General features: G+C 40.1%; 5 protein-coding genes and 1 pseudogene across 28 annotated transcripts; 3 read left to right on the top strand and 3 right to left on the bottom strand.

Annotated features, from left to right (window-relative positions):
* Positions 1-24252: 24252 nt before the first annotated feature.
* On the top strand, positions 24253-154438 carry SYTL2 (synaptotagmin like 2). 10 transcript variants are annotated; one of them, XM_036258286.1, is made up of 20 exons: positions 24253-24304; positions 77235-77725; positions 96103-96254; positions 98073-98208; positions 109924-110005; positions 110959-111073; positions 112439-113236; positions 117081-120917; positions 123682-123783; positions 125727-125780; positions 127237-127284; positions 132624-132718; positions 135574-135693; positions 136944-137113; positions 138186-138288; positions 140757-140927; positions 141686-141764; positions 150355-150454; positions 152460-152665; positions 153435-154438. In XM_036258286.1, exons 2-20 carry the CDS (start codon positions 77625-77627, stop codon positions 153578-153580), a joined length of 6615 nt encoding a protein of 2204 aa, XP_036114179.1. In that variant the 5' UTR covers positions 24253-24304; positions 77235-77624; the 3' UTR covers positions 153581-154438. The 10 variants fall into 10 exon arrangements, with proteins under 10 accessions (XP_036114179.1, XP_036114184.1, XP_036114183.1 ...); XM_036258291.1 differs by having other exon boundaries at positions 117081-117149; XM_036258290.1 differs by having other exon boundaries at positions 98154-98208.
* Positions 154439-161116: 6678 nt separating this feature from the next.
* Positions 161117-162223, top strand: CCDC89 (coiled-coil domain containing 89). The gene has a single exon (XM_036260142.1). The coding sequence runs from the start codon at positions 161117-161119 to the stop codon at positions 162221-162223; it is 1107 nt and encodes a 368-aa protein (XP_036116035.1).
* Positions 162224-168503: 6280 nt separating this feature from the next.
* Positions 168504-168997, bottom strand: LOC118628772 (annotated as a pseudogene).
* Positions 168998-175813: 6816 nt separating this feature from the next.
* On the top strand, positions 175814-181961 carry CREBZF (CREB/ATF bZIP transcription factor). 13 transcript variants are annotated; one of them, XR_004959292.1, is made up of 5 exons: positions 175814-177084; positions 177293-177370; positions 177611-177725; positions 178425-178493; positions 180245-181961. XR_004959292.1 is itself a non-coding variant. In XM_036259391.1 (2 exons), the coding sequence occupies exons 1-2, from the start codon at positions 176033-176035 to the stop codon at positions 177306-177308; spliced, it is 1068 nt and encodes a 355-aa protein (XP_036115284.1). In that variant the 5' UTR covers positions 175814-176032; the 3' UTR covers positions 177309-179692. The 13 variants fall into 13 exon arrangements, 1 of the variants encoding a protein (XP_036115284.1); XR_004959289.1 differs by having other exon boundaries at positions 177293-177725; XR_004959296.1 differs by lacking the exon at positions 177611-177725.
* Positions 181962-184994: 3033 nt separating this feature from the next.
* TMEM126A (transmembrane protein 126A) lies at positions 184995-192918 on the bottom strand. 3 transcript variants are annotated; one of them, XM_036258789.1, is made up of 5 exons: positions 192816-192918; positions 190704-190836; positions 187555-187748; positions 185934-186048; positions 184995-185232 (listed from the first exon to the last, which is right to left on the bottom strand). In XM_036258789.1, exons 2-5 carry the CDS (start codon positions 190787-190789, stop codon positions 185040-185042), a joined length of 588 nt encoding a protein of 195 aa, XP_036114682.1. In that variant the 5' UTR covers positions 190790-190836; positions 192816-192918; the 3' UTR covers positions 184995-185039. The 3 variants fall into 3 exon arrangements, with proteins under 3 accessions (XP_036114682.1, XP_036114681.1, XP_036114683.1); XM_036258788.1 differs by having other exon boundaries at positions 184996-185232; positions 190704-190796; XM_036258790.1 differs by lacking the exon at positions 190704-190836 and having other exon boundaries at positions 184997-185232; positions 192816-192912.
* A 6719-nt stretch (positions 192919-199637) lies between these two features.
* Positions 199638-205235, bottom strand: TMEM126B (transmembrane protein 126B). Its single transcript, XM_036259161.1, has 5 exons — positions 205155-205235; positions 202599-202720; positions 201170-201363; positions 200171-200282; positions 199638-199925 (listed from the first exon to the last, which is right to left on the bottom strand). The coding sequence occupies exons 1-5, from the start codon at positions 205233-205235 to the stop codon at positions 199742-199744; spliced, it is 693 nt and encodes a 230-aa protein (XP_036115054.1). The 3' UTR covers positions 199638-199741.
* Positions 205236-288358: the final 83123 nt, after the last annotated feature.

The following is a 288358-nucleotide window of genomic DNA, read 5'->3' on the forward strand; positions in this document are numbered from 1 at the left end:
GACATGGACAACTAAGCCGGGGACAGGGTGGAGGGGGGTGGGGTGGGGGTGCCAATGGGGTAAAAAGGTAAAATATCTGTAACAAAAAAATAAATAAATAAATAAAATTAAAAAAAAAAATTAGCAAATCCAAAATAGTGTGCTGTATTTTTAAATAAAAAATAATGAGGTTTGGGGTTATTCCCTATACTTCATATGGTGTTGAGGAAATATTGAGTATTTTACCATTTATACAGAACACTAGCTAAGACAACTATTGCAAAAGACCACATTACGTGATTCCATGGAAATGATAAGCAACTCTACAGAGACAGAAATGAAAAGCAACTCTACAGAGACAGAAATTGAGAGACTTCAGATAGGGCTTTTACCCAACAGGGTCACCAGCAGGGGGACTCGGAGAGAGCTGTCCAAATGAGGGATGAGTAGCTGAACTGGGCACTTCAGAGAGATTAGTCTTTGGATCCTGAAATCGAAAGATCTTTTTAGAGAATGCACCCACCTTTAGGAATTGCTCACTGTGGAGTCTGGTGAGACCAGAGGCATAGGGGATATAGGACCACCCTTTGTTGATGCTTATTTTCTTTAAGAATGTGAAATTTGGAGAAAGATAGTACAGAGTTTTTCTGAAGCCGCTTGCCAGCTGTGTGACCTTGCACAGTGACTTCACCTTTCTGCACTGAGCTCAGTTTCCTCATCTGTAAATGGAGGTAATTTTGCATACTTCTCAGGGATGTTCTGAAGATGAAATAAACACCTGGCACAATTCCTGGCACATTGTAGGTTCTCAATAAATATTAATTCTCTCTGTACTCCTTCTAAAATATTAGAGAGAATGATAGAAAGTAGGGAAGTGAGGAGCTCTTCTGGGTCATATTACCCATGTGGCTAGAGAGGGCTTGCTCTGTTCAGTTAGCATCTTTATCTTTTAGACCCCAATGTGCATCTCTGACCCAGCTCCGGACCTGCACACCAAGCTGCCTACTCGGCATCACTTACATGTCTCACAGGCACATCCTGCCTCAAACTCATGGTCTCCTACCCCCTCCAGCTTGCCTCTCCTCCTCCAGGCTGTGTTCCATGTTCAGTAAATAGCACCAGCATCTACTTAGCTGTTCAAGACTGAAGACTGGGAGTTATTCTTGACTCTTTCTTTTTCTTCAAATCCTGGATCTAACCAATCTTCAAATTCTATCAATCTACCTAGAGATTGGGTGGATTGAACCCATTCATTCATTTTCATCCAAAAATATTTGTTGAGCCCTGGCCAGTGTGGCTCAGTTGGTTGAGTGTCATCCTGTGCACCAAACTGTTGCTGGTTCGATTCCTGGACAGGGCACGTGCCCAGGTTGCAGGTTTGATCCCTGGTTGGGGTGAATATGGGAGGTAACTGATTGATGTTTCTCTCTCACATTGATGTTTCTCTCTCCCCCTCTCCCTTCTTCTCTCTCTAAATCAATAAAAACATATTAAAAAATATTTGTTGAGCACTTTCTGTAGGCTAGACGACATGTCAGGCTCCACTTCCACGGACTTCTTCCTAGAACTGGTCACAATTTTCCTCAGTTTTACTGAAGAAATAGCTTCCTAACTTGCTGCCCTGCATCTGCTTTTTAGTTCCTCTAATTCTTTCTCCACACTCTGCCAGAGATGTGTTCCTTTGCTGAAGACCTTAAATGGCTTCCCACAGAGCCCTCAGGAAGGATTCATGGCCCAGCTGGGTAGACTGTCTAAACCCAGGCCCATCTGGTCTAGGTCAGGCCCCCTGATCTGTGCTGCAGTCATTGCTTGGGTTCCCCCAGAAGCACACCCTGAGACTGGGATTTGAGAGCAAGTAGCTTGTTTGGGAAGTAGTCTCAGGAAGCTTTGGTAGGAAGATGGGGTAGGAAGGCGGGAAGATAAACAAGCTGGTTCAGTGTGCACAGTGAACAGGTTTCTGGGGGGTGGGTTTCTGGAGCTCAGCCTCACTGGGAAACTCTGGGAGACAGTATGTGCTATGGACTGAATTGTATCTCCCCCAAATTTATATGTAGAAGCCCTAATCCCCAATGTGACTATATTTGGAGATAGGGCCTATAGGAGGTAATTCAAAACGAAGGAGAGCCTATAATGAGATCTTAGGGTGGGGCTTAGTGTCTTCGTGAGAAGAGACTCCAGCGAGCTCACAGGAGCTCTCTCCCCTTCTGAGAGAGCACACAAAGGGGAGTCATGTGAGCACACACTGCCCGCAAAGCAGGAAGAGAGACTCCCCCCGAAACCAGCCGTCCAGCCTTCAGAACGGTACGAAAATACATTTCGGTTGTTGAAGCCTCTGGGTCTATGGCATCTTGTCATGGCAGCCCAGGCTGAGACAGCATACAGCACCCTCAGTGTTGTCCCATCCAGAGGGTGAGGAAGCTGGGTAGTTGGTTCTCCATTCTCATTTGCCCCTGGTTGAGGATGACTCCTTAGGGCATTGATTTCCTGGCCAGTGGCCTGCACCACGCAGGGGCCGAGCGTCTCCTGCCTCTGTGGGCTGGAGAAGCCCTCACTCAGCCTGAGAGTCCCCTGGGTGACAGCCTTGGCTTCCCTGCTGAGGGGAGATTGGCAGGGCAGTAGTGCCCACCACCGCTGCCAGAATGCACTTTGCCTCCCATTTGTAGCTCTCCTCGTCCTTCTGATGACTCATTCAGCTAATCTGTTAGCTCTGTAAGGGTGTAGACAGTAATTCACTGCTTCACCAATGCACTACCAGTGCCTAGCACAGAGCCTGACAAGTAATAGATGCTCAACAGATATTTCGTGAATGTTTGGATAGATGAATAAAAGGTGATCCTTTTCAGAAAGGAACCCAGACCCGTTCTGCTGTGCATTTGACAAATAAATTTCACATGCAGCATAAAACCTCTAAGTTATTGTGACATCTGGATCCCCACACTTGCATAAATCACTTCTATTTCTTAACTTACCAATTAAGGGCCTTAGTAGACTTTCTACATAAAACTTAGGATGTAAATTGGTATCCCTTTGCAGCCCTAACACCTTATTTTTAGAGCCAGGCCTCTCCACATGCTGTGCTGGGGTCTGGGAAGATAAGACACTCAGCCCATGCTGCACAACCACTTCCAGGCTCAGGCCCATGACTCTCAAGGTGGCTCCCAGCTGCCCGTCAGCGTGAACACAAACGGGTGGACACCTGACGGTGGAGGTGGGATATGGAGCTCAAACTTGACCCTGGGAGCACTGGAAGTGGTGCGAGGCTTCTCAGCATCAAAAGCAAGACTTCAGAAAAAGGAATGGAACAGTGATTTTTGACAGCAATGGATGGGGAGAGACTGGAGGCCGGGAGATAAGAGGGGAGGGAAGAAGCCTGAGCCAATGTGGCTGACAGAAACCTTTGGATATGAGATGCTTTCTATAGTGAGTCACTTAGGTCTACTCCCAGAAGGACCGTGCCTCCAGATAGCTGTCAGGTGCGTGCCTCCCAAGCAGGAGACAGGAGGCTACTTCTCTAAAGAGAAAACTCTCCACATACTGACATTTGGATCCAGTGCAAGGAGGCAGCAAAGAAGAGTCCAGTCTGACTGCTATGCAGTAGGCCCAGCAAGCAATCAGCCCTGCTTGGAGCAGGAGAACTAGAGCATTGTGAGAGGGAGATTGTCAGGAAAAAAAGGAGCAGAAAGATTACTTGATATATTTTAGCATTTGGAAAATAATTATAATAGGTGTTTGAGAAGGTCAGTCAAGCGTTTGAATAGATCCATAGGAAACTGTGCAACTTAAAATAACAAGGTGGTTATTAACTCCTGGAAAAATAAAAAGTTGTTCAAGAAAGGAAACAATCATAGTAACTATTTGCCTAAACAGTACATAATATTTGGATGCTTTTTCTTTACATAAATAGAAACTAATGATTTAACTAAAAATTGGAAAGAGAGGAGGGAGTGAGTGAGGTCTAAGTTGTAATAGAACTAAATTCTCATCTACGATAACAAGAAATTAGTTTAGCCCTGGCCAGTTTGGCTCAGCGGTTAGAGCGTCGGCCTGCGGTCCTGAGAGACCCGGGTTCGGTTCCCGCTAAGGGCATGTACCTCGGTTGCGGTTTGTCCCCGGCCCTGGTCGGTTGTGCGGGTGGCAACCACTCGATGTGTCCCTTCACATCGATGTTTCTCTCTCTCTGTTCCTCTCTCTCCCTCCCACTCTACCTGAACAAAAAATGGAAAAATGTCCTCGGGTGAGGATTAAAAAAAAAAAAAAAAAAAGAAATTAGTTTATATTAAAAGTGATATTTTGAATTATTAAGAAAGAAGGGTCTATTTAGTAAACAGTGTTGGAATTTTCAAAAACAATCTATTGAAAATAACATTAGACTCCTGACTTAATATAAAATCCAGATTTAAATGAATTAATATGCATTAAAAATGAGGATTCTTAAAATAACTTTGGAATGGGAAAAGCCTTCCTAAATAAGACACAAACTGCAAAAGCCATAAAGGCAAATGATGAACATGTTTAAAGAAAATTAAATTTACTGGGGTGACACTGGTTAATAAAATCATATAGGTTTCAAGTGTACACTTCTATAATACATGGTTTATATATTTCATTGTGTGTTTGCCACCCAAAGTTGATGGTCAGATTTGACATTGAAAGAGCAAAAAATTTAGGAGTAACAAGAACCACCACAAGTCAGGTTAAACAGAAGCAACAAACCTGAAAGAAAATATGTATAACACATTTAAGATGAGATCAATACAATCTATCTGCATATATAATTTTCAGTTGTTCTACCTGGTTCTTTTTCAAACCTATCCAATCAATTAAAAAATATCTTGTCCCTTAATCATACATTTGATATTCTTATTTCTTTAAACATATCAGACTTATTTTATATTCTGATAATCTGATAATTCTAATATCTGTAGTCTTTGTAGTTCTGATTCTATATTTTACTGTTTTGGCTAATGCTTGCTCATGTTAGCTTGTGTCCTGGGTTTTATATTGTGAGTTCATGTTTATTGAAACTTTATATGTGAGAACTTTTTGAAATTTGGCTTAAAGAATTTTTGCCAGGAAGTTTGCTTTTACTAACTAAATGTCTGAGACCATTAACCAACTCAGCACCACTTTGAATGATATTTAGGTGTGAGATGTTCTTGTGCTACATAAGCATGTGGATTCTGGTTCCAAACCTGCTTGAGGGTTGAACTCATAGTTCATAATTCTCAGGGAACACCACCCCTCCCTTCACTGTCCCCTACTATATAAGTGACTTTCCCATAATTAGTCTTGCAAATCTGATCATGTCTCTTCCTCCTCTTGAAAACTATTGGCCCACTTATTTGTCAGTTCTCAGCTCACTATTGCTTCCTCATGGATGCCTCCTGTAGCTGACTGTCCTGGAACCAGATCAGGTCCCCAAATGCATGCTCTTCCAGTGCCTTGTACTTCTCCTGATGCATTCACAACAGTTGACATCAGTTACTTGTGTCACCGTGCACTTCATGATGGCTATAAACTTAATGATGTTGGAACCATGTCACCTTTGTTGCTTTATGTCTAACATCTAACCTGGGCCTGGTGTATATTGGTTGAATAAATTAACAAATGAATAAATTAACACTTTGGGAAATATTACCATTATGGAATGAATCTAGTCACCAGCTCTGTCATGTTCGAGTCATGTACGTGTCACTGTGTCATTTAATGTCTCGAAGTTGCAGTTGCTCACCCATGAAATAGGATTAACAATGCGTACCTCATAGGGTTGTTGTGAGAGTTACAGATGATACAACGAAAGAACTACAAATTGGACCTTGGCTATGATAGATACTCAGTAAGTGGTGGCTTTTACTATTATTTGCCAGACATGCCTCATAAGTTCCAAGGAACTGGGCCAACCAATTATCTTGAGCACACTCATATAGCCATTTCAAATAGGGAGTAATGTAAAGAGCTTTTAGCCCATAGTGAATCACAGCATAAATATTATTAATGGATCATTCCTGAAACTGGATATTAAAATGATACAGACCGAAAACTCAATCATTTTGCTTTTAAAAATAAACCAGCACTATGGTTTCATGGGTGTATTCATATGTCAAAATTTATTAAGTTGTGCACTTGAAATATGTGCAGTTTATTATATGTCAATTATCCCTCAATAAAACTGTTTTTTTAAAAAAATAAAGAAAAAAATTAATCCACGAACAATGAGTGGAATGAAATACATGAAATAGCTCTACTATTAAGGATGAAGTTTGATTGATTTAATTTTTAATGAAATTAATGAAAAGCATCCGTCTATTATTTGACTTCCATTTGAGAACTATTTGTTTCTCACACAGTTTTTTCTCTTTTCATTGCGATGTGCGCTGCAGTTTGACAAATGTGCCCTCACTGCTGAAATGCCACTCCTCAAATGTCAATATTTGCTGAAGGTTAATGTCGCTTTAACAGGACAAAAGGAAACTTATCTCTATTCCAGAATTGACAGATGCTTTTTATAGTGATGCCCTAAAAAATATGCATAAGGCCAGTTTTTTGTTTGTTTTTTTTTCAAGCTGGCATCCTTCACAGATCTGACTCATGAACTTGGGCCTCTTTCTGAAGAGTGACTACTTGAGTATACAGTTAATAAATCGTGTGGATCTGCATGATTCAACAGCCTGTATTTCTGTTAACACAGCAACAATCTATTGTACTATTTATATATTAACACCCACTGAGTACTCCCTGCCTTGGGTTAGCCAGTCCAAACACCGGTGAATCAAACTCCAGGGCATAGAACTGAAAGGTGAACAAGAGCTGGAAGGTGATGCTTCTGTGAACTTGGTGAAGAACTTTGAGATAGTGTCTTAGTTTGTGTTCCCCCAAAAGCAGACCCTGAGACAAGATGTAGGGATGCAGGTAGTTTATTTAGGAAATGATCCTAGGAAGCACAAATGAGGAAGATGAGGAAGTGGACAGGAAAGAGAGACATGCCCATAAAGGGTGCATTAATGAGTGAGTTACTGCTACGGGAAACTGGAGCACAGTCTCAGTAGGGGCCCTCTGAGGAGTCATTTGAAAAGCTTCAAAATTATCCCACTGAAGGATAGGGATGCTGGTATATTTATCTGCAGATTTATGTCCTCATTGTTAAAGTAGGGGCTTTATTTACACACACACACACACACACACACACACACACACACATACACAAAGTGGGGCATTAATTATTCACACACACACAAAACCACACACACACATACACACACACACAGACACACACACACACCACTTGAGGGCTGAGCCAGCTTTGTTGGTTAAAGAATGTCCTCAGAGACACCAAAGGACTAGGAACTGGCAGTGTGCATGGAAACTGCCCGTTGCAGGTGCAGATAAACTCAGAGGTTGGCTGAGGGGGCATGGGCTGGGACACCACTGTCACCTGCTACCTGAGCGTTTAGGATCTTGGATTGATAGGACATCAGTGCTAGGTGTTGAGGCATGTGTGCTGGCATGGTTCCAGCGATGGGGCTATAAATTCTGAAAGAGGAATTTCCCTTTACCATTTTCCCAGAAGGAAATAAAATCGATGAAATGCACAATTAGCTGTTCAATTCAGTTGACTCTTCAGTTGTTTGTATCCTGTAGACAAGTGGTTCAGCAGCCTCAGCATCACCTGGAAATTTCTCAGCCCCACTCAGCCCTACTGAATCAGACCTCGGGAAGTGGGACCCAGAAGTCTGTGACAAGCCCTCCAGGTGATCCTGCTACACACTAAAGTTGAGAACTATGGATACAGAAACAACACTGTACTGAGAAACTTAACTTTTATCCCAATCACAAGTTAATGGAGGGGGGATAGAGAGACCTGTCTGGTTTCTAGTCTTAGTTGGATATGGAACAAATTATGGGATCCTTATGGGTCTTTTCCTATCTGTAACATGGAAGTTTGAACTAGTGTACTGGTTTCAAACTTATTTTTCAAAGCATTGGAATACTTTCTGCCAAAGAAATTTTACTAGAAACACCAACATATGAGACATGAAAACAGAGCTCTCTGACTGGGATAGCAGCCCAGTAAGTACCCCCCCCAAACCCCCCCCCCCGCCCGGTCTTCTCACCTACCCTGCGGTGCTTCCTAAGCGCCACTATGGACCCTTAGGGTTCTAAGCAGTGTAGCTTGAGAACCACTGCAAACCTTTGAAAACATTCAAGGTACCTCAGGGTACCTTGACATCAGGCCAACCTAACCATAGTTTACCTGATGGTGCTAACTCTGAGATAGACCTGGGATCACGGACCTTGGATTCAAGGTCTGGCTGAGCCTCCCCTAGCAGGGGAACCATGAGCAAGTCATGTAGCTTCCACGGCCTCCACATCTTGTTTATAAAATGAAATTAACTCTGATTCTTGTTATACCTGCCTCACAGGGCTCTGGAGAGGGTCAAATGAAATCATGTATGTGAACATACTTTATAAGAGGTTACGTGCTAGGTAATTGGAAGAGATTATTATGGGAGGAATTATCCTTTCAGGTAGTTTTGCTTTTTAACTGGTGCCAAAGATAAGTAGAAATAGACAGAGAATGTAGATAGTTAAAATAGTTTGTGGTTTCTCCTTTATCTTCGAGAGATGCAAATATAATTTTCTTTTTTAATTAAAAACCTGTTTACCTGGAAGTGTCACTTTAAATAAAATGATGCTTAAGCAGAGACTTGAGTTAACCTGTTGAATCATTCTACAAAGCTTGTAAAAGTAATGTTTGGGGTAATGCTATCTAAAGAGATAATTAGTTTTCTCTAACAATTTGCTGCCCACATACTAATAGGGAGAAATAATTTCGGAATATGTTGATTTAGCATTCGTAGCTACAGCATGCTGAGAAAAATTTTAGTGCAACATTAATTCATATTTATTTAGCTTTTTTTCTCTGTCAGATGGGTGCTCTTGGAGAGATTCATTCATCCACTATAGAGATGCCTGAAAAACACCAGACACTATTTATGGCTGTATTTTGTCACTAGGGAAGTTGTGAATAACTCCTTGTGGCACTTTGGGAAGATTATCTAGGAATGTCAAATACGGTTACTGGTGTTATAAGATAGATTTAAGGGTGGCGGAAGGTCAGGATGATGTCTGAAAACTGTCCTCATCAGAAACAGATACTGCCAATAGTTCTCTGTGGCCACTTTGAAGGCAGCCGTCACATGGACCTACCGATGTTTTCTAAGCCTGTCTCACTTTGCATTTCCTAAACGCATTGTACCCATTACCTGGATCTTCAGCCTAACACTGTCATCCACCAATCAGGACTCTCTGGGAAGGAATCAACACAGACTAGACAAGGTTTTGCCCATGACCACCCTGAGTTTGGGTGGAAAGGCTGTCCGCATTCCCGAGCCTCGGAGCTGGCTAGGCAGCCCTGGAACAGCCCCCTTTAAGGTGCTCATTCACTCACCACTGACCAGGCCCTGCTGGGACAGTGAGCAGAACAGACGGCCTCCTCTGAGATGCACAGCTTCCAAAGGAGTCAGGCAGGCAGGAGTGGGGTGGGAGGACAAGGAGGTGTGGAGGGAAGCAGGGACCATTTCAAATAGAAGGACTAGCACATAGAAAGGCCCAGCAGAGAGACATGGCATGTTCTGAGGACTGAAAAAAGTCCACAGGGCCAGCATATAGGGAGTCACATGGGTAGCGAGGTGAGCTGGTGCCAGGTCATGGGAGACCTTGTCGGCATGGGCCTCCTGTTCATCATTTGTCTGAGAAGACTGGTGCTGAGCAGCACTTCTCACACTGGCCCATGGAGCCCAGGGGCTTCCACCAAGGGGCTCACAGGGCGTCGGTGGGGGAGGGGTGGAAGAGAACACCTCAGGGCTCCAGCTTCTGTTTCAGTAAGAGCAGCTTTGCTCACATCCATGTCAAACATGGGGGCTACGGGTAGGATAGTGTTGGAAGACAGGGACTCATGGATTAAAAAAACGATTGAAGACTACCAGCTCTGACATCCTCAGATAACAGGATTCTGCGCTGCTCCCCCTGAAATGATGCTGTCCGAGTTACTGGGGGATCAGCTTACTGTCTCCTAGGGAGCAGCTCATTGGTCTCTGAACATACACAGGATTCTGTGACTTTCTGTCCAATTGTTCACAGAACTTTCAAAAATAGTCCCTGAAATTTTCACATTTTGACCTTGAGAGTTGTCTTTTTATGTCAGCAGGACAGAGGAACCTTCCAGCAAGCCTCGTACCTGCTTTCAGAAGGAGTAAGTGCATCATAAGCCTGAGTTCCCCTCTGAGCACAGACACGACTCTAAAGACAGACCCACCGACATGCTGCAGGGGTGAAACCAGCTCAAGGAGCAAGCAACCTCTCCAAATTAGAGAACTCGCTCTCTGTCTTACCCATAACACCTCCGTAAGTATTGGTAGAATCCTCTGCATTCTGTTTCTCCCAGCCTCCTGTTCTCTAGGCTCTGGCCCTCTAGACCAGCATAACCTACTTTAGCTTCTCTCTCACCTGGGTTTCCTGGGCTTGACTTCTGGCCTCCTTTACCTCTGGACATTGCCTTCGAGCCCAGGCTGAGGCTCCGAAGCTCGTCTTGTTCACACACCCATGCATTCTGCAGAGTGCCCCTGCCAGCCCAATGAAGTTCTGCTTCCTGTGATGCAGAGCAGCCTGGTCGTCTGCCCCAGCACACAGGGGTTGAAATCAAAGGGTCAGTTTGGACCCTACCTGACAGCTCCTGTCTTCCCCAGCCCCTCCCAGCTGGAGCCATGAGATGCCATCCTCATTCCTCCAGTCAATCTTGAGTAAGCAGTGCTTCTCACAGTTTAATGTGCAAACAAACTCTCTGGGGATCAGGCCAAAATGGATATTCTGATTCATTATGTCTGGGGTAGGATCAGACGTCTGTGTTTCTAAGAAGTTCCCGAGTGATATCTGTGGTTCATGAACTTCAGTTTGAGGAGTAAGAATGAGAATGTATAGAGAAGCAACCTCAGCTTCACTTGGGGATACATCTGGAATAGGTTGGGTTTTTTTTTTCTTTCTTAATTCATTGAACATTTTTCTATGTGGCCATTGCTATGTTGCTAAGATCCATTCTTTGCTTTGAAGGAACTTATAGTCTAGTAGAATTAAAGTGTTTATTTTGAGCCTATATACTTTATATAGCTTAATTCTCACAATTCCCTTATGAGATTATTTTTATCCCTGTTTTATTTTTATTTTTTTATTAATTTGTTTTTGTTACAGATGTTTCTCATTTCTCCCCCCATTGACGCCCTTCTCCCCTTCTCCCCTGCCCCATCCTCAGCTTTGTTGTCTATGTTCATTGGTCATGCATACATGCATGTAAATTCTGTGGTTTTTCTGTCCTCCCAACCCCCCCTCTTCTGAGGCTTGTCAGTCTGTACCCCACCTCTATGTCTCTGGGTTAATTTTGTTCATCAGTTTGTTTAATTCATTATATTCCACAAATAAGTGGAATCATGTGATATTTGTCTTACTCTGCTTGGCTTGTTTCGCTTAGCATAATACTCTCCAGGTCCTCTGATGTCATCTCATATTATCCTTGTTTTATATATGAGAACACAGAGCCTTAGAGAAGTTAAGACACTTGTCAGAGGTTACACTGTTGGGGAATGACAACCTGAATTCCAGTTCCCATCTCTCTGGCTCTGAGCCTTCATGCTTTCTAGGATATCTCAGGCACCTATCCTTAATCTTCTTGTGTTGCCCAGTTTCCTTGCCTAACATTTAAGTGTCAGACTTTGAGCTCTGCTCCAAATGCCAGAAACTTGGCTGGAGATCATGCACCCAGGTCTTTCCCCCTCACTTCCACCCCCACCAACACCCAGACTAGCTATAGAAAGTCTAATTGCCTGGAAACGCAAAGCATTGCTCTCTGTTGCAGAATAGTACCTAGGAACCAGCCAGAGGAATATTCCTTTTCCTGGACAATTCACTTGCATGGTTCTTTGGCATTTCACACTCAGCATCAAGCACTTCAAAAACGAAATAACTACACAATAGGCATGCTGAACAAGGAAGGAAGTGGCTCTAATTTATACAAACTTCATCCTCTGACCTCTGAACTCAGGACAGTATAGCTAATGGTCCAGGCATCCTTTCCCTGGGGATGGATATAGCCAAGGCTCTGGGAGAGCTGGAGTGGGATAGAGTCTGGGGGTGTCATCTGCACATGGACCACAGGAACCCTGGCCTGTGGGCCTGGCTTTGACTTATCTAGTCCTCCCCACCTTGGCCCTCTTAGTAGGGCACACTTCTCTAGTAAGCAAGGGGCTGACTTCCTATTGGTTCATTTATTCCCATTTAATTACCCAGCGATGGGCAAGGGGAATATTTGCTACTGCCTCAACTACTCTCAATCAAAAAAAAAAAAAAAAGGAAAGAAATTATTTCATTAGAATGGCAGAATTTAGCAAGAGTTAGGAACTGAAATATATCATTGCCAGTTCTCAATGACAGTTGTAGTGTTTTCTCTGTTACTCAAGGCAACTCATTCTACCCCAAGACATTTAGTATGACTTTTAGTGAGAAATCTTCAGCAAAATTCTATAAATCATTCCCTACACTCAGACTGCCACTCTTAATGATCATAAAGCAGACTTGAGGCAATCTGCTATAGACCCTAGTCACTTTGAGTGACACCTGTTACTTGTTTAAGGGACCCTTCCCTCCCCTCACATGCCCAACAGATGGTAATACCTGTACAATCCAAGCCCAAGTTTGCCTTGGACCTTCTGAGCCTCTGGCTGCTTGTAGTTGGGTCCTCTGATCGCATTTGCCCCTGTCCTCTTCCCCTGGACACTCTAGCTATGTTAACCACACCATGGGCAACAGCTCTGTAGGTCATTCAAACTCCTTCTGCACCCCCAATCAGACAAAATGTAAACATGTTTATAGTCAATAGTTGGCTGGCTTGTGGTTTCCTTTAATTCAAAGTTAAAGCCCCCTCAGGGTTTGCAATGGTTTATTTGCAAGTCCCAGTATAGTTATTTGTTTATTCTGAACATGAAGGTGGCTGATGGAGCTTCAGCCAGACTAACCACAGCATCCTGTAGTCAACACATAGATGATTTGGAGTGTATGTGGACTTTACGTGCATCTTGAAAACTTTTGAGTGTTATTTGCTCTAGTGCCCTAAGAAGTAATCCAAAGTGAAATATCAAAGCTTTGCATGAATATCTTCCTTTTGGGAATCTACTCAAGTCTAGGAAATTTTGTGGTCAAACTCTAAATTTTTTTAATCTACAATGTTGACTGTATAATTTTGGCAATTTTCAGTCATTCTTTGTTGCAAATTCTTTGAAATCAGTGGCAAATGCGTGGTGTTATACATAGTATTGACCACAAAATAAGTTTTGAAATTTTTAGAAAAAGGAAAAATAAATTATTTCATTTTAGACATTCTAAAGCCTAACTAATTCAAGTGTATTTTCACCTTTTCTTGAATCCACATGCTATTTTTTGTTTTAGAAAATTTTAAATGATCTTAATATAGGAAGTATCTGATAGCTAATATCCTATTCAAATTTCTAATTTTATTGTTGGTGAATATCAGCAGGCAACATGTGCTTGGGATCCCTTCTTACATTCTACAGCTATTGACCAACTCTGCCTTGATCTGAGCCCAGATCTAGCTTCTAACTTGGAGCCTTCACACCCCTGACCCAACAGGGAAAATAGATGTCATGGATTGGGACTTAGCATAGCAGTTTCCAGACAGTGGGTGCTCAGATTTAGCCAAGCAAGGGTTTATTTGGGAAGACCATGATAGGGAGGAGGAGATTGGCAGGAAAAGGTCAAGGGGTCAGGGACTCAGGGTTAGCTCTCTGTCTGGTAGAGTAACTAAAGTGCAAAGCAAAAAGTTAAGGTAAGATCCAATCTTGTGAAAGGCAAGTATGATGGGCTAGGGGCAAGGCTGACATTTGATGGGCACATGAGTGCAAACGAAACCCAGGCTGTGTTAATATTAATTCTAGATTCCATAACTAGGAGTCGGAAACCATTGCTCTGACAGCCTGGTTAGGGCTGAGATTCCCAGAGTACTGGTTAAAAACACTGACTAGGATATGAGATGGAAGAGATGTGAATCCCAGTTCTGCTACTTACTAGCTTTGTGACCTTGGGTAAATTGCTTCCCTTGTCTGATCCTTAGTCTCCTTACCTGTAAAATGGGGATGGTAACACCTCCCCTACATGGGTGTGGTGAGGACTGAATGAATGAATTTGGGATGACTATGAGACCTCTTCAGAAAGAAAGGCTGTAAATGAAAGAAGCCAAGCAGAAAAAGACAAATACCACATGATCTCACTTATATACGGAATATAATGAACATAACAGTCTGAGGAATACAGTAGACCCAGACACATGGAAGTAGGGCACAGACTGACATCCCTCAGAAGAGGGGATGGGGGGTGGGGGGGTGGGAAGAGATAAACCAGAAAGAAAGGCTGGTCAACAAGTATTTGAGCATCTAGGGATCCCTATGAGGCCTAAGCGGGGCAGGGATGGTGGTCAGCAGCCCAGGGTTGGCAGGGCTGATTCCATTTTCAACAGTAGTCTAGTGCAGTCATTCAGTCCTGGCTGCTGGGGAGCAGTAACATCCAGTGGGTGTGTTCTCCCACTGGGTCTGCAGGAGGGGTTGGGCGTTGGCCCCTTCATCTCTACCACATCTCATGTGTATACAGTACTCTTGTATTTGCTGTGAGCTCATAACTTTCTTGACTACTGATGCAGTGTGTCTCCTTCCTTTAAACTCAAACAGAGGTGACCAAAAATTGAAAACAGACATACATATCTGGCCCCTATTGCTGAGTTTATTCCACACACCAAAGTTGGACCTAACCTTTTATTCTTCTGCTCAGAAATCTTCAGTATCTCCTTATTTTTAACTGCACCATTTGCTCCACTTTCTAGGTCTTTATAACCTGATTTTAAGTTATTAGCTATTCAGCTTTCTTTGCTTCCTGACACTCCTCTAGACCTATGCCTCTCAATCATCGTTTTGCCTTCCCCCTTCAGTGCTTCATCTCCAATTGACCCTGTCCTTCCCCTCTTTAATATCCTGCTCTTTCTTTAACCTGGCTCTAGTCTCCCCTTGTTCTTGAAGCCCTTTCTGACTCCTGGAATGCGTGTAGACCTACATATCCCTGAACTCCTGTAATACTTAATAGTTTAGAATTTATCACACTTCACAAAATCTAAGATGCCATCAACTGAAGATGCACCATTATTTTATGTACCACTAGAAGAACCCTTCTAATTGAACTGGGAAGCATAGAATGTAGGACACATCCTTAGACTGTAAAAGAGGACATCTTAGAATCAATGAAATACAATAATTCAGTGGTACATATGATTCATAATTATGATGGACTGTAATCACTATTTCCTGATTGTTGTTTGTTTTTTGACTGCCCTCCTGGAATGTATTCTTCATGAGCATAGATTTCCTGCCTGGCTTATTCACTAATGATCCAGTACACTGTCTGGCACTCAACAACTGCTTGAAAAAATAGACTTCTAAATTGAATGGAAAGTCCCTGAAAGGCAGTGATTCTGTATTACACATATGTATACTTACTTTTTGAATTGACATATAGCATACACACAGTAAAGTGCACTAATGATAAGGGTAGAGCCAAACCGGCCAGGGCCTGAAGTCTTTTTATATGTGCATATATCTGCATTATAATCACTCAAATTAAGATAGTGAACATTTTCCTACAGTACTTTTCTCAGTGTTGAGGAAAGGAAGATATTATCCACATTACTGATCGTAGCGGCTTTCAACCTGTGGGTCGTGACCCCTTTGGGGGTCGAATGACCCTTTCACAGGGGTTGCCTAAGATATAACACTAGCAAAATTACAGTTATGAAGTAGCAATGAAAATAATTTTATGGTTGGGGGTCACCACAACATGAGGAACTGTATTAAAGGGTCACGGCATTAGGAAGGTTGAGAACCACTGGATTAAAGGGTCCTCAGCTCCCCTTAATAATTCTGTAGTACACATACTTATTACACATATGTATACTTATTACACATATGTATACAAAGGGGCCTCAGTTTTAACTCACTACTGTTTTCCCTAGTTCAGTGGTTCTCAGACTCTACTATGCATCAGTATCACCTGGAAAGCTTGTAGAAACACACATTGCAAGGCCCTACCCACAGAGTTGCTGATTTAGAAGGTTTGTGGTAGAGCCCGAGAATTTGCTTTTCTAACCTTGCTGCTCTTCTGGGGTGGGGGCAGGTCTTCCCGATGGTGTGAAATGTCTCCCGAGTCAGGAGCTCATTCTAGTTGGGAGTTCTTCAAGTCTTCTGTGCCATGGGCAGCCTGGGCAGTGTGGTGAAGCCCATGTACTCCTCAGAATAATATTTCTAAATGAAATAAAAGAAGACACCTAGGACTACAAAGAAAAGCAACTGTATTAAAATGGATGGTTCAAGTTGTTTTAAAATTATTTTCTAAATCATAATATTTACAATATTTGCAACAAGCCAACTGTAATGTGATATGGAAAATCTGGTTTCTGTTGGTGATAAACTCACACACCTCCTGATTTTACTACTGTGGTTACATTTAAAATGGAAGGAAGTGATAAATTTGAGAGAGAGATTAGTGAAAATAAAGAACCTAGGTTGGGAATCTTTGCCCTGGTACACTCTGAAATGGGATGTTCTACCCTCTGTGACATTTTATTTGGTGACGTTTTAAAGATTTCAGCTCTATGTGGTTCAATGTTATTAATGGTCTCCTCTGTGGAGTCACTGTAATAAATGCTCAACATTCAGAGAGGAATGAGAGACTACCTCTTCTCTTATTCAAAAACCTCTCATTTTGGTGAGGGAAGATCAAAATATTAACTGATGATTCAAGTGGAGTGTGACATATGCAGAAACAGAAGCACGCCGAGGCACAGAGTGGAGAGTGGAATGGTTTACGCAGAAGCATGAGAGAAGGGGACACGGTCTCAGCTACAACTCAGTTGAATGGAAGTTGTGGTGGTTGACTATGACATTGGTGGTCCTCGATGAAACATGCCTCCAGAGATTTGGGCTTCCCCACGTTGACTCTGAATTTGACCACAAAACTGGCTTTGGCCGGAGAACATTAGCAGGCATGACAGAAGTACTGGCACATTGGGTTTCGTCTCTTGCAGTGCTTGCACTTCAACTACCAGGTAGGAAGCTGGGGCTTAGATTACTCAACTAAGAGGAGCTGTATGGAGAGCAGACCTGGAGGATGAAAGGCTTTCTTGGATGTTCCAGCCTCAGCTGAGTTCTCAGCCGAATGCAGCAGCATGAGAAACCCAAGCAGGGAGTGAGCGGTATAAGAACAGCTCAACCCACAGAATCGTGAGAAATACTAAGTCGTTGTAACCATTATGTTTTGGAGAGATTTTCTACACAGCAATGGAGAGCTGAAACAGTTGCAGAGGACAAAACACTGTAAAAAAAGTGGAGGCAGAGATTTTTCTGCAAACGAATAAGCACAATTTTCAGGGACACTCTCATATTTCATACATTTAAATCTTATAAGATCCGTGGCTGACGAATTGCCCTGATAATTATGACTCTGGTAAACTTAAATGCTGATATTCAAAAACTGATTACTTTAAAACCATCAACTCTTAAAATCTGGGATTTTGAGCTGGAAAATATTTTGGAATCCATGCAGCCTAACCTTAATTTTAGAGGCAAGGGCACTGAGGCCTGAGAGGTGAAAGCCACACAGAAGGGAAGCCAGATCGTCTGGCTTCTAATGCAGTGCCTTTTAATATGTCATAAATAGTATTGTGTAGATGACCATTTCCATTATCTTATTTTATTTTCACAATAGACGAAGTGAATATTTTTATCCTTTCCAATTTTATAGGTGAAAAACCTGAGATTTGGATTTGAAGAGACCTGCTTCTTTTATATAACTCATAAAACCAGGACTAGATTTTATGACCCTGGTCTAGGGCTTTTTCATGATATGCTAACTGTGATGTTCAGTGTAGAAAGCAAGGAAATAAACGAATATAGGATGTCCCCAAAAATGTATACTCAACTTTGAACAATTATAAAGCCAGGATTTATTAAAATACATTCCATTTTAAAAGTGTAATAGAATCTACAGACACCCTGTAGATTTTTTGGGACACCCTATATATTTTTGAAAGAGAGTCAGTAGTAGGCACTAACCTGGTTCATCTTTGAATTCCTCATAGTCATATGTACATAATGGTCACTCAATAAATATTTGTAACATGAAACGAATACACGAATGAATGAATGAGTAACTGAATAAACAAGGGATGGAACAAGATATGTTTCATTTTCACCATGCATTACATTCTTGAAATGTATGGTTAATCAAGATCCCTCTGTACTGGAAAAAGAATAGGGGATAAAAACAAGTTGGTAGTAATGACAACATTTTGTAATTATTGTGTTTTGAATTCTAAAGCAGAGTAATAAATACAACGGTAAGTTACATACATCAATATGTTTCTCTTGCCCTGTATGTAATAACTCAAAAGGCCCTCTCTGGACATGGCACAATGGTAGGAAGGAGGTGAAGGGAGACCTTCCAACTGAGTCATCAGGAAACAGGGTTCTCCCCTCCTCCCAAGGGGGAAAACTGAGGTAGAGAAAGTGGCTCAGACAGCCTTGAGCAGTGTTGTCCAATAGAGATATGAGCCACGTATTTAATTTAAAATTTTCTAGTAGTCACTCACAAAAAAATAAAAAGAAACAGATAAAAATTAATTTTGATGTTATATTTTATTTAATTCAGTATGTCCAAACTATTATTTTTTCAACATGTAGTCAATATAAAATTATTGATGAGCTATTCTACTTTTTTTTTTTGTGGTGAGTGTTTCACACTTAGTGGACATCTCAATCCAGACTTGTCACATTTCTAGTGCTCAATAGCCACCTGTGGCTAGTGGCTATCATTTTGGTCAGCACAGGCCTATTCACACGGGACAGAGTGATTCTGTGGAAGAGAAGACGACAGTACTCACAGCAGACAGGAAATGTCCTAAGGAATACTGGAGGAAGTTACCCTACCCAGAGAAATGCAAGGCATAAGCCGGACCATTGAAACTTCAAGGGAGAATCTACTACCTCCCAGAAAAGTTAGTCCAGAGTTTCGATAACCATCTGGGAAGATGTTTGGCTGTGTAGCTCTGGGCAAATAACTCAACCTTCATATAACTCAGTTTATCATCTGTTACCACTTAGAGCTGCTCAGACGATTGCGTGAAATAATTGGTAAAAAGCATTTAATCAATACCTGGCAGGTAGGAAGCACTCGATTAATAGTAGCTATAATAATCTACTCGTATCTTATCACACAAACCTCAACTCCATTTTGGGTTTTTAGTAGAAGATTAGTAGGGCTCCCTATAGATCACTATTTCTTTTCCACAGCAAGTATAAAGGTACTTAGGTAAGTTGAATTAAAACAAAACAAAACAAATGAAAAACATTATGAGATACATTATAACTAGCCTTCTTCTACTAGAGGGAATCTCATATTAATAAAACAAGATGGTATTCTACTTTTCTATTGTAGTGAAATATACAAAGCATTTTAATCCTTTTTAAATGTACAGTGTTGTGGCATTTAGTACATTCATATTGTTCTGCAACCATCACCACCGTCCATCTCTGAACTTTTTCCAAATCCCACAAGGAAACTCTACCCAACAGCTCCCCAGTGTCCACTCCCCCAGCCCCTGGTAGACACTGTTGTACTTTCTGTCTCTTTGCATTTGACTGTTCTAGGTATCGTCTATAAATGGAGGTCTTCTATTTTTTTGAAGTAGCATTTGTTCTTTCTTTAAACATTAAAATAAGAAAAATTTGTTCTAAAACACTGATAGAATAAACCTGGAAAATTTTTAACTGGACAATTAATGTTGGCATGCATGTTGATAATGCCTAGATGAAAGGCACTGAAATAATAGATTATGATTATTATACCCACGTATCTGAGGAAGATGATCACCACCAAGGTTTTTCCTTACTTTTTGAAAGGAACTCTGTATGAAAATATATACATGTAAATATAAATTAAGCTATACCTTAATTTATATTTTTGTTCATAAAGGTTATAAATAATGATGCTGTGATCTTCATATCAGAAATATTTCTCATATAGTAGATACTTGGGTTCCAACTTCAACTTTGCCGCTAGTTTGCCATTTGGACTGGGTTTAGGGCCGGATCCTTTCAAGTTCCTCCTGTCTTCATCTGTAAAATGCAGATACTAATAGCTGCCCTTCCTACCTCATATGGTTGCTGTGAAGATCAAACAAGATAATCAAAGTAAAGAGCTTTGAAAAATACAAAGCCCCAGAGAAATGCAAGGCATTATTAAAGACTATGGAGCGATTGCTAACACAGTTTGATTCAAGGCCAAGGTTTTGTACTTCCAAAAGTTAAAAAGATGTTCAGTATTTGCAAATTACTTAGAAAACCAAGCTCCTGCTTTGGTGACTCAGTACCATGACTGAATTGTGTTCTAAATACTGTACATTTGATACCCGCTGGTATAAGTCATCTAACCTCATTACCACACTACATGTAATTGTACAGCATTTCAGCAATGTCTTCAATTTTTGGTGGGTAAAGAGTTATAAATCCACGTAGCTTCAAGACAAAGTGATGTCTTCACAAGGAAGTTTATCTTTTTTTTCTATTTTACTTTTTCATGGCAGCAAGAGAGGTACCTTCTGTAACATGTCTACTATGTGAGGCCTGCCTGCCAATGCAATTTAATAAGCAGTTATTGAGTGCCTCTGAAGCATACATCATTTGGGGTAGAGATGGGGCTGGGGGAGGAATGGAGGTGGTGAGAAGAAATACAAAGAGAAAAGGAGTTCCTGAAATGGGTGAGTTTTAAAACTGGTGGAGAGTGGTATATCCTATATATCCAAACCATAAAGACAGAATGAAACCAATGCCAAGAAAGGGCTTGAGGAATACACGATGGGAGTTGGAGAGGTCTGAAGGATTGAGTTATTCAACATAGGAGGTCAGAATCTTGGGACGTTTATCCCAGGCCTTGATGCATGAGAAGGATTCCTTAGGTGGGACATCAGGAGGAGGATATTTTTAGCCAGAAGGAACCACACTTTGCCTATTGCACAAATAAATATTTACTACCAATTAGCTCATAAAAGTAAACAACGTGGACACATGCCTGTGATGCTACAAAGTCACAGCTGGGTGGTATTAGAGGTGAAATCCCAGATTCTCATTTGAAAGCACCAGGCTTATGGCATGTCCTCCTTCCAAGAGGACAGCTGAGAGAGCAGTCATACCCAGCCCTGCAAACAGCTCTCCATTTCATTTCAGGTCCATAGAGTTGCAAGAATTTTATCTATGTCCAGACAGGGGTTCCATATTTTAGTAACTAACTTCCAACTGGAAACGTCCTTCAGGCCCATGCTCCCCGTGCAGGTTTCTATGCTTGCTTCTCCTGTCTCACTTAGTTTTCGCAGATCCAGCACTAACCTTTTCATTTAGGTTTAGTTTTTTTCCCCAGGATTACACTTCCCCCTTCCAATGCACTACTGTTAGATCACTCTTCTCTTTCTGAAAAATATAAGACCTCTCATAACAGTGGTCATACTATTATTTATTGAGATCTTACCTTGGGCCAGGCAAGGTGCTATGTGTATTATGGCATCTCCCTTACATGGGGCAGGTAATGTCACTATTTCTGTTTTATAGAAGAGGTACAGAGGCTTAAAGAGGGTAAGTGACTTGTCCAGAGACACAATCTAGTTTTCTGGTGGAGTTGCGACATGCACCATAGTCTGTACATTTAATAACTGCACCCCACTATCCCCACCCCCTTGTGTTTCTCTTTGATATGAACCAAGAATTCTGTGAAATTTAAGTGTCACTTGTATGCAAACCATGTTGAAAAGTGGTAATCGTGTTGAAAAGTGGCAATCTGCTGTAGGTGAAGAGGAACAAGCCACTGCTGACTTGCTGCAATCATGTTAACTAAGATTTATTTGGTACTCTTATGTACAAGGCACTTTGCTAAACACATGCACACTGTCTTTTTAACTTTCACAGCAGGTTTAGAGGGGAGCATTATCATCTCTCTGTAACAAACAAGCAAACTGCAGCAGAGAAGTTAAGTAACTGGCCTAAAATCCTGTTAGAAAGTGGTGGGGCCCTGGCCAGTGTGGTTCAGTTGGTGGAATGTCATCCGGCACTGAAAGGTTGCCGGTTCCATTCCAGGTCAAGGCACATGCCCAGGATGTAGTTTAATCCTCAGTCAGGGTGCAGGAGGCAACCAATAGATGTCTCTCTCACAATGATGTTTCTCTCTCCCTCTCCTTTCCGGGGGTGGGGGGTGGGTTGGGGGGGATCAATAAAAACATATTTAAAAACAACATACAAAATTGGTAGGGCCAGTATTTGAACCTTGGCCATTTGACATTAGAACTTTAGCTTTTAACCTCTGAGCCATACAACCTCTTTGGATTAGTTGAGGGCGCCCCCAATAAGACACTGTCTCAAAATTTCTCCCCCACCTGCCTGCCCTACAACTCTAAGTGAGGATCCTTCGACACCCCCCCCACGAGGTAGGAGTTGCTGTTTGTTTCCTGGGGAGGAGTGACACTGTGTGTAGCAAGCATAAAGTTCCTTCAAAGCCCGGGACCAGGTGATGCAAGGCAAACACAGGTGAGCAAGACCCAGTACCTGCCCTCCAGGCTGGAGAGGAACCGGAGGAGATAACCAAGGAAGGTATAATCAACACTGAAAGTGAGATACCAAAGCAAATGAGGTCATGCCACTCCTCTGCTTAAAATCATTCACCAGCAGCCGCCATCCTCAGCCGCTTCTCTCAGTAAGGAAGGCACTCTACTCCACCTGTATCTATCTGTCTGCTTAACTTCATCTCTGTCACGCCTGTGCACCAGCCACTACAGATGATAGGCATCTCCATGTCTTCCCTGCCTCTCTGCACCCACTATGCTCTCCTGCTTCCATCCGAACCAAGTTATAGCCCTTCTTCAAGACTTTCCTTGGTCACACATTTAAGTTTTTATTGCCCTGCTGTCCCGGTGTGTGACTATTAAACACTTGTAGTTTTTAAACAGTTATTACCCCAAATTGACATTATTTACAAATTTGTCTCTTCAAAGGCAAGGCAAGCGACTTAATCCTCTTCTGCACGTTGAGTGCTCACCCGCTCAGGGACACAGCAGACTCCCAAAGTTTCGGTGAAAGCGACAAGATGCACTTTGACACAGTGCAAGGATTCCTAAGCCAGGTTAACAGCCCTGCACCCAGCACTGAATGAAACCCTTGGGGTTCGGCATTTGTAAGTCTGGGAGAAGATCTTTGGAAGAACCCAAGGCAGACCTGGGCCACCCTCAGTTGGATGGACAGCACTAATTGGGGAGATGATGAAGGGGAAAGCCTTAAAGTTCACCAATTCCAGAAGTTTGCCTGGTCTGGCCCCATCAGCAGTAACTTTTCAAAACTGACTATAATACAATATTGTGTATATAGACATGCCTGTCTCCCCATCAGCCAGCACTTTCCAGCATTGTGCCGGTCCTCACTGTACACCCACTGGGTGGCTCAGGCCCTACAGCTTGGCGCTCACCATACATCCAGGTGTTATTTTATTAGAAACTTAAAGCATCACAGTTAATCCTCTCAACACCTGTGAGGGATTTTACTCGTGAGGAAACTGCTGCCTGGAGAGGTCAAAGCATCTTGCTCGGGTCATGAGGCTCCACACCACTCGGCTCCCCTTTCCCCGCTGGGTGGCTGATGCCAAATGAGCGGAGCGGCTCCTCGCGCTCCACGCGGTCGGACTCCAAGGCTCCTGACGCCCAATGGTCAAAAATAACAGCGCTGCCCTTTTTGCACAGTAAAAAAAAGTTGTTTCTAGGTCCAGGTACGTTTGAGGAGGCCGGGACAGGAGGACCGTGAGGGCCCAGGAGGGGGAGGAAACCGAAGGGGGCGAGGGCAGGCAGGGGGCTGAGCCCGCGGGCGCCGAGGGTGTGGCGGGGCGGGGAGCAGGCGCAGCGCCATTGGCCCGCGCGCCCCGGAGCCCCAGCGCCGCGCCCGCCGCCCGCGGGAGGAGCCGGCACACGCAGCCCTGCGCTGACAGCTGCCGGGCGGCACCTGGGCGGCCGAGTTGGCGAGCGAGGTGGGCAGAGCCGCCAGCGCCCCGCCAGCGCCGACGAGGCTTGCGGCGCCGGGCTGGAGGAAGGTCGCGCGCCGCGCCGGGGTTGCGGGGTGCACCGCATGGCTCGGGTCCCCGGGTAAGAGCGTGCGGAAGGCGGCCAGACGCGCTCCCGGCCCGCCTGCGACTCCCGGGGCGGCCGGGCTCTAGTCTCGACTTTTTGCCCACTCGCCGTGTTACCTCGGGCAACTTTTTCTTCCTCTCTGTGTGTCTGTTGCCTTCTCTGTCCAACGAGGGAGCTGGTGTTGGACGATGCTTTTTTGTCTTCTGAATTCTAAAACGTGAGCTGGGTTTTGGCAGCCGGTAGGCTTCCTTCCTCACTTGCCCACCTACTTAAGAGCCAGCGGCGCCGCCCAGGGGGCCGAGTCTCCAGGAAGCCGCGGTGCCTGGGTCGGTGGGGGTTCTGCTGGGCGGTCGTGTGTCCCGGGCTTTTCGGGGCTGGCTGCTGGCGGCACCGGCTGCAGAGTAACTGCCCCCAGATTGCCCAGGTGAAGTAAGGTAGGGCGTTAGGACCTATCTACGTACAGGTGGGGTGTTGGGAAGGGGACTTGGAGGCTGATGATGTCTACTTGGAAAATAAGCAATGTTGTTTTGGAATTCTCTTCCTAAACCCAGACCTGTCCCACGGTGAGATACAAATGACAGGAATGGTATTTATCATCGTTTAAAGTTGAAAACCAACTGTTTCAGCGGCTAAGTCATGGGGCTCCACCAGCATGTAGGAAGTGGGCCCCCCCATCTGCACCCACCGTGCCTCCCCCCTCTTCTCTTTTCTTCCTTTATAAATCCTCTGTTTTAGTAAAAAAAAAAAAAAGTATTTTCATTGAATGTTGGTTTGTGACCAGCAGCCTCGCTCCAGGGCTTTGGGTTCTGGGTTGAGATGGAAGCCTAGATAAGAACAGACTGTGAATCACACTGTCAGCCTCCTGACCCTCACAGCCTGGCAGGGGTGTGCAGAGGAAGCCCAGTGGGGCTTCAGACAGACAGACAAACACTGAAAGATGGAATGGATTCAAACTGCTGTTGGCTTCCTGACCCCTTCTTGGCAGCCATTCCCAGCTAGGGAATAGTGGCCCCAGCTGTCAGTTGAATGGAGCAGACAGAGGAGGGTGGTTGAGAGGAACTGGGGACTTTGATTGGGTTTCTGTGGAAGTTCTTTAGCATTCCCTCCCTTTCCCTTTTCTTGGATCCCTCGCAACTGTAGTTCTTCTGCTTTAGTGTGGTTTCCAGGTGAAATCAGATCCCAGGACCCATCAGGAGGGGTGCGGAAAGGGTGATAGAAACCAGTGGCAACAATGACTATCTTATTGGGCACTTTGCATATAATGTGTCCTTAATTCTCACAAAGCCAAATGAAGCTTTTTGAAATAGAGGCTCAGAAAGATCTCATCCCTTAGTCACATGGCAAGTAAGTGGCATAGCCAGGATTCATATCCAGTCTCTCTGAATCTAAAACCTGTGTTCTTTCCACTTTTTTGATGCTCCTTGAGTAAGGGCAAGTTGGAATAGTAACAGCAAAAATGACTGTTGAGTTCTCACTAGGTGCCAGACACTGTTCAGAGGTGTTAAATCATTTATGGTGCAGGAGTTTTGGCCCTTCTGGTGGTGATGAGTCTGCCTTAGCCTCTCGCTGGCAGCAGTCCTGTTCCAGAACCCTGCCTGATCCCACCCAGCTGCTCTGAGTGGGTGGAGCAGGGGCCGTTTGCTGTATCCTAGAGGTGGTTTGAGGTGTAATGAAAGATTGATTGTCCACATCTGAGATCCGTTAGCCCTGACCGTTGGCTTGTGAATGATCCCACTGTCCCCTAAGAGGCCTTTCTCAAGCTTCACTCAATAAACATTTGGGGAATGACTGAATCAGCACCTTGTGCAGAGCAGTCTGCTGTCCTGTAGAAATGTGAAGCAGCCCAGAGGTAGTCCTCAGAACCCAGGGTACCAGGTCAGACAGTTATCACACTCTGGCAAGGGGGATAGGGTGAACGATGCCTCTGTGGCTTTGGATTTCCCTGGCAATACATTTGCTGTCACCTGTTTTATAAAGAGTTTTTAAAGATCTAGTAGCTGAAAAAAATTTTTTTTTTTTACTTTTAAAAAAGACTAACAGTAAAATGACTTTATTAATGAGGTTGCTGTTCTCTCTCTCTCAAAAAAAGAGGGGGATTAGATGGTGCTATTTGCCTTAGGGTTTCCCAAACTTTTCCATAGAAGAGTCTCTGAGAAAAATAAAGACTGACAAGTGCTTCTAGGGGTAGGGGTGGGGGTGGTGAGGGTGAGGGTGAAGGTATCAGATTGGTGCCAGCAAGCTTGAAAATTGATTTAAGGATTTATACAATTTTTTCATTTTGTTTCATAAGTTGAATTTGATGTATACTTTCCCCCAAATCTTTGTGTAAAATTGGTGCCCTGGAATATTGTTTTATATTCTTGGGGGCTGAGAGCCTCAGATGGAGAAGCAAGGCAAAGGTTCTGGTCTGGGGGCTTAGAGTACTGTTTGTATTTTGCATTGACTTGGCTCACAGTGATAGGGCTCCCAATCCCCTGTGCTGATAACCCCTTTCCCCATTTTTCAGAATGAAGAAGATATTTTAAAAATAAAAATAATTTTTATTATTTGTTTTCTTCTTCTCCCCCCCTCCCTCATCAGCTTTATTGGGACATAATTGACATGTAACATTGTATAAGTCTAAGGTGTACACATGATGCTTTGATACATGTTTATATTGCTACTATTTCTTGTAGTGGGAACATGTAAGATTTACTCTATTAGCAACTTTCGAGTACATAATTCAGTATTGTGAACTTATGGCCATGCTGTATATTAGATCCTCAGAATTTATTAATTTTACAACTGTAAATTTATTCCTTTCCACCAGCATTGCCCCATTTTCCCCACCGCCAATCTCTAGCAACTACCAGGCCTGTTTCTATGAATTCAGCTGTTTATAAATTCTACAGATAACTGAGATCATTGTTTGTTTTCTTATTTCCAAAGCTATACATATTCATTGTAAAAAAAGATAAAACACATTAGCATTCATAATATACTACTACTAATCAGTATATCTATACTTGAGATATAACCTTCCAAGTCTTTTCCTCTGCATCTATGAGTAAATATTTTAAAAAATGAAGCAATGAATACAGCCCTTACTTTTGATTGAATTATTGTCAAAGTTAAGAGCCATCGCAGATTGTTTTTGAAAGAATGTAGAGAATTATGAATAATTAAAACATCATAAAGGTTAATCTTGTGTCTGTATCCCCAATGTTTACCCCCCCAATAATTACCTGTGTCATTTAGTGTCCAGCAGAGAAAAGCACCTGCTGTGGGGCTGCTGCAGAACTTGCAGGGTCAAGCTGTGCTCCTTTTTCAAGTGACTCGAGTGTCTTAAATGTCGCAGAAGAGATTGCTGTTCAGTGTTGTTGATGTGCAAAATTTGAGCAGAATATTCTAAAGCTATATTCTTTGCACAGTAAGAAGGGAGAGAGCCTTAGACAAGGCCATTGTGACAGCATTGCATTTTATTACCTGTTTGACTTTGGGCAGACCGGTAGCTTCCCTGAACCAATTTCCTCTTCTGTAAATTGGGGATAATGACCCCAACTCTATCATCCCCTACCAGAGTCACTAAGAGGGACATGTGTCAAGCATTTTTGTTACTTGCGCTGCATGCAAGTATGTATGCTATGTTTTTAAAGAAAAGTTTAGGTGTATAACGATCAACAGCATTGTCACTCTCTATAAAATGCTAAATCTAGTTCTTGGGTTTAATATTAGTAGGAATTAATTGTGATGTAAATACTCTGTCGGATCTCTACTCTAAGTTTCCTTCAAAGAATATAGAATTCGTTGATGGTTAGCAGCTCATTGATCTTCAGAAGAAAAAGACAGAAAATAGTCCCATTTCAGAGAATAAAAGCAAGCTTGCCATTCAGGAGAGTTTTTCATTTGTTCAGGGGTCTCAGAGCGCTGAGGGCTGCGTCTTGTTGCTTTAAGCAAGGCAGAGGCACAAAAAGAGGAAGCAATGAGCGCAGCTGGAAAGGTGGTGTACTGTGTGGCATGGCAGGGCATGCTACGGGGGCTGCTGCAGGCATGCACCTGGCTCCTGGAGCCTCTGGGGAGAGGAATGGGCCCTACATGGGGAGGCAGGTGGCCCGGCTTCTATTCCTACCTCAGAGACAAGCTGTGCAATCTGGGTTTAGTCATATCCTCTCTCTGAGCCTTGGTTTCCTCATCTATAACGTGAGGGGGTTAGCCCAGATGAGGTTCCTTCCAGACTTAAAAATCTATGATTCTGGGTTGTTTTCCATTCACATCTTCCCAAAGTGAAGTGTGGTAGAGAATGACCACATCCAGATGAATCAGGTGTCAGAAAATGTTTCTACTTCCTGTTGCTTCAAGCTCTTGGTGCGCCCTCATGATTTTCCAAGGGTTTCCCCAGCTGGCTTCCCTCCTGCGGAACACATGGTTGAGACTTGTTTCCACTCCCCTGTTTGTTAATGGTGGGTCTGGAGCCTCCTCAGATTGTTGGGAGGGGAGAGCTGCTCACAGGCAACTTTGGGGAAGCTAGGTTGACAGAAGTATAATGAAAGCAGGTTATTTATTTATGGTAATAAAGCCACGTGTGTCTCTAAGTACTCACCTCTTAAATCACTAAATAAGCTATTTTTCCTTAGGGCCCAGTGGCAGTGTGCTAAGACCTTTGCAGAATGTGGGAGGAGCACACTCCTGAGTGTTTCAGAACTCTGGGAGAGGGAGGGAGACGGGAGAGGTGAGCGCACCTGGAGTGGCTGGAATACCTTGGAGATGAAAAGACCATTTTGGGAAAAGATCAATCCCCCAGGGGCTTGGACTCTTTGTTTAAGTCTGCATCCACATTGCCTGGCACTCAGTGGGAATTTAATAATGTATTTTTAATGAATTAAGTGAACGAATGAATGAATGACTCTTCTGAAACAGTCTTAGCTGAAATGTGTTGCAATAACCCTCAGGTGATCCCAGTGACTTCTTTACACATGCGAAGTATTTATAACCACAGAAACATAGGCGTTGTCCTCAGTGATCCCAGAGATTAAAAAAAATGTTTTAAAGGCCAAAATAAAAGCATTTCCTAACTGTCTTACTTTCTGTGCCACTACTGTTAGAAATAGCTTTGGATTGTTGTTCCTAGATGAGTCTTCTTTCTATAAATACACCAAGAAATATTTCAGAGGGGAGGGTGTAAGACCTAGTAAACAATTCCACAAATTTGCATTCCAAGTTGGAGGGAGAAAGAAAAGCTTTGCTTAACTTCTGGAGGAATGAACATTTCTTTTTTTCCTTTGCAGAAGCATTGTTTTACTGCTAGTCTTGACAGAACTGATATCATCAGTTTCTGATTAGACAGATGTGTTCTGTGCGTCAGTACTTGTGGCCACAGGCTCCTGAGCTCCTCTGCCACTAGCTGAATCAGTTGATTAAAGCACAGGGCTGTGAGCTGAGGGCCTGGGCTGGTCAGAGCCAAGCCAAGCTGCTCAGTCAGATCAGTGCCTCAACCACTCGCGGCCCCTGGAAGGAAGACTAAACTGTGGTGTGTTAGATTCTTTAGGGCAAGTCACTTGAATTTTAGAAGTAAGGGGTGTGGGTTTCCGGTTTAATTCTATGAGTTGTTTCAGTTCTACCATCTTGGGACATGTTCGGGGTGCATCCTGAGACCTCTATCCCCAGGTCTACAGCTATCACTACAGCATATCATTTTCCTCAGTGTGTCTGTAGGATGGGAATGATTGTACCCGCCTCACAGGTTGTTCAGAGGATTAAATGAAGTCATATATTTAATAAAAATGAGGGAAAAAATAAATAAATAAATAAAAGAATTGAGATGCTATTGCTGGGTGGTAGACCAAAAACTCATTAGCCAAGGACTCACCACCTTATACCTATCTGGTGCCATATTTGACGTGACTACAATTTCCATGTGACACAATCACGGTAACTCGTGAATAGTTGAAACCACAGGCTTTCAGTCTGCAGTGCTATGGACCTGCTGCAGAGACAGCACTGGGGTAGTCATTGGTTAGGTAAGATTCATCTTCCTCAGTTATTTTAAAAGTATTTTCATCTAATCTGGCATATCTTTTGTTGCTGAAGTAACATGTTATATTTGGTTGCTTCTGACTGCTTCCTTAACCCTGTGAGGCGAGTGAGTGGTGATGACATATGACATTTATTGAGCAGTTGCTGTGTACCAGGCACTGTTCTAAACACCGTACCTACATCCATTTATTTAATCCTCCCTAATCTATGATTGATATTATTTTTGGTAGTATTATTTTCCCCACTTTATGATGAGGAAATTAAGGCACAGACAAGTTCAGTATGTTGCTGAAAATGACAGTTCTGAGGCGCAGTCACAGGTGGAAAGTCAGAAGCCAGAACGTTGTGAAGCATCGTGAATGCAAGGCGATGGGGGAGGGGCTCTGGAGAAGAAGCTGCTTCTGGCTGTGTCCCTGGCAAGTGTGAGTCTGGAAGCCTGTGTTTCCTACAGAGGCCACTTTGTAGTGGAATGAACTTGGCTTTGGAGTCCATCTTGAGTTTATACCTTGGATCCACGGACTAGTTGTGTAATCGAATAAGTTACTTAACCTCTCTGAGTCTCAGTTTCCTTTTCTGAAAAAAAAAAAAAAGCCTCTCTCTCTCACAAAGTGGCTCTAAGGAAGAAATAAGGTAATGAATACATGAAAGTGCTCAACGATGTGTCTTACGCAGAATAGCTACTTAGTGTCAGCTTCCGTGCGTTCGTTCCCTCCCTCTTCTCTCCCCTTATCTTTCCTTCCTCTTCCCTCTTCCTCCAGACTTCCTCTTGGCTCTTGAGAGCTGCCCCAGTACAAGCTTCGCCATCACCCAACTGTACTTCATCGAGCCACTCCCTTGGCGGGTGCTTCCATTTCCACCAGGAGAAAATGGGAGTTGAGAGGATTTGCCCCACTATTTTATTGGGTTTTCATCGAGTCATTATGTTTACAACCAGATACTGGAGATTAAAAAAAGAATGAGACAATGCCCTAATAAGGGCAACAATGGTGAAGTAATACTCACAATACAGTGTGGTAAATGTTCTAATAGAAATAGGTACAGCTTCTGTGAGGCGGCAGAGAGAGCAACTGCCTGGGGAAGTTGGGAGGTGATAGATGAGGTAGAACCATGGCCCAGGAGGAGTTTGCTAGATTGAGAAGGGGTGGGGTGGAGAGCAGGGGTGGTGGGACTTCCAGCCTCAATGGCATGGAGTCTGCAAGGGCATGGGATACCAAGGGAAAGGGAGAGACCCCTGAGTTGGCACAGAAGACAGGTAAGTTATGGCTAGAGGTGTTGCTCATGTGATGGGCTGAAGCCCAAAGATGAGACCAGGCTAAGAACTTACACTTTACCTTGGAGGGTGTGAGGAAGGGTCTCAATAATGTGATAAAAGAACTAGGTAGCTAGATTTCTTTTTAGGACAGTAAAACTGCCCAAAGTATGGAAGAGGATTTGTAGTTGAATGAAGGCACACTTGTTTGGACTCATGGGTACAGATAAGATAACGTATTTTCATGCTTTTTGTAAAAGATCCTTGTAGAGATGGTGTTACTGTTTAAGACTTATATAGGAAGGTATATACTGTTGGAAAATGGTAACTTCAAATACTAATTTATAAACTAGACCACATTGGAGCCAAATTATTCCAAAAAGATACATATGGCCTGCTTTGGAGCTAGGAATGTTTACCAGTTTTTAATAAAAGACCCCAGTATGCTTTTGGCAAAATGAGTGAGGCTTGGGCTTAGACAGAATGATTAGGCCCTTTTTAATATCCAGAACCGAGTTTAAGGTTCTGAAGCAGTTGACTCCCCATGCATGCTGAATTTGGTTAGCACTTCGACTTTCTGGTGCTCAGCAGGCACTGCTGTGGTTAACAGCCTCTGAGTTTCCTGGGGGGAGGAGCAGGGAGGCCTGGACCACAGAACTATCATTTATGGGCAAATTGCAAGCAGCCGGGTGGCCCTTTTCCCCAAGCAGTCAGCGCCAGACACAAGTACACACAAGTGTGTATTTGTGTGTTTCTAGGTCTGTGTTTATGTTTTCTTAAGTGTTGCCTGCTTTATCCAGACCAGAGGGAAAACCTGACATATACCCAGAGTTGCTCAGGAAGAGCCACTGGGGATAATAGCCTTGGTTACTAGAGATGTGGGGATGGAGAAAGGATCACCTGCTTCCCCACATGAACTGGTAGTGGCTGGGAGCCAAGGGCGTGGAGGAGACGTGGCTCCACCTGTCAGTTTCTGCTGGGGACAGGTGTGCCCCACCATGGAACTGAGCACAGGTGTGTGAAGAAGCAAGGATGCAGTAGGTGTGCTTGCTTTTTCTCTTCTCTGGTAGCCCTCCCTATGATCACTCAGGTTGACGTTCACTACACAGGGATCAAGATGTATGCTTTAAGCTCCTAGAGGAGTCTCACCTTGGGCTTTGGGATTGTGAGAACTTTGAACCTGACCTCCTTTATGTGCCAAGCCTCAGATCTTGCTGACTGGGTTAATCATGTCTAGGATGAATCCTTTGATAATTCAGGGTTGCTCTCTCCTCTGAGACCAAAGGCACCAAAACAGATGAACTATGGGTAGAAATGATCAGCCTTTTGTGCGTGTGTGTATGTGTGCTTCACTTTCTATAGGTACAATGACCAGTGCTTGCGTTTAACTTAATATTTAAGTATGGTATGATTATTTGATCTTTGGTGAAATTTGTTGCTACTCTTTCAAAACTATTATTAAATAGTGAATGTTTGTTGATAAAAGAGGCAGCATGACACAGTGGGAAGAATATCCGATTTAGAGACAAGAATTAGAGCACTCAACAAATACTCTCTGAGTGTTTAGTATGTATATTACACCAGAAATTGTGTTAGGTGCAGAGTCCAGTGGGGAAGACAGATGTCTATAGTTACCATGCAGTGTGAAGTCCACAATTAGAGGTGAGCATAGAGAAGAGAGGTGTCTGGGGTGAGGTAAGGAGGATCAAAGGCCATGGACTTCCTAGAAGAGGTGACACTGATGGGAGACTTGAGAAATGAATAGGGACCGCAAAGTTGAAAGGGCAGGAAAGAGTGTGGTGGGTACAGTTCAAGGCAAGGTTGGCAGGGGCCGAGGCCAAAGAGGTAAGGAGCGGGCTGATCGCAAGATCTTTGTACATCTCGTTGAGGGTACTAGACTTTTTTTTAGATCCTGCCCTGTGTGAAAACTGAGCAAGTATTTCCTCTTTGAGCCTCAGTTTCCTTATGAGTAATATGCAGAAGACAGTGATTGCCTGGCTTTATCTCATGGCATTGTAGTAAGACTAAAATAAGATAATAAAAATAGCCAACAATTATTGGCTACTGTGTGCCAGAATTTGAGTTAAGGCGTTTACATGAAATAACTCATTTAATCCTCACCACAAATTTATGAGATAGCTTCTGTTATTAAGCCTATTTTACAGATGAGAAAACAGAGACACTGTGGTTAAGCAAATCGTTTCAGATCATAAAGCTAAGTGGTGGAGTCAGGGCTTGAACAGAGGCAGTCTGGCTGTAGAGAACTTCTCTGTTGTGTGTGTGTGTGTGTGTGTGTGTGTGTGTGTGTGTGAATTTATATTGTTACCTCTCTACCAAGCTTAAGAGCTGAGTTACATTTGCTTGAGGGAGAAGACATGCATAGCTGTGGGCTTGCCATGTGTATAGTGTTTGGCTTCTCCAAAATGCCTGTTACCAATGATCTGTGTATCTGGAGTAAAATCGCATGCCTCCTGCTGGACACTGGGCAGGTAAACTTCTCAAATTGTCATCACTGGGCTTATGGATTGTGAGGAGCACCCTTAATTGTCCCTGAGCTTCTCCCTGTCTCTGCCCATTGAGGCAGAAGGGGCAGGCGATGCCATCTCTCTACAACCATCTGTTCTTTGGAAGGCTAGGTCCCCTTTTATATTACTTTCTCTATCCTCAGTCACCAGAACTTCATCTCACTTTCTTCCTCAGTGACATGAGGCCTTGACTCACACAGTTTTCTGCCCCACCCTGTCTTTGATTGACAGAGGTCTCTGGTGACATGCCAGTTGTCAATCAAATCTATTGCCTGTTCTCTGCCCTGGTCTGCCTTGACTCTGCCCTAGGTGGCTGTGTTGATAGCTCCTTCTTTCCTGAAATTCTTTCCCCAGTTTTGTGACACACTGCTATTCTGTTTTTCCAACCTAACTGCTCTTTCTGTTTTTTAGTTGACAAGTACAATGTCATTTCCTTTCTTTTCTGTGTTTTTCTTTTTTCATTGCATTCTTTCTCTTGCTGAGTTCAACCACCCCCACTGCGATAGTTGAACCTCTAAGCCGGAGACTTCTGTGTTTACAGTTCCAGCCACAACCTGTCTCCTGAGCACTGGCTCTTCATCTCCATTGAAGTTCTAGATATGTCCACTGAGTTTTCTGCCATGTTATTAGTTTTACCTTTAACCCGGCTGCCCTCTGGGCATTCCTTGTTCAGTGCACTAATCCTCCCGTTAATTCAGCTTAAGAACTTTGGGTCTTGTTTGAGTCTTGGGAATCTCCAAGGAGCATTTTTACTGCTTCCTTCCCAATGTGGTTCCCAAATGACATTTGTATTTCACCTATTCTGCCACTCTGGCTTTCTTTGGCTTTTGTGAGCTGTACTATGAAAGCCCTAGACCTTTTGCTTGTAGTGACTCCTCTCCTTCATTCATTCTAAAGTACAATGATTAAAAAAGTAAAAACACACACATTCACAGAGACTCCCCTCACCAACAGCATAAAAAAACAACCTCCTTAGTTCAATATTTGAGACCTTTGACGATCTGATCCTAGTTTCTGTTTTAAATTCTTATCTCCCACCATCCCCTTCTATGAACCTGGTCTCCCAATTAAACTGATTCCAATCAAATGATACTTTCATTGCCCTTGTTCAGCTCTTCCCGGCTCTCTCACTTACTCTAAAATCCTGTCTTTAAAACTGCAGCTCTGTGGTCATTCTTACCAAAATTTTTCTGGTTGATGACAAAAGTTTCCGCATCCTTCTCTAACTGGTTTAGTGTTTGGTTTATACCTCTTTTATTGCATTTTACCTTGTGTTATAGCTCTTTATGTACTCATCTTATCTTTCCTATTCGTCTGAAAGTTGTAGAGGGCAGAGACCGAAGGGACTTGCTATTTCCTTAATACCAGAGCCCAGCAGGCTGACACAGTACAACTGTGCTGAATGAATATGTTTTGAAGCTCTGAGTTGTGTTCACTTTTTTTTTTTGAAGGATTTCAATACATAGATTGGCTCTAAGAAGTTGGTGGTCAGTTGGCAGTTAGTAATGAGATGTTTGGCACTTTGTTCCCATGTGTGCAGAAAAGAATGAACATAGCAAGCCTGAGACTGCTTATCCTTAGAAAGGCCTCCTTGCTCGGCATTTGGGAACTTGGGTTCGGAAGGGTTCCCACCGTTCTGAATGGTAAGAGTAGCTCACTGTACCTAAACTGTGCAAACAATGCAGTTTATGCGGAGCTACTGCTTTCTTTCCGGGAGTCTGGAATTTGAGGTCTTACCAAGAAGGGGCTGTCTACCTGACCAACCCCCAGTCGAAACCCTGGTCACTAAATCTCACATGAGCTTCCTTGGTTTGTAACATTTCCCATATGTTGTCACTACTTGTTGCATGTCCTGTGTGACTCCACTGGGAGAAGACTTGGAAGCTCACACCCTGTTTTTCCCGCATTTCACGCCGTCTACCTTTGTTCTTTGCTGATTGGCTATAATCAGTCATAGCTGTGACTTTGACCATGTGCTGTCCTAGTGAACCATCAAAACCTGAGGCTGGTCTCAGGGATCCCCTTAACCCACCATGAACCGTCACAAAAGCAGACCCAATTCTTCTGTTGTTGAGCCAAGATTTCAGAGATATTTAAAGGCGCAGAGAGCTTACTGGTCCTTACATAAGAGACGAGCCCAGTTCTTAAGGCTGTATGTGTATGGGCATGTCACTATATATGGTGCTCTGCAGAATAAAGCAGAGGACGCCTTTGTGATTGCCTATGATACAATTTGGTGAGAAAGCGCTATTGAGGAAGGGTTTGTTTAATTTTTCATAACATCTCGAGTACTGTCAGAGTCCTGAACATACCAGTTATCAGACCTAGGGTCTTAGAAAAATTAGAGGCAATATTTGTCTGGGATCCATTCTTGTTATTCCTCTAAATCAGGAGATGAGTTCCTTGAACATTTTTTCTGCCTGAAAATAAGGGGTGGACAGAGCATCCTCATGTTGAGTTTCTACTGTGTCAAACATCATCTGGGTCTTTAACATGAATCATTTCCTTGAATCCTCATAAAGATCCTCAAAGGTTGGAATTTTAAGCCATAAAATACAGATAAGGAAAGTAGAACTTAAAGAAGTTAAATATTTGCCCAGAGTCACACAGCAATGAAGTGGTGGCCCTGGAATCCAGGCCCAGGCAGGTCTCACCCCCACGTCAGTGCTCCCCCCTCCCCCACTGTGCTGCGGCAACGCAGTGGTGTGACTTCACAAAAATAATAATCATTCTGTCAGCTCTTTTACAGGTGGCTAAGTCTTAGCTGGGCCTCAGTAAGTGTTAAGTTTCGAGACGTTTTAGTCTTGGTGCCTCACCTGACGTTTTAGAGAAGGCGGTTTCCTTGACAGTGACAGCTTATGTGGATGCTCCGTGTTAGACTTGCCTCTTCTGGGTCCTGCGGCCTCCCCGGGTGGGTGGCAGCCTTCCCAGCGGTGCTCACATCACCAGCAGTGAGCTATGGGGTTCCGTGGGGGCAGGGGTGGTTTGCTCTGTCATTTTATCAATTTCAAAGCCAGCTTGCCTAAAGTCTTCCATCCTGACAGATTTTGGGCAAAAACATCTCTGGGGATAATTTGCTTTATTAATTTGAAAGTAAATGAGGAGTTGTTTTTTATTTTTTTAAAAGCAATTACAGGGAGAAAAATAGAAATGGACAACTTAAAGTGCCCTCTTCTATTCTCGTCAGTTTCATCCTGGGAAATGTTTTTATATAATGTTTCTTTTAGATGATCTTTTAGATGATCAGCACACTGCAGTAAGGAATCAAGGCCGTGGACTCCAGAGTGTACAGTGGAAAGTGCTGACTGTGAGCGAATAAATGAGGCACTTGGTACAGTGCCCAGCACAGACTAGGTCCACAGTTAATATTTGTGGAATGAATGTGACTGCGCATAGTATCTGACCTCTTTTGTTGCTCAAAGGACAGAGTAACTGGGGCCCTAGTTCCCATTAGTGTGCTCTGGCCAAGGAAGGGAAGATTCACTTTTATTTGGGGGTAGGGTGGGGGGGGTACCAGGCCATCAGCATTTCAGAGAAGGAAATGCAAATGGTTTCTCCTTGGTGGGATACTATTTTATTTGGGATGCTGACAATGGATTTAGTAGTAGTAGTAATAATAACTGCTGTTACTTATGTGGTGTTTAATATGCTAGACTAAGTGCCTTATACATATAGACTCATCTACTCCTCACACCACACTTTTTTTTTTAATCCTCACCTGAGGACTTTTTTTTTTTTTTTCATTTATCTTCAGATAGAGCGGGAGGGAGAGAGGGAGGAAGAGAGAGAAAGAGAAACATTGATGTGAGAGAGACACATTGAGTGGCTGCTACCCACATGACCCTGGTGGCCGGGGACAAACCGCAACCGAGGTTCGTGCCCTTAGTGGGAACCAAACCTGGGACTCTCTGGTCCATGGGCCGACGCTCTAACCGCTGAGCCAAACCGGCCAGGACCAAGTAGATATTTTATCCATGAGAAAGCTGAAGTGCAGAGAGGCTATCACTTGCCCAAGGCAATTGCCAAGTGGTAGTTCTGAAATATAAATGTGGAGACCAAAGAACAGCCACTTAACCCTTCCCTTAATGATATTATAAGGGAATAGGAATGTAGGCATTTTCTCCTATTTTTTCCATTGTGGTAAAATACAGATAAAATTTATCATCTTAACTTTTTCTAAGTACACAGTAACTTCAAACACATTCACAGTGTGGTGCAGCCATCACCACCATCCAGCCCCATAACTCTTCTCAGCTTGTAAAACTGAAACTCTATAACCATCCCACTAAACAAGAATTCCCCATTCCACCCTACCCCTAGCTCCTGGCAACTGCTCTTCTACCTTCTGTCTCTGTGATTTGATTACTCTAAATGTCTCATATAAATGGAATCACTGGCTTATTTCATTTAGCACAATGTCCACAAGATTCATCCATGTTATAGCATATGTCAAAATTTCCTTTTTAAGATTCAGTAATATTCCATTGTATGTATATATGCATATATGCATATATAAAATATATATATATATATATATATATATATACACACCACATTTTGTTTATTCATTCATCCATTATTGGAAACTTGGGCTGCTTCCATGTTTTAGCTTCTGCAAATAATACTGCCATAAATGTGGTATGTAAGTATTTCTTTGAGACCTTTCTTTCAATTCTTTTGGGCATATACCCAGAGGTTGAATAGCTGAGTCATATAGGAAATCTATTTTTATTTTTTTTAGGAATCGCCATACTGTTTTCCACAGAGGCAGTACCATTTTACACTCTCACCAACAGTGTGCAAAGATTTCAGCTTCTTTTCACAATCTTGCGAACACTTGTTATTATCTGCTTTTTTTGATGGTAGCTACCTCAGTGGATGTGAATGTGGATTCTCATTGTAGTTTTGATTTGCATTTCCCTAATGGTTAGTGATGTGGAGTATCTTTTCACATTCTTACTGGCCATTTGTATGCCTATGCAAGTTCTTTGCCCACTTTTTTTTTTTATCCTCACCGGAGGACATTTTTCCATTTTTGTTCAGACAGAGTGGGAGAGAGAGAGAGAGAAACATTGACGTAAAAGGGACACATCGAGTGGCTGCCTCCTGCACAACCCCAGCCAGGGCCAGGGACGAATTGTAACCGAGGAATGTGCCCTTGACTGGAATCGAACCCTCGACTCATTGGTCTGCAGGCCAATGCTCTAACTGCTGAACCAAATTGGCCAGGGCAGACTTTGCCCATTTGTAAATAGTTTTTTTGATTGTTGTTGTTATTGAGTTTTTGGAACTCACTATATATTCTGGATATATAATTCATATATATATATAAAATCATATAATCCCTTATCAGATATAGATTTTCAAATATTTTCTCCCATTCTGCTTTTTTATTCTGTTGATAGTATATTTTGATGCACAAAGTTTTTAAATTTTTATGAATTCCAAAGTTTTATGGTTTTAGGTCGCAGATTAATTTTGAATTTATTTTTGTATATGATGTTAGGTAAGGGTCCAGCTTCATTCTTTTGCATGTAGATATCCAGTTTTATTTATTAAAACAGCATTATATGTTGAAAAGACTGTCCTTTTCCCATTGAAAGGTCTCAGCACCCTTGTCAAAAATCATCTGAGGGAACCTAGGCATTTTGAAAGGGCATCTAGTTCTTGGCATTTCTTGGTTTTACTAAAAAGAAAGTACAGATGACAGACTCCACTTTCCACGAATTCCTTGGAGCAATTTTTGCAAATTCTGCTTTTCTTTTACTTCTGTGTAAACCCCATACAAGTATTTAACTTATCAGAAATAAATGAGAATTTATGCTTGAGTCTTCTTGCACTTTTCCCCCCGCACGTAGTGTTTTCTTCTTCTCTCAAATACCAGGCAAATAGTAGAAATCCAGCACAAACAAGCGGAAGAGACTGTAGACTCATCAAGTTCCCTCCTTGGAGGACCTGCGATGCCCAGTTGGGAGTATGGATCCTTTTGAGTTTTGTGATAGGAACGTCTATTCTGTGATCTTGGGGAAGCAGGAGGTTTTGTGGCTTGTCCTGTGGTCCTCCAGCCTTTGAGTCTGCACTTTGGAGTCCTCGCAGCGCGGGGGTCAAGGAGTTGTGAACTCTTGTCTCTCAGGAATTGCATAGCGTCCTTCATTAAAGGTGGCAGAGCATTAACTCCTTATTTTGACATGTTTCCAGTTGTGCTGGGCTTGTTTTTCAGATCACGTAGTTATTTTTAATGAGATGTTTTGCAGGGTTCATATTTGCATTGAGCACGCTGACTGAATGTGAAAATGCAACTGCTTGCCAGATTCTAGCCACAGATCCCCCAATCTTTTTTTTTTTTTTAACCAGGACTTTTTATTTGTGCAGAACTAAATAATGTGACAGCTGTGAGTCCTTAACCCATGAAAATGCCTATTTATTTGACTGTTGGAAAAAATTCCATGACAAAAAGTGTTGAGAGTATGTGCTTGATTTTTAGGGACAGGTTTATAAAACATTGGCCATGAGATATATCAGTTTACATTTCATGGATATTATCAAAATTTGAGGTGACTAAAACTTTTCTCCATGTCTGTCTCTTGGAGAAGGTTCATATTTCAAAGTCCCTGAAGAGGAAAATGAGAACTGCTCATCTGTAAAACATAGAATCTGGTTAATAACATTTTTCAAATTGCTCCCTTTCTTATAAGTATAAGTATTTGTATTTTGTAATGAAGAAGGAGATGTAATAACAGCTCTGAAACTAAGAATCTGGGCTCGGGAGTGAGGGTCAGTTTATTAACAATTTACTTTTATGATTACTTTTCTTATGAAATCATCTTGACTCTGGTTTATTGTTTCCTAAAGGTACTTGTTTAAAAGGGGGGAAAAATCCTTCTGGAGACTTGAAAGTATTTGAAGTGACACACTTCACTGGAGCCCCATTAAGAGACAGTTTACATTAAATGGACTAGAACGTTAAGCTATAGGTGGAAAGAGAAATGAGCAGCCCTGACTTGGAACAGAACACAGAGGGGCAAAGGGCATTGGTGGTCAGCTGCGTCCATTGCAGTCTCAGGCATCTGATTCTAAACTGTCCCCAGAGTGCGGTTTTGAGGGAGCTGTGTGGATAGACCCCAGGGAGGTCTGGGAAGACCATCTCCCAGAGAGGCTGGATTGGTGTCATGGTTTCTCTGGTGAGTTATGTCTTTTTCATTAATTCAAAGAGTCTAATCTCCTACAGCTTTCTCTGGGGCAGACTGTACCCCTCATCAGACCTTCACCTGGCTTCCTTTGGCTCTACTGGGTACATACCCTAGTTTAGTACATAATAATCTGCTCTATTGAGTTCACTGATTACATACTGTGTGTGGGTTTGATGTCGACTGTCAGCCTGTCAAGGTTACTAACCCCCTTCTCTTCCAGCTTTTGTATTCCTGTAGCAGCTGGTAGACTTCCCAGGGAATGAGGTTGGGAGTTATGAGTCTTTCTCAGTTTCAAGAAGTTGAAAGAGAAGAGCTATTAGCGACATGTATTCCCTTCCTTGTGGGCTCAAAATTTAGGCATATGACCCCACATAGTTACTGTCAACATCTTGCTAACCACACTTCATCGAGGCCTTTGATTTAGGCCAGAGGAGAGGGAGTGAAGTGGGCACTCATAAGAGTTCTCAAGTATGTATTTGAAGAGCTGTTGTAGGCATATTGGAAAACAGCTGTTTGCTGTGTCCACAGTGGACAGTGCAAAAGGCAACAGATGGCAGATTAGTTGGTTAAGATTTAGATGATAAAGGGCTGACCAACCTTTGGAATAGGAAAGATGTGGAGAGGTCATCTATCCCAGTCTTCATTCTACAAGGAAACTAAGGCAGAGTCATAAGTCTAGGCTCACAAAGGTAGCACGTAGCATGGCCAGGTGTTGAATCGGGGTCTTCAGGTTACAGTTTGGTGTTTTTCTGTACTTCCCTACTCCCAATCCTTAACCATTGCAGAAGTTGTGACTAGATGCTCAAGTGTTCTACCAGCAAAGCTGAGGGCTTTCCTTTCTGGATTTTTTTTTTTTTTTAAGACTAGGTTACTGTCTTCCTGGGGAGTGAATGTGAAGTCCAGAAAAGAGTACAATGTTTTCTGGAAGTTTCTGTGAGCCAGAATGTTTACTAAGGGTTTGTTTTTTTGTTTTGGAAGATACACATTTGTCTACCTATACCATTTCTTCTGCCGCACCATGTTTCATCTCTTCACCCTGAAGTGTAGTCTGGGTCCTTTGGTTTCTCTTCTGTGGAATTGTGATGAAGCAGGGGCTGCTGGCACCACGGGGCATACTCCAGTGTCCCGACATAGCAGATGAACAAGAACCCTCAAGCTTGTTCTTTACGTCTAACATGTGGGAGCCCAGGGATCAGAGGAAGCTGCTGGGAAGCCGTCCTTGAAATGCGGATGAATTTAGAATGAAGTAGAAAGCAGAGTGTTTGGCATGAAGTAGTCATTGGTGCTTCTCCCCTTCTTCCCTTGTAATTATAGAACTGGAAGGGAACCAAAGAACAAATTCAGCTCAATCTCTTTAGTTTATATGGTGAAGCAAGTGAAGACTAGGAATGTTAAGTAATTTGCCCAAAGTCATACGTCTAGTGAGGGGCTGGGGTTAAGCACATGTCATTCTGTGTTTTCCTATTATATTAGGTTGAACCAAGTGAAATTGCCATATCTATGGGTCAGCATGGTTACATATTGGCAATTTTGTGTGGTTCAACTTAATATGTTTGAAGGATCAATACTGAATACATTTTTATTTCAATAATAGTGGTAATAACCTTCTCTCTAAACCAAGCAAGCCTATGGTAGTGTAGCTAAGTGTGAAGTTTAAGAATATTGGTTCTGAATCAGATGCTTCTGGTTTTACATCCTTGGACTTTCTAAGTTGAAATTACCTCATCTGTAATAGGAAAAACATTCCTCATCTGTATAATGCATCACTCTTAAGACCGTTTCAAAGCTCAAGTGAGATGATTCTTTGAAGGCTTAGTATAGTGCCTGGCACAAAGTCATTACTTAATTATGACTATACTGTTATTCATTGTATTAAAAAGGACGAGAATAAAAATCACAGGCTTTGAAGAGTTAAAATCCTTCTGGACAGCACATTCCTCTTCTGAAATTGATGTGATGTGTCACACCGACACGGTCTAACGTGGGCATGTCTTTATATTCTGTTTCTTGTGCTCTGCTAGTCATAGGGATTATACTTAGAATGATAGTCTATTTTTAAAACCTGTGCTTTGACAAATGTGCTGTGTGCCGTCATAGGAGACCGTCACAGGAGAAGTAATGCTGGCATGTGTGAGTATGCTGAATTAGACCAGAGCTCCGCAAAGGGAGGGCACCTTTTCTGTCCCCTTACGATGAGTCCTCAGTTTCTAGCAGAGGCAGGTGTAGAGTGGGGGTTTGAAATGCTGTTGACTGACCAATTGACTAAGTTAGTGTGTTCTTTTAAAACCTGGACCCTGGAACCATATCCAGTGTTTGTCCATCCCTGCCTCATGGGTCAGCAAATATCTCTGCTATCTGTGCTTGGAGACACCCTGTGTAAAGTATTTCTCAGAGAACTCCTCGTGACCCAGTGACACATCCAGAGCAAACACATTTTCAGACAGCTGCCCACTTAGGGGAAAAGTTATTATCCTGTGGGTAAGAGCGGACTAAGGCACTCCCAGCCCTGAGAAGGAAGCGGTAGACTTACCCTGAAAACAAATACTTCGCTAGCAGAGAATATAAACATAGGTCCACCCTCCTTCCCAGTATCACCAGCCCACCATTCTGAGGGATCAGTAGGTTTTTTAGGGTGTCTTCCCCTCATGTGCGTGCTGCTTTTGGACAGGACCACTGCAGAAAGCCACGGAGGTGGAGAGCAAGCCCACTTCGGTAGTGATTTGTGGGGAGAGGGACCGGTGTACACTGTCCTGACTGCTTTGCAAATGCTCTGATTATCTTTCCCTTTAACTGGCCTCCTCCCATTACTCCATCTTGTATCTCCATTTACTTTGTCCATGTTACTTTTGCCGTAGTAGATGGAAGCAATTTGTCAAAGCACAGGTTTTGATCTTTAGGAAAAGGAGCTACATGAATAAAACACTGCTTATTTATTTTATTTTATTTATTTATTTTTTACTTCTTTTTTAAATTAATTTATTATTTGTTACAGATGTTTCTCCTTTTTTCCTCATTGACACCCTCCTCCCCATCCCCCCACCCCACCCCCACCTTTGTTGTCCATGTCCATCAGTTATGCGTACATGCATATAAGTTCTGTGGTTTATCTCTTCCCTCCCCTCCCTCTTCTGAGGGTTGTCAGTCTGTACCCTACTTCCATGTCTCTGGGACTACCCTGTTCCTCAGACTCTTATATTCATTGTATTCCACAAAAAAGTGAGATCATGTGGTATTTGTCTTTCTCTGATTGGCTTATTTTACTTAGCATGATACTCTCCAGGTCCCTCCATGTCATCTCAAAGGATAACAGGTCGTTCTTTCTTACAGCTGCATAGTATTCCATTGTATATATGTACCACTGCTTTTTTATTCATTCGTCTACTGATGGACACTTGGGCTGTTTCCAGATCTTAGCTATTCTAAATAGTGGTGCTATGAACATGGGAGTACATATATTCTTTCTGATTGATTTTTTAGGCTTCTTAGGGTATATTCCTAGAATTGGGATCACTGGGTCAAATTGCAATTCAATTTTTAAGTTTTTGAGGTAACACCGTAGTGTTTTCCATAGTGGCTTCACCAGTCTGCATTCCCACTAGCAGTGTACTAGAGTCCCCTTTTCTGCACACCCTCACCAACACTTGTTGTTTGATGATTTGTTGATGGCAGCCATTCTGACAGGTGTGAGGTGATACCTCATTGTTGTTTTAATTTGCATCTCTCTGATGATTAGTGATGTTGAGCATTTCTTCATATGTCTCTTGGCCATTTGTATGTCCTGTTTGGAGAGGTGTCTATTCAGCTCCTCTGCCCATTTTTTAATTGGGTTCTTTGTCTTTCTTTTGTTGAGTTGTATGAACACTCTATATATTTTGGAAATTAATCCCTTATCTGATGTATCATTGGTAATGATGCTCCCTCATACAGTGAGTTTTCTTTCCATTTTGCTGGTTGTTTCTTTTGCTGTGCAGAAGCTTTTGAGTTTGATGTAGTCCCATGTGTTCATTTTCTCCTTTGTTTCTGTTGCCTTAGGTGATGTATCAGTGAAAAATCTGTTGCATATGATGTCTGAAATTGCTTATTTATTTTAAAAGATTTTTTTTTATTGATTTTTTGAGAGAGAAGAAGGGAGAGGGAGAAAGAGAAACATTGATATGAGAGCAAAACATTGATTGGCCACCTCCTGCACCCCACACGCTGTACTCCCTTACTGGGGATATAGTCCTCAACTAGGGCATGTGCCTTGACTGGAAATCAAACTGGCAACCCTTTGGCACATGGGATGATGCTCAATCAACTGAGCCACACTGACCAGGGCAAACATTGCTTATTTATTGAAAAGATGTAAGATTACTAAGAACTGGCTGTAAATCTTAGCTATAAAATGAGAATTAGTGCCTGGAAGTATCTATGGAAGGATTAAAACCTTATTGAGCATCTATTTAACTTGCCATTGAGCTGGGCTGTTTATGTACATCATGTCTCCCTCACATAGCAGTCTTGCAAAACTAAGCATTGTTCCCCATTTTACAAATGGGAAAACTGAGGTTCAGAGAAATTAACTGGCACAAGCTCCCAAAGCAAATAATCAGTGCAGCTCTCCGACTACAGCTACTGGCTGTAGCTGTGTATGCTGGCTACTACCACAGGCTCAGCTTGGAGGCGATCATTTTTTTTTTTTAATCCTCACTTGAGGACATTTTTGCATTTATGTTCAGATAGAGTGGGAGGAAGAGAGGGAGGAAGAGAGAGAGAAACATCGATGTGAGAGAGAAACATCAACTGGTTGCCACCCACCCGACCCCAAGGGGGGCTGGGGACAAACTGCAACTGAGGTACGTGCCCTTAGCGGGAACTGAACCCGGGACTCTCTGGTCCGAGGGCTGATGCTCTAAATGCTGAGCCAAACTAGCCAGTGCTGGAGGTGATCTTTAATCTTGCTGTTGGCCAAGGCAGGGAGATACAGTTGAGAAAATTGGAGCAAAAGCATTGTGAATTTCCAGTTTATCCAGCTCTACTATGAGGAGTAGAAAAATGCATACATTCACTTATTCATTTATTTAAAACACTTTTATTCAGTTTCTACTCTAGACTCAGCATTGTGCTAGGCATTGAGATGGTACCAAAAAAACAAAACAAAACAAAACAAAAAAACCAAGGTATAGGACATGGGCCCTGTCTTAGGAGCTTTTATTATCTAGATAGGAAGATATAAAAGTCCTGAAATGTTTGTCCTTAATGTAAGAATAGCAGTTAGGTTGTGTGATGATAACTATGGATGTGTTGGGAGTTTAGAGATGGGACAATTTTATGTAGGTGGTTAGGAAAGATTTGTGTCACACGCACGCATACACATACATACACACATGAAATTGGTGGTGCTAATTGTGGCAGAGGAGAGGTTACCTCCAGGTATTTATTTTTAACAATGTGTGGGGCCAGGTGAGTACATAAGACAGCTGGGGGAACACTCTGTAGAGAATAAAATTAGCTAACCACTATACTGTACATCTGAAACTGATACAGAACACTATTGAATGTAAACTTTGTATGTCGACCCCTCCAACTTTGTTCTTCTCTTTCAAGAGTACTGTGACTATTCAGAGTCTCTTTTTTTGTTGTTGTTCCATATAAATTTTTGGAGTACTTGTTCTAGATATATGAAATATGCCATTGGTATTTCGATAAGGATTCCATTGAATCTATATATTGCTTTGAGTAGGATGAATGTTTTAATGGTGTTGATTATTCCAATCCATGAACATGATATATGCTTCCATTTTTTTTATATATCTTCTTCTATTCCTTTTTTCAATGTCCTATAGTTTCTGAGAACAGATCTTTTATATTTTTGGTTAAGTTTATTCCTAGGTATCTTATTTTTTTGGTTGTAATCATAAATGGGATTTTTTTTGTTTCTCTTCCTGAGTGTAAAAAATGCCACTGATTTCTGAATGTTAGTTTTGTATGTTGCTATTTTGCCAAATTGATTTATTAAGTCTAGTGTTTTTCTGTTTTTGTTTTTTTTAGCAATATACTCCTTCCTTCCTTCCTTTCTTCCTTCCTTCCTTCCTTCCTTCCTTCCTTCCTTCCTTCCTTCCTTCCTTCCTTCCTTCCTTCCTTCCTTCCTTCCTATTTTATTTTTGTTACAGACGTTTTTCCTTTTTTACCCCATTAACACTCTCCTCCCCATCATCCCCCGCCCCATCCCCGGCTTTGTTGTCCATGTCCATTGGTTATGCATACATGCCTATAAGTTCTGTGGTTTATCTCTTCCTACCCCCTACCACCCCCTCTTCTGAGGGTTGTCAGTCTGTACCCTACTTCCGTGTTTCTGGATCTACCCTATTCCTCAGACTGTTATATTCATTATATTCCATATATAAGTGAGATCATGTGGTATTTGTCCTTTTCTGCTTGGCTTGTTTCACTTAGGATACCTTCCAGGTCCCTTCATGTTGTCGCCAAGAATAAGAGATCTTTCTTTTTTACAGCTGCATAGTACTCCATTGTGTATATATACCACTGCTTTTTTATCCATTCGTCTACTGATGAACACTTGGGCTGTTTCCAGATCTTAGCTATTGTAAATAGTGCTGCCATGAACATGGGGGTACATATATTCTTTCTGATTGGTTTTTCAGGCTTCTTAGGGTATATTCCTAGAATTGGGATCACTGGGTCAAATTGCAATTAAATTTTTAATTTTTAGAGGTAACACCATATTGTTTTGTATAGTGGCTGCACCAGTCTGCATTCCCACCAGCAGTGTATTAGAGTCCCCTTTTCTCCACACCCTCACCAACACTTGTTTGATGATTTGTTGATGGCGGCCATTCTGACAGGTGTGAGGTGATACCTCACTGTTGTTTTAATTTGCATCTCTCTGATGATTAGTGATGTTGAACATTTCTTCATATGTCTCTTGGCCATTTGTATGTCCTGTTTGGAGAGGTGTCTATTCAGCTCCTCTGCCCATTTATTAATTGGGTTCTTTGTCTTTCTTTTGTTCAGTTGTATGAGTACTCTATATTTTGGAAATTAACACCTTATCTGATGTATCATTGGCAATGATGCTCTCTCATACACTGGGTTTCCTTTCTATTTTGCTGGTTGTTTCTTTTGCTGTGCAGAAGCTTCTTAGTTTGATGTAGTCCCATGCGTTTATTTTTTCCTTTGTTTCTGTTGCCTTAGGTGATGTATCAGTGAAAATTCTGCTGTGTATGATATCCAAAATTTTGTTGCCTACATTTTCTTCTAGAATTTTTATGGATTCACGGGTCACATTTAAGTCTTTTATCCATTTTGAGTTTATTTTTGTGAATGGTGTAAGTTGATGGTCTAGTTTCATTTTTTTTGCATGTAGCTGTCCAATTTACCCAACACCATTTATTATAGAGGCTGTCTTTACTCCACTGTATGCTCTTGCCACCTTTGTCAAATATTGAGCGTATTGCCTTGGGTTCATTTCTGGGTTCTCAGTTCTGTTCCACTGGTCTATATGCCTGTTCTTGTGCCAGTACCAGGCTGTTTTGATTACAGTCGCTTTGTAGTATAACCTGATATCTGGTATGGTGATCCCACCTACTTTGTCCTTCTTTTTCAAAATTGCTGTGGCTATTCGGGGTCTTTTTTGGTTCCATATAAACTTTTGCAGTATTTGTTCTAGTTCTGTGAAATATGTCATTGGTATTTTGATGGGGATTGCATTGAATCTATAGATTGCTTTTGGTAGTATGGACATTTTAATGATGTTAATTCTTCCAATCCATGAACAAGGTATGTGCTTCCACTTTTTTATATCTTCCTCTATTTCTTTTTTCAATGACCTGTAGTTTTCTGCGAATAGGTCCTTTATTTTCTTGGTTAATTTTATTCCTAAGCATCTTAATTTTTTTGCTGTGATGGTAAATGGGATTGTTTTTTCAGTTTCTCTTTCTGTGAGTTCATCATTGCTGTATAAGAATGTCCTCAATTTCTTGACATTAATTTTGTATCCTGCTACTTTGCCAAATGCATTTATTAAGTCTAGTAGATTTTTGATGGAGTCTTTAGGGTTTTCTATGTATACTATCATATCATCTGCAAATAATGACAGTTTCATTTCCTCCTTTCCAATTTGGATCCCTTTTATTTTTTCTTCATGGCTGATTGCTCTGTTTAAGACTTCCAGTACAATGTTAAATAAGAGTGGTGAAAGTGGGCATCCCTGTCTTGTTCCTGTTCTTAAGGGAAATGTTTTTAGTTTCTGCGCATTGAATATGATGTTGGCTGTAGGTCTTTCATATATGGCCTTTATGATATCAAGATATGATCCCTCTATTCCCACATTGCTGAGTGTTTTTATCAGAAATGGATGCTGGATTTTGTCGAATGCTTTTTCAGCATCTATTGATGTAATCATGTGGTTTTTATTCTTGTTTATGTGGTGTATCACATTTATTGGTTTATTAATATTGTACCAGCCTTGCACCCCTGGGATGAATCCCACTTGGTCATGGTGAATAATTTTTTTTGATGTATTGCTGGATCTGATTTGCTAGTATTTTGTTCAGGATTTTGGCGACTATGTTCATCAGGGATGTTGGCCTGTAGTTTTCTTTCTTTGTTGTGTCTTTTTCTGATTTTGGAATTAGAATTATGCTGGCCTCATAAAACGAGTTTGGAAGTCTTCCTTCTTCTTGAATTTTTTGAAATAGTTTGAGGAGAATGGGTGTTAGTTCTTCTTTGAATGTTCGGTAAAACTCCCCCATGAAGCCATCTGGGCCTGGTTTTTTGTTTGCTGGGAGAGTCTTGATTACTTCTTCAATTTCCTTAGTTTTTATTGGTCTGTTCAAGTTTTCTATCTCTTCCCAATCCAGTTTTGGGGGACTGTATGTTTCTAGAAATTTGTCCATTTCGCTTAGATTGTCGAATTTGTTGCCATATAATTCTTCATATTAGCTGTTAACGATCTTTTGTATTCCTGTGTGTCAGTTGTTACTTCTCCTCTTTCATTTCTGATTTTCTGTATTTGGGTTCTCTCTTGTTTCTTGGTGAGTCTAGCTAAGGGTCCATCAATCTTGTTTATCTTTTGGAAAAACCAGCTCTTTGTTTCATTGATCCTTTGAATTGTTTTTTTGGTCTCTATGTCATTTATTTCTGCTCTGATCTATACTATTTCCTTCCTTCTACTTGCTCTGGGGTTTTCTTTTTGCTTGCTTTCTAATTCTTTAAGTTGTGAGGTTAGATAGTCAATTAGAAATTTTTCTTGTTTCTTGAGGTAGGCCTGTAGTGCTATGAAGTTCCCTCTCAGAACTGCTTTTGCTGCATCCCATAGATTTTGTGTTGTTGTGTGTTCATATTTATTGGTTTCCAGGAAGTTTTTAATTTTTCCCTTGATCTCCTCGGTAACCCATTCATTGTTTAATAACATGCTATTTAGCCTCCATGTGTTCAAATGTCTTTGCATGTTTTTGTTGCAATTGATTTCTAGTTTCATGCCATTGTGATCTGAGAAGATGCTTGATATGATTTCAATCTTCTTCAACTTGTAGAGATTTAGGTTGTGTCCTATTGTGTAGTGTACCTTTGAGAATGTCCCATGTGCACTTGAGAAGAATGTGAATTCTGTAGTTTTGGGGTGTAATTCTCTGTAGATATCTATTAAATCCATTTGGTCTAGTGCTTCATTTAGAGTCTCTGTTTCCTTGCTAATTTTTTGTCTAGAGGATCTATCCAGTGGTGTCAACGGGGTGTTGAAGTCCCCTGCTATGATTGTATTGCTGTCGACTTCTCCTTTGAAGTCCTCCAGAAGATTTTTCATATATTTTGGTGCTCCTATATTGGATGGATATATGTTTATTAAGGTTATATCTTCCTGGTGGATAAATCCTTTCAATATTATGTAGTGGTCTTCTTTGTCTCTAGTTATAGTCTTCATTTTGAAATCTACTTTATCAGATAGGAGTATTGCTACCCCAGGGTTTTTTTTGCTTTTTGTTTGCTTGGAAATTTTTTTTTCATCCCTTCACTTTCAACCTATGTGAGTCTTTTGTTGTGAGGTGGGTCTCTTGTAAACAACATATAGATGAGTCATGCTTTCTTATCCAATCAGCTACTCTGTGTCTTTTTATCGAAGCATTCAGTCCATTTACATTTAAGGTGATTATTGATATGTACTTAATTATTTCCATTTTTGTTTAGTTTGGTTATATATTTTTTCCTATTTTTCCTACTAATTACAGCAGTTCTTTTAACATTTCTTGTAGTGCTGGTTTGGTGCTAATGTATTCCCTTAGCCTCTTTGTCTGGGAAGCTTTTTATTTGACCTTCTATTTTGAATGATAGCCTTGCTGGGTAGAGTAGTCCTGGATTCAGATCCTTGCTTTTCATGACCTGGATTACTTCATGCCATTCCCTTCTGGCCTGTAGTGTTTCTTGTGAGAAGTCAGCTGAGAGCCTTATGGGATTTCCTTTGTAGGTAACCTGTTGCTTATCTCTTGCTGCTTTTAGGATTCTCTCTTTGTCTTTAATTTTTGGCATTTTAATTACTATGTGTCTTGGTGTGGGCCTGTTTGGGTTCTTCTTACTTGGGCTCTCTGTGCTTCTTGAACTTGAATGCCTTCTTCCGTCACCAAATTAGGGAAGTTTTCTCTCACTATTTCTTTGAATATATTCTCTAACCCTTGCTCAGTTTTTTCTTCTTCAGGGACTCCTATGATGCGAATATTATTCCGTTTCCAGTTGTCCCACAGTTCTCTTAAGCTGTCTTCCTTTTTTTTTAATCGTTTTTTCCTTTTAGTTTTCTGATTGGTTGATTCTTTCTACCCTGTCTTCTAATTCACTGATCAGGTCCTCAGCTTCCTCTGCTCTGCTCTTTAGACCTTCCAATGTGTTCTTTATTTCTGATATGTCACTCTTGATCTCTTCTTGGTAGTTTTTAATTTCCAATTGGTCCATTTTCAGCATCTCTATGTCCTTACTCATGCTGTTGAGCTTCCTCAAGATCATGGCTCGGAATTCTAGCTCTGTTAACTTGCCTAACTGCTCCACATTGATATCATCTTCAGTGGGGGTATCTTGTTCTTTCATTTGGCTTTTGTTTCTGTGTTTCACCATTTTGGCTATCACAGTGGGCTTTGGAGCCTGCCAAGTTTTTCCTGTGGGTATTGGTGTTCTGCTGTTCATGGCTCCCTCTCCTGGGTTTAGATGAGCGAGGGAGGACCCACGTTAAACACCACTGTCAAGTTTTACTTTCCTGGTTAGAGTTGCTAGCCCAGGAATGGTACTGTTATCCCCCAGCTTTTTGCCTGGAGGCTAGCAGTCCAGGTTACTTGAAGAGTTTTGAGTTGTTAGTTGATTGAAAAACTCTCTCAGGTGCTCTGTGTAAGGGGATTTCCCGAGGGTGGGGCAGATGCTGGTTGTTAGTGAGCCTCAATTTGCATTTCAATGGCCCACAGGGTGGGGTTGAATCTCTGAGGGAGGGTCTGCTGCCCCTCCCCAGAGCCCTGGGAAGTAGCAAGATGCCCAGAGTCCTGGATGGCTGCAACTCAGCAAAAGCTCTGAGCGCCCTCTAAATCCTGAGTTTCCCACACAGTTCCAGCCCAGTCTGCCCTCCCTCTGCCGGAGCCCAAGGTGAGTGACTGTGGGTATTTTAGCCTTTGTCCCAGCTCTGTGCTGTGGAGCCACTTGGGAGTTTAACCTGAGGACGCTAACAGCTAAGGCCGCTGCTGAGCTGCCGACCGTGGGCTCCCAGCCCCCATCTCGCACCTTTGCAATCCTACCAGGATGGAGTCAGTGTCCCTGGTTATGTGGTCTTCACAAGCTGCTTTTCTGTTGCTTTTTCCCATCAATTTGTCTGTGTTATAGTTGTAATTCCAGTTTGGTTCTGGGAGAAGGTCTGTGTAGCTTCCATTCACTCTGCCACCATTTTATAATCCTCTAGTGGGTTTTTTTGTGGAGTCTTTAGGGTTTTCTGTGTACAATATCATGTCATCTGCAAATAATGACAGTTTCACTTCCTCTTTTATAATTTGGTTCCCTTTTATTTTTTCTTCTTGTCTGATTGCTGTGGCTAAGACTTCCAGTACTATGTTAAATAAGAGTGGCAAAAGCAGACATCCCTGTCTTGTTGCTGTTCTTAAGGGAAATGCTTTTAGTTTTTGCCCATGGAGTATGATATTGGCTATAGGTTTGTCAAGTTGTGTCCAATCTTAAGCAGAGTGTGAAGTACGGGTTACTGTCACTCTTTCCTTGGGGATATTTTATTCTTTCATTTATCACTATTTCAATAAGTACTTTTTGAGCTACGCATTGTACTGTTTGTGTTCTACTAAGAAATAGATGAATGAAAGTTACCTTTGTTGACTCTTGCACTTCTGTGACCTGCGGCTCTCAGTACATAGCTGCTTTGGAGAAATATAAAATAAAAATCCAGTTTGTGGGCCTCATTTAAGCTCCCATGAGCTCTACTAGACCTCAAGAACTAAAATTTGTGGGGTTTACTCTCTTTAACTCTTCTGGACCAATTCAGATTTTGTATAATGTTACATAATAATTTTAAAAATTCATTTAAAATCTTAAAATCAATTATTTTTTTTACTTATTTTGGAAATAGAGGAATGGAAGAAGTTTCTATGGAAATTGTTTTAAGATCTGCTTTTCTTTTTCTAAAACTGGTAGACAAGCCCTTTTCTTCCTAAAAAGATATTAGGCATTTGGTAGATACTGCCTGTTTAGGCAAGAGATAAAATCCCACTTCTCCTTGTTTTCCATCCCTGAAGGAGATTTATTTCAAGCTGCCCTCAAACTACATTGTTTCCTTGAGCTCATACTGAAACTATGTCCTATCCACTCCAGTATTTAGTAAATGTCTTTTAATTTTAGTTTTGTTTATAATTATAAAAATCTATCCCCTCAGGTGACACTGAATTACACAGAGTGGACCTCATTGGATTTGTGCCTTCTGGCTTTTAGGGGCCACTCAAGTGCTTTTCACTTTAGCATGGACCATACATAGTTGTGATTTCAATGTGGAGTGGGTGTGGACCTCTTGGCTTAAACCACCCTTTCTCACCTCCCACTCCTTGCCTTCCTACCTTGAAGCCTCTCCTGATTGCTTCAAATATGCAATAATACCCAAGTCAGAAGATACTGCATTAAAAACATGCAAAGGCTGCTGTGTTGTAGCAGACTGTGGTGTAACCAGGGCTGACAGGAACTAGGTTATAAACCCAGATGATGGAAACGTTTTCTCTTACCAGCTCTGTGGGAAGAAATTAAAACTAAGATTTCAGATGGTATGTGTGTTTTTGTGAATGTTGAAGGCTGGTAATTTTTTATGCTTCTGATGTGCACACTTTTAATAATATGAGCATGTGATAGACTTAAGCACCATGATGATATCATTTGTTTCCCTTTATTTTGGCCCAGAAAGGAGTGGATTTGAAAGCCATTACTTGGGGGCATCATGTAATTCTGGATCCAGAAGTTGAAATGAAAAAGCATCGCAGGCAGACTAGCTCTCCTCAATCTCCTTGCTGTTTCCTCCTCCCCACCCCTTTTTTTCTCCTGTATCTAAGGTGAGAAAAAAATGGGTAAGGCAGAGAATATTATATCTTTAGATAAGATTTTTTTCTTCACATCCGTGTTAATTTACTTATTTTTGAAGCGCATTCATGAGGTTCACCACACTCTTCTCTTCCTCTTGGTGGCTTTGGCCCTTATGATGGGAGAATGGGGCAGGAGGAATTTGAGGCAATTAGTGGTTAAGCAGACCTTCAAGTCCAAGCTCTGTTCTCAGGCCATCGTGTTGCTCCATCTCTGCCATTAAAATTCTACAAAGCTTAGTCTCAGTTTATTTGAGTTCATTGAATACTCTTCCAGGGGAAAGGTTTGTTTTGTCCTCTGACTGGGTCAGGGTTCTCCCTGCTTTTCAGAAAGATGACTTTTAAGTTACCTGGTGAAGACTGATTTTAGGACATTGTCTGAGGTCATACCAAGAAGTTTGCTCGGTGGCACATGGCCCTATAGGGTTGTAGCTGAACAGTGCTGTAGGGCCTCCTGTCCCGGGGCCACTTGGGGAAGTCCAGTCTAAGGAAGTCTGGGAGCTAAATCTGACAGATGTTACAGCCAGTCAAGGCAGAGAGTTCACCAAGCAGAGAGAAAGAGGACAGGAAGAGCCTAAGGTTCATAAGGCTGCAACTAGGCCATCTACACCAGGCCAAACCAGAGAATGATGCTGTGCTTGGTGACACCTTTGTCCAAGAAAGACAGGTGGCATGGTGGTCAAGAGTGTGGGTACTAGAGCTGAACTGCCTAAGTTGAGTCCTGCATGCTACTTACTTGTTATTCAGTCTCTCCAAGCCTGTTTCCTTACCTGTCAAATGCTTACTGACCTCAGCAAGTTGTTGTGAGAAATTGAGTTAATGATACAAAGTGCTTAGAAGAGTGCCTGGCAAATAGTAAGTGCTATGTAAGCCTTTGGCAGTCTTACTGTTATGATTAATAAGAAGTAATTTCACCCAGTTTGTTATTTATGATCAAGAATAAGGGATATTTAATTTGATTGTATCATGTCCCAGTCTTTGAGGAGCCTGAGCACTATGGAAAGGATGACTGTGAACTCCTCCTGCAAGATTAGGATGGTATTATTTTGGGCTTTGAGATAAAATGAGAAGTGTGTTCCTAAGTTATGGGGCTGTGGTCCATTGTAGTCAAATTCTGCTGTGGCCTGAATTTTGCTCTTTCACCAGTCTGAAACTGAGCAGGAATCCAGGAAAAGTTCATCATTTTTCAGCACCTGTATTTTGCAGATGAGGAGAATGAAGCCCCAGACGGTGAAGTGACTTGCCTAACATCACACAGCTAGGGAGTGGCTGAGCTGGGAGCACACTTGATTATGTTAATTCCCAGGACATTGTTCTTTCTCCAAAATGCAGGTTTGCCACAATCCTGGCTCTGCAGTGCATTCGTTGTACCCAATGAGTCTCTTTCACACAGCATGTCCTTAGGAGGTCTTTATTGATTGACCTTTGTTGAATAAAATTTTATAAAATAAATATTTATCTTCTCCTGAAATCCAAGTTATGGATAAGATTATTTTACCTAAATATTTTCAGCTCTCCATTATAGCTTTTTTTCCTCTGCTAGGAGAAAAAGAATGACATGGTTTTTATGAGTATTACCTGACCCATATGTTTTTAATTTTTGAAACGAAAACTTGAAATTCTATTGGCTCAGTTTGTAGAAAGTAACTGATATCTATAATATACATACTTATACCCATATCTGTATAAGACAATAGTGTTTAAGAAGACAGATCCAGGTGAAGTTACTTTACATTTCTGAGCCTAGTTCCTCTTCTGTAAAATAGGAATGACAGTGATCCCTTCTGTACAGTGTTGGACCAAGGCTTCATAAGTGGTCCAGCACGGTGGATCTTCATGGAAACGGCTGCTATAGCGATAACTTCACATACAATCCTGCCGACTCCCTTCCAGTAAACAGCTACATTTGAACCAAAATAAGCTTTGTTAGGACATCCTTTTAGGGGGGAGGGTACCTGAATGTACACACCTTAGGCACCAGAAATCTGCTCTTACAGTCACTTAGCAACCACCCTTTATATAATAATAGGGTGAGGAGTTTTCATAAATTGGTTGCAAGTGACTGAGAACTAATATGTACATATGTTACATATATCCATATACAAACTCTTCTACAGTTGGAATATACATATTCTGTACTGTAGATAGAGGAGTGTGTGCCCATCCTATTCCTCTTCATTAAGCTTAGTCTTTGTGAGGCACTTGCTGGAGGACAGGTCTTCAGGTCTCCACTGGGGGTGTCCGTGGAAGGCACTGCTTCCTGCCGATGAACTTCTCAGGACGCCAGAAGGCTGAAAAATGCTGAAACTGGTTCTTCTTTCTAGCTTAGGATCTCTGTTTCTCTTAGTTCATTACATTTGCTCTGCAAATAGGTTCTGATAGGATGGAAGAGAAGGTTTAAATTCACTTTAGTGGAAAGAGTCACTTTCAGCTTCATGTCCAAACTCTAAAACCACTTCCTGGGTACCGCCATCAAATAGTCCCTGCCTCCGTCCCATCGCCACTGCTCACCAATTGCTGGGGGTTAGGGATGAGGGGGGATTGTTTAATCTCATCATACCCTACACTGTGTGAACTACACCTGGGAATTTCATCTCATAACCCCTCATGAAATAGGTAGTTTTTTCAAATGTTACCTGAAGAAATAAAATCGGAATCAGAATGCTAGAGGGTTGACTCAGGTGTCAATAGTAAGAAATGAAACCTGTAATTCTGCTAAGAGTAAACCTTAGAATTCCTGTCACCTAAATTCCCTGCCCCAAACAGGTCTGCGGTTTAACTTGACTCTCACTCTTTCTTGTGTCCGAGGTCTCCCCGCTGAAGGAGCTCCAGCCTAATTCCACAGGCTCCCTGATTCCTGTCCTTTGGCTTGAATCCCATTCTGTTTAATATACAGATCCTGGACCTGTTTCATTAAGCTCCCCTGTAATTTTGAGGCTCTATCTTCACCTTGAAATCTTTCCCAGCCATTCTCTCCCTTCTTACCTCAGGAGTGGGTCCAGGTTGCTCACTAATTACATTCTTGAGCCTCGGTAGCAATGAATGCAGCCTGGGAAGGCGGGCTTGCTCTCAGGCATGTGATTAGTCACATCCACGGAGGAGGCCAGTTAGCTCAGGTAGTTACGGTTTTGGTTGAGAGTGGCAAGGTCAAGGGTTTTCGCCCTATCTCGGTGGTACAGATCACATGTTCCCAAGCGCATGTGAGCTCTCTTCCTGATACTCACTGTGCCCGCCAAGGGAAAGGGCACAGAGCCACCCGTTTCTGCTCCTGGGCAAAACACTCAGAGCACACACAGGCTGATTATTGATGGCGGCTAAAGAATGTCCACTTCTTAAACGAAAGACAATGTGCTCTGTGTGTGTATAAATACAGACATCCTTTTGTTTTTCTGCACTCCACCCTCTCTCAAGTAGTACTATGCTGTCTTCTGCATTGAATTCAGTGAATGCAGGCTGTGAATTGTCTAAACCTTACCCCATGTCCCACCTCTTCCCGGTTCTTGCCATGATCTCTTCACTTCTCCACTTACCACACAATTGATACATAACTTCACCCCTTCATTGATCCATAGTCCTTTGCCTCTTGTGCAGATGGATTCTCTTCCCAGCTGTGTGACCTTGGGCAAGCCCCTTGGTCCTGCTGAACCTCAGTTTTCACATCAATAAAAGGAGGATCATGATGATATTCTTTCCTACTTCCCAGGAAGAGGGCATGTGCTAGAATAGAGTGTAAATCCCCAACATTGTACTAATGGGAGCTGTCATTGTTGCCATGAGCCAAATCTTCTTCTCCCCGGAATCACAGCTGTGTGCAAAGAGAGGCCACTCTCGGTGAGAAAGGAAGGAAAGAGGGAGGGATGGAAGGAAGATTTTGGCAGTTTTTGTTTCCTGTCTTCCTAATTACCATTCTCGTCTTCAATAAAGCTATAGCATATGAAAATATGTTTAGTTCCTAAAAAGGCACTTTATACCGAGCAGCAAGGTGACCTTTCCCCCCCTCAATAGCTTTCCTTTCCATCTCCTTCAGCTAATTTGGTAGCTAGCCGGTGTTGGAATACTTTCTGGCCGGTGGCTTTTATGAGAGAGAGAGAGAGAGAGAGAGAGAGAGAGAGAGAGAGAGAGAGAGAAAATGAGAATATCACACAATTGGAAGATATCTGAGAGATCAGAGACCAAATGCCTCATTTGACAGGCTTGTTCACCCTGAAAGAAACCCAGGGATTCAGTCATTAGTGGCAGAGCAATGACCACAACCCCATCTTTGGCTACTCCACCAGGCAGGGCACCGGCTGACCCTGACTAATGAAGTGTCGATGATCATTTTTCCTGCCTTCAGAGGGTGTCTTAAGGATTAACTAATACTATACAGCTCTTTCCTAGATCGGTACATGGACTTTTGTTGTTCCTGAGGGTTTAGGAAAAATAGATGTGCTGGTGTTGCAACATCATACACCCTGCCTACTCTCCACACCGCGGGAGTTTGTAAATGTTCGTTAACTGGAATTACATAAAGGATAAAAATCCCTGTGTCACTGGTAGCATTGCATATCAAGTTTCACAACATTTTGTCCTGCAATGTCCGAGTTCTGGGTGTGTGAGGCTCTGAAGGAAACCCCAGCTTCTCTGCACCTTCGGGTTCCTTCTCAGGGCACCTGTATGCCTGGTCCTTCCTTCCACCCTTTTCATAGCTTTTCCTGGTGTGTCGGACAGAACTCTGGGGCTAGGCAGACCTGGGTTCAAATCCCAACTTGGTAGCTTAGAGGAGATATGGGTTTAGGCAGGTGCCTTATCCTCTATGAACTTCTGTTTCCTCACCCAGAAAACACAGGTGGCACTGCCTGCTTGGTTGGTTTGCCTTGTGTAGGGATATAATGTGTGTAAAGATGGAGGAAAACGTTGGAGGGAGAAAATGTCTGTTTCTTCTCCAACTCTTCCATCAGGTCCAAGTCCTACCTACCAAGTGACCTAGTTTTTTATCTCTATAATACACGCACAGACCTTTCAACCTTATTAGTAGTTTGTAAGGCATTTTGTTTTTCTGTACAAGATTGAATTCTTTCTTTTTGCTTTTCATGATTTTCCAGGGCTTGGCTGAGAATTTTCAGAAAGCTTGGTGTATAATTTACCCCTTTTGGAGATCTTCCTTCCTCTTGGTTAAAAAAAAAACAAAAAAACCAACAAAACAGCCCAAATCCCACCAAGTTGGACATTATTTCTAAATTTGAATCTGCTTTTTAAAAAAACTGTAGTTCAGCCCTGGCCGGTTTGGCTTAGCGGTTGGAGAGTTGGCCTGTGGACCAGAGAGTCCCGGGTTCGATTCCCACTATGGGCATGTACCAAAAAAACCAAAACCAAAACAAAACAATAAAAACTGTAGTTCAGTTGGTTTAAAGAGGAGTTTCTCAGGGACAAATGTATATTTTTCAACTCCACAAGATTAGGTCACAATTCTGAACAGATATATATATATATATTTCCCTAATAAGGTAAAGACTTGGAGATAGTTTTCTTTCTCATTTTTTTTTTGAATAGAGAAAACATTAATAAATTATATAAGAATAAATTAATTTCAGGCTTTTTGGAGGATCACTATGAAATGCACATGGTCCTCCCATGGAATTTGGGACAGTGTCAGTAAACACTGACTGGTGGGCCCAGGCCTGACGCTAGGAGGACAGGGGAGGTGGATGGTGTCTCTGCCTTCAGGGAGCACCTGGCTTGTGGAGGAGACAGTAAGTAAGCAGGCAGTTGCTATATAATGCGGAGTCCTATGAGACCACAGAGGAGAAGATTCTAACCCCACTTGTGAGGAAGGGGCTAGACTTGCCTTCCCGGAGGAGGTGACACCTGGTCTGCACCTTGGAAAATGAGTAGGAATTTAGAAGCTGGGAAAGGGCATAACAGGCAGAGGGAGCTGAATGTTCTAAAGGCACAGAGGAGTCAGAGGTAAATATAAGGAATCTTAGGTATGGTGTTGGGGGAAATAGAGAAGAAGGAGGGGGCAGATTGGGAGAGGCCTATATAACACTGAGTTTGGATTTTATCATGGAGGTGATGAGAAGCCATTGAATGTACCTCCCAGGGAGTCTTACACCAGGAGGAGACCTCAGAGGTCAGAGTGTAGCACTTCATTTTACAGATTTGGAAATTGAGGCCAAGGAAGGGGAAGTGACTTACTCACAGCCACATGAGGAGTTAGTGGCTGGTAGTGCACATGTCCGGGGAGTAGGGCAGGGGGAGCCTTCACAGTGAAATTTCAGTGATGACCTTGTGAAGGCAGATTCTCACAGGAACATTTGGACGGGAATTTATCATGGGGACTGCATGGTTTAGGCTAATGACCCTAGCGTGCCTTTTTGCATATTATTTCCTTTAAAGGAAAGGTCATTGCTAGTTAGCAATGCTCTTTAGCTATTTTTAGGCTCAGTGGTAGGGGGAATTAGTGGAATTCCTAAGGTCAGCTCCAGCTTTTTTCCTCCAAAAGACCAGCTGAGTTTTTTATGAGATTTGCTCATTAGGGCTTTTACCCTTCTGTGTGGTTCTATACTGAACCCTGAGTCAGCCTGTCCTGGGAAATCAGTAAGGGGACTAGAGTTTGGAGAAAACTAAACTGGGGTTGGGATGGTTGTTGCCCTTTTTCACGGTAAGTACTATCTTAGATGTGTTTGGTTATTTCTCACACCAACACCCTCTGGATTACAACAGCTACCTTGAACGATAGTTGGATTTTGAAGATTCAGGATGTCATGTTTGTAAAGAGTCTGGCATGATGCCTGGGCAGAGGCAGTGCTGACTAATACGTGGCAGTTACTCTGAATGGCACCTTTCATTCAGGAATAGCACCTCAGAACACTTCACAGATAGCAAGTCAGATGTTCCTGAAGATTCCTGTGAGAGGAGCTTGCCTGTGGCTATTGGACATCTGCAGTTACCACGCTACTCTATTGTGCTTGGGGAATCGTACGAAGGCAGATAAGTGAAATCACTCTTGATTTCTTTTAGAATGCTCAGGAGCCCTTCCTTTTATCCAGTCTATGGGTGTCTGCGTGGAGCTCATGCTGTGTTAGAAGGCGAATGGATAAGTGTAATTATATAAATATAGCATTTTGCAGTTTATAAAATGCCTTTCCATACATGGTCTCATTGACCCCTGTAGTAATTCAGCAAAGGAAGTGGGCAGTGGTTGGTCCCAGTTATCTAAACGAAGAAATTGGGGCTCAGGTAAGTGTTATGTTCATGGTCACCAAGCTAGTAAGTGAGTGACTAGATTTCAAACCAGATCTTGATTTTAAATCTCATCTTTTCTGCAGGGAAGAAAAGGGCCATGTTTCTGCTTTAGCATGAAAGTGGTTTAAGGATGCCTTTAAAGGAAGGTAATTCTGTTGCATGCCCAACCAAAGGATGTAGGAGAATCTCCAGCATGGGATTTCTTAACAGAATGGAGTAAAAGCTCAGAAACAACAGCTGTTTTCTGAGCTAGGACGCAATGACATTAAAATAACAATGTATAACTTATGCTAATGAAAACAATACTCATTTATTGTTGGTTAGGATGAATAGTAGTTTAGAGGCATTAAGCGAAGAGACTGGGTCTTGCAAAGTTTCCATCTTAAAAATTCTGTCTGAACAATGCTAGGGGGGTGGGAGGGCAGGAGGAGGAGGGTGTCTAGCGGGGAATAAGGAGAAACATCTGTAACAAAAACAAATTAATAAAAATTGGAAAAAGAAAGAATTCTGTCTGCCCAGCCAGTGTGGCTTAATGGTTGAGCGTCGACCCATGCACCAAGAGGTTACCAGTTCGATTCCTGGCCAGGGCACATGCCCAGGTTGTGGGCCAAATCCCCAGTGGGGGGCATGCAGGAGGTGGCCAATCAATGTTCTCTTTCATCAAGGTTTCTATCTCTATCTCTATCTCTCTCTCCCTTCTTCTTTCTCTAAAATCAATAAACAAAAAAAAAAAAGAAAGAAAAAGAAAAAATAATTCTGTCTAATACTGATGATTAGAAAGAACCAGTGTATTTCTCTCCCCTTCCTGAAACGAAGAAAAAATGAGGCCATCCTTACTGTACACAGAGCAGAAGCCTGAAGAGATAGATGCTCCTAACACTTCAGTGTCTTATTCAATTTCTGAAAGTTCTTTTCAGTACTATGTGCAAGGCACTGTGTGGTCACAGAAACGAAGTGGACATAAATCCTTCTCTTATAGAGTGTAAAAGTGGGAATTTGCTATGTATGTAAGTTACTATAATGTTTGTGTAATTATTGAGTACTCATGGTATTGAGTACCTATATATAAGCTTTAATCTTCTCAACAACCTGGCAAAATAGGTATAATGCCCGTTTTACAGATAAGAAGCCTGAGGCTCAGAAAAGCTAAGTAACTAGCATAAGACGGTCCCATTGTACCTGGGTCTCTGACTCTAGGGCCTGTGTTCTTTCCTACTTCAAATGAGGCTGTACAGATACGTGTTCTGAAGGCTCAGTGAAGTAGTTACTACCAGCTTCTGGAAGGAGTATTTGTGAGGGGGAAGTGGGGCTGCAGGAGCAGCTTCTTAGAGGAGGTGTCTTTTAAACTGGATTTGAGTGGTGGGTAAGGTTTGGATGTGTGCGATATAAGGGGCAGACATTCTAGGTGGAGAGATCAGCAGGAACCAAGGTCTGACCAGGATAGTATAGCGGTGATACTAAATGGCTTGGCTGGAGTTCACGAGGTGGGAATGTTGGATAGGAAGCTTGGAGCCAGTAGGATGTGAATACTAGGATAAGGAATTTGGACCTACTCTGCCATCAGGGAAGAGCTAGGGAAAAATTTTAAGTCAGAGTATGGCATAATTAAAGTGGAGCTTTAGAGGATAAATCTAGCTGGATTGTGTACAGCAGACAGAAGTGAGGGGGAACCAGGATGACAGAAGTCATGTCCAGAGACAGTTACCAAATGAGTGGTAGAAAAGGAGAGAAAGAGTTGAATTGGAGGGAGATTGCAGAGGTTCAGTCAGCTGCATCTGGCAACTGATTGGCTATAGGGCAAGGAGAAGAAAGCATCTACCTCACTGTTGCTTATGAGTATTTATTTAGTCAACAGACTTCCAGACAACAAGCTGGGGATTCAGAAATGAACAAGGCACATTATCTGTCCTCAGACTCTGTGTTGGTTTCCTTTTATTGCTGTAACAAATGACCACAAACAACACAAATTTATTATCTGACAGTTCAGGAGGTCAGAAGTCTGAAATGGGTCTTACAGGATAAAATCAAGGAGTTGGCAGAACTGAGTCCCTGCTGGAGGCTCTAAGGCAGAATCTGTTTCCTTGCCTTTTCTAGCTGTTAGAGTCTGCCTGCATTCCTCGGCTCATGGCCCCTTCCCCCATCTTCAAAGTGTATCACCACAACTACCTTCACGCTCACATCTCCCCCCTCTCCTTCTGACCATCCTTCTTAGAAGGACCGTGTGATTACATCGAGTCTACCTAGATAATCCAGGGTAATCTCCCCATCACAAGATTTTTTAATTGAATGTATTGGGGTGATATTAGTTAATAAAATTATATAGGTTTCAAGTATATAATTCTATAATATATCATCTGTATATTGTGTATTCACTACCCCAAGTCAAGTCTCCTTCCATCGCAACTTATCCCCCTTTACCCTGTTCTACCTCCCCCACACCCCCCCTTCCCCTCTGGTAATCACCAAACTGTTGTCTGTGTCTATGAAGTTGTTTTTTGTTGCTTAAGCCCTTCACCTTTTTCACCTAGCCCCCCCAACCCTTCTCCCCTCTGACAGCTGTCAGTCTGTTTTCTGTATCTATGAGTCTGTTTCTATGTTGTTTGTTCATTTTTATTCATTATATTCCACATATAAGTGAAATCATATAATACTTGTCTTTCTCTGACTGGCTTATTTCACTTAGCACAATACTCTCCAGGTCCATCTATGCTGTCACAAAGGATAGGAGTTCCTTATTTATTTATTTATTTATTTATTTATTTATTATTATTATTTTTAATGGCTAAGTTGTATTTCATTGTGTAAATGTACCACTGCTTTTTTATCCACTCATCTACTGATGGGCACTTGGGCTGCTTCCAAATCTTGGCTGTTGTAAATAACATTGCAATGAACATAGGGTTCATATATTTTTTCAAATTAGTGTTTTGGGTTTCTTCAGATAAATTCACGAAAGTGGAATCTCTGGGTCATAAGGCAGTTCCATTTTTAGTTTTCTGAGGTAACTCCATACTGCTTTCTAGAGCGGCTGCACCAATCTTCACTGCCATCAACAGTGCATGAAGGTTCTCTTTTCTCCACATCCTCACCAGCACTTGTTTGTTGATTTAGTGATGATAGCCATGACAGGTGTGAGGTGATATTTCACTGTGGTTTTAATTGGCATTTCTCTGGTGATTAGTGACATTCAACATCTTTTCATATGTCTGTTGGCCATCTGTATGTCCTCTTTGGAGAAGTTTCTGTTCAGATCCTTTAACCATTTTTAAATTGGATTTTTGTGGGGGGAGGGAGCTTTGAGTTATATAAGTTCTTTATACATTTTGGTTATTAACCCCTTATCAGATGTATCACTGGCAAATATGTTCTCCCACTCAGTGGATTGTCTTTTCATTTTGTTGATGGTTTCCTGTGCAAACCCATCACAAGATTCTTAATTACATTTGTAAAATCCCTTTTACTGTGTAGTATCATATTCACAAGGTCCAGGAAATTAGGGTGTGAGCATCTTTGGAGGACCATTATTAAGCCTACCACAAAGAGTTAACATATACTGTACGTCTATGGAAGATAACTTGGCCAACTTTTTGGGCCCTTTTGTAACCTTTCTTGGATTTTCCTCTATGCTGTTGAGCTGTCTTTCTTTTTCCCCTCTGTCTGTTTTTCTTTCCTTTATCTAATAAATGAGGCACTGACTTTATGCCAGGCACCATGCCAGGTGCTGCTGGGAGCACAGGGATGCCAAGGCACCTCTATGCCCACCACTAGGAGAAGCAGAATTAGATGATGGCTCTTAATCTTAAACTGGAGACCAAGATGTCAAACTCTTGAATTTTGATTTTCTAAGATGAGAAGAAGATTTAGAAGAATTCTTGATAATTTAAAAATGGGATCCTCCCACCCAACCTCTCTACTGCCAAACCACCATCCCCAAATTTAGAAGATTTTTTTTTTATCTTCTCAAAGGCCTTGTGGGAAGGATAGACGCGTGCTTGCAGAAACCAAGAATTTGACTCCTTAAAATGGGATGGAAGATTAGAAGATGGAAGACAGGTTAGAAGGTGAAGAAAACAGGAAAAGCAGCAGCAGTAACACTCCAGCCTGCAGGTAGCATGGGAGGTGACTGAGCTAGAGAAACGGAGAGGCACTGTCACCAGGTGTTTATGGAGCACTTGTATGTCCCAGACCATTTTACTTACAGCCTAAGGTCATCCTCACAGTAACCCTGTGAAGTGCTGCCCACCTGGTACAGACCAAGAAGCAAACCCAGAGTCCTAGGGGAACTGCCAAAGCATGAATAAAAGATGAATCCCCTTCCAATTGTTGACTCCAAAACCAGTGTGCTGCACTCCATCACAACAGTCTCTGTGTCACAGGTCTAGTGCATGGATGTTGTAGGCATTATTCACCTACACCAGTTTCATGCGTTACTTTAGAGGATGGAGAGGAGCAAGGAGGACCTTGCACATGGTAGCATCTTGGGGCATTTTGGGGATAATTAATGGCCTGGTCAGAGAGATTTGAGCATGTCGGGACTAGGGTGAGGTGAGTGAGGTGCCCAGGGCACAAACTCTATGTACACAAGGACATGCAAGGAGTGACGCTGTGCATGTAACACCCTGAGAGTGGGTGTCTCTTTAAGCTTTGTGCCCTCGTGCCTCACCCTTAGGTCCTGGATTCAAGCAGGGGCCAGAAAGAAGAGAGGACTATTGGTTCAGTGATCTCAATGCTGGCCGCACGTTGCGATTGCCCAAGCAGTTAAAGAAAATTCCTGGGTGGAGTCTGACCCTGGACCAGTTAAATCAGATAGCTGCAGGGAGGTGGAGGATGAAGAGACCTGGCATGGGTATGTTTTTAAACCTTTTTAGATGATGCCAATGTAGTGAGATTTGGGAATCCCAGAGTTAGTACATTTGGAGAGAGTCCCTCACTCCCAGGCCAGACAGGAATGCGAATGATTGCATCAAAAGTGAGGCTTTATGTCGTCCTTGTAAAGTCTGAGTTGGGGATTGCTACAGTTCAGTTAACTTTATGATCCTGGGTTTCATTCCAGCCTGGTTAATATATCAGTTGGTTCCTCCACTCCTTTCTTCTGAATTTGAAACCTAGAAAATCATTAAATGTAGAATTCATCTGCCTGCTATTATCAGAGTGCTGGTTTTAGGGGTACTGTGAAATGCAGCCCAACCCATGTATTAGCCTATTTGCACATCCTTATTGAGGTGAAAATTGTGTATGTCCTGGCAAATAAAGGTGGTCTCCGCTGACTTTCCCAGCTTTCACATTAGGTAGCTGTCTGACCTTAAGCAGTTGGTCTAACCCCCTGCGTCTCAGCTTCCTTATCTACACAAAGAGCTAGTTATGACTCTGATTCAGCTGTTACTTCAGTTTTGCGTCTGCTCCTGTTACAGCTGGAAAACAAATGACATGCAAAAGAACACGCTTAACCTCCCAAATTGCTCCGCTCTTTTAACATCATCAGCTATGTCTGACCTGTTGGGATCGTTTGTGGCTGTGATTCCCAAACCTGGCCGAAGAGCTGCATCCTGTGGGCACATTTTAGAAAATGCAAATGTGCTCGGAATGTGCTGCCCATCAGCCAGAGTTGGATGCAGGCAATAATGAGTACAGTTAAAGTGATAGACCTCCCGATTTAGATATCACTTTAGAGTTTGCAGTTGACAGAGATCCCGTTTCTTCTTGGAAGCCTTCCCTGGCCCCTGAGACTACATTAAGCACTACCCCCACCCACCCCCTCCAATTAAAAGTTTCATAGCACATTGCTCTTCTGCTTTGTAGGACTTCTTGGGCCTGTTCAACATCTGTCTTTTTTTCCAGAATATGAGCTCTGCGGGCAGACTGTGCACACCATTAGAACTTCACGGACATACAACTTACCCTCTTCCAGAGTGGGGATCTGGGACTGTGGTGGAAGTTGCCATTCCAAGGGGAGAGGAGGGGGCCCTCTCTGAGGCTGTGAACGCAGGGGAAGTTCCTGTGCTTCCCAAGCTGGGAAGCCAGTAGGAGCCCACAGATATGTTACAGCAGCTCCCCAATGTCAGATGGGCCTTGTTCTGCTGTCTCAATGGGCTGGCAGAGGTAAGCCTTCCCTTTCGTAGACTGTCATCTTTTTTTAGAAGTGACTTGAGTTTTCAGCCTGGGTGTGAAGTTTAAAATGAATTTTCAGCTGCCCAATTTCCCAGCTCCTTTCTTTCTTTACTGTTTTTATCTTTTGGATACAAACTAAGAAAATAGAGATTAATAGGGTGGTTTTAGGTACATTTAATTTACCAAGACTGGAAAATGTGAAACATTTAGGTTCAAATTTTCTCTCTTGGCATTTTCGACCCCTCAGGGTCTGACCCAGGTGCTGTTTCCCCATTTATACCTGTACTCTGGTTACAAGTCTCCTTTTTGAACATCTTTGTGGTTTCAGAGTCCAGTGCTCTCGCCCAGGGTGCCCACTCACCTCTCTAACTGAGCCTTCCTGGCTCACTGCACTTTCTCTCTTTCCACAATCCCTGTGGCCTCCAACCCTTGGCTTGTGCCTCCTTTATCAGGACTGAACACAGTACCTGTATGAGGGTTACCTGTATATGATGCTATCTTCATCAAATGACCCATTATCTTGTCCTTGGTGAAGGCTTGATTGAAATGTTTAATTCCTGCCTGGCTAGTGTGGCTCAGTGGTTGAGCGTCGACCATGCACCAAGAGGCCGCCAGTTTGATTCCTGGTCAGGGCACATGCCCAGGTTGTGGGTGCAATCCTCAATGGGGGGCATACGGGAGGCGGCCAATCAGTGTTCTCTCTCATCAATGTTTCTATCTCTCCCTCCCTGTCCTTTCTTCTCCTCTAAAAATCAATAAAGAATAAAAATAAACAAATTAAAAATAAAAATTATGGATACCATAATTCTAAAGTTGAGGCTTAAGAATAGCAAAAAATGAGCTTTTTGGAAATCTAAGGCAGCAGTTTTCAACTGATGTGCCACAAGAATTTTTAAAACATGCAACACCTGACTGTTTAGTCAGGGACACTGATCTCTTTTCCTTACGTTGTCAAATAAAATATGACAACAGCCAGCAAAATAGCCATCCTGTAAATGAACCAAAATTATATCTACTTTTTTTTTTTTTTTGTCATATTGGCAAAAAATATAATACTTATTTTGGCGTGCCACAGAATTTTAGTAGTGAGTTTATGTGTGCCATGAGATGAGAAAGGTTGAAAATTGCTGCTCTAAGGACATTATCATTAGGATTGAATATGAGCTTAAGGGGAAGGGGACAGTTCTCACGTATCAGTAGCGGTTTCTTCTCCCTGTTCTTCGTTTGAGATCGCAGGTCAGTCTGTGGAGACATGGGCTGTGAGCCCCATCGGCCTGGAGCTGGGGTTGAACGCAGTAGGAAAAGGGCTTCCTCTCCTGGAAGAACCCTCACAGGCCTGAAAGCTTTGTTTCCCAAGGCTGCCTGTCAGTTCTGATATTTCAGTTGGCTCCTCTATGAAAAAAGAAAACAGAAACAAGGGATATCAAACTAACTTCTTTTTCCGATCACACCCACGTTCTTTCATTTATTCACTTCTTCATAGATTCACTTCATTTGTTCATTTTATTTCTTAACTCATTATTTTTTGGGAGGCCACCTTACACTCGTCATTAGACAATGAATTATTCTTTTCCCCCTCAGAAGGCTAATTTAGGCACCATGTTCGGTTGAGTAATTTGCATGTTTTTAATAGAGTGGTAGAAGCCCTGACCATGCGGAAACAGGAAAATACTCATGTAGCATTGTTTCCTGACAGTCCCGTGGACAAAGTGCACTGTTTATGTGAACACATTTCTGTGTAAGCCTAAGACAAACATTCTGATTGGATTTAAACATATAAAGTAGTTGTTTTTTTTTTTTCCCTCACCCGAGGACATTTTTCCATTTTTTGTTCAGATAGAGTGGGAGGGAGAGAGAGGAAGAGAGAGAGAGAGAGAGAAACATTGACATGAAGGGACACATCGAATGGCTGCCACCCGCACGACCAACCAGGGCCGGGGACAAACTGCAACCGAAGTATGTGCCCTTAGCGGGAACCGAACCCGGGTCTCTCCGGACCACAGGCCAACGCTCTAACCGCTGAGCCAAACTGGCCAGGGCTAAAGTAGGATTTTAAGTAGTAGTTTCTGGTTCCAGGGATCTCTACCATTCTGAGAGGCTGACGGGCATGTATAAACACCTGCATGTTAACACAGGTGCCTTTTCCTTCTATCCCACGCATGTCCCTTTTCCCCATGTCTGTCCATAAAACAAACCAAAGAGCCCAGTCATTTTCCTATTCCTAACAAGCTGTGCACAGAAGAGCATGCGGGGGCCTTGGAGGGCCCAGGCATGATGCCCACAGGAGATGACAAAGAAGAAAGAAGACCCAGAAGGAGGACTAGCCGGGTGAACAAACTGGTCTGGGAATCAGGAAATCTGGGTTCTAGTCTCATCTTGGTCTCTAACTAGCCACGTGAGCTCTCTGGGAATAAGGGGGATGATGATGTAGTGAAGATTAAAACCGGTGGCTTTAGAATCTCACAGTCCTGCGTTGACATCACGTTCTGGTTGAGCAACTGTAGACAAGTTATGTAACTCCCCGAGCCCAGTGCCATCTGCACGGTGTGAAGAATACCTCCCTCACTGGGGGGTCAGAGGGATTCGCTGAAATAACATGTGTGAAGTACTTAGCACCACCTGCTCATATTTTGGTTCAGAGAAAAATGACCAAGATCATGAGAGGCTCAGAAAATGTCATGTGAGGGACAGCTGAAGGAAAGAGGAAGTTCATCTTGACCCTCCACAAAGGGGACTCTGGGAGAACACGAAAGCGTTCTTCCTTTTTTAATTGTTGTGTGAAAGGGAGAGGGAGCTAGGGTGGCAGGGCAAATCGGAGGCAAATTGTGGGAACGACAGGAAGTTCCACCGTGTGCCTGAGAAGTAGAGCAGCCCAGCCCAGCAGGGGAGCTTGCTGCTTTGGGCACGGGTGTCCTGGCAGTGTGGCCTGCTGGTCTGCTGACCACCAGCTCAGTCCGCTGTGGGGAGCTCTTTCTGCCGAGAGAGGTGAGCAAAGGTTCTCTGATGGTCTCCCTGCACTCGTTCCTTCCTAAGCTCTTCCTGAGCCATCTGTGGGTTATTCCACTTATCCTTTGATGCCACTGTGATCTAGGAAGTTTCCAGAGCATTTGGTTTTGTGTGTGATGGTTTGTCACGGCTAGGGGTAAGCCTCTTAATTGATCAGGCCTGTCTTTGTCCAGCACCATTCTCCCCAGCCCCAGCCTGACTCAAACATATTTGTTCCTGCTCTCCTTCTGCCTCCCAGATTTTCCTTTCAAGCCTTCATTCTTGATGTCATGGGACTGCCAGAACGATTTGCTTCTCTTCTGAAAACCTCATCATGTGAGAGTCACTGCTTACTCGCGTTTTCCTCCCCTCCGTGGGGTCTGCAGGCTTTGGCACAACAACAGTCATCTGGGAAAGGAGAAGGTGCTGCTGGGCGCCTCTTGCAGCAGAGTGAGTTGGGGAACAAATGCTTTTGTGAACCAGGCTCTCACCTGGGTTTGGCCAGGCAGAGGATAGAGATTAGGGCCGCAAGCTGAGCTCTTCTCTTTGCTGCCATCAGAAGCAAGTGCCAACTGTTCGGAGCCTCGGTTTCTTTCTCCGGGTTCACTCTGGACAGTTGACCAGGCTTTGACCGATGTGGCACAGCAGGGCCGATGCTTGGAGACTGAGTCAAGCACAGTCTGCGTTCGGGGCCCTCAAATTGCCCTTTTGTGGCGCTGCTGCAGCTGCTGCTTACTCCTTCCTTGTCCGTCATGATGTCCTGCATTGTCCCCAGAGCGTCGAGGTAATTTCCATACGAAGGGGGAAGTGGGAGTGAATTTACTCATTATACTGGTGGGAAAACTGAGACCGCGCGGTCACACAAAGGACCTGGAGCTGGAACTTGATGAATAACGTGGACCCGATTTTTCAGTTATGGGCCTGAGAGCCAGGTTTGTGTTAAGGGGACCTGTGTTCGTGTATTAAAGACTTGAGTGCCCAGTAGGAGCAAGGCGGAGTGGCAGCTGCTGGGGACGCTGAGCACTCAGAGGCCCAGGCCTCGCTCATAAATTAGTGAGGGGCAAGCAGGAGCAGACAGGGATCCGAGACCACGTGAAGTACCCTCACGAGGAAGCCAGCTGCCAACGGAGCACAATGGAGGGTCACCTAACCTGGCCTTGAGCGGTGAGGGAGGCTTCTGTGCAATACCTGACTAATTGGGGATTCAAGAGGTATTAGCTCCACAAAGGGGGTTTCAGGAGGAAGGAACAGCGGAGGCGGAGGCCTGAAGGCAAAAGGAGCTGACCGAGTCCAGGGTGGCTGGGGCCCAAGGAGAGGAGCTTGGAGAGGAGAACGTGCTGGTTCCGGTCAGCCCCACGGGCCACGGTGAGGACTGAGCGTTAGCCAGCGGGCAGTGGGGAGTTGGTGAAGTGTGTTAAGCATGGAATAGGGCTCAGTCAGATTTTTTTTTTTTAATTGCTCAGCAGCATGCAGAGGAGGAGCGGGAGGGAGGGCTGAATAAATGGATGAGATTTTGCTCTAGTGAGAGCTGCTCCTTCTGTGAACACATCAGGAATCCCTGTGGCCAAAATTTACCCCCCCCCCCCACACACACACATTTGCACTGAGGTTGCCCCCATGCTGACTGCCAGCTGTGGGCCAGTGGTTGTTTTTTGCTTAAACAGAGAACGAGGCTTCACAGCCAGACGGAAGAGTTTTGTTCTGCTTCCCAGCTTGAGAAATCAGTGTGGAGGGGCAATTAAATGAGATGTCAGTGTCGGGGTGGCTGAATCTGACAAGTCCACTAGCACGTGCCAGCCCCACTGAACACAAGCTTGGTGGTAAACATCTCCCAGAGCCTTACCCTCCTTGTTTGAAAACCACAGATGATAAAATCCCTCCCTAGGTCTGGTGAGGAGCCTATGGAATGACAATGGAAGGCGCCGGGTGCATCAAGGCGCCCAGTAAATGTTTGTTCTCTTCTGCTTTTATACTACCTCTTCTAATACTGCTTCATCTCAGAGAGAAAACCAGAGATCGTATAGCCCTTACAAAGCCAAATACAGTTTGATCTGTTTCCTTTCTGACCTGCTCTGTCCTGGCCCATCCGATAGTCAGCACTGGTCTATTTGAGGTTTCTGACCACACAAGACACACTCCCACCTCAGGACCCTCAGCGTGGCTTTCTTCCTCATCTCTGTCAATTTTTGTTCAAATGTCATTTTCTTAGTGAGACCTGCCCTAAACCCTCTCTTTAAAACTCCAACTCTGCTGGTGGGAATGCAGACTGGAGCAACCACTAAGGAAAACAGTATGATGTTTCCTCAAAACATTGAAAATGAAACTGCCATTTGACCCAGTGACCCCACTTCTAGAAATATATCCTGAAAACCCTGAAACACCACTCAGAAAGAATATATGTACCCCTATGTTCATAGCAGCACAATTTACAATCGCTATGATCTGGAAACATCCCAAGTGTCCATCAGTAGATGAGTGGATAAGAAAGTTTTGGTACAGCCCTGGCCGGTTTGGCTCAGGGGTTAGAGCATCGGCCTTCGGTCCAGAGAGACCCGGGTTCAGTTCCCGTTAGGGTGTGTACTTCGGTTGCAGTTTGTCTCCAGCCCTGGTTGTGTCGTGCGGATGACAACCACTCGATGTGTCCCTTTCATGTCGATGTTTCTCTCTCTCTCTCCCCCCTCCCATTCTCTCTCTCTCCCCCTCCCTCCCTCTTTTTCCCTCTCACTCTATCTGAACAAAAAATGGAAAAATGTCCTCAGGTGAGGATAAAGGAAAAAAAAAAGTTGTGGTATATTTACACAGTGGAATACTATGCAGCTGTAAGAAAGAAAGATCTCTTATCCTTTGAGATGACATGGAGGGACCTGAAAAGTATTATGCTAAGAGAAATAAGCCAATCATAGAAAGACAAATATCACATGATCACATGATCTCATTTATTTGTGGAATATAATGGACATAGCAGTCTGAGGAACAGGGTAGACCCAGAGAGTGGAAGTAAGGTTCAGAATGACAAACCTAGAGGAGGTGGGTGGGAGGGGTTGGAAGAGATAAACCCAAGAACTTATATGTATATATGCATAACCAATGGACATAGACAATGATGCTATAAGGTGGGGTGTGGTCAGGAGGAGGGTGTCAAAGGGGAAAAAGGAGAAACATCTGTAACAAAAATAAATTAATTAATATAAAATAATTTATAATTAGAAACAAAAAACATAAAACTCCAACTCCCCTCCCCCCATTATTCCCTTTTCTGTTTTGTTTTCCTCCATGGCTGTTTTTGCCTGCAAATAGGTTACATAATTAAATTATTATTATTTTTTATTTAATTTGAACATTGCCTCCTTTATTTAGCATGTAAGCTCCCCAAAGGACAGGAAGTTTATTTTTGTCTTATTATAGTCATATCTTTAGTGCTTAGGACAGTGCCAGGCACAAAGGCTCTCAATAAATGTTTGTTGAGTGGATGAAAAGTTTGATTAGCTCCCACGATAGATAACACCCGGAATATTGGAAGTTGGGGGAGCACCTGGTATTGAAGAATCTCCATGGCCATCTGAGGGCTCTCTCGCCATCCGACTGGGTAGTGACTCCTAGCTACAGTTAGGGGTCAGGGGTTCCAGCTCTGCACTCCTTTGTCTGTAAAATGGGGACAATGCCCTTTGTCTCAGTAACAGCTTATTTTTCAGAAAAATTTTTAACCCTTAGAAGCTTTTACATAGAAGCACTGCTTTGCTTGTAGTTCTACCTGAAGGTGTGGGAACCAGCATTTCCCCCTTTAGCAAGCAGCCCTGCCAGTTACCACGGCTGGACAACCTAGCTGGTTTTTCTCTTTTGTCCTCTTCCTGTCCCCCTCATTGAACTTAAAAACAATGTCCCAGTGAACCAAATGGCAGTGTAATGCCTCATCAGGGACATGGTTCCTGGAATGTGGCCTGGATCCATTTCCTGGCCAGCCTTTGAGCTCTAAGGAAGTTACCGTGCATGAAACAAAGCTGCTGTGCATGAAATAATTGAGATAGCTATGCCCTGGTGAATTATATTTGGACTAGGCCATTCATATTCAGAGGCTCACAGTCAGATGGGAGAGACTAAAGGCAGACAAATAATCATAGCAGTGGAGGTATGTAGATGGAGGAGAAAGCTTTTGTGAAGTCAAATCTCTGCTACAAAAATGTTATATAGCAACCCCAAACTTGAGTGGCTTTCAACAACAAATATTTATTTCTTGCTTTCATCTCTGCAGGTGAACTGGGGTGACCCTGTTTCAGGTGGGTGAGGTTTGGGTTTATCCCTGTATCTCTCTCTCTGGGACCCTGATAGAAGAGGCAGTGGCTACCTGGGGCGAGCCCTTCTTGTGCCACATGCAGGAGCGTGAGAGACCAAGCCACCCAAGCACATCTACAGTTTATGCTTATATCACATTCGTAACATTCCATTGGCCAAAGTGAGACACATAGGCCAAGCCCAACATCAGGAAGGTGGGGCTGAAAACCCATGCTTACTCTAGTGGCAACATGGGTGTATAGTTCTGTTTCAAGTAAGGACCAAAGAATTAGGAACAATAAGCAAATCTACTAAAGTCTTTAACTCTGGCTATGGAAGTTAGGGCAGGCTTCCTGGAGGTGGAGACTTTCATCTTGAATGATGAGTAATTTTCGAGATGAACAAGCAGGAAAGTGCATGCAAAGTGTTAAAAAAGAGAACGAAGTATTATTGTCTTACTATTTATTTGAGTAGTCTCTGTGGGCATTTTGTAAAAAGATATAGGAAGAGAAAACAGAGGTCTTCGGGGTACCTGCCCATGAAGGCCAGACTTCATGGGGGAGATAGCAAACATAATTCAAAAGAGAAAAGGGAAGCATACAACCAGTACACTATTATTCTGCTGGATGAAACAAAGTGTGAATTCAGAAGGAAACTAGAATATAGTTTTAGTAGCTAAATAGAGTTTTAGATGCAAGGTATGTGCTGTTTTATATTCATTATTTTATTTAGTCCTTCCAACCTGTCGAGTGAGTACAAATGAGAAAACCGAGCCAGAGTGGGAGGTGACTTGCCGAATGGTTCATAGCTAGCGAATGATGGAGGGAGTACTTCCCAGTAGTACTGTGTTGCCCAAACAAAGAATTTATTCATAAAAATTACTCACTAGTACACATACTCCATTTTATGCTTAAGTGAGACTACTTTAAAATTTACAAAACACTTGGTTTTTGGTGTCCACTGTTTATGCAGCACTGTGCTTGTTAATGGGGCCTGGGGCCTGGAGCTGGTAATCTCTGAAGTCCTGTCTGGTTACGACCTTCTTCAGATCTTCCTTCTCATTGCACATGGGTTTAGATGCCTCGGAGAAAATAGGAGTCTTGCCCGTTGTCCTACTTTAAAATGCTCACTTTGGGTGGCTGGGGTGTTTTGAAGTTCTGCCTCTCTTGTCCCCAGTTTATATACACATACCAGTCAGTGTTCTTCCTGTTCAGAAATGAAGGGAGACAAGCCTGGTGAGTTGCTCGAAGCCGAGCAAAGGTTAGAGGTGGAACTAGGTGAAGAATAACAACTCACACCATTTTGCAAACTACCTGTACCTGATACTAGCTCTTCTGTCGTTATGGAGCAGATATACTCCCACAGAACCTTCCTGCACATGAAGAAATGAGCGTTGGTGCATTTTCATTTCTGATTTCTCACCTATAGTCCCTGGACAGCTGGAACATGTCTCTCTGGTCTCAGTTGTTGTCTTGCTGACTTTTACTGTGACTTTTTAGCCTAGTGTCCATGAGTTTGAGGTGCTCCTTTGTGCCAACATCCCTTTCCTGGGTGGACCCCTAACACTGACAGGCATTTCTGTGTGCTCTCCTGGTGGTGTGGAATGGAGTGGAAGCATGTTTCATGACCCATCTGCTGTTTGCTCAGAAAGCCAGCAGAATTGGTTTCCCTGATCTCAGAGACCATCTCACATGGTCCTTCACCACGGCCCCCAGGCATGTTTTAAATCTTGTAGAAAAGAGCAATGCTTATTGAGCTCGCACTGATGTTTACTGTCTCCTGATTCCCCAGGTAGGTGGTGCTCAGATACTGCTGACTTTCTTGAGCTGCTGATGAGGACTGAAGGAGAATGAACTAAGACTGGTCCAGAGAAGGGGTGTGAGGAAAAATGCCACTGTAAGAACAAGGGACCTGCCTGGCCAGGAATGCAGCTTCCTTCTGAGAGCTGCTTCTCCATGTCGCCCCACAGACCACTCCCGCCTCCTGGGAAAGGGCACTCAGGACTTTGCAGTCAGCCACCGAAAACTTTTGCTGAGCCGAAGCAAGACTTTTGCTGCAGAACTGAACAAGATATTTCATTTCGCTTTTGACTTTTGATCATCCGGGTTGCAGCCAGAATTGTTTAGCTTTGAGACTCTCAAGCCGGATTTGTTACTGTTATTTTTGCATACGCCTTTCAAAATGATCGACTTAAGCTTTCTGACGGAGGAGGAGCAAGACACCATCATGAAGGTTCTGCAGCGCGACGCTGCCCTGAAGAGCGCTGAAGAAGAGAGAGTCAGGTAACGACCAGAGAGGTCCTCGGGCCTGGGGGAAGGAGGGCCCGTCTGTAAGAGGACGAGACACTTTTTTTTTTCTTCCCTCAACCATAAGTGGTAGTTCTGACTTGGAGCCTGAATTTATGGGTTCCAATTTTAGGTTTACTTCCTGGATGGAACTTTTTCCTCATTGGTGTCTCTTAATTTATCCTATAGGACTCCTTCCAGAAAGAGAGTCTTGATTAAAAACCTAACTAAAGTCCTTGAACCTATTAAACACTGAATTAAAAATGAAATATATACAAGCACCTACATCTACATCTGCATAATATATGAATGTGTGTCTATGTTTATATCCATTTTTTTTGGTGGAATCCACTTTTAAACTGGATTATGAACCAAATTAAAAATATTAAAAATTTATAAATTGAGAAGTAGCTCAGATTTCTGCGTACTTTCAGCAATGTCTGAGTTGGTTTCAGCAGCAATTAAAATTGGCTGTGCCGGAGCCGGTTTTTCATGTGTCCCATGAAGAGTGGCAGTGCTCACTGTCCTGGCTCGGAGGAACCCAAATGGTCCACGTCAACGTGTCTGCCACTTTCATGTACCCACATGCCGACGGAGCAGGCTCGAGTCCAGGCCTCACCACTATTGTCCATGTAACCTTGGGCTGTGGAGGCGTGAAGGGCTTCCTGAGTGTAAGTTAGTGTTATCTGCATGATCCCCACCCCAGGAGTTATCCAAAAGGAACATCAGCCACGTTCTCACGTTCTGCCACACAAGGATCATGAGTAACAGATGTATTTGCACCATTTCCTATATTCTGACCCTACCTGAACATTATACTTTATTTTCTTTTTTAATGAAAGGAGTTCAAAGAGGTTTTAATATGAGGAAAATTATTAATTTAAACCATCATATTAAGAAAAATTTTAGTGGATCCTCAATATGTGCAGAAAATACTTTTAATAAATGTTAGCTTTCTTTCATAAGAACTCTTAGCAAAATAGCAATAAAAAGGATCTACTTGAACCTTTAAAGGCTATCATATGCCTACAGAAATAATATTTTTTTAATTAATTTATTTATTTTTGTTACAGATGTTTCTCCTTCCCCCCCACTGATTCCCCCTCCCCCTACATCCCTACCCTGTCCCCAGCTTTGTTGTTCATGTCCATGAACATTATACTTTATAAGTGAATATACCGAAATTCACTTCAACAACTCCAGAGTGTCTGATTACGGCTACTACTATTACTACTACTACTAAATTCACATATAGACAGTGCTTAACAAATTGCAAAGGGCTTACACACCCATTATTTCATCTGAGCTCACAACACTCTTGTGCGGTTGGGGGGATGTGGGAGGATACAATTTCACCCACTCTGATGTGTGAGGAAATTGACTTTACGCCAGGTCAGGTGAATTTCCCATGCTCATAGACTCCACATGTGTCAGAAGTAAGAGTCAAATCCTGGTCTTCAGGTACTCATTCACTAATTCCACCTCATCTTCCAGAGGAAACAATAGCAGACAGGCCATCTGGGACCTGGCCATGGACAAGGGGGTGGCTGTCTTGGTGTGAGACAGCACACTGAGCTCCGATGGGTACAGGAAATGGTCAGAAGTAGTGGAGATCATGAGAATGGGGTTCTTTACTTGGCTATGCTCCTCCCAAGCCTCCTGGATGGGGCACTGCTCCCCATTCTCAGCAAGCCAGGTGCCTTGAGCAGTTTCCCCAGGATGGGCAGGGGAGGTACACAAATTGGCCATCAGAGCCTCTTAGTAACATCAATGCTTTACCCATTAACAGTTCATAAAGTCCTTTCATGAATGTTATCCTCTTATGTTCCTCACAGCAACCCCGAGGTGTGGCCAGGCAGGACTGTGACACCCATTTTTTATGTATGTATGTATGTATGTATGTATGTATGTATGTTATTCTTCACCCGAGGATATTTTCCCATTTTTAGATAGAGTGGAAGGGAGGGAGGAAAAAAGAGAGAGAGACATCGATATGAGAGAGACACATCAATTGGTTGCCTCCTGCACCACCCTGACAGGGGCTGAGGATTGAACCTGCAACCCATACCCTTGACCAGAATGGAACCAGCTACCCTTTGGTCTGCAGGCCATTGCTCTAACCGCTGAGCAAGATCAGCCAGGGCTTGATACCCGTTTTAGAATTAAGGGAAGGGGGCAGCACAGAGAAAATATTAGTTGATTCCTTTTTTAATCTTTACTCGAGGATATTTTTCCTTTTTTGTGTTGTTGTTATTCAGATAGAGTGGGAGGGAGAGGAAGAGAGAGAGAGAGAAACTTCGATGTGAGAGAGACACGTGGAGTGGCTGCCTCCCACATGACCCCAATCAAGGCCAGAGACGAATCACAACCAAGGTACATGCCCTTGACTGGAATTGAAACCGAGTCTCGTTGGTCCACGGGCCAATGCTCTAACCGCTGAGCCAAATCAGCCAGGGCTATTAGTTGATTCTTGAAGCAGACTGGGGCGTGGGAATTCCCTTAGCCTCACAGAACACAAGATGGAGAAAGCCACTTCAGGTCCTCTTCCTCCTCCAGGAGGTCGGGATTGTGAATATCGGATTGCTGCACGTTCTTCAGTTCCTTCCACTCCCGCGGTGTCATGTGGGGTCTGAAAGTCTGCCTCCTCTACCTAGCCACCTCTCTCGAGAGGTTTGCTCCCCGCCACCTTCTGTATTTTCTTGGCCTCTGGAATTCCAGGCTGCTGAGTCTTCCACGTAGTTATGTGATTCTGCGTGAGTAGAGTGGAGGTGTTTCTTGGGCACCTGCGGTAGTTGATGAAAATAGCCGCAAAAATGCAGAGTTCTGTTGGGCCTTATAAGGGGCGTGAGTGTGTAGCCTCTGGCACCAGCCAGTCTATGGTGGCAGCAGAAATACTGAGCCCCGCCCAGCCGGTGTGGCTCAGTGGATTGAGCGTCTACCCATGGATGGAGAGGTCCTGGTTGATTCCCAGTCAGGGCACATGCCTGGGTTGCAGGCTCAATCCTCAGTAGGGGGCATGCAAGAGGCAGCTGATTGATGTTTCTTTCTCCCTTCCTCTCTCTCTAAAAAAAAAATAAGTAAAAAAAAAAAAAATTTTAAAAAAAGAAAAAAGAAATGCTGAGTCCTTTTGTAGCAGTGGGTTTGAAGACTTTCCTTCCATCCACTGCTCCTGATGGTGCCCCAGCAGCTGCTACTAGTGCTGCCCTTAGTTTTAGCTTTTTTGAACTGATATGAAGGAGGCTTGGGGTAGCGAAAAATCTGGTATGAGTCGAGCCCTGTCTACCACCACCATTATGGGGGACATTTTAGGTAGGTGCAAGTACCTCGTGTCAACTTGCCTTGGGCAAGTCCAGGACTCTGGGCCTGGGGAGGAGAGATGGTGTGCAGGGGGAGCAGATGGGCACGAGGCCCATAGCCTGTGCGTCCTCAAAGAGGCTCAACTGCGGGCCTTCGCGACAGGAGAGGAATCACACTCTGATCCCCTCTTTGCTTTAGGACTGAAAGGACTTGGGATAGTTCTGAGGTTGTTCTGCACCTGGGCTGGTGGAACCAGAACTAGGTCTCTGTGTTTTTTTGTTTGTTTATTTATTTATTTATTTATTTATTTATTTATTTATTTATTTATTTAATAGAGAGAGGAAGGGAGAGAGAGAGAAACATCTATGTGCCTCCCATACGCACCCCGACCAGGGATTGAACCCATAGTGTAGGTATGTTGCCCTGACCAGAAATTGAACCTGCAACCTTTTGGTGTATAGGATGACGCTCCAACTGACTGAGCCACCAGCCAGGGCTAGTTCTCTGGTTTCTGAAAATGCTCGTCAGTGGGCTTTTGCTTTCCAGCCCCCTCACCATCCTTCAGCTGTTTGTTTTTAACTTTTCTGTCAAAGTTACAGCTTGACAGTTCTGGAAAGAAATTTTTTTTGGTTCTCATCATTCACTTTATAGATAAAGAAGGTAAAGCCCAGATAGGGGAAGTGACTTTCCCAGGGTCACACAGCTAGTCAGTGCCAAAGCCATAACAAGAAAAGTTTTGGTCCAGTGCTGTTCCCTCTGCCCCATACTGTTGATGGCTACTGACCTTTCAGAAGAACAGTAAAGGTTTCATCATGACACAAGGGGAGAACTTCCCCGCATGGACCTTGGACTCAAAACTGACATGAATACTATCCTCACCACTGATCATCTGTGGTTTGTTGGGCAAGTAACTTCTCTGAGCCTCAACTCAGAGATTGGGAATGACCATAGTACCAAACTTAAAGGGTTAAAGCCAGGATTAAGTAAAATAATTCTTTCTTAAAATTAATTAATTTTTAAATTTAATTAATTAATTTTTGTTACAGATATTTCTTCCTTTTCCCCCATTGACACCTTCCTTCTGTTCCCGCGACCCCCACCCCAGCATTGTTGTCTATGTCTATTGGTTATGCTTATATGCATAAATTCTTTGGTTTATCTCTTCCCTCCCTCCAGCCCCCTCCTCTGAAGTTTGTCAGTCTGAACCCTACTTCTATGTCTCTGGGTCTGTTTTGTTCATCACCTTATTTTGTTCATTATATTCCACAAATAAGTGAGATCATGTAATATTTGTCTTTCTCTGCTTGGCTTGTTTTGCTTAGCATAATAGTTTCCAGCCAGGTCCCTCCATGTCGTCTCAAAGGATAAGAGATCTTTTTTTTTATTACAGCTGCATAGTATTCCATTGTGTATATGTACCACAGCTTTTTTATCAACTGATCTATTGATGGACACTTGGGCTGTTTCCAGATCTTAGCAATTGTAAATAGCACTGCTATGAACATAGAGGTACATATATTCTTTCTGATTGGTGTTTCAGGGTTCTCAGGATATATTTCTAGAAGTGGGATCACTGGGTCAAATGGCAGATCTATTTTTAATTTTTTTGAGGAAACACCATAGTGTTTTCCATAGTGGCTACACCAGTCTGCATTCCCACCAGCAGTGTACTAGAGTCCCCTTTTCTCCACACCCTCTCCAGCATGTGTTGTTTGATGATTTGTTGATGGCAGCCATTCTGGCAGGTGTGAGGTGGTACCTCATAGTCAATTTAATTTGCCTCTCTCTGATGATTAGTAACGTTGAGCATTTTTTCATATGTCTCTTGGCCATTTGTATGACCTGTTTGGAGAGGTGTCCATTTAGGCCTCTGCCCATTTTTAATTGGATTCTTTGTCTTCCATTTGTTGAGTTGTATGAGTACTCTATATATTTTGAAAATTAACCCCTTATCTGATGTATTGTTAGCAATTATGCTCTCCCATATAGTGGGTTCCTTTTCCATTTTGATGCTTGTTTCTTTTTCTGTCCAGAAGATTTTTAGCTTGATATAGTCTCATGTTTTATTTTTTCCTTTGTTTCTCTTGCATTAGGCATTGTATCATTGAAAATTCTGATGCGTGTGATGTCTGAAATTTTGTTGCCTACATTTTCTTCTAGGATTTTTATGGATTTATGAGTCATATTTAAGTCTTTTATCCATTTTGAGTTTATTTTTGTGTATGGTATAAGTTGGTGGTCTAGTTTCATTTTTTTGCATGTAACTGTTCAATTTTCCAGCACCATTTATTAAAGAGGTTGTCTTTACTCCATTGTATGCTCTTGCCACCTTTGTCAAATATTAATTAAGTATAATGTCTTGGGTACATTTCTGAGTTTTTTGTTTTGTTCCTTTGATCTATATGCCTGTTCTTGTGCCAGTATAAGGCTGTTTTGATTACAATAGCTTTTTAGTATAACCTGATATCCGGTATCGTGATCCCCCCTCCTTTGTTCTTCTTTTTCAAGATTGCTGTAGTTAATCAGGGTCTTTTTTGGTTCCATATAAACTTTTAGAGTGTTTGTTCTAGTTCTGTGAAATATGTCATTGGTATTTTAATGGGGATTTTATTGAATCTATAGATTGCTTTGAGTAGTATGGACATTTTAATGATGTTCTTCAAATCTGTGAACAAGGTATATGCTTCCACTTTTTTGTATATTCCTCTATTTCTTTTTTCAATGTCCTGTAGTTTTCTGAAAACAGGTCCTTTACTCCTTTGGTTGAGTTTATTTGTAGATATCTTAATTCTTTTGTTGCAATGTAAAGAGGATTTTTTTTTTGTTTTTTTTTGTTTCTCTTCCTGAGTGTTTATTATTGGTGTATAAAAATGCCATTGATTTCTGGATGTTGATTTTGTATCCTGCTACTTTGTCAAATTCATTTATTAAATCTAGTAGTTTTTTTTTGATGGGAAAAAAAACTTTATAGGGTTTTTTATGTATAATATCATGTCATCTGCGAATAATGACAGTTTCACTTCTTCCTTTCCAATTTGGATCCTTTTTATTTTTTTCTTCTTTTCTGATTGCTGTGGCTAGCATAGTACTGGAAGTGGTGAAAATGGACATTCCTGTCTTGTTTCTGTGTTTTTTAAAATTTATTTTTAATTGATTTTTTTTTTTAGACAGAAAGGAAGGGAGAAAGAGATAGAAACATCAATAATATGAAACAGAAACATCAATCGGCTGCCTTCGGCACACCCTCCCACACTGGGGATCCAGCCTGAACCCGGGCATGTACCCTGACTGAGAATTGAGCTGGGAACTCTCAGTCCATGGGATTATGCTTAATCCACTGAGCCACACTGGCTGGGCTTGTTCCTGTTCTTAAGGGAAATGTTTTTAGTTTTTGCCCATTGAGTATGATGTTGGCTGTAGGTTTGTCATAAAAGGCTTTTATTATGTTGAGATATGATCCTTCTATTCTCACTTATCTGAGAGCTTTTATCAAAAATGGATGCTGTATTTTCTCAAATGCTTTTTCAGCATCTATTGATGTGATCACATGGTTTTTATCTTTCATTTTGTTTATGTGGTGTATCACATTTATTGATTTACAAATATTGTGCCAGCCTTGCATCCCTGGAATAAATCCCACTTGATCATGGTGTATAATATTTTTAATATATTGCTAGATTCCATTGGCTAAAATTTTGTTGAGGTTTTTGGCATCTGTGTTTATCAGGGATATTGGCTATAATTTTCTTTCTTTGTAGTGTCTTTATCTGGTTTTGGGATTAGGATTATGCTGGCCTCATAAAAAGAGCTTGGCAGTCTACCTTCCTCTTGAATTTTTTTGAATAATTGGAGGAGAAAATGTGATAGTTCTTCTTTGAATGTTCAGTAAAACTCCCCTGTGTAGTCATCTGGACTAGGGCTTTTTGCTGGGATTTTACTGATTACTTCTATGTCCTTAATCGTTATTGGTCTGTTTAGGTTTTTCACACTTCCCAGTTGAGTTTTGGAATAGTATTGATTCCAAAAATTTGACCATTTCACCTAGGTTGTTGAATTTGTTGGCATATAATTGTTCATAGTATTTTCTTACAATCCTTTGTATTTCTGTGGTGTCCATTGTTACTTCATCTCTTTCATTTCTGATTTTATTAATTTGGGTTCTCTCTCTGTGTTTCTTGGTGAGTCTGTCTCTCTTGCTTCCTTTAAGATTCTTTCTTTGTCTTTAATGTTTGCCATTTTAATTATGATGTGTCTAGCTGTGGGTCTTTTTGGGTTGATCTTGTTTGTGACTCTGTGTTTCACAGACTTGTGTGACTTTTCCCCTCACCATATTAGGGAAGTTTTCTGTCATTATGTCTTTCAACAGGCTCTCTATTCCTTTCTCTGATTCTGGTACCTTTATTATGCAAATGTTGTTACATTTTGTATTGTCCTAAAGCTCCCTTAGACTTTCCTCCTGCTTTTAAAATCTTTTTTCCCATTTGTTGCTCTATTTGGGTTTGTTTTTTCTACCTTGTCTTCTAATTTGCTGATTTGATCTTCAGCTTCTAATCTACTATTGAGACCTTCTGAGGTATTTTTTTTTTTTTTAATCCTTACCTGAGGACTTTTTTTTTTTTTTTTGCATTTATCTTCAGATAGAGCAGGAAGAAGAGAAGAAGGGAGAGAGAAAGAAACAACAATGTGAGAGAGACACATTGAGCAGTTGCCACCCACACAACCCCAACTGGGGCCGGGGACAAACTGCAACCGAGGTACGTGCCCTTACCGAAAACCAAACCTGGAACTCTCTAGTCCACAGGCTGACACTCTAACTGCTGAGCAAACTGACCAGGGCTAAGGTATTTTTCATATCAGCTATGTTTTTATTTCCACCTGACTTTTATTCATAGCTTCTACCTTTTTAAGCTGGTATAGTTCCCACTGAGCTCTTTATAATTCTTATTAGGTTGCTTATAGTTCTCACTAAATTGTTTGAACACCATTAAAACATTGCTTCGAATTCTTTATCTGACAAGTTGCTTGCTTCCAATTCATGTAGTTCCTTTTTTAGTGATTGCTCCTTTTCCTTCATTTGGGTGTTGTTTCTTTGTCTCACCATTTTAGCAGTCTGGTAGGTCTAGGCCCGCTGAGGGATATTGGGATGTATAGGCAGGTTGATGTGTATCAAATAAGTCTGCTGTGCCTCCCAGACTGTTTTGGTGCGTGGTGCCTCTTGCCTACTGTGGGTCCTGGAGGATTGACAACTGGCAGCTGGTATTGGTCTATCATGGTAGGTGCTGCTGGGGAGTGTGGGTCCAGCTGGTGTGCTGCTGGGGTGCTCTGCTGCCTGGTTGGGCTCAGCTCCTGATCAGTCACTGCTGATGCTGCTGGGGCAAGTGTCAGCTCCCAGTTTGTGCTGCTACTGCTGCTGCTGTTGCCAGGGGGTGCCCTCAGCTCCCAATCCTCTGCTGCTGTTGGGGACTGAGGATGCGCAGCTCCTGGAACTTTGCTGCTGCTGGGAGAGGGGCTCCACTCCAAATCCCCTGCTGCAATTGTCAGGGGCGAGTCTTGGCTGCCTGAGCCTTGCTGCTGCTTGGTCTAGGGCATTGCTGCTTGGGCTGGGGCACTGCTCCTGGGCTGGGTCACTGCTCCTGATCAGCCTCTGCTGATGCTGCTGGGGATGGGTCTCAGCTGATAATCTGCACTACTACTGCTGCCTGGGGGTTGATATCTGCTCCCCAGCCTCTGCTGCTGAGGGTGGGTTTAGGCTCCTGAGCCTCAGCTGCTGTTGGGGGTGGGGCTTCATTCCTGCCAGTCACTGCTGCCTCGGGAGGAAGGTTTTGGGCTCCCAAGCTTGCGCTACTGCTGCTGTGGTGCTCAGCTCTGATCAGGCTGCTTCTGTGGGGGATGGTGCTTGGTTTCCCAGCCGGTTGCTGCTTCCCCGAGCAGGTACCTTGACAGTGCCGCTACTATGCGCTGGTCCGTGTTGATACAGTGGGGTCCACTGGTCCAACCGTGCAAGGCGCATTGGTGGACTCAGGTCACTCAGTCCTATCTGCTCCCTGCTGCCTCCTCCCAGAGAAGACCAGGGATGGTGGGGGCCTTCCAGCTACGCAGAGAGAAGCACCCTGACAAGCCACTTCCACTGTAGCCAGCTGCTCCCCATCCACAGCACAGGAACCCTCTGCCCCACGTTTCTGCACAGCTTAAGGTTGCTCATCCACACTCACATCCACTCACACTTGCTCACACTCTCACACACTTTGCTCCAGTCCTGCCAGCCGCCATCTTCTGTCCTAAGTCTCATAAAATAATTCTTAATCTTCTTAGCTCATAATAGGTGATGAATGTGTTTTAATTCCCTTTTCACCACCCCCCTTACCTCTACCAAGGGACAGAAGTCTCTGGTTAGTAGTCTGATTCCTTAGGAGGAAATTATTCCTAAAAACCTCTCAATTATTTGATGCATTGAAATTTAAGTGAGAACCTATTAAGTGTAGGGAATTGTTCTGCACAATGATATGAAGATAATTCTAGGATGATTGAAGCATGATTTCAGTCCTCAAGGAATTTACCATGTAATGGCCTTTATATGTTTAATGGGATTATCAAATTTAGAAATCTCAACCTTGTTGCCCTAAACATGATTTTATAATGCCCCAGTCATCCTTCTAGTTGGTATGTGGTTTTAGAAATTAAATTATATCATTATAATATTAGCTTAAGTAAAACATTAGAGAGTCAAACCAACACAAATATTGAGACTGTTCTTCCAAATGCTAATTTGTATGGACTTTGGCGGGTACCCTCTATAGCCATGAGGACTTCACTGATGGATGTCCTCATTAAAGCCGGCTACTGCTTCAGAGTCCTCGTAGGTACGGTCATAGATGAGATTTGCCATTGAAACGGAAATGTTTGCCATGCTTGACATATCCGGGGCTTTGAATAGTTCACATCCAAGCTCATTGGAGACACTTTGGAGATGATTTAGCCTCTCTGTTACCTCCCACCCTGATTTCATGGATGAGAGAAATGAGCACCATACAGGGGAAGCATCTAGTTCCCAAATCACTCAAACTGTTAATAGTAGAACATGAACTTGAACTCAAGGGACTATCCACTCTGGTGTCTCTGGGGTACAGTTAGAAGACGACAGTTCAGGTCACTGTTGCTACCACAACTGTCTTTCCCTCTGCCCCTCTACCTGCAGCCCCAAGTGCTGAGCCCAGTTATTACCATGTACCTCGACCCAGCTTGCTTCCCTCACGACCAGCTAGCGACATTTCACCAGCCAGCAGTGAAGCAGACGTCAGGATGGATTCTTTTTCTCTCTTCCCCGCCCCTCCCCTCTCTTATTTTTTTAAGAGGCACCATCATATACACATATGTAATTTTAGTCTTTTATGGTTTGAAAATGACACACTGTAGAGGTGGCGTTTCCTGTGCTTTGCATCACACTGCCAACAGGAAACCATTGCCCGTGTGTGTCTGTGCACCACCGGCACCACGTCCCCCACCCCGTGCACGCACAACCACATCTATGGTAATGGGCGTTCTCGTAGCAGATACCATCTCAACCACATCTTGAGATTCTCAGCTGCATCCTTAAGACCTAGTGTCTTTTAAATGAAGGCAATTGTCATTGAAGAACTGCTTCCCAGGAACTCAGGGAAGCTTTCCTGGTGGTGTTTTCAGTCAAAGCAAAGGGGAAAGGAAGCCACATTTGTCAAGAAACTACCTGTACACAGAGCTTCACACACATTTTCCCCTTTCATCCACATAACAGTGTAGCTGCACCCACTCAGCAATGAGGAAGTCGGGTGGGAGAGGTTGAGTGCCCTGTAAGATTGAAGACTTGCTTATCAAATGACAAAGCCTGTGCTTCCCACACTGTGCTGTCTCGTGGCAGATTGTGGGGATCTAAGATGTGTCTGTGACACGGGGGACACCCATTGCCTCTCACTTGCCATTGTTAGGATCATTTGCAGTTGATTTCATTTTCACACGTGTTGGTTTTCAGATTCTCTCTCAAAGGTTGAATTCCTTTGTAGAAAAGCGTGAGGTGTGATAGCCATCTTAGAAACCAAAATCACGTTTGGCTCTCAGAAGCAGGGTGAGTAGTGGAAAGAGCCTTGGCCAGGAGTCAAGCTGGCTTCCTGTCCCAGTTCTGTGTGACTTTGGGCAAAGCCCTTAACTTTTCCGGGCCTCAACTGTTTTGTCTATAAAGTGAGGCCGTTTGTAACTATCTGAAGTCCATCCTAGCTCTCACATTCAAAATACACATCTAAGAGTACTTTCAAGTCAAATATCTAACCATCTATTTTGCGGGATCTACTGAGGGGTTAAAGAAGAAAAAGCTGGGGAATGGACCCATCAGCCTTGCTGGCCAGTCTGCTGATTCCTATTATCCACAGTTGACTAGATAATATCAGCCAGGTCCTGCCTCTGATGTTGGGCCTTTGCATAGTCATGGAATGACTGGAGGCTGGGGTGTGCTTTGTAGTTCCGAGGAGGAAAGGGGGTAAGCAGGAGGAAAGGGTTGAGGCCAGGCTGGAGGGCTGTACTACTCTCTGGCTTTCCTCTGAAAGTGCTCACACTCTGCACCACAGGGCTGACATCGGCAGTTGGGGCTGCAGATTGATTTTTTTGTTTTTTTAATGCACAGTTTTCTGACCAGAGGCCTGGTATATGATAGGGGATTAATGAATGAGCAAACGAACAAATGAACAGATGTGGCCTTTAGCATACAGAGGAGGCAAGATGACCATCTTTGGCAGTTGACTAAATTCTTTGTCCATCGTGGTGAAATTGTAAGGGTTCAGCGAGATAATGTATGTAAAGTGCCAAGCATGGGACCTGGCACAGAACAGATGCTTCATATGCATTAGCTGAAGGAATGTGGGGATGCCCAGCATGCTCTGCTGGGAGGGCAGCAGGACAGGCTCCCTCCACACTGAGTCCTCTTCTCCGGCCTTCACTTCTGCCCACCAGCCCAGGGTGTTTATTAAGCATCTTCTTTGTCCTCAGTTCTTTACTAAGCACAACAGGTATGTACAGAGAGGATGGTAAGGTATAAAAAGTGAATCCCAGGAAACTTACCCTCTTCCCACTTCAACTAAGTGATACAACGATTAGAGAATCAAATGCTAATTTGCTTGGTTAGATTTCAGGAAAAATGAGACATCAACATGGGCTGGTAGCAAAGATTGTAATAGCACCACATAGGGAGTGGGTTTTTTTTAAATGATCTACATCTTTGCAAAACTTGGACATTGACGTCATACGTATGAATTCATTTATAAAATATTTCAGGTGACCGAGATAGAAAAAATAAATTGATTAAAGCAGATTATTATGTTAAGATATACACAGATAGCACTTATTGAATTTGAGAGAATTACCTATTCTTTTAATTTTTTATTTTGTAGACAAGGAGAAAGGAAGGGAGAGAGAGAGAAACACTGATTTGTTGTTCCATTTATTTAGGTATTCATTGGTTGATTCTTGTATGTGCCCTAACCGGGAGTCAAACCCACAACCTTGGCCTATTGGGAAGACACTCTAACCAAATGAGCTACCCAGCCAGGGCTTCAAGCATTTCTTTTTTTTTTTTTTTTTCCACTTTAAAAGAAACAAGTCAGAAACCTAACCTTAATTCCTTACTCTAGTGGCTACCGGCTTTTCCGGGGCCACAGGTTTCAGTGAGCCTGACTCCCCCTGTGTCCTGGAAGCTTGGCATGAGCACAGGTGTGCAGACGGCCACTGAGGCAGGAGAAATCAAGAACCGCACAGAGACTCATACAAACTGCCTTTCAGTTGAACAACAAAAATAAGTAAATCAATCCCATGAGGAGAAATTGAGCTGTTACGTTGTGAGGGTTTAGGGTCTCTTTCCAAAAGATGACTGATGCATATTTCATCGTGTTTTTCCTCGTCTGCTGAGAAGGCACTGCCGTTGTAGGGTATGGCTCACTGCCCCCCAGCAGTGGCAGGATCTGTCCTATCTCGTGCCTGATTCAGACTGGGCGGCTGCTGAGCACTTATTTATTCATTGGTTCATTCACTGAACAAACAGTGTGGGGTGTCAGCTCTGTGCCAGGCTCTGTGCTAGGCACCGGCATTGCAAAGGTGATTAGGATGTGGGCCTCACCTTCAAGGAGTTTGCAGAGTTGACCAATGAGGGGATGAGTCAGATGTGCAAATAGATCACTGAAACACAGGGCGGTAAGTGCTGTCCTGGAAGTGCTGTGGGAGCCTGGAGAATGGCACACTGCGCTGTGCCCCTGGCAGTCAGGGAAGGCTTCCCAGCAAGGTGGTGCGGGAGCTGGATCTGAAGGACATGGAGCAGCATGCTAGACAGAGACATGAGGGAAAGACGTACACAGAGAATCCACACTTACCAAGATCCAGCATTGTTAGGTACTTTCTGATAAACACCTCATTTATTTTATTTTATTCTTATTTATTTATGTTTTTAATCTTCACCCAAGGACATTTTTCCATATTTTATTCAGATAGAGTAGGAGGGGGAGAGAGAGAGAAGCATCGACGTGAAAGAGACATATCAAGTGGTTGCCACCCGCACGACCCAACCAGGGCCGGGGACAAACTGGAACTGAGGTATGTGCCCTTAGCGGGAACCGAACCCGGGTCTCTCTGGACCTCAGGCCAATGCTCTAACCGCTGAGCCAAACCGGCCAGGGCTATTTTATTTTATTTTATTTTAAATATATTTTTATTTTTATTTATTTATTTTTTTTTGAGAGAGAGATAGAAACATCTATGTGAGAGAGAAACATTGATTAGCTGCCTCCTGCGCACCCCCTACCAGGGATCGAGCCTGCAACCCGGGCATGTGCTCTGACTGGGAATTGAACTGGTGACCTCTTGGTGCATGGGAGGATGCTCAATCCACTGAGCCATGCTGGCTGGGAGTAAACACCTCATTTAACCATCCCTGAAGTCCTGCAGAGAAGGTCTCATTTCCCATCTTTACAAACAAGGACACTGTGCTTAGAGGCGTTCAGTAACCTGCCCAAAATCTCATCCAGGAAGGGCCAGAACTAGGATATGGACCTAATTTTGGGAAGACTCTAAAGCCCATAGTCCTTCTGCCACACCTTCCTGCTTCTAAAATGTACAGGGGCCATGAAAGAGCAGTAGAGGGAACAGTAAGAAGTCCAGTGTGCTGGCAAGGGGGAGCCCAGCAGGTAAGTGCTGGAAAATGAATCCAAAATGGTAGCCTGAGCCAGGTGGTCAGGGCCTCCGGTGATATGCCTTCACTCCACAAGCCCTGAGTAAATAGCCAGTTTTCCAGACACCAAGCAGAGATGTACTGCATACAGGACTTGCCCTGGGGGCTCACTTTCCAATAGGGTAAGCTGGAAGGACTTCGCTCTTCTGGACTTGAACCCAGCCCTGGTCAGAGTTGGTGTTTTAGGGAGGAGAAGGTAAAAATTCTATCAGCAGCCCGGGGCGGGGGGAGGGAGGTGTAGTATGCTCTACTGAAAACCTAGGCAATGGGAAACCATTAGAAATGTTTACGAAAAACCATGACCCCTTTGGTGATGCAGAACCATGAAGTGGTGACACCGTCCCTGTCAGGAGTCGGTGGTGGGCTGTCGTGACAATGTGTGTCCAAGGGTTATGACGACGCGTGTTTGGGATGGGCTCACCTCTTCCTGGGTAATTGGGAGAGGGGAGGCAGCCCCAGCAGAGAGCTGGACCCTGGGTGGAAAGACACTCTCCAGGCACACTGGAGAGAGGAGACAGCCTTGCTAGACCCGCGTAACTGCCCCCCGTTTCTCCAGCCCCAGGTGTGCCGGTGTGCAGCCCTCGAACCCAGTCCTGCCAGCACCCTGCTGTGGGCCCTGTGCATGCTCTCTGGCTACAACTCAGATTTGCTGCTTTGGGAAGCGTGCATATTAGCTTGAATAACAATCATAAAACCTTCTTGGATTTATATAGCACATTATCTTCCGAGAGTTCAAAGTCTCCTTAAGGCTTTTGTTCTACTTCATTCCAAGTGCATCCCTCTGGATACAAGCAGATAGATTCTGTAATTCTCATTTTGTTGAGAGGGATAGAGAAATGCAGAAAGACTTATGAAGCAGAACAGAATTTTTCCAGCCAGTGTACATCAGGTGTGTTTTAGGAGGGCAGTACTTGGTCGGTTCTTTAGGTTTTAGCTTTTCTGTGAGCATGAATGATTGTGGAGACCTTAGAAGCAGTATCTGCATAAAAGGAATTTCCCTTGCCCTGGCTGGTTCGGCTCAGCGGTTAGAGCGTTAGCTCACAGATCAGAGTTGCGAGTTCAATTCCGGTTAAGGACACATACCTCAGTTGCTGTTCGATCCCTGGTCCTGGTTGGGGTTATGTGGGAAGCAACCAATTGGTGTGTCTCACTCACATCGATGTGTCTCTCTTCCTCTCTCTATCTAAAAATCAATGGAGAAATATCCTCAGGTGAAGATTTATTTAAAAAAAAAAAAAAAAAAGGAATTTCCCTCTGCCTCTGCTTCCACTCTCCACCCCACCCCCACACGTTTGATCTTTCTTGATTTTTGAGTCTGCCTTTTCAGCATTTGTTTCCCTAATAGGGGCATCGTGCGCTGTCCCCCACAGGCTTCCAGGAAAACCTCTGATAAACTCATTTCACTGAAATGAAAAGGACCGATAAGCTGATAACTGCCCCACGAGTTAGTCACTGAGTGTTTATTAGGTGCAGGCATGTGCAGAGGGTGGTGATATATATAAACTAATTTAATCTTCATAGCAATCCCATGCGCTGGGTCACTGTCATTCACGCCTTTTTACAGATAAGGAGACCAAGGCTTAGGGAAGCCTGGTGTATCATCTGTCCCTGGGTTATTTGCATCTGAGCAGTCAGCACAGAACACAGTGGCCAAAATGTGGATCTGCCCTTGAGAAGGTTCAGGCATCATCTAGGGATCATGGGTTAAATCTTGGAATTTTAAAAAAATGTTGGCTTTGGCTTCCCTGACTTCTGTCAATGGGGAACACACATTTGTGAGTCATCTGGGAGATTTGTGGAATCGTCTAAGACATCGAGCGCTCCCTTTAGACGGCATGTTTCCACATTCCTGCCTGCACTGCCACAGTGCACTCATTTACTGTGGGTTCTCAGCACATTTCTTAAAAAGGACACTAAGGTTTTAACAAGGAGAACAAAACTTGTTTTCACCAGTATAGATTCACATTACAGTACACCAGTATTGAAAGCGTTCTCTCGTCTATTGGTGGCACAGAAGATGGTCTCTCTCTGCATAACCTTGTAAGGCTTCAGTAATGAAAACATACAACAAACAACCCTCCCCCCGCCAAAGCCTATTAGTTTACAGTTTATTTTAAAAGTTCTGAGACACAGTAAGTTCTAAACTTTTAATAGTGCTACCCGTACACAACCATGTGGTCAAGATCCCAGTGAAAGAACTGATTCTTGCAACAGCAGAATTGTGCAATATGGATGTTTCTTACTACAAAAAAAAAAAACAATTATACATGGTGCCTTGGCTGGTCTGGCTCAGTGGTTAGAGTGTCAGCCTGTGGACCAATGAGTCAGGGTTCGAGGGCACATACCTGGGTTGTGGTTCATCCCCAGCCCTGGTCAGGTGGTTTGGGAGGCAACCAGTTGATGTGTCTCTCTCACATCAATGTTTCTCTCTCTCTCTCTCTCTCTCTCTCCGCCTACCTCTCTCTCTACCTCTCTCTCTCCCTCCCACTCTATCTGATGATAAATAGAAAAATATCCTCGGGTAAGAATTAAAAAATAAAAAATATATATACATGGCACATTCTCATTCATATTTTGTAATGTAAAAAGTTACAAACATACTTAATCAAATACATAATAATAAAAAAATGTGAATGTATTTGTTAAGTATCCTAAAACAACTACATAGAATAATAGCAACTTTCACTCACAGATTATTTACATGTGTGGGTACACTGCTACAAAACTCAAAACAGAAGGAGTAAACTTGAAATGTTTTCTGTAATAAAGATCTAGCAGAAAAAGACAAATACCACATGATCTCACTTATATGTGGAATATAATGAACATAACAGTCTGAGGAATAGGGTAGACACAGAGACGTGGAAGTAGGGTACAGACTGACAACCCTCAGAAGAGGGAGTAGTTGGGGGAGGGAAGAAATAAACCACAGAACTTATAGGCATGTATGCATAACCAATGGACATGAACAACAAAGCCGGGGATGGGGTGGGGGGCATGGGGAGGAGGGTGTCAATGGGGTAAAAAAGGAGAAACATCTGTAACAAAAAAATAATAATAATAAAAGAAAGATCTAGCGGCGTGACTATCTAATGCTGTTTTATCCTGAATGCTGCTGAAATGTTTCTTTTTAGTCTGTGTCTTTATCCAGTTCACAATAGTCTTTATCTAAGTTTACTAAAAGAACCCATACAAGCATATTTTCCAAAGTGTTTCGGTCCCGTGAAGTAGATGTGTCCAGACAGGGCTGACTGTAGAACTAGAGCATTCTGGTTGCAAATAAAAAACATGCATTCTCATCCTGGCTGGTTTGGCTCAGCGGTTAGAGCGTCAGCCCGTGGACCAAATAGTTGTAGGTTTGATTCCAGTCAAGGGCACATACCTTGGTTGTGGTTGGGTCCCTGGCTCTGGTTGGAGTCATGCGGAGGCAACCAGTTGATGTGTCCCTCTCACATCGATGTTTCTCTCTGCCCCCACCCTACTCTATCTCCCACTCTATCTGAGGATAAGTGTAAAAAAGTATCCTTGGGTGAGGATTTTAAAAAAAGAAAAAGAAAACAAACATGCATTCTCTGATTAAGATTCTGTGGACTTTTAGACAAGTAACATTCAAACTTTTTCACAGGACATCTATACGGTTTGGCTGTATTTTCAATTTGTTCAAATACCAGCTCATCATCTTCATGTTTTCTTTTCCCAGTAGTAGTTTCATCTTCATTATCTGTTCTGTGTAAGGAAGACACTTGGTATCAGAGACATGCTTTGTTTTCCATTGTTAAAGAATTTTTTTCCCCAATGTCTAAACATAGTGCCAAAGGAAAGTCTTCTCCTTTTGTAGACATTTGCCTGAAAAAGTTAAGGATGACCAGCAGCTGAAAAATATGAGTGGCCAGTGGTTTTACGAAGCCAAGGCAAAAAGGCACAGAGACAAAATCCACGGCACAGATATCATCAGGGCATCCATGAGGAAGAAGAGGCTTCAGGGAGCAGGTGAGTTGATGCGGCTAGTACATTTAGAGCCAGCGTTTGTTTGGGAAGGAGGTGTCGGGACAAGGGGAGTGTCAGAATCAACACTAACATCTACTGAGGGAAAGTCATGTAAATGTACACTTTTCATAACGTGGAGCCCTCAAGCTCAGAATGGATGGATGAGGGTGGCTGAGTGACTCAGTGTGCTGTAGAAGGGAAAAGGAAGTCCTTCTGATGCCATGGTGAGGAGTAATAGTATAGACAACAGAGATTTATAAGGATCTACCACCTCTTATTTCTTTTCTAATTATTATTATTATTATTATTAATTATTATTATTACTATTTTAACTCTGAAGATCAGAACCTTTTCTCTTGAACAGGACGAAGAGCTTAGACAGAAAGAGATTAGCATCCTTGTTCAATGACCTTGACATCTGATACTTCTTTAATCAGCCAAGTATATTATTTAAGGGACTCTAAAGACAGTATTTTGAGGGCTGCTTTAGAATTCTGTTGAGTCCATTAAATATTTCCCTGGTGCCTTCTCTCTAACTTTGGACTAGTCAGTGTAAATCTTTAATCCTGAGAACAGCCCCTGACTGTACTTAATAAGGAAAATAACTGTCACCTTTTGAGCATCTAATCTGTGATAGGTATTTACTCTGTCTTATTTCTAATTGTAGCAGCAATCTTGTAAGGTAGATATTATTATCCCCATTCTATATATGGGGTATGTAAAGTCCGTAGGCCCAAGGTCAGACAGCTTGCAAGTGGCAGAGCTCAGTTTTCAGTCTTTCTAAAAGAGCCACACTCCTTGCAGGTAAGGCCTACCTGCTCAGTATGTGCCATGCATTGCTCATAGGCCTCTTGATTTTCAAAACCATCCAGACCTTCAGAAATTATGAGGGGCACAGGTTAGAACTGTGGACTCCAATTTGCAATTGAAAAGTCTGGATTTTTAATGTAAAGAGATCTGTGGGGAATACTACCCTGGAATATGAGTATGTTTGGAAATTCGGAGCCCTAAATTGGTTCATTTTCTTAACACTGAAGAAAGTATTCCTGGCACTTGCTGGTTATATGGCCTTAGGTAAGTTTCCTGAACTCAGTGACCCTCAATGTCCAGATCTACAGATTTGGAAAGCCACTCCCTCCTCGTGGGATAATACACGCAAAGAATGAGGCTCTGTGCACGTCACTGTCATCTCTCTGTTGATGCTAATGATCTGAGAGGTGCAGGTCAAGAGCCCTGGGTGTTCAGAGGCAAAAGAGGTTATTTCCTGGAGAGGGAGCACAGAGGTTTTGTGGGGTCCTGGTATCCGAGCTGGGTATTAAGGGATATGTAGAGTTTGGAGGAGAGGGCAGCGGAGGGGGGACATATAGACTGAAAGTGTTTGTTCCCCTTTGTAGCCCAGAGCCCAGCCTCGAATCAGGCACATTGCGAATGTTCAATAAATGCTTGGTAATGGTGGTGCTTCTGTTCCCATGAGGACTCCCTGTCCTTGGTGTCCCCTGCACAGACACATTCGGTCCTGACCCCAATTCATGTCTGATTCATCTAGAGGCAGTCAGAATTTTGCTTCAGTTGTCTCTAGAGTTACCTGTACATGGCTCTTGGGAGACTGCTGGGCACAGGGAGCTAGCAGCAGAGGAGTCTACCAACTTCCCTTGCAGATAAAATTCTTATCCCTAATACTCAGCCACATTATTGATTGCCCTGGCACTCAGAGAAGGCCTGAAGTTCAGGTTCCAGCCTTCAGTGATAAGAGCTGATATGAGACTTGTAGGTCATGGAGGTGAGAGATAACCTTCCTGTGTTTATTGTTTCCTGTTTCAGTTGAGCAGAGTAAAGACAGAGAAAACAGGACAAAGGAAAGCTGGGTGAATAATGTCAACAAAGATGCTTTCCTTCCCCCAGAGCCAGCCGGTGTTGTAGAAGAGCCAGAAGAAGAAGTAGGCCCAGCAAGTCCAAGGTAAGATGGAGCTCACGGGGAGAGCTGTTGCATGTGGGTTTCGTGGCTTAGTGTGCAGTACGAGCAAAGTAGCGGGCTATTAGTGCAGATGCTAGACTGGGCTCCTGGGCGTGGGGAAGGGGCGTGCCTGAGAAAATTCTGGGCCCCAGTGTAAACAAAGCATGGGTGGTACTATTTCCCAGCTTCCAGAATGTCTAACAAATCTGAATATTCAATAAAATTAAAATATTAAGTGGTGATTTCTTTCTGCACCAGCAGTAGCTGTTTTTTTTATCTGTATTAAGGATTTTTTCTTAGGGTAGAATGAAGAGGTATTCTAAAATGAATATAGGGAAATGAGTCACTTCAGGGAAGAGATGAATTATGATCAAATTATAACAGCCCGGTACAATGGAAGCTCAGGCATGGGGACCAGACAAATATGAGTTCAAATCCTGAATATGCCGGTTATTACCCATTTGACCTTGGGCAAGTCATTTAACCTCTCTGAGTCTCTTTTCTTAACCACAGATGGGAATGATAATATATACCAGGAAAGGCTATGGTGAAAATTAGCGATAATGTGCGCAGAATACTTGGCACCCAGTAGAAGGTGTTCAGTAAATGCTTCTTAAGGATGTAGATTGTCCTGACGTTTCAGTCTCGTTTTTTTAGTGTTTCCCATACATGTTGTCATCTGGCCAATCAAAATGTACGTTTGTACCTCCTTCCTATGAAGTAGCTGGTTGTGGGGCTACATTGCCACAAACCTTTTGAGCCATGATGACTAGCTTTTAGGGATTTAAGGATTTTGTGTTGGTGTATGTCCCTTGGAGGTAAAGTTGTTACCCTTTGGTGGGAGGGCAGTTCCATTTTATCTTCAGCTCCTCAGTGAAGACAGTTCACTTCAGAGTCTCCAACTGGGATAAAGTTTATGAATTTGCTGGTGGGGCTCACTGAGTCAGGGTCCAAGGCTGAGGCACCTGGGGAATAGGGATGTTTCAACGTAGTTTATAGGTGAGGGGAAGGGTCTATAATATAAGCACCCAAAGGCATTTCAGAGTCAAATATGAATAAAAGTATGTCCCATGGATGGTGGAATACTGATTCTGTCACAGGGCCCATTATTTATCCAGGTCCCTGTTGCAGAGGACTCGCTTTGTTTTCCACGGGTGGAGGTGCGGTGGGACAACTTGTAACGCTTTGTGATGTCTGTAGAGGCCATGTTGGCTAGAGGTTAAAACACCTTAACAGCAGCCCTGATTAGTTTGGCTTGGCGGTTAGAGCCTTGGTCCACTGAAGTGTCACAGGTTCAATTCCAGGTCAAGGGAACATGCCTGGGTTGCAGGTTTGATCCTTGCCCCAGTCGGGGTTGAGGTTGTGCGGGAAGGCCGTCAATTGATGTCTCTCTCTCTGGCATGGATGTTTCTCTCTGCCTCTCTCTCCCTTTCTACCTTCAACTCTGTCTAAAAACCAATGAAAAATATCCTCTGGTGAAGATTAACAAAAACAAAAACAATAACACACCTTAACAGTAGCCACTTACTGCTTCTGTGACCTTGCACTGGAAGTGACTTAACTCCTTGGGCCTTTGTTTTCTCAGCTGTAAAATGGGAATGATAATAATTTGCAACAAGATTACTGAGAAATGAATTAGCTAATAAATGTAGAATTCCTAATACATAGTCCTTGGACACATTAGAGGCTCAGGGAATGGAGGTATGGGCTCTCACATGCACACAGCTACTTCCAGAAGTGCAGGAAGGGTGTGAAGAATCCTACTCCTTTCTTCTTAGTGACACCCCAGCTGCCTGCAACCCCCCTCATGGGGCTAAGGCCTGCCTTCCTTCCATAGGGAGAGACGAGACCTTACGTAATGGAAACTCTGGGAGTGAGAACACAGTTGTTTAGATAAACCACCTAGGAGCTGAGTTTGGTGGGGACAGAGAGCACCGGAGCACTAACGAAGGGGAGGGGATACAAGTGCCCAGAAGAAGAAATGAGGAAAATGTTGGAGTTTTAGAGACAAATAGAATTCATTGCACAGTTTTATGTGGGTCAGACTTCCTGTCCTTCTCCTAGGAACTGATTTCATCTCAAAGGGCCTGAGGGACAGAGATGCCACTGCCTGATAACCCAACTCATTTTTCTCATGACCCGATGGGGGCTGCTGGGTATCACCCTCTCTTCTTTATTTTTATTTATTTATTTATTTCATTAATTAATTTTTGTTACAGATGTTTCTCCTTCTTCCCCCACTGATTCCCCCCTCCCCCTCCCTCCCTGCCCTTTCCCCAGTTAGTTGTCCATGTCTACCCTCTCTTCTTTAGTTTGAGGCTATTGAGTTTCCAAAACTTGTGTATCCATTGTTTACTGCATTCCTTGTGTGACTTTCCAGGTCTTGTGAGTCCTTTGGGTCTCAACTGTAAATTAGAACAGAGCTGCCTCACCAAGGTGTTGTGAGGTTAAATGAAATGAGGTGTGGGGACCACTAAGCGTTTCTCAGGAAGAAAGAAAATTGGCAATTTCCAAGTGGCATGATAATTATGTTATAACAATGATGAGGTATGGTTGGGAAAGTAAGAATAAGGATGTAAGATGTTCTCTGGCCAGTTTGGCTCAGCAGTTGGAGTGTTGGCCTGCAGACCAGAGAGTCCTGGGTTCGGTTCCCACTAGGGGCACATACCAAAAAAAAAAAGTAAGATGTACCCAGCATGCTTTGCTCATTACATGGCATGGGTGGTAATCACCCAGAACTGTAGACCGAGCTGTTATTTACTTCCTCTTTTCCTTGTCAGAAACCACTGCTTTACTCAGTATCAGGTTCCTGCAGCATTTCTCACCTATACTTTAACCTTTGGGAACTGGGTGTGTTAAGTGTGTTTTGGGGCCTGAGTGAACTTCAATGGAATGACTCAATACCTGTCAATATTTTCTTAGCCAGGCATCAGGGAGTATGAGGCAACCATGACTGGATGTTGTAGTCTCTGAAGGAGGTTTTCCAATGATCTCTGTGGCCAGGTTCCTTCTTGCTATTGTGGGTGCAGTGGGGGTTCTGCCTGTGGGGAATGAAAACACTGCGGGCACTGAGCCTGTCCTCAACCCCTGGAAGCCACCCGTGCTCTTTTGGGACTCCTCTTTGTCTGCACCTGTCACAGCAGGAAGCAGAGAGAGGTCTGATGAACGGAGGAGCAGAGAACAAGACTTCTTTTAGAGTGGCCAAGGGAAAACTCCAAACACTCACATTTCTGGTTAATGACCTTCAACAGGGCAGTGTTGGCTAGACTGTGGGCAGTGTTGGCACAAACTGTGGTAAAGAGCCAGTGTTTTGTTTTTAAAAAATAATTGTGTTTTTAGTGATCACAGCAGACTTTCAATTTCTGTACTTATCTCATTGTGAACCAGTAACAGACAGTTCACGACTGGCACTCGTCCATGAACCACACCTTGGGGGGCATATTATGTCCCCCACCGCCACCCCCAAAAAGAAAACAACTGTAGAACCTGTGCAGATAATCTGCAGGATGGAGCCAAAGTGGGAAGACAGAATAAAAATGTGAGGTGCTCGTCCCCTGTGGTCAGGACCCTGCCCAGAAATGAGGTACAATGCGTCCTGACCATAGAGGTACATAGGCCTGTTCTGGAATGAGAAGCCCTTTTTTTTACTTATGACGACATACACTGTGAAACTAGTTTGGGTGCTCTGGGAAACACTGACAGTCTAGTAGCCTCTCTACTGGCCAGAGCCTTAGATCGAAATTGATGCTCTTTGGTCTGAAAGCACCTGAAAGGGGACTGACCTTGGAGTCAGTCTCTCTCTCTCTCTCTCTCTCTCTCATATCTTCCTTTAAGACCACCCCTCTTAGATCTGGTCCCTTTGGTAGCTTATGTAGTCTTAGCTCTGTGGTCGCAGACAGGGCCAGCCCAGGCCTCTAAAACAAAAAAAACAACCAGTAGTTTCTCCAGTGTGTTTTAAGCTTCCCAGTTCTCTTCCCCTCTGGTTCCTCCTCCCACATCCTTTCTATCGCATATTCCTCAGTTGCCTGGTAGCCTCCTTTCTCCCTTGAAGGGATCTAACATGCATTCCACCCTAAGACTTTTCAATAATGCAAGCCTGTCTGGATGGAAGTTTTAAGCTTCTTTTGTGATGAGCCAATCTATAGACAATGCATTTGATCTTTCTTTTGTCCTTGGATTGATTGCAATCCAGTGGTGTGACCATTTCATGTCTTGGAGGCCTGCCCCACATTTATGTTGAACTCTTAAAAGAATCTTTCTTAATCCTATAGGGCCTTGGATTTACTCAAATCAGTTGCGGTAGGAATAGTTTCACTGTGACGTCAGAGTGCCTTGTACTTGGATGAGAATATATAGAGATTTTTTTTTTTCTTTCACATTCCTTTTTTTTTTTTTTTTAACTTATCTTTATTGTTGAATGTATTACAGATGTTCCTCATTTTCCCTCTATTGATCCCTTCTGCCTTTCCCCACTGTAGTCTGTGTCCATTGGTTATGCATATATACATATAAGTTCTTTGGTTTATTTCTTCCCACACCCCAACCCCCTTCCCTTTGAGGTTTGTAAGTCTAGCAACCAGTTTGTACTTCTTAATTCCTTCACCTTTTTCACCTATTCCCCCACCCCCCTCCCATCTGGCAACCAACAAAATGTTCTCTGTATCTATGTGAATGTTTCTGTTCTGCCTGTTCATTTTGTTTGTAGGTTCAATTGTCAATAGGTATTCATTGCCATTTTGTTTGTTCATTTTTTTTTTTTTTTCCAAGAAGACCCTTCAACATTTCATATAATAATGGTTTGGTGGTGATGAACTTCTTTAGCTTTTTCTTGTCTGGGAAAGTCTTTATATGACCATCGATTCTAAATGACAGCTTTGCGGGATAGAGTAATCTTGGTTGTAGGTTCTTGCTTTTCATCACTCTGAATATTTCTTGCCACTCCCTTCTAGCCTGCAAAGTTTCTTTTGAGAAATCAGCTGACAGTCTTATGGGAACTCCCTTGTAGGTAACTGACTGCTTTTCTCTTGCTGCTTTTAAGATTCTCTCTCTCTTTTTTTTTTTATCCTCACCTGAGGACATTTTTCCATTTTTTGCACAGATAGAGTAGGAGGGAGAGAGAGGAAGAGAGAGAGAGAGAGAGAGAGAAACATCGACGTGAAAGGGACACATCGAGTGGCTGCCACCTACACGACCAACCAGGGTACATGCCCTTAGCGGGAACCGAACCCGGGTCTCTCTGGACCACAGGCCGATGCTCTAACCACTGAGCCAAACCGGCCAGGGCAAGATTCTCTCTTTGTCTTGAACCTTTTGCATTTTGATGATGATGTGTCTTGGTGTGGGCCTCTTGGGGTTCATCTTGTTTGGGACTCTCTGTGCTTCCCGGACTTGTATGTTTATTTTCTTCACCAAGTTAGGGAAGTTCTCTGCCATTATGGTTTTAAATAGGTTTTCAATTTCTTGTTCTCTCTCTTCTCCTTCTGGATGCGAATGTTGCTACGCTTGAAGTTGTCTCAGAGGCTTCTTACACTATCCTCATTTTTTTAGATTCTTTTTTCTTTTTGCTGTTCTGATTGGGTGTTTTTTCTTCCTTATATTCCAAATCAATGGTTTGCTTCTTAGCTTTACCTACTCTGCTATTGAATCTGTGTTAATTATTCTTTATTTCAGTTAGTGCCTACTTCATTTCTGACTGTGCATCCTTCATTTCTGACTGGTCCTTTTTTATGCTCTTGAGGCCCTCAGTAAGTTAATTTAAGTTCTAAGTTCTTTGAGCATCCTTATAAGCGGTGTTTTGAACTCTGCACCTGCTAGGTTGCTTATCTCCATTTCACTTAGTTCTTTTCCTGGAGTTTTGTTCTGTTCTTTGATTTGGGACATGTTTCTTTGTCTCCTCATTTTGGCTGCCTCCCTGTGTTTTATTCTATGTATTACTTAATGAGATGTATATGGCTAGCTGAGACCAGATGCTGCTTATTTGAAAGAATTTAGGGAAACCTGAAGCAGGATCCAAGACAGGCCAATCCTATGGTAAAGCAACTGGCAACAGCTTGGGTGGGCCTGAAAGTTGGGTGGGGCGGGGCCTCAGGGAATCACCAGGGCGGGACAACCAGTGTGAGCCAGGTTGCTGGAGTCCCTGATATGGTGGGTGCCTGCCGCCCCAGGGAAGGGCTTACCAAAGGAACAAAGGCTGCTGACATCACGTCTGTCCAGGAGAAAGCTGCCTCTCCAGCCCTTGCTTCAATGCCAAACAACTCAGTTCTTCCCCGCTTGTCTCTGGTGCCTTTCAAGCTGCCTCCCCCATGCTGGAGCCTGGAGGGAGCGAGTCCGTCCATGCGCGGGCCCTTTGTAAGGAGCTGCCTGGGGCTCCAGCCGCCTCAGCCTCCCTGAGCCTCAGTTCCCGCTGGTTTTTCCAGCCACAAGTGATGGGGACTTTTCTTCCTGGCACTGGAACCCTGAGTTGGGCACCTGGTGTGCGACGGGGACCCCTCAGTCCTCAGGGAGGACCTTCCCAGACGAGGTGATCCTCCTGATTTTTATCCACCACACGTGGGTGTGGGATCAGCCCATCTGCCCCTGCCCTCCTACCAGTCTCATGTGGCTGCTTCTTTAATTTTGTAGTTGTAGCCATTCAGCTCAATTTTAGGCAGTTTTGAAGGATGGTTGTTCTGTAGTTTAGTTGTAACCTTGATGTGGTTGTGGGAGGAGGCGATACCGTGTTTACCTATGCCACCATCTTGACCAGCGAAAATATTTGTGTTGGATAAATCTGTAGATAAAATGGAGCACGATGTGTGGTAGCACCAGAGAAGTAATATTTCACTTTAAAAAAAAAGATGGACTGGGAAGGCCTGGCACAGCATATTTCCTAATATTGTTCTTTTGAGCTGTCCCTGAGCCATTTCTTCGTGTGTTTATACATGGGCTCGAGCTCCACCCAGTTAGCATGTGCTGGGCGCTGGGCCCTGGGCATGAGGTGCAGCCTTCACTTCCCAGAAGCTCCCAATCCAAAGGGAGAGATCAGCAACCACAGAAAACTTGGAAAGAAAGTCGCTTGCAAGATGACTTCAGATTCTAGACACTGTTAATGTTTAAGCTGGAATGTACCTCAGAAGAAGGTAGATGACATATGCTGTTATTTTTCATGGTTTTAGAGAGACAGGCTCGTTAAGGTTCAAAGTGTTTTAAAGTTTGGAAGTTGGAGCCCTTGATGGCTGGACATAGAAGCAAATGAAGTGGCCGGCTGCCTGTGTGGTGGGATGTTGAGACTTCTGTAAAGCCCTGCCTCTTCCCAAGAGTCCCTTCCCCAATAATAATGTAACTAACATTATTATTACTTTTTAAATTAAGTCATCAAAGACTTGCATTAAAATGCCGATGCTTTTTGGAGGGGAATCCTATTGCTAATGTCACAGTCACAATAGTTTAATAATCCTCTTAACCAAGTAAACAATTTTGTCTAAGTGTTCCTTCCAGTATTGCAGGTAGTTTTTGAAGGGTGCCTAGGGGAAGAAATTACAGAGCATGGAGTGTAGAAGTTGGCATGCTTTGCAGTTTGAAAAGCACACCCTGTGGAATGTATTGATTATCTTTTATATGCAGGGCACAGTCTACTGCCCTGTGGGAGGGATTCTAAGACATAAAAGACAGTATCTGGCTATAAATAGACTACATTTTCTTAGGAAAAATAACACATCTGTATAAGAATATCTGATCACATGATAACAAATGAAGCCAGGCAGAGAGTGAATTCCTAATCCAAAACACCAGTAAAATGTGTGTAAGATTTGAGACGAGGAGACCCACTTCCAGCTGGGCAGACACAGGAGCAGCGTCACCGAGGAGATGAGATTTGGAGTGCACTTGAGGATGAAAGCAAACATTTGGGCAAAGAAAACAAAGCAAACACTTGAGGGGGGAGCTGGGGAATAGGTTGAATGGAGACAGCAGAGACAGGTGTGGTTTGGGGACAGTGAGATATACAGACAACTTTGTTTGGCATAAAGGGTCAACAGAAAGAAGGAGTGAGGAGTTATATTGAGGAGATGGTGCAACATCTCCATTTTCTTTCTGGGGAGTTCAGACTTTATTCCACCAGCCTGGAGGATCCAGGGAAAGGTAATGAGCAGAAGAGGGACAGGTTCACCACTGTGCTTTAGACTACCCCAGCTTAGTGATGGAATGCTGAATGGGTTGGGGGAGTGGGACTTGGGAGTCAGAGGTCAGATGTGAGGTTAATCCACTTGACAGTAATAAAGGAAGTGCTAGTATAGGTGGACAGGAAGTGACAGGTGTAAGAGTCACTGGGAAGGAAGAGCCCCTCAGACTTGACTACAGTCCTCTGGCCATAAACCACCACTTTAGTAATGCAAGAAACAGAGGCAGTATAGCCTAGCCTTTATGATGATTGTCTTTGGAGTCAGGGTCAGACATTCTTGGTTCAAATCCCCAACTCTTTCACAACTAATTTTGTGCCATCGAGCCAATTACTTAACCTCCCCAAGCCTCAGTTTTCTCACAAGTAAAATGAGGTGAGGGATATATACTTCACAGGGATGTTGCAAAGATCAATCAAGAATAAGACGATTACTATAGCGATGGTTGCCCAATTAAAGACAGGCAAGCCAAACATCGCTGAATTCCCTGAGAGAAGCAAAGCTGGAGCTTAATCTAGGAAGAGCTGTATTTTCAAAGACAGAGCTTAAAGCATAAGATTCTTGTTTTATTTTTTTAAAATATTTTTCTTTATTGATTTTAGAGAGGATGGGGGAGGGAGAGAGAGAGAGAGAAATACTGATGAGAGAGAACAATCTGCCTCCTGCATGCCTTCTACTGGGGGTCGAGCCCACAACCTGGGCATGTGCCCTGACCAGGAATCGAACCGGTGACCTCTTGTTGCATGGGTCAATGCTCAACCACTGAGCCACACCAGCTGGGCTAATTTTCTTTTTAAATTAAACTAACAAGGTATCCCACTCTCATCCCACTTACCCCCTATCCTAACTACAAGGTAACCCAGTCAATTCTATGTGTTTCTGTCGTTTTCATGTCTGACCATGTGTTCTGAATGCTTCATTTCTTCCTCCCATTTGCTTTCTGAGTAGCAGGACAAAAGACATTTTGTTTAAAAACTAAATAATGGGCCTCATTGTAGTTGTCAAATGACACGGATTTCAAAAACAAAGCAAAACGTGCTCATCTGCCGGCCGCTGCCTGCCCTGCCACCGGCTCAGTTGGCCTTCATTTGTTCAGTCATTCACCAATTGTGTGCCAGGCACCGTACAAGGCATTACAGGGACATACAGACAGTCAAGGTATTCTTGAGGGATCTCCTGGTTTACCATGAGGGAGAAGATCTGTATACACAGGGTGAGGTGGCAGAATATACATGAAATCCATAGCTGGATAGAGTTTAGTAAGAGAGACTGGTTTTATCTCTGGGAAGGAGGGGACAATATGATGGGCACTCAGGGCTGGGTCTCCAGGGAGCAGAGAAAGGAGAATTAGAGGCTCTGCTTATCCTTTGTTCTTGGTGAGTGGGAAGGGGAGAGGAGGAAGATGGCAGAAGATGAGTGTTCCATGGAGACGCCTGACCATCAGCTCTTGGCTCGTGTCCTCTGGTCATTACGTGACTGCTTTATTTACTAAGGGAAATGATACATAACCCTCTGAGAAACTGAGCGTAAGGTCACACCTCCCTCACTGGCTTCTTAAAATGACACTCAAGAGAAATGGATTTCTAGTCCTGAGCTCTACTGCTTGTTTATTGTATGGACACTGTTAGTTCCATCAGTGACCAGATTTCTTTTTTCACATTGGCTGCTAGATAACTTGAGTCAGGTTTGTGCACACCTGCTGCAAGAACAGCCTTCTGTAATGTGTTTTTCCATCAGCCTTGATTCTGGCTCCATTATATGTCCTACTCTTGTTCCTTTCCCGTCCCCTCCCCATCCTTTCCCCCCGTCTCACATCCATGTGATTGGACTGCATTTTATACACTCTGCCTCATCTGCTGTAATTCCTTTCTGGAACAATGTGGAGGGTAACAAAAGGAAGAATGGCTTCCTCAGAATTTCAGCCTGTTCCTGGGACTAACTCTGCACAAAAATAACAGTTGACGTGCAGAGGGGAAGAAAGGAAAGGAAGCTGCAGGACCATCTAGCCCACGATTTTCCTGACAGTGGTCTTGGGCAAGGCTTTGTAGCCTTGGGGCCAATTGCTCCCCTCCTCAATGTCTAGTTTCTTTGCTGCATGGTGGGAAGCCAGCACCCTCAGAGGTATTTTCCATATTCTTGACCCTATGATGCCATAAGAGAACTGGTGGAGTTTAATAGGGCACCGTGGTTTCGGCCAGTAGTGACATCACCTCTCATGCCCGAGGCAAGGCCCCTGGAACAGAAAGTCTGAGCAGGTGGTTTTCCTCCCCCTCCAGAGCCGCTATGACCCTCTTTGGCCCTTCTTACTCAATAGCCAAGGGAGTGGCAGTTCAGGAGGAAGCCTGCTCAACTCACTCTCCTTCGTTCACTCTTCCCTTACTCCCACTCTGGGTCTGTTGGTCCTTCTAGTAGGGAATCAAGATCTAGAGAATCTTTCTCGCTCCTCTAAGCCATGTCCAGGCTTCTGACCTACCACCACCATCTGGATGCTGTGCTTGTCTTTATTCCTCTTATATACAAACAAGAACTCACCCAGCCAGCCTGGGAAATTGGGCTGCAAGTTCTCAGTAAGTTGCCCAAACCCTCCAGCCTTCCTGCACAGAAACTCTTAGATTTACTGTTTCTTCTGTTCCTTTGCTGAGTTGCATGTCTCACCTGAGTCTTCTCTTTGGTATTTGCCACCTGAGTTAGAGTGAGCACTGCCATTCTGGCCCAGGCCAATGGAACGAGGCCTAAAAACTCTTTGGAGCTATGTTTCAGCAATGATGTTCTCTCCTTGAGATCATTTGCTCACTTTGGTCTGCATCTGATGTTAGCTTCTGACTTTGAGACAAGTTCATTTCTACAAATTTATTGATTTTTTTTTTTTTAAGAGAGAGAGAGGGGAAGGGAGAGAGAAAGAGAAACATCGATCAGCTGCCTCCTGTACACCCCCTACTGGGGATCGAGCCCGCACCCTGGGCAGGTGCATTAAACCCGGATCTCTCAGTCCATGGGGTGACGTTCAATCCACTGAGCCACACCAGCCAGACCATTTCTACACATTTAAATTGTGTGCCTGGTACTGTAATATAGACTTCAGAAATTCCGATGGGTTTTTTTATCTTGTCTCATGTCTATCTTTCATGTCTGTTCTACCATTTCCTTTGCTTCGCTGTTTAATCATTTCTAGGCTCAACTCCCTTTCCCTTCCTGCCACTTTGATCTTACAAACTTCCTCTCCTCTCCTGCCTTAATAGCTTTTGGCTTCAGAGGCATGATTTATGCTTCCTCAAAGGGTGAGGCTTTATTCTCTGAATTATTGTTTCAGTGTGTGTGTGTGTGTGTGTGCGCGCGCGCGCGCGTGCGTGTGCAAGAATCCTCACCAGAGGATATTTTTCCATTGATTTTTAGAGGGTGGAAGGGAGGGAAGAAGGGAGGGGGAGAGAGAGAGAGAAACATTGCGTGTGCCCTGACTAGGGCCGGGGATTGAACCTGCAACCCATGCACATGCCCTTGTGTGGGCTAATGCTCTAACCACTGAGCAACACAGGCCAGGACTGAATTAATGTTTCTTTTGCAGTTCCAGCATGGTAAATCCAGCTTCCACCAAGATTGCTGCATCCCAGGAAAACTCCAGGAACTCTGCCATGTTTCCAGCCAAGGTAGACTGACCTCAGATTTCAGAACTCTCATTTTTGGAGGGAATGTCATTTTTCTCATTTTATCAAAGCACTATGAAATGAAGAAAATTTTGTAGTAATTTTTTTTTTTTTTTTGGTACCAGATATAGATAGTTTTTACTATTTAAGAAGAAGTCACTCTGGTGGTGGGAAAGTTGAACACCACAGTACTGGTATATCATGCAAAAGACCCAGATTGCTTGCCCTAGGAAATAAAACATCTGGAGCTCTCAGGGGCTGCTGCTTTTAAGCCCATGGAATGTGGCTCGGAAGTGCCATGTCAGTTCTTACTCCTCGTCATAGCTTCCTGACTCTCTGTTAGAGGTCTGCTTGGGGGAGGGAATTGCCAATGCACGATACTAGACAGTAAACATTGATCTTTAGTCTTACATTAATTTAAAAATTCTGTTTACTTATCCACTTTCTTCATTAGAATTGATAATCACAATAGTGACCATAAATATTTCAAGATACCTTGATAAGTCTCTTTTAAATCCTTTTAGAAAAGGTCAATTACAGTTATATTTAGCACAGGTTTAATCTAGCACAATGAGAGTCTTATTGGCAGAAAGAACACTGGTGGGAACCTGACCTTATAGTGTCTCAGGTTTACCTTGGGCAGTTCTTTGATACTTCCAGGCCCAAGTTTTTTCTCACTTGTATAAAATGTGAGACATAGATTTCAATGCCTGGCTCTGGTCTAATGTTATAGAACTCTGGAACTGAGCATATTTAATATAACAGCTTTATCTTTTTGTATGACCTCTATAGTAATTCTATGCTACCCTGATTAACCAGGACAAACATTTTTCAGACATGCCTGATAGAATTTCCTGGATACAACTATCAAATATTGGAGCAAATATGCGTTTACTAGCACTGAGTTGCTATTATGACATTGAAAATGAGTGTAATAAACATTGTTTTTCCCCCAGCAAAGGAAGAATCCATTTAATAGCTCCAACTTGCCAGAAGATCAGTTATCTCAACAAACCAAACATGAGCAGTCAAAAAATGAAACGACTTGTTTCTTGCAGACTTCAAAAGAGGGTAAATATTATTTTTATGGACTAGATATTTTTATCTTTGTTATCTGTGGATGAAGGGAAATTCTCAGAGTTCCTTTAAAATAACTTTTTAGAGAAAGTGAAAGGTCCTGATGGTTTTCTTATCCTGCTCTGCCCATTGGTTTCCTGTCTGAGGGAGGGAAGCAGAAATTTTAGTGGCTGGAAGTTCGTGCCTCCCAGTCTTGGAGCTGACGCTCATGTAAACTTTATGCCTCGGTTCCCCATCAGTGAACTGGGGCGTTTTTGGACCAGAGGGATCCGGTCATTCATTTACAGCATTTATTAGATGTCTACCATATGCAGAAACAGTTCTGTTGAAAATGGAAAGTTTTCTCAAAAGAAAAAGGCCACTTGACAATGTCATGGTCCTCAAATTTGTAACCATGAGGCCAACCCCTCAGGAGCATTAGATCAGGTTTGACTTAATTAACTTACGTCTGCCTCTTATAGAATGTTACCCTCCTTCCATACCATTGAGAGGAAATGCTAGACAGTTTAATCTCTTCATGAGTAACTGTAAGAAAATTTCACAAAGATTAAAGATTGGACAAGGGGTAGAAAATTAATAACTGATATTGAAGTTAGGACTTCCAATTAGCCTGTTTTAATATGAGTGTATTTCCCCCCTCTCCATTAGAAATACTTTCCATAGCATAAAGTATTATACAGAAAAAAGTCACTGGAATACATTGGCTTTTTTTTTAGCATTTGACAAAATCAATTTTTGTTCTAGATATTGTATTTTGTTTTGTTTAATTAGTTCCTTTTTCTGGTTTCTATATATTAAAAAATTTTAAGTGACTTTTGTGTTGTTCCTTCAGCTTCATGAGGAATTTTTTAAAATTGTTTTTTAAAAACTTTTTGATTGAGTATGAAATACCACAAAGAATGTGTGTGAAGCACAGTAATCATAAATGTATATAGCTCAGTGTGCATGCATTTTTATTTAAAAAAAATTTTTTTTTTAATCCTCACCTGAGGACACTTTTTGCATTCATAGAGCGAGAGGAAGAGAAGGAGGAGAGAGAGAGAGAGAAACATCGATGTGAGAGAGACACATCGAGTGGTTGCCACCCACACAACCCCAACTGGGGCCGGGGACAAATTGCAACCGAGGTACGTGCCCTTAGCAGGAACCAAACCTGGGTCTCTCTGGACTGTGGGCCGATGCTTTAACCGCTGAGCCAAACCAGCCAGCTCTGTGCATGCATTTTTAATGGCTTTTTAATTAGGTCTGCATTTATACCACATACTTTACTGTCTTTAATATTTTAATACTTTCATGATAGATGTTTTAAATTATATGCTACTCCATTTGATATATCACCTAATGTGTTACAATTTTCAGGTGAATTATCAGGGTCAAAGGAAGAGTCATCTCTCCCGGATATTTCAAGCCAAAAATTAGAGAAACCAAAGCAGACTTCTCCAGACCTTGAGAGTAGATCCCAGATCAAAATTCCGATCCCTAAAACCAGGAAAATATTCTACAAACCCCATGATTTACAGCAGGATGATAAGCAGTCTTTTTCTAGACAAAGTGCAGACGCCCTGAGCACCAGAGGAGCTCTGAGGGGCATCCTGAAGCATAGCTCCAGTTCCAGCAGCACCGACTCAGAAATCGTTCGTTTTCATCAGCACTTTGAACCCAAAAGCAAAGTTGTGTCCCCTGGCCTCCCCATCCGTAAGAGGATTTCTGAGCAGCATTCTTTAGAAGATGACTCCTCAAAGGCGCTGGAGCCCTTGAAGCAAGTGAGGTTCTCCCTGGTGCAGGACGAGTCCTCGAAGAGTCCTGGGCTCGTCCATGGACAGGAAGTGGGAGAATTCAGTGTTTTAGAATCCAACAGGTTGAACAATGGAGCAGAAGTTGTCTGGGACAAGGATGAGTTCTGGAGGGACCCTCAGCCTTCCCGTGACAGAGAGCCTTTACCTTTACCTCAATCAGCCTCCAGCCCAAGTGCCTTAAAAAATGAAACACATCAGTCAAAGACTTCTGGTCCTTTTCCAATTAGTGGGCAGCCTTCTCCCTCAGAAGTTTTAACTGCAAGACCACAGTCCAGTGAGAATTCACCCACCATCCATGAGCATGAAGCTAAATCATCAGAATTATCAAGGCTTGAATCGGAATCATCCAAAAGCCCTGCTGGTAAGAGAGTTGTCGCTGCCAGGCCCCAAGCACTGACCCAGCGGGCTTGGAATGGCAAGGCTGGCCGGCCCTGGAGAAGCTGCATTTTGCCAGCCTAGTCATTTCAGCTGAATTCAGGCAAATCCACTGGGGAATGCTTGTACCTCTTAATGTGTTTGCAGGTTTTCCTCAATTACCAATAATTTAAAAAAATCTGAATAGCACAGTTTCTGGCCCATTTTGCTTTAACGTAAAAATGTAATCATATCAATTATTTAAACAAATTACTATGTTTTGAGTTATGTTAAGGTGTTTATACTGAGCAAGAACTAAAGATATGCTGCCCTGGCTGGTTTGGCTCAGCAGTTAGAGCGTTGGCCCGCGGACCAATGAGTCGCAGATTAGATTCCGGTCAAGGGCACGTACCTTGTACCTCGGCTTTGGTTTGTTGTCAGCCCTGGTCAGGTCGTGTGGGAGGCAACCTGTCGATGTGGCTCTATCACATCGATGTTTCTCTCTGTCCCTCTCTCCCTTCCTCCCATTCTGTCTGATAATAAGTGGAAAAATATCCTCACGTGAGGAATAAAAAAAAGAATTAAAGATATGCTAATACCTTTTTATGGAGTAAATATATTATTACTTACCTAATTGAAACTTGTCAATTGCCATTTAACTAAACTTTGGTTTTTTCTTTTAATCTGAAGAGAACCTTCTCTTTCTTAGCCTCAAAGGATGGGAAACTAGACTGAGGACTTACTCTGGCCTGCACAGGGCCTCTAGCCATTTGCACTTAGCCTTTAAAAGCTCTGAAGGAACTTTCTCTTGCAGCTGGTGTGAATTGAGAGGCAATAAGAATGCTGCTTTTTCCTGCCAAATAGCTAACTAGCTCGCTCGCTCGCGCTCTCGCTCGCTCACTCTCTCGCGCTCTCGCTCGCTCACTCTCTCGCGCTCTCGCTCGCTCACTCTCTCGCGCTCTCGCTCGCTCACTCTCTCGCGCTCTCGCTCGCTCACTCTCTCGCGCTCTCGCTCGCTCACTCTCTCGCGCTCTCGCTCGCTCACTCTCTCTCTCTCGAAGATTCTGTAACTCTCAGGGGATGCCTGAAACTGCTTTCCCATACTTATGTGATTACTTTATAATTCTTATGTTTTAGAAAACAGAAACAATGGTGAAAATCATCCCATGTACTCTCTCCCATTTTCATTAAGTCTTCATCCAACCCTACGATTATTTCTGTATTGTCAAGAATATTTACAGTAACGACAGTCAAGTTTCTAGCCCACTGGTTCTCACTCTCTTATTCGTCAGTATTGAGTCTTAACCTTGAGTCCCTTTTGCTTAGCTCTACAGTTTCATACCTGTTCAGATCAATCTACCTCTTAAAGGACAAAGCATTTTCACTACCCCTCTCCCCTGGACATTTAAAATCATTTAAACAGAACAGATTTCTTTAAATTAAAACAATCAGCAGGTGCTTCTTCAAGAAATAAAGGCACTCATATTAAAAGGAAATTATTAAAGTTTGAGTAATTAGTAGCAAATAATTGGATGATGCTCACTTAAATGTTTATTCAAAATATGAAGGATATTTCTTTGGTAGTACTTTCCTTTATCATAATCCACAGAAGAAATTTGGTAAACATTGTTTTTGTTTCTTAGGCTGTACCTGCTTTCAAAGAATATCTTTCAGATTTTGTATTAAGTACTTATTTGTGCTTTCTGATTTTTAATCGAAACTACCCATGAACATTGGAAGGAGAGTGGCATCAGCTGTGCTCATTTTGATTGACAGACAGGCCTTCCGGCGTCAGAGCATATAACAAAGTTCTGCTGAACACCCTGCTTTTTTCCTGCTTACCAAAATAATGTAAAGTAAGGAATGGAACATAAAAATAAAATCAGGAGTCCCCCCTACCCCCAAAGAAGGTAAAATCTCTGCAAATTATAAGGGTTTGACTTTAGCTCAAATATTCTTATTTTATTTTATTTTTTAAAAAATTTTCACCTGAGGATATTTTTTCATTTTTGTACAGATAGAGTGGGAGGGAGAGAGAGAGAAACATTGACATGAGAGGGACACATCGACTGGTTGCCTCTCGCATGTCCTCCCACAGAGCTGGGGACAAACCACAACTGAGGTACGTGCTCTTGACCAGAATCGAACCCTCGACTCATTGGTCTATGGGTCGATGCTCTAACCACTGAACAAAACCGGCCAGGGCAATGTTCTTATTTTAAAAGTAAGAAACTTTCATTGGAAAAGAAGAAATGCCCTCCGATGCACAGAGCCATCAGCTGATAAATGGTGTTACTTCAATAGCTAAGGTATATGGAATCCAGGGATGAAAGATGGAAGTGAAATTGGCTCCTCTCACCATTACTTCCTAACTTACTTTATTAAAAAAGAAAAAGAAATGTGCACAGAATAGAACAAACATCATCTGTGATATCATTGCCTATTGTTAACTATTGCTAACAATTTAATTATAGAGCCTTTCATAATTTTCAGGCAAGAATATAATTTTAAATTATGTTTATACTTCTTTTTTTCAGTAACAGCATATAGTGAACATTTATTTCATCATTGAGTCATTTTCTGTTAAACAGACTAACGTCATTCTTACAGATTTCTCAAATAAACATCACAATTATATACATTTAATAGTGCAAAGTGCAGATAAGGAAGTAAGCCAATATTGACTATGTGCCAATTTTTATATAAGACTTCGTTGTTTTCATATTTAACCGGAGTTGATGAATAAAACATGAGGTAGAATTTTATTAACTAACATCCCCTCTAGTGCACTCCTTGTTTAATCTTCCCTGAAAGTTGTTTTTCCAATTCTTGAAGTCTCCTAAGTCCATGTTTCTCAAACTTGGGTATAAACCCTCAAGGTTTTATAAGTGTGCCAGTGGGTAGATGGAGCCATAAAATCTACGTGGTATATCTTCCTGGAAGGTCAATTTTATGCAAAGATTTGAGAGTGAGAAAAAAATTAATATATAAAATGTAACATAGGCCAGAATACAGAGTTTACATGAATTAAAAAAAAATACCAAAGACTTCAAGACTTCAAAGACATTTCCCATTTTGGTCTATACCCCACACTTCCAGGGGTCTACATTTACCTTCTTTTATTGTTATAGGGCATCTTTGGCAGAATATCTTAATTAGGATGGTTTACTTTATAACCCTAAAAAATGCTGATATAAACAGCTAGTAGTGTGGAACATGTAAATACAAAGTGCCTTTTTCAAAGATACTGAGTGCCCTGGCTGGTTTGGCTCAGCGGTTAGAGCATTGGCTTGTGAACCCAAGGGTTGTGGGTTAGGTTTTCGGTCAGGGGTATGTACCTGGGTTTCAGGTTTGATCCCTGGCCCTGCTCAGGGTCATGTGGGAAGCAACCAATCGCTGTGTCTCTTTCACATAGATGTTTCTCTCTCTTTTTTTCTCTCTTTCTCCCTCCCTTCCACTCTATCAAAAAAAAAAAAAAAATCAATGAAAAAATATCCTTGGGTGAGGATTAACAACAACAAAAAAAGATACTACTGTGAGTGTTTGAGTAATATATTTTTTTTAAATCCTCACCAGAGGATATTTTTCCATATATCTTCAGATAGAGTGGGAAGGGGAAAGAGAGAAACATTGATGTGAGAGAGACACATCAATTTGTTGCCTTCTGCATGACCCCAACTATGGCTGGGGACCAAACCGCAACTGAGGTACATACCCTTGATTGGAATCTAACCCATGACTCTTCGGTCTGTGGGCCGATCCTCTAACCACTGAGCTAAACCAGCCAGGGCTGAATAATAATTCTTTAAGCATTCTCTTTTCTTATTTAGAAAAGCATTACTATATTGCAGATGAACTGTCTCGTGTTGAGCCTGAGCCTTCCCTGGTGCCAGATCACAGTTCTGGAGACCATCAGCAAGGTAAGCCGCCTCTTCTCAAGGCCCTAAAAGCTAAGACATTCTCATGCTCTGGTCCACCTGCCACTGAAATAAGGAAGACAACTGATGATTCCATATCCAAAGTCCTAGACTGGTTTAACCGAAGTTCTCATTTAGATGACAATAAGTTACCTCTCCACTATCCCCGAGGAATAGAGCCAAAAGAAAAAGCAGACTCAAAATCACAGATTGCTGATGCCTTGGTGACAGATGATGTCAGTCTAAAAGAAAATGGCTCAAAAGCTCTATTATCCACCAAAGTTGAACTGATGCCTATAGGATCTGATTCGATGTTCCAGGTAGAGGGAAATGTGCTGCCTTCTGGAAATTGCCAAGATAGTAATGGGAATATCAAACCCAAATCTATGAATTTGTCCCAACAAGGCAAGCAAGGTCCACACGTATTACAACCATTTGAAATCTACAGTCCATATCAAGGGAATGAACCCATGGACTATAGCCAAACTTCAAAAAACATAGGAGCAGGAAATGGGATACCTCGTCCAACCAGTAACTATCCCTACAGTGCTCTCAAGGAATCTGATGCAGCAGACCGAGTTCCATGCAACATTAAGGATGTTGGCAGCTTAGATGAAGAAGAGCCCAAGCTTTGTATTTATGAAAAATATAGAGGAAACAAAAAGGTGAATTTTGACTCTTCAAAAATTATCACAGAACCAAGTCTGAAAGACAACATGAATGCAGAGAGAGAGAGCAAAGGAGAAGATGCTTATACCTTGGAAGCTTCCATGGAGCCAGAAAATATTGAGTCTCTCCCTGGGACTGCCAACAATAAATCTTGGAAGAAGCCTGAGGTCCAACTACAACAAGAAGCTGGTGAGGTTCCCGAGAACCAAGTGCAAAGAGAAAAATACAAAAGTGTGAGTGACAGAATATCCTTTTGGGAAGGAGAGAAAGCTACAGCTAAGTTCACTTGTGAAGAACCCACATCTTCACACAGTCAGGAACAACCTTCTGCTAAAGCCTACCAGCGTGTGAGGTCCATGGACGGTTTATCCACAGGCCAGAATGAATTCAATCAAGTCACTGCCAAACAAGTGATCCTCAATGAGGATGGCCAAGTAGCTCTTCACTCCAGTTTTTATTCCTCAAATAAACCTAAAGAGACCAGAGCCCAAATATCAGTTCCATCCAAAAATTATTCTTCTGCTGAACAACCAGATAAAGTGTCTGTGCTTCAGAATAAAATAAATGAGCCTGTAAAAAGATTGCCAATAGCAGACAGTTTGCACTCTGGAAGAGACGTCCCTTTACCGAAACTACAGCATCCCTCAAATGTTGCGAGTGAAGTACATGCTGCTTTGGAGAAAGACCGATCTCTAATTGATGAATCAAATCCCAACTTTAAAGTTATGTCCCTAAAAGGAAGGATGGATGAACCCAGTACAGAGCAGGTTTATAATCACTCTCAATTTGAGAATTTGAGAAAGTTTTGGGACTTAGGATCCAACTCAAACAGTCAGGATAATGTTGAGAAGAATACCACCAAAACAAGCCAGAAAAAGTCTGTGCCTTTTAATAGCCAGAAACACAAAGAATTCCATGACATCAAATCATCAGGAGAAAGTGTCCATAAAATAGAGACACTTCTAAGCTCCCCCCAAATTCCAGCAACAGAGGAAATAGAAGACTTAAATTCAAAGTGCACACTCCAGGTGTTACCATCTGACACCAAATTTCCATTGAAACCACCCACAAAGTCCACTGGTCAGTTGCCAGGAAATGAGTCATCAAAGGAAAATGTGCAAAAGAATACAGAATGGTTTGTTACTCCAGTGTTGAAGGAAGGAAAGGAGGACTCAGACCAAGAGATTCAGGAATCCATAGTGAAAACACGAGTTTTGTCTAAAGACTACAAAGACACTTTTAATGACAGCCTACAGAAGCTACTTTTAGAAGCTTCATCACAAGCAATCCAACCTTCCAGTGAAAAAGTTCATGGAAAACAAATGCTTGAATCAGGTGCTTCTGAAAATAGGACCTGGCCTCAAAACACAGATTTTGCTGATACTGAGGAAGCAGCCAAAGGACCTAAGGACATCATTAATGAGGAGGTAGGCAAAACAGTAGCTCCTCCAAAGGTGAAACCAAACACTTTGGCTGCTAGTCTAGATAAACTCTTGAAGGAAGGACCTGGAACCTTACCCTCTCCCTTGCAAACCAAATTGGAACGCATCACCCCTAGGATCAACACTGAGCCTGAAGAGAGTAGAGTTTTTGATAAAGGCACAGAGCAGAGTCACAACTCATCAGCCTATCCGAGAGAAAGAATAGCCCCTTTTTCAGAGGGGGAAGAAACTTTAGGAAAAACAGCTCTCCCCCAGAAAGCAGAAAGGGGTGAGAACCAGCTAAATGCAGGAAACTTATTGCAGATGGCTGCAGAAGGTTCTCACCCATTGGACCAACCTTCCCATCTTCACAGAGAAGGCTCTTTTGGGATTGCCGCCAACTCTCCCCAAGATGTGCCATACTCCAGCGATGCTCATCTTGCTCCCCAGGGTAAGGTACTACCTTCTCAAAGGGAAATATCAGAGACTGTAGAAAAAGTCGTTGTTCCACCCAAACCTACACTGAATGACGTAAATGTTGTATTACGAAAGCTGCTTAGAGAAGCGTGGCTGAATTATCCAGTTGATAGGGAAGTTGTTCCTGGAGAAGTAAAAGCAGACTTTCCTGAAGGAGTACAAGCAGCAGGTAGCCGCCAAAATTCTCCCAGAGTCATCCCACCATCAGCTACAATGGACATTATAGTTCCAGACGGAAAGGATTTTTATTCCTTCAATGTAGTTACTGATAAAACTCAAGGCATTGCCTCTCATTTAGCTGCCCCCATGTCTCCATCAGAACAAACCCCAAGCTCATTTGGTTCCACTGTTGCTCAGTATAGCAAAGAGTTACCTCAGGAAGTGATAGAAATGGTGAGGGAAACAAGAATTCAACCTAAATCAGAGCTCCTTGAATTCAGTGCTGCCTTAGAGAAACTGCTGAAGGAAACTCACTCCTCAAAACCTGGAAGGGGCACAGGGACGCATTCTCCACCCAAGTTAATAGGTAGCACTGAGATGCCTAGGCCAGCTGCTTCTCAATTTCATCCTGAGGAAATAAAGGAAACAGTACAAAAGTCTGAGGCTCCAGCAGTAACTGAGAGTGCTTTTGATACTGGTTTTGAGAAACTCCTTAAAGAAACATCTGAAGCTCCTTCTTATGAGCTCCAGGTGTCAGCGAAGGAAGAAACTCCTGAGAAGGAAACCTCAGAGTCAGAGCAGGCCAGGCTCTTGGGGAGAACCCACGAGGCCCCTGAAATGAAGCTTAAGAGTAATGTTTCCAAATCTCAAGTCAACCAATGGGATCAACTGTTGAGAGGAGAAGCTGTGAATGATTTATCAGTAGGCCTCTGTGGTTCTGAGAGTGGAGTTGAGATTGCTGGGACCCTTTCAGTCGGCCAACAAATAGGGATCATTGACACTGTGAAGCCCCCAGAGCCCAGGGAGAGTGAAAGTGAGGTTGCAGGGGTTCCAGAAGGGGCTTCTCAGGAGCCTGGCTTTGAAGAGGGCCCTGAAACAATGAGGCAACCTGTTCCTCTCCTGACCGACAAGGAAAACTCTACAAAGAGAAGTCAAGTTGAACTGATTCTGACATCACCATATAAGAGACAAGAGAAAGAGGAAGACTCTGATTCTTCAGACGGAAACATCGGTTCTAAAGCCGAAAGCTGGAGAAACACCTCCAGTGAGCACTTTGAAGTTTTTAACCTATTAGTTAATGAGTTAATTTATGGAATGAGGAAGTAAAGGATAGTAGAGTTTTTTTTTTTATTGGAATTAATTTGACAGTTCCAAATAGTGCTGAATTCTTCAGTTCTTCCTAGCCTTTCTTAATAAAAACTACATTTCCTTTTATAGTCTTTAATCAGACAAGTTACACAGAGAGCGGTTTACCCACAGGGCAGTGTTTTCGAATTTTATTTTATTCTCCTTAATCAACAATAGAACTTTTAGGTTTCAAAAATATTTTTAAAGAAGTGTTTGGGTTTAGAAACCACCTCTAACTTTCAAGCTAGTTTTCCTTCTGGAAATAATTAGAATTTCTTTCATAATTGGCATTCCATACAGAAGTCTCTAGTAAGATGTGTGGCAAGAAACTACCACAAGTGAGCACACATTTCCCTTTTAGGAACAGTAGTTTACCACAGTAGTGGCTAGATACCAGGAGCAAAGTGCAAGCGGAGCTTTCTTTTCCTCAGATACCTCGTGCTGTGGTGTTTTTGTTGCCACGCCCTCTCTCTCTTTTCAATTATCTTCAGACTCTTCCCCCTTCTAGAGGACGACTCTGGTCAAATGACTTCACCTCGTTCCACACAAGGGCATTGCTTGGCCTGCTGAATGTCCTTGGCCCCAGCCTTGGCTAAGTGGATGAAGAAGGTCTTAATTACCACGTTCATCTCAGTGGAGTTGTGGGTACTGGTTTCAGCCAGGCCATGGCACACAGGGGTTGTCTCAGTTGGTGCTTCTGGTCAACACAGCCGTTTTGGCAGAGAAACCCAGGAGCAGACAGGACTGAGAACTGACCTGCTTAGAGTGATGAAATGATAAAGGATGCTCCCTAGCAGGACAGTTCAACCCAAGTGACAGGCACATCCAGTGTCAGTCACCTTCCTAGACGTTTAATAGGATTTGCCCTTTTCTAGCTCCCTTCAGTCTCAATGAGTATAAATAAGCTTTGCCGAGTGGCTTGACTTGTGAGGTTCCCGTTCCTTGGCAAGTAGCTGTAGGGCCTCTTGCAAACTGACCAAAGAATCCATCTTTAGCCCTAGTGAATCAAGTTGGAGCCCCTTTAACGAATGTCTCTGGTAAGGAAAGGAAAGGGAAATACCAGTCTCTGAAACCAGACAGACGCAAGAGTATAAATCAGCATGTTAAACTTGTTGAAGTATACTTTTACTAAACTACCCCACTGAGTTGCTAGAGTAAACTGACCTGTAGGAGCAGAGGGCTCATGCATTTACATTGACTTTGGAAACTATTGCCTAATGTGCATAGCCGTGTTTATACAGTACACCAGCAGAACTGGTTGAACAGCAAAAAGCCGATCTAAAAACGAAATACTCAATTTTAAGTAACAACCTGGACAGAGTCCAGAGAAGATATTTTAAAATTATAAGCCAAGTAAGAGGTATAAAATGGCACAGTTGTAGTTTTATGTCCTCCTCTAACCTAAATTATTTTAAAACAGGTGGGTGGGGTGGGGTGAGCGTAGAGGGGAACCTGACTACAAAGGCATCAACATTTTGGTGAGCAGCCTGACACATTTGTCCTGTGGCTCAGCTCTCTCAACTGACCTATACCTCTAAATGCTCCTGGAAATAAAGGAAGTTTAATGGTCAGATACTTTTGGAAATGCTGGGAGATTATGCCCATTATTAGCATTAAAGTCTCCAAGAAGGTCTGTAAGTGAGAAGCCTTTTAAATTTGAACACAGATCATTCCAAGTCTAATTCATCTTAGAATCCATTTGCTGTAGAACGCCTATCAACAGTGGGCAGAACTGGGATGCATTTCTGTCAAGTATTGTCTAGAGAAACAGCTCCCAAATTTATTGATTCATTAATGGAACCATTTATTGGCTTAGCAGACATTTTTGAAGTGCCTATTGCCAACCACTGTTCTAGGTGCTGAGACTATGACAGTGATAAATGATGGTGCTTAGACCAGGGGTCATCCGTGATGGAGTTTTTACTGTCAAAACAGGACAATTAAGGATTGACGAGAGAAGCATTTTTGTAAGGTTATATGTATTTAGTTATTATATTCTGAGGTTATGCCCTTTTTCTTTCTGTTGGTTCTCCTTTTATAAAGAAAAGGCATTAGTAGATGATAGAGCCATAATCACCCCCTGTTAAAATGCCTCAGTAAAATAAAAAGTTGACTACCTCATGTTATTTCCCAATATTTTGATAGAAATTTTACTAGTTCATGAAACCCCCCAAAAGCGTACGTCTGTTGATCTGGAGAAGTCATCCATCTGTGTATTCGATTACACACAGATGTTAAACATCTGAATCCGGACTTCTATGGTTTTCAGTTAATTTTTTTTAATGCTTCTAAAACCATTTTGTGGCTATCTTCAAAAGCTATAAATGAAGTGGAAAGATTCAAAATCTGGCACAGAACAAATCATGTGCCTAAAATAGAGGTGTGGAAGACTAGGCGAACACATTGCTATTAATGTGGCAATCTTGTTTCTGAATGATTTATGCTTGCAAATATTTTTTGACCAAGAAAATTATTTTCTTTAAAGGACACACTATTTGTGAAGAAATTTTATTTTCTTCTGTGAAGTGCTTCATAGAGTCAACAAAAGTACAGAAGCTCTTGGCATAATGCTGGCCTTTAACCCACTATCTCAATGTTGGGGGTTAAGAGTTTGGTGGGCTTTTTTTTTTTTTTTTTTTTTTTGGTATTGTGCCGTGTTCATCGGTTTTGTCTTATAACAGGTTCAGAAGAAGAAACCAGTCCTGTTTTGAAAACTTTGAAAAGGAGATCTGCTAGGAAAATGCCTTCCAAAAGTCTAGAAGACATTTCATCAGATTCATCAAGTGAGAATCAAGTGTGCCTCACTGCTCATGCTCCCATCTAAGCTTAAAAATGCTCGTGCGCTCCTCTGTGGCCTCACTGCATGCTGTTGTGCACTGGCATCCCTGAGGGGGCTCAGCAGATGAGATGAGCCTTTCCCAAGTGAGCCGAAGAGGCTCGCCCTATAGTGGTTGGCACTTGGCTTCTAAAATAATGCACAAGGTTTGGTTATGAGAACACTTGGTTTCCTTGCATTGAAGAACCCCAGTGTGAGTGTTTATTCAAGTACAGTGAGTTTTAAAAGATAATGGTAGCTAATGGCTCTAGTAGTAATAACTAACATCTGTTGAGTACTATGTGCCAAGACTTAGCTAAGCGTTTTACATGCATTATTTTATTTATCTGGCATAAGTAACCCTGTGAGAGACAAGTCGTTATCCCCATTTTACAGATGAGGACAATGAAGCTCAGAGAGGTAAAGTAACTTGCTTACTATCACACAGCAGAGCTGGTACTCAAAATCAACAGACTGTTGTCAAAAGCATTATGATAGTGTTGGATATCTGGTGGAATCTGCATGATGCGGAGATGAATTAATTGCTGGCTTTAAGGACTTTCCTTTTCTCTTTTATCCCTTCTTGTCATGCATTTCTTTTGGATGTTAGAACTGTAAGCCCACGGACTCTCTGGCACACAGCACTTGAGGCACACTGTTCCCCCCAGCTACTGCTTTAACGGGTGAAGAAAGTCTTGAGTACTCACATAACACATAGTGAACAGAGCGACTTGTGAGCCACACCAATGGACTTAGAAATCATAACTTCTAGGGGTTTTGTTCTTACTGTTATTAAGCCAGGATATACCTTCAGGATTGCAGATGGTCATGAGAAAATTTATTGAGTGAAAGTTAACCACTGTCAAACTCATATGAACATTGTCATGTTCAGAATACTTTTTATGTATCTGCAATTGAGAGAAGCCAGAATTTAAAAAGGAAAAACAACATTCCACCAAACAATTTCTAAAATTCAGAGATTCCCAGAGCCCCGAAGGCAGTATTACCAATTTGGCATGCAGTCCTAACCCTGCCAAAGATCTTGGAATCTCAGGGTAAGAAGGGACCTTGAAAGGCACCCATTCCAAACTGCCCCCAGTGCAGGAATTCCCTCCAAAGCCTCCTCAACAGGTGGCCAACCCCCACATCCGCCTGAATGCTTGCGGAGTAGGCGAGTCCAGTCCTTTGTTGGACAGCCCTGATTGTTCTTCCTGATGTTGGTGATGGGCCCTGAGGAGGAGAAATCTTAGCAACAATTGTTCAATCTGGCAAACCTCCTGTTTGTGACACATGGGGCTATTTCCATGGTGCAGCTTTAAAGTATTCAGGAATGTGTAGGGTTAAAAAATAAACTACCCTCAGCTGATGGGTATTCCTGCACACTCCCTTCCAAATACCAATACCCACACTCACACTAGCCTGCCAAGATTCCACTTAGCAGCTGGTCCCCAGTCACATCTCTTCAGTTGACTTCCCAAGCAAGGCTCCCAGAGGCATATATGAATGATGATGCATGCCCAGAAATATTTGTTAGTGACTGTGGGTTTGGGAAGGTGTTAGTCATGGCTAGCATCTCACCCTTTTTAAAAGAGTAGAGAGGCGGTTGCAGCCCCATGCTTTCTCCTGCTGCCGGCAGATTGCTTGCACTGATCTAACCCTCTAACCCGTGGGAGTCCGTGTGCAGCAGTGTGCTGATGTAAGCTGCATCAGGGCTGAAACGGGAGCTCCCGCTATGGCACTGGCTCAAGTACTAATCTAAAGAGAAAGTATTTGGGGAGAGACATCTTGGTTGCACCTCTCACTGCATCTTGACTAATTGCTTCCAACTCCGGGGGCTTTCGGGGACAGTCTCATTGTTCTTTCGCGCCAAGGGTCAGTCGTGTTAACCATTTGTTAATTTCTCCTGAACAGATCAAGCAAAAATAGATAATCTGCCAGAAGAATTAGTACGTAGTGCTGAAGATGGTAAATATCTTTATGTATCTGCATGTCTGTCTGTGTGTTAGGTTCTGGGGTGGTCTGGGCAGTCACCGGGACACAGCTGTTGGATAAATAAAAACGTCATTTGCCACCATGTGATGAATGGTGCCTAACTTATTATAAAACCGTTCTCACTTGGTGCATTTAATACTAACTGTTTGTATTCTTAAGGTTTCTTCTGCTGGTGATAGCATTGTGAGGATCTCTTCAGAGACCCTTGGGAAGCAGGGGTTTCTATAAATAGGAAATTGTATTTCTATGGGTATGAGCTGATTTTTGCTAGTCTGATTTGCAGAACTCCCTTTGAAGGCAGGAAGAGTGGAGTGGATTCCTGGGTTGTTATTTTTATGTTTGATCCCCATATCTCAACATATAGATCTCTCTGGGCATATCTGGTAAAGCTTTAAATTTAAAGGAAAAGGTCCCAGAACAAAAGTGGGGATGCTACCTCTGCTCATGTAAATAACTACGAATAGATGGAGGGTAAAATTAACTAATTCTGAACATTAAGGAGTCAGAAGATTTTGAAGCTTGTCAGTTGATCAGGTATTACTTGGTTGAGTTATAAAATGAATAGGCATTTATTTTATGGGGGGGAGGGATGGGAATGAGCCTGATTTTTATAGTTCAGCTTTGATGCAAATGTATAATTTATATTTGTATGCTGGAATTTTGTTTTCTAAATTGCTTTCACTATAATAATAAAAATATATATTCAGTGAGCTTTCCCATATAAAAGCAGCAACAGAGATCCTCAGAGGTTATTCCTTACTTTTATGTAATAGATTTGTCTTTCTCATTTTATGTTTACAATAACCTCATTGAAGTATATGGGGCCAGTGTGGCTCAGTTGGTTGGGCATCTTCCTGGGCACTGAAAGTTTGCTGGTTCGATTCCTGGCCAGGGCACATACCCCTGCTTGATCTCCAGTAGGGATCATGTAGGAAGCAGCAATCAAATTCCTGTCTCATATCAATGTTTCACTCTCCCTCTCTAAAAATCAATTAAAATTTTTTTTAAAAAAAGAAAGAAATAGGTGGGGCAGGGGTTTTTATTTTTGTTTTACAGATAAGAAAAGCTCCAAGAAATTAGGTGACTTGTCTGAGATCCTGTAGCTAGTCAGTCAGTGGGAGGGTAGGGACGAGAATCCTGCCTTCATTACTCTGAGTGCAGTGCTCTTTCCATCTTAAAAGCTGTGGCTTAGTGAATGGGAGGAAAGGTGCAAAACAGCTCCTTGCTGGATGCTGGACTTTCCATGGAACAGGAGACAGTAAAGAGGCTAATGAAGATCACACTGGGGAATGGATGAAAGCAAGCTGGGAAGCTGTCAGATGTATTCTGCAGTCTCAGCTATGAAACGGACATTTGAGCTACACTTTCATGTCTCTTTTAATCCTTCTGTTAAAATGGTATTTTTTCCCAATGTTTCTCTTCTGAGTAGATCAAAAAGCAGATCAGGAACCAGATACAAATGAATGCATACCAGGAAGTGAGTAGCAGGTTCTTTCTCACAACTGACTAAATGTTGCCACTGTACCTGGTGTTAAGTATACTGAAATAACTAACCCCATTAATAACACAGCTCTATTATTGGTACTAAACTCTTGCAGCTTACAAAACTATTTCATTCTGGCAAGGGTAGTATTAAAAACATTTTACTACTGTCTGTGTTGAAAGATTAATTGGTGGTTCTACTGAGAAAGTTATATATTTTAAAAAGTTAAATATTATATATATGTATTATATATCATATAAATGTATTATATATATTAATTATGGATATTATCTTTTTGCTAGTCACGCTGCTCTTTGAGTCTTTGCTTAAAATGAAGTTGGCACTTTCCAGTATCACTTGGCTTTTATGTTGCAGTATTTGTGTGGATCTCTGTGGCCTTTGTTTAAGACTGTAATGAAGCAATTTATAATTTATTTGGACCTAAGAAAGAACTGTACTTGACAATTAGTATTAGTATGGTTGTGCATGCCTCTCTGCACAGCGATAGAAGCAAACTCTATGATGTCCAGGGTTTAAACTCAGGTTTAAAACTAGACTTGAACAATATCTATTCAACATGTAAAGCAAGTGAACATATGAATCTTAAGAAATAAATGTACACTTGTGGTGGTTAATGTCCATCAACTAATTAGTATTCACCACCAAGCAAAAATTATTTCTTCACCTTTTCCATTCAGTCTTAAGTTACTGTACTTAACTCTGACTGCTGTGTTAAGGATAAACAGCACATTGAAAAGATGTCTGTGGGCCAAGAAAAGCATGTAGATATGTGTGTGTGCTCAGCTCCCCAGCTTCAGTCAGTGTCATAATCGTAGGTCTGAAGATAATGATGCACATGCCTGCCCTCAGGAGTCCAGGGGATTTTTAGTAACAGTTTCCCAACATTCTGTGGATGTGCTCGTAGATCTTAATGAGAAAAGCAGCTAAAAGGAAGAGCCATTAGACAGAGGACAAAGTACCAATAATAGAAGGCAGTGACATCTTGTCTAAAATCTGAAACTTTGCTCACCAGGTCCTCCTGCCAGAGATGAAGGTGCTGAGCTTTAGCACATGCCCTGACAAATCCTTTTTTTTTTTTTATCTCTTTCTATAACTCTTAATCTTTTTTTATTATTAAGTAATTTATTTTTGTTACAAATGTTTCTCCTTTTTCCCCCATTGACACCCTCCTCCCAACCCCCCACCCTCGGCATTGTTGTCTATGTCCATTGGTTATGCATACATGCATATAAGGTCTTTGCTTTATCTCATCTCTCCTCCGCATCCCCCTCCTCCGAGGTTTGTCAGTCTAAACCCTACTTCTATGTCTCTGGGTCTATTTTGTTCATCAGATTATTTTGTTCATTATATTCCACAAATAACTAAGATCATGTGATATTTGTCTTTCTCTGATTGGCTCATTTTGCTGAGCATAATACTCTCCAGGTCCCTCCACATCATATCAAAGAATAAGAAATCTTTTTTTCTTACAGCTGCATAGTACTCCATTGTGTATATGTACCACAGCTTTTTTATCCATTTGTCCACTGATGGACACTTGAGCTGTTTCAAGATTTTAGCTATTGTAAATAGTGCTGCTATGAACATAGAGGTACATATATTCTTTTTTTTTTTTTTTTTATCCTCACCCGAGGACATTTTTCCATTTTTGTTCAGGTAGAGTGGGAGGGGGAGAGAGGAACAGAGAGAGAGAGAAACATCGATGTGAAAGGAACACATCGAGTGGCTGCCACCCGCACAACCGACCAGGGCCGGGGACAAACTGCAACCGAGGTACGTGCCCTTAGCGGGAACCGAACCCAGGTCTCTCTGGACTGCAGGCCGACGCTCTAACCGCTGAGCCAAACCGGCCAGGGCGGTACATATATTCTTTCTGATTGGTGTTTCAGACTTCTTAGGGTATATTCCTAGCAGTGGGATCACTGGGTCAAATGGAAGTTCAATTTTTAATTTTTTGAGGTAGCACCATATTGTTTTCCATAGTGGCTGCACCAGTCTGCATTCCCACTAGCAGTGTACTAGAGTCCCCTTTTCTCCACACCCTCACCAGCACCTGTTGTTTGATGATTTGTTGATGGCAGCCATTCTGACAGGTGTGAGGTGATACTTCACTATTGTTTTAATTTGCATCTATCTGATGTTTAGGGACATTGAGCATTTTTTCATATGTCTCTTGGTCATTTGTATGTCCTTTTTGGAGAGGTGTCTCTAGGTCCTCTGCCCGTTTTTTAATTGGATTCTTTGTCTTCCTTTTGTTGATTTGTAAGAGTACTCTATATATTTTGGAAATTAACCCTTTATCTGTTGTATATTTGGCAGTTTTGCTCTCCCATATAGTGGGTTCCCTTTCCATTTTGATGATTGTTTCTTTTTCTGTGCAGAAGCTTTTTAGTTTGATGTAGTCCCATTTATTAATACAAGACTACCAACTTACACCAAGCACAAGAATAAACTCAAAATGGATAAAAGACTTAAGTGTGACTCATGAATCCATCCATAAAAATCCTAGAAGAAAATGTAGGCAACAAAATTTCAGACATCACACACAGCAGTATTTTCACTGATACAATGCATAAGTCAAGAGAAACAAAGGAAAAAGTTAATAAATGGGACTACATCAGACCTGACAAATTCTTAAGAACTACCTAGAGAAAAAAGCAATCCAAGCTTTGGTTCTTGGTGTTATTCTCTGTCTGGCTGCTGCAGAGGAAACTAGACTTCTATCCTTCAGGGGTGGTGGGTAAAGAGGCTTTTCTAGTTGCTTTTGAACTGGCAGATACTTAAATGTGGGCGTCTTATTTTATCTTGCTGTTTTTTTTTTTAATTTTTTATTTATTTTTTTGTTACAGATATTTCACCTTTTTTTTTACCCCATTGGCACCCCCCTCCCCACCCCACCCCTGCCCCGTCCCCGGCTTAGTTGTCCATGTCCATTGGTCATGCATACATGCATATCAGTTCTGTGGTTTATCTCTTCCCACCCCCCCACCCCCTCTTCTGAGGGATGTCAGTCTGTGCCCTACTTCCATGTTTCTGGGTCTACTGTATTCCTCAGACTGTTATGTTCATTATATTCCATATATAAGTGAGATCATGTGGTATTTGTCTTTTTCTGCTTGGCTTATTTCACTTAGGATAATACTTTCCAGGTATCTTGCTGTTTTGTTCAACATTTAGCCTCAGTGGTGAAAACAAGACACACACACACACACACACACCTATAGATGTGTGTGTGTGTGTGTGTGTATTGCTATAGCTATATAGCCAATATATCTACATCTTCATTTGTGACCTCCTGATGAACTTAGTTGTTTTGGTCAAGGCAAATAGGCTAATCATGTAGTGAATTCTGGATAAATTCTGTCTTTTTTTAATGATATTTTCCAAGATGACTCTTCAGGCCTGGGCTGAGATTATTCTATTTCTCCAGTGAAGATTGTAGTCTTAACCACACAATACAAAATGAAATACATGGTCTGTATACCTAAAACTAATATAATATTGAATGTCAACTTTAATTGAATTTTTTAAATTAAAAAATGGTTTAAAAAAAATGAAAGGCATGCTCTAAACATAAATAACTAAAGCCCAATAAATATAAAACTGACTATGTTTGAGAAGAGGATCTATACTTTGAAAATAATAGAGAGCAGTATTATGATAAAAAGGTTTTGCATACTCTTTGGGTTCTCCCATGCCCTCATGGCACCCAGTCTTACACTGCTTCAGTGTAAGTCACCGAAAATACACACATACACACTGTTGTGTACTGGGAAGTGATTAAAGCGCTGTCATCTTGTGACATGGCATGAATGTATTTTGATACATTTCTGAGCCTAAGGCTAGGCCATAACTACTATGTGAAGAAGCAAATATTTAAATAGGTGTAGTTTAGTTGTTTATTTTCCTTCAGTTAGATTTCATTTAACTAAAAATAAATTTAGCTAATGCTTGGAGCGGAATTTTAACCTTTTGAGTTGAATATAGAAATGTAAGTTGATTTTTATTTGTTTTCCTAGTAGTGCTTTCAATGATAAAGTCAATATATTTGTATCACATTGTAAAGATAACTTAAAGAATCTGTGCCAGATACTATTTATTTGTTTAGCAAATACTTGTGTAGGCCTACTGTGTACCAGGCACTGTTCTAAGTGTTTTGAAAAATATGAATTCATTCAATATAAGAACTCTGATTCACAAAAAAAAAGCTTCCACATTGTGATTCTTAGAGAAAGAAGAAAATAGTGTTCTAACAAGAGTTACATAAATTAGGACTAGAATTCGTCATTTTATTGTGACTTCCACACATATGTTACACTTTCATATTAAATTCTTGGAGCATCCTAACTTGAATCATTTAAACTTGGCCTTGGGTATGTCTACTGCAAATTATTTGAGTTGACAGGTATCTAATATGTGGAATCTAAAAATACAAAATAAACAATCAAGCAGAACAGAAACAGACTCATAGATACAGAGAACATTTTGACGGTTGCCAAAGAGGAGGGGGTTGGGGACTGGGTGAAAAAGGTGAAAGGATTAAGAAGTACAAATTGGTGGTTACAGAGCAGTCATGGGGATGTAAAGTACAGCAGAGGAAATATAGTGAACAATATTGTACTAACTATGGACAGCGTCAGATGCATACTAGATTTATCAGTGTCATCACTTCGTATGTCATATAAATGCCTAATCACTGGGTTGTATGCTTGAAACTTACATCAACTGTAACTGAAAAATAAAAAATAATTTCTATTTTCAAAAAGTAATTAGTTTTGAAATCGTAGTGGTCTTTCATGGTACTCTCCACACTCCCTAAACAAACAAACCCTCTCTTTAGACACTCAATGACCAGGACACGTTTACAATGGAGTTGTATGCAAAGATCCTTGCTGTGCGATGAAATAGTTTTTCAGCCTGCAGCATGTTAAAAATATATCTCAAGGAGATGAACCAATCAATTACAGATCTTGAGGTTCAAAACTATGGCGTGGAAAAAATAAAACCAATTCACATGGACCGTATGTTTCAATATAATTCAAATCCAGCTCCTACCCAATAAAAACTAACGGTGTTTCAATGAATTTTTATTTTCTATTTGGTTCAACTCCTTGCTAGTTTTCTCTGTAGAATTAATTTATGAAAACTGCATGTTTCTTCCCTTATGGTCCTGTGCATGTGAACTACTGTGCCCTTAACCTTTTTTACAAAAACACCTGTGTTCATAGAGGAGAGGAAAGTGTGTTTCCAACGTATGCCTTGTTTGTCTGACAACTATAAAGATAATGTTGAATGCAAATGCCACTGCTTAGTTTCCACAGTGCCTTCCCCGCCTGGCCATCCGTTTTCCCGCCCCGAACAACTCAAAAGGATGAGCAAGTCTGTTCCAGCACTTCCGCAGGATGAGGCAAGTCTATCTTTTGTACCTTCACAAAAATGGAACCGAGCAAGTGGATTTGCGATGCCACGGTTGGTGTGTGTGTGTTCAGCCGTGGCAGAGAACAGAGGTCAGCGGGATTGACCCTGGCCTCTCATACCAATAGAGGTAGTGTTGTTGATCCTGGAACAAGGTAAGGCATGTCTCACTGGACTCAAACAGTAACTCTTTTTGGTAGTGAAGTCAAATTGCATAGATTTGGGAATGTGACTTTTGTTTCAAAGTGGGTAGAAAGAAGAAATCTAAGCAGAAAGATGCTGGCGTGAGCTGACGCCTCTGTAGTTTAGAGGACCATTGATTTGTGAAAGCTTAGTCTGGGGAGCATGACTAGCTTGAAAGCATTTGTTAAGATAATAAAGTAAAAATGAGCCCTGACCGGTTTGGCTCAGTGGTTGGAGCGTTAGCCTGCGGACCAGAGAGTCCCAGGTTCAGTTCCCACTAGGGGCACATACCACCCCCCCAAAAAAAATGATATAGCAAACTCTAAGGATATCTTCTGGATATAGGTACTCTATATGCCTTTAATCCACCAACAACCCTAGGAGGTGGGCACCATCGTTATCCCCAGATGTTACAGATCAGGAAACAGACTGTGAGAGGTGAAGTACCAGGCATTTAATATTCATTCTGTTACCAACCTCTCACTAACTAAATGTGGCACTATTTTCTCCATTTTATAAAAGAAGAGGGAAGCTCAGAGAGGTTAAGAAACTTTGCCCAAATCCAACAGCTACTAAAAAATAGATCCAGAACTGCAACTCCGACCTCTGACTTCGTTAAGATTCCATGTTCTTGTAGCTAGGTGATTAGGAGCCCAAGCAGGAGCCCGAGCATAGAGTCAGATGGTCCCAGTCCTGGCTGTGCTACTTATTTGCTGTGTGACTATGGACAAGTTCCTTAACCTCCCTGAGTCTAGTTGCTTAGTACCTCCCTCATTAGATTGTGAGGAGTCACTGAGATAATGTGGGGGAAGCACACGGCACAGTGCCGGGCACACGATGAGTCCCCAACAAATGTTAGCTATTACTGTTTGCAGCGTGGGTCTGATTTCTGATGGAGAAATCAGAAGCTTCATCTTCAAGCACCTTCTGCATAGGTAAAATATGAGGAAAGCTCTGGACAACACACAAATTACACCTCGCCTCCCCCACCTCCCGGGCACCATTCTTGGGCCTCAGATGAACTGTATCTGCAAACAGTCAGCCCCTGAATCTTTTTCAGAGCCCACATTATAGTTACTTTAGGAAGAACCACTCGTTCTTTGGCACTAATTCATTAGCTGGAAGCCTGTGGTAGACGGCTCATGGAGTTCCTGTGCTTTTTATACTTTTGTAAATATGCTTTGATGGGTCATAGGAATGAACCATGTAATCATTTAAGAGGCAAATAATACCGGTTCCTGGTTTTTTATTATTGTCCTTCCTTCGGTTTTAATCTGCTGACTCAGCTCCACACAAAAGAATCCAAACCGTCTGAGTTTGTGCATCAGAGATGCTAAATTACGCTGTATCATTTTACCTTTCAAAGTACACGGGGTTGGACAGAACGGTAAAGGACGCAGAGATGAAAGCAGGCCCTGCTCCTTTGCCCACAGTCCCTTTGAGGCTCAGTATCGGTGATGTGTGTGGAGTGCCAACCATGTGAAAATCAGTGTTCCAGGTCAACAAGACAGGGCCCCATTCTTCCAAGAATTCACTAGTGATCTGATGCACTAGACAGAACGTAGTACATGACAGAACGTAGTACATGCTGTAATAGAGGGCAATGGACTGTACATATGTCGGGGGAGAGTGGGACCACAGACATTGAAAAGGTTTGGATATTTTTTAATCCTTGCTGATTCTTTTCTCATCCATATAAGGCATACATTTTGTTTTTGTCTAACTCCTTTCTTAATCCGCATTATAACTGGCATCTGTGATATTGATTCACAACTGCATGGCCCTGGAACATGTTGGCATGAACTAACTACCCCATAAAGGTGTTTCCCTAATCCCAGGAGCCCCTGACCTGCCTGGTGAACTCCTCCACAGGAGCTCATTCTGAATCATGAGTTTTTAAAAACTACCATTTAATAAACTTTAGCTCTAAATATAATAAAATTTATTATTCCCACTTTTCTTTCTTGGCCTAGGTAAATATTTCCTGGGACGTATATATAAAATAAGTATCTTGTTGCTATTTTTTTTAAATGTGTTAAAATCTAATGTGGGTAGAATATATACTTCAGTATACTTCCCTATAGCAAGAAAAAGATAAGCACAATAGCATTATAGAAATAGATGAGAGGTGGCTCCAGATTTTTGTAATGTATCACTTATAATTGAAACAGATCAGACTAGCATTTATTTTTCCTAGTTTAATTTTTAGGGAAGTTAGGCTATGTTAATAATGAGAGGAATTAAGCATGACACTTTGTGTTTTGACAGTAAAACTTAGCACTTTTATTGTCTGGGTAAAGTTAATTTCTCATCTATATCAATAAAGTTCTCCAAGAAACATAAATATGTAATACTGAGAGAGTAGCATGAAGCTCACAGTAATACGTCTTCTGTAGTACCTTGGGACCACCTTGTAGATGCAAAAAGATAAATAAATCACTGTTATTTTGGTGGCTAAACACTGCTCTCCTCCTTAGGTGAGGTCCAAGGCAGACCACCTACCCCCTCCTGAATCCCACCCCCTGGCAATTAGCATTAGTGCCCTCTAATCTAGGGAAATGTCATAGATCAATGTGATACCAAGATATTATCTTTATCTCAACAGACATTCTGATCCTGACTCATTCTGAATTTAAACTGTATATATTATGTGATGTTTTGTAGAGTGATGACAGAGAAACAGACACAGCATCAGAAAGCAGTTACCAGCTCAGCAGACACAAGAAGAGCCCCAGCTCTTTAACCAATCTTAGCAACTCCTCTGGCATGACGTCCTTGTCTTCTGTATGTAAACAAAGGCTCCGTGTTAATACCTCACCTCTCCTGCAAACCTCTCTGCCACGCTCCTGCGACCTGTATAATGGCCTCCTGTTGTAGTCTCCGATTCCAAGGGCTGAGCTTTTCCTCTCATCCACCATTGGCTTCCAGCTAGCTAAATCCTCCTTTTACTTTTCTTTTATTTAAGCATAAAAACTCATTATAAAACAATATGGTTTTTTGGATCTAAGGGCTTCAAAAATAAACCTAAATTACCAAACAGAACAAACCACTGAATTTTTCTGTGAAAACAAAGGGTTAACCATTATCAAGTCAGCTTATAACAGATATGCTTTTATATACCACTGACAGATATAGAATTGTGCCTCTTTTTTTAGCAAGCCTGATGACTAAAAGTACTGATTCATATAAAAGAGTGGGAGAGGTGGTTCTTTGCCTTATAAAAGGATTCCAAACAGGGTTTTAAAAGCAAAGCTCCCTAAGTGTAGTTGCTTCACATAGACATTCTTTCATAAAGTGAGGTCGGTCTGTGTGCAAGTGTGAGTAGAAATAAATATATATAGATGTAAATATATCTACATACACTAATCCAGACATTTCTCTGATATACATACACATGCTAAACAAAAAATAAAGCTGTGTTTAAATGCTTACTAGCCACACATTTGTTTAACTTCGTTTTAAGAATCTGTTTAAGTTGAATTTCTGCTGGCAACAATTTAATGTATGGTCTTGGGGAGGCTCTAAACTCCCTTCATCAATCATTCATTTTCTCCCCTTCCTGACCTCTGAAAGCGTATGGCTCAGTAAGCATTTTCCTAGATTCTGCGGATGGCCAACACAGTAAAATTCCTTTTTAGTGCCTTGGAAATTTGATAGAGCAATGTGTCATTGTGATTTGTGTGCCTGGGGTTTCTCACATCCTCTTTCTTTAGCATTTTAAATACTAAGTGTGCCTAAAAATGGAATGGTGAAAACCCCTTACCATAAAATCACCTGTGAAATGAGCCAGCATCTAAGGAACTTTGCATTTCTCTTTGCATCGAAGTCTCGTAAGGGCCACATTTTTAAACACTGGTCATGTCATATATATCATGTCAGGTTATCGGTGTTGGTGTGTCTTAATGCCTTATTAAATGAATGGCTTTTATATGCAAACTAGAGAAATAATGGCAAGCACAGTTTATATCTGTGATCCTTGCGTTGGGTTCAAGATTGAGACAGAAACGAACACGGCATGTTTCCAACGGTTTCAGGTGAGTGGCAGCATGACGAGCATTTGCAGTGGAGACTTTGGCAATCTGGAGGTGAAAGGGAGTATCCAGTTTGCAGTGGAATATGTGAACTCAATGAAGGAGCTGCACGTCTTTGTGGCCCAGTGTGAAAACTTAGCCGCCGCAGACGTGAGAAAACAGCGTTCAGACACGTGAGTTCACCTGGAGTCCCTGTTTCCTCGTCGTTACTCTTAATCTTGCAGGAATTGGGAAAGGAAGGAAGTCATTGAAGGGAGGTGTGTGTGTGAGTCTGTTAAAAGGAATGTTTGGAAGGGGAAAGTTGGGACGAGGAGAATGCTGTTTTACTTACTTTACATATTCAGATGCCAAACTTGTTAAATGGCAAAAATGTCAGAGAAGCCCAAAATATTCAAGCTGGCAGCAACTTTTGAGTCCAGGTCCTCCTTCTTACAGATAAGGAAACAAGGGCCAGAGAAGATAAGCAGCCTATTTATATAAATTCAGACAGTGAGTGGGGAAAATGAGGAATGAGGGCTTGAACCCCAGACCTTGGTCTCTTTCCATGGTGCTCTCAAACTTTCTCTAAAGTCAGGGATATGTGGGGCATGCTTCATAATGTTCAGTGGTGCAGAATTAGTTAAGATTCTTGAATGAGGTAGTTTCCATATTTAAATTATATTCTACAGAAGGACTCGAGGGGGAATCACCAAGATCTCTGAAATCACAGGTTTAAATACCTTTCAGTTTGTTTGAAAAGTGGAATGGTATTCCTCACTATCCCCATGCAGAAGTCTGATTCTTTGTTATTTTGCTAGCATAAGCCCAGTTCTTTTTCCTTGTATTATAGAAACAACCGAGCTCAATATCCTTTTATTTACATTGAATATGGCTTGATTAGTTGTATGCTAACATTAATTTTTATTTTAAAAAACAGTCACAAAAACTTTTCAAAAAAAACAATTCTGCCAACACCAAAGCCTTTTTTAATACAAAAAAGCCAGTGGAATTAAACACTGTTAGAGATGTGTTGTCCTTCCTTTCTCCCTGTTACGTAAGGAAAGGAATTAATTTGTAATCAGTTCCACTGAAATAGCTTTAAACTTTTAAGTATAAAGGTGTTGGTGGAGCATGTATTACTTGCTGCTTTTCTCATTATCATGAAAGAATTATTTCTGTCAATTTCCAATGCATTTTTTAAAAGCAGAGGTTGAAACATCACTTTAATTTTCTCTGGCTTTCTTGTCTGTTCAATTCTCTTTTTAGATATGTAAAGATTTACCTGTTACCAGACAAGGGCAAAATGGGCAAGAAGAAAACAGTTGTTGTGAAGAAAACTTTGAATCCTGTGTTTAACGAGATACTGCGGGTATCTATCTATGAATCCTCTATCTAGGAAAATCCTAAATGGTGACCTGTATGTTTAGCCATGTCTTCTTGAGTAGTATCTCTATAGATGAAGTCAGTTACCCAGAGAGAAGGAAAGGAATCAACATTTTCTGAGAATCTGCTTTGTGAGATAATATGCCACAACTGTTGTATGCAGTATATCATTCACTCCCCGCGAGCCCTGCCAGCCGGGTATTATTATCTATCTCACAGATGCAGCAAAGGAAGCTTAGAGCAATAAAATAACTTGTTCAAGTATACACAGCTGATGGAGTTGAGCACTGCAACCAAAATGATCCAAAAGCACTGTTCTGATCGTGGTACTTCTCTGCTTAAACAGGTTTTAGGATTCCTGTTACCCTTAGGGTAAAGTCCATTTTTTTTTTTTAAAGAATATTTTTTTCATTTATCTTCAGATAGAGTGGGAGGGAGAGAGAGAGAAACATTGACGTGTTGATTGGTTGCCTCTGGCACAACCCCAACCAGGGCCAGGGCCAAGTGCCCTTGAATGGAATCAAACCCGAGACTCCTTGGTCTGCAGGCCGACACTCTAACCGCTGAGCCAAACTGTCCAGGGCAAGTCCATTCTTATCAGGCACACCAGTCCCTTCACAACCTGAGCTCCAGCCTCATCTTTTCGGTCAGTCTTTGTTCAGGATACCCTGATTCTTTTCTGTACTTGGAAGAACTACATTTTCTCACTCCACTGGGCCTTGTGTTTCCTCAGGCTGGAATATCCCTCCCCACGGTTTACCCCAACTGCCTCCTACAGCCTGAGGTGCCTCTTCCTAGGAACAGCTGTCCATAACCCCTCAGGCCCCTGCTGCCTCAGTTTTCTTGCTTTACAATGGGCTACATTAACTCTCAGCACATTACTGGTTTGTCTGCTTTCACCATTACATTATAAGTCCCCAAGGGCAGAGACCAACTCTCTGTTGTTTATAAACTGTACGCCCTTAGGTGAATGACTTAACCCATCTGCACTTCACACCCGAAAAAGGTAGATAATAATAGTACCTACCTACCTACCACAGTAGTTGTGAATGTTAAAGAGTTTGTATATGTGAAGAGAGGATACATTAAAACTTCATCAACGATGACATTTAGTCCGGTGTGTGAGGTAGGTACTCAAATGCTTATTGGAAGGATAGATGGATGGGCAAAGGCATGGAAAGTATACCTGACTCAAATATCAATATTCTGCCTCCCCCCGCAAACTGCATCATGCTACCTTAGTCATGAGTAACATAATTTAAAACCAAAAATAGAAGTATTATTCATCCCCTCTTTCTGAAAATTCTGTCCCAGTATTTGGTTATTCTATGAGAAAAGGAGTTAAATTAATTCTCGGTCATCCATGGTTGAATTTTCTGTAGCAAGTTTTTAATTATGGTTTGACTGTGCTATACCTCAGTACTCTAGCTATTTCTAGGTCAGCTACTCCAGCCCTATACTCAGGAAAAGCCAGATAATTTAAATAGTAAACTCAAGAGAAAAACAAGTCTGCTGCAACCAAAATGGACATTCAAGTAGTATATCATAAAACCAAATAGAGATTATTTTTAGATTAGGAGTACTATTATCCCATCCATGATTACATATAATCAAGGATTGACTGTATTTTAGATGAAAAACTTTTAGGATGGCAAATATTTTCTTCTTGACCATATGAAGCAGGAAAAAAAAATGAGGATATCTTTTCTTGAAATATTCCTTGTCTTTGTAGGATAGCGAGTGGGAGAGGCTATGTGTATATGGTGGTAGGTGGTATGTGGAAACTCACTACTTTTCACTCCATTTTGCTGTGAATCTAAAACTGCTCTAAAAGCCCAGCTGGGATGGCTCAGTGGATTGAGTGTCATCCCATGGACTGAGAGGTCCTGGTTTGATTCCCCATCAGGGCACGTGCTCAGGTTTCGGGCTTCATCCCCAGTAGGGGGCATGCAGGAGGCAGCCAGTCGCTGTTTCTCTCTCACATCGATGTTTCTCTCTCTCTAAAAACAATAAAAACATATTTAAAACTTCTCTAAAAAAATGCCTGCTTAAAAAATATACCTCGTCCTTAGGTAGAAAACAGACCATTGATTAAACTTCATTTGTATTTTTAGACCAAATTTGATTTATATTATACCTAGCTAGAACTAAAAACATCCAGTAAAAATTGAATAATCGGCTTTTATTTCTAGAGAGCTATTACCGGCTATGATATTTGAGCAGTGGTTTGCTTTTTCCAAAAGGGCAAAGAAAATCAACTTTTGTGAAAGATGGATTTTAGCTCTTTGAAACAAGACACTTAGAATAAGATGACTTTGCAATATTCTTGAGACTTGAAACCTAACAGATGAGAAAATCTGATCTGCACAGATGACTTTTCTCTTCATCTCTGTGTCATAACTTCGGCATAAAGTAATATTATTTGCCCCTTTAATTTTCTTCTTTGAACTGCAGTATAAAATTGAAAAGCAAATGTTGAAGACACGAAAGCTGAACCTCTCGGTATGGCATCGTGATACATTTAAACGCAATAGTTTTCTGGGGGAAGTGGAACTTGATTTGGAAACTTGGGACTGGGACAACAAACAGAATAAAGTCTTGAAGTGGTATCCTCTGAAGCAGAAGGTGAGTTCAGAGTTTTTTTCATTGATTGGTTGGTTGGTTGGTTGGTTGGTTGGTTGGTATGAGGCCTGGTGTGTAGGAGAAAGGTACTATACAAAATTGCATTTCCATTCAGAATGCTTTTCCATAGTTTTGGATCATTTTCTCTTCTCTGTGTCATGTCTCTTATTCTCTTTTCTGTAATTCTCTTTTTACCCCCCTCTGTATGCTTCAGTTTGGCTGTTTTTCGCTAACCTATCTTTCAGTTCAATAATTTTCTTATCTTCTATGTCTAATCTGCTGTGATGCCCAACTACCAGTTCTCAATTATTCTATTTTTCTGATTTATATTTTCATTTGATTCTTTTTTATACATGTCACTTCTCTGCTAAAAAATCTCCATCTTAACAGTATCTTCATAAATACGTTAATCAGAGTTATGGGAAGAGTGTATCTGAAAACTCCAATATCTTAAACATTTGTGATTCTCTCCTACCTAAATTTTTATTTTATTTTGGTCATTTGGTCCTTTGTCCTAGTATGCCTATTCATTTGTTATTGCATGCTGGACATTGCATATGAAAAATTCTCGGGATAACTTGAGAGGGTTTACTTTTGCTTCTGACACACAGAGTAGGGACAGGCCACTTTAATCTAGTCTGGGAATGAACTGACTGGGAGCTGGGGTCCAGAAGTGGGGCAGATAAGGTCCTGTAACAGAGTACAACAAATAGGGCAAGTCGTTTGTGTCTCACATCTGCTGACATTCCTTTGTTTTTCAGACAGCACCAGTTGCCCTTGAAGCAGAAAACAGAGGTGAAATGAAATTAGCTCTCCAGTATGTCCCACAGCCAATTCCTGGTATGAAATGATTCTCTGTCCAGATTTATGTCCTTTCCTTATCTCCCACTCTCCAAGGGTTTCTTTGGGTTCTATGATATTTTCAAAGGTGAAGCCCTAAACAAACTTACTAACTTAGTAATCATATAAACCAAATGAGTCAATTCACAGTTGCAAACTAGAAAATTCTCATTTTTTATTGCGATAAAAACACATACAGTTTACCATCTTAACCATTTTTAAGTGTACCAATGATAGTGTTAAGTATATTCACATTGTTGTGAAGCAGATCTTCAGAATGTTTTCATCTCATATATATCTATAACTCTATACCCATTGCCTACTGATGGTAGTTGGCACTAATTCAGGGCAATAGGAATCCCCAATTTGGGGTGCAGTGAAGAAGGAAACTGTATTCAGTTCTAATACAGTGCGGCAGTGCCGGGCCTCCTCAACGGTCTGCTCTGGAGAGACATCACTGGTGTTTCAGCTCAGCCAGGGAGACATAGTCTTCATTCTACAATGGAACGGGAAAATGTGCTTCCCAAGCCAGAGGGGAGCTGGCTTATATGGACTGAAGTCCCCATACCCCTGGTATCTGGTTGGTCTGTCCTCATGCAAATGAGGACTCCAAATCCTCACAGTTTGATTGGTCCAAAAAGCACTGTCCTCCTGACTGGTCAGAACAGAACTGCTCTGATTGGTTAGAGTTGCACAGCTCTGACTGGATGGCGAAAGCCTCTATCTTACTGGTTGAAATAGGATTCCAGGAAATCTTTATAAGGGCTAGGTCAGATGGCAGAAACACAGTGCAGGCAGGCAGGCCGTATAGCATAGAGGCTTCTCTGCAAAGTGCAGTTTGCATGAGAAGCCTCTGTGCAGAAATGGCTGCTAGGCTCTGCTTTTTCACTTGATCCCAGTTAGCCACCAGGAGCCCTTATTAGTAGGTGTCTTTTTTTTTTTTCTTCTCAGGGTTCATATCATTGAACTACAAAACCCCTCTCCCTCTTTCCCTCAGCTCCTGGTAACCACCATTCTAGTTTCTGTTTCTGTGAGAAAAAAGTCTCATTTTTCCCCAAGTCCAGTTTCCAGTCCTTATTTTAACTTGCACCTCACTCTTCAAAAAGGTTGTATCTGCACAATGTGAATGACCTTTTCGATATTCAGAATTTGGACCTATTGACAGTGCTGTAATAAGAATGGAACCTGAATGTTGTTTTTCACAGGTAGAAATTGGAAGAATTCATATGAACCCCTAAGAAATTAGAACTCATTGGTCTGCCATTCTCAAGATCTCATCAGGAGAGAAAACTATTCCTGAGGATTACTAATCCTTGATGTTAGGGCCTCAGGTCTGCAGCCCTCTTAAGGAACAAGAGACAGGCAGGAAATGAATGCCAGCCCCCCTCTCATTTCCCAAGCAAGTTCCTCAAGTTATTCACCTTAAGAATCTGTATGAATGTTATGGCTGAAATCTGGGATTGTACACTCAAATGCTTTCAGTAATCAAGCAGTGAAGCTAGTGGGATGGAAGACATAATGAATGGTGAGGGCAGTGACTCAACTAGAGAAAGACATTCTAATTCAGCTGGGGGAGAGGGAAGGGAAGAACTGGAGGACAGGCTAACATATCTTTAGGTCAAATGGCTGCCAAACCACTCTCTTGTTACTTCTGGGTCTTTCTAAAAGGCAAATTCTTTCATATATAATTTGTATCCTATCATTTATGGTCAGCATGCATAAAAATTCTGCCAATCTCATTTCCCATTTTCTCCACTATCATTTCTTGGTGGTGTGAGCTGGGGTACTGTGTTGTGATGGGCTCCACCTTGTCTCAATCTTTACTCATGTAGTTTCTCTTCTCTGTATTGGCTTTATCTTCTGCTCAACCTATCCAAGTCTTAGATGAAGTCTTGTCTCCCCCATATAGCTTTTCCTATCTTCCCTCTCACTGATTACATATCTGCTAAAAACAGGGGTGGGGAAACTTTTCTCTGCCAAGGTCATTCGGATATTTATAACATCACTCGAGGGCCATATAAAATAAAATGATCAACTTAAAAATTAGCCTGCTATATTAGTCAGTATAATTTGGTGAAGGCGTGTGGTGTTAGCTGGTATTGATTTCACGGGCCATATGTGGCCCGTGGGCTGGATGTTCCCCACCCCTATCATAGAACATTACAGTAATAACTTGGCATTTCATCCCTTATTACATTTTTGTAGTTTTTATTAAATTGGTTTCTCTAGCTTAATGGTAAACATTTTTCAAGGGCATAGATTTCTTGTATTCTTTGTATATTCAATGACATTCCTAGCATAGGGCTGAATACATAATACTCGTTAAATACTGGTTAGTTGACTAATTGGGTTATCTCATCCAGAAAAATATGATAGTATCCCTCTGTCCAGGTGCACCCAAACTAGATAACAACTTCAGATGAAACTTTTCATTAATTCCATATTCATAATGTTCACTTTTATGTGTGAATATATAGTCTTATAAAATGTGTAACTTTTTACACTCTTACTTTTATTTTTTTTTTTTTTATTTTTTTTATCCTCACTCGAGGATATTTTTTTTATTTTTTGTACAGATAGAGTTGGAGGGATAGAGAGGAAGGGAGAGAGAGAGAGAAACATCGACGTGAAGGGACACATCGAGCGGCTGCCACCCGCACGACCGACCAGGGCCGGGGACAAACTGCAACCGAAGTACGCGCCCTTAGCGGGAACCGAACCCGGTCTCTCCGGACCGCAGGCCGACGCTCTAACCGCTGAGCCAAACTGGCCAGGGCTACACTCTTACTTTTAACAAGAAGAATGACTTTATGTTAGCCAGTACCTGTTTTGGTAACTTAATAATAATGTGTTTAAAATACCTCCTGTCAGCACCAATTAATACTGGTATCAGTATTTAAAAGGTATATTCATTTTCCTGAGATATTACTGATACAAGTATAAATGGATGACTCACATACTTGATATCTATAATTGATCCTGTTGAGCCAGCAAAACCCAACAAGAATGAAGTAATACTCTGTACTGGGAATCAATACAAATTATTTTTATACAGCTATCTGAGCTCAGTACAACCAGACTATAAAAGATATAATTAAGACTGTATGGGAGCATTCAAACCATTTACATTTGAGGTGATTATTGATATGTACTTATTTATTGCCATTTTTGTTTAGTGTGGTTCTATTTTTCTTCCCATTTCTACTGCTAATTACAGCAATCCTTTTAACATTTCTTGCAGTGCTGGTTTGGTGCTAATGTATTCCCTTAGCCTTTTTTTTTTTTGTCTGGGAAGCTCTTAATTTGACCTTCTATTTTGAATGATAGCCTTGCTGGGTAGAGTAGTCTTGGATTCAGATCCTTGTTTTTCATGACCTTGATTACTTCATGCCATTCCCTTCTGGCCTGTAGTGTTTCTTGTGAGAAGTCATCTGAGAGCCTTATGGGGTTTCCTTTGTAGGTAACCTGTTGCTTATCTCTTGCTGCTTTTAGGATTTTCTCTTTGTCTTTCATTTTTGGCAGTTTGATTACTATGTGTCTTGGTGTGGGCCTGTTTGGGTTCTTCTTACTTGGGGCTCTCTGTGCTTCTTGAACTTGAATACCTTCTTCCTTCACCAAATTAGGGAAATTTTCTGTCACTATTTCTTTGAATATATTCTCTAACCCTTGCTCATTTTCTTCTTCTTCAGGGACTCCTATGATGTGAATATTATTCCGTTTCCAGTTGTCCCACAGTTCTCTTAAGCTGTCTTCCTGTTTTTTAATCGTTTTTTCCTTTTGGGTTTCTGATTGGTTGATTTTTTCTACCCTGTCTTCTAATTCACTGATCCTGTCCTCAGCTTCCCCTACTCTGCGTTTTAGACCTTCCCATGTGTTTTTCATTTCTGATATGTCATTCTTCATTTCTTGTTGGTTTTTAATTACCAACTGGTTGATTTTCAACATTTCTATGTCTTTACTCATGGTGCTCATATCCTTACACATGCTGTTGAGCATCCTCAACATCATGGCTCTAAATTCTAGTTCTGTTAACTTGCTTAACTGCACCTCATTTATCTCATCTTCCGTAGAGGTCTCTTGTTCATTCTTTTGGCTGAGTAGCTGATTGGATAAGAAAGCATGACTCATCTATATGTTGTTTACAAGAGACCCACCTCACAACAAAAGACTCACATAGATTGAAAGTGAAGGGATGGAAAAAAATCTTCCAAGCACACGGAAAAGAAAAAAAAGCTGGGGTAGCAATACTCATATCTGATAAAATAGATTTCAGAATAAAGGCCATAACTAGAGACAAAGAAGGCCACTACATAATATTGAAAGGATCTATCCAACAGGAAGATATAACCTTGATAAACATATATGCACCCAATATAGGAGCACCAAAATATATTTAAAAACTTCTGGAGGACTTCAAAGGGGAAATTGATAGCAATACAATCATAGCAGGGGACTTCAACACCCCCCTGACATCACTGGATAGATCCTCTAGATAAAAAATTAGCAAGGAAACAGAGACTCTAAATGAAGCACTAGACCAAATGGATTTAATAGATGTCTACAGAGAACTACACCCCAAAACTACAGAATTCACATTCTTCTCAAGTGCACATGGGACATTCTCAAAGATAGACCACATGATAGGACACAAAATAAGTCTCTACAAGCTCAAGAAGATTGAAATCATATCAAGCATCTTCTCAGATCACAATGGTATGAAACTAGAAATCAATTGCAAGAAGAACATACAAAGACATTTGAACACATGGAAGCTAAATAGCATGTTATTAAACAATGAATGGGTCACCGAGGAGATCAAGGAAGAAATCAAAAACTTCCTGGAAACCAATGAAAATGAAGACACAACAACACAAAATCTATGGGTTGCAGCGAAAGCAGTTCTGAGAGGGAAGTTCATAGCACTACAGGCCTACCTCAAAAAAGAAGAAAAATCTCTAATAGATTATCTAACCTCACAACTTAAAGAACTAGAGAGCAAAAAAAAGAAAACCCCAGAGCAAGTAGAAGGTAGAAAAGAGTAAAGATCAGAGCAGAAATAAATGACATAGAGACCAAAAAACCAATTCAAAGGATCAATGAAACAAAGAGCTGGTTCCTTGAAAAGATAAACAAGATTGATGGACCCTTAGCTAGACTCACCAAGAAACAAAGAGAGAGAACCCAAATACACAAAATCAGAAATGAAAGAGGAGAGGTAACAACTGACACCACAGAAATACAAAAGATCGTAAACAACTACTATGAACAATTATATGGCAACAAATTCGACAATCTAAGCAAAATGGCCAAATTTCTAGAAACACATAGTCTCCCAAAACTGGATCAGGAAGAGATAGAAAACTTGAACAGACCAATAACAACAAAAGAAATTGAAGATGGAATCAAGACTCTCCCAGCAAACAAAAGCCCAGGCCCAGGCTTCATGGGGGAGTTTTACCAAACATTCAAAGAAGAACTAATACCCATTCTCCTCAAACTATTTCAAAAAATTCAAAAAGAAGGAAGACTTCCAAACCCGTTTTATGAAGCCAGCATAATTCTATTTCCAAAACCAGAAAAATACACAACAAAGAAAGAAAACTACAGGCCAATATCCCTGATGAACATAGATGCCAAAATTCTGAACAAAATACTAGCAAATTGGATCCAGCAATACACCAAAAAAATTATCCACCATGACCAAGTGGGATTCATCCCAGGGATGCAAGGCTGGTACAATATTCGCAAATTAGTAAATGTGATACACCACATAAATCAAATGAAGAATAAAAACCACATGATAATATCACTAGATGCTGACAAAGCCTTCCACAAAATCCAGCATCCATTTCTGATAAAAATGCTCAGCAGTGTGGGAATAGAGGGATCATATCTAGACATAATAAAGGCCATATATGAAAGACCTACAGCAAACATCATACTCAATGGGCAAAAACTAAAAGCATTTCCCTAAAGAATAGCAACAAGGCAGGGATGCCCACTTTCACCACTCCTATTTAACATAGTACTGGAAGTCTTAGCCACAGCAATCAGACAGGAAGAAAAAATAAAAGGGATCCAAATTGGAAAGGAGGAAGTGAAACTGTCATTATTTGCAGATGACATGATACTATACATAGAAAACCCCAAAGACTCCATCAAAAGTTTACTAGACTTAATAAATGAATTTGGCAAAGTAGCAGGATACAAAATTAACGTCAAGAAATCGATGGCATTCTTATACACCAATGATGAACTCACAGAAAGAGAAACTAAGAAAACAATCCCATTTACCATTGCAGCAAAAAAATTAAGATACCTAGGAATAAACTTAACCAAAGAAATAAAGGACCTATTCGCAGAAAACTACAGGTCATTGAAAAAAGAAATAGAGGAAGATATTAAAAAGTGGAAGCACATACCCTGTTCATGGATTGGGAGAATTAACATCATTAAAATGTCCATATTACCGAAAGCAATCTATAGATTCAACGCAATCCCCATCAAAATACCAACGGCATACTTCACAGAATTAGAACAATTATTTCAAAAGTTCATATGGAACCAAAAAAGGCCTCGAATAGCCACAGCAATCTTGAAAAAGAAGAACAAAGTTGGAGGGATCACAATACCAAATTTCAGGTCATACTACAAAGCCACTGTAATCAAAACAGCCTGGTACTGGCACAAGAACAGGCATATAGACCAGTGGAACAGAACAGAGAACCCAGAAATGGACCCAAGGCAATATGCTCAATTAATATTTGACAAAGGTGGCAAGAGCATACAATGGAGTAAGGACAGCCTCTTTAATAAATGGTGCTGGGAAAATTGGACAGCTACTTGCAGAAAAATGAAACTAGACCATCAACTTACACCCTATACGAGAATAAACTCAAATGGATAAAAGACTTAAATGTAACTCATGAATCCATAAAAATCCTAGAAGAGACTGTAGGCAACAAAATTTCAGACATCATACGCAGCAGAATTTTTACTGACACATCACCTAAGGCAATAGAAACAAAGGAGAAAATGAACACATGGGACTACATCAAACTCAAAAGCTTCTGCACAGCGAAAGATACAATCATCAAAATGGAAAGGCTACCTACTGTATGGGAGAGCATAACTGCCAATGATATATCAGATAAGGGGTTAATTTCCAATACATATAGAGTGCTCATACAACTCCACAAAAGGAAGACAAAGAATCCAATTAAAAAATGCGCAGAGGAGCTGAATAGACACCTCTCCAAACAGGACATACAAATGGCTAAGAAACATATGAAGAAATGCTCAACATCACTAATAATCAGAGAGATGCAAATTAAAACAACAATGAGGTATCACCTCACACCTGTCGGAATGGCCGCCATCAACAAATCATCAAACAACAAGTGTTGGCGAGGGTGTGGAGAAAAGGGGACTCTAGTGCACTGCTGGTGGTAATGCAGACTGGTGCAGCCACTATGGAAAACAATATGGTGTTACCTCAAAAAATTAAAAATTGAACTTCCATTTGACCCAGTGATCCCACTTCTAGGAATATACCCTAAGAAGCCTGAAACACCAATCAGAAAGAATATATGTACCCCCATGTTTGTAGCAGCACTATTTACAATAGCTAAGATCTGGAAACAGCCCAAATGTCCATCAGTAGACGAATGGATCAAAAAGCAGTGGTACATATACACAATGGAGTACTATGCAGCTGTAAGAAAGATAGATCTCTTATCCTTTGAAACTACATGGAGGGACCTGGAATGTATCATCCTAAGTGAAACAAGCCAAACAAGAGAAAGACAAGTTTCATATGATCTCACTTGATTTGTGGAATATAATGAACATAACAGTCTGAGGAATGGGGTAGTCCCAGAGATGTGGAAGTGGGGTACAGACTGACAATCCCCTAAAGAGGGGGGTGGTGGGGGAGAGATAAAGCACAGAACGTATATGCATGTATGCATGAACAGTGGACATGGACAACAAACTGGGGGAAAGGGCAGGAGGAAGAGGGAGGAGGAATCAATGGGGGAAAAAGGAGAAACATCTGTAACAATAATTAATTAATAAAAAAATAAAAATAAAAAGAATGTATAGCCCTGGCCAGTTTGGCTCAGCAGTTGGAGTGTTGGCCTGCGGACCAGAGTGTCTCGGGTTCGGTTCCCACTAAAGGCATGTACCAAAAAAAGAAAAAGAATGTATAGATTTGCCCAGCTGGTGTGGTTCAGTGGTTGGGCATCAACCCATGCACCAAGAGGTCACCGGTTCGATTCCTGGTCAGGTCACTTGCCCAGGTGGTGGGCCCAATCTCCCCCCCAGTGGGGAGCATGCAGGAGGTGGCCAATTGATGTCCTCTCTCATTGATGTTTCTGTCTCTCTCTCCCTGCCCCTTTCTCTCTCTCTAAAAATCAATAAAGAAAATTTTTTTTAAAAGAATGTATAGATTTAACCAATTAGGAGTATATATCGTCTATCACTAGCTGGTATCTCTGTGCTAGGCCATTTTTAGATTGACATCTTTAGATGCAGTATTGCTAAGAGAGGAATGGTAGTACAAAAAATTTCTCTTGTTTTTCTTTTATAGGTAAAAATCTTCCTACAGCTGGAGAAGTGCACATCTGGGTGAAGGAATGCCTTGATCTACCACTGCTAAGGGGCAGCCATCTAAATTCTTTTGTTAAATGGTAACAACATTGCTAACTCTGCCTCCATCAGTTCTACAGTAGCCTGGCCTTAGCTGGTTGATTTTAGTTCTCTATATCTGTGATGCTAAAACTCATCATCCATAGTTTAAATGAAGTAACTTTGAGATAGTGACTCCATGAACTAGAGGGATCTGTGACATGAACCCAACAAGGCTTCATATAGTTTTAAAGTCATAAAGATATGAGGACATATAAAAGTGAAACCAGAGACCACATACTCAGGCATGTAATGACTTCTGGGAGGTATATTTACTGGTGGGAACAATATTCAGCACTTAGAGTTTATGCAGTTTCTAATGGGGGGATGTTACCCCCTTGGTGCCTTAGGAAAGCACCTGTTTTGTGGCCCAGTTGTAAAAGGCCTTTGGCATCAGCCTGCAAATACCTGGAAAATTATTTACAAAACATACCTGTACTAATAGCTCATAAGCACTTAAGACACTTTGGGTTCTTAAGTGGCAAACTTTTTCTCTGTTACACATATAAATGCCTGTTATCTAGTAAATAGTAACTAGATAGATATTAGTGTGCCATATCCTAGTTGCCTCTAATTGTGTCTGTAAGTATTCTACCAGAAGTCCAGTTGTAGCTATTTAATTTTCTCTGACATTGTTTATGATTTTCCTTCTACATGTCCTTTTTTAGACTAAATTTATTGGGGTAACATTGGTTAATAACATTATGTAAGTTTCACATGTAAAGTTTTATAACACATCATCTATATAGTGCATTGTGTGCTCTTCACCCAAAGACTACTCTCCTATCACCATATATTTGACCCATTTTATCCTCTTCATCTTCCCATCATCCCCTTTCTCCCTGGTAACTGCCATACTGTTGTCTTTGTCTGAGTTTGCTTTGTTTGTGTTTATGTTGTTTTCTGTTTTATATCTCATATATGGATGAAAATGTATGGTTCTTGTCCTTTCCCACCTGACTAATTTCACTTAGTATGATACACTCAAGATCCACCCACATTGTTGCAAGTGGCAATATTTCATTGTTTTTTAATGGCTGAGTAGTATCTCATTACATAAATGTGCCACATCTTCTTATCCAATCATCCACTGAAGAACATTTAGGTTGTTTCCACATCTGTTGTGAATAATGCTGCAGTGAACATAGGGGTATGAATACCATACACAAAAATGAACTCAAAATGGATTAAAGACTTGATTGTAAAACTGAAACAGTAAAATACATCGAAGAAAACATTTGTACTAAACTTACAGACCTTGGTCTCAGAGGGATTTTGTGAGCTTGACCCCAAAGGCAAGGGAAGTAAAAGCATAAAATAAATGAATGGGGCTGCATCAAACAAAAAAGCAAAAGAAACCATCAACAAAACAAAAAGGCAACACATTCTTCATAGACTCAGCAGGTAAAAATTTTCATCTCCGGTCAGTCTCCTATTTTGAAACTAGTCCCAGACCTTCTTGCCTTTATAAGGGGCATGATGGGTTAAAGTTAATTCAGTTATTACCATGAATTAAATGTAAGTGATTACAAATATGTAATTTATTTCCCACATCAAATCTAACAAATTGGAGAGGTTTCTTTTCTTTTTCAATCCTGTACAAGACAAATGCTTTAGGCTATCACAGATAATCAGCAATAGTCTGCACTATTTGCTACATATAAGCACTTACTAAGTGCAGGAACTGAGCTAAGTTGTCTGCTTAATATTAACCTTATAAAGTGTGGGCATTATCTTATAGATGAAGAAGCAAGTGTCTGAGAGGTTAAGTATCTTTCCCTACAATACACAGCCACTAAGTGGCAGAGCCAGGATTCAAAGCAAGTCTGGTCCACTCTAAGGCTCATTCTTTCCAGCAGGATGGCCCCCACCATCAGCACTGTTTCTCTAAACACTCTTTCCTTCCCTTCCTTCCACCAATCCTCAGCAGCTGTGTTGAAGTGCACTGAAACCATGAATGTTCACTATCTCATTAAAATCTTCTCACAATAATGTTTCCTTGTGTAGCACTATCCTCCCAGATACAAGTAAGAAAAGTCGCCAGAGAACAAGAGCTATAGGGAAAACCACCAACCCTGTCTTCAACCACACCATGGTGTATGATGGGTTCCGGCCTGAAGATATGATGGAAGCTTGTGTAGAGCTTACCGTCTGGGACCATTACAAATTAACCAACCAGTTTTTGGGAGGTCTTCGGATTGGCTCTGGAACAGGTAATATTTGCTACATTTTTAATTTTCTATGAGCCAAATGCTTCAGGAGACACTAGAGGGTTGTTGTTTGCTAATGAAAACAGATATTCCTGTTAAGTGTAATGAAATGAATGAGTGAAGGAGTATCAAGCTGTGTGCTAAGGGCTCTGGATACGAAGATTAACAGGATGCAGTGTTTGTCCACATAGAGCTCACCTTATTGTGGGGGGAACAGGAGAGTCCTCATCACTACTCTTTCCTGAAGAAAGGTTTATGACCCTTCATAGCTAAAAGTGTGCTTTGAGTAATAATAGTAACTAACATTTATGGAGCATTAGTCACTGTACTGAGTGCTTTATTTGCATTATTTCACTTAATCCTCACAGCAATTCAGTGAGTCACTAATGTTATCACCAGAATAATTGTCCTTCTAAGAAATTCACAGAGCTAATAACTGGCAAAGCCAAGATTCAGAATTGAGTCTGTTCAACTCTAAAGCTGTAACCATACTTTCTTAGATATTAGCTAGTGTCACTTCCAACTCAGTGTGGGAATCCTTCCTATCACTTCCCTATGCCTGTGACAGATTGTCACCTAGCTTTTACTCTGAGAACAGAGTACTCATCTCAGATGATTAAACAGACCTTCCTTATATTAGGTCCCAGATCTTCCCTTCTGGTGAAGTTAAAACTCTTTCTACTGACTTCCATTGGTGATTATAATTAAAGAATGACTCCTTTTTCCCCTCCAATGATCTATTCCTTTCTTAATGCAAAGCTTCCTTTTTTAGGTAAAAGCTATGGTATTGAAGTGGATTGGATGGACTCGACTTCAAAGGAAGCTGATTTCTGGGAAAAGATGGTAAATTCCCCCAACACATGGATTGAAGCAACCTTGCCTCTCAGAATGCTGTTGATTGCTAAGATTTCCAAATGAGCCCAAAGTCCATCGGCTCCTCCACTGAAAACTACTAAACAGGTGGAATCTGATCTTGAAAACCTGACCACGTGGACAAAGATCCTCACCTCCTATCGGCACCAGTGAACTACACACACACACAGCATTGTAATGTCAACCTGCATGCCTCTGGTTACAAGACCCAAAAGGTTTAACAACAAAATGTATAATGTATTTGTGACTCCAATGTTAAAGAAAAAATTTGAGGAAGCTAGGAAAATCCAACTGCTGCTTCAAAGGAAAAGCTACCCCTAAAAATATTAAACATGGGGTGCTGTGAATGGGAAAAGTTTACTAGTTTGCCATCATGTGCGTCCCGTCAGTTTTGTGCTGTGGTTAGGAGAGCCTGCCTCTTGACCATTAAAATTCCTTACAGGAACTGTAACGATGTAGGTTGTCAGAAAAAGTGACAAAAAGACACTCCTATGGTGGCGGGGGGAGGCAGAATATCATTGATGATAAAGAATTTGACCACAATAAAACAATTTACTGTGTAATCTATTAAAATATGGAATTCCATGTTAGGGCAATGAGACTGAATTTACTGTGTGTATTTTCTGTCTTGAGAAACTGCTCTCCCTTTTTCCAATGTTAGAAGTTTCGAATATGCTTTGGTGCCACCCACTGGCCATAGGTGGAATTCCGTTTTTGGCTTAATCTCCTAAAGTAGGTCTCAAGTTTGTATTTTGTAATAGAGTATGTCTAAAAACAAAAGACAAAAAAACCTTGCATATATAAGATTCTGTTTTTTCTTATAAATATACTATATAAAAGCAGCATGAGAGTGGTCACAGACACACTTTGCAACAAAGTTTTAATTAGAATGTAAATTGTTAAATTATACTGTGCTTCCTACATATGTATAATTTTCATAAAGTATTTTGTAAAAACCCTTAGAATAAATTATTATGATTTAAATGTATTGTGAAATTAGTCTGACTTCCTATTTTAAATGAAATACTTTACATTAGGAATCTTATAATCTAAATTCCCCAGCAAGGCTAAAGAAATTCTGCTAAGCGAATATTTTTCCAGAGTCTTTATTACAACTCTGGACATAATATCCTCTAAGTGGGCAGTTTTGACTATTTTATTAAGCGTTTTTACTTTTTAAAAGTAGTTAAAAAGCTTTGAAGATGAGTTAACACTTATTCTTGAAAAGTTTTCCACAGAGACGTTTAATAAAAAGACAGTAATATAAAGCATTACTCCTCCTTAGGACCAAACTAGCTTGCCTTTCTCAAAACAAGAACTGAGTCCGCCGGTGTGGCTCAGTGGTTGAGTGTCAACCCATGCACCAGGAGGTCCTTGGTTCGATTCCCAGTCTGGACACATGCCCGGGTTGTGGGCCCGATCCCCTGTGGAGGACATGCAGGAGGCAGCCATTCGATGTTCTCTGTCATCTATGTTTCTCTCTAAAAATCAATAAAGAAAAAAAAGAACTGATTTAATGTGGGCCAGGAGAACCCTGGATGGTGGGGTAGTGTGAGATCTATAACTGGCATTTAACAAATGCCATTGAAAACAACTAGAGTATTTGCCTCCTTCCCCAAACAGATATTAGAACTTTCCACGTATTTGCCAATAAAAGTAACTAGACCAATGCCTTTCCCATTGTCTGTCAAGGTCTTTCAGGGAAGTGTTTAGTCTAAGTCTATTTCCTCTTCCTGAGCTGACCACAGGGAAGAGCAAGATGAGCTGAGGGGAGGCATACTTCCAAGGTCCGCCAAGAACAGTAGCAGAAGAGCAAATTCTGTTTCAGCTCCTACCACTTCACAGTACACACAAGCCACTTTCTTGGCCTTTTTTTCAGTTACCTGTTCAGCCACCTCCCAGCAGCCAGCCAGCTCTGAAGCACTGATGGGATTGGTTCTAGTATCTCTCCATCTAGGACTAGGGCTGCCTGCCTCCTTGAATATCCAGACCCTTGAACCAGAATGGATAGTAGAAACACCCATCTGCCCATAGCACTCCAAACTGCTTCAAGACATGTCACATTTTTTTTTTTTCTAAAAAAGAAAATATAAAGCATAATCTTAAATCTCACCCGACTACAAAAGAAAGGCCAACTGGGACTTTCATGTAATATAGAGTGTGGGCAACCTGAATTCTTTAGTGAACGCAAGTTGACAAACTTGAGCCAGTGGGACTCCTAAGCAAAGTTCCTACTAAAACTTTATTAAATATATATATTTTTTAAACTGGAAGCATCTCCTTGAACTGCAGATTTATGGCCTTTCTCTCCCTCCTTCTCTCTCTAAATTCAGAAAACTCAACTAGAAATAAGGTCAAAAAGGGGGATTTATTGCAAATATATTGAGTTAGCTCTCAGAATTAAAGAGGTTTTGCAGGAACCTGGGTTATTTTGGAGTCTCAGGCTGGTGCCAGGAACGTAGATACTGTCTCTCAGGGAGCAGGAAAACCTCACGGTTTCTTGTCTAAAAGCAGTTCTCTTTCCTAGGTTCAGCTTGAGAGATCTCTGGGAGAGACTGGCCAGGCTTGGGTCATGTCCCTCCCTACTGGACCACTCGTGTGGCCAGCAATGGATAGAGTAAGATCTTCTAATTGATGCTGCCTGGATTATGTGTCCACCCTATGGCCAGGGAGAAGTGATCCATTATCAGAAGAATAGGGTGTTATATAAACCTGGGTGCTGAAGAAATCAAGAGCATTTGTGTCTCCCTCAAGTGAAAACACTTCAAAATTCCAGTGTTGAAAAAATGAAGCAATATTTCAAAAAGTCACTGCTGACGCTTCCCAGAGAGGCCGACATTTTCCATCCACCATGACTGCTGCAGCTTTTGAGAAGGTAGTAAAGAACCCCATGGCCTGCTCACATGGCCTAGGAATCGACCAAAAGCATGATTACTGTTAGCCTAGGCTAAATTTTTCCAGAGAGACCTCGCTATGTGTACCAGGGAACTTGCTTGGACTCTTTCCTTATACATCTCTGTCATCTACATTCACCATACAATAAAAACCCTGAACATCTGCCTTCTCCTGTACTTTCATTCCCATTCTGCTTTGGGCTTGCTCTCCCATCTCCACTCCCAGGCTTATTCACTAATTCCACTAGTTTGTTTTATAAAACAAATGCCCCCACATATACGAGCCAATCACAGCATGTTCCCTTCACTTCTTTGGCTGACTTGTTCAAAAGAACGGGTTCTCCTTCAGCCTTAGGAAAAGAAGATTCACTCTACCACACTTAGTAGCTCAGTCAGGAGGTGGGATCAGGCTGCAGATCATTGCTCCCCTATTTAAATTCTTCGAGAGAAGTGATGTGCCTAATTTATCCATGATTACGTTAGCAGTTATCATGCAAAATTGCTGTTTTTCTATTCTCAGTCTCCATCATTAGGTTGCAATCAGCTTAAGAGCTGGGACTGGCCCCAGCCAGTTCTGCTCAGTGGTTAGAGCGTTGGCCCTCAGACCAGAGAGGCCCGGGTTCGGTTCCCGCTAAGAGCACGTACCTTGGTTGCAGTTTGTCTGTGTCCCCGGTTGACATTGTGTGGGTGGCGACCAATGTGTCTCTCTCACATGTATGTTTCTCTCTCTCTCTTCCTCACTCTCTCCCTCCTGCTTTATCTGAAAGATAAATGCAAAAATGTCCTCAGGTAACGATAAAAAAAAAAAAAAAGAGCTGGGACTGTGACCTTGGATATAATAGTTTCTTAGTATATGAACTGATGAGTAAATGAACGAATGAAGTATAAACAGAAGACCATGATTTTGGTATAAAAAAGATCTGGGTTTGAATATGACTCTACCACCTTCTCTCTGGATAACCTGGGGCAACTTGCTTGACCTTCCTGTGACTTAGTTTCTTTGTTCTCTGTAAATAATACAATGTGGATAATAATGCCTATCTTCCAAAAAGATTGTTCAGCATAATTAAATGAGAGAAGATATACAAATGCCTAGTACTGTGTAGGGTATATAAAAGAACTTTATAAGTAGTAGCTTTAAAAAAGACAGTAAAAGACTTAAAGGAAAATGGAGGAGACTCCTTGATCACCACTAGGAAGAGTGTTGCCTTGGAACTCTGGAAAGGGAATATACTGGTTATTTTCAGTCAAAAGTAGCTGAGAAAAAATGGTAGAACAAAAAGAAAACCATGCTAGAGAAGAACCAAAAGTCATTATCACTAAACTATGAGTTCTTTGAGAAGATGATGGTATCTAATGTATTAATATAGACTTAGTATCTAACCCTGCTCCGTACATTGCAAATGTTTGTTGAATAAATCAGTGAATGAATATTGATTAGGGTCTTGTGAGATTCTTAGCCTTGATAAGTAATCTATGGATTTAACATTATTTAAAATGATTTTAATATAGAAGAAATATAAAATATTTTAAATGTGGAAAATCTATTTCATCAAATATCATTGAGCATCCGCTGTATGCAGAAAGGGAAGGGAAGACATCTATAGCTCATCCTTAAGAAACAGCTGCTATTAAGATTTTGAGTATTTTTCCTTTTTTTTTTTTTTTAGGAAACATGTTCTGTGAATTCATTTAACTATATCAGACAACCATATAAGGTGATCAGCAAATAATTTCAATATATGTATGCCCATTTTATTTAAATGAAGAGGACTATTGTAATTTTCTTGTCCCTTGCCTAAACTTTACAAGTTCCATTTCAATATACAAAATTGAAATGCAAGAAAAAGTGAAGAAGAGAAAGAGAAAAGTTACAACTAAGTTTAATTCACACTTTTTAAGTCTTTGGAATCCACTTTCATAAAACCTCAATGTTTTATAATGTAAGTAAGTTATTAAAATTTGATTTCAGGAAATTTCCTTAGTCCTCCACCTTTCTTTTCCTGTACAGGCAAGAGACTCAGGTTTTGGGACATGATAACCTGATCTTTGAGACCAAAGGAAAAATCTGGAACTCTTCCTTTAGATCTGTTTTGCTCCCAGTGAAATCTGAAGCTTTAAAATCACCCATCTAACATCTATACTAACACCCAGGCATTTTCCTTATCATTATGACTTGAGAGCTAAAATGTGACACCAGAAACAGTGATTGATCAACAGAAATTGTCAATTCTTTGTTCTATGCTTTTCACAACATTAAGAGCATTCACTTATTTTTTTAATATATGCAATTCCATTAAATTACCTATGAACATGATAACGTTTAATGGCTGAATAATACTGTTATATGAAAATACAGCCAGTGTGGCTCAGTGGTTGAGAGTCAACCCATGCACCAAGAGGTCGCCAGTTTGATTCCCGATCAGGGCACATGCCCAGGTTGTGGGCCCAATCCCCGGTGGGGGAGGGTATGCAGGAAGCTGCCCATTGATGTTCTCTCACATCGATGTTTCTCGCTCTCTCCCTCTCCCTTCCTCTCTCTCTCAAATCAATAAAGAAAAAAAAATTTTTAAAGAAGAAGAAAATACAATAATTTCCTTAATATTTTCTCTTTTTGGACATGTAGGTTTCCAACTTTTAGTTTTTATAAACCACACTACAGTGACAAGTTTTGAGAAAACTTTTTTTTCAGGTAACATTCTGAGCAAAGATCTCCCAGAAGGGCAGTCATTAGTTTCAAAGCATAGAAATGTTAGACATTCTCAGTACATGTTGTGAACTGACTTTCACCAGCAGTATACAATAGTATCTCTCTCACTAGACCCTCACCAGGCCTCGGTAGTCTGAAAATAAAGGGGAAAGCTTTGAATAATTTGATAGATGAACTACTATCTAATTTTAACTTGTATTTACTGAATCACTGATGGGGTTCGATTCTTTACCATTTCTGTCCCCTCATCCGTGAATTTAATTGTTAATTTCTCTTTTAAGATGTTAAATAGCTTTATTTATTTGTACAACCTCTCTATAAAAATATAAATCTATTGTCTGTCATATTTATAGTGGATATTTTTCTCTAGTTTATTTTTGCTTTCAACATCCATTCAACACACCTTTATCTGAGTTTTCCCAATGTACCAGGCACTGGTCTAGTCATCAGGCATAAAACAGACACAGTCCCGGCTCTTAATGACCTCAGGGTTCAATAGGGAGAGGCAGGTGGGTAAACAGTGAGTGCAGTAAGGTTTTGACATGTTCCATTAGCAGGACAAATAGGCTACAGTGGACGCATTAAAAGAGGTGAGTGGTCAATTCTACATGTTGGGGCCAGGAAAGGCTTCACAGAGGAGATGAGTCTGAACTATAAAATACTGAGAGAGCTATCATACCAAGGGACAAGGTGGAGAAAGTCTTTCTAAGTGAAGAGAAAGAACACCAAGGGCAGGGCCAGAGGGCTGGCTGGTTAGGGGAACTTCAGTAGTTGGTTTGGGCAAGAAGCAACTACTATGTCACAATTGTAACAGAGGTCACAATTTTAAAAAAATATATATTATTGAAAATATTACAGATGTCTCCCCTTTCCCCCCATTAATCCCCTCCACCCCACTCCCACCCCTGCCCCCAGGCCTTCACAACACTATTGTCTGTGTCCATGGCTTATGCATATATGCATATAAGTTCTTTGGTTAATTTCTTCCTGCACCACTCCCCCTTCCTTCTGAGATTCGTCAGTCTGTTCTATGCTATTTAAATTATACACAATTTTTGATGTTCAACAAAGTGAAAGTAAGCTTTTCCTCACTCATCTTTTACCCCATAATGTTTAAACGGAGAAAGTTCTTCCTGCCCCAGAACTGTTATGGTTACCTTTATTATATTCTAGTTTCCACTTTTAATACTTCAATTTTATTTTACTCTTTACATTTAACTATTTAATTCATCTGGAATGGACATTATATGACAGCAAGCCTCATTTGGATCTTTAATGTTGAGCATATCTATATCATTCATTAAGTCTCTTTTTGTAACCTTATTTTGCTAATGAGTGAAAACAGGGAGTGATGAATATCACTCCACCTGGGGACAATGCTAAGGAAAACGAAGGAAGTTTCATTGGGATTTGCTCTTTTGCTGAACTATGCCAAACACTACAAATGCAAACTCACAGCCATTTAGGGTCCTGGCTCTCAGAGCACCACTGCTACTTGGAATTTATAGACTGCAGTTTTTTTTTAAGGAGCCAACTGTGTTTCCAAAGACAGTAATTTATTCTCATGACAACTGACGTGGGGAGAGGAAGAAGGAGTCGTCACACCAGCTTGATTTCTTTACTCCTACCAGAAATTAGGTGGGTCAGGTTTCCTGCCTGATGCTGGCTGGAAATCGAGTGGGGATGGCATCTCTCCTCTGTGCAGTTTAGGCTGGACTCTGGGCTGTGAGCTGAGAGCTGTGATTGGTTAGAAGGGCAAGCATAACCTGACCTGATTGGTTCTGGACTCCCCAGGTCCCCGTGTTGTTACTTCACAGCATGCTGAAGACCTATCCACCAATCACAGGGCTCCTTACTGGAAAAAAACAGCCGCTGGAGAGTGCCAGGAGACCCTAGCAACACTGTGGCTTTTGAAATCTGCGGGGGGGAAAGACTGTGGAGTCAGCCCAAAGTGGAGGAGAGCGCCCATGCCCTAGAATGAGCAGGCTCTCAGGACTGATGGACACCCCATCCTCTGAGGAACCCTTAGCTACACAAAACAAAGAACTGGAAAACCAAGAAGAAGACATGGAGTTTAAGGAACTGGATGGTCTGAGGGAAGCCTTGGCAAAACTGCGGGGACTGTCCGAGGAGGAGAAGGGCGAGAAGGCGATGCTTTGCTCCCGCATCCGCGAGCAGTCCCAGCTCATCTGCATCCTGAAGCGGAGGTCAGATGAGGCCCTGGAGCGCTGCCAGATCTTGGAGCTCCTCAACACAGAGCTGGAGGAGGAGAAGATCCTGGAGGCCGAGAAGCTGAAGGCCAAGAGTGAGCACGCCCAGAAGCTGGAGGATCGCTTTATGACCCTGGCAGCCAACCACGAGGCAATGATCCGCTTCAAGGACGAACACAAGAGTGAGAATGTCAAGCTGAGAGAGGAGAATGAGAAGCTGAGGCTTGAGAACAACAGTCTCTTCAGCCAGTCTCTGAAGGATCAGGAGGCCAAAGTCCTGCAGCTCACCACCAGGAGTGAGGCCCTGGCCAAGGAGCTGGAGACTCTGAAACAGAGGTGTGCCCAGAAGGCCCGCCAGGCACAGGCCCGAGAGAAGGAGCTGCTGGAGCTGCAGACCCAGCAGGCAAGCACCCACACCAAGGAGACAGAGCAGCTGCGCAGCCAGCTGCAGAGCCTCAAGCAGCAGCACCAGCAGGCCGTGGAGCAGATGGCAAAGGCCGAGCAGGTTCACAGCAGCCAGACCCAGGAGCTGCAGGCCAAGCTGCAGATCGTCACTCGGGAGAAAGAGGAGCTGCTACAGCTGTCCATGGAGAGGGGCAAGGTGCTTCAGAACAAGCAAGCAGAGATCCGCCAGCTGGAGGAGAAGTTGGAGACAGCAGATGCGGCCAGGAGACAAGCTCTAGAGCGGTTTGAGCAAGAAGCAGTAGCTGTGGACAGTAATTTGAGAGTCCGGGAACTTCAGCGCAAGATAAATGGGATCCAGAAGGCCTATGATGAACTCGTGCTTCAGTCTGAAGCCTTCAAAAAGCACAGCTTGGATCTTTTAAGCAAGGAGAAAGAACTCAATGCCAAACTCCGCCATCTCTTTCCATAAGGAAGTTTCACTTTCCTTTGGCCCCCAATTTAGAATTTAAATATTTGTGCCTTGGCATTGTGGCAAGCGTAAAAATGATTTTCCACTTATTATATTTTTAAGCACAAAAGGCAACTCAAAGAAAAGCTACTTTACTATGATGTTGTTCTTTTTAAACTTTGTAAGGCTAACACTAATTTTCAGTCCTGCTGCTTAGAATACATATTTACTAGATTTTGTTCTGTGCCTTTGAAATCTTCCTAAGTTTGCTATCAGTATCTCTAACTCTCCCATAGTATATATTTATTCTCAACCTCAGATATATTCATATATCCTACGATTTTAAATTAGCAGCTCCTATAGATTTAAGTGAATCTTAAATGTGCAATCAGATGTGCTATTGTGAAAAAGAATTAGTATAATTAGCTTCTGTAGATAGGTAGGTTTGTAGTCTCCCATAGTTGAGACTGCAAGCTATAACAGGTAACAGGTTACAAATAGCAAGGGAAACTCACAGAAAAAAGTGTCTGATTTTGCAACAGGCCAAACAATTGCTTGCTTCACCAGCTTTACAGCAGTACCTGTTTTACTTTATTTGCACTGGCTTGGAAAACAAAGATTGTGATCATTAAACAAACTTTATTGCAATAATTCTGTATGAGCAATAAGATTCAAATAAGTGGCCCTAGCTGGGTGGCACAGTTGGTTGGAGCATTGTCCTGTGTGGGTTCAATTTCCTGTCAGGACACAGTTCAGGTTCAATCCCTGGTCAGGGCGTGGCATGTACAGGAGGCAACTGATTGATGTTTCTCTCTCTCTCTCTCTCTCTCTCTCTCTCTCTCTCCCTGTCCCTTCCCTCTCTCTCTAAAAATCAATCAACATATTCTCAGATGAGGATTTTAAAAATTTAAGATTCAGATAAGTGCAATCAACCAGTTTTGGTTTTTTCTGCAAGCTTAGGTCACATTTAATTTTCTTGTTTGTTTGTTTTTTCCTTAATAAAAACAGGATTTAGAAGTACAAGAATGTAAATAGCAGCAGTTTCATTTACTAGTGTACAATATACTAACAGACAAAAGGCCCCAATTTGGGTAACAAGCGATAGTTGACTAGATATGAAACATATAGCAACTCATAGTGATTGTTTTGTTTTTACTAGCATATTTTTTATAATTAGCTTTTTCCTTTTTTCAAACATCTAAACAATGTATATATGTATACTTATAGCAATTCTGTAGGAATACCTGAATACGATATAATAAAAACAAATAATAGTTATGATATGGATTAATCTAAAGTTCTTAAAGAGGCAGCTATAAAAAATACACTTTATGCTTCCTTATTTCCCTATATGTAGTTGCTATATAAACATTATGAAAACCTTTCAAAACAGATTGTAGTAGTATTTTCTCACCCATTTGGTGTCAAGAGTGCCAAGAGTTACCTAATGCTTTGGATTTATTAAAAAATATCACTTGCTGCCTTTTTAATAAACAATTTTCAAGCATTACCTTACCTCAAGCATTTTTAAAAAATCTGTTTTCTCACAGTTCTATTAAGATTGCAGCATTAAATACAAATTTCAGGGAACCACATCACTGGCTTGAAAGGACTTCCTCTTACATGTTACCAAAGATAAGAATATAGGAGCCCACTTAATCATGGTCATTCTCTATTGAGCCCATACTATTTATCATTATGCTAAAGCACTTGAAATGGATTATTTTATTTAATCCTTAGGGCCATTCAAGAAGGTAATCATATTCATTTTTATTTCAAAAAGGAGGAAACTGGGATTCAGTAATTTGCCCAAAGCCACGTTGTCACTGTGGGAGCTGGGATTTTGATGACACTGCCACACTGAAAGGTTTGTTGACTGTCCACTGAGCGCCATGTGCTGGAGGTAGGCACTGAGAATAAGCATGAAGAAGCATGTTTTCTGCCCTGGAGGAGTCTAGTCCAAGGGCAAAAAACCAATTACATACAGTGCAGTGTGTTTCCACAGGGAGTGTTAGGAGATCTCAGTGGGTAACAAACTCCCCCCCCCCCCCCCCCCCACACACACAGAGCAGCCAACTCTGCCTGGGGGTAAAGGTTGGAGGGTAAAGAGGATTTTCAGAGATCACTAACACAGGAATCGATATACTAACTGGTTGTTAAACAACTAGTAGAATTTTGTTGTTGTTAATCCTTACCTAAGGGTATTTTGCCATTGACTTTTAGATAGAATGGAAGGGAGGGAGGGAGAAGGAGAGAGAGAAACACTGGTGTGAGACACACACATCCATTGTTTTCTTCTTGCTCATGCCCCCACCAGTCGGGGATCAAACCTGTAACCCAGGTATGTGCCCTTGATTGGGAATTGAACCTGTAACCCTTGAGTCTGCAGCCAACACTCTAACCACTGAGCAAACCAGCCAGGGCAACTAATGAATTTCATCAAGTGGAGAAAAGGGAGATAGGTTTGAGACAGCAACATGTGGGAAGTCATGGAAGTCATGGAAGTCATTTATTCTCTAAAATGTCCAGAATATTTGGGGAAATCATAAGTAGTTGGCAGGAGGTATGGAGAAGCATGTCTACAGATAGAAATGGAAGAGTAGGTTGTGAACATACTATAGGTAATCTTGAAAGCCAGGCTGGGTCCTTATGATGGGGAGGGGCGAAGGAGAGGTGCAAGCGCACAAATAGGAGCCACACACCAGCCCTCCTCTTCCCACCCAGGTTCTATGGCTCCACCAGGGGCCTGGTGTGCATGGTACCAGCGCCCCTCCCTTTCCCCACTCCTACACCTGCCTGTCCAAGTGTTCAAACTCCACCCATTTGTCCCAGTCTACTTTCTGGTGGTGGTCTCTCCTGCCCAGGTTTTAGGCACAGCTTTCAAGAAGGAAGAGGAGGCTCCTGTGCAGAGGCCAAGTGAGTCCTGGAAGCAGGCTGAGGATCATTCGGTAAGGGAATCTTTGGTCCTGGTACTCAGGTGTGGTCTGGTAGAGGACTTGGCCCCAGGGACTCCTCTTTAGATAGGGAAGGGGGTTCTGGGTACAAACGAAGATTCTCAATTGCTCAGGTCTAAGGACAGTACAATTCAACATCATACTCAGGAGTTTGGATTAGGTTGAACCATATAAAATTGCCATTTTGTAGGTCACAAATTATTAAATCTTTCATACTGTTCAATCGACTACCCTTTTGAAAGACATTAAAAATGGGTAATGAGGATAGAAGGACAAAGGAGGATGCCTAGAAAATGACAGAGAAAAAGAATTCACAACATAGACTAAGAAAGTGAAAGGAGTGTAAATCTGTGATGTGCCAAGTGCAGTTCATGTCACCCTCATCCCAACTCTTCAGGGAGCTTCAGTTATCACTATTTGACAGATGAAAAAGGTGAGACTCAGAGGGTGACTTGCCCAAAGCCAGGGAGCTTAGGGATGGCAGGAGTGAGGTTTGAACCCATGCCACTCTGGCAGGGTCAGCTTCATGGGTGTGCCACCTGCATAGGGACACTGTACTTGCTTTAATGCTCCACTGCTGCTGCCTTGAGATTTTTAAAAAATTTTTTTCCTTTATTAATTTTAGAGAGAGATGAAGTGAGAGGGAGAGAGAGAAAGAAACATTGATGAGAGAGAACATTGTTTTGCTGCCTCTACATGCCCCCCACTGGGGATTTGGCCCACAACCTGGGCATGTGTCCTGACCAGGAATTGAACCGGTGACCTCTTGGTGCATGGGTTGATGCTCAATCACTGAGCCCCACCGGCCAGACTGCCTTGAGATTCTTAATCATTGTGTTTATTTCGTGCTGGGCACTGCAATTTATGTAGCTGGGCCTGCTTTTTGGCTGTAAAATCCATGCTTCTTCCCCCACTATACAAACTACCTTCTAATTGGCCAAAATGGTATTGCCTTTTTTCTATATTTCACAGCACTTTGTATTCCGTTCCCTGAGTGCTTAACTTGCATTTAGTCTGTGACCCAGAGTCAAATTCAGGGATGAGCAACTAGTTTTGTTATTGTGGTCTGCTGATCTATAAAGTGACGCTTGGCACTGGGCCAAATTGGCACAATGTCAAGGGACTGCTGCCAAACCATTGCCCTTGAGGGGAGATCTAAAAGACAAAACAACAAAGGTCCTTTCTAAAGCACACTTATAGCCCTAGTAAATTTTTCTGCAATATTCCACAAGCAGTAACCCTAAAATGTTAAAGTCAGCAGAATAGAGCTTCTAAAGCCAAATAATGTATGAGTAGTCCTGTGTAGCTGACAAGTGTAATCTTTTGTGTTACCTGTATTGTAGGGCCTTCAGTGTGCCTCCAAGAACTTGTCTGGTCCCCCCTCCCCTGCCCCCCCAAAATCATGAAGAAAGTAGAAAAAAAATGAGAGCTACAGGAAAAGTGAACTGACTGCATGATGTTCACACAACAGTGGCCCTGCTTCAGTTAGTGAACAGTAATTGCATTTTAATTTGTTTCTAGGAAACAAAGTTATCATAGAAAATCCATTTCTCCCCAAAGTCACTATATTAAAACTAAATAATAATTTAAAGAAGATTGTTTGAAGGAGTACCTGCCCAGGTGCTTGCTGTTCTATCCAGCCCTCGTTGACTCAGCTACTGTAGAGTGGCTGTGGCTGAGTCAGTGCAGGAAGGATTCTCTGCTTCCCACTTTGGCATGACCAAGAGAACTAGGTAAACATTTGAGATACTACATCTTGGCACATGGATAAAGGAAAAGGGACCTTGACCCTAACTGCTCTCCCAAAGCTGCCCCTGCCCCTTCAGGTGACTTGTCTTCCATTGTCATTGGCCAAAATTGGACCATATGCAAACACCTTAGCTAAACATCTTCATGGGGACTGTGCAACCATGATTAACCTGGGCCAATTAGGATCTTACCCTGGATGGAAATGAGGCCTGTCTATGCCACAGAGTGGAAGGAGCCACCAGATGAAAGCAAAGCTGGCCACCAACAGTGTCTGTTATACCACATCTACTTGTATTGACAAGGCCTACCAGGCAGGGAATCTTTTTTTTTTTTTTAATCTTCACCTCTTAAATTGTTGAAACTTTGGGAAGTGGCCCAGAATGGGCTTTTCTAATCATTTCTCCATCTTCCTAAAGACAAACTGGATATTATTTTCCAAACACTAGAAACACCTTGTTAAAATTAAGAACCTAGGGCTGTACAGATGTATCTCCCTACTTGATGCTATTCTTTCCAACCTTCTGTTTATCTCACTAGGGAAAAAAATCCATGAAAAATTTCCCCTTGGACAGATCTCCCTGGTCATTCATTACACATTCAACTGACTCTAGTACCCACTTCCCCAGCCCCCTCATTCCCCAGTTCCACAAATCTCATTCATTTTAGCTATTTGCCAGACTGTTCCTATTTAATGCTCTAATCCACTCTTCTTTGTACTAGTCTAAAATAATCTTCCCTTTAATGTTTAAGATGATTTATTACAGCATTGTTTGTAATAGTAAAAAATTTTAAAAGGCTACATATCAGCAATAAGGAACTGACTAAACTGTGGGCCCTTCATACATTGGAATATATTAGAAATAAAAAAGAAAGGGAAAGGAGAGAGAGAAGCTCTTTATGTAGTAATATAGAAATATCTCCAGCATATATTATATGTAGGAGGAAACAAACAATGTACAACATAATATCTGTAGTATACTATTTTTTGTGTAGGGGGAGAGAGGCAGAGAGGGAAATAATTAAGCAAACATATTTACTCCCATTTGCATAAATACATATAGGGAAAATAAATACTAGTAAAAGTGGTTATTAGTGATGTGGAGGGGTGTGGGGACTGTAGTGGTTGGGGATAGGAGTAGAAAGGAAGCTTCTCTGTCTGTACCATTTTATACCACTTGACATTTTTTAAATAGTTTAATGTATTTTAATAGCAAACTTACAGGAATAGCACAGAAGATAGACAACATTAAAAACATGTACTTGCATGTAGGAGAACTCAGTTAGAAAAGTATAGTGAATGGATGGAATCTACTGTATGATAAAAATGCTACAAACACCATTTAGTTTCCATCAATAAGAAATTTACTTGTTTTAAAAAAATCCAAATGTTAGCATTGTCCAGAAAAATTTAACAGGTTTATTTATATTGTTATAAAGTTGCACTGCTGAAACTTGTTCACTAAAACATTTTGACTTGCATTATTGCCTTATGTCCCTGCATCTATATTTAAAAAATTCACACATAAATGAAAATGGAAAAAATGCCAATACCTGATTTCTGCCCCCTATTTTCAACTTGCAGTCATATACTTAGGTACCTTTTGACCCCATGGGGAAAAAATATCTAACATTCAGAACTACCAACAACAGGAAGAAGAGAATTTTTTTTTTAAAGAATGAAATGTTTCCCATCATAGTGGATTCTTAAGCACGTTCTCCACATATGCGGCATGCTAGCTGGATGTCTTTTGGCTTAATTGTTACACGTTTGGCATGGATAGCACACAGGTTGGTGTCTTCAAAAAGGCCAACCAGATAGGCCTCACTTACCTCCTGCAAAGCACCAATAGCTGCACTCTGGAAGCGCAGATCTGTTTTGACGTCCTGAGCAATTTCTCGCACCAGACGCTGGAAGGGAAGTTTGCGAATCAGAAGTTCAGTGAACTTCTGATAACGTCTAATTTCAGAAACGATGAGGTTTCTTCGCCCCTCCAGTAGAGGGCGCACTCTTGCGAGCCGTTTTGGTAGCCAGTTGTTTCCTTGGTGCTTTACCACCGGTGGATTTGCGGGCAGTCTGCTTTGTATGAGTCATGGTAGAGAGACCTCTCTACTTACCCCCCTTCTTCCCCTGGAGCTCGGTGAGCTGGAGGCGGCACAGGTGTTAGAGAGCTACAGCGGCTGCAAACACCACCATTTGACTTTTGAATTATGTGCATATATTACCTATTCAAAAAGATAATAATAATAAAAAAAATTCTTGCATGTAACTGCTTAACTTCCCAGTAAGCTCTATTTCTGAGTAAATGGCCTCAAAAAGCCTACATATTTTTCTTTCCCCAAGAATTGAGTAGACAAAACGTATTTTATATAGAGCCAAATATGGCCTGACGTATCTGGGTCAGGCCATCCAGCTGGAAGCTACCACTTTCACAAAGTTTTAACGACATACGACTAAAGGCAATATCTTTTTCTACACTAAGAATTGCCTCCTAGTGATTACTAGTTCTCTCCTAAATTTAACAATTTAAATATATTAACTTTTCTTGTGCATTTCTGCATATTTGTGTCAGACCTACATTTCAGATTTTAGAAAGCCTATTTTCTCATTTCAAGTTTTTAGACTTTGGGTATTGGTTTTTGTTTGGCCCTAACAGACAAATAAAAGATGGTAAAAGTAAGGCAGGACCAAGCCATTCTGATCTTTCCATTTTAATTAATAACTCATTAACTTAATATATATTATTTGACAAATATTTATTGAGAGCCTATTATTGGCCAGGCACTGCCCTAAATTCTGGGACACAATGTGAGCAAGCCAGAGACCTATTCTCACTGAGTCTGCATCCTAGTGAGTGAGGAAAATGCTGAAAGATGGCACGATATAGGAGTGCATAGCAGGGTTTTCCAACATAATGTAGGAGAGGTTAGGGAACACTTTTGCTAGAAGTGCCATTTTAGCTAAAGCGTGTAGAATGTGTAAGAATCACCCGAGAGAAGAGATGAGGAAAACAGAGAGTATTGTAGCTCAGAAGCCTTCACAGCGCCTCCTGTTCCTGGTAAGAAAACTGCCCCTCCCTATAGCCACATCATCCAGGGTGCAGGATAAGCAGTCAGGGTAAACTCTAATATAAGACTCTGTGGCCAGACTAATCCCTTTATGCTCACATTCATATTTACCTTCTTCCCAATTAGAAGTATGAACCTTCATAATCTGGATCAATCTTCTCCCAACCCCATCCCCCTTCAAATCCATTCATTAGGCCCTTTGGAAGCCCAGATCTATGACCACTGAACTAGTCAAGGTATTAGGGCAGTGAGTGAAGGCATGCATTGGCACCAGACTGCCTGAATTCAAACTGTATAACTTACTGGTGACCTTAAAAGGTCACTTTCAGTGAGTGAGAGATATGACCAGGACATGGTATGAATTTCACATTGGCATAACCATATAGAGAAAAGAATTACCCAAATGGCTCTGAAAACAGCATTTTTAATAAATTTTTTTCAATTTATTTTTGTTACAGATGTTCCCCCCCGATTAATGAATATTTTAATAGATTATATTCCAAGGAGAACTAGAACCATCGTAAATTTCAATGATTTGTTTTATGGTTAGTTGTAATATTGGCATTATTAAAGCTATTTTTAAAGTATATTATATATGCATACATATTATGAGTCTGAGAGAATGAGAAGCTAAAGCAAAGAAAAAAATGACTTGATGTTGCTGGAGACGAAATTTTCAATGTATGAATTAAGATATTAAAAAGTAAAGTAAAAATCATTTAATGTTAAATTTGAATTGAAAATATCAGTCTAAATCTATGACAGTTTTTCTTTAAAAATATGAGCACTCTGTCCTCTGTAGCACCTATGTCATCCTGCAGTATCCACTCAGCGAAGCATCAACCCTGATTCAGCTTCACTCTCTACTATCTCTGCTCCAATTCTCTACTATAGAAAATTCTATAAATGTATGTATTGGTGCTGATATACCATGAAATCATGGTCTATGTGGAGAATTTGATGGATTGGTATTCATTATCTATTTTAATCCATCTTTTAATATGCTTTCCTGTATTGCAGAAATGGAAAAGCTAAAACAGAGACATAACGCAAACTATATTTGCAGACTCCTCTGCAGTTATATTTGGAAGACGCAAATAAGGCAGGAGCCCTTTTCCCTTGCTTCGGCTATTGTTGCCAAGCACATTTTTCTGCAATAGCATCCCAATGTGCATTTGCTAGTTTTATGGGATAGGGTAGCCAGCCCCCATGATAGCACTAATAATTCTTGTCTCCTTGTGTTCACATTCTTGTGTAGTCCCATTCCACGGCGAGTAAGGTCTGACTTATGTGACCAATAGAATACTACAGAAGCTATCATATGTGACTTTTGAGGCTAGGTCATAAACAATGCTGCTGCTTCCTCAGTCTCTTGGATCATTCACTCTGGGAGAAGCCAGCCACCATGTAGTGTAGATGCTCAGATAGTTTGTGGACAGGTCCACAAGGAGGGGGAACTGAGGCTTTCCCCAGGACCAACTTGTCAGTCACCTTGGAAGAGGATCTTCTGGTCTGAGTCAAGCCTTCAGATAACTGCAGCCCCAGCAAAAATCTGACCGAATTTCATGAGAATTCTGGAGCCAGACTGCATGGCCAAGGCAGTTACAAATTTCTGACCAAGAGAAATTGCAAGAGAGAATAAATGTTGATTGTTGTTTTAAGTCACACAATGAGCAAAGATTTGTTGTTTTAGGTAACTTGTTGGGCAGCAATATAATACATGGGGTTGAGAGTTTGGGCAGCAACAGTGGTCTTGAAGCCAATATTCCAGCTTTCTATTTACCACTTTCCCAACTGGGGCAGAGATAGCCATTTTTGTTCAGGTCTATTTGGCCACACTGTACTGATTGGCATTCTTCATCACCCAGCCTAATGCCCACTCCTCCTATCCTTTCAATGACTCCGTAGGCATGCATTCTCTGCAGTACATCTTCTTCTGCTTAAAATACCTGGATTGGTATCTGTTTCCTGCAACTGAGCTTAACCTAATAAAAATATCCATCTCAAATCAAAAGCTAGACACTAGAGGCATTCCTGTTAAAGTAAGAAGTAGGACAAGGGACTTGGCTATCAACAGTATTATTTAACATTAATGTGGAAGTGCTATTTTATTATTGCATGGCAAAGGAGGCCAAATTGTCCTGATATATATAATAAGGTGACATAATTGTCTATCAGGAAAATTTCAATAAGCTGAAAATAAAAACTATTAAGAAAGTTCGGTAGGCTAGTCAGTTAAAAATTTAACAACAACAACAACAACAAGATCAACAGCTTTCCTATGTAGTAACAGTAACCAGTTAGAAAATATAAAAGAAGAAATAATCTAGTCCAATAGCAGAAAAGTGCATCAAATAACTGGGAAAAATAAATTAATAAGTTTAGTGCAATTTCCATACAAATTCTAGCTTTTTTTTGAACTTGGAAAATTTATGAAGTTATCTGGAAGAATAAATATTCATCTGTTGATAGAAAATTCTGAGAAAGTAAGATTAACAAAAGACTTGTCCTATGAGATATTAAATATATTATAAAACTGCAATAAAATTAGAACAATTATGCTTCCAGAATGGTGAGACTAATCAATGAAATAGAAGAAGACGACCAGAAATAGATCCAACTGCATGTAATAATTTGATATATGGAATACATGTTGGGAAACAAGGAGAGCAAGTATGAATTGCTTAATAAATTTTATTGTGGCTGATCACTTTTTGAAAAATTATATTCCTATGTCACATTTTATATCAGAGTAAATTCCATTTGGATCAAAATGCAATAAACTGTTACTAATGTTTAAAAAAAACCAATAAAATATAAATAAAAGTAATTAAAGAAGTTTTAAAACATATAGGTAAATATTTGATTCTTTAAGCTAACAAACATTTTTAGGCTTAATATTAAAGCCAGAACCCATGAAGAAACATTTAATAGCTTGACTATTTAATAATTATAGCAAAACAAGCAATTTCACCTCTTCCATCCTCTAATAAATAACCAACGAGGGAAAAATTGAAACATATATGAGACAAAGGTTTGTTTTCCTTATAATGGAGTAGTTCATCTAAATCAAGAAGGAAAAACATAAACATTTTCCCTGACGAACATCTTCTCCCTCCTCAGAGAAAAAGGGCTAAGGAGGTGAAAAGGCTGTTCAGATTAAAAATCAATTGGTGTGTCAAAATATTCAACCTTCTAATAATCAAAGAAATGTAAATTCACACGAGTATATGCCACTTGTTATTTTTGGATTGGCATATTTTAAAAAGAACAAATCCATTGTCACAGAGTGTGCAGGAGCTAAATACTGTCATTTACCATTGGTGAGAGATACCTTTCCATAGGGACTAGGATCTATGTATAAAAACTGTTTCTAGAAATTCTAATTCAAAGAATTTATTGTAAGGAAGTTATAGGATACGTGAACCAAGCTATTTGCACAACATTATCATATTATTTATAATAGTGAAAATTTCAATACAATTTATGTGTTGTCATTGAGAAACTGGTTGAGTAAAAGTTGCAAAGTTCATGAAATGGAATTCTAGACAGTCATCAAAAATAAGCATGTGGCTCTATATTTAATTGTATGAAAAAGTTCACAATATATTCATACCCAAACATGAGAGTTCAAAGAAGTAATGTATGTATGTACATAGAAAAACTCTCTATATACATATACCAAAATTTTAATAACAGTTATTTTTTAGTAGTTACATTGTAGGTACTATGTACTTTTTTATACATCTATGAATTTTTTGCAATGATCATTAGAACTAGAAAAAGAAAAACAAAAACCACTGGTAGAAGGCAAGAGAGAGAAGAGTAAGGAAAAGAAAAGGGAGGAGTGGTGAAAGGGAGGGGGAGCTATTTTCTGGGAGGTTTACTCTTGCTTCACTTGCTTTTTTGTATTCCGAGGCTACCTTGTAAAAACTTCCTTCTCTTTCGATTTTCTACTTTTCTCTTAGTCCTATTGGAGAGGATCTTATGCCATGTATATTTAAACCAAAATCTTGTAACTGGGGAAAATATAATAGATTAATCCGTGATTTTGAATTTTTCCTAAGGAGAAAATGCAGTTGAATGGGATTACCAACCACACAAAACATCTGTAATTCAAGGCAGGTCAGAATATACATCACCTTGAACTGTACAGTATTCTACTTTAACAAAACCTTTCCTAGTGGGAAGGTTAAAAGGGAGGTGAATGCCATTTATCTATTCTTCTAGATACCACAGATCACAGTTATCTTGTCTCTGGCAGAATTGTTTTCATTAGTTTGCCTTCAGTATTATGCCTTCCGCCCAAACTGGAGATCTTCTTTATTCAGTTATTCAACAAATATTTATTGAAGCCCAAGCTGTGCTAGGTACTGTTCTGATTTTGGGGACCTATCAGTGTCCAGCTTTCTTTGAACTTGCTTTCTATTCTTCTAAGAAACAGCCATATAAAAATAGTTATTGTTGAAGTTGTCTGCTACTTTATTCAGTATTCCCTAGAGAATTTTAAAACCTAAGAACTGGAATAAAGATTAAGTAATTCATACACTGTATACTTGACTCATGAGCAAACAAAGGAAAGTTAGTTTCTCTCTCTCTCTCTCTCTCTCTCTCTCTCTTTGTTTGGGCTGCCAGGGAGCTTAGTCTATTGTTAGATCAATTTGAGTAACTGTAAGATATGTTTATGCTATTCCGAAACGAACTTTTCTCTTCTCTCTTTTGGAACTCCCTATCTCCCTTCCTATTTCATCTATATTTTCACTGACCTTGTTTGTTAAAAATTTGAACTGTTTTATTTCTAATATATTTGTGAACTGCTTCCAATCTCAAATACTTTGTGGGATTAAGAACAAAGATAAACAACACTATGAGGAAACAATCCAGAATGTGGTACATTTTTCAAAACAACTGACCTTGTCTCCTCAAAAAACCAATATGAAGAAAAACTAAAAAGTGAAATAATTTAGTTTGAGAAATGGAGGGGGGAGGGGAACCCACAAAGAAATCGCAACCAAATGCAGTAAGTCACTCTTGTTTGGATACTGGCTCAAAAAACAAATATCCAATATAAAAGATTATTCTGAGGAAAGCTGAGGAAGTTTGGATAGGGTCTGGGTAATAGATAGTGTTAGCAAATGATTGTAATTTTCTCTAACCTGATAATAGTATTACGATGATTAAAGAGAATGTCCTTAGTTTTAGAGATGCATATTGAAGTACGCTGGGGTGGTGTGTCTTGTCTGCAATTTTGAGATGAGTCAGTTAAAAAATAAGTATGTTTTACAAACATTCATATGCAAGGAAAGCACATATGGCAAAACGTTAATTGTTGAATTGTTGAGTCTGGGCATTGGGTTGAATTCGAGTGACTACTGTACTATATTCTGTATATTTGGACGTTTTAATAAGAAAAACTAGGAAAAGTTAAATTATATATGAATGAATCATTTACCTTTTTACTTCTAGTACTCTGTAAGTGTTGAGTGAAAAGATCTTGTATTATAACGGAAGGGGAAAGGGGAAATTTCAAGAGGGATCTGGTTACCAGTCTAATTCCAGAGAAAACTAGAACTTTAAATTTATTTAAAATTTGATATCTAAAAGATCAATTCTGAGCGCGTGGTTTCACTGCAAGTGATAGCGAGAATACAGAGACCATTTTTTTCCTTCAATAAACTCGGAATTTTGTCGCTATTTTTGCGGCTGTTACTATGACATCACTAGAGATCTGGAATTACTCCCACTCCAGAGCTCTCTGAACTCTCGCGATACTAGAGCCCGGTGGAGCGCGAAACGCCGTGGGAGGGGCTGGGGCGAGATCGACTGACTTCCGGCCAGGCCGTTGTCTGGGTGGCGCGGGCGAGTCATCGCCGGGCCTCGCCGTCTGGGTCTTTCTTCCCTCCCCCCGCCTGGGCGTGGGGGGTCGACCAGCCAAGTGGGGCGGGAGGCGCCTCGGACCTTCCTCTTCGTTTCGTTCTGGCCAGCTCACCGGTTACCGGCGCTGGGGTCCTTGGGGCCCGCGAGGCCCGGTCTGAGAGGCCGGGGCCCGCCGCTGGGCCCCATGAGGCACAGCCTGACCAAACTCCTGGCGGCCTCGGGCACTGACTCCCCAACCCGCAGCGAGAGCCCGGCGCAGGCCGCCACCTGCCCGCTGCCCCGGGACTGGGCCCGGGCGGCCGCAGCGGAGGAGGAAGAGACGGCGGCCTCCAGATCTCCCGGCGGCGAGGGCGAGTTGGAGGACGGGAGGGGCGGCCGCGGCGGCGTAGCGGTGCGCGCGCCCTCGCCCGAGGACATGGAGGAGGAGGCGATCGCCAGCGTCCCCGGGGAGGAGACGGAGGACATGGACTTTCTGTCCGGGCTGGAACTGGCGGATCTGCTGGACCCCCGGCAACCGGACTGGCACCTGGAACCCGGGCTCAGCTCGCCGGGGCCTCTCTCCTCGTCCGGCGGAGGCTCCGATAGTGGCGGTCTATGGAGAGGGGACGACGACGACGAATCCGCGGCTGCCGAGATGCAGCGCTTTTCTGACCTGCTGCAGAGGCTGTTAAACGGTATTGGAGGCTGCAGCAGCAGCAGTGACAGTGGCAGCGGCGAAAAGAGGCGGAGAAAGTCCCTTGGCGGAGGCGGCGGCGGCGGCGGCGGCAGCGGCAACGACAACAACCAGGCGGCGACAAAGAGTCCCCGGAAGGCGGCGGCGGCTGCTGCCCGTCTTAATCGGCTGAAGAAGAAGGAGTACGTGATGGGGCTGGAGAGTCGAGTCCGGGGCTTGGCAGCCGAAAACCAGGAGCTGCGGGCCGAGAATCGGGAGCTGGGCAAGCGCGTGCAAGCACTGCAGGAGGAGAGTCGCTACCTACGGGCCGTCCTGGCCAACGAGACCGGACTGGCTCGCTTGCTGAGCCGGCTGAGCGGCGTGGGACTGCGGCTGACCACCTCGCTCTTCAGAGACTCGCCAGCCGGTGACCATGACTACGCTTTGCCGGTGGGAAAGCAGCAGCAGGACCTGCTGGAAGAGGACGACTCAGCGGGCGGAGTGTGTCTTCATGTGGACAAGGATAAGGTGTCGGTGGAGTTCTGCTCGGCGTGCGCCCGGAAGGCGTCGTCTTCTCTTAAAATGTAGGGTCAAGTAATCTGCTCTTTATCCGCGTTTACCCCTTTCAACTCCCCTACACCATGTAAAACACCTTAGTGGGACATCGTCACTGGACACATTTCAGGAGGAAAAAAAGTAATATTGAATCTTTAAGTGTTTAGCTAAAAGCATGAATGTGACACTGTAACCAACTCCCAATGATAACATGTGACTATTAAATCTCTCTGACAGTTTCTTTTTTAGGTGATTTCCTTCCTGCCAGGCTCCGTTGTAGGGGTTACAGAGCAGTCGTTCCCGCCTCACAACCTGGTAAGGATCCATCTCTTCACGTAACGCTCATGCTCTGCTGCTTAGTCTACTTTAATGGGCAACATCTCAATTTTGTGTGTGCGTGTGATTTTTTTTTTCTTTTTTTTTTCCTTTTTTGAAAGGCGGGAGGGGAATCTAATTTGGGCCCTGTCCACCCTGGAAACAGACTTGTGCTGGTCAATAATGTATTTAAGATGCTTCTTATGGTTGAAATAGCTGTTAATGTGTCCCCTTGTTCAGACTTGCGTGTACCTAGCTCTTCTGTCCCCAGTGTGGACATGGCCTTGGATGACATCGATTCCAACTGTACACTGAAAGCTGCTATTAGAGATACAGTTTGGAGACAGTGAAACAGGTGAAGTTGAATGGAAGTTCTGAGTTGTACAAGGTGCAAGTTGGAATTCCAGTATTAGAGCAACTTTTCAGAGGTTGACAATAAGTGTTTGGGGCATGCATAAATATGATAGTTATTTTGCTGGAGGTGACAACAAAATAACTTAAATATTCAAGAATGCCTTTTAGTTTTAAGTAGATCTAGAACTACATTATTCAGGTTATTAGGTTTTAATATCGCACCATTAGAGAAGTTGGAAATTAACATGCATATCAGACTCCTGTGTTAATTATTTAAAGGAGGAATAAGAATGGTTAATGAAATGTTTCTTTGAGGACCAGCACAGTGATTACCCTATCACTGAGTATGAATAAATTGTTGAAAACCTTTATTTTTGTTGTATAAAAATTTTAGGTTAAATTTATGTATGATTCAATTTTGAAGGTTGTGAAATGTGAATGAAAACATGTAAAGTGAGGCTTCACAAAGAATCTTTCCATATTTCAATTGAGTAGTTCTGGCTACTTAATGACATGATTGACACTTTCCAAAGATCGGATATATTCTTCCCTTGAAGTTTTTCTGTTATCTCTTGTCCAGTTGTATAAATTGAGTTATGGTGACTGTCAGTATAAGAGGCATTATGAAATTCTTTGTGAAACATCACTGTTTGATAAAGTATATACCTATTTAGCATCCTTGTTTTTCTTTGTGCTAAAGTGGATACAGCTGTTGGGGCAGAAGAGACGGGACCAGCTGCTGGCCACATTTCCTGCTTTATTTTAAAAGGTAGTATAAGAAATGAGGAAAAAGAGGTAATATCAGGGCTTCTGCTGTCTTTCTTTTAAAACGTTCATAATTAAGAGGTTTTTTCGGCAGTCCAAAGATGTAAGTTCTCTTACACACAAAATGTTTTATTTTGTTGTTATTTGTTTATGAAAATGGAATCCTTGTTCTTGCACAACTGTAAATGTTTTGTTGCTAGATAATACTATTTGAGACCTAACTTGGTCTCTGGTTCCCAGTGCATCACAGCAATTTTGTAAAATCATCTACTGCACTTGAGCATGAATGGGTAGTAGCCAAACTCACAACTTGGAGTGATGAACCTGCTTATAGCTAAGTGCAGGAGCAAGCCCGTCACGATGCAGCTGCATGGGTTTTTAGTGCCTACTGAATTATACATATATATATCTATATATAAACCAAAAGTAGTTGGAAAAATTATTTGAAATGACTAATTTGTGCTATCTTTATGGAATATGTTAAATGTAGATTTTTGAAACAGAAGCCTTGAATTGAAGTTTAATTAATACTTGAACATTTTGTATATACTTCTTTGTATATAATTTTGTGCAGTACCAATGACAAAAATATGGTGTCATAATAAAACCAGGTTTGTTGATCTTTCAGTTATGGGCTCAAAGAATTTTTTCATCTCTAATATGACATTGAAAAATAACCGATGAGAATAGGAAAAATGATTGTTGTTCACGTTGACTGTGGGTCTTAAAGGTTCTGAAAGCAGTAAGTGCGTTTTTCTAAAAATTATACCATTCCCTGGAATATTTTCTTCTAATGTCAATGCTTTTCCTGCATTATTTGAAGTTGGAGCTTGGGAAAAACAGTAGTCAAAAGCTTTCTGAGTTGGGATGCTTTGAAATTCCAAGTGTAGACTTTTAGAATGTCATTTTATAAATGGCAGTTTTTGAAAATACTTGATTAAGAACTTTTGAAAGTGGGGATTAGTATCGCCTATTTTTAAAGCTGCTTTGTTAGGTTACTTATGTTTTAACTGTCTTAGTTTCCATTTCATTTTTTTTTTTCTTTCTAATTTTGGTGACAGTGATTTTGTCATTTTTTACATCAACTTCATAGTCTTGTTTTTACATGGTATTGCATGTATTTAGGACCTAACGGGATTTAAATAAATTTGGTCATATTTATGTGTAAGCACATTTTACTGTAAATGTTTGAATTTCTGAATTTATAACAGATCTGTTTATTTCAGTATGTAGTAAACAATATCTTAAAGTGTCCTATTCACTACTTGTTAATTAAAAAAGTTATGATTAATATGAAACTGTTGTCTTACTATTTTTAGAAAACTGTTCTGGTGAATAATAGTTGTATAAAGGAGATTTCTGGAATATATGGATTGTTTTGAAACTTTCTGGTTTGGCTCTATTTACTGTAATGGATGAAAACAATTTAGTATTTGGGCAACCTTTTTTTTTTTCCCCCTCCTGCTTTTGCCTCTGTGGCAAATGCTATAGAACAAGATGTAGCTTTTTAATATTTGTCTTCTGATGGTGACAGGAATTCATACATTAATTGAACTAACACATCATATTGACCTACTATTTCTACCATATTGACTTACTGTTTCTGCACTCCCTTGACCTGACTTAACTAAAATGTCCATGTTTGTTAAAATGTAGTCACACCTCTGATATAAGCCAACAAAGTGTTCAAAATATTTAAAATATTTGTACATTTTATAATCACTAAATTAATCTCTCTCTCTTCTCTTTAAACAGCTTAGCAGTGTCTGCAAAAGCGAATCTTTTCCTACAACCTGTTAACTGACTGGACTGATGGTAACAAAGTAATTGTGGGAGCCATGTCGGTCAAAAATTTGGCATCTGCTGAAAAAAAAGAATGCCATTTTCAAGTTCCCAAATTACTTCAGTACTGGTTTCACTTTCCAGATATGGAGATATGAAAAGATTCTCTGGAATCGTTGAGAGACTTAATAGAAAGACACGAGACTAAGTTAATTTTGGAACAAAATTACACTTTTTTTTTGGCCTTTCATAGGAGTGATACTCAGTTCTTTGCATACCTTTTAAAAAATTGTAACCATTGGAGAAGAGAATTACAGTATTTCATCAAAGGAGTATTAGATTATTTACATAATCAAGAACACATTATATGGAATTTAGTGGAGTAGAATTGCATAAACAAGCCATCAGTGATCACAGGCATATCATGAGTTTGTGTTTATTTACTGGAACATGAGAGATAATCTGAAGTACAGACAGATCTTGCCAAGTAGAATGTGAAAGAATGTAAAGTCCTTAAATATAAAGAGTAATCTTTTTAAATAGAAGCATTGTCTGTATGTCTTTGAAAAAGTTGATTTGTGATTAAATGAGTTAACTGCAATTCAGGGTATTACCAGGATGTGTGGATTGTGAGGTTTTGGCTTTTTGAGCTTTTCTCTGAGTACTTGACACAAAATTTTGAATATTTTGAGGTTTCTAATGAATGATATACTAGTTTCTATTGTTTTATATAAATTAAAATTTCTCTAGTATTATGTAAGGACTTTAGTGTTCTAGATCGGAGTGACACTTTTTTCATGGAATATGGTTGTTTTACTTAATTGAAACATTTTTCTAGTTTATTACAGTGTGAAAAAACACTCAGAACTCTGGATTGTTTTATTTCACTTTTGTTGGATTATGTTAATACATTCTTTCACCTGGTGTAGATCGAGCTGTGCTATCTTACCTTTGGGAAGTGTGCAGATGATAGAAGTGGGAGATGGAAGGACATAGGCTCTCTTTTCTTTTCTTTCCAGAATAATTTATCATAATAATACACAGTTTGGTTATTGTATGATATTATACAAACCTATTAAATCCATCCAGTTTCTTGTATTCTAAGTGTCTATGATGCCTGGCAGCAAAGAGTATTCCCAGTGGCTTATACTTAAGTGACTGATAGGTGTTTTTACAGTACTAACAGTACTGCTGATTGTATGCCACACCAATGATTAAACATCAACTTATCTTGCTTTGATGGAACACAGAGTGGATAATTCACTGGTAATGAGTAATTATCTTTTAAAATATGTGATTGCAAAGTTTAACATTTTGACAGTTTAGTTTAAGGTCTTAGTAACTTGGTCAGGTTTTTAAACAATCTGATAACTAGGCAATAAAATACTTTCAAGTTTTTAGTTTTCCTCCCAGATTTACTATCAATACAGTTTTGAGACCCTCCCAAATGTTTATATTTTACTGTACTGTTTTTTTCTTCAGAAACCAGGAATAAAAAAGGGGGTGAGGTCTTTCATTAGAAACTTGTAGAGTGTTTTGTTTGGTCAACACAGTATATTTCACATATTTGAACTTGAATGTGTCAGTACTTTGTCCACCAGTTACTCCCTGTTGTCTTACAATATCAGACTGAGCTCTGACCTAGTCTGCAAATGGTCATTTACTTTTTTTTGAAGAAAAGAAAAATTAAACTAGAGGTATTTAAAATTTTATTCAGAAAGTAAATTACTTTATCATTAGGAATATAAATCTTAATGTTAGAGAAAAATTGGTTTTTTGTTTTTTATTTTTAGATATAGGTTAATAGAAAGTTGGTCACAAATTTGCCTTTTTTCATTGCTTTGGTTATTGACAGTGGTGTTTTTATTTCTAGTTTTTTACCTTTCCCCAATTGTACATTTAAGATTTCTTACCCAGGTATTTCTCCCCATTTTTAACTTTTTCTTTTTTTTTTTGATATTTTGTTCAGATAGAGTGGGGGGGGGGAGAGAGAAAGACATCGACGTGAAAGGGACACATCGAGTGGTTGCCACCCTCACAACCCAACCAGGGCTGGGGACAAACTGCAACCGAGGTACAGTACATGCCTTTAGCGGGAACCGAACCCGGGTCTCTCTGACCACAGGCCCGACGCTCTAACCGCCGAGCCAAACCGGCCAGGGCTTTCTCCCCATTTTTAAAAAAAGCCAGTTTACGACAGACTTGAATAATTTTTAAAATTTTATTGTTTTGAGAATGGTTTTTCTCAATTTTCAGTTAACCTAATTTTAAAATCTAATCACTAATGTCGTTTTGAACGTGTGTGTAGTTCTGCTAATATGCAGATATGAATTTTATTGGTGGACCAATTTTCTTTAGAATGTGCCTCCTGTATCATTCCTATTATATACCCATTGAGGTTAATTTCCTAGACCCTAGAACCCTTGCCCTCCACACCCCCTCTGAATTTGAGTGTACTTATAGTTTGGAGTTTATAAACTTACATTTACTTAAGTATAAGTAAGTATATATGAACCCTTTCTTTTTAAAGCCAGATAACTAAATTGTAAAAGACAGATTTAAATAGTTTGTTTGCTGTCACTGAACTGAAATACTAAAAAAACTATTTTCCTGACTGAGGCAGTGTTCTTTAGGTCTTTGCTGCAAATAACTGTTTCCTTACATTATAATGCAGATTCATATGTCACTTATCTGCCCCCTGACCAAAAATTTTGGTGAGGTAGATTTATAGAAACAGATTTAAAATAACATGCTCTTTTGCTTATGTTGCTCATTTGTATTAATTGAAAAGATGATTTAAGAAATAGATGGAGTAAAGGACATATCAGAAAGAAATTCTGAAACCATTGTGAATTCTTATATTCATTTATAGATGGTGTGCTAGGGAGTAAATACTGTGGAAATGTTTGATATATAAGGAAATAATTTGCAGTAATTTAGTTGCATCAGTGGATTTTAAATTATTCAAATTGATTATACCATGCTCTGCTTTTAAGGAGTCTAATTTAGTAATTTGAATTTTTTATTTTTGAAGTCAGGAATTACTTTTAATTCATTGTTTTTTATTCACTAAGACAGGTAGAACTCTGCTTTAAATAAAAGTGCAGATAAAAAGTATAATTTGGGGTCAGAGCTTTATCTTGATACTTTAGCTTGTAAAATAGGTAACTTTTTTTCCTTTTAAATTTATATATATATTTTTAGTTGTAAAAGTAGAGCATATTCATTATAGATAACTGAGAATTCAAAAAGGGATCAACATGTAAAGAAAAATTACTTGTAATTGAATATCCACAGTAAAACAGAATCTTTGCCTCCTAATTGGGATCATTTCTTGTATTCTTTGGTAGGGAATAATACATTTTAAGTACCTGCTGAAAAATCATCTTTGCTTTCTGAAAAATTAAAAATGTTATTTTTTAAATTTCACTTCAATTTTAATCTGGAAAGCCTATTTCACGAAGGTGCTTTTTCTAGATGACAGGCTATGTTCTCCTTTCATGTAATTTTAAGGAGCGTAAGATCACAACAGTTACGTAACTATATTTGGAAAAAACAGTTAAGATCTTGTGAATATGATCTGTGATATCACTTAATATTTTGTTTGGTGCAACCGACTTGTTTCATCAAAGTGTTGGTCTAGATAGGTGCTGTCTAGTAACCTTTAGCCACATGTGGCTTAAAATTTAATTAAAATACAATTCAGTTATTCAGTTGCATTAGTCATATTTCAAGTGCTCAATAGCTGATAGCTAACATTGTCAGTCAGCTATAAAACATCACAGAAAGTTCTGTTGGATAATATTGATTTAGATGCTGTTACAAAAGAAAATGGTTTAAAGAACTGAGATCAAAAAGTTTTAGGAAGGGAACATAATAGGTCACTTCTAAAATTTAAATGATCTATCTTAGGAAATGAGGGAAGACTAGAATATTGCATAAAACAAACACAGGAGCAATTGGCTACTATGTGAGTGCCTGAGACCATCAGGTGCTATGTTAGGCAAATTACATGTTATGCAATACCTATACTAAGTGAGGTTAATGAGCATTGAGGGCCAGAGAGGCTAGTTAAATTGCTTAGCATCACACAGCTAAAAAAAAAAACAACAAAAAACACTCGAGTCTGATTCCAAAGAACTATTCCATACTAGGTGGAAACTTCAAAGATAGGATCAGCCTCAATCTTCTAAGTATATAGCTTTCCAAAGATACAATAGGTGAATTTTTTGAAGTATATAACTATATCATTAGAAGAGCTCAAGTTGAGCCTGAATATTAGAATTGATCCTTCTGTGGGGAAGGTTGATAAATTTGTTTTAAGATTCTATGGATTAATAACCAATGGAAACACTAAATTTGGAAAATGAAGTGTAAGTAACATTTGCTGCAGTATGCTGATTACTGCCACTCCACCCCATTTTCATTCCTGTTTGAATTCTTAATGAAGTCTACATTGTAAACTGCTTTGTGGTTATTTTTTTTAATGTGTTAAAGACCAAACTGCCTAATTAGAAGGCATAGAGCAAGCTGTGGTGAACAGACACTATTGGGCAAACTATAGAAGTTATGCTCTTGTTTAAGCAGGTATCCTTTAGTGGTATTCAGCCTTTTGTTGTGCTGTGTAGCCTTTTGTTGTACCGTGTAGCCTTTTGTTGTACGTCTCAGAGTTAGTTGTACCTCATGTGATAAATTACAAGTCTATATTTATTCATACAGTAGACATAAGTTATTCTTACAGTTTTATTTTTGTGTACATTTTTAACAATCACTGAATTTCTAGGCCAGGTTCAGGTAATTGAAGAGCCTTTATAAGTAGTTTATATTGTCTAGAACTAAGGTATGCTGCAAACCCAGTCTGGAGCAAAATGGGAAATAACATCTTTCTAAAGATAGGCTTAGAAATTCTGGTCCAGTAGGTTAAGATGTTTCCTCTCTCTGGTAGCAGGGCTGAGGTATACCTGTAAGAAAACAGAGAGCAGTTCACTAGAACAGATCATTGTGCCAGTGGCAGACCGATGTACAATATATGTGTTAATCACAAAAGTCTTTAGTTTAGGTAAAGATTAAGGCATTGCTACTCTAAGTCCTAAAAACTGTTCCTTATTGGGAAATTTTGTTTTTTTATCTCTTTCTCCAGTTCACCTCTGGAGGCTCATATAGCATAGACTGCTTGATATAGGAGTTCATCAGAGAATAATAATTATTTTGGAGCAGAAGGCTAGACATTTTCTGATGTAATTTTCCTTTAGTGGAAGTGCTCAAAATCTTATGGTTTATATACTTATTATTATTTATAAATATTATTTTCAGCTTTGTAAATTAACCTAAACTGTAAATTAAGGTCAAGAACCTAACTACACACCCAAGAGGTACAGTGTGATACATTTCTAGAACTGTTTTCAAATTCTTGAGTTGATTATAAGAAAAAATAAGTCTTAACTCTTTCCAATCAAAAGGTAACATTGTGTTAGAAAATGTATTTGCTGCCCTGGCCAGCCTGTGGACCAGAGTCCCAAGTTCGGTTCCCACTAGGGGCACATACCAAAAAAAGAAAAAGAAAAAAACAATGTATTTGCTGTTTTAAGTTATACATTTCCTAGGTAATCTTTTATATATTACTAAAGTTTTTCAATAATTATGAGAAAACAAAGAATCCTACCTGGCTGCTAGGCCACCATTCACAGGTATAGCCAAGAAAACAGGGTACAGACCACCAAAAACAAGTCCAATCAATCCAGCTCGTGTTATAGTACAGGTTTCACAATTCAAATCACCTAGGAAATAAATTAGTTCTGGAAATGAAGGTCATGATAGTCAAGCAAACATGATTTAAAGAATGCAAAGTCCCCTTATATGTTCACAAGGACTCTATTTTAAGGATTCTATTTTCAGGCAGTAATAGAGCAAATACAATTCTGCAAGGTGTGTTAAAAGGTATAATTACATGTACAGCTAGGGTAACTGATTAACCATCTCAGGAGAATTTCTTTAATTTGTTCGGAACTTGATTGAGTATAATCTCAGTTTGTGCTGCTCCTAGCTTGCTGCATTTGTAATCTATGGGAAATTTTTTTTTACAATTTATACTTCATCTTATATTTTTACATTATATAGTGTGACTTTTATTTTTATGAAATTCTTTATTTATTTCCAAATTAGAATAAAGTATATTTAAAAAAAGGAAAGCTAATGCCTGGCTCAGTTGGTTGAGCATTATCACTTGTGCCAGGAGGTCTCCAGTTTGATTCCTGGTCAGGCCACATGCAGGGTTGCAGACTCAATCACCAGTAAGGGGCATGCGTGAGGCAGCCAATTGATGTTTCTATGTCCCTTTCTCTCTCCAAAATCAAAAACATTTTATTTATTTATTTATTTTTTTTATCCTCACCCGAGGACATTTTTCCATTTTTTTTACAGATAGAGTGGGAGGGAGAGAGAGGAAGAGAGAGACAGAGAGAGAAACATCGACGTGAAAGGGACACATCAAGTGGCTGCCACCCGCACAACCAACCAGGGCTGGGGACAAACTGCAACCAAGGTATGTGCCCTTAGCGGGAACCGAACCCGGGTCTCTCTAGACCGCAGGCCGATGCTCCAACCGCTGAGCCAAACCGGCCAGGGCTCAAAAACATTTTAAAGAAATAGAAAGCTAAGTTATAACTTATGTTTTCCTTAGTCAGTCTGTTCAATTCACTGGGCATTTGGCTTCCCTGGATCATAAAAGTTTTTTCCACACTGATTATATGGATTCAAGCAAAATACTCATACAATTTAAACAAATTTAGAGCAGCACTTAACAGAAGAGAATTTAAATGAACTGCTTCCCTCTCCACCACCACTTGTAATACTTTTATTTCAAATCACTAATCAAAACCTTTTTCATGATTAGCTATACTCAAAGCACTCAGTACATATGGTAACTATCAAAAGAAAATCAAGTCTCCATACATTTAATAATTCTTTTATGTACACTAAGTGTTTTGAGAGATTTACTATATAGTCTTATTCCCATAAAAATATTTTTTCCCTTTAGGGAATTCTCTAATTTTTTTTTTTTTAAACAAAACAAAGTCAGTATTTTCTTTTTAAATTAGGTTTCCAAATATTTTTTATTCTAAGCACTGTGGGAGAGAGAAGTTAAAGTATTTAGAACTGCTATGTATGTGCACTTGTTTGGTAGGCCATGCTAATATGAATTAATTGCCATTTTAAGAATTAATGTAAGGTGCAAATAATATATACCAAAGCAAACTCTCTGGTGATAGTGAAATAGAATTTACCTGTATTCAATGGTAAACTTATAAAACCTCTGTAAGATATGTCCGCTGTCAAAAACGGGATCACTGCCATTGGTAAAGCAGCAGCTATACGAGCCTGTGTCACATTTAAGACGCGCCGAAAAAGACTGTTTGCTATTAGGCCACTGAGAGCAGCATTAAATCCAACATATGTTGATCCATGTTCAAGTAGATTCCTGAGTGGGTGGGGAAATAAAAAAAGGAATGTTTTCTTCAGCTCTGTTATGTTAGGAGCTCTCCAACAATTCTGGCATATGTTAGAGAACTTACTGGGACTTTAGAACTAACAGGATATATTTGTCTCTTATAGTTTCATAAAACAAAAACCTTTTAAAATTACTATGTTTTATGTATAGGTTTTTAATTATAAAAGTTTCTTGGATATGGTAACACGGATACAGCGATACATTTAGATTTTACTAACTATACTTTGTGATTTTGCAAAGGACATTAGAAATTTCCCCCCAACTATATATAGCAGGAAAGAGCTTGAAGAGTGACTGGATGCCTCTCCTCTGGGCTCCCACAATACCCTATACTTACCCATGTAGCACAACACATTATAAGGAATTCCCCACTGTAAACAAGCTGAAGACAATGGATACAAAGAAATCTCTCTTGGTTTCAATAGTGTCAGACACACAGAAAGCATTCAAAGAGGTAGAGTTAACATTTCCTTTCATTCTTCCTTAACGTCAGGATTGGGGGAGGGGGTAGGTTAGAAGAGTACTAACATTTAAGAGATACTATATGCCAGGTACCTTACAACAACTCATTCAAATAAGAATAAATGCTTTGACAGTGGATTTTAAGCTACGGTTATGTATGCGTTTAAAACACGTTCTGAGCATTCTTGAATTTTGGAAAAATACCTAAAATTATTGCTGGATATTGAAAGTACTCCAAACTCTTCAGCCTACCACTTAACTTGACCACCTTGCCTTGCCATCTACAAAACAGGTGTCGACCTGTTAAATTTCTCGTTACTCTTTTTTTTAAAATTAAATGCACTGGGGTAACATTGGTTTGCAAAACCATACAGATTTCAAGTGAACAACTCAATAAAACATCTGCGCACTGCATCGTGTGCCTATCGCTCCAAGCAAAGTCTTTTTTCATTTCCATTTTGCCCACCTCCACCTCCAGCTGACCCCCCTTTCCCTCTGGCTATCACCACCACACTGTTGTCTGTGTCTTTGTTTATATGTGTGTGTGTGTGTGTGTTTTTGCTCAATCCTATTACTCTTAGCCAAACTAGCTACACAATAGCCCCTCTGACTTCTGTGGTTAACACTCTTAAAACAGGTTTCCTAGGAATAATTAATTGAGCTTTCTACACTGTATAAGGTATTCCTTTTCTTAACCTTTCACAAACATAATGTTGCTTATCATTGAATCACTTTGCTATAGGCATCAGACTTCTGCTGAAGGCATAAAAATTACCTTGTACCTTCACTGTTTTCAATTATTAGAGGTTCAATGAAAGACATGTAAACTTAAGATACACCAGTCTATTAAAATGGTAATGGCAGTAGGAGAGAGGCAGTTTAGTAACTTAGGGTACTAAGAAAATTTTTAAAGAGTGATGAGAGTCTAGAGAAGAACCTGCCAAACAACAGAAAACATGAATGTGAAAGACCTATTTTTGTGGGACTTGGAAATTTTAATACTTCCTCTAAAATATTTTATCTTCATAACATTCCTGTTCAATATATATCATCTCCATTTTAGTCATAGGAACGAATATTCAGAGGTAAAATATAAATAAATATGTAAATAAAACAAAGTGTGCAACTGGAATTTGGCAAAGTCTGCTGTCTCCCAATCAGATTTTAATTTACTATAGCTTTAAGTCACATTTTTTAAATAATTTAGTAAGTACAACATTATTTGGCAGACCCTTTACCAATTTTCCAAAAAAAAAAAAAATGCTTATACAACTAGAAACTCGTGATATTTTGTCAAGACATACAAAGTAACTAGACACATGAACTAAACAGGTAAAATATAAGACCAAATTTAGCAAGTGGCAATTAAATATATGGTATATAAAATTACTTTATACTTCCAACCCATCCTATTTTCATTTCAACTGCCATCACCCTACCATCACAACCTACTAGGATAACCATGAGTTTTCCTTTTGGTCTTTTCTCTCCTACCTTATATCTATTTTCCAAAAGGAAACTGGAATGTACTTTAGAAATGTTAGCTGATCACATCATTCCCTGCCTAAAACTCTTCCTGTTCCTTCAGCCTTATGCCTACTTCCCTTGTACTTCAGTAACACTGGTTCCTCAAATATGACAAACTGTTATTCTGTGGCCCAGACACATGCCATTCTCTCTTCTTGAGAAACTTCCTTTCTCTCTAGGCTGACTCCTTCCTTTTCATTTTTTTTGTATCAGATTAAAAAACTTTTTCTTTTTTGTTAGGTTTTCATTGAGTCTTTTTTTTGAGACAGGGAGAAAAGCATCTGTTGGCTGCCTCCTATGTGCCCCCTACCATGGATCAAGCCTGAAACCTGGGCATGTGCCCTGACCAGGAATTAAATGGGCGACCTCTTGGTGCAATGCTCAACCAACTGAGCTACACTGGCCAGGGCTCAGACTTTCAGTTTAAATTTAACCTAGCCAAAGAGAGCTAAACGCATTTTGTGCAAGTGTACTATAGTTCACTCGGTGTGTCTTCATAGATCAGTACATTTCCTACAAGGCCATTTTCTATTTAATGGTATCTTAAAGATCTTTTAACCATGATTCTATTTTCTGAGATCCCTTGTCTAGCTATGTGTGTTAAAAGGCATTCTCTTAGACTGGTAAGTATAATGATAAAAATGAATTGAAGACAATTTAAAAGCTATTTTAAAGTTTTGATATTTGTATGAGTCCACAAATACACATTTGACTATATTCTAAGCCAAATGGAAAAAAATGAGACCCATCATACATGAATCCTAGCCTTGACTTCAAGCCAAATGGTTAATCTTGCCAGGCGTTGGTTTTCTCAAGGCAAGAAAACTGGTTCAGTTTCGTTCTGACAGTCTATGTTATTTACAATGAAACCAAATAAATTTGAGATAATGAAAATACACCTGGTAAAAGATATTTTTAATTAAGACAGGATCCTACCTTTCTGCTTCTGGAAGTTGGTTAATTTTTCTGGTTATGATATCAAAAAGGCTTTCCTTGACAATATCTGGTTCATGATTTTCCATCTTGAGCCTTAAAAAAATTTAAAAAACCATTTTTCAATAATGCATATCTATAGAGAAAAAAAACAAAAAAAGGGCTTGTAAAAAGTCTGAAGACCATTAATAATTTCAAGAGAATTAGCTATAGACTGAATTCATAATCTGCATACACACCATAACCCCCCTCCCAAAATGAATTCTAAGTGAAATAGAATCAGAACATGAACAGCAGCAGATTAAGCTTCTAGGAATACAGAGTATTTTTATAATTCTTTAAAATATTTCTTAATTTGCAAATAGCACCAAAAGATGTAACACTAATACTAAACAAATATTAACTAAGAATTTGTGTTCATCAACAGACACCATAAAGATAAGCTTGTGGGGGAGAAATGTTTGCAATATAACTGACAAGAGTAGTTAGTACCCAGAATATGTAAAGCACAAATTAACAAAAAAGCAAGCAACCCAACAGAAAGATTGACAAAAGGTTTGAACAAGCATTTCAATGAAAGGAAGGCCAAACAGCCAGGAAACATGAAAATATGCTTAACCTCATAATCAAGGAAATAGAAATTAAAACCACAGTGATACCAATATGTGTACCTAGGTTAGCTCAAAACAAAGCAAAAAACCTGACCATTTCAATTATTGGCAAGAATGTAGGGTAACTTGTGTTGCAGGTGGAAGCATAAATTATATCCAGTTTGGGTACAACCACTTTGGAAAGAAATTTGGTAATATTTAGTAGGTAGAAGACACCCAACAATTTCACTTCTAGGTATATCCTACAGCAGAGGTAGGCAAACTTCCTCTAAAGGGCCAGATAGTATTTTAGGCTTTGTGTGTCACCTATGGTCTTTGTTGAATGCTTTGAAAAAATATAAAAATCATTTTTAGCTGGCTAGCTGTAGGCTTTGTCTGGCCCACAAGCCAGTAGTTCATTGTTCTATGCACTAGTTGGGGTGAATGTTAACTTTTTCCCTGAAGATTTAGCTTATTAAATGAGATTTCAGGGTAGCAGTGTTAAGCAAAAGTTCAGAGAAAAACAGCACAGGACAACACAATTTTATGAAATTGGATATTCTTGGTTCACTATCATCCATTTGCTAAAAGAATAATTTACACCACTAATTTTACATTTTTGGGGTACCTGTTAGATAAGAGATTATTTGGGAAATGTTGACACTAATATTTCATATCCCTAGACTTAAAATGAACCTAGTTAGTACAATGCACGCTTAGAAATTTATATCTAGGTATCGTGAACTCAAACTTTTTTTTTTGAGGGCCTTGGTTACAATAACATGATAGACACAACCTCTACCCTACAGAAGCTTTTAACTGCTTTGCTTTTGTTGGGGGTGAAGGAAGGTGGAGAGATACATCAACAAGTAATCAAATTCAGTATATAAAAAGTATATGGTTTATATGTTTGAAATAAAAGAAATTACTTCCTCAGAGAGTCCTTCCTAATGCTATCCTAGTTTTCTTTCTGTTCTATGTTCTGCATATTGGTAAGGTTCTGGGTTCTGTGTACTAGCCATTTCTACGGTGCGGCTATTAAAAGTCATCCTTAATTCGGTAAAAGTTCTGATCTGGCAGCCCGCAGTAGGTCATTTCGTCCCCATTATCAATAATAAATCCCTATCAAAGGCAAGGCCACTTTTAAATACTACAAATACTTCAAACAGCTTTTGAATTCTCTATTATTTCACGCCACTCAGGATAACTCCGAGTTAATGAGAAAAGTGGGGCTTCTGAAAATTATGTTAGGCCCAGAATACCCTATACATTGGCAGTAAATCCGGGGTCAAATTCATGTGCAGCCCCCCCCCCCCCCGCCTCCCCCGCCACTGGCTTACTTTAAATATAAGGCCTTTTTTTCTAAGGTGGGAAAGAAGAAATGGCGCTGAGGGACCAACTTCTCTCCTCCCCTTCCGACCCAGTCCCGGATCTTATTCCCGGGTTGTCGGTGAAAAGCCTGTCACCGCTCTGTGTTTCTGACACCCAGGCCCTTACTGCACTTTTGTCCCCAGACTGTCAGTACCTTATGCTCTCCTCCCAGCAGTCACTGCTCCCTCCGATTTTCCTCGGCCCCTAAGGCTCACTGCAACCTTCGTTCAACGCGGCTGGGCGCAGCCATCTTTGGCTGGCACGTGACTCAGCCCGAGGGCTGCTGATTGGGCTCCCAGGACCCACGTTGCGCGCATCCGCTACTTCCTGCTGAGGGGCTTCCAGCCGAGGAGGTGCTGGGCTTGTGAGCGGTGAGCTTCGGCCTTTCGTGTAGAGTGTTTGTGCGACCGCCCCACGCCTCCCACTGCAGAGCCTGTAGACTGTGAAATTCAGATAGAAATCGAGTGACTCTAAACCTGCCCCCTTCGCCGAAAACCTACCCTGGGCACGTTACTTAACTTCCTGGCCTGTAGAGCTTACCTCCTGATGTGGACATGGGGTAAAAGAAAACAGCAGTGCCCTTGGCTTAGGGTGGGTAGTAGGTTAAAAAGAAATAAAAAGGAGCTGAGGTTTATTTGCTCCACCGATTTTCTTTCCCTTGGATCTTTAGCTCCTTGTGCCATGTTGCTATCTGGTTTATTGTCCCACCTCAAGATAATCAGCACCCCAAGAGAAGGATCTTGTTTTCCTGAGGATTCCCTGATGCCCTGCCTAGTCCTGCTTATAAAAGCAAGAGTAGGTGAGTGTGGCTAAGGGAAAACTATACAGCGAGGGAGCCTGGCGGCTTCAGCAGTCAGGACAATTGAGAAGGAAAGTCTTGGCCCAAGCCTCTGAGTGTTACCGGAAAGTCTTGGCGAGTCTGCCAATGGCTGTTTGGGTAGCTGTGGGTTCTTGACTTCATGCAGGAAAAGTTTCACAAAATGAGTTCAGGTGAATTTTAGGGGACATTTATTAAAGCTGGGGACAGTGAAACAAGAAGAGGTTGTGGAAATGAGCCTTGGCTGGGCTGCTTTGGCTCACTAAGAAGTCAGAGAAAAGGGGGCCTTTGGGAGCTTTTCAGTGACTACTTCAATCTCCTTACTAGTTATAGGTCTGTTCAGATTTATTTCTTCATGATTCAACCTTCGCGGGTTACATGTTTCTAGGAATGTGTCCATCTTTTCCAGGTTCTGTAGTTTGTTGGCATATAATTGTTCATAGTAGTCTCTTATAATCCTTTTTATATTGGTGACATCAGTTGTAAACTCCCTCCTTTCAGTTCTAATTTTATCTGAGTCTTATTTTCTTATTATAGCTAAGGGTTTGTCAATTTTGTGACTCTTCAAAAAACCAACCACAGGTTCCATTGTTTTTTTTCTCTATTGCTTTCTATTTATTTCAATTATTTCTGTTCTAATCTTTATTGTGTCTCTATCTGTTAACTTAGGGTTTATTTGTTCTTCTTTTTCTAGTTCCTTGAGGTGTAGGTTTAGCTTTTCTATTTGAGATCCTTCTTTTTTAATATATTCACTATTATAAACTTCCCTCTTGGTACTGCTTTCACTGCATCCATACATTTTGATATTGTGCTTTTATTTTTGTCTCTAGATATTTTCTAAGTTTCCTTATAATTTTTTTGACCTATTGGTTGTTTAAGACTGCTTTGTTTCCTTGACATTTGTCTTGGCAATGATTTTTTTAGATATGACACAAAAAGCCAAGACAACAAAATAAACAAATGGGACTACATCAAACTTCTTTCAGGGAGATACTGAGACTTGGAGCAGCCTGGAGGGAGAAAGTAAAGGGTGTTCACAGGCTTCCCTGGTCTCTGGTGAGGATTGCAGTTAGCCCCTAGATGCCTGCTATATTAGAAACCTGATCAGGCAGTATCTTTTAAAATATATGAATAAATCCCTTTTAGGGAAAGACTGGGAGGTGGGGGTTTCTTCCTGCTCCTTCTTTGCTGAGCCCTGAGGATTATAGCTGGTTTAAGAACTGCTTCTTTGTTTGTTCTAGTCCTGTGGGACTAGTGAATGGAAGCACATTGGTTATCAGAGCCAGATCTGGGGACATGACCCTGGGGTGGCAGCATGAAAGCTGTTACACAGATGTGTGTATTAGCTCCTTCTAGGGAGATACTGGTGACTTGAAGTGGCCTCAGGAGAATAAGTATGGAGGTGTCTGCTGGCTCCCCTAGTGTCCAGGAAGAATTGTAGTTGGCTCCCAGATGTGTTCAATTAGAATTCTGACCCTCAGGCAGCATCTTTTAAAGTGTGTAAATAGACCTCATTCAGGGAAAACTGGGAGATGGATATTTTTTACCTGCTCCCTTTGCACTGGGGAGATAGCTGTAGTGAGTGTTTCTGCCAGTGAACAACTGCTTTTTTGTTTGCTCTAGTATTATGGGGTCTCATGTACAGCAAACCTGTTGGCTTTCAGAGCTAGATATTTTGGGGGCCCTTCCCTCAGGTGAAAGTCTTAAATGTTGGGGCACTAGGTTGTTCAGTCCAAACCTTTGCCTTAGGGTGAAGCTGAGATTTTTGAAATTCCTCCTGATTGTATGTTGCTGTGTTGGGTGGGGTTTATGGTGAGAGTGTTTCAGTTCTTTCCTGCCCATTTGCTTTGTGTATTTTCTCGTTTGCCTGATGTGTAGTTGTCACCCAACTAGTTTCTTTATTTCAGAGGGAATTGCTCTGTGTGTAGCTGTAGATTCAGTGTGTCTTTGGGAGGTGAGTTTAAGAGCATCTTATGTCGCCACTTTGGACCAGAATTCCTTGAATCTGTGGTTTTACAGTTTTGAAGTTTGGAAAATTTTTAGCCATGAATATTTCAAAATAAAATTTCTGCTCATCCTCTCCTTAGCCTTCAATTACAGGTATATAAGGTTACTCACTATGTTCATTTTTTTATCAGTTTTATTTTGAAGTTTATATTGCTATCCAAGTTCACTAATATTTTCTTTTGCTATGACTAATCTTTGAGTGGCTTTAGGGGGACTTTGTTACTTTATTGAAGCTGGTTGGGGCTACCAAGATTCAAGTATTTGTGTTTATTAACTTTAGTGTAACTGTCTTTATAGGGATAGAATCATGAAGGTAGAAGAGTATGGGTTATTTATCTTTAGAAGAATCTTTTTCTTTTTAAATAAGCTTTAGAAAGGAGTGAACAAATTCTATTAAATTCAGCCACATCTGTAGAATGCCATTTCTTCATTATATTACTGCTTAAACTTGGAAATTCAAATACTGAATAGTTTACACATGACAATGCAATTGTACAAAAGCAGGGAGAAAAATCAGTACAATACATTGCATGCTGTGCAATGTGATGGAATACAATAAAAAAACAGGAGTAAAACCTCATGGTTAAGGCATTTGGAAGAAATGGGGACAAAAGGCAAAAGAGAAAGGAAGTTCTCCTTGTAGGGACAACATCTAAGTCATTGTTATACACTCATTAGGGAAAATGGACAATATAAACACATTTGTTGATCACCTCCTATATGCCAGGTGTGATTCCATGTCCTTTAATCTTTATAACCTCAGTGCAAAGGATTTATTAGTATGTTTTCAGAGGAAACAGAAAGGTTAAGTAACTTGCCCAGTGTGTGGTATACAATGTCTTTCATACACTAGGTCTTGCATCAATTATCAGCTGAATAAATGAAAACATATTCAAATGAAATATATCTTGTGAATTTTCTTTGTTGTGCTTCTTTATAACCTTTCCTAGAAAAAGTTTACACTCATAACTACAGTCTAGGGAAAGGATTGTGTATGCAGTAATAACAACAATGGCAGCAATACATATAGACTTCTTGTTTGATTTACATATATTAACCAATTTACTCCTGACTTAATACCGTCTTTACTATTCTTCATTTCACAGATGAGGGAACTGTGGTGCAGAGGGTTGAAACGGCTTGTTCAAAGTCATCCTTTGGTAATTAGTGCAGTCAGGATTTGAACCTTGACAGTGGAGCTCCAGGCTGTACTTGACACCTCTGAACTATCTTGCCTCTAGCACCTTGCTGCCTTTCTTCACTGTGGTTCACATTTATTTTCAGCTTTGGGCTCAGGCCAGATCAGTTTCCCTAATTCCCCCTTTCAGACTGATTACAACCATTTTGGCAAGAATTCCCAGCTTTTTCTATTGTAGAAAAGGCAAAGTGAAATCATGGAGCGAGGTACAAATTTCTTCAGCTTTCATATGGCAGGAGAGATGAACGTAAGTCAACCTTGCTGTATTTCCCAGATTACTACCTAAGCATATGAAGAAATAAACAATTTATAGAGCCTAAAAAAGAATTTATAGAGCTTCTACAATTCAAATGGTCAAAAGATATGAACAGAAAATTCACGAAAGAAAACAAGGGCCAATATCTTTATTTAAAAATCAACCTTAGCTAGACTCATTTTTGTTTTTTTCTTTTTGCCTTGGGATTGGGGAACTAAAAAGATAGATGTGGGTGAGGGTGCAGAAGGGCAGTAAGGATGGGAGGCGGGTGAGGGACAGTGAAAAGGTAGTGGGATTGATGGATTATAGGTTCTGGTGAGGCTGAAATAATGTTGGAGTTGTGGTATGAGAATGAAATGAGCTTGAAGGACAGCAGACAGTGATAAGAAAATAGGATTTTAAAATGGAAAATGTGGAGAATTTGAATTTATTGATAATGACAAGGTCTAGAGCAACATGAAATAAAATATGAGTTATGTATATAATTTGAAATTATAGTAGATACATTTAAAAAAACAAGTTAATTTTAATGTATTTTATTTAACCCAATATAACTAAGAGTAACCTTTCAACATGTAATCAGTAGATTGATTATTTATGAGATATTTTACATTCTTTTTTTACATAGTAAATCTTTAAAACTTGATGTGTCTTTTACACTTTTACCACATTTCAGTTTAGGTTATTCACATTTCAAATGCTGAATAATGGCTACTGACTGTTATATCAGACAGGTCTAACGTATGACCATGGGAATAAGTGGTAGGGTAGAGACCAGGGTGTTGAAGGATCACCTTTGTGAACACTGGAATCATCAAGAATGTACTGCCACTAAAAATAATGTTTTGGACCTATATGTAATGCGCTGGAAAGATCTCCAAGACAAAATTAAGTGAAACTTTTCAGCATATGTATGGATAATTTATTTTAAAAATATGTGAGTTACAAATGAATACTGTAAGCAAAGAGGTATGCTGACTTGATAGTGGTTACCTCTGAGTAACAAAGTAGAAATAGGATGGAGTGGGAGAGCAGAAAGACTTTTCAAGTCTTGTTCTACATAACAAATATGTGGCAAAAGTAGGTTTACAGTTCATATGGAAAATAATGAAATAAATTAATACTACAAGAATTATTTGTTTCATGTACTCACAACTGGAAATCTACTTTTACCCCAGCCTGTATATATACTTTGGATCATTTGAATATCTCACAATGAGAAAGTACTCATGTGCTCATACTAATTTTTAAAAGAGTTGATATATGAATACCATTGATCTAGTTGTCTATTTGACTTGATTCCCCCTGTCCCTCCTTAGCCTCCCCAATAATTTGCCCTTTCCTTGTAGTTTCAGGTATCATGAATCACTCTGAGAATACAAAGCTAGATGGCTTACTAGTGTTTTTTTTCATTAGCAAGAGTTCAGTTTTGTTATGTATGCCATAAGCACCTTAAGACTTCCATTTCTGCTTTGGGTTGCTTGGGGCCTCAGATGACCAAATCTTATTATTTATTTTTTTTGGTACATGCCCCTAGTGGGAGCCGAACCCAGGACTCTGGTCCGCAGGCCGAAGCTCCAACCGCTGAGCCAAACTGGCCAGGGCTCAGATGACCAAATCTTAAATCTTAATATGAATACAATTGAGACAAGGAGAATGGGCTTTTGGGTTCCATTCTGTGTCTTATTCTTTTCATCAGACAGTGTTCATTCCTGAACTAAGGTAAATGTATTGCTCAAGAATGCCTAGCAGACTTAAAGAAGTACACAGTGATGTTTGTACCCCTGGTGCCTATATGAATGCATAGCAAATAGGCACTCTAAATGGCACAGTGAAAATAATTTGTTAATGATAAAAAACTAGTAAGTATACTGAATCAGAGTTCAGGGTAGAGGAACGGGCTACATGCTATTTCTGTATTTTGCTTTCTTATGAACTTTCAACTTCCTCAAAATTTAGGTCAAAATGTCACGTTTTCCCTATAGCCTTCCCTTTTGCCCATGTAGTTAATAGCCACATCCTCAGTGTGCCCACAAAATTATGTGTATACCGTCCGGCTGGGGTGGCTCAGTGGTTGAGCATCGACCCATGCACCAAGAGGTCACCGGTTTGATTCCCAGTCAGGACACATGCCCAGGTTGTGGGCCTGATCCCCAGTGGGGGGCATGCAGGAGGTGGCCAATCAATGTTCTCTCTCATCGATGTTTCTATCTCTCTCCCTCTCCCTTCCTCTCTCTCTAAAAATCAATAAAGAAAAAAAAAATTATGTGTATACCTCTCAAACCCTCTCATGCCACGTGTTCACTTTTTTTTAAATGTTTTTTTTTTTTTAATTGATTTTTTAGAGAGAAGAAACATCGATGTGAGAGAGAAACATGGATCAACTGCTTCCTACTGGGGATCAAGCCCGAAACCTGGGCATGGGAGACATTCAATCCACTGAGCCACACTGGCTGGGCTGTGTGTTCACATTTTTAATTTATCTTCTAATTGTGAGTTCCTTTTGGATAAGGACAGTTTCTTATTACATGTAACACAGTGCCTGAGACGCAGCACATACTCAATAAATGTTTGATGAATGACTGAATATGTAAATGTATAGAACGGAACTTGAGGCCTCAAATCCATTTCCACATACAATGAGGAAGAAAGACAAAAGTATATTTTTTGAATTACTGAATATTTATTGAGACCCTGCTATATACTAGACAAAAAGAACAGAAACAAATTGTCCAGAATTACTTTGAACTCTTTCAGCAATACCGGAGTCTTCATCATAAAAAAAGTCCATTCATTCTTTGGTTAATCTTCATGTACAGTTTTTGCAAATGTACTTTCACATATTGCATAATGTTGTATACCATTAAATACTCCAAAGAGCATCTGAAAGACCAGAGGAATCAACATTCCTTTTACCTCTGTGTGACAAAGCATCACCCAATGAAGTAAAACCCTTCCTTTTGGTGGCAGAGGAACAGTGTGATACCTGAAAAGGGAAAAAGGGGTAAGTGCTTCTGAATGCATATCCTATGAAAAATTGTTGATTTTTCCTAAACTGATCATTTCTATTCTAAGTCTTTCATGTAGCTAGCAAAAAGGTTAAAAGTTAGCTATTTGAAATACCAAACTACGGTATTTTGATTAAAATGTGTCACAGGCAGCTAAATAGTAAGAAGAGTTTACTAATGTTTAAAGAAAAAAGGAAGAAAGAGAAGGAACACACAGACTTACTTTACTGCCAGACGTCCATTTTTAGAAAAAGCCAAACCAGTGGGATATAAAACACCACATACAATGCCAACCAGGGAACTTCTCACAGCACAATTTTCCTGGCTTATATTACCTGGAAAACAAAAATAAATTTGGTTTCCCTTAAAAATTCAGGATAAACAAGAAAGTCTTGAGCCCTCAAAGAGTAGTTATCTGCACTGTCCACAACCACAGTGAAACAGTGGGAAGAATAACAGAAACTCAGTCTATGGCATATAATAAACTAAATGCATAAAAAGAGACCCAATTTCTAACCTTCAGGCTAATCTATCAGAACAGAAAGACATTAGACACTTATTTAAATAACTTTAAGTGTGCACAATGCTTTGAAGATAAAATGAATAGAGAACGTATCTGGAAACCCTAAGGGAATCAGAGAAGGTTTCCCTAGGGAAGAGATATTGAAGTAGGGACCTGATGAACAGGGGTCAAAGGTTCCATCAATTACTAGTTGTGAAACTTAAAGTAAGGGGAGAAGGCAAGAAATAACATTAGAAGCCCATAATATGCCAGATACTATGTTAGGTATTTAACATACACTATCTTAATTTTCACAATCCTGTGAAGTAAGTACTATTAGTCCTAATTCATAGATAAGACAACTGAGTCTCAGATGAAATTATTTGCCCAATGTCACAAAACTTAAGTGGTAGGAAGTAGGATATGAAATCATGTATAGTATGCCAAAGCCTGCTTTTTTCCTCAGCATATTATGTTGCTTCTCAGATTTGAAAATGTCTGATTTTGTTGCTGTTCTGTAAAAAAGACAATACTACTTGTGCTGCCTGATTAGGAAGACTGTTGTGGGGATGAAATAGGACAATATATGTGAAGGCACTTGGTAAGTGGTAAAGCAATACACAAATATAAGGGATTATTATTAGCAGTAGCAACACTATATGTTAATGGGTAATATTACTTAGACATGAACACATTATACTTTAATGAATTTAAATTTACCTGAATACAAAGCATCTGTAACAAGGAGCTTATAAGCAACTATAGTAGACAAAAATGGAAGTGTAGTCAATGATGCATATGTCTTCACAGCACCATGTTTAACCTTGAAGCAGTGTCTGAAAATGAAGTTTGCCAGCATTCCAGAAAAACTAGCTGTTGTTCCAAAGATCAGTGTTCCATATATATTTAAAGTCCTAATGAAAAAACAATAATTAAGTTCAACATAATATTTTCCTAATGGATATATTATTTCCTGGTAGTCACTTATTATTATATATTTACTCAACATCAAGCATTTCCTGAGCACTTAATGTGTGAAAGGTATTTTCTACATGCTGAGCATAGGGCAGTGAATAAAGAAAAAAAAAGTCCCACCCTCATGGAACTTCCACTTTAACCAGAGGATATAATTCTCTTTCTAAGACTAGAATGGCTCTAAAATGGAGCTCTTTTAAAGAGAAACTAAATTTTGGCCACAAATAAATATATGTTCCAAGGTAGCCAAATTTTATGAGCTATCTAAATCCAAGAAGACAGGTCTTGCCTAAGGCCATTTGAAAAAAGTTTACATTTGGTTAGGCCTTCTAGAAAATACATTTTAAAGTAATTTGAGAGGATTTGCAAAACTTCATCAAAAGAGATTTGCTGGATCTAGTTTTACTTAGTCTGACTCACACCTAAATCCAGAAATGTGTAAGGTCTAAGGTCAACATCTTTTGATTTTTGAGCCCTAATAATCTAAAAGTCAAAATCATAACGTGAAACTATATGTACATCATGGAATATGTATTCCTGTTTTTTTTAACTCAGCACTGTTAAGGTAATCAATTCTAAACAATTTAATTACAATTGATCATCAATAAAATATAAGTAGCCCCCAATATGGTATTCTCCTAAATACTTAAAAAAAACTTTTTTTTAAAATCCTCACCCATGAATATGTTTATTTTTAAAATTGATTTTAGACATAGAGGAAGGGAAAGAAGGGGGGGGGGGGGGAGAAACATCGACTGACTGCGTCTGTACGTGCCTGACCCAGGGATCGAACCCATAACCTAGGTATGGGCCCTGACTGGGAATCAAACCCTCAACCTTTTGGTGTATGGGACAATGCTCCAACCAACTGAGCTGCCTGGCCAGGATTCTCCTAGTTACTTTTAATTTAAATATGTTTATCGTACAAATAACATTTCAATAACAACTTTGGGCATATTTTAAGAAGCAAAAGAAACGATCCAGTCCCAATATTCCAACAAACCACTATTTTCATCTGTCCATGTTTTTCTCCAGTTCTTTTTTTAAAAATAAACTTTCTTCATAACCAACTTGATAAAGTTAACAGGATCTTAGATATTCATTCAGAAACAATGGCCATACATAAGATCTGCAAAAAAAGTTAATTGCTTTTCAGTCTGGGTATGTCTCTTACTTTTCTTTTCTAAGATCCTCAAATTTTTTTTCTATTATGTCAATGACCATTGGTCTTCTGAATATTGTATGTCCTAGAGAAGGACTGGGTTGATCATGTATGTATGTTGCCGTCTTGATGTCCTGGAAAACACAAAATTTGAGAACCATAATAGCTACAGATTCAGATTAAAAAACATTTAGACCCTTGTCATGTGTCAGGTATTGTCATCTACTTTCACATACTGTGTTAATGATCCAATCAACATTTAGTGAGCTCATATTATCTGCTAGACAGTGACTTTTTGAGTCACACAACAATTTTGAAAAAATTGGTAGTATAATGATCATCTCTACCTACAGATGAGAAAAATAAGGTTTAGAAAGGTTGACTTGCCTTAGGACTTAGTGTAGAAGAGTAACTTACTGAAATATTTTTGTTTTCCTTATAGTTTTTCCCAGAGGTAGCCCAGACCCTTTGCAGTTCTCCTTGCTCTAGCTTTTTCAGAACTGGATGGCAACAGGAGCTACTTGTCGACAACTATCTCTAACGTATGTCTTATGAAAGCCTGAGCTCATTTTGGAGACTATGTTGAGTTTGAGTTTCCTAGAGAGGTTGGAGAGAGCAGGGATTGCCTTGAATAGTGAGAGAGAACTTCAGAACGAGGGACACTGTTCCAGGTTAGGAAGAGACAGTGGATCATGGCTATGGATTATTTGTCACATATCCAGCTCCCTAGTAGTACCTGGGGCAAAGCAGGGCCTTTACTAGAAACTGCTGTGTGGTATACAAGTGAGCTAGGACCCATGGCACTAGGCTCTAGGGCTAGAAGGCTCCTGTGTCCCAAATATGATGTATGAATAGATGGCCGTCAATGTCAAGGGACTATGAGAATTTGGCCAGTAGCATCTTAACAAAAACCAGTGCTAAAACAAATAGAAAAAACACCCTAGATCCTCAGAAAGGTTCCTTTCTGAATGTTGTGCTCTGGGTAAGTTTCTCAGATCTCCGTGAGAAAAAATGTTTTAAACATGTTTTTATTGATTTTTTTTTATATATAGAGAGGAAGGGATAAGAGCGATAGAAACATTGATGTGAGAGAGATATATCGACTGGCTGCCTCCAGCACGCCCCCTACTGGAGATCAAGCCTGCAACCTGGGCATGTGCCTTGACCAGGAATCCAACAGGGACGGTATTACACAATAATAATGGGCAAGTTTCTTTCCCTGCATCATTACAGACTGTACTCAAGCAGTTTTTTTTTTTTTTTAAATTACAAATTACAATTTCTCAGGGAGTAGACTTAATCTTTTGCCCCTTTCTGGCATCTAAACGGAAAATGGAAGAGAAGAGATAGTATTTGAGGGAGGTTCTATAATGTTCTATGAAGGCAGATGTCAGTAACATAACCAGAAACCTTGGACACATTTATGTTTTGTTGCCATCCAATTCACTGAAGTTCCTTACTCCCACAAAGACAATTTTCAGGCAATGACTTGTACCAATTTCCTATCTTGTCTACATTCTTAGTATATAGGGAACAGGCATCCAGGATTATGATCCTAAAATACTCAAACAGGACAGCAAATATTTGAGTGCTACCTACTCTTTGGAAGGCACTGTTAATAAAGCAGAGAAATAGATAGATGGGTAACTTTCTGATAGACTTTTAACAAGTATTTAAATGTAAAGATTTTGCTATAACCAACATTTTATCAAAAAATTACTTCAAGGCCACTCAATAGACTGGAATAAGTGAATTATGAAGGTTTATAGTTTGCAACGTGTTTTATGGGTTTGTAGTGATTTTATGTGTACTATTTCACTTGACCTTCAAATTTTATAACACATTCATTCATCATTTGACAACCCCTGGGATGTAGTTACGTCCTCAGGGATCCACAACCCAGCGGGAGGTCAGAACAAAAAGGCAAGTAATTTAAGCACAGAATGAGTGTCATAAAAAACAAATCAAAACAAATAAAAAAAAAACATAAGAAAAGCCAAACTTAACCTAGCTAGAGGAAGTGTGGGAAGGTTTCCGTGGTAAGTGACATTTACTGGCACGCTCGGTTGGTTAGAGCGTGGTCCTGAAAGCCAAGGTGGTCCGAATAGCCAAGGTTACGGTTGAATCCCGATCAAGACACACAAAAATCAAGCAAAGAATGCATAAATAAGAGGAACAAGTCGATGTCTCTCTCTGTCTCCCTTCCCCTCTCTCTAAAATCAATCAATCAAAAAAATCCACACATCTGAAAGAGGAGAATTTGGCGAGCACTACGGTGGGGAGGAAAAGGTGCAGGAAGGTATTTCAAGTTGAAGTTGAGGCCAGTGCAAAGGCCTGGAGGCAAGAGAAACCAAAGGGCAAGCAATCGAGACTTGACTTTGGGTCTCCTACTTTCTCTCTGCCTCTTTCCATGGCAACTGGGGACTCAACTGATTGAGCGACCCATGGACTTGGGAGCTATTCTCTTTAGATTTTCAAATTCTTTGCACTTGCATCATTTCAGAAGAGTCCTCCAGCACACCGAGGCTGCATAAATCATGGTCCAAACCACCCCGGGTTTCCGCTTACCTTGGGCACTTCGCCAGCTCCCACCGGCAACACACCTTTAGCTCTCGGGTCAGCCCCAGCCTCGCGCCCGAGCGCCGCCATCTTGGGGCTCACGTGACTAGCAGGTGGGCGGGGACCCAGAGCGCCTGGGGTGGGCAGTGTTGCCGGCTCACGCCTCTCTCCTGCAGTCCCGGCCCGCCCCGACCCAGTCAAAAGCCGCGCCCTCCATCCTGGCCGTGATTGGGCGCAGCGTCCTGAAGTTACGGCTGCTCATTGGCTTTGAGGAGGTCCAGACGCCCGTAGGCCCGCCCCTCCTGCCAGCCCTGCATTCCCTTGTCCTGCTATTTGTTAGCCAAGCTCCCTCTCGGATCTGGAGGGGGACGTGGGGTGTTCCGAGCTCAGGGGTGTTGCTGCGCGCTTTCCTCTCTTCAGGGCACCTCTGTTAGCGGGGGCCGAGCTGCCCGCCCCTTTCACTCTTTGAGAGAGCTCGCCCCTCTGGCCTGGCCCGTGTATTAAGGCTCTGGCTTCTCGGGCACTTCCTCCCCTGAGCCCCCAACCGGCCGCCTGGGCATCTCCGACTGGCCTCCTCCACTCGCAGCCGTCTGACTCCTCTCCCCAATCTCTAGTGCCCTCATATCCCATCCTGTCACTCCGCTTGGAAAGGGACCGGAAAGAAATTTTGCCCCCCACTTCCCGAGAAGACCCCCTTGCCAGCCAGTGTTTCGGGGTGGGGGGCGCAGCGAGGACTGGCGCCCTTTTGTGCACGTTCTGTGCCCAGCCTTATCTCTCAGACCAGCAACCCCCGACCCTCCAGTCTCCATGTCTTAGAGAAGCCAAATTCGAGAGTTATATAATTTCTAGTGCTGCTGTTTCTCCTGCCTGAGGAAACACTTCATCGCGTGGAGGGTGCAGGACATTTGTGCTCTTCTATATAAGAACAGGGTGTGGGCAGGGGTGGCCAGCGGTAGCGGAGATTTCTTATCTTTTCTGCAAAAGGAAGGTGGGTAGTTTGGGGAGAGATTGAGAGAAAGGGTGGATGTGGAAGCCAAGCGGCCGAACTCCCTCCTTTAGGAAATCGCCAACCCTTTGCACAGCTGGTGCTCACATGCCTAATACTACTACAGCGTCTCCGAAAACACCTTTGCGGGAAGGTTTGACTTCTCTGGAACAGTCTCAGTGTTTCTCCTCGCTGGATAGGCAGCTGCTTGGATGCAAAGAAATGGCACGATGTGAATGACTCCAGTGTGAAGAATTCTGCTTCGCCAACTCATCCTGCATCAAGTGCCCATTGAGTAGCACTGTCACTTTAATGTCTCCATGCCAAGGGATTGCTTTCCTTCTTTTCGGTCCTCTCGGTTAATGCATGAGAGGATCAGAATCAGAGGGGGCATTAAGGATCAAGCCTGAGGGGCTTGGAGAGCACAGAAGAAAAAATGAAAGTGACAGCAAGCTGGATCCTGTCTTACTGAGGGGTGAGATCTGGAACTTCTGATCCAGTAAATAGAAAGGGGCCTTTCAGTCTGTGTTCTGCTCCGGAAAACTGTTAAAACTCACCCACCTTTTTACAGACCAGAGTCAAGAGGCTTTCAAAATTATTTTTTTGGGGGGGGGGATTGTGGGGGATGTTTAAAATTTTCTCTAAAGAATTGAGGATCATTCTCATCAACCAGTTCATCTTTGCATTTGATCATGTATTGAGTAATGAAACAGCTTTGCAAATTTGGTTTGTGCCTTAACTGAGTTAGTCATTGAACTCCCCAAATGTTGCTGCCTGAAGAGGAGTTTTAATAACGTTTTCTATACTTACAATAATTTTCTTAGCTTAAAAAAAAAAAACAATAAATATTTTGTAAAAAATTGAAAAACTCAAAAGTTACATTTCTCCAAACTCTGTGGGCAGTGTCAAAAGTTTAATTGTGGAAAAAATACATTATTTTTTCTTTATGTGAAAGAGAAGACAGCCTGGATTTCAAAACTAAATAGGTGAAGTGGTTTGCAACAGTTACCTGGCTCTTGGCCTCAATCCAGTTGGATCAAGTTGAGACCGGAAAAGAGATCTTGAATCCTGTGGCAGTGGAAAGAACCAAGAATGCCAGTCAAGAAGAAAGGTGGGCTGTGATGCTTCCTATATAATATCTGTTTCTTGGTTCTGGTATTTGTAATTTAAATTGTATTCCATTTGAAAGTAAAATTTTGCTTGGGCTTGGGGAAATATTTATTACAATATTGTCTTTTCTGTGGCACATCAGTAATATTTTGCTAAAGTGAAATTAAGTAGGAATATAATGTTTAATTGCAGACATTGATGATTTCATAAATCAGGTGGTCTAAATCACCATTTAAAATCAGCATAGATTTGGCATCACAGATTTGGGATTCTCTTTATCTTGTTAAAGATCACTTTTAAAGAGTCTTTAACCCTGGCTGGTTTTGCTCAGTGGTTAGAGCGTTGGCCTGCGGTTCAGAGAGACCCGGTTCGGTTCCCGCTAAGGGCATGTACCTCGGTAACAGTTTGTTCTGGGCCCTGGTTGGGTTGTGCGGGTGGCAACCACTCGATGTGTTCCTTTCACATTGATGTTTCTCTCTCTCCTTCTCACTCTATCTTTTCAAAAAATGAAAAAATGTCCTTGGGTGAGGATTAAAAAATAAATAAACAGTCTTTAAAAAGAAACATGCACAGTCAAGTTCTTCCTCATGGGTTTAATATTTATCAAGTGAATATATATTATAAAAGATAGCAAAGATATTTGCACTGAAGAAAATTATAGATTTATTATTTATCTTTTGATTAAAAATAGATTTCATATTTGGGTTTACTTTAGTGTAAATATTCATTTTTGTGATAAAGCACAACTTTGGTAACTGTTGTTCTTTTCTGGATGTATGCCTTATCCAATAACATGGTTGGCAAGTTCTCCTAATGAAGCAAACACCCGAGTCCCCACCTCTACCCCTCCCGGAATTGATCAAGATCAGTGGGTTTCTGAAAAATAGTTTATTATAGCACTGACCTCGAGGATTCACTTTAGCATAGCTCTACTCCATGTTATCTTTGTTGCTAAGGATCATAGTGAAACCATTTTTTTAAAAACATGGTGAAAGTCCTGGCCGGTTTGGCTCAGCGGTTGAGCGTCGACCTGTGGACCAGAGAGTCTTGGGTTCGGTTTCCGCTAGGGGCATGTACCACACACACACACACAAAAACATGGTGAAAGATCAGATCAACTATAGAGTTTTCTTGAGGGTTTTGAACCAAAATTTATATGAACAGCCTCGAACTCTATTATATGGTGCTAGCATAGAGAATTACTACAATCTGAAACTAAAAGTTCAGGGTGAAGGTTAAAGTGCAACTTTAACTCTGCATGATGATTAATCCTTCTGCCTGTGCATTTGGAGAGTGCATTGAGGAAACATGATCAGTGTGATGCTTTATCCAACCAGTATCTGTGGAGATGGACAATGATATATAAAACCTTTCAAATACCTGGAAATATCTCTTTGTACACTGGGATTTAAGACTGGGATTGTTTCCTTCTCCTTCTCTCCCCCATAATATCACTGAGAGAAGTAAACTGTCTATGAGATTTTGGAGCCACACTTGTTCAGACTTGACAGGATTGGCTTATCTGGAACAAAACGGTTTTTCTAATGTAGCCAACAAATGATATAGCTCTTTGACTTATTTAATTTATAGCTCTTTGCATTTTTATTCTTTCTACCACTTACTGTTCTCAAGACATTTTCCCTTTTGTACTACCTTATTTTAGACTAATTATTGAATTAAACATATTGTGAGAGAAAGGGAGGGGGAAGGGAGAGTAGGGGAGAGAGAGAAAGAGAGAAATGTGAGAGAGACACATTGATTGGTTGCCTTCTGCATGCACCCCAACCAAGGGGGCCTGGGAAACAAACCTGCAATCCAGGTACATGCCCTTGACTGAGATTTGAACTCACAGCCCTTTGGTGCGAGGGCTGACATTCTAACCATTGAGCCCCACTGGCCAGAGCACTAAAGTGCTATTTCAACAAGACTTGTTGAATTGGTTCAATCCAGTCTGCAGCCATACCAACCTGGACTTGCCCAATCTCGTCTGAATTGGTTCAATCTATTTTCAGGATGGATTAATGTAAGAAATAAAAGTTAATGATAATTGTGTCTTTACCTGTGTTTTCAGTGGAAAGTTGTTGTTTTAATGACAAAATATGCTTCCCCAGAATTTTTCAGTATATTGCAGTTTCTTTTTGAACAGTTTTTATTATATTTTTATTAACTATGTGAGAGAAAACAGTGCTTTTAATACTTTGAGGTTGATGCTCCTTTCCTTTCTGTTTTAAAAATATTGCCCTATTATCTTCTGAGCGTCTTTTAAATTGGTAAAGAAGTCTACTTGACATTTTTATTTCTCTGACACTTTATTTCCTTTGAATTCTTCTTCTTCTTCTTCTTCTTTTTTTTTTTTGCAACTGTTTTCAGTGATATAATAGAGTGTATAAAAACTTATTTTTACCAAGTACTGAAAGTTAAATACTGTAATTTTCATAATTCATATATTTTGACATTGTTCTTTTTAAAGAAAGCCTAAGAATGTTGTGTAATTAGAATTCAAAGAGATGATGTCATGTATCTCATGGACATCTTTGAAATTGAGATTTTGTTTCCTGGGTTCACAGTCTTTCCTTTCCGTTGACTGTATACTTCATAAAAGTGTCACTTCTATTTTTCTTGCTCTCCCTGGGAAGGGACCCCTTGGAATTCCTTTGTTTATTCCTTCCTCATTTAAAGTTTTATTTATTTATGATCTGTTTCCTGCACTTTGTGGTTTAATTTCTTTTTTGTAGTATCTTACTAATTTACACTTGTCTTTCATTATCTGGGTTTACTCTCTTTCTATGGCTTGTTTTTCTTAACCTTTTAAAATAAATTATTTTCCCCATATTCTCTAAATGGGAAAATATGTACCTGAATGTGTTGACTGCACCTTTTGCAAATTTGTGTTTAAACTTTCATGGTTATTATACCAGTTTTACATCCAGATGTTTTTCCATTTCACAAAACTTCATGTTTTTTTTGCCCCCCAGATGATAAAGTAGATTTAGGTACTGAATCTTTACAGAGAGGCCTGAAAAGATAGTTTTCGAACTTTTCAATTTCTGTAAGTCACAGTAAAATAGATATTTTTTACTAAGGAAAGTTTTAGATTTAAAAATCTCTCAAAAGGGCATATTGACCTTGGTTGAGAGGGTTATTGCATATTACAAAGCCAAAGACTCTTGATATTGGAAAAGACTTGTCAGTCCAGGAGCATACAGATAGAGCATCTGGAGAAAGAAACAAGAATACTTTTGTAGTCAACAACTGTTTAGGAGAGTGTTATAGAACAAATGATAGATATGGCATTAAAGCGTTCTGTTAATTTATTTTATAGTCATTATGTTTTGGGAAAGTGTGCAAGTGATATGTTATGACTTGATACCAAAAAATATTTCAACTATTTGGTTTTTGGGAAACTGCCCAACTGCTCCATGGAACAGAATATTTGATCTCTCCTTTAGGCCTATTATTGGTTACTTCTTTGTGTTGGAGTCTAGTCAATGAGAAGATGTACACAAAATATTGGATTTTTAAAACATTGACTTAAGGCAGTCATGCTTTTGCCAATCAATCTATCCTATAACAATGTAGTCCTCAAACTACAAGAATGCTCCTTTCTTAATTATATACTCTCCTTATATGCTCTTGTTTCTTAATAGTCACTGTTTAACCATGTAAGTGATTATAAAATATTTTTTTAGTATAAGTCGGAGATATATAAAATCTTTTTTTACTGGGGGAGGAGGACCTGCTCCCCAGCTATAATTCCTGTTCAGAAATTTGTAGCAGTCAAGGCATGAGGGCTTTGTACCCTTTATGTAGGTTGCTTTGTCAGCAGAGGATCATGAGTTTTACCCAGTCTCTTCTGTCCAGTCAGTCATTCTAAATTCCAACTAGTAAGCTTTCTGCTTAAGTTCAATTTTTAGTAAGTTTCTCAAAGCTATTTCAAGAATTATGGCCAAATCACCTCCATTATGAAACAATTCTCCTGACCCCATTTAAAAAAAATTAAGACCAAGAGGAATGACGTTATAAAGTAGAAAATCCTGTGAAAATGAATTACTATGCTAAAACTTTCAAAGAGTACGGGTAAGGTTATGTAGTCTGTTTCTTCTGAAAGTGTGATAAGATGTGGAATAAACCTGTTAGATTCTGTTCTATTTTAAATTCCTTATAGGTAATAAACTGTACATTTTTTGAAAGATAAAGTTATATATGTGTTTAAGGCAATGGCTTTACTTCCATTTATTTGTTCAGTTGTTTATCCACTCAACAAAGATTAATTGAGTGCCTGTATCGTACCAGACACTGTGCTAGGCACATGTTTGTAGTGGAAAATGATATTCACTCTTCCCCTTTATGATGCTTAAAACTTATTAGGAAGGCGTATGTGGAAACAGACAATTTTAATGTTGTGTGAGTTTCCACACTGTGTCATGGAAACAGAGGAGAAGCACCCAGCCACATCCAGGGAAATCAGGGAATTCTTTCTGGGAGATAGGACATTTAAGATGAGATACAAAAGACAAATAGAAGGTTACCAAACAATGTGGGGAATGGTAAGATACTGTTTCAGATAATTATTTATTTTCTTTGTCTTGAACTATATCACCCTGACCTCTGTCATCATTGTCATCATCCTTATCATCATGAGTGATAATGTGGAAAAAAACCTAGACCAGTAGTCAGAAGACCTGCCTTTTAGAAGAGGCAAGATCATATAATCATTGAAATGGATTCTCAGTCTATACATTTAGGTATATAAGAAATATACATTTATTTTCTATAGTTCAACTTTATTTCACTGAGAGGTGGACAAATAACTCCACTCTATGTTAAGGTTTTCCTTACTGCCCTGGAGTTATGGCAGTTTCTACTGGAATGGGAGTACACTCTGGTCATTGATCATCTGTATATAACAGCTTACCTCTGAGACATCAGTTGTTGTGTCTAGATAGTCCTTTCTGGTCTGGTAGAAATTTGCTGCTTCCAAGGCACAGATACCCCCCAGAATTTCCTTGCTCCTGTTTACTTAGATGCATCCAGGTGCCATCCTCTCTGGGGCCTTTCTGCCTTCCACAGATGGTACCAGAAAGCAGAGCATAGATCCTTGCTCCCTTGGGATCCATAGACTTCTTTCTTCAGCTGAAAAATGTTTTTCTACACTGGGGATGTTGTCTCTCTCTTGCATGTACCTGAGAATCTCTCTTTTAACTCTGTAACAAACTTTTTTTTTTTTTTTTTAAATTCTGAGGGCTTAGGTTTTAGGAAAGCAGAAGTTGAATAACTTATAAATCCCTCTGTTTTCTGTCCTGGCACATACCTCCCTGAGGCAATAAAGTGCAAATCCAGTTAGTAGCTTGAATAAGAAGAAAGGAAATGGGAACGTTTAGGGAGAGAAAAAAATTATTATCCCAAAAGACCAGTCTCCTACGTATACAATCAGATTTACGTGCCCTCTTTTGATGGTGCCACCAGGTGACCTTGTGAAAATCATGTACCTTTCTGAACTTCAGTTTCCTTTTTCTGAAAGGGTTTAATACTTTTTCTCTCATAATATACATTGTTTATATTCCATTTCAAATAAGATAATACCTATGAACTTCTCTTTTGCAAAGTTAGTGATAGAACCAGAAGCTTGTCCAGTGCTCTTTTCACTGTATGAGTATGGTGTTCTTTGAACAGGTGAATGGCATCATGGTGGAACGGAGGAGAGCCCAGGGCTGGAATCCAATCTCCATCAGCTGGCTGTGCTATCTACAGAAAATCAATGATTAAGCTTCAAAGTCTGTGTTATTAGGAGGAGAGTCAGTAATTGACTCTCCTAATAATAGTCACCTCTTGAAATTATTGTGATGATCATGTAAAAACACCTAGTCCATGTAAAAATTGTTTTGTAAATAGAAAAGTGCTACAGAAATCCTTATCATCAGAATACTTAAAAAAAATTGGTTCAAGGAGAAAGTTGTGTTCAGACTCATACAAACCTATGCCGATATGGCAAGGATGCATCTGCCCATAGTTCTGTGCTTTTTAATAGATTATGATGACATTTCTTATGAGCATTTTTTTCTCTTTCCATATACTGAAGTAATTTGTAAACCATCCAGTATTTACAAAGTGATTGCAGTCTTTAGATCTGCTTTAAATTTGGCCATTTTCCCACAATTTTAATTCCACAATTAAAAACATTTTTTATCTGTTTTTTTTTTTTCATTCGTCTTCATTTTCTAGTTTGTTACAACTAGAGTAATATGTATTTCAATACTCAGTTGAAGATGTAATTTGCTATTTTTTCTCTTTCTATTTATTACTACTTAACCTAGCACTTTTTTTCCATTGTTCTGTTCAGCATTTCTATAGAAAATCTGAAAACGTGGCTTATCTGAAAGGTAGTAATAGAAATTCACCATATTATACTATCTTTTTGTTTCAAGAGGGGAAATACCCTGATCAACAGGTGTTTGTTGACGTATATTTAAAAAACTTTTTTTAGTGGGGGGTGGGATGTGAGGCCATAAAGTTTAATTGCTAAGGATAATCACAGAAAATAGGAACACTTGATCCTTTCCCAGTAAATTAAGTTTCAGTGTGGCATAATACTTACAAGTATGGGCTTTGGTGACATATTGACCAGGGTTTGAATTCTGGTTCCAGCACATACTGGTTTTGTAGTCTTGGGCAAGTTCCTTCTCTCAGTTTTTTTCATTTACAAATGTGTGTAATAGTATTTCTTAAGGGTTTTATGAAGATTGAATAAGGTAATCTATGCAGAATGCTTAGAATTGTTCAACAGATGCAAGCTAATCTTATTAATAATAAAATGATGCCTTGTCCGGCCAGTGTGGCTCAGTGGTTGAACATCGACCCATGCACGAGGAGGTCGCCAGTTTGATTCCCTGTCAGGGCATATGCCCAGGTTGTGGGCCCGATTCCCAGTGGAGGGCATGCAGGAGGCGGCCAATCGATGTTTTGTCTCATCGATGTTTCTGTCTCTCTCTCTCCTTCTCCCTTCCTCTTTCTCTAAAATCAGTAAAAATAAATAAATAAATAAAAGAAAAGAAAATGATGCCTTTGGCGTATCACCTTGAACTGTAGATTTTAATACTAAAAAAGCTTCTTTTTAAAGACCTAGTACAAGGGTAACTTTTCTATTTGGCATTAATCATTTTATTATTTTCAAATATCTTTAATTTACAGAACAACATAAATAACATCAATAATAAGAATTAAACATATATAAATAGTTGCTAATAAAATATTTTTATTTGCTAGTCATAATGTCTTATAAAGATGACCAAAATTGTGACTGTTCAATTTTGCACATATTCACTTAAAATGGTAGTAGGGAAAAAAAACTTAATTGTTTTACTTGTTTCAATTGCTATTTATCACACTGTAGTCAAAGTGATATTTCTAAAACTTTGAAAAATGGTCATGCTTCTTTCATTTTAAAATCTTCCATGGCTTGTCACTCCTTGGGTAAAAGACCAAACTTAACATGGTTTATATGACATCAACTTACTTCCCTGCTCCCATGTCACCTGGTATCTCACCATAGCATTATTGCATTCTATTTTAATTTGTTGAAATTTCCCATTTAATTATTTTTACTTTCAGATAAAAATCTTGGAGGGGGTAGAATATTGCCTGTCTTGTTTATCATTAAGTTTCTGGTGCCTGGAACATAGTTAACATACTCAATACTTATTTAGTTAATGAATAAAAGAACTTATTATTTCTATCTACCAGACTTTTTAAGGTAGGGCCATTTAAATTTATATGTTATAAATATAATTTTTATATAAAACATATAATCAGCATTTAATCTTAGATTCTAAAATTCAGTGATATAACTTATGTCTGATTGGTCAAGTTTTTTTTTTTTTTTTTCTCCCATAGAGATAGGCTGAACTCTTTCTGGGGGATTAAGGATGGTATTGTGGAGAGAACACTATACATGCAATCAAAAGCTTTAGGATTAAGCTCTGTTATTTAGTAGCTCTGTGATCTTGGGCAAGGCACTATGAATTTCAGTTTCATGTACAGTAGGCATAATATGAGTTCTCAGGGGTGAGCATCATATAAGATAATGCATGTGAAAGTTCCTTCTAAATTTTAGAAAATGTTGCATACATTTATATAAAGAATTTCATTATTCTAAATACTTTGCTCTCCAAGTTTTATGTATTAAGTGCATCCTTTCCTCAACTATACTTCCATCCTAGTGTTCCTAACATATAGTCTATAATTCTCTCTTTTTCTTAAGTTGTAGCAAATAATTTTGTGTCATCCTTTCCTTCTTTCTAAAAGTTCATTTGTAAGCACTATTGCCATTAGCTGTTTCAAATTTAAATTACCTGTCCCAAATTATTGATAACTTTTGGCAATTCTATTTTTAAACCAAAAAAGAGATGAACCTTAATGAACAGACACATGATTACCTGCAATTTCAATTATGTAACATTCATTATATCCTTTGGATTGCATATTTCATGCAAAAAAATTTTGTTTTAAAAAATGATCCCCCTTCCCATTTTCTCCTGTGCCTGCCTTCAGGTAATGCCACTTTAGTTTCTTTCTTTCAGTAGATTCAGGAGTCATCTGAAGATAGATTTCCTTTAATAAAGAAAAGAGGAGAATTGAGGCCATTATATTGACAATTCAGGTGAAAAATTCTGCACTTGTACCTGGTGATTTGAACATCAATTAAAATACTAGTCTTGACATACTTGGATAATTATTGAACTTTCCACGTTATATAACTTGTCAAGTGTCAACATCTGGGTAGGGATTTTTGCCTTGTACAACAGGATCCTGTCATCTTGTCTATCTATCTATCTATCTATCTATCTATCTATCTATCTATCTATCTATCTATCTTTTTTGCTTAATATATTATTATTGCATAAGTATCTAGTTTTAGATTACCCAGAGCCTCAAGCTTTTATTAATTAGAAATGTGAATTTAAGTAGAGAGAGATAAAGGGGATAATGGAGTGGGCCCCAGGTAATGATAAAGGGCAGCCACAATTCCAGCACTAGATGCTGCATGCAAAAGCCTAAGTTTCCTAAGACAGAATTGACTATATGTGACCTTAAAAAATTTTTTTAGCATTTTGTTTTACATATCAGATTTTTCTCATACAGAGAGACATAATAAGCTCTGCTGGTTTAGAGGCCATCTAACTTTTTTGAATCAATACAGTGTCTTCCCTGAGTAGATACTCAATATATGCTGAATGAATTAGTAAATGTCCCCTTACCTAGCAAATTTTATTTGTGGATGTGATTATGGGAGTGCTGTTAATACATTTTTTAGAATTGCTGATCATAAGAATAAAAGATCAGAATAAGTGAATACTTGCAAAAATGCTACAGAAGTAAAAAAAAAAAAAAAAAGAACTTAAAACTTATAATTGCAAGCAAAGATTCCCAGTACTTAGTAAAAATTTTAAAAACTAACAAATGAAAAAATAAAAAAAGACTAAAGCTTGAGTCACTAGAGTCCAAAGATACATATAAGTACCGAGGAAGGTATTGTATCGTTAGTATATTGTTGATTACTGACATTAATGGTTAGGAATGGGTTAGAAAGTGAGGTTAGTAATACACTGTCATTTAGGAAAACTGCTGATTGTTTAATTATTGACAAAATGAGGATTCAATTATTTGTCCTTGATTCAAAGAGTTGTTAAAAATTTCAGGTAAAGTATGAAAGCATAAAAAATTACAGTTCTATGCAAATGTATTAGTATATGTTTATGCCACCATCTTTTTTAAAATTTTATTTAATTAATTAATTTATTTTTGTTACAGATGTTTCTCCTTTTCCCCCCACTGATTCCCTCCTCCCCCTCCCTACCCACCTTCTCCCCAGCTTTGTTGTCCATGTCCGTTGTTCATGCATACATGCATATAAGTTCTGTATGCCACCATCTTTTGTTATTATGTCTTATTTTAAAATTAGAGAGGGCCCCCTATGCATCCATATTCATTTTTATCTTTCTAACCTTCTTAGGTAATAAAGAACTAATTACACAATGTTTTCCATGTATTACTGCCTATTGAAATTCTCCCTTCTTTCAAGGGAGTAAGATTGAGGTTTGCTATATCATATAGGAATATTAGGGAAGGCCTCTCATATGAGCAGAGATATGTAAATGAGCAAGCTCTCTGGATATTTGAGGAAAGGCTGTTTAGGCAGAATAGAATAATATCCCTCAGGTAGGGGATTTCTTGGTAAATTGAGAAAAAACAGAGATCACTGTGGTTGGAGTAGATTGAGCAAGACGAGAGGTGTAACAGCTGAAACCAGAGAGGTGGGTTTTTGCTGAGTGAGATGGAGGGTTTAAACTGAGGAGGGATGTTATCTCACTTATTGATCTTTTTGGCTGCTGTGTTTAGAAATGACTGTAGGAGAGCAAAGGTGATGGCATGTAGACTTGTAGGAGGTTATTGCAATAATGCAGGGGATGGATGATGGTGGCCTGAACCAGGGAGGTATGACAAGTGACAGGATTCTGTATATAATTTGATGTTAGAGCCAACAAGACTTATTGATGGATTAGGTGAAGAGAATTAGAGAGGAAGAATGATGATTCCAGTGGTACTGGCTTGATCAATTGAAAGGATCAGAGATGGAGAACATTGCCAGAGAAGTAGGTTGGGGGTGGTGAATAAACCTGAAGTTCAGTTTTGACAAGTTAAGTTTGAGATGCTTATTAGACATCAAAATGGAAATGTTGAATGTACATTTCGACATCAGTCTATAACTCAGGGGAAAAGTCTGAGCTAGATAGATATAAATTTGGGAGTCTTGAGAGTACTGATGGTATTTGAAGCCAGAATACTGGATAAGATTACCCAAGGAGTAAGGATGGAAAGTCTCCAGAAGTTGAGAGGCTTGAGGACGGAGGAGGACTAGTACAAGTGATTGAGAAGGGGCATCCATGATGTAGGGCAGGAGCCTGGCAGGGAGTGCTGCCCTGGAAGCAGTGGTGTTGGAACGGGCTCATACCAGCTTGCGAGATGCCTTTTGTTACATTTTCAACAATTTTTCAAACACAGACATTTAAAATTTAATTACATAAACTTATGTTAAATAAATTATATTAAAAGTAATATTCAATAACCTCCTAGTTATTATTTTTACATTTTAATATCATGTAGTATTTATGTACATCTGTTTATCTGTGTGGTGGCAGCTACCTATGTAATGGTGTGCTTCTCTGCATCTCTTCCCAAATTCACAATCAGTGATGTCATGTTGTTAGCTTGAAATTGACCACAGAGGGAATGTTCACACCTTGGAAATTGCAAATTCTACAAATCAGGGCTTGATATATTGTTTTTTTTTTTTTCCATTTTTTAAATCTTTATTGTTGAATGTATTACAGATGTTCCTCATTTTTGCCCCATTGACCCCCTCTTCCCCAATCCCACCCCCTCCCACCTTTCCCCACACTGTTGTCTGTGTCCATTGGTTATGCATACAAGTTCTTTGGTTTATTTCTTCCCACCCCTCAACCCCCTTCCCTTTGAAGTTTGTCAGTCTAGCAATGAATTTGTACTTCTTAATCCATTCACCTTTTTCAGCCATTCTCCCAACCCCCCTCCCATCTGGTAACCAACAAAATGTTCTCTGTATCTATGAGAATGTTTCTGTTCTGCCTGTTCATTTTGTTTGTAGATTCAATTGTTGATAGCTATGTATTCATTGCCATTTTGTTTGTTCACATATTTTATCTTTTTCTTCAAAAAGACCCTTCACCATTTCATATAATAACAGTTTGGTGGTGAGGAACTCATTTAACTTTTTCTTGTCTGGGAAACTCTTTATATGGCCATCGATTCTAAATGACAGCTTTGCAGGACAGAGTAATCTTGGTTGTAGGTTCTTGCTTTTCATCACTCTGAATATTTCTTGCCACTCCTTTCTGGCCTGCAAAGTTTCTTTTGAGAGATCAGCTGACAGTCTTATGGGAACTCCCTTGCAGGTAACTAACTGCTTTTCTCTTGCTGCTTTTAAGATTCTCTCTTTGTCTTGAATCTTTAGCATTTTGATGATGATGTGTCTTGGTGTGGGCCTCTTGGGGCTCATCTTGTTTGGAACTCTCTGTGCTTCCTGGACTTGTATGTCTGTTTCCTTCACCAAGTTAGGGAAGTTTTCTGCCATTATTGTTTCAAACAGGTTTTGGATTTCTTGTTCTTGCTCTTCTCCTTCTGGCAGCCCCAAGATGCGAATGTTGGCATGCTTGAAGTTGTCCCAGAAGCTCCTTACGGTATCCTCATTTTTTTGGATTTTTCTTCTTTTTGTTGTTCTGATTGAGTACCTTTTGCTTCCTCATGTTCCAAATTGATGGTTTGCTTCTTGGCTTTACTTACTCTACTATTGAATCTGTGCAAATTATTCTTTATTTCAGTTAGTGCCTCCTTCATTTCTGACTGGTCCTTTTTTATGCTCTTGAGGCCCTCACTAAGTTTGCTGAGGTTCTCACTAAGTTCATTGAGCATCCTTATAAGCAGTATTTTGAACTCAGCATCTGTTAGGTTGCTTATCTCCATTTTGCTTAGTTCTTTCCTTGGGGTTTTGTTTTATTCTTTGATTTGGGACCTGTTTCTTTGTCTCCTCATTTTGGCTGCCTCGCTGTGTTTGTTTCTATGTATTACTTAACGAGAGGTATGGGGCTAGTTGAGACCAGATGCTGCTTGTTTGAAAGAATTTAGGAAAACCTGAAGCAGGATCCAAGACAGGCCAATCCTATGGTAAAGCAAGTGGCAACAGCTTGGGTGGGCCTGAAATTTGGTAGGGGTGGGGCCTCAGGGAATCACCAGGGCGGGACAACCACTATGAGCCAGGTTGCTGGAGTCCCAGATATGGCAGCTGTCTGCCGCCCCAGGGAAGGGCTCACCAAAGGAACAAAAGCCTCTGACAGCACGTTTGTCCAGGAGAAAGCCCCCTCTCCAGCCTCGGTCCAATGCAAACAGCTCAATTCTTCCCTGTATGTCTCTGGTGCTCTCGAGCTGCCTCCCCTCCAAGCTTAGAGGGAGTGAGTCCGATAGGTTTGTGCTTGGGCCCTTTAAGGAGCTGCCTGGGGCTCCAGCTGCGTCAGCCTCCCTGAGCCTCAGTTCCCGCTGGTTTTTCCAGCCAGAAGTTATGGGGACTTTTCTTCCTGGCACTGCAACCCTGAGCAGGGCGCCTGGTGTGGGACGGGGACCCCTCAGTCCTCAGGGAGGACCTTCCCAGCCGAGGTGTCCTCCTGATTTTTATCCACCACACGTGGGTGTGGGACCAGCCCTTCCACCTCCGCCCCTCCTACCAGTCTGGATGTGGCTGCTGCTTTAATTCCGTAGTTGTAGGACTTCCATTCAGCTCGATTTCAGGCAGTTTTGAATGATGGTTGTTCCATAGTTTAGTTGTAACTCTGATGTGGTTGTGGGAGGACACGATACCGCGTTTACCTACCCGCCATCTTGACCAGAAGTCTCCTTGATTTATTGTTTTGCGGATAAAGTGATAAAGAAAAGGCTAATAACTGAAGTGAGAGTTAAAAGCATATTATGTCTTTAGCTATTACATTGTGATTAGCACAGAAATGGAAGAAATATTTGTTCATTATTCAGAAATTATCTGATTCAGCAAGTAAGTCATGTATTTGATGAAGGAGTGAGTGAAGGATTATCACTTAAGCCATCTTTGTCATTTCATTTTCATCTTACTCATTAATGTAACAGAAAAAAATTAACCAACATTCATGTTGGAACTACTCGTTCCTCAGTTACAACCCTAAATTGGCTATGGTTATAAGTATTTGGTAAAAATCAACAAAAATATTTTAGAGAATCAACTGGCTATATGGAATTTATAATAAAAAGTTGCATATTTCATCATTTCTACATTTTATATTACACATTTTTTATATCAGTAAAATTTATAGTAAACTCATGCACGTATACATGCATACTTTGTTTTTCTTTTATAAATCCAGAGAATTGATTGTTAAACATTTTTGAGCATGCAGTTTTTGGAAAGCCTTGTGAAGGAAGTGTTTCAAAAGTGCAACTATCAGATGCTGCCTGTGGGTCAAGTGAGATGACCGCTGGATTTAGTAACAGGGAGATGATAGATAACCTTGACAAGAGCTATGTTAGGGGGATTGCAGAAAAGTCTGAGTCCAGTGGTTTCAAGAGAGAATAAAAGGAAAGTTTTGCTATAGGGGGGAACAGAGAAATGGGGACTAGAGTTAGTTGGGGAGAAATTAAGGGTAAAGGAGAGTTTTAAAAATCACTGATATTACAGTTTGTTTGTATGCTGATGGGAATGATTGAATGGAAAGGATAACAATGGATGATAGAGCAATGTCCTTGAGTAAGCAAGAGAGAAGAGGTTTAGGTACTCAAGGAGAGGAGTTGGCCTTAGAGAGAAGCACAAATATTTTATCTATAGTAACAGAAGAGAAGGCAGAATATAGGGGTGCAGTTACAGATAAGTCAGTAGATGTTATGTCAGGAGCTTGTAGAAGTTCTCCTCCGATTTTCCATGAAATAAGAAGATCATCAGTTGAGATTGGCTATGGGGAAGGAAAGCTGGAAGGGGTACAAGAAAGAGATAATAAAATCAAATACTCAGTAAATATGAACTGTTGTTATAATTGGTATTTAGTCTGAAAGGGTTAGATTGGAAGGGAGAGAGGACTTTTAAAATTCAGACAATTAGCCTGGCCCGTGTGGTTCAGTGGTTGAACGTTGACCCATGCACTAAGAGGTTGCTAGTTTGATTCCCGGTCAGGGCACATGCCCAGGTGGTGGACCAAATCTCCAGTGTGGGGCATGCGGGAGGCAGCCAGTCGATGTTCTCTCTCATTAATGCTTCTATCTCTCTCTAAAATCAATAAAGAAAAAAAATTCAGATAATTAGTTGTCTTTGTGGTAATGATTATAATAATCATTTCACAGTATGTGTGTATATTAAAACTTCATGTTGTTCACCTTAAATACATACAATTTTATTTGTCAATTATACCTCAGTAAAGCTGGAAGAAAAAAATGAAACTCAAAGCAGGGCAATTTTAATGAAGATTCATGATATGATTTGAAAATATAAGGTAATGAGACGAGCTCTCTGGTCAGTTGGCTCTCTGGCCAGGGATACCAAGAGACACAGTTGAAGGAAGCGACATTCATGCAAAGTAAAGCTCTTCCTGGTGAGAGTCTGCGCAAAGGATGAAGTTGGGGGAAACTGATGATAATTCCAGTTGGCTTTCACCCCACATGATACGCATAAGAAATAATTTTCATAAATGTGCTTTGGATATTAAAAGTTTACATATATTAATTCCTCAGACAGGAGCTCCTCCAACAGAGAGAAAACAAACAACATATGTAAATCATAAAACTAGAAAAATTACCAATGCAATATTCAAGACTCTGGTCACCTCGATTGTTGCCATTTTCCTTAGAAGCTTTCTAAACATAGTTTTTTTTTTTTTTTTTGTTCAGGTAGAGTGGGAGGGAGAGAGAGGAACAGAGAGAGAGAGAGAGAAACATCGATGTGAAAGGAACACATCAAGTGGCTGCCACCCGCACAACCGACCAGGGCCGGGGACAAACTGCAACCGAGGTACGCGCCCTTAGCGGGAACCGAACCCGGGTCTCTCAGGACCGCAGGCCGACGCTCTAACCGCTGAGCCAAACCGGCCAGGGCTAAACATAGTTTGTAAAACACAAGCTGGTGATAAAAACAGTTGCTCTCTGGTTAAGGTGAGTCTTGCCCTCCCTCAAAATGCATTTCAGTACAGAGAGAGAGAGAGAGAGAGAGAGAGAGAGAGAGAGAAAGAAAGAAAGAAATCCAATGTGACTTGGGCACTGTGTATGTGTATAAAAGAGGGTAGAATATATAGTGGGAAATAAGGCTGAAAATATAGGTTGTATAAAGATCATGGGAAGGAGTCTTGAAGGCCAAATGATGCAATTTGGGCGTTATTTTATAGGAAGTTATCCATGTTGAGATATTTTTTCTGACGAGAGAATCACAAGTGCTGTGTGAACATTCACTGGCTGGCATTGCATCCAGGACCTTTGTTTTGTGTTGTTTCATGGTTACAGATTGGAAGACAGGACTATAGAAATGAAAGTGAGTTTTTAAAATTAGGAGTTGAGTGTAATTTTCAATGTCATGTGGTAGTTTATGGAATTTATGATTATTTTATTAAATTAGTTTGAATTATGAAATTAGGAACGCAATTATGGAATTGTTTAATGTAGCTTATTATTTTTCTAAAGCCATAAGATGGAATTTTAAAATCATGTTTTTCAGATACTGACCGAGCTTTATCATTACTGGAAGAATACTGCAAAAAATTAAGGAAACCGGAGGAGCAGCAGTTGAAAAACGCTGTTAAAAAGGTGATGGGCATCTTTAGGAGCAGCTTATTCCAAGCTTTGCTAGGTATGTATTAAAAAATTATGTATTGCCTGGCCAGTGTGGCTCAGTAGTTGAGCGTCGACCCATGCACCAATTGGTCACTGGTTCGATTCCCAGTCAGTGCACATGCCCAGGGTGTGGGCCAAATCCCCAGTGGGGCGCATGCAGGAGGCGGCCAACAGATGTTCTCTCTCATTGATGTTTCTATTTCTTTCTCTCCTCTCCCTTCCTCTCTTTCTAAAAATCAGTAAAGAAAAAAAAATTATGTATTATCTTAATGGTAAGCATTAGGCTTAATAGTCTGAGTAATTTAGTCAAAGAACCTGATGTTAACCAAATTTAAAACCGAAAAATTTTTCTTTTATAGTAGGAGAAAAGGTTTGGGTTCTTTTTCTTATATAAAGTTAGCCGAAAAAAGAACTATTATAGAGTAGAAATAAAGGGTAGGTTATTAAGAAATATAAATGTTGAAAAATGATTTGTATAGAAAGGAAAAGTTTACACAGGAAAAGACCTGAGCAGTTTGTTGTAGAAAATTGAGGACGAATACGCTAGGGAAGGAAGTTGCCTTTTGGAGAGAGAATTGCCTGGCACAAAGATATCGGGGCACATTCTGCTCAGTTAGAATCATAGTTCTACTCTTCCTCTCTTCTTAAAAATTAATGTTCTTTCCCTCTTTTTTGCTTTTATTATGGTTCAAATTGAGAAGTTTATTGATGAAAACCTCAGTGCTTTGGAATTTTTGTCGATTTGTCATGAATCTAACTACATAATGTTTAACCTTATGTTTATTCTCTAACTTATTAAAGATTGTGAAGAAAATCAAGGATATGGTTTATTTATCTATGACTTTATACATATATCTTTTGCATTTATACAGGTAACTTTTAATTCTTTTTTATCATATTATAAAATAAAATAGCAAAGTATATAAACAAATCCCTCCCCTCAACAAAAACAATCAACTAATGAAACAATTAAAAAAACCCACTTAATTATGCTTTATATTTTACTGGGCTTAAGTAGTACATTAAAAAAAAAATAACTGAGTCTACTAGACATTATTATTACCTTTTAAGGTATGGTAGTTACTGAAAACAAATCTAAAAATGGGATTATGATAATTAATCTTGAGAATATTTTATCTATTTTTATTATGTATGTCTACACTTACAGAAAAAAAACTTGTTCTGAATATAATTTTAAAAACCATTACATTTTTAAAATTTGAAAATCAGTCTATTGAATAAAAACAGAAGAAAAAACTGTATAGGATTATTTGGCTTATGGATTAAGTTCTTTAAAATATTCTCTTGTGGCTGGTAAGAATTAATGACACAAATAACTATAATCATCTTAGTTGGTATTAAATAAAAACAACTCTAAATGGACTCTTGCAGAATTTAAATAAATCCTGTCATTAGAGAATAGTAGTTGAGAACATTTTTAAGCCACAAGTTACTCAATTAAAAAATAATAGTTTAATCTAGTTGGTCATTAGTAAAGGCCATTAACTGAGTGGCAGTATCTTTAAATAGATTTGTATGATATGTTTAATTAAGATTAGCTATGTCTTTTGAGAATTTTCAGCTTTTGAATTTGATTTAGGAAGAGTATTGTTGGATGCTTTAGGTAATTCTACTATACTTTGGCAATGTAACCATTTGATATTACAACATTATTATGTAGGGAATAAAAGGACAAATAAATGACAAAGAATTGCGTTTTGTAATTGTTTTGAGTGAGTGATAAATATCTTGGCAAAAAGCTCACAGCGTAGTTTGAATGTCTCTAAAAAATGAGAGGCAACAATAATCTGTAAAAAGCTGTTATGTAAGTAATCCTGGTGTCCCGCTTTGAATGGATAGATTTGCTTTGGCTGGTTTTTAAAAGTCATTTTGGGATAAACTAGATTGCAAAAAATGGAGCAACATTATACAACAAAATATATTTTTCTATTCAATTCCATGTGGGTTGCTAAATCCTGATTACAAATTTATTGCCATTGAATGTTTGAGTGGTCTGACTCTGTATCCTCTATAAGGACACAAAAGAAGAAAAACCAGGTAGCTCTGTGCATCCTAAAGGGGATTAAAGCTTTATAAAAGGATACATAGGGAACCATTGATAAATAGAGCATTGTTTATGGTCTACAACTTGCTTTCTGTTTGAATCAACTCCTTTCCCGACTTTTGTTGTTCTTGTTACAAGTAATTGAAAATCGTGGCTTCACCCATTGTTCTGATACTTAGATGGCCAGTACACTGAAATAATATCTTGCATGAATCTCAATTAATGGAAGAAATAGAAGAGAATCATGATACATAAAACCCAACACAGATGAATAGTAAAGTGAAATGCTGTTAATGTCCTCTAACTCTTACATGTGACCAGGAAACCAAGCTTCTCTACAGATGAAAAATATCACTTTGAAAATGAATACTATCCTTCTTTTGTGGTCCTTCATCATATGCTTAAAATTTTTTTTTTTTTTTTTTAAAGCTAGTATGTCACCTGGCCAGCGTCACTCAGTGGTTGAGTGTCAGCCCATGCATCAAGAGGTTACCAGATCAATTCCCAGTCAGGGCACGTGCCTAGGTTGTGGGTCAGATCCCCAGTGGGGGGCATGCAGGAGGCAGCGTCGATGTTCTGTCTCATCAATGTTTCTATTTCTCTCTCCCTCTCCCTTCCTCTCTCTCTAAAATCAATAAAGAAAATTTTTTTTTTAAAAAAGCAGTATGTCTTAGATAGTATAATATTTGAGGACAAAATTGTGTTTATATAGCTTTGACTATTATTATAGTACATAAAAGCATTTTATAAATGGGTTGTCTGATAATAGGTAGAAGGTGATAACAAAGGTATTGCTTTTTATTTTTATACTTTTAATCCTCACCGAAGGATATTTTACTATTTATATTCAGACTGAGTGAGAGTGGGAGAGAGGGAGAGAAAGGGAAAGAGAGAGAAACATTGACGTGGGAGGGACACATCAACTGGTTGCCTCCTGCATGACCCTGACCAGGGTTGGGGACAAACTGCAACCAAGTTATATGCCCTTGGCTGGAATCGAACCTGCGACTCACTGGTATGTGGGCTGATGTTCTATCGCTGAGCCAAACCAGCCAGGGCTTATTTGCATTTTTAAAGTATAATTTTATCTGATTATGAAAGTAATATATGCTTATTCTAGAAAATTCTTTTTTTTTTTATCCTCACCAGAGGACATTTTTACATTTATCTTCAGATAGAGCTGGAGAAAGAGAGGGGGGGAAGAGAGAGAGAGAAACATCGACATGAGAGAGACACATCGAGTGGCTGCCACCCACATGACCCCAACCAAGGCTGGGGACAAACCGCAACCGAGGTACATGCCCTTAGCGGGAACCGAACCCAGGACTCTCTGGTCTGCAGGCCGACGCTGTAACCACTGAGCCAAACCAGCCAGGGCTGGAAAATTCTTTAAAATAAATAAGGTAAAAGAAGAAAGTGAAATCCAGTGGTAAGATAACATTGCCCTTATGATAAATAGCTGAATTATGTGCTAAGCCTGGGGAATGATGAACTGTTTGACCTTCTTCCCATTTGTTTCTAGAGTCCCTGCTTTTTTTTTTTTTTTTTTTTTAATTTCCATTTACTAATAATTGACAGTGGAAAAAGATACTTTAAACCCTTAAAAGTTAGTCATTAGTTGGTCATTTATACATTACTAATGTACAAAAAAAGAAAAATGCCTAAAACAGTGATGTGCCAGAAGCTGCATATTTAGATGTTAGGCTTAGGGTGACATCTTGTGGTAATACTAAGGAAAAAGTTTCGTCCAATGGATAATTACCATTCCAGGATAATTGCATTGTGAACACTTACAGAATTTGGATAGAAATGAATTGAAATTCCATAATATTTTACAAATTCATTTAGATTTCCTTTGTTTAATATTGCTGAAACATTTTGATTTTCAAGGCACTCAGATTGTTTATTTTTCATTTAGGTGCTGAAGGAGCAAGATGAAATGTTTTTAAAATTATTTTTATACTTCTCTTCCAGATACATTGAAATTTCAACTTTCACTGAATAGTATTTGATGGGGAATGTATTTTGGAAAGATTTGGACAGAAAAGTGATTCTTTTCTTAAAACCCTGCCAATAGCAACATCTTAGAAAAGTACTATCCTGCTTTATGGAGACTTGCATATTGTGTTAAGTAGAATCTGTTTTATTTCTGCAGAGGTTAACATGGAACCCTGTGGACACTTGAGATTACTAGCAATGTGGACGGGACATTAGATATGCCACATATTGGGATTTATCACCTCCTTGTGGAAGACTTCTACCATGTCCCTACTTGCTAGGAGCTTTAAGCAGCCTTTTCATTATGTCTCTCTGCATTTTGTTCATATTACTATAAAACACTTACTGTATTGCTTTATGATACATTGACTATATTTCTGCCCCTCCTCAATAGACTGTGAGTAGCTTGTGAGTTGAAGTTATATCTGATTAACCTTTGTACCACCAGCATGTGGACCTTTAATAATAATAGGTTGTGAGTGAATTTTGTTCATTAATTTACTCAAGAATTATTTTTAAAAGACCTGTTATGTATCAGACATTGTGGTAGGCAATAGAGTACAATAGTAAACTGGAGAGGAGAGGAGAGGAGAGTCCTCACCCTTATGGGTAAATGAAAGCAATCAAGTTTGGGGGATAAGGCATTTGGTATGCATTCCCTGGCCGGTTTGGCTCAGCGGTTGGAGCGTCGGCCTGAGGACCAGAGAGTCTCAGGTTTGGTTCCCATTAGGAGCATGTACCAAAAAAAAAAAAAAAAAAAAAGACATTTGGTATGCAATTAGTTAATAATTTAAATATAATGGTGACAAGTGCTACCAAATCAATCTGTATAAGAGTTTTTTTAGTCACATTTTAGTTTGAATAAAATAAAACCACTACACATTTTCCCAATATAGTAATTCTAATATAATATTTTTGTTTCAAAATAACATCTGTTTGAAAATATCATGGCTATTTTGGTCTGAATTATTCACCATAATGTGTAATTTTTGCCACCTGATCCTAAGAAAGTCGAAGGATTTGGTGTAGATGACAGTGAAGTCCTGCACAGATACGTGGATTTGGAACAACTTGGCTCTAGCTCTCCAAGAAGAGGTTCTCAAAGTGTGGTTCCCGGAGTGGTTTCAGTGGCATCACCTGTGAGCGTGGTTAACATGGCAAATTCTTGGGCCTCACCCCAGACACACTGAATCAGAAGCTCTGGAAGTGGGGATCAGCAAATAGTGTTTTAATAAGCCTTCGAGGTGATTCTGAGGCATGCTGAAATTTGAGAACATGTATTCTAGTGGTCAGATATTTGGTCACTCAAAGAAAGTAATATAGTAGTTGAATATTATTAATAAACTTGGAAAAATACGACAATGTCATTTTTTATTCTTGGGTTTATAAAAATCTGATTTGATCTTTAATAAGTATAAAGAGCCATGATCATTCTGGGATAAATCTTGAGTATGTTGAGAATCCATAAATTAATGGATATCATTATGAAATCTAATTTTAAAAATTATCTGAAATATTTAAGTGATTTTTTCCCCTTTGATTACCTAATGGTAGTTTCTACCTGTGGTGCTACATTGTATGAGGCTTACTCACTTAGGTAAGTGCTTGCTGCCACTTACAGGCTTGAAGCATGTACTTAGTGAAACAAATAATTACTCTGTGTCATGGACCTTCAGAGAAGTCTTGGTGAATGTTAAGTTTTAAAATACTAAGGTCTAGTATGGTCCTACTTATTTATTTACAATACTCATCTAAGTAAAAAGAGCTCTGATGTTCTAATTATTGCAACTGAATAATAATAAAGTATTTATGAAGTATTTACCTATTTATATGGATCTATGAAGATGAATGTTATTAAAGACAAAATCCTTATCCTTAAGGAGATTAAGGTCATTTGGGAAGGTAATATTTACATACATATAAACAAGTACAAGACAGAAAATAATTAAAGACTAAACTCTGGGGACTAGACCATAATGCTGTAGGCTTTCAGAGAAGCAGGGATCAATGTACATTGGTGTGCATTGTACATTGTAAAATGTGAAATTGAGCTGGGTCTTGTAACTGATAAGATTTGGGTAAGAGAGGATAGAGGAGGACATTTTCCCCATCTGTCCATTTGTCCATCCCATCCATCCATCCACCCATTCACCCTTTCTTCCATCCGTCCATCCATCCATCCATCCAAAGGATATTTATTGAAGACTGTGCCAGCCACTCTGATATATTCACTGGGAACATGGGCATGAAACAAAATTGCATAAATAACATATATTTACAATTGTGATAAATGTGGTAAAGAAGAAGTAGAGGGTGCTATGAGCGAGATGCTTAACCTTAGCAGTGGAATCGGGAAAGTTTTCTTAGGGAAGTGGTATTTGAGGTGGGGAAATTATACAGATTCATAGAGGTCAGAAAGAAAGTGAAGAAATGGATTTGACTTCAATAGGGGTTCAAGATGATTTTGATATTTATGCTTTTAAAATGTCTTCTAGGACTTGGATTAGGCATTGTTATTCTTAAATCTTTTCCGAAGACTTTAAGTTTGAAGGTAAACTTGAGAGACAAGAATGGTAAGCATAAAATGTGACCCGAATAATCCTTATTATTTCCGATGTTAAACTCACATGCTGAGTGTGACTAGTTGTATTTTTCATGTCAGGAGGGATCCAGTATTTCTCCAGTTTAAATTTGACAGTTTAGATTGGATGACACCAAGAGGATGAATTGCCATTCTTGGCTCCGGACTTTGTGTATTTGCTGTAGGATTTATGTCACCAGATGGCACCATTTAACTAAATTTATGTACTTTTTGTATAAAGATGGTTGTTTTTAAATGGAGGATGCTTTTATTTGTGCTATTCCTGAAACAGGAAAAATTAATTTATTTTGATGGCTTAGGAGGCCTCTGTAAAGAGTAAAATAATGAAACCCCAAAGGTTTGCTGAGAGCAGGAAAGGATCTGGTGATTTCTGCTAAGTACATAATAAATGAAAATTTGGTAGTGATCACTATCACTAATACAGGGGTTTGTAACAGTAGGTTTAGAGTTGTGAGTATGTGAAACATAGAATTTATTCTTATATTAATTACTAATTATTGCATTATTTTCCATATGAACAGCTGTGAATCTACTTTTGCCCGCCCCTGTATATGGTAGCTGGCAAAAAAGCAGAGTACACTAGGTTCCCCATCGAGGTTTTCCTATGGCTGGCATAGTGATGGAATTACAAATAGTTTAGCCTTGAGTTTAACTTTCAGGTGTAGCAATTTGCTATACATAATACAAATATAGAGAAGACTCTAAAAGATTTTAGAAATAAACTCAAGATATGTTGAAATATTATAGTAATAATATGTTATTTTTTTTTTTTGTCAAGAGAATGTATGTTTTATTGAGCTGTAGAACTAATAAAATTAATAGGACATGATGTAAATATTCTTAGTATAAACATTCATCCCAAGGAAATGAATATTTATTATTTTTTTGGTTAAGAACGTCATTCATACCTTTAAGTGGAATTAGTCATTTTCTCCATTGTGTTCCCATAGTATTTGTGCATATTTCTGGTGTAGCACTAATGTTATATTATTAGTAATTGATTACATGTTGGTCTCTTTCAGTAGACTGTGAGCACCTTGAATACAGGGACTGTTTCTAATTCAGTATGGGGCACAGTGTCTACTATGGAATAGTCATTTCATCACTAATTTTTTTTTTTTGTTTGACAAAATATATTTTTAGAGATTTTTCAAAAATTGAGTTTTAGAGAGAGAGGAAGGGAGAGGGGGAGAGCAGGAGGGAGAAACATTGATGTGAGAGCAAAACATTGATCGAGCTCCGTCCTGCACACTTCCTTCCAGGGATCGAGCCTATAACCGGGGCACGTGCCCTGACTGGGAGTTGAACTGGCAAATTTTTGGTGCATAGGACAACACCCAACCAACTGAGCCACACAGGCCAGGGCCAAAATTTGTTTTGAACGCCCACTATCTATGAGACACTGTGTTAGGCTCTGGGGATTTAGTGACAAGAGATCCCTATTTTCATGGAGCTCATGGTCTACTAAGAGAGACAACCATTAAAAAATAAATGCAGTCCAGCCAGTGTGGCTCACTGGTTGAGCATCAACTTATGCACCAAGAGGTGGCCAGTTTGATTCCCAGTCAGGGCACATGCCCAGGTTGTGGCCAAATCCCCGGTGGGGGGGCATGCAGGAGGTAGCCAATTGATGTTCTCTCTCATCAATGTTTCTCTCTCTCTCTCTCTCTCTCTCTTCCTTCCTTTCTCTCTAAAATTAATAAAGAAAATAAATGCAATTGTAATACGTACTTTGAAATAAATAGTTATGTGGATTAAACAGTAAAATCATAAAAATGACTTGAACTGACCAAATTCATATTATTGTATTATGTTTGTTTAGAGTGTACATATTAATAGAAACCTTCTAGTAATTACCTATTATCCTTGGAATCAAATCCAGATGTCTCACCTGTAATGTTCCCCATCGCTTCCACCTACCTCCCATTTCATTTCTTCCCACTCTTCTCACTATAATCCAGCCACATTGGCCTGCTCTCTTGTTCTGAAATGCTGCCCAGGACATTTTCACTTGCTTTTTGTTTGTTTGTTCTGAGTACCTTTCTACCCAGATATTTGCATTATTGGCTTCTCACATCAATTAGGTCTCAGTGCCTCTTCAAGTGTCTTTCCACCTCACTGCCCACCTACATCCCACTCCTAAGTCACATCTGTCACACTACCTGTTTTATTTTGTCAGTGTTTGTTGCACTATGTTTTGTTTGTGTGTGTGTGTTGCATGACTCTCTCTCCACTAGAATGTAAATTTCATAAGAGCAGTGATTTTGCCTGTTTTATTCATTGCTGTGTGTTTTGTATTAGTTTAGTGTCTAGTATTTAATAGCCACCAAATAAATATTTGTTAAATAAATAGATGAATAAGTGAGTGTTGCTGCATGCCTGGTACTCTTTCCGATTCTTTTGTAGTTAGACGTGTACTTATTTACAGGAGCAGAAAGCGTATGCAAGCAGTGTTTTATTTTACTATGTAAGGAGAAGTCTGAAGGCAGGCAGTTGCTGGCATTGAGGAAGCAGTCTCAGGGAACTTCTGGTCAATGTCTTTGCTCAACAGGGATTAGAACGTGATCTCAGGAAGGAATGTCGGAATATAGTGTAGTATCTCCAGAGCCCCAGGTGAGTGTTATCCGCCAGGCTGAGCATCTGGGGGCTGTGCCAGAGCCAAAAGAAAGGACACCAGTTCCCATCAAATCGACTTCTGCATCAGAGGCCAGCAGTCTGTCCAGTGACCAGATGGACAGGGACATTGATCAAGGACCAGAGGAATCAAAGGACAGCATGGAGATCCAATAAACCCAACATGTTTCTACCCCCAATACTGTGATGGTGGGTAAAGCATATTACCCACCCTCTGTTGTCTACTCCCATACAACTGGGCATTATTTTAGGGAGAGAGATAAGCAGGAGAGGTAGGGGGAAGCTATATGAATGAGCAGTTTTAGCTGAGAGAGACTGTTTAAATCATTGAATCACACCACACTTTAAGCTGGATTGGGTGACCACGATTAACCAGGGCTTGAGGGCTTCTGAAGCAGCTGACCAAAGCACAGACCCAGGAAGGAGCTAGGTATTTTGTTCGCATGTCCATGGTGTGGTGTAAGTTGTATGTGTGAGCCCACTGTTCTGAAGCATAGATCTCAGTGTTGATTCTTACCTCTTCATACTCCTTTCAAATGTGATATTGAGTGTGAAAAGAATTAACCACAAGAAGGACCAGTGGAAAAGGAAGTGCAAATATAGAAAAGGCTTCCCTCATTCTTTTAGCTCTGGCTCCTGGTAAAAGATAGAAGTGGGAGAGAATGAGGGGCATTGGTATACCTTAGTCTGTTTACATGAGTTGCCTAAGAAAATATTTCTCCTCAACTTTATTTGTTGCTCAGAAGCTATGGAACTTCTTAGACTATGTTAGGGATTGCAAACATACCAATAATAGCCCACAGATATACCAAGTAGACTAGATTTCCCTGATTTCCAGTTTCTGAGTCCCTGGGTTCTACCTTACATTCAGTTTCCAGGTTGCTATCAAAATAGTAAACATTTATGAAACCATAAGATTAGAATTTTCTTTGCAGGACTATATGTATGCAAATGAGTCACAAAATGTACCCAGAGCCACACAATTCCAGTGGGCATGCCAGTTCTTACAAAATGTCTTAATTGTGAATTCCTAAAAGTTTAAAGTATTTTTAAACTCACAGATACAAATTATACTGAATATTAAATAACTCTTTAAGCCATTTGAAAATAAACAATTACTTCAGAAATATGCGTTGTGCTTTAGAAATAGTAGCTGTAAGAGTTCAACAAGAGCTCTTGAATTGAACAAAATAGGACAATAATTATAAAGGTGAGGTTAAGATATCATTAATTGAGATAATTAATATTATTATTAAAACCTGTTTATTTTAGATACAGGACTACATTTAGTTTTTTTTAGGATACATGTTCACATTGTTTTTGCCAGTTTTCTTATACAAGTCTAATTTCTTTTCTAGAAATGGAGCTTCCTGAAATATGGAAAACTTGACATATTTAACAGGGCTCTCTGCAATACTGAACACATTTGGGTGCAGGACAATTCCATTTTCCGAGTTTGAGTGTTTCTACCTGAGATATGGAAGCTGTGAAGAGCTGGGCAATTACTTTCTATAAACATGGGTGGTCAAGGAGAGGAAGGCTGACTCTACATATTGAACAGAAGTTATAGGAAAAGGGAGAGTAATAGTCTACATGATAATTATATACTTTCAAATGTGAATTACTGTCATTTTTTTGGCTTTGTTTGTGGACAATGTATTTCTTCGATCAATTTCTTGATTCATTTTCTAGCAATAATCTCTTCCTTTATCACATCTCATGAACCTACTCATATTTTGCTCTATATCTTATCATTATTAATGACCATACCCCTCTAAAATCTCAACTCTCTTACCACTCATTGCCTTCTATTGATCCAGTTAATTTCCATATTTCCCATGTCAACCATTCCCTGATCCCACAAGCACTGCTGACCCAGCAGCCTATACATTTTTGTGATCTGTTAGCTACCATAAAAGTCTTCGTGTCCCTTTTTACCCAGCTTAGAATACATGATTCATCACTCTAATTACTCATTTGCATACATCTGCAATTTCATTGTTGTTCCCTCCATCTGCTGGCAAAAAACAACCGTTAAACTCTCTATTCCATGCCTGCACCAATACAGCCAAATATAGCTGGAGAAACACACACAACCTTGTTAACTGGTTTTACTTGAAACTTATGACCAAAAAGCCGGTTATATTTCCTTGGGCAACTCACTGTCTTGTTCTCAGAGGGAACATTTCATACCTCTCTCTTCTGTAATTCAATATACCTCACCTTCTTCAACATTAACTGATGACCTTTCTTCTTATTTTATCGAGGCAATAAAAACAATCAAAAGAGAATTTTCTCATCTTTTCACCACTTAATCTACCAACCTACCTACATCTGTATCCATATACTCTGCTTCTCTTTTATTTTAAGTGGATAAACTGTCTCTCCTCTTATCTATGGTCAAATCCTCTTCTTGAATAGAGTATCAAGTCAGGGTCCTGGAAAGTAAGAGAAAGCCTTCTCAAAGACAGTTTAATGGACTAATCAGGGAGGAAAGCACTTGGGGACTAAGAACAGTGATAATTCTGAAGGAGCAGGGAGAGGGAGCTGTTACTGTAACACCGAGGGGGAGAGCTGTAACCATGGGAAGGACTGCCTGACGAAGTTATGGCTTTAAGAAGAGGAACGCAGCCACTGCCAAACCATGGGCCAGAAAGGGAGAGCTAGGGGAATAAACATTCCAACACCCCTTTCCTCCCTTCCCTGACCTTCTGCTGATGCTCCCCAATAGTGGACCCAAATTGGAAGCCAGAGGACAAGGGAACAGGGGGATGCAGTCTACTGAGGTGACTTAGTCTTCTCAGGGCATAAAGCAGGGTGGATACGTGGAGAAGGATGATCTGGAAGGGCGAATGTAGAAGATCCATGACAGGCTGTATCCTGATACTTTCTCATGTACTCAAAGAATATGCTATAATTATTCTTTTTCTCTTTGCAGTTAATTTACCTTCATGTTCAATTATTCCTATTAACACACAAACATCTCTTAAAGAAACAATTCAGAGTAAGGCTTAAGAGTATGAACCCTGGAGCCAGATTGCCTGGGTTTGATCTAGGTTCCCCTGCTACTTACTACTTGTGTGACTCTGGACGAGTTTTATAATCACTCTGTGTCCCAATTTTCCTGTCTGTAAAATGGGGATGATAATATAAGTACCTATCTTGTAGGGTTGTTGTGAGGGTAAATAAGTTACTATATATATTGCATTTCAAACAGTGCCTAGCATAAACTCAATGTTTGTTATTATTATCATCTTTAAAATCTATTCTCTTCATCTGTCATCTGCCTTCACTTTGTCTTGCCTTGACTTCTGGCTTTTGTCTGAGTTGGCCAATGGAAGTCATGTAAGAAACATTCAAACTTATAGAGAATTTAGTGAGTTTATTTGAGCCAAACTGTTGATGATTGCCGAGAAGCAAAATCTCAACAGATTGAGAATGCTCCAGAGAATGGCAGTTTTAATGTATTTTATACATTACAATCAAAAGAGAAGGCGCAAGTGAGTTACATGAAATCCATTGGTGATAGATTAGGGAGGTGGGAGAAAGCAAAGTGGGGAAACCTTTGGGTTTAGATGAAAAGTCAAATGATAGATACATACATCTTTTACATAGGTGGGTACAGGATAGCACTCAACAGTTAACTCAACAACAAAGAGGGGATTTGTGTTCTCGGAAGGGTGTTGCCTGTGCTTTGAGGGGTCCGGAAAAGGAAAACTACTTTGACATTCCAAAGATGTTATTGTAGTTGTAAAAAGACAATAGACAGGCCCAGTTAAGGTAAAGATTGACCTTTGTCAGGTCAAATGCCAACCTAGGACATGATTACCTGCCATAAACTGCTTTCAGTTAAAAAGTTTTAATTTTAGCCCACCTGGTGTGGCTTAGTGGATTGAGCATGGTCCCATGGACTGGGAGGTCCCGGTTTGATTCCTGGTCATGGCACATGCCAGGTTGGAGACTCGATCCCCAGTAGGGGGTGTGCAGGAGGCAGCCGGTCGATGTTTCTCTCTCACTTTGATGTTTTTATCTCTCTCTCCCTTCTTCTCTCTCTAAAAAAATCAATAAAAATATATTTAAAAAAAATTTTAGACCGTCTTTTGTGTTTACTTTAGGTCTTTGAGTTTGTAAGGCCACCACACAGGCCTTCCCTAAGCTTGTCAGGTTAGCATCTGGCCCCTTTTCGTCCACAGAAGGTATTAACAAATTAGAAGAAGGGGAGCAAAGAGGTTGGGATATTTATTCTTCTGGCCCCCTCCCTTCTGGGCCATGATTTAGCAGTGACTGTGTTCTTCTACATGAGGCCACAGTTCCTATTATGTGGCACCTCTTCCATTTCTCTCATTCTCTGTAGAGCAAAAAATGGTCACAAGAGTTGTTTATGCTCCCAGTTTATACTCCTTCTTCTCCCATTTTCTCTTAAAAAATTTTTTTTTCTTTATTGACTTTAGAGAGAGAGGAAGGGAGAGGGAGAGAGAGAGAAAGAAACATCGATGAGAGAGAACATCCATTGGCCGCCTCCTGCATGCCCTCAACTAGGGATTTGGCCCACAACCTGGACATGTGTGGGAATCGAACGGGTGACCTCTTGGTGCATGGGTTGCCGCTCAACCACTGAGCCACATGGGTCGGGCCCATTTCCCCTTGAAGCTACTACAAATTAGGCTCTTGTCTTCTCCATCCTCTAATTTGTAGCCTGAAGTACAGGTAATATCTGGACTTGAAACTGGCATCTTGAGTTGGAGAGGGGCGTTGGAACCTCCAATTTGTAGCTAGTTGGTCAGAAGCACAGACAGCAATCTGGGCTTGCTATTAGCCTCTAAGTTGGGGGGGTGGTATAAAGTGTTTTAAGAGTGAGCCTCAACCTGTGGATTCTGACACCATCTCCTGGTAGATAGTGTAAGAACTGAATTGGATTCTCCAACACGCCGTTGGTGTCCAGGAATTGCTTGGTGTTGTATGAGAAGCCCCCCACTCCCAGGAACCCAAAATAGTTATAGAAACTGCCATGTTGCCAATTTTATTGGTTAATTCTAGATTTATCTTATTCTCAGCAACATTTGACATAGTCTATTCTAACTTCTTTTACTACTTTCTTTTCTGACTTAAATGTTGAAGTACCCAAGGCTAAGTCCTCAGGCCTCTCTCTCTCTCTCTTTTTATATCTGTACTTACTACATCGATAGGCTCATTTAATCCCATGGTTTAAAATATTATCTACAGGCTGATGACTCCTAAACTCATGCTTGACTTCTCTCTTATATATCCCATTGTTTATGTAGTATCTTTCACTTGGATATCTATCAAGCATTTCAAAACTTAGCATGGACTGGAGCTTTGATCCTCTGTCCCACCCCGTCCCCAACCCCCTTGTTCCTCTCTTAGTCTTCACCATCTCAGTAAATGCTGTAATCATTTACCCAGTTGCTCAGGCCAGAAGTCATCATTGATTCTTCTCTTTCTTTCACATCCTAATCCAATCCATTGCAAGTCCTGTTGCCAGTTTTCTAATTATGTTCAGAATCCTACCACTTCTTACCATCTACATCATGTCATCCTGGGGTCAGTCATCATAGTCTTTTATCTGGTCTACTGCAATAGCTTCCTAACTGATAACCCTTTGTTTTCACTCTTGCCCCAGTTTATTCTCTGTACAGCATTCAGAGTGACTTTTTGAATCAAAAGGTAATTTATCTTACTATGTATTTAAAAAAAACTCCATTGGCTTCCTGTCACTATACAAACAAAATTCAAAGCCCTTGTCCTGAGTGTAAGGCCTTACATAATCTGACTCCTGATCACTTCTCCCACCTCTTCTAACATTCTCAGCACTGCCAATTCCCCTCCAATCCTGTTGGCCTTGAACTTTCCTTAACAAGCTTTCTACTTGACAGCATTTATTTGTATTCACTGTTTCCTCTGCCTGCAGGTGTTTGCCTGCTTTTTCATTCCTTCAAGTGCCCATTTAATTACCATCTTTTCAGGCCTTTCTTCCCATCCTGTCTAAAATAGCCACCCTTCTCCCATTACTCTCCCAGCCCCCCTTACTGTATTTCATTTTTCTTTATTGTGCTTAACAACCACCCCTCCCAACTATAGTGTAATCTTGAGGGCAGAGACTTGGTTGCCTAGTTGACTCCTCTAATCCTAACGCTTAGTAGAGTTTATGGAATATAATAGAAGTTAATATAATTTGATGAATGAGGGAAAAACTAATTTACAGTAGTAAATGGTCAATCTTAAAATTTTGGCCATAACATTTTTTTGTTGTTGTTGTTGCTTAGTCTTAAAAATCTGAATCAGATTTTTAATTGGAAAGTACTGTGTTGAAAAAAATATTCACTTAAAAAGGGTTCCTGTTAGGAATATTTTATTGTCAGTACAGTGGGAATTTTGCATTTGTTATTAGGGTCTTTGTGCCAAGAACTCAGGGCATTGAAGAATGTGATTTATGAGGTCAGAAAAGTACATTAGGTTAGTTATGCTACTGCTTTGCCAGGCAATTTCTTGAAGTTTGCTGGTATATGCAGCAATAAAAACAGCATCATTAAAAATCGCTAGACCTATTAAAAACATGCACATTTTACTTGTTTACATGTCCTGCTCCTTTCTGCGGTTACTACCGATAATAAGAAAGAAATTTATGATATTTGCAATACAATGAAAATTTAACAGAATAAAAATATAAATCTCTATTTATAATAATATGACTTAGCTTTTTGTATGCAATGTAGATTTCTCAGATACCTTTTTTCTTTTACATAGTTGAACTTTTCCCTTAGAATTTTTCATTGCATCCTAGCTGTTTAGAGAAATTTAAAACTACCACTTAAAAATATATTCATACTGATACAATTATTATTTATGATGTATCTACTTAAGCTTTTCATTAATTTATTTAACTGAACGGATATTAATGAAGCACCTATGATGTGTCAAAAACTGATATAGATGTATGTATCAGTGAAGAATACAGATAATCCTGCTCTCATGGAATTCAAGTTAAGTGGTGGATGTCAGCAATATATAAACATATAGTATGGGGTGGGGAGAAGAATAGACAGTGCCATGGAGGGGGAGAAAGGCTGCTATTTTATTTTATTTTTTATTTATTTATTTTTTTAATTTTATTTTTGTTACAGATGTTTCTCCTTTTTTACACCCTCCTCCTCATCCACCCACCCCATCCCCGGCTTTGTTGTCCATGTCCATTTGTTATGCATACATGCATATAAGTTCTGTGGTTTATCTCTTCCCTATCCCCACCACCCCCTCTTTTGAGGGTTGTCCGTCTGTACCCTACTTCCAAGTCTCTGGGTCTACCCTATTCCTCAGACTGTTATGTTCATTATATTCCACAAATAAGTGAGATCATGTGGTGTTTGTCTTTTTCTGCTTGGCTTGTTTCACTTAGGATAATACTTTCCAAAGGAAAGTATTCAAAGGATAAGGATAAGAGGATAAGAGATCTTCCTTTTTTTTACAGCTGCATGGTACTCCATTGTGTATATGTACCACTGCTTTTTTATCCATTCGTCTACTGATGAACACTTGGGCTATTTCCAGATCTTAGCTATTGTAAATAGTGCTGCTATGAACATGGATGTACATATATTCTTTCTGATCAGTGTTTCAGGTTTCTTAGGGTATATTCCTAGAAGCGGGATCACTGGGTCAAATGGAAGTTCAATTTTTAATTTTTGAGGTAACACCATATTGCTTTCCATAGTGGCAGCACCAGTCTGCATTCCCACCAGCAGTGTACTAGAGTCCCCTTTTCTCCACACCCTCGCCAACACTTGTTGTTTGATGATTTGTTGATGGAGGCCATTCTGACAGGTGTGAGGTGATACCTCATTATTGTTTTAATTTGCATCTCTCTGATGATTAGTGATGTTGAGCATTTCTTCATATGTCTCTTGGCCATTTGTATGTCCTATTTGGAGAGGTGTGTATTCAGCTCCTCTGCCCATTTTTTAATTGGGTTCTTTGTCTTCCTTTTGTTGAATTGTGTGAGTACACTATATATTTTGGAAATTAACCACTTATCTGATGTATCATTGGCAATGATGTTCTCCCATACAGTGGGTTGCCTTTCCATTTTGATGGTTGTTTCTTTCACTGTGCAGAAGCTTTTTAGTTTGATGTAGTCCCATGTGTTCATTTTCTGCTTTGTTTCTGTTGCCTTAGGTGATGTATCAGTGAAAATTCTGCTGCGTATGATGTCTGAAATTTTGTTGCCTACATTTTCTTCTAGAATTTTTATGGATTCACAGGTCACATTTAAGTCTTTTATTCATTTTGAGTTTATTCTTGAGTAAGGTGTAAGTTGATGGTCTAGTTTCATTTTTTTTGCATGTAGCTGTCCAATTTTCCCAACACCATTTATTAAAGAGGCTGTCTTTACTCCATTGTATGCTCTTGCCTCCTTTGTCAAATATTAATTGAGCATAATGTCTTGGGTTCATTTCTGGGTTCTCTGTTCTGTTCCACTGGTCTATATGCCTGTTCTTGTGCCAGTGCCAGGCTGTTTTGATTACAGTAGCTTTGTAGTATAACCTGATATCCCACCTACTTTGTTATTCTTTTTCAAGATTGCTGTGGCTATTCGGGGTCTTTTTTGGTTCCATATGAACTTTTGAACTCTTTGTTCTAGTTCTGTGAAGTATGTCATTGGTATTTTGATGGGGATTGCATTGAATCTATAGATTGTTTTTGGTAGTATGGACATTTTAATGATGTTAATTCTTCCAATCCATAAACAAGGTATGTGCTTCCACTTTTTTTATATCTTCCTCTATTTCTTTTTTCAATGTTCTGTAGTTTTCTGCAAATAGGTCATTTACTTCTTTGGTTAAGTTTATTCCTAGGTATCTTAATTTTTTTGCTGCGATGGTAAATGGGATTGTTTTTTTAGTTTCTCTTTCTGTGAGTTCCTCATTGGTGTATAAGAATGCTGTCGATTTCTTGACATTAATTTTGTGTCCTGCTACTTTGCCAGATTCATTTTTTAAATCTAGTAGATTTTTGATGGAGTCTTTGGAGTTTTTTTTCTATGTACAATATCATGTCATCTGCAAATAATGACAGTTTCACTTCCTCCTTTCCAATTTGGATCCTTCTTATTTTTTCTTCATGTCTGATTGCTGTGGCTAAGACTTCCAGTACTATGTTAAAAGAAGTGGCAAAAGTGGGCATCCCTGTCTTGTTCCTGTTCTTAAGGGAAATGCTTTTAGTTTTTACCCATTGAGTATGATATTGGCTGTAGGCCTTTCATATATGGCCTTTATTATGTCTAGATATGATCCCTCTATTCCCACATTGCTGAGTGTTTTTATCAGAAATAGATGCTAGATTTTGTCAAATGGTTTTATTTTATTTTTTAAAATCCTCACCTGAGGATATTTTCCCATTTATTTTCAGAGTGAGAAGGGAGAGAGTGAAACATCAATTGGTTGCCTCCCATGTGACCCCAACCAGTCCAGGGACCGAACCGCAACCAGAGTACATGTCCTTGACCAGAATTGAACCTGAGACTCCTTGGTCTACAGGCTGATGCTCTAACTGCTGAGCCAAATGGGCCAGGGCAAGGCTGCTATTTTAAATAAAGTAGTCCAGTCCTGTCTAAGAAAATATTTGAGTAAGGACTTGGAGTGGAGAGACTGAGTCACATGGCTATTTGCAAGAAGAGCACTTGATTTTCAAGAAAGGCCTTGAGATAGAAGCATACCTAGATTATCCTAGGAATAACAGGAGTCCAGTGTGACAGACTCAGTCACTCTTCATTGAGAGATAATAGTAGTAAATTACCTTGGTTGTGGTAGAGCAACAGATTATATAGGGATTTTTAGCCACTATAAAGACTTTGGCTTTCCCAAGGCAATATGCTCAAGTAATATTTGATAAAGATGGCAAGAGCATACAGTGGAGTAAGGATAGCCTCTTTAATAAATGGTGCTGAGAAAATTGGACAGCTACATGCAAAAATATTAAACTAGACCATCAACTTATACCCTACACAAGAATAAACTCAAAATGGATAAAAGACTTAAATGTGGCTCATGAATCCATAAAAATCCTAGAAGAAACTGTAGGCAACAAAATTTCAGACATCATACGCAGCAGAATTTTCACTGATACATCACCTAAGGCAATAGAAACAAAGGAGAAAATGAACACATGGGACTACATCAAATTCAAAAGCTTCTGCACAGCGAAAGATACAATCATCAAAATGGAAAGGCTACATAATTGCCAATGATATATCTGATAAGGGGTTAATTTCCAATATATATAGAGTGCTCATACAACTCCACAAAAGGAAGAGAAAGAACCCAATTAAAAAATGGGCAGAGTAACTGGACACCTCTCCAAACAGGACATACAAATGGCTAAGAGACATATGAAGAAATGCTCATCATCACTAATCATCAGAGAGATGCAAATTAAAACAATAATGAGGTATCACCTCACACCTGTCAGAATGGCCTCCATCAACAAATCATCAAACAACAAGTGTTGGCGAGGGTGTGGAGAAAAGGGGACTCTAGTACACTGCTGGTGGGAATGCAGACTGGTGCAGCCACTATGGAAAACAATATGGTGTTACCTCAAAAAATTAAAAATTGAACTGCCATTTGAGCCAGTGATCCCACTTCTGGGAATATACCCTAAGAAGCCTGAAACACCAATCAGAAAGAATATATGTACCCCCATGTTTATAGCAGCACTATTTACAATAGCTAAGATCTGGAAACAGCCCAAGTGTCCATCAGTAGACGAATGGCTAAAAAAGCTGTAGTACATATACACAATGGAGTACTATGCAGCTGTAAGAAAGAAAGATCTCTTATCCTTTGAGACTACATGGAGGGACCTGGAAAGTATCATCCTAAGTGAAACAAGCCAAACAGAGAAAGACAAGTTTCATATGATCTCAGTTATTTGTGGAATATAATGAACATAACCGTCTGAGGAATGGGGTAGTCCCAGAGACGTGGAAGTGGGGTACAGACTGACAATCCCCTAAAGAGGGGGGTGGTGGGGGAGAGATAAACCACAGAACTTATATGCATGTATGCATGAACAGTGGACATGGACAACAAACTGGGGAAAGGGCACGAGGGAGGGGGAGGGGGAAATCAGTGGGGGAAAAAGGAGAAACATCTGTAACAAAAATTAATTAATAAAAAATAATAAATAAATAAAAGAAATAAAAAAAGATTAAAAAAAGAATGAGAAAAAAAATAAGTTAAAAAAAATAAAAAGAAATCACCAAATCCTGCTGATTTCTGCTCTTTGTGTTTTATTTTTGGGATCGCAGTGGGGGAATGTGAACATGCAGGGCTGCTAGGTAACTGCTCAGGTTTCTGTTCAGGGCTACTGTCCAATAAACCTGTAATCACCAGCAAGATAATCCTGACCTTTGTAGCCCAGGCAGTCTAACAAATGGGTGATTAAATATATAACCCATAAAAAGAAATATGTTAAAACTCCACACACACACACAAAAGACTTTAACTTTCATTGTGAATGAGCTATGTTGGAAGGTTCTGAGAAGAGTGATATGATCTGTCTTATGTTTATAATGATGAACTCCATGTTGCATGTTGAGAATGTACTGAAAGGATACAAGGAAAGAAATGAGGAGATGAGTTAGGAATTTCTTGTAACACTCCAGGTAGAAATGATGGTGACTTAGATTAAGGTGTAGCAGCAGTGAGAGAGGTGGGAAGGGGCCAGCTTCTAGATTTCGAAGGTAGAGCCTTGGGTTTTGGTAATAGAATTGGTGTCAGGAATGGGAAAAATAGAGGAGTTAAAAAGGACTCTTTTTTTTTTTTTCTCACCTGAGGCTCTGGAAGTATGACATTCTCATTTTCAGAGATGGAGAAGTTTAGGAAAGCAGCATAGCTAGGGGGTGGAGTGGAAGATCAGGAGTTCAGTTTTGGAGGTGTGAAATTTGAGACACCTATGTGGATATATTAAGTATACAGTTGGATAAAGAAATCTGGGGTACCAGGAAGATAGCAAAGATTAAAGTTTAAATTTGGGACATCAGAGCATGAATGTTCTTTAAAACCATGTGACTGAAAGGTGAAGTGAGAGGTCATGACATGAAAATTTTTATTAAATTCTTTTAAGCTGATAATGTTCATAATTGAGGTGTTAAATTTTCTTGCAAACTTTATTAAAATTTTATGTAGAAACTAGTTAGCTGGATATGGCACAACTTTTTATTAGCTTTTACCTTTGTTAAAAAAAAAATCTCTTAATTTCTGGAAAATATTGATTACTAGATACAATTTTTATTTTAACTGACCTGATGTCTAATTTCCATAAATAGTAGCATTATGGGATTCAATTTCAAATTTAAAAGAGGCAATATTTATTCAAGCATTTTAAGAGTGTACCTGATTTATTAACATACATGCATTTAACTTTTAAGCCTTCTGGAATTGATTAATCAAAATCACTTCTACTGTGACAGAGATTAAGGCTAGAAATAGATGACTTAGAGTTCTTGATTAAAAATAACAGACCAAGAGTATGTCAATTAAGTAGAAAAGGGATTTATTGGAAGGATATAAGATACCTTACAGAAACTGCAGAAAGGCTAGATTAGACTCAGAAAATAAGCAAGAACCAAGAACTACAAAGCACAGTCAAGATTTCCCCACAGAAAGTGTTCTAAGGATACTGGCTCTTTTACCATTACCACTGGCTATTAGTCACCACAATCCTGGACTCTGGCTCCTTAACACTTTTCACTGTACCTTACTCTTGATTCTATCATAGTCAAATTATTGAACCTAAGGAGCAGGTTTTAGGAACCTCTAATTTAGAACTGGTTGGTCAGAAGCACAGGTGACAACCTAGATTTGTGTTTGACATCCAGAGTGGGGGGGATGGGTAGTGTTGTGGAACTGAGCCCTTAGACTGTGGGTTGTGATGCTAACTCCAAGTGATGCATGGATTGTGGACGTCCGGGGACCCAAGGGTCCATGACCTCCTGGCTTTGCACAGGGAAGAATTCTAATGCCAGCCAGCATAGAGTTTGAAGTGAAAGTGAGTTTATTAGAGTGAGACAGAGAATGGGCTACTCCACAGACAGAGCAGCCCCTCCCTAGTGGGATTTCTTCTGTTGAGGCTAATTTAATTGAGGTGTAGTGCATTCAATAAGGGGCAGTAATATTCAGGATTTTCCAGGGAAAGGGGTGGAGACTTCTCAGTGCTGAGCCCTGTTCACCACTTTGTGACCTTTTATGGGCTTTCCCTTTCCAATCAGGGCGTCGTTTAGCATGCTGATGTATTGCAATGAGTATTTAATGAGGCTAGGGTTTAAAGGTAAAATTAGTTGCCATGTTGGGTGGAGCTGGTCTCTGCCTGGCGGGGAGTAGGGGGGTGGTCCTTTTTCTTCTTGACAGCTCCTTTAACTTTTCTCGATTACAGCTGTTCTGCCACATACCCTATCTCACAGGTAGAGAGTTGTTAGGTGAAATGATTCCCAGTGCTTAATGTGACGAACACCAATGCCATCTTATGAAACAGGCTGACCTCCAGTTCACCCTGGGAATGCCCATCACCTGAAATAAATTGTCTTGCTAGGTAAGTGGGCCCACTGAGTTGTTTACTGCTTTAGAGTATACATCACTTAACAAGCATGTGCCACTTGGTTAACTACAACAAGCCCCATCCCCTTTTGGGTGTGGAAATCCACCTTCTTGCTGTTGTCCAAGACACTACTTCTGTTCTTAAGTTCTCTTAATAAGCTTTTAATGTAATTCTGGAGTCATCAGTCTCTATCGTTGGTCTCATGGCCCCAGGAGATTTTCACAGTTAATGAGTCAGCCAGGAGACCAGAGAAATGGGAAAGGAGAAGAAAGAAGCTTCCCTGGGAAATCCTGAGGTGGCCATCAACCTCTATGTGGCGAAAGGTGATCTGACTGTTGGATGCTTGTCACCCACCTTGTGAGTATGGGATGCCCTGAAACATTGGGTGAGCTGGAGCATTTGTTTGCTGAGTGTCATTTTGCCTGTTGGGGTAAGGAAGGGTGGTAAATGGCTGCTACAGTGGACTGGCTACTTTTATGGGCAGTTTAGTTGGCCACTGACACCCTTTTAAACGCTGTGAAAAAAATTTGGAAATAGAATGGGAACTCCAACTGAAAAAGGAATTTATCCACCTCCTTCTTGGCTACTAATTTAGCTGACAAAGTTGAGGAACAAGATACCAAAATAGAAACTATACTTTACTGCTTTGTAAAAATTGGAGGGAAAAAGCTACAGCTGCATAGGACAAGGGCAGTAGTCACGAAGCCAGACTAGAATGCAAACACCTGGGGCTCATGGGAAGAAGACAGTTAAGGTGAGAACATAGAGGTCATAGAAGACTTGTCCTTGCCTTGGGATGAACATTATGTCAACTGGCCACTAATGCAATGAAAAGCCAAGGCACAACAAATGCAGCTGGGCCAACATGCATGGGGGTGAAGGCGTTGAACATGATATAGTCAAAATATCGCTGACTTTTGGATTAGATCCTAGCTTTGACACTCCCTGTATGATTAGGGGCAAGTTAGCCAACCTCTCAGATTTCCAGTTTTTATCTGCAAATTGAAGATAGTAATAATTATGGAGTTGCTTTAAGGATATATAAAATAAGATATATAAAGAATGTAGCATATTCTCCGGCAAAATCAGATGGTCAATACCAGTGGTAAACATTTTTTTCTCATTTTTTCTTCTCTTTGGTATTCAGGAATTCTTAGCTCTAAGTCTTAGCTCTGGTCGTTTCAGGTTTACAAGGTCTCTAGGCTGTAGATAGTTCAAAGTCATTTAAAATTGCCAGGGTCAACTTTTATTTATGCATTACTGATGATTCTTTTATATTTGACTCCAAAATTCATGGTAGAATGATGTCAGCAACAGTGGACATTCTAGCTTGTAAGAAGGAGCCTACAATAACTTGTTTTGGTAGTACGGTTCTTTAAAACAAAGGTGTGGTTTCCCTTTTTTGAAGAGTAGAAAGCATAGTTCTGTGGTTAAGCAAATGGACTACTGAATAGACTTGGACTACTAAATCATTTACTAGCTGTGAAACCTGAGCTTCACTTTACTCAATCTCTCTGAGCCTCCATTTCTGTTTCTGTAAAATGCAGCTAATAATACATAACAAGATTGTTGTAAGGATTAAATGAAATTTCAAATGTGAAATACCTAACACAGTAACTGGCATATTGTAACTGTTCAATAAAACAATTGCTATAAGCATCCTTATTAAATTATACTGGAAAGAAACCTCAATTAGATGATTTATAGACCTGAGAGAGCTGCACCAGAGACTGACTGGGACATTTAACAAGGTTAACAGCATAGTGAAGTTAGTATGCAACATTGTCAGTCAGTGTAGGGCCACATGTGGTACCATTTCTGATGGAGTTGATTTGACAGGTCTTCTATACTCTATCCATTCAAATAATTATTTACTGCCAGATATACTTCTTGCCTTCATTATGCTGTTCCTTCAGCTTTCTGACTGCCAAATGCAAGGGGAATGTTGAAAACTGGTGAAAAGTGGCTTAAGCCTGAATTTGAAAATCATATGTATAGTTTCTCTACTGTAATATTGACATAATTTCAGGGTTTTGGAAATGTTTTTGGTTACTCACTGTCAGCAAAAGTAAAGGAAAATATTTGTTAAAAAGCAACTTTATGGAGATTTATATGCCTTCAAATTATATACCTTCAAATTTACCCATCATAATTGTACAATCCAATTTTTAGTACATTTATAGAGTTGTGAAACCATCACCACAATCCAGTTGTAGAACGGCCCCATGACCATAAAAAGTTCCTTATTCCCAGCCCCAGGCTACAACTGGTCTGCTTTCTGTCTCTTATAAACTTGCCTTTTTGGGACATTTCATATAGATTCAATCTCACAACATGTAATCATTCACATGTAGTGTCTCATGTAGCATCTCATGTAGCATAATATTGTTGAGGGTCATTAAGGTTGTAGCCTGTATCAGTAGCCCATTCTTTCTGTTGCTGAACAGAATTCCATCATATAGTTATATCACATTAAATAAAAAATCATTATCTGCAAATAATGACAGTTTTACTTTCTCCTTTCCAAATTGGATCCCTTTTATTTTTTCTTCATGTCTGATTGCTGTGGCTAAGATTTCCAGTACAATGTTAAATAAGAGTGGCAAAAGTGGACATCCCTGTCTTGTTCCTGTTCTTAAGGAAAATGCTTTCAGTTTCTGCCCATTGAGTATGATGTTGGCTGTAGGTCTTTTATATATAGCCTTTGTTATGTTGAGATATGATCCCTCTATTCCCCAATGGACATGGATAACAAAGCCGGGGACGGGGCAGGGGGGATGGGGAGGAGGGTGTCAATGGGGTAAAAAAAGGAGAAACATCTGTAACAAAAAAAAAAAAAAAATAAATAAATAAAAAAATCATTCACCACTTGATGGCCATTTGGAGAGTTTCTAGTTTTGGCTGTTATAAATCATGTTGCTATGAACATTTGTAGAAAAGTCTTGATGTAGACATATATATTCATTTCTCTTGGGTAGATTCCTTGATGTGGAATTGATAGGTTATATGGTAACCTACTTTCTTTAAGACATTTTATACTTACTTTTCTTAGCTTTTACATTCGGATATGTGATCCATTTTGAGTTAAGTTTTGTGCATTGTGTGAGGTAAGAATACAAGTCCTTTTTTTGGCTTATGGATTTCCAATAGTCTCAGCTCCATCTGTTGAAAAGACTTATCCTTCCCATATTGGATTGTCTTGGCATCTTGTGGAATAGACATCTATTTTTAGAACCTTGAAGAATAAGAAAATATTTTATAGTCTTTTCGAGACCTTGACAACTAATTCTGCAATTTAAATTTCAAAAGTGTTTCCATTTCCAGGGAAATCAGTCTTGTACAATCCAAATTGTGTTGTCTATAGGAGATACACTGCAGAAAATAGCAATCACATGAGTATTTAAATTGACTTTGTCAACTAGTTGGAACAACTAGTTGCCATTTTTTGACTTAGTAACAAGAATTTAGGCTCTAAAAATTCTGTATTAAAAAATATTTTGTTTAAAAATGCAAACCTGATTATGTTTATTCGAAGGAATAATTCATTTGTGGTTGGGAGAAATACGATTGCATGAATATACATGCATCCACTTGACATGATTGTTTGCATTTCAGATAGACAATAACTTCTTAGATTTAGTTTTTGATATGTATACTTGAAAAATCATGTGTTACATTTATGACAACAGGTCCATTTATTTCTTAAAAATTTTTTAAAAATTTATTTTTATTGAATTTGTTGAGGTGACATTGGTCAATACAATTATAAAGGCTTCAGGTTTACAATTCTATAATGCATCGTCTGTACATTGTATTGTATTCTCACCACCCAAACCGAAGTCTCCTTTTATCACCATTTGTTTCTTATACATTGGTTCTCTCATTGTTCATGTTACTACTGAATTGTAGTACCTTATCAATAATTTTATTCTTTTGTTTCTTAAACATGTTCTGATTCATTCTATTTTTGATACTAGGTTTTTGGACTGAATAAAAATAAGTTCTCCCTACTACTACACCAGGGATTTTTTTTTTTTTGGAAACATTTGAGATTTTGAAATTTGAGAAAACCTGCTTTATTGTTGTTGTTGATTTTACACACAGATAAAAATTTCAGGGATTAAGAAACATTTTATATGTTTAACTATTTTAAATAGTTTGCCCAAATTTTGAATTTCAGTCATATGAAACTTGCTTTTCAGAGGATAGTCACCATGCACATTTAATTATATAATAAAATGATTCTAGCTTAGTAAGAACATAAGTTATACAAAAAGTAACATAAACTACTGGTCTGAAGAAATGCTTTAAGATAAAATGGCTTTATGATGTATTTATAAAACTAATTTGCAAACACCTAGATTACATGCAAAATAATAACCAATGTAACTTTGGAAAGAACAACTGATACAATATGCTTTTGTGATAGTTCTAGGTATGTCAAGGAAAGTTATAAATTATGAAAAAACCACAATATCTTCTTGTTTAAAAGTAATATTGGTCCATTATAATGGCTTTCAAAGTTAATTTTGCAGAATCCTGGAGTCAGTGGGTAAGAGTGGCGAGAATGTGGGGAAGATGCTAAACCAGTGAGGTGCTTGATTCTCCATCTGAATTTCAGCTGGAATAAGATCTGCAGGGTTTTATCTGAATTTCAGCTGGAATAAGATCTGCAGGGTTTTATATAATGAGGTTTTATGTAAATGTACTGGTAAACCCACAGTGAAGAGACTTTTTTTTTTTTATCCTCACCCGAGGACATTTTTCCATTTTTTGTTCAGGTAGAGTGGGAGGGAGAGAGAGGAACAGAGAGAGAGAGAAACATCGATGTGAAAGGAACACATCGAGTGGCTGCCACCCGCACGACCGACCAGGGCCCGGGACAAACTGCAACTGAGGTATGTGCCCTTAGCGGGAACCGAACCCGGGTCTCTCTGGACCGCAGGCCGATGCTCTAACCGCTGAGCCAAACCGGCCAGGGCTGAAGAGACTTTTGTATTTGATTCCTGAAACGTTGTATTAGGTACCCATATAATGCTCATTTCAACAATATCTCAACGTAAGTGAACAAAGTTTGTACAAAATTATTTTGTGACAACTCATTATCGTTAGTTTCAAGAATTGCTTGCTGGACAGTTTTGTTAAAATACACAAATATGTAACAGGAAAAATTTGAAGTTATTAACACTATTGATCTGTACACTTAAGAGTTCAGATGCTCCTAGACTTATGGTGGGGTTATGTCCTGATAAACCGATTATATGTTGAAACTATTGCAAGTGAAAAATGCATTTTATACCAGATTGCAGAGTATCAGTTGTTTTCCCTTGTGATCACATGGTTGATTGGGAGCTGTGGCTTGTCGTCACTGCCCAGCATCATGAGGGTGTATTGTGCTACATATCATTAGCCTGGGAAAAGAATTAAATTTCAAAATTTGAAGTACAGTTTGTACTGAATGTTTACTGCTTTTTATCTTTATAAAACTGAAAAATTGTTGAGTTGAACCATCTTAAGTTGGGGACTGTATAGAAATTTGGTGTAGTTTAAAACATAGTTCCGGGGTTGTCTTGCTAATACTTCTTTAGAATTTTGGTGTCTATGTTTATAAGTGAGGTAATTTTCTTTTCTCATAGTGTTCTTGACATTTTCATACCAAGTTTACATAGACTTCATAAAGAATTAGGGAAGCTCTTTCTCATTTTTTGTTCTTTAGAATAGTTCGCCAAAGAAAGGAATTACCTGACGGTGTGATTAAACTTGTCTGTGAAACCATTTGTATATGGTACTATTTTGGTAGGTTAATTTTGTGATTCAGTTTCTTAAATGGTAATAGGTCTATTCAAGTTGTGTATTTCTCTTAAATAAATCACACATTTCTAGGAAATTGTCTGTTTTGTTTTCAGATATATTGGCTTAAGGTAGTTCATTCTATTCTCTTATGATTCTTTAAAAAAATTCTTTTTTCCTTTATTGATTTTAGAGAGAGAGGAAGTGAGAGGGGGAGAGAGAGATAGAAACATCAATGAGAGAGATCATCAAATGGCTGCCTCTCACTTGCTCCCCACTGGGGATCGGACCCACAACCTGGGCACATGTCCTGACCAGGAATTGAACCGGTGACCTCTTGGTGCATGGGTTGACGCTCAACCACTGAACCACACTGGCCAGACTCTCTTATGATTCTTAAATCTCCACTTGTAATTGTCTTTTATTTCTAATATTGTTTTTTTTTCTCTCATTTCTTTCATGATCAATGTTGTCAGAAGTTAGTTCTTTTCAATGAACCAATTTTTGTTTTAGTTAATCTGCTCTATATTATTCTTTGTTTTTTATTTTATTAAATTTCACTCACATCTTTATTCTTTCCTTTATTCTGCTTTCTTTTGTTTCATCAATTATCCTTCTAAAAAACTTAAGTTGAAATCATGCTAATCGTTTTCTGTGTTTTTCTTCTTCTCTAATATATGCATTTTTTTTTTTTTTTACTATAACTTTCCCTGGTAAGTACCACTTTATCTGCTACCCACATACTTTCATCTTGATTTCTAAATATTTGTATATTATACATTTAGTTAATGTGACCTGTTATGTAGATACTTTTTTTTGTTTACTGTGTACATGAAAGGAATATTTACCCTTAACACTGACTTTATGTTCCACTCTGTGTTTTATATGTCATTACCTTCACATATCATTTAGTATATTTCAGTAAGAGTCTACCAATGTCAGTTTGTTTCTCTGAAAATGTCTTTATTTTACTCTTGAACTAGTGTAGCTGGGATTCCTTCAAGTTCTTGCTCAAAGTCACCTTCTTAGTGAGGCTTAACTTAAACCTATTTAAAGTTGCAACCCACTCGAGCTTCCACTCTTAACTCCCATTCCCACTTCACTTTTCCTGGTTAATTTTAGACTATATAATAAATGATATGTTTATTAACATTGTATATTTTATATGCTTTTACATTTATTATTCATCCCCTCAGAATGTAAGCTTGATGAAGGCAGGAAGAATTTTTGTCTACCTGCTCATTGATATATTCCAACACCTTGAACAGTGTGTGAAAAGTACTTAATAAATATTTATTTATTTATTTATTTATTTATCCTCACCTGAGGACATTTTTCCATTTTTGTTCAGGTAGAGTGGGACGGAGAGAGAGGAACTGAGAGAGAGAGAGAAACATCGATGTGAAAGGAACACATCGAGTGGCTGCCACCCGCACAACCAACCAGGGCCGGGGACAAACTGCAACCGAGGTACATGCCCTTAGCGGGAACCGAACCCGGGTCTCTCAGGACCGCAGGCCGACGCTCTAACTGCTGAGCCAAACCAGCCAGGGCAATAAATATTTATTGAATGAAAGAAAAAGTAAGTTTAGAATTATGGGTTTACATTTACTTTATGTTTGTACTTTGTAGATATATTTTGTTCCTATCACCAGGATGTAAGCTCTAAAAAGACAAGAATATTTTGTTGGTTTTGTTTATTGCTATATCTCCAGGGCCAGGAATAGAGCCTGGCATTCAGTAAATATTTGTAATAAGATAATAATTAGGTTACTCTCCATCTAATTGTTTTTCTGTTGCATTCAGTGTGTCTTTTCTTTGAAGTTGCTTTTAGCATTTTCTTTCTGTCTTTGATATCGGTAGTTCCTCAGTATATCTAGGTTTAGATCTCTCTCTTTCTCTCTTTTTAATTTGCATGGGATTTATTTGCTTCCTGAATCTGATCTTAAAAAAAAAAGAATTAAGGGAAATTCTTAACTATTAGCTTTTTCAATATTTTCTTTTTCTTATTCTCTCTTGGAACACATATTTAAATAGACATTACTGCCTTTCTTATGCTATTCTTCATGCTTCTCATCCTCTCAATTGTATTTTCTATTTATTATGTTATATTTTGGATAATTTTCTCAAGTTCATCGTCCCATATAATAATTTTTCTTCAGCTATACCCAATCTGTTGATTAATTGATACATTGAGATTTTAAAATTTTGATAATTTTTTCCCCCTAGAAGTTCTACTTTAAATAATTGCTTCCATGATGTTTCTTTTCTCATGTTTCTATTTCTTCTTTTACCTATTAAAATAATTCCAAGAATACTCATTTTAAAAATCTCAGATTGTTCTATATAAAAATATTTTTAAAATTAATTTTTAGAGGGAGACAGACATCAACAGAATGCCTCCTACATGCCCCCTACTGGGGATCAAGCCCGAAAACTGGGCATGTGACCTGACTGGGAATTAAATCAGTAACCTTTCCATGCGTGGGACAATGCCCAACCAACTGAGCCACACCCACCAGGGCTGTTCTACTAAAAAATTGTTTTGGTGGGGAGAGGGTGCCATTTTTCTCATTTGCTATGTCTATTAACAATCCATTTTGGTGAATCAAGTCCTCATATGATTTGTAAACTTTGTGAGTTAATCTTCATCAGGAATCTTTTTTTCCATGATAGTCATAAATGTAGAAATTTCTCTAAAGAAAAGTTTTGCATTTACTTTTGTTGGGTGTTGCAGGAGTCCCCCCCCCCCCCCAAACAAAACAAAACAAAAACAAAAAATCTTACAGCACTCAGCAGGGATGAAAACATTCTTGTCCTTGGCATTGCCTTGGTCTGGAAGGTGGAGGCATTTTCTTTCTTTCTTTCTTTCTTTCTTTCTTTCTTTCTTTCTTTCTTTCTTTCTTTCTTTCAGAACCCTATTTCATGAATAGGAAACTTTTAGTTTCTAGTAAAGGGAGTCTTGTTTCTAGATCCTGCCTCAGTCCTTGTCTAAGCATTAAAATTGTGATCCCAAGGCTTTAGGATCATATATAGCTGGGTCTGATACTCCCTGGGACCACTGAAGTCTCAGTTTATTGTTATGACTGGGTTCCCTCTGTTTTTCTCATGCATGGGCATTTCCTATTCTTTCTTTTTAACATTGATATGTACTTAATGTTTGGGGACTATATTTTATACAGCATTCTATGTATGTTTGTAGTGGGATAAGATCTTTAATCGCTCAATGTGGCATGTTGTTACACTGGAAGTCTTGATAGGAATACTCTATTATTAAAATAAAAATTCAGAAATAAAACATAAATCTGAATTGGATGCTATATCTCCCAACTAGTACAACATCAACACATTAGTTTCAGCAAAACAGTATAATCTATCTCATAAAATACTCATATAAAATGTTATTAATTTGTCTATGTTTTTGTAGTTTTCTATATATGTAATTTGTATATTTGTATTAATTTTATAGTTATAAAAAAGTTATTTGTGCCCTGGCTGGTATTTATCAGTGGTTACAGCATCGGCTCGTGGACTAGAGAGTCCTGGGTTTGGTTCCTGCTAAGGGCACATACCAGTTTGTCCCCGGCCCCGGTTGGAGTTGTGTGGGTGGCAACTAGTTGATGTGTCTCTCTTACGTCGATGCTTCTCTCTCTCTCCCTCCCTTTCTTCCTCCTGCTGTATCTGAAGATGAATGCAAAAATGTCCTCGGGTGAGGATTAAAAAAAAAAAAGGGAAGGTATTTGCATAATTTATATCCACAACCTTGAGGGCCCATTAAAATTATTTTTTATTAAAAAAGCTCAAGTTTGAGAAACACTGAACTAATCATGACTGGAAAAAAATTATATTTAGAGTGATTGTACTACATTAAATTTAGGTTTTTCTCCAAATTTTTATTGCTGCTTATATATTCATATTAGTTCACTATTTTGGGTAACTTAATGGCTTAATCATTATTCTTCATATTTCTACATCTAAAGCAAATTTATCTCTAAGGTGTACACTATCTAGTATTTATACAAACATTACCTACTTCAATGATCTCCACAGGAAATGGGCATGGATATATTGGAATCATTTGGGAAAGTTTTTCAAAACACACATATCAGTTATAGTTACCTCCCCCAGATATTTGATAATGCCTTTAGGAGTTTATCATAAAACTAATGAGGACATACTGAATGCTTTAAGCAATATTCTTGTACCAATTCTATTTCTCTATTTTTTTTTTCTTTACTACAAGGCACAATTGTCTCTGAAAAGTTTTTTCTCAGAGTACAGGTGATTTAAGAGGTTTCTTCTCAGTTTAGATACATAGTATTCAAGAACCTAATGCCCATTATGTTAGAAGCGACTGCTTTAACTGTGGCAGGATGGCAGAGTCAAAGGAAAGGGTTTGTTAGTGGTTTAATTAAGAGGTACCAACCTTGAACTTGGGAATTGCTCAGAGGAGGTCTGTTATGCTGCCAAATAGCAGGGATGAGAATTATCTTACCCAAATGAACCAGTTGCCATCTTAATAGGAAAAGCTACTAAATATTTCAGCTTTGATCAATGCAACCTCTATAAGCCCTTTAGCTGATCCTCCCAAACATGACTATCAGGGACTTCTGATGTTCCTGCATTTGACAGCATGCCAGACAATCCAACAGTGCCTAGAAAGTCAAAGGGGATACTCAACTCCTTTTGCTCTCTACGTCCAACCTATCCAGTACCCATGAGAGACTGTCAAGATTAACATCATCCACCATCTCTGTCTCGTGGACAAGATGCATCTTGGTGTTTATGGACATGCTCATCAAAGATGGCACTTTTCCCCCATACCACCTTCTTTATTTAGTCTTTTTATATTTTAGAATGGAAATTCTAAATTCTTTTCTCCATACTTATAAAATTTATATTTTTATTGTGTAACATTCAAATATAGGAAAGCATGAGCCAATCACCTATAGCTACACCTAGCTATAATATCACCTAGAGACAGTAACATTTTGATGGATATTCTTCCAAACATTTAAATTTATACCCACCCAAACACATAGGTACACATATATCTTATATGTATCTGACTAATTTTTTGACTATTTTTGTTACTTTTTAAATGCCTTTTAGGCTGGGATTGGCTTTCACTCTTTAAAACATTAATTCAGTGTTAAAATTATTTACTTTGACATTTTTGGCTATGAAATGTCATGTCATATGATGTGTGCTATGACAAAAAGGAAAACTAAAAAATAGTAGAATGATAGAATTTAAGATTTAAAAGAGACCTTTGAAAAATTTAAATCCTACTCTAAACCTGGAGCTGACAGGTCAGCTTCTTTTCACTGTTTATGTTATATGTTATGTAAACATACAAAGGAAAAATAAAGCTGATGCTGAAGATGTATTTACTTTAAAGATAAAGCCTAAATGATAAATTTTCTTTGTATATAACCTAAAATTATTCATTTTGTTTAATTTTAGCTTTTTTCTTTTTTAACTCATCTTTATTGTTGAATGTATTACAGATGTTCCCCTCTTTTTTTCCCAATCGATGCCCTCCTCCCCAATCCTGCATCCTTCCTGCCTTCCCCACACTATTGTCTGTGTCCATTGGTTATGCATATATGCAAAAAGTTCTTTGGTTTATCTCATCCTGCCCCCCCCCTCCCTTTGAGGTTCATCAGTCTAACAACCAATTTGTACTTCTTAATTCCTTCATCTTTTTTACCCATCCCCCCTGGCCCCTCCTATTAGCAAGGAACAAAAAGTTTTCTGTATCTAGGAGTCTATTTCTGTTCTGCTTGCTCATTTTGTTTGTAGATTGAATTGTTGATAGATATGTATCAAATGTCATTTTGTTGTTCATATTTTTTTTTTTCTCCTTCAAGAAGACCCTTCAACATTTCATATAATACTGATTTGGTGGTGATGAACTCCTTTAGTTTTTTCTTGTCTGGGAAGCTCTTGATATGTCCATCGAGTCTAAATGATAGCTTTGCAGGATAATCTTTTTTTTGTAGGTTGTTGCTTTTCATTACCTTGAATATCTCTTACCACTCCTTTATGGCCTGCAAAGATTCTTTTGAGAAATCAGCTGACAGTCTTATGAGAGCTCCTTTGTAGTTAATGAACTGCTTTTCCCAGCTGAGGTATCCCTCCTGATTTTTATCCTCCACACGTGGGTGTGGGACCAGCCCCTCCATGCCTCCACCCCTCCTACCAGTCTCAGTGTGGCTGTTTCTTTAATTTCATAGTTGTAGGACTTCCATTCAGGTTGATTTCAGATGGTTCTGAATGATGGTTGTCTTCTAGTTTAGTTGTAATTTTGATGTGGTTGTGGGAGGAGGCGATCCCGCGTTTACCTACTAGCTATCTTGACCGTCAATGTTAGCTTTAAAGGACCTTCCACAGTTCATTGACTAAATATGTAGGTAGCATTCCATTGGCTTGCAAGTTAATTTGTACACATGATTTTGTGTAGATCTATGGGGGTGTTCTTTAATATAATGCATTTCAAGGAGACAGCTTAACAATGGAGGTGGTACCCCGTTTCTTTTGGTGGAATTCCTAGTTAGGTTGAACTTAGAAGTAAGTTTAGAATTGTAACTAAAATCTTGTTTAAGATACCTAAAATGAGGAGGACAGCAAGGAAAAAGGAAATGAGAAGAAAGAACGAGCTGGATGAAAAAACAAACAAAATAAACAAAAAAACCCAAAAAACCAAAGCTGCTATATACACATGTGGGTGGGTTTTCTCAATTCTGAAATTGTAAATAAATCAGCTGTAAGACTTCTGGTCAATATGGTGGGTAGGTAAACGCAGTATCTTGTCCTCCCACAACCACATCAAAGTTACAACTAGCCCTGGCCGATTTGGCTCAGTGGTTGGAGCATCAGCCTGCGGTCCAGAGAGACCCGGGTTCAGTTCCCGCTAAGGGCACGTGCCTCGGTTGCAGTTTGTCCCCGGCACTGGTTGGGTCATGTGGGTGGCAACCACTCGATGTGTCCCTTTCATGTCAATGTTTCTCTCTCACTCACCCCCCTACTCTATCTGAACAAAATATCGAAAAATGTCCTTGGGTGAGGATTAAAAAAAAAAAAAAAGTTACAGCTAAACTACAGAACAACCATCATTCAAAACTGCCTGAAATTGAGCTGAATGGAAGTCCTACAACTACGGAATTAAAGAAGCAGCCCCATCAAGACTGGTAGGAGGGGCAAAGGCGGACAGGCTGGTCCTGCACCCATGTGTGGCGGGTAAAAATCAGAAGGATACCTTGGCTGGGAAGGTCCTCTCTGAGGACTTGAGGGGTCCCCATCCCACACCAGACACCCGCTCAGGGTTCCAGTGCCAGGAAAAAAGTCCCCATAACTTCTGGCTGGAAAAACCAGTGGGAACTGAGGCTCAGGGAGGCAGACGTGGCTGGAGCCCCAGGCAGCTCCTCCTAAAGGGCCTGCGCATGGACTTATCGGACTCACTCCCTCTAAGCTTGGAGGGGAGGCAGCTCGAGGGGTGCCAGACACACACAGGAAAGAATTGAGCTGTTTGGCATTAGAGCGAGGGCTGGAGAGGGGGCTTTCTCTTGGACAAACGTGCTGTCAGAGGCCTTTGTTCCTTTGGTGAGCCCTTCCCTGGGGCGGCAGACAGTCGCCATATCTGGGACTCCAGCAGCCTGGCTCATAGTGGTTGCTCCGCCCTGGTGATTCCCTGAGGCCCCATCACAACCAAGCTGTTGCCAGTTGCTTAACCATAGGATTGGCCTGTCTTGGATCCTGCTTCAGGTTTTCCTAAATTCTTTCAAACAAGCAGCATCTGGTCTCAGCTAGCCCCACACCTCGTGATAAGTAATACATAGAAACAAACACAGGGAGGCAGCCAAAATGAAGAGACAAAGAAACAGGTCCCAGATGAAAGAACAGAAAAAATCTCCAGGAAAAGAACTAAGCCAAATGGAGATAAGCAACCTAACAGATGCTGAGTTCAAAATACTGCTTATACGGATGCTCAATGAACTTAGTGAGAACCTCAGTGAACTTAGTGAGGGCCTCAAGAGCATAAAAAAGGACCAGTCAGAAATGAAGGAGGCACTAACTGAAATAAAGAATATTTTACACAGATTCAATAGTAGAGTACATAAAGCCAAGAAGCAAAGCATCGATTTGGAATATAAGGAAGCAAAAAACACCCAATCAGAACAGCAAAAGGAAAAAAGAATCCAAAAAAATGAGGATAGTGTAAGGAGCCTCTGGGACAACTTCAAGCAGACCAACATTCGCATCTTGGGGGTGGCAGAAAAAGAAGAGAGAGAACAAGAAATTGAATACCTGTTTGAAACAACAATGGCAGAAAACTTTCCTAACTTGGTGAAGGAAACAGACATACAAGACCAGGAAGCACAGAGAGGCCCAAACAAGATGAACCCCAAGAGGCCCACACCAAGGCACATCATTATCAAATTGCAAAAGGTTCAAGACAAAGAGAGAATCTTAAAAGCAGCAAGAGAAAAGCAGTTAGTTACCTACAAAGGAGTTCCCATAAGGTTGTCAGCTGATTTCTCAAAAGAAATTTTGCAGGCCAGAAGGGAGTGGCAAGAAATATTCAGAGTGATGAAAAGCAAGAACCTACAATCAAGATCACTCTATCCTGCAAAGCTGTCATTTAGAATCAATGGCCATATAAAGAGTTTCCCAGACAAGAAAAAGTTGAAGGAGTTTATCACCAACAAACCATTATATGAAATGTTGAAGGGTCTTTTTGAAGAAAAAGATAAACTATATGAACAAACAAAATGGCAATGAATACATATCTATCAACATTTGAACCTACAAACAAAATGAACAGGCAAAACAGAAACATTCTCATAGATGCAGAGAACATTTTGTTGGTTGCCAGATGGGAGGGGGGTTGGGGGAATAGGTGAAAAAGGTGAAGGAATTTTGAAGTACAATCTGGTTGCTAGACTTACAAACCTCAAAGTGAAGGGGGTTGGGGGGTGGGAAGAAATAAACCAAAGAACTCATATGCATATCCAATGGACACAGACAATAGTGTGGGAAAAGGCAGGAGGGGGGCGGGAGTGGGAAGGAGGGGGTCAATGGGGGAAAAATGAGGAACATCTGTAATATATTCAACAATAAAGATTTTTAAAAAGGCAGTCATGATTTTTCTTCTTAGTTCTCTAAATTACTTCAGGTATCAAACTGAGAAGTCTGCAGGGTTTTTGGTAACAGTATACTGTTTCATATTATGATTTTTTAAAAGCAGAGACAGAAACAACTCAAGTAATTCCGTTTACATCTGAGTTAATTCCTTGGGCATTTCCTGGGTATTATTAGCAATTCAACAAGGAGCCTAGAATTTGAAGATATGGAATAATTATGAAAGAATGTGAGGGATAGAGGTCAAGGGGCACTGAATCCATAATGCAGAATTTGGCTGAAGTGTTCATATTTTTGTGTGATTAGAGGGCAGTGGATCAAATTTGAATCATTTATAGTAATTTTCTGTGGATTCAAATATGTATTTTTTTACACTTAATTTGGTAATTTTTCCATTGCTAATAGTAGTAGTTCTGTCAGCCATCTCTAGGGGTTTGAGGAATATTTTCTAAGTCATTTACTGAACCAATTTTTATATAGCCCATTAATATATAATAATAATAATAATATATTTATTAAAGATAAAACATATTTATAAACAATGCCCATTATCTGTATGACATTGGGCAAGTAAGTTACTTTTCTAGGCCTAATTGCCTTACCTGTTAAATGATGAAATTGGCTTAAATTATTTCTAATACATTTTTCAGTTCTAAACTCCGTGAGGTCATTAAAAATGAGAGAAATAACCCAATATTGTAAGTGAAAGTAAGCCACTGTAATTTAAAGCTATATGTAGATAGATATTAAGTATATTATTTCTGCTCAGATTAGGAATGGTCTCAATAATTTGTGTTTTTGAATCTGATATGATTATTCATTTCTTTGCTTTCTACTATTCACAGGATAAAGTACAAACTCAGAATGACACTTTCAAGCAATTATGCTTTTTGTAATATAGCCCCAGCATGTCTCTCTTATAACCCCAGTATTATAGACATATCAGACTCTTATTTCTTTTAATTTTAAATCTTTATTGCTGAATGTAGACTGTATTACAGATGTTCCTCATTTTTCCCCCATTGACCCCCTCCTCCCCACTCCCGCCCCCCTCCCACCTTTTCCCACACTATTGTCTGTGTCCATTGGTTATGCATATAAGTTCTTTGGTTTATTTCTTCCCACCCCCCAACCCCTTTCCCTTTGAGGTTTGTCAGTCTAGCAATGAATTTGTACTTCTTAATCCCTTCACCTTTTTCGCCCATTCCCCCAACCCCTCTCCCATCTGGCAACCAACAAAATGTTCTCTGTATCTATGAGAATGTTTCTGTTCTACCTGTTCATTTTGTTTGTAGGTTCAATTGTTGATAGATATGTATTCATTGCCATTTTGTTTGTTCATATAGTTTATCTTTTTCTTCAAAAAGACTCTTCATCATTTCATATAATAACGGTTTGGTGGTGATGAACTCCTTCAACTTTTTCTTGTCTGGAAAACTCTTTATATGGCCATCAATTCTAAATGACAGCTTTGCAGGATAGAGTAATCTTGGTTGTAGGTTCTTGCTTTTCATCACTCTGAATATTTCTTGCCACTCCCTTCTGGCCTGCAAAATTTCTTTTGAGAAATCAGCTGACAACCTTATGGGAACTCCCTTGTAGGTAACTAGCTGCCTTTCTCTTGCTGCTTTTAAGATTCTCTCTTTGTCTTGAACCTTTTGCAATTTGATAATGATGTGCCTTGGCGTGGGCCTCTTGGGGTTCATCTTGTTTGGGCCTCTCTGTGCTTCCTGGTCTTGTATGTCTGTTTCCTTCACCAAGTTAGGAAAGTTTTCTGCCATTGTTGTTTCAAACAGGTATTCAATTTCTTGTTCTCTCTCTTCTCCTTCTGGCACCCTCAAGATGCGAATGTTGGTCTGCTTGAAGTTGTTCCAGAGGCTCCTTACACTATCCTCATTTTTTTGGATTCTTTTTTCTTTTTGCTGTTCTGATTGGGCGTTTTTTGCTTCCTTATATTCCAAATCGATGGTTTGCTTCTTGGCTTTATGTACTCTACTATTGAATCTGTGTAAATTATTCTTTATTTCAGTTAATGCCTTCTTCATTTCTGACTGTGCATCCATCATTTCTGACTGGTCCTTTTTTATGCTCTTGAGGCCCTCACTAAATTCACTGAGGTTCTCACTAAATTCATTAAGGTTCCTTATAAGCAGTATTTTGAACTCAGCATCTGTTAGGTTGCTTATCTCCATTTCAGTTAGTTCTTTTCTTGGTGTTTTGTTCTGTTCTTTCATTGGGACCTGTTTCTTTGTCTCCTCATTTTGGCTGCCTTCCTGTGTTTGTTTCTGTGTATTACTTCATGAACGGTATGGGGTTAGCTGAGACCAGGTGCTGCTTGTTTGAAAGAATTTAGGAAAACCTGAAGCAGGATCCAAGACAGGCCAATCGTATGGTTAAGCAAGTGGCAAAAGCTTGGGTAGGCCTGATATTTGGGTGGGACAGGGCTACCAGTGTGAGCCAGATTGCTGGAGTCCCAGATATGGCGACTGTCTGCAGCCCCAGGGAAGGGCTCACCAAAGGAACAAAGGCCTCTGACAGCACGTTTGTCCTGGAGAAAGCCCCCTCTCCAGCCCTCGCTCCAGTGCCAAACAGCTCAGTTCTTCCCTGTATGTCTCTGGTGCCCCTTGAGCTGCCTCCCCTCTGAGCTTAGAGGGAGAGAGTCCGATAAGTCCGTGCGCGGGCCCTTTAAGGAACTGCCTGAGGCTCCAGCTGCGTCAGCTCCCTGAGCCTCAGTTCCTGCTGGTTTTTCCAGCCAGAAGTTATGGGGACTTCTCTTCCTGGCACTGGAACCCTGAGAGGGGCACTTGGTATGGTACAGGGACCCCTCAGTTCTCAGGGAGGACCTTCCCAGCCAAGGTATCCTCCTGATTTTAATCCACCACACGTGGGTGTGGGACCAGCCCTTCCTGCCTTTGCCCCTCCTACCAATCTGGATGTGGCTGCTGCTTTAATTCCGTAGTTGTAGGACTTCCGTTCAGCTGGATTTCAGGCAGTTCTGAATGATGGTTGTTCTCTAGTTAAGTTGTAACTTTGATGTGGTTGTGGGAGGATGCGATACCACGTTTACCTACGCCGCCATCTTGACCGGAATTTTATCAGACTTTTTTAATGATTATTTTCTGAGTAACAGTTTATTGAGATATAATTCACATACTATAAAAGTTGCCTTTTTAAAGTAAATAATTTAGTTATTCTTAGTATATTCTCAGAGGTGTGTATTCATCACCACTAATTCCAGAACATTTTCATAACCCCTAAAAGAAACTCTATACTCATGACCAGTCAGTCTCCATTTCCTCCTGAGCCCAACCCCTGGAAACTATTAATATACATTCTGTCTTTATAGATTTACCTATTCAGAATATTTAATATAGATGGACATATAATATGTGGCCTTTTGTGACTTCTTCTTTTACTTAAGATGTTTTCAAGGTTCACCCAGGGTATAGCATGTATCAGTTCTTCATTCCTTTTGTGGCCAAATGATACTTAATATAATAATAGTTATTATTAGTAGGATATGACATATTTTATGTATTCATTCATCAGCTGATGGACATTTGGGTTCCCACATTTTGGTTATTATGAGTAGTGCTACTACAAACATTCTTACACAGGTTTTTATGGAAATTTATGTTTTTATTTCTCTTGGGGCTATATGTAGGAGTGGAATTCCTCGATCAAATGGTAACTGTGGCCCTGGCCGGTTTGGCTCAGCGGTTAGAGCGTCGGCCTGCGGTCCAGAGAGACCCGGGTTCGGTTCCCGCTAAGGGCACGTACCTCGGTTGCAGTTTGTCCCCGGCCCTGGTTGGTTGTGTGGGTGGCAGCCACTCGATGTGTTCCTTTCACATCGATGTTTCTCTCTCTCTCTCTGTTCCTCTCTCTCCCTCCCACTCTACCTGAACAAAAAATGGAAAAATGTCCTCGGGTGAGGATAAAAAAAAAAAAAATAAACAAATGGTAACTGTGTTTACCTTCTTGAGGAACTGCCAGTTTTCCTTTTTAAAATAATTTCTTTCTTCTTTGATTTTAGAGAGTGAGGAAGGGAGAGGGAGAGAGAAACATTGATGAGAGAGAACATCCATTGGCTGCCTCCTTCATGCCCCCCACTGGGGATCAGGCTCACAACCTGGGCAGCCCTGACTGGGAATCAGACCGGTGACCTCTTGGTGCATGGGTCGATGCTCACCCACTGAGTCACACTGGCAGGGTTGCCAAACAGTTTTTCAAACAGTTTCACCGTTGTATAATCCCACCAGCAATGTATGTGAGTTCTAGTTTCTGCACATTCAACCTTTTAAAATGTGGAATTTAAAAATTATCTCATTCATGCAGTTTACTCAACAGAAACAAGTAAGAGCAAACCATTATGCCTTTGCTATAGTTTTCACAGCCTTGAAGTGAAGTGATTGATACCAGTGGTACAGTACTGTTTACATCTACAATGTCTGGAACGATACTTTACCCTCACAGAAGTTAGCTAAACGCGTCACAGCAACGCAAAGCAGACAAAGGACAAGTTCCTTAGCATAGTCTACAAATCCCGCTATGGCCTCCTCCCCTTTTCCTACCACCCGTGCCACGGGGCACAACTTCTTTCTCACCTCTACTCCAAAGCAAGTGACACCAAAAGCACACCCTACCCAATTAAAAATAAAATCACAGTAAAGCACCTTTGGCATCTCTCAATTTGAGCCACATAATTTTATAAATCCAAAAATAACCTGGTTGTGAAATATATATTATAAAAAGTTTTGATTTTTGTTTTGTGGGACTTTTAGCATAAGATAAAGCTGAGGAGAGGTGTGGGACATTAAATTGATGACTCTGATTTCAGGATAATGTATTTGTAATTCTTTCTGACAGAAATTAATAACTGGAGCCAGTTATCTATGTAGGGCCTCCTTGATAGGGTCAGTGGTCTCTATATTGGGAGAGTGTTCTCTTCCAAAAGTGGTATTAACACACCAGGTTGAAAAGAAAGGGGTTGAGGTATAACAGCACTGCCTATATGAAGACTACTGCACTGAAAACGATCATCTGTTCTATTTGCAGCTCATTCCTCATGGGTATCCATGGCTAATGTTCTCTATCACACTCTTGCAACTTAAGCCTATTACTGTTTCTGTTCAAAGGTAGAGGAAAGGGATATAAAAGCAAATGAATACATAGTATTTCTGAATGAGAATTTCTACAAGGAGGCATAGAAAACAGCAGCATGGAATCCGTGGCTGAATCATTAGGCCTAAAGCTTGCCTGCTCCTCATGTGGAAGAAAGATCAGCAAAACCAGTCTTGAACAATCTTCCAGAAAGCTCTGCTAAAGACTGCTCCTACTAACTTTCTGCTGTCTTCTTTTCCGGGTGTTTCAATCTTAAAATGAATAATAGTAGTGGAAAGATATACCAAATATAAGTTGTGCTTTTATTTTATACTTAAGAGTATATTTTCTTTCCTATACTGTATAACATAGAGGACCATGTAAGTGAGAACCTAGAAAAGTTAAGGGGTTATAAAAAATCTTCTCTTATTGATATAAATTGTATCTCAATAAATTAAAAACATTTTTCTTCTTTATATTTATCTCTACTTGGATAGCAGTGGATGGAGCACTGTGGTTAAAATACCCAGATTCTAGAGTCCGATTTCCTGAGTTTATTCCAGGTTTTTCTAAATTTTACCTGTGTGACTTTGGAAACATTGATTAACATTTCTGTTCCTTAGTTTATTGATCAATAAAAGAGGTACTATATTAGCAGCTTCTTCGTAGGGTTATTGTGAGATTTAACATAATCCATTAAAAGATTGTTTAATATGTGATTGTTATCAACTCCAGGGTGAGCTTAAATGTTTTCCTTTTTAATTTTCTTTCTCACTCAGTGTCTCACCCTACCACTCTGCCTCCTTGTGACCTGACTTAGTCACAGCTGACTTCATTGTACTTCTAAGCCTTCAGTGGTGCCCACTCCCATTTCTCTTCCTGTCAGAGACAGTCTCGTACATGCCTCCTCCTCCTAGCAGATGTTATCCCTCTAGCCTTCTCATGTATTTTCATTGCTCTGTACAAACCCCGCGTGTATGACAACAATCAGTCTACTTTCCTTTGCTCTATTGAATTTTGAGCTCTTGGGTGAGAGATGCTAATGTTTCAGGGTTGATTTATTTTTGAATGCCCTGAAGTTCTGGCACAAGGCAGATATTTTTTTTAAAAAGTTAAGTCCTAGCTTGGGTTGCAGAGATCAGGGGTGGCAGTTATTATTGTTCTCAGTTCACCTCGTTTGACACAGTCTTGCCTTGTGCTCCCGGACTAAGAGCCCGCTGATCATCTGCTACAACACTTGCTCAGGCTTCTCCAACAGCAAGTCAGGAGCATGCTGCCTGGTTTGGAGTTCAGGATAGTGGAGGGACAGCACTGCCATTGTTTTATAATTCTGGTTTTAAAAATTGGGCCAAGAGTTGGCATTACTTTTTACATTTATAACAACCATATGATTTCATATTTTTGGCATTTAAAAATAATTGCGTTAGTGTTTTTTTCAAAGAGAGACAGACATTTTATTTTTTAAAACAGACACATTTTGTTTATATTGTGTATGTGACATGAAATGAAAGGAGGATTTTCATTTACATTGGTAAACTTGATAAAAATAAAATAATTAATAAAAATTTAAATCTGGCCCTGGCCTGTTTGGCTCAGCGGTTAGAGCGTCAACCCACAGACCGGAGAGTCCTGGGTTCAGTTCCTGCTAAGGGCATGTACCTCGGTTGCAGTTTGTCCCTGGCCCTGGTTGGGGTCGTGTGGGTGGCAACCACTCAATGTTTCTCTCTCACGTCGATGTTTCTCTCTCTCTCTTTCTCCTTCTCTCCCTCCCACTCTGAGGATAAATGCAAAAAAAAAAAAAAAAAAAGAAAAAAGTTAAATCCAAATACAAGTAATGCTTCAAGGTAATTTTTTTTTCATATATAGTTTATTGGCAAGACTGCACAGGCAGTTATTTTGATATCTTTCTTAACAAAGGACAATGGCAGCCATTGAGCTTATGTTTACTGCCTGCCATTTGGTCTGAATCTTCGCAGCTCCCTCAAAGGAGTACTTACTACGTGGTGGTACAAATATAGAAGCAGGCAGAGAGGTTAATTTTCCAAGTCCCTGTGACTATATGTGATGTGATGAGATTTTGCATGTAGAAATTTTCAGCATTAGTTTTTACAAATGAGTTTAATGAGAAGTAAGGAATTTTTATTTAAAATTTTTTAATTTTAATTATCTTTTTAAAAACTCTTTACCCAAGGATATTTTTTAATTGATTTTAGATAGAGTGGAAGGGAGGGAAGGACAGAGAGACACACATCAATTGGTTGCCTCCCACACAACCCCAACTTGACTGGGAATCGAACCTGTGACCCTTCAGTCTCAAAGGATAAAAGATCTTTCTTTCTTTTAGATGCATGGTATTCCATTGTATATATGTACTACAGCTATTTAATACACTCATCTATTGATTGACACTTAGGCTGTTTCCAGATCTTAGCAATTGTAAATAGTGCTGCTATGAACATAGGGGCACATATATTCTCTCTGATTCGTGTTTCAGACTTCTTAGGATATATCCCTAGAAGTGGGATCACTGGGTCAAATGGCAGATCAATTTTTAATTTTTTGAGGAAACACCATACTGTTTTTTTTTTTTTATCCTCACCTGAGGATATTTTTCCATTTTTTGTTCAGATAGAGTGGGAGGGAGAGAGAGATCTAGAGGAAGAGAGAGATAGAGAGAAACATTGCTGTGAAAGGGACATATCAAGTGGCTGCCTTCCGCAAAACCCAACCAGGGCTGTGGACAAACTGCAACCAAGGTACGTGCCCTTAGCTGGAACCGAACCCGGGTCTCTCTGGATTGCAGGCCGATGCTCTAACCATTGAACAAAACCGTCCAGGGCCACTATACTGCTTTTGATAGTGGCTGCACCAGTCTGCATTCCCACCAGCAGTGTACTAGAGTACCCTTTTCTCCACACCCTCACCAGCACTTGTTTGATGATTTGTTGATGACAGCTATTCTGGCAGGTGTGAGGTGATACTTCATAGTTGTTTTAATTTGCATCTCTCTGATGATTAGTGATATTGAACATTTTTTCATATGTCTCTTGGCCATTTGTATGTCTTGTTTGGAGAAGTGTCTCTTTAGGTCCTCTGCCCATTTTTTAATTGGTTCTTTGTCTTCCTTTTGTTCAGTTGTATGAGTACTCTATATATTTTGAAAATTAATCCCTTATCTGATGTATTGTTGGCAATTATGCTCTCCCATATAATGGGTTCCCTTTCCATTTTGATGTTTCTTTTTTTTCTTGTGCAGAAGCCTTTTAGTTTGATGTAGTCCCATGTGTTCACTTTTTCCTTTGTTTCTCTTGCCTTAGGCATTGTATCAGTGAAAATTCTGATGCCTGTGATGTCTGAAATTTTGTTGCCTACATTTTCTTCTAGGATTTTTATGGATTCACGAGTTACATTTCAGTCTTTTATCCATTTTGAGTTTATTTCTGTGTATGGTGTAAGTTGGTGGTCTAGTTTCATTTTTTTGCATGTAGAGGTCCAATTTTCCTAACACCATTTATTAAAGAGGCTGTCTTTACTCCATTGTATGCTCTTGCCACCTTTGTCAAATATTAATTGAACATAATGTCTTGGGTCAATTGTTCCATTGATCTATATGCCTGTTCTTGTGCCAATACCAGGTTGTTTTGATTACAATGGCTTTGTAGTATAACCCGATATCCTGTATTGTGATCCTTTCTACTTTGTTCTTCGTTTTCAAGATTGCTGTGGCTATTTGGGGTCTTTTTGGTTCCATATAAACTTTTGGAGTATTTGTTCTAGTTCTGTGGAATATGTCATTGATATTTTGATGGGGATTGCATTGAATCTATAGATTGCTTTGGATAATATGGACATTTTAATGATGTTAATTCTTCCAATCCATAAACAAGGTATATGCTTCCACTTTTTTATATCTTCCTCTATTTTTTTTTTCAATGACCTGTAGTTTTCTGTGAATAGGTCCTTTACTTCTTTGGTTAAGTTTATTCTTAGGTAACTTAATTTTCTTGCCACAATGGTAAATGGGATTGCTTTATTATTTTCTCTTTCTGTGAGTTCATCATTGGTGTATAAAAATTCTGTCAATTTCTTGACATTAATTTTGTATCCTGCTACTTTGCCAAATTCATTTATTAAGTCTAGTAGATTTTTGATGGAGTCTTTTGAGTTTTCTATGTACAATATCATGTCATCTGCATATAATGACAGTTTCACTTCCTCCTTTCTAATTTAGATCCCTTTTAATTTTTCTTCATGTCTAATTGCTGTGGCTAAGACATCTAGTAGTATGTTAAATAAGAATGGTGAAAGTGGACATCCCTGTGTTTGAACTAATAACATTTAAACAAGATCAAATTCACTCACAATTTAGGTTTATTCCTTTCTTTATGGTATTTGTTTATGTACTTTATAAGCCACATAAAACCCAAGTGGCTTGAATTGTGTAAAAAATCATCTTGAATTTAAACCAAAAGTAAAAAGATAAACATGAATTTTTAAAAAATCAGACCATATTTTTACTTGAGGAGTCAAGTTGGAGACCTCAACGCTTGATCAAATCTATAACATTTCACATAAACTTCATTGGAATGTCAGAGCTGATTGGTTCTCCAAGCTCCTTATTAATGGAAATGTTTTCAATGAGCCCATATCTTTCATGACTATCATTTTGCCTTTTTATCTAATTTCCAGTAAGCTACAAATTCCTGCTTTCTACTATAGCTTTCCAAGTTTTGCTGTCTAACTGAATCTGTCAGACCTTGGTTAGGGTTCATCCCATTCACTTCTCTTACCCTACTTGGTCTGGCTATCATGCTCTTAGAAGTATCTTTTTATTATGAAAAAACCCGTCATTTATTTGACATATCTGGTCTTTAACCTATTGATATTTCTTTTTTCTTTTTTAATCCTCACTCGAGGATATTTTTCCATTTTTTGTACAGATAGAGTGGGAGCGAGAGAGAGGAAGGGAGAGAGAGAGAGAAACATCGACGTGAAGGGACACATCGAGTGGCTGCCACCCGCACGACCAACCAGGGCCGGGGACAAACTGCAACCGAAGTACGTGCCCTTAGCGGGAACCGACCCCGGGTCTCTCCGGACCGCAGGCCGACGCTCTAACTGCTGAGCCAAACTGGCCAGGGCCCTATTGATATTTCTAACTACTCTTCATTGTTATTTAACAATCTCCCATATCTGATTAGTTACCAAGCCCTATCATTTATTTTATTAATTAATTTATTTTGGTTCCAGATGTTTCTCCTTTTTACCCCCAGACACACTCCTCCCTGTGCCGCCCCCCACCCCAGCATTGTTGTCTATGTCCATTAGTTACACATACATGTACATAAGTTGTCTGGTTTCTCTCATCCTTCCTCCCCACCCCCCCTCTCCTGAAGTTTGTCAGTCTGAACCATACTCCTTTCTATGTCTCTGGGTCTATTTTGTTCATCAGCTTTTTTTTTTTTTTTTTTTTTATCCTCACCCGAGGATATTTTTCCATTTTTTGTACAGATAGAGTGGGAGGGAGAGAGAGGAAGGGAGAGAGAGAGAGAAACATCGACGTGAAGGGACACATTGAGTGGCTGCCACCCGCACGACCAACCAGGGCCGGGGACAAACTGCAACCAAAGTACGTGCCCTTAGCGGAAACCGAACCCAGGTCTCTCCGACCGCAGGCCGACACTCTAACCGCTGGACCAAACTGGCCAGGGCCGTTCATCAGCTTTTTCTGTTCATTATATTCCTATAACTTATTTAAAAAAATATCTTCATGTTTATCCTCTGGTTCCCACCCTCATTGTTCCTTCCTTAGTTGAGTTTATTCATCCGTTTTCTTCTGGAGAACTTAAAAAAAAATACCCTTACTGTCCCCCCCCCACCCCCCCCAACTACTAGTTTCTTTTTTTCTGGAAATATATCCTTTATATTCTCACAGACCCATTTAAAACAGATGTTTTTGTGTCCTTATATTATTTATAGTAATGATAGCTACTATTTATTGAATGTCTTTGTGTGTGTGTGTGAGGCACTGTGTTACATGTATTATGAACATTGTCTTTGCCTGGCCAGTGTGGCTCAGTGGATTGAGCATCATCCCATGGACTGGGAGCTCCTGGTTCAATTCCCCATCAGGGCACGTTTCTGGGTTGCAGGCTTGATCCCTGGTGGGGGGGGGCAGGTGTGCAGGAGGCAGCTGATTGATGTCTCTCTCTCTCTCACATTGAGGTTTCTCTCTCTCTCTCCCTTCCCCTCTCTTTCTCAAAAAAAAAAAAAAAAAAATCAATAAACACTGTCTTTAATTCTCATACCAGATCTATAAGATATTCATATTCCTATTAACAGATGAAGAAATTTACAGGTTCTGGTGGTTAAACAAGCTTTCCCAAATTTGTACATCATTCGTGGATGTGAAATAGGGCCCAGGTAGGTACACCTGAATCTAAAACTTTCTTCTGTCCATGCAGTTTAGTACAGGATAAAAATATTTGCTCCTTGACTTAGCATATGAAGATTTTCATGATTAAATTTCTACCTACCTTGTCAGCCTTTTCTGCTAATTTTGCTAGTTTCTTTATCATGCCACACAGCAATTTTAAGCATGCCATTTTTTCAACTTTCACTGAGTACATTTTTGTGACAGGGCTAGAGATTGTTTTGGCTGCTCAGAGTAACAAGATGAATAAATTTACAGTCTAGTAGAGGAAATAAATACAACATAGTATAGTACATACAATTATAAGAATATGTATATGGTACAGAGATAGTGCAGAGGAGGGAGTAAAGTTAGGTCAAGGGACACTTCACAAAAGAATGAGGTTTGATCCACGTTGTGAAGGACGAGTCACAGTTTTTAGGCATTTCCTCAAAGGCTGGAAGTACGGAAGGGTGAGGAAAATGGAAACACTATTGTTGAGAGAGAGGATAAAGTGTCATTAAGCTGGGAGAGGAGGCGGGCACAGAGAACCAAACTGCTAATCTGAAGAAGCATCTGAGTGAAGTGGTAGCTCTGACTCCATGTCTGGCTGACACCTGCCATTAGGTAATGTGTGTGTTCTGGTGAGAAAATACTTTCACAGCAATCCTGAGCACACTTTATTTGTTTTGGTAAAAAATTCATGACCTCTTTGGTTTTGTACTGTATATATAGTTTTATTTCCCACTAGAATGTTGTCTGAGTATTTTACCTGTTATGGTTGTTGCTGTGCATCTAGTACCTGGAATACTGTCTAACATATAATAGATACACACACAATACTTATAAATGATTGTTGAATGGAACGTTCCACATGATATGAATAGGTGTTTTAAAAATCTCTTGGGGTCTACATATTGACTGTTTGGTAGAGATGTACTTTACAGTCTATTTTTTTAGATTGCAGTTATTTAAATTCACAGAATCAGTGGTTAAGGGCATGAATTCTGGAATTAGTTGTGTTGGGTTCTGATTCTCGCTTTACTACTTGCATATGTGTGTCCTTCTGAAGTCACTTAACCTTCTAAGCCTTGCAATAAAATGAATAATTGTAGTACTTATTTCATGGTGTTGCTCTGAGGACTAAAATATTACATGCAAAATGCTTAGCACATCGTTTGGCACATAAATTGAGGTGCAGACACTGTGAGCTATTATTATTTTCGTAAATATTTCCCGAGCACTAGGAAATGGGTAAAGAGTTGTGGAATATGTCAACTGGTAATAGTTCATGAAGAAAATTTACATAGGGGATTTTTGTATAAAAGCATTGCTGCAAGTGTTGCAAAATAAGTAGTTCATCCATCATACAGATAAGACAGGAAATTTAGAGAGGACCTTGTCATTCATAATACTGAGTAAATGTTTGAAGAACTGTTTTGTAATTTCAATGTCAAATGGAATATAAAGTAATTGTAGACTTTAATTTTAAAAAATATGTAGGCTTGTCCAGTGAAGCATTATCTGAATAGCATATTTTTGAAATATTCAATGTAGAGTCTAAATTAGTATCTGACTCTAAATTGCTATAGAAAATGAGCGTCATACTGGATTTACAAACACATTAGTCTCATTTAGTTTTTAATGTTTCACAAGCATTGAACACAATTATAGCCACCTCATACTCATTCTAGCCCAAATATTAATTTATTTAAAAAATTAACTTTACCATCCACTTCCTTCCATTATTTTAAGGAAAATATTTATTTTAAAGAATCCTCTGTATCACCAGAACCTTGCCAGAATGCGCTTTTTAAAGTATATATATTTGATATAGTCCCATTTATTTATTTTGTGCCTTCCGTTTCCTTGCCTTTGGAAATTCATAAAATTCTTCTCTAAGACCAAGGTCTATAAGTTTATCAAACTAGAAAGCTTCTGCAGAGAAAAATAAACTGCCAACAAACAGGCAACAAACTGAATGGGAGAAGATATTTGCAAAAACAGCTCCAACAAGGGGTTAATATCCAAAATATATAAAGAGGCCATACAACTCAACACCAAGCAAACAAACAATTCAATTAAGAAATGGACAGAGGACCTGAGCAGACACTTCTCCCAAGAAGACATACAAATGACCAACAGATATATGAAAAGATGCTCAACTTCACTAGCTATTACAATGAGATACCACCTCACACCTGTTAGAATGGCTATTATCAACAAGACAAGTAATAACAAGTATTGGAGAGGTTGTGGAAAAAAGGAACCCTCATTCACTGCCAGTGGGAATGTAAACTGGTATAGGCACTATGGAAACCAGTATGGAGCCTCCTTAAAAGTTTAGAGTTTCCATATGACCCATCAACCCCTCTTCTGGGTTTCTACCTGAAAAATTTGAAAACATTTACTCACAAAGATATATGCACCCCTGTGTTCATTGCAGCATTATTCACAGTTACAAGATATGGAAACAACCAAAATGTCCTTCGCTAGATGATTGGATAAAGAAGTTATAGTGCATATATACAATGGAATAAAGGTGAAACATCGTCATTTGTGACAACGTGGATGGGTCTTGAGAATATTTTGCTAAGCGAAATAAATCAGAAAAAGTTAAGAACCATATTATTTCACTGATATGTGAAATATAAAACTGAAAATAACACATGAACAAACAAGAAAAACAAACAAAAACTCACAGACACAGACAACAGTGTGGCAGTTACCAGAGGAAAGGGAGGTGAGGAGGATAGTGAAGGGTAAAGGGGGTCAAATATATGGTGATGAAATATTTTTACTTTGGGTGGTGGGCACAAATGAAATGTACAGATGATGCATCATAGATGTACACTTGAAACCTATATAATTTTACTAACCAATGTCGCCTCAATAAATTTAATTTAAAAACAAGTGCACAATTCTTGGTGTGGTATTTTGAGCTTCTATGATCTGGTCCGCACCTGCCTCTCCAGCTTGATTTTACCAGTTATTAGTTTACTCATAGGTTGTCTTGCTTTGTAGTTCTTTGAGAGATCCATTAATTTTGACCTTTCCCTTGGCATGCATTTTTAAAATCCATCTGGTTGCTGTTTCTCCCTTCTGAATGCCCAGAATACTTTTACTTATTTTTTAAGACAATTCAATTTTCGTATTTGGAAGCCATTTCTTTATTTCCTTCTGGCAGGTGCTTTTCTCTTTAGGTATAGATGCTTTACACATTCTTCTTATAGCACTTTTCACAGTGGGTGGTTATTTTTTCTTTATATCTTTTAAAACTATGCATTAGTTTTTTTTTCTGTGCATTCATTATTTTATTTTAAATCAAGTTGTCAAATGTGTTTAAAGCTTTGGCAGTGTCTCTTTTTATTGCTCAGCTTTATTTTCACTTCCCTTGCTTTTAGTGTACCTGAGTTTTGGGTAGGAGTCATTGTCTCTACTGGTGGGCCTAGATTATTCTAATATAAAGCAATAACTTTTTAAAAAAGTGGTCAATTAATAGAATATCAATTCTCTAAGGCACATCCTGTATGCAGAGAACTTAAACATTTAATGGTGACAAGAACCTGGGCAGGTATGATTAATATGTGGTTAATAACTTTGGTTCTGGAGTTAGACAGGCCTGATAGAACACCTATTCTACCACTTACTACCTGTGTAAATTTCAGCAATCCCTAAACCATCACCTCAGTTTTGTGAACTTCTTAGCCTCTAGGACTTGGTTTCCTCATCTGTAAAATGGGGATAATAATAATATCTATGTTAATGCTTAATTCATAGCACCTCAGTACATATGAAGTGCTCAAAATGATAGCAATGATGATGATGATTAATGAACTGTGTTATCAGTTATGTGTTGACTCCCCAGTGAGACAGAGAAAAACATGGTATTACTAGAGCCATCTAGGACTTGGTATATTGCCTAGTAAGTTATTTTGTTAGTGCAATGATGTAGGAGGAATATCTGAAGGGAAAAAAAGGAACATGGAACATTTAAGTTTGCTGCTCTTGCTTTATAATGTTGGTACTTTTGTTTTTGTGTGATGATAACTTAGCTACACTGTTTGTTAAGCCGTCACACATGTAGTGGAAGTTTGTGAGGTTTTGTGGATCTTCTATTCACAAATGGTATTTCGAATTTAGGTTTGGAAAATCTGGTCAGTGATGAGTTAAAGCACTATAATAAATTATTATCACAATCTACATATAGTTCAGTCTAACAGAAGATGACAAGAAAGAAATAGAATCAACTCTGCTTGATTGCAGAGAAAGGTTATGTAATTTATTTTAAAATAGCATTAAAATTTCTTTAATTTGTAGGGTGAGATCCCAATAATTTTTCTGATTGAAATCTATTTTCCATTTACTTATCCTAATCAAACACATTGACTCACACTACTAAATCATAATATAATTTGGCCTTTTAGAGAACATTAAAAAGGAAAAAAAAAAAAAAAAAAAATACTGGAGAGCTTAATCAAGGAAGAAAGCCTAAATATGCTCCTCTTCCTTTCTGTTCTGGCATGAGAAGAATGTTAATTTATTCACTCACAGATTTCCTACTCCTAGTCATAGTTTTCTCCTTTTATGTCTCTTGAATGTTACAGATGCAGGTAACACTGCATAACTTTTTGTATTATTTTGAATTTAAAATAGAGCTTGGCCCTGGCTGGTTTGGCTCAGCGGTTAGAGTATTGGGTTCAATTCCGGTCAAGGGCACATACCTAGGCTGCGTTTCGTCCCAGCCCTGCTCTGGTCCTGTGGGAGGCAACCAATTGATGTGACTCTATCACACTGATGTTTATCTCTGTCTCTCTCCCTCCTTCCCACTCTATCTGATGATAAGTGGAAAAATATCCTGGGGTGAGGAATAAAAATAAATAAATAAATAAGCTTAATTAGACAACACTTGTAAGTACCTCAAGCATTGTAAATACCCTAAGATCCAAAATTTTAGGTCATTCACATTTATATTAGTACAGTGACTGGTGAATACATATTTACTGATGGTTAAATGTAGTTTTTGGCAGGTGTGTGTTCAGGGATGTGAAGGGTGAAAATGAGATGAACTAAGGAACATGTGCTCTTAACTAGTGTATGTAGAAGGTAAATTAGTATTTTTAGTAATTATTATTATTCTTAAATTTCCTGCTTAAGAGGACATTAGATAACTATAATGTTGATGATTCATATAGGATGTTATCACTGAGCAATAGCAAAACAAAGTTAGATGGATGTAGACATGTAAATAGAATTGTCATGCATGGCTTACATCATCACCAACAGTGCCCAACATCCTACTAACGCTTGTTATTTCTTGTATTTCTTGTGACAGCCATTCTAACAGGTGTGAGCTGATATCTTATTGAGGTTTTCATTGGCATTCCCCTGATAATGAGTGATGATGAGCACCTTCTTATATACCTGTGGTGCATCTGTATATCTTCTTTGGAAAAATGTCTATCCAATTTCTCTGCCCATTTTTACATTGTATTTGTGTGTGCGTGTGTGTGTGTATGTGTTACTGAGTTGTATGAATTCTTTTTTTTAAAATTTATTTTTCATTAATTAATTTCTGTTACAGATGTTTCTCCTTTTTCCCCACTGGTTCCCCCCTCTCCCTCCCTCCCTGCCCTTTCGCCAGTTTGTTGTCCATGTCCACTGTTCATGCATACATGCATATAAGTTCTGTGGTTTATCTCTCCCCCACTACACCCTCTTCTGGGGATTGTCAGACTGTACCCCACTTCCACGTCTCTGGGACTACCCCATTCCTCAGACGGTTATGTTCATTATATTCCACAAATAAGTGAGATCATATGACACTTGTCTTTCTCTGTCTGGCTTGTTTCACTTAGGATGATACTTTCCAGGTCCCTCCATGTAGTCTCAAAGGATAAGAGATCTTTCTTTCTTACAGCGGCATAGTACTCCATTGTGTATATGTACCACCGCTTTTTTATCCATTTGTCTACTGATGGACACTTGGGCTGTTTTCAGATCTTAGCTATTGTAAATAGTGCTGCTACAAACATGGGGGTACATATATTCTTTCTGATTGGTGTTTCAAGCTTCTTAAGGTATATTCCTAGAAGTGGGATCACTGGTTCAAATGGAAGTTCAATTTTTAATTTTTTGAGGTAACACCATAGTGTTTTCCATAGTGGCTGCACCAGTCTGCATTCCCACCAGCAGTACACTAGAGTCCCCTTTTCTCCACACCCTCGCCAACACTTGTTGTTTGATGATTTGTTGATGGCGGCCATTCTGACAGGTGTGAGGTGATACCTCATTATTGTTTTAATTTGCATCTCTCTGATGATTAGTGATGATGAGCATTTCTTCATATGTCTCTTAGCCATTTGTATGTCCTATTTGGAGAGGTGTCTATTTAGTTCCTCTGCCCATTTTTTAATTGGATTCTTTGTCTTCCTTTTGTGGAAGTTGTATGAGCACTCTATATATATTGGAAATTAACCCCTTATCAGATATATCATTGGCAATTATGCTCTCCCATACAGTGGGTAGCCTTTCCACTTTGATGATTGTATCTTTCGCTGTGCAGAAGCTTTTGAGTTTGATGTAGTCCCATGTGTTCATTTTGTCCTTTCTTTCTATTGCCTTCGGTGATGTATCAGTGAAAATTCTGCTGCGTATGAAGTCTGAAATTTTGTTGCCTACAGTTTCTTCTAGCATTTTAATGGATTCATGAGTCACATTTAAGTCTTTTATCCATTTTGAGTTGATTCTTGTGTAGGGTGTAAGTTGATGGTCTAGTTTCATTTTTTTCCATGTAGCTGTCCAATTTTCCCAGCACCATTTATTAAAGAGGCTGTCCTTACTCCATTGTATGCTCTTGCCACCTTTGTCAAATATTAATTGAGCATATTTGGTTCCATTTGTGGGTTTTCTGTTTTGTTTCACTGGTCTATATGCCTGTTCTTGTGCCAGTACCAGGCTGTTTTGATTACGGTGGCTTTGTACTATAACCTAAAATCTGGTAATGTGATCCCTCCAACTTTGTTCTTCTTTTTCAAGATTGCTGTGGCTATTCGAGGTCTTTTTTGGTTCCATGTGAACTTTTGAAGTACTTGTTCTAATTTTGTGAAGTATGCCGTTGGTATTTTGATGGGAATTGCATTGAATCTATAGATTGCTTTGGATAATATGGACATTTTAATGATGTTAATTCTTCCAATCCATGAACAAGGTATGTGCTTCTACTTTTTTATATCTTTCTCTATTTGTTTTTTCAATGACCTGTAGTTTTCTGCAAATAGGTCCTTTATTTCTTTGGTTAAGTTTATTCCTAGGTATCTTAATTTTCTTGCCACAATGATAAATGGGATTGTTTTCTTAGTTTCTCTTTCTGTGAGTTCATCATTGGTGTATAAAAATGCCATCAATTTCTTGACGTTTATTTTGTATCCTGCTACTTTTCCAAATTTATTTATTAAGTCTAGTAAATTTTTAATGGAGTCTTTGGGGTTTTCTACATATAGTATCATGTCATCTGCAAATAATGACAGTTTCACTTCCTCCTTTCCAATTTGGATCCCTTTTATTTTTTCTTCTTGTCTGATTGCTGTGGCTAAGACTTCGAGTACTATGTTAAATATGAGTGGCAAAAGTGCGCATCCTTGCCTTGTTTCTGTTCTTAAGGGAAATGCTTTTAGTTTTTGCCCATTGAGTATGATGTTGTCTGTAGGTCTTTCATATATGGCCTTTATTATGTCTAGATATGATCCCTCTATTCCCACATTGCTGAGTGTTTTTATCAGAAATGGATGCTGGATTTTGTCGAAGGCTTTCTTGGCATCTATTGATATGATCATGTGGTTTTTATTCTTCATTTTATTTATGTGGTGTATCATGTTTATTGATTTGTGAATATTGTACCAGTCTTGCATCCCTGGGATGAATCTCATTTGGTCATGGTGGATAATTTTTTTGGTGTATTTCTGAATCCGATTTGCTAGTATTTTGTTCAGGATTTTGGCATCTATGTTTATCAGGGATATTGGCCTGTAGTTTTCTTTCTTTGTAGTGTCTTTTTCTGGTTTTGGAATTAGAATTATGCTGGCTTCATAATACGAGGTTGGAAGTCTTCCTTCTTGAATTTTTTGAAATAGTTTGAGGAGAATGGGTATTGGTTCTTCTTTGAATATTCGGTAAAACTCCCCCGTGAAGCCATCTGGGCCTGGACTTTTGTTTTCTGGGAGAGTCTTGATTACATCTTCAATTTCTTTTGTTGTCATTGGTCTGTTCAAGTTTTCTATCTCTTCCTGGTCCAGTTTTGGGAGACTCTGTGTTTCTAGAAATTTGTCCATTTCGCTTAGATTGTCGAATATGTTGCCGTATAATTGTTCATAGTAGTTGTTAATGATCTTTTGTATTTCTGTGGTGTCAGTTGTTACTTCTCCTCTTTCATTTCTGATTTTGTGTATTTGCGTTCTCTCTTTTTGTTTCTTGGTGAGTGTAGCTAAGGGTCCATCGATCTTGTTTATCTTTTCGAAAAGCCAGCTCTTTGTTTCATTGATCCTCTGAATTGTTTTTTCAGTCTCTATGTTGTTTATTTCTGCTCTGATCTTTACTATTTCCTTCCTTCTACTTGCTCTGGGGTTTTCTTTTTGTTTGCTCTCTAGTTCTTTAAGTTGTGAGGTTAGATAGTCTATTAGAGATTTTTCTTGTTTTTTGACGTAGGCCTGTAGTACTATGAACTTCCCTCTCTGAACTGCTTTCGCTGCATCCCATAGAGTTTGTGTTGTTGTGTCTTCATTTTCATTGGTTTCCAGGAAGTTTTTAATTTCTTCCTTGATCTCCTCGGTGACCCATTCATTGTTTAAAAACATGCTATTTAGCTTGTATGTGTTCAAATGTCTTTGTATGTTCTTTGTGCAATTGATTTCTAGTTTCATGCCATTGTGATCTGAGAAGATGCTTGATATGATTTCAGTCTTCTTGAACTTGTAGAGACTTAGTTTGTGCCCTAACATGTGGTCTATTTTTGAGAATGTCTCATGTGCACTTGAGAATAATGTGAATTCTGCAGTTTGGGGGTAGAATTCTCTGTAGATATCTGTTAAATCCATTTGGTTTAGTGCTTCATTTAGAGTCTCTGTTTCCTTGCTAATATTTTGTCTAGAGGATCTATCCAGTGATGTCAGGGGGGTGTTGAAGTCCCCTGCTATGATTGTATTGCTATTGATTTCTCCTTTCAAGTCCTCCAGAAGATTTTTAATATATTTTGGTTCTTCTATATTGGGTGCATATATGATATAAAAGGATCTTCCTGTTGGATAGATATTATGTAGTGGCCTTCTTTGTCTCTAGTTATGGCCTTCATTTTGAAATCTATTTTATCAGATATGAGTATTGCTACCCCAGCTTTTTTTTTTTCTTTTTGTTTGCTTGGAAGATTTTTTTTCCAATTGTTCACTTTCAATCTATGGGAGTTTTTTGTTGTGAGGTGGGTCTCTTATAAACGACATATAGATGAGTAATGCTTTCTTATTCAATCAGCTACTCTGTGTCTTTTTATGGGAGCATTTAATCCATTTACATTTAAGGTGATTATTGATATGTACTTATTTATTGCCATTTTTGTTTAGTGTGGTTCTATTTTTCTTCCCATTTCTCCTGCTAATTACAGCAGTCCTTTTAACATTTCTTGCAGTGCTGGTTTGGTGCTAATGTATTCCCTTAGCCTTTTTTTGTCTGGGAAGCTCTTTATTTGACCTTCTATTTTGAATGATAGCCTTGCTGGGTAGAGTAGTCTTGGATTCAAATCCTTGTTTTTCATGACCCTGATTACTTCATGCCATTCCTTTCTGGCCTGTAGTGCTTCTTGTGAGAAGTCAGCTGAGAGCCTTATTGGCTTTCCTTTGTAGGTAACCTGTTGCTTATCTTTTGCTGCTTTTAGGATTCTCTTTGTCTTTAATTTTTGGCAGTTTGATTACTATGTGTCTTGGAGTGGGCCTGTTTGGGTTCTTCTTACTTGGGGCTCTCTGAGCTTCTTGAACTTGAATGCCTTCTTCCTTCACCAAATTAGGAAAGTTTTCTGTCACTATTTCTTTGAATATATTGTCTAACCCTTGCTCATTTTCTTCTTCTTCGGGGACTCCTATGATGCGAATATTATTACGTTTTCAGTTGTCCCACAGTTCTCTTAAGCTGTCTTCCTGTTTTTTTAATCATTTTTTCCTTTTGGTTTTCTGATTGGTTGATTTTTTCTACCCTGTATTCTAATTCACTGATCCTGTCCTCAGCTTCCTCTACTCTGCTTTTTAGACCTTCCAATGTGTTTTTCATTTCTGATATGTCATTTTTTATCTCTTCTTGGTGGTTTTTAATTTTCAATTGGCTTATTTTCAGCATCCCTATGTTCTTACACATGCTGTTGAGCTTCCTCAAGATCATGGCTCTGAATTCTAGTTCTGTTAACTTGCTTAACTGCACCTCATTTATCTCCTCTTCGGTAGAGGTCTCTTGTTCTTTTATTTGGCTTTTGTTTCTGTGTTTCACCATTTTGGCTATCACAGTCGGCTTTGGAGTCTGCCGAATTTTCCTTGTGGGTGTTGGTGTTCTGCTGTTTGTGGCTCCCTCTCATGAGTTTGGATCAGGCAGGGAGGACCCAGTTTATACACCACTGTCAAGTCTTAACTTTCCTGGTTAGAGTTGCTAGCCCAGGGAATGGTAGTTATCCTGTAGCTTTTGTTTTTTGCCTGGAGGCTATTAGTAGAGGTCACCTGAAGAACCTTGGTTTCTGAGTTGCCTGAAAAACTCCCTCAGGTGCTCAGTGTAAGAGGATTTCCCGAGGATGGGGCAGATGCTGGTTGTTAATGGGCCTCAATTAGCATTTCAGTGGCTGCCAGATGGGGTTGAATCTCTCAGGGAGGGGCCACCGCGTCTCCCCAGGGCCCTGGGAAGGAGTAAGATGACCACAGTCTTGCGTGGCTGCACTCAGCAAAAGTTCTGAGCACCCTCCAAATCCCGAGTGTCCCCACACAGTTCCAGTCCAGTCTGCCTTCCCTCTGCCAGAGCCCAAGGTGAGTGGCTGCTGCCAGTTTAGCCTCCATCCGGACTCTGTGTCGTGGAGCCACCTGGGACTTTTAACCCAAGGGTGCTGCTCCCAGCCAAGGGTGGCCGAGGCTGCAGCATGAGCTGAGCGCGTAGCCCCCAGCCAAGTTTGCAGGACTCAGTCGAGGGTGTAGCACCCAGCCGAGGCCACAGGACCCAGCCGCGGTCGTCAGACACATCCGAGGCAGCAGCAGCATCCGGCCGAGTCCTCTGGTTACAGTCGAGTCCGCTGGTCCTGGCCCAGGTCGCTGCGGACCATGGGCTCCCAGCCCCCTCTCGCATCCTCATAAGCCTACCAGGATTGAGTCAGTGTCCCTGTTTATGTGGTCCTCCAAGCTGCCTTTCGGTTGCCCCTTCCTGACGATTTATCTTTATTTTCGTTGTAAATCCAGTTTGGTCCTGGGAGATGGTCTGTGAAGCTTCCATTCACTCTGCCGCCATTTTTCACTCCTTGAATTTTTTCTTATCTATTTTAGGTATTAACCCTTTATTAAATATATGATTTGCAAATATTTTCTCCTAATTCTCAGTGTTTCTTTTCATTTTGTTGATGGTTTTCTTTGCTATGCAAAAGTTATTTATTTACTTACTTACTTACTTAATCCTCACCTGACGATATTTTCCCATTTATCTCCAGATAGAGGCTGATGGAGGGGGAGAGACAGGGAGAGAGGGAGAAAGAGGAAACATCATGTGAGAGAGAAACTTCAACTGCTTGCCTCCTGCACGACCCTGACCAGGGCCGGGAATGAATGGCGACCGAGGTATGTACCCTTGACCAGAACTGAACCTGTGACTCTTTGATCTGTGGGCTTATGCTCTAACCACTGAGCAAACTGGCCAGGGCATATGCAGAAGCTTTTTAATTTGATGTAATCCACTTATTTATTTTTGCTTTTGTTGTTTTTTTTTTTTTGGGGGGGTGTCAAATAAAAAAATCATTGGATGCCCTCCCCCCTGCCCAAAAATCATTGCCAAGACTGATGTCAAGAAGTTTACCACATGTTTTATTCCAGAAGTTTTATGGTTCATGTCTTACACTCAAGTTTTAATTCATTTTGTGTTGACTTTTATATATGGTGTAAGAAGATAGTCATCCAGTTTCACTTTTCCCAACAACATTTATTGTCCTTTTCCTGATGTATAATCTGGCTTCTTTGTCACAATTAATTGACCATATATATATGAGTCTATTTCTAGGCTCTCTATTCTATTACATTGATTGATATGTTTGTTTTTATTGCCAATAACATACTGTTTTGATGACTATGACTTTATAATATAGTTTGTAATCATGAAGTATATTACCTTTAGCTTCCCCCTCTCAAGATTTATTTGGCTTTCTGGGGTCTTTTGTGACTCCATATAAATTTTTAAATTATTTGCTCTGTTTTTGTGAAAAGTGACATTTAAATTTTGATAGTATTGAATCTGTAGATTGGTTTAGGTAGTATGGAAATTTTAACAAATATTGACTCTTTCAATCCATGAGCATAGACTATCTTTCTATTTACTTGTGTCTTCAATTTCTTTCATCAGTGTCTTACAATTTTTTATCTACAGGTCTTTCACCTCTTGATTAAATTTATTTCTAGGTATTCTATTCTTTTTGATGCAGTTGTAAATTGGATTGTTTTAGTAATTTCTTTCTGATAGTTTGTTATTAGTGTATAGGAATGCGACATACTTTTGCATATTTTTTTTTTTTATCCAGCGACTTAACTGAATTTGTTGATAAGTTCTAACATTTTTTGGGGGGTCGTTTTTAGCATTTTCTCTATATAAAATCATGTCATCTGCATGCTCAGTGCCACTAATCATCAGAGAAATGTACATTAATACCTCAAGAAGGTATCGCCTCACACATGTCAGAATGGCTATTGTCAATAAATCCACAAATGACTTTTTTGGCAAGGATGTGGAGAAAAGGGAACCCTTGTCCACTGTTGATGGGAATGCAGATTGGTGCAGCCACTATGGAAAAAAGTATGGAGATTCCTTAAAAATTAAAAATGGAACTGCCTTATGACCCAACAATTCCATTTCTGGGTATATATTTGAAGTAACACAAAACACTAATCTGAAAGTATATATGCACCCCATGTTCATTACAGTATGATTTACATTAGCCAAGTTCCCATTAATATATGAGTAGATAAAAATCTATGGTACATATATACAATGGAATAGTACTTGCCCATAAAAAAGAATGAAATCTTACCATTTGCAACAACATGGGTGGACCAATAGGGTATTATGCTAAGTGAAAAAAGTCAGTCAAAGAAAGGCAAATACCATATGATTTCATTTATATGAAGAGTCTAACAAACATAATAAATGAACAAACAAAATTGAAACAGAATCATAAATACAGAGAACAGACTGATGATTGCCAGAGGGTGAGGGTGCTGGGTGAAAAAGGTGAAGGTATTGAGAAGTACAAATGGGTAGTTACAAAACAGTCATGGGGTTGTAGGACACATCAAAGAGAATATAGTCAATAATACTGTAATAGCAGAAGATCAAAGAGGCGACAGAGTGAATGGAAGCTACACAGACGTTCTCCCAGGACCAAGCTGGAATTACAACTAAAATAAAGACAAATCATCAAGAAAAGGCAACAGAAAAGCAGCTGAAGAGGACCATATAACCAGGCACACTGAATCAAGCCTGGTAGGTCTGCGGAGGCATGAGAGAGTGGCCTGGGAGCCCACAGACAGCAGTGGTTTTAGCTGTGAGCAGCTCCCTCGGGGGTTAAAATCCCAAGATGGCTCCACAGCCCATAGGGCCAGGGCAGAGCATTAAATTAGCTACAGCCACTCACCTTGGGCTCCGACAGAAGGAGGGTGAACTGGACTGGCACTGTGTGGGGACACTCAGGTTTTGGAGGGAGCTCAGAATTTTTGCGGAGTTGTGGCCACACAGGACAGTGGCCATCTTGCTCCTTCCCAGAGCTCTGGGGAGAAGCAGCAGCCCTTCCCTTGGAGATTCAACCTTACCCAGTTGGGCCAAAGATAAGCAAGTTGAGGCTCATTAACAACCAGCATCTGCCCCACCCTCTGGAAATCATCTTATGCTGAACATCTGAGGAAGTTTTTTATTTAGCTGAAGGCTACAACCCAAGACTCATCAAGTAACTGAGACTAATAGCCTCCAGGCAAAAACCTAGAGGATAACTGAACCTTTCCTGGGCTTTAAGATATACCCAGGAAAGTAAGACTTGACAGTGGTGTTAAACGTGGGTCCTCCCACACTCATCTAAACCAAGTAGAGGGAGCCACAAACAGCAGAACACCAACACCCACAGGGAAAATTTGGTAGGCTCCAAAAACCACTGAGATAGCCAAAATGGTGAAACAAAGAAACAAATCCCAAATGAAATAACAAGAGAACTTGCTACTGAAGATGAGATAAATGAAATGCAGTCAGGCAAGTTATCAGAGGTAGAGTTCAGAGCCACGATCTTGAGGAAGCTCAACAGTATGAGTAAGGCTCTCAATACCATGAGTAAAGATATAGAAACATTGAAAACCAACCAAGTGGAAATGAAGAATGACATAGCAGAAATAAAGAACACATCGGAAGGAATAACCAGCAAAGTAGAGGAAGATAAGGACTGGATCAGTGAATTAGAAGACAGGGTAGAAAAAAATCAACCATTCAGAAAACCAAAAGAAAAAAACAATTAAAAGACAGGAAGATGGCTTACGAGAACTGAGGGCCAACTGGAATCGTAACAGCATTCACATCATAAGAGTCCCCAAAGAAGAAGAAAATGAACAAGGGTTAGAGAATATATTTGAAGAATAGTGACAGAAAACTTTCCTAACGTGGTGGAGGAAGAAGGCATTCAAGTTCAAGAAGCAGAGTCCCAAGTAAGATTAACCCAAACAGGCCCACACCAAGACACATAGTAATTAAAATGCCGAAAATTAAAGACAAACAGAAAATCTTAAAGGCAGAAAGAAAAGTAACAGGGTACCTACAAAGAAACCCCCATTAGGCTATCAGCTGACTTCTCAACAGAAACACTATAGGCCAGAAGGGAATGGCATGAAGTAATCAAGGTCATGAAAAACAAGGATCTGAATCCAAGACTACTCTACCCAGCAAGGCTATCATTCAAATTAGAGGGAATATATTAACACCAAATCAGCATTGCAAGAAATGTTAAAAGGACTGCTGTAATTAGTAGAAGAAATAGGAAGAAAAATATAACCACACTAAACAAAAATGGCAATAAATAAGTACATATTAATAA

This window comes from Molossus molossus, unplaced genomic scaffold, assembly GCF_014108415.1.
Source record: "Molossus molossus isolate mMolMol1 unplaced genomic scaffold, mMolMol1.p scaffold_m16_p_13, whole genome shotgun sequence".
NCBI lineage: Eukaryota > Metazoa > Chordata > Mammalia > Chiroptera > Molossidae > Molossus > Molossus molossus.

Bases quoted from the DNA above. Each gene is read 5' to 3' on its own strand.
- SYTL2 (XM_036258286.1), top strand. From the start codon at position 77,625: ATGATCGACTTAAGCTTTCTGACGGAGGAGGAGCAAGACACCATCATG. The intron at 96,255-98,072 runs GTGAGTTGATGC...TTCCTGTTTCAG, and splicing joins GAAGAGGCTTCAGGGAGCAG to TTGAGCAGAGTAAAGACAGA. The intron at 150,455-152,459 runs GTAACAACATTG...TTCCTTGTGTAG, and splicing joins CTAAATTCTTTTGTTAAATG to CACTATCCTCCCAGATACAA.
- CCDC89 (XM_036260142.1), top strand. From the start codon at position 161,117: ATGAGCAGGCTCTCAGGACTGATGGACACCCCATCCTCTGAGGAACCC.
- CREBZF (XM_036259391.1), top strand. From the start codon at position 176,033: ATGAGGCACAGCCTGACCAAACTCCTGGCGGCCTCGGGCACTGACTCC.
- TMEM126A (XM_036258789.1), bottom strand. From the start codon at position 190,789: ATGGAAAATCATGAACCAGATATTGTCAAGGAAAGCCTTTTTGATATC. The intron at 187,749-190,703 runs GTAGGATCCTGT...CCACCCACTCAG, and splicing joins CAACTTCCAGAAGCAGAAAG to GAATCTACTTGAACATGGAT. The intron at 186,049-187,554 runs GTAAATTCTATT...TTTATTTCCTAG, and splicing joins AAGTTTACCATTGAATACAG to GTGATTTGAATTGTGAAACC.
- TMEM126B (XM_036259161.1), bottom strand. From the start codon at position 205,235: ATGGCGGCGCTCGGGCGCGAGGCTGGGGCTGACCCGAGAGCTAAAGGT. The intron at 201,364-202,598 runs GTAAGAGACATA...TTTTTTCATTAG, and splicing joins GAGGATCTTAGAAAAGAAAA to GACTTTAAATATATATGGAA. The intron at 200,283-201,169 runs GTAAATTTAAAT...TTTGTTTTCCAG, and splicing joins TACAGATGCTTTGTATTCAG to GTAATATAAGCCAGGAAAAT.